Source organism: Pithys albifrons, chromosome 13 (assembly GCF_047495875.1).
Source record: "Pithys albifrons albifrons isolate INPA30051 chromosome 13, PitAlb_v1, whole genome shotgun sequence".
NCBI classification, from domain to species: Eukaryota; Metazoa; Chordata; class Aves; order Passeriformes; family Thamnophilidae; genus Pithys; species Pithys albifrons.
In genome coordinates this window covers 8,015,802-8,304,159 of record NC_092470.1, presented here as the reverse complement: position 1 = coordinate 8,304,159, position 288,358 = coordinate 8,015,802, and the positions used below count along the sequence as shown (strand labels likewise).

At 40.0% G+C, this 288,358-nt stretch overlaps 2 protein-coding genes across 16 annotated transcripts; one reads left to right on the top strand and one right to left on the bottom strand.

Annotated features, from left to right (window-relative positions):
* Positions 1–24,716: 24,716 nt before the first annotated feature.
* ZNF280D (zinc finger protein 280D) lies at positions 24,717–66,641 on the bottom strand. Of its 5 annotated transcripts, XR_011698936.1 has the most exons (18): positions 66,491–66,641; positions 62,405–62,565; positions 59,511–59,576; positions 59,075–59,403; positions 57,510–57,627; positions 50,617–50,726; positions 48,799–49,022; positions 47,089–47,246; positions 46,513–46,613; positions 46,271–46,417; positions 45,558–45,692; positions 43,860–44,104; positions 42,254–42,394; positions 40,951–41,013; positions 40,258–40,376; positions 40,047–40,083; positions 37,783–37,880; positions 27,184–27,273 (listed from the first exon to the last, which is right to left on the bottom strand). XR_011698936.1 is itself a non-coding variant. In XM_071568355.1 (17 exons), the coding sequence occupies exons 2-17, from the start codon at positions 62,556–62,558 to the stop codon at positions 26,652–26,654; spliced, it is 2,769 nt and encodes a 922-aa protein (XP_071424456.1). In that variant the 5' UTR covers positions 62,559–62,565; positions 66,491–66,640; the 3' UTR covers positions 24,717–26,651. The 5 variants fall into 5 exon arrangements, 4 of the variants coding, with proteins under 4 accessions (XP_071424456.1, XP_071424458.1, XP_071424457.1 ...); XM_071568355.1 differs by lacking the exon at positions 37,783–37,880 and having other exon boundaries at positions 24,717–27,273; positions 66,491–66,640; XM_071568357.1 differs by lacking the exon at positions 37,783–37,880 and having other exon boundaries at positions 24,717–27,273; positions 59,075–59,166; positions 66,491–66,640.
* Positions 66,642–101,191: 34,550 nt separating this feature from the next.
* On the top strand, positions 101,192–262,734 carry TCF12 (transcription factor 12). 11 transcript variants are annotated; one of them, XM_071568372.1, is made up of 22 exons: positions 101,192–101,375; positions 102,343–102,442; positions 103,234–103,306; positions 144,028–144,101; positions 145,987–146,055; positions 156,719–156,821; positions 192,738–192,802; positions 208,302–208,437; positions 211,650–211,702; positions 232,558–232,663; positions 233,784–233,923; positions 234,234–234,378; positions 235,883–235,947; positions 240,086–240,164; positions 244,829–244,902; positions 245,800–245,871; positions 246,593–246,799; positions 253,279–253,393; positions 254,188–254,359; positions 255,671–255,900; positions 258,779–258,932; positions 260,443–262,734. In XM_071568372.1, the coding sequence occupies exons 2-21, from the start codon at positions 102,368–102,370 to the stop codon at positions 258,919–258,921; spliced, it is 2,196 nt and encodes a 731-aa protein (XP_071424473.1). In that variant the 5' UTR covers positions 101,192–101,375; positions 102,343–102,367; the 3' UTR covers positions 258,922–258,932; positions 260,443–262,734. The 11 variants fall into 11 exon arrangements, with proteins under 11 accessions (XP_071424473.1, XP_071424472.1, XP_071424469.1 ...); XM_071568371.1 differs by having other exon boundaries at positions 101,193–101,375; positions 246,596–246,799; positions 255,668–255,900; XM_071568368.1 differs by having other exon boundaries at positions 101,193–101,375; positions 255,668–255,900.
* The last annotated feature ends 25,624 nt before the right edge of the window (positions 262,735–288,358 follow it).

Genomic DNA, 288,358 nt, shown 5'->3' with positions numbered 1-288,358 from the left:
AACAACACCCAGCCCTGGCCTCCCCCAGTGACCATCATCACCTCAGCTGATTTTGGCTGTCCTTAAGGACTGACCAGAGCACAGTTTCTTTTTCAGTATTTTGTATGAAATGCCACCAGAACACACAATTCTGGAAGGAAGATTTGTCATTTCCAAGGCAGGACAACATAGCAAGAAAAAACCTTTGAAGTACTAAGCTTTACTACTCTTCCCATAGCAGAACCCATAGAAAAGTGTACACCAAGTAAAGGGTGAGATGCTTCCTGGGGACTGCCCACCCCCTTGGAAGCACCAAGTCGAGATGTCAGTGTATATTCTAACTTGAGTGCAGACCAAAGCACCAAGAAACCTGCTCAGAGGAAAGCAGAATCCCTTTCATTCCTGCCAGATACCATCAAACACAATTAATCCCAAAGGTTTCAGTTTAACTTTTGTGAATAATTAAAAAGCTGAGTAGCTCCAAAGGGGAGCTTAGCAAAGAGTAGAAAACTGGGAAGAAAGATGTCATTTACAAACAACAGAGTATTAAACAAACTAATCCGTAACCATAACCTTAAGCCAGCCAACAGAAAGGGCAACTGAAGGGCAACAACAGAAAACAAACATCAGTCCCAGAAAGGGCTGAGGGGAATGTGAAAGTCCTTGTGCTGCTGCATCCATCTCTCAGGCTGGCACCTCCCCCTGCCCGGCAGCCCCGCAGAGCCCGAGATGAGCCCCGGGCTGGTAAAGGCTCTGCTGCCCTGCCCCACTCGGCGACTGTCTGGAGGAGCCCTGGGGCATCTTTAGTAAAATCACTGTTGTTTTATTCAGGAGCCTTTAGAGAGGGGAAGAGTACACTGTGGCTACTGATAGAATAGCGATTTTGTGCTCCAACAAAAATTGATCAGTGAAGTGGTGAATTGCCCCTTTATTTGTGGAGCAAAGCCCATAGACCTGCCTGTGAAACATTCCCAGTGTCTCACCTTGCAGCAGGATTCACTTTTGGGACCCTGCATGCCAGGTGTGTCCCGAGGGCACGCTGGTGTGTGACTCTGCCCGGCTGGGGGATCACAGAGCCCAGCTCAGTGGCTGTGGGTCAGTGCCACACTCCGGCCCAGCTGCCCCAGGGCAGGGCTCACCCAGCCCCGAGCGCTGCCTTTGCCTTTGCTCTGCCGCCTCAGCCGGGCCCGCCCTCACCTCTCTCCTCTGTGAAAGGCTCTCAGAGCAGCACCTGGATGGTCCCTGTCTGTGCAGGAACCTGTGGGAGCTTTCCCCCGAAGCAGTGTGTGCTCTTGCTCAGCACTAGCTCTGGCAGCACCAAGGGGACCCAGAGATGCCCAGTGTTTCCCCAAGCCAGGGCTGACAAGCAGTTCACTCGTGTGACCTCCCTCAAATTGTCACCATTACATTCACAGAACCACAGGATGGGGCAGGCTGGAGGGGACCACAGTGAACCTCTGGTCTAAGCTCCCTGCTCAAGCAGGGTCACCGTGGAGCACATTGCACAGGATTGCATGCAGACATCCCATATACTCCACTCCTAACTCTGAGCTCCTCAATGTCCTGCAGAAACCGGGAAGTGCCCGTGATGTGGGGCTGTGCCACACTGCAGGCACCTGCCAGCTCAGGGCTGGACTGGCCCAGTCTCACCCACAGCCTCTGCTGGGCATCAGTCCCTGTGTCTGCCTCAAAGTGCTCCTGTAAGCCAAGCTGTGTTAGTGCTGAGATGATCCCAGGGCTGGTACAGAGGCACCAGCTGATTCTGGGTTCAGAGCTCCTGCAGGAAAGCAGGGCCCATCTCTGTGTGTCCATTGAGACGAGGGAGAAAGCCCTCTCATTTCACTGAGAAAATTTCAGGTCACCATATAGAACTGTTAAAAGTAAAAAAGACAAGACTATAAAACGATTTCCACCAGACAGCAACAGTCACTTCCCCTGTGATATCCTAAGACTATTTCTAACTTGAAATCAGAAAACTGTACCCAGATGTACAGTAATGGTAACTACAGAGTTTGGCTGTGTGTGCCCTGCACAATAAGGAACCTAGTTCTGAAATAAACAGTTGCACTGAAATTATATTTCTAGACTTTAGAAATCAAACCTAATCTAATTTGCTACAGCTGGACACCACCTGCAGAGTCCTGTTTAAGTACTCTGAACATTGCGCACTTATCTTTTAAATATTGATAATGCCATTTTTCATTTATGTGACATGAAGTCCCACAGGGAATAATTATGCTAATAAACCTTAATGATTCTTGCAAATAAATGATCAAACAAAATTGCTACTGTTGATTTATATTAATGGATGCCTTTAGGAGGAGATTTGTCAGGATGTGCTGCTTCTTGAATCCCAATTCATCTTATTTAGCAGAAGAATGTACATAGTTTGTAAAACAGATTAAGTGTTTAAAATATAATGTGTTCATGCAGTTTCTGCAGTTCATAACATTCAGGCACTATTATCCTGCCTTATGGCAAATCTGCATTCAATGGCTTCTTTGTATACAACTTCCTTCAGTCCTTTCTCCCCACCCTCCTTTTGTCCCTTGTGGCTAAAAACGTCCTTTGGAAGGTCTCTAACTTAACCTTTCTGTCACTCATGCAACAATCAGTGATCACTTTGCTGTCCTAACAGAAGGATGCTGCTGTTGGACAACTTTAATCCCACTGGGATGAGTCTAGAAACCTTCCTTGGGCTTTAGAAGGACACACCACCTGGAGCTGGTGATCTACAGAACTTCATGGGGTATGTTGAGATGAGCAGTTTCTGCTCTTCTACTGTTGGATGTGCTGGAAAATCTCACTCCCAACCACCCATACTTTTGAAATTTTAACCAAGTTCATTTGGAAAACATCTTACATGGGCTTGCCTTTTAGATAATATGAATGTTTGAAAGCAATACCAATGTGCTTCTTTTACTGCTGAATATAGAGCAGGATGTATTTTTAAAGTGCCACTGGAGAGGAAGCTGAGGAAGTAGCAGGAGAAGGAACTTCGAGTTTATCAATTTAAACTTTAATAGTGCTAAAGAGAATAAGCACAGGCTTTGTCTATCAGCAGAACACACAGATAGGAGTACACAGTGGTGGTCCTGGGTGAGGGTTGGGACCAGAATTGTGCTTGCTCTGCCTCTGCAATACTCAGTGCCCAGTGGTGACAGTCCTACAAGTTGGCTCCATTCTTTGCTTTAACAACTTGGTTAATTTGATTGGCTCCAGTGGGATAACAGCAGAAGGAAGGCACAGGATATCTTTTGCCTTTGAGAGAAATCCTATGGTTAAGTACTTAGTAATTTGCTGAGAATTCCATCCATACAGAATTTTTTCAGGATATTTTTTCACTTTTTACCTCCTCCTGCTTGCCCAAAAGTTCAGTATGAAAGAGGAGCTAAGCAGCCTACTATGCAAACATTTTCTTTCTCTCATACTGCAACCAGTTCCCATGAAACATGACATTGCATCCACAACAAGCTGGTATTTGAGTGTTGTCATTAAGAGATTTTACTACTGCCTGAATAATACAATCATGAAATCCAGCTGAAACGTGGCACTCACTCCATGCATATGGGAACCAACAACTGCAGCATAGAGATGAAGGTCTCTAATAATGCTCTAGAATGAGCTGGTGGTTTGAATTATTTCTTCAAAGAGGAACATTCCTCAAAAGCCCATCAGGTAAAGCTTTTCCTTTGCAAACTTGGGGCTAATCTTGCAGCCCCTGAAAGCAATGGCAGTTTAAAACACTGAAGGGCTGCAATATTCAGATTAACTTTCTTACTGCTTGTGGATTGTTAATCTTCAGGTTTGTCAATCCACTTTGAACGTTGCTATGAAAGTCTTTCTTTCTCGAGTCAGAGCCACAACCCTGCATGGGATGGAGTTTGCCAGGCCTGCATTTCTGTTAAACAGTAAGAAACTCAGTCTCATTCTGTTCATCCCTTGCCTGTGGATTCTTTAATAGCTCTCCAAACAACTAGCAGGGGAACATTTTCAAGTTGGTAATTACCTTTGTACGTGACAAAAGCAGAGACTTTGAGCAATTAGTAGGATTGGACACAGACTGAGGATTAACTGATCTGAGTTCTGTTTTTATCTGTAATTCACTGCATAGAATCCAGAAAACTATTTTGTCTTACTGCCTTTTTGCATGCCTGCAACAATGCTTGTCATTACTCACACAGGAGGTGCTTCACATGGATTAGCACATTCATACCTGACTGCACCTGAATGAGAACATCCTCACCTGTTAAAGGCCATCCATCACTGTGCCCCCAGCACTCACTTCCCCAGGAGTCATCCCATCAGCACCTCTGCTCACTGCAAACCCTGCATCAGTCCTGCCTCATGCTCTGACTGATACCAGCGTTCTAGAACAGGCCCATCCTCCCCAGAGGTCCCTGCCACAGTTTTGGCTCTCAGGAACACTCAGAGCACCAAGATTCCAGCCACAAAGGGCTGTGCTGCCAACCTGGAGCCTTAGTCCTACCTCCAGCTCCCTGTGCCTGCATTTTTCTGACAGTAAAAGGGGGCTCAGCCATGTACATTCAGTGTGCAGAACACACAGCGCTCTCAGATGTGTGCATGTAATCCGTACTGACTCCAGACACTGAGGGAGTGCTGATGTGACAAGGGGAGGAGTGACCAGGAGCTCAGTAAAAAGCCTCAGTTGTAAAGTCAACAGGATTTTGTCACTTGCTTAAAAATAGAGTCATGATCTCATTCCTTGTTTTATGCATGTCACTTTGAGCTTAAAAAAGAAAACAAAAAATACTCCCCCTATATTATGTTTTGCTTTAGTTTATAAATTAGTTTCCTGTCCCCGTATCTATTCAGACATACACTAGAGAGATAAAACTGTAGGTTAAGAACCTCATTTTAGTATTTTCAGAGGAATTATCTCTACCCTCTTTCTTGTCTCTGTTACCTGTTTGAGATTTTCTTCTTATCCCACAGGTGTTTGTTCCCCAAAGGATTCTTTTGGGCACTCCTAATTCCTGGCCTCAGTTTTTCTCTTACTGTGAAGCATTTTTCAGGCCTTGCCTCATTCCATTTACATGTGAGGGTTATTACTCCCGTTCCTCTCTCTGGGGTAACTTCTCTGTCAGTAGGTTTGAAATGACATCTCTCATCAGGTTTTTCCAGGATCCCAGAGCTCTGTTGGGACCTGATTTCTGCAGACAGAAGAACCAAAAAGGGTGACAAACACAGTATCTGTGTTAAGTGAGACTCTCTCATTGCTCCTCCAACACAGGAACTTTTCACTGCTTGTGTTTGTTTGGCCATGGGTGCTTGATCTGAGATAATTTCTGGAATGATCACTTATAACCTCGAAAAAGCATCTGAGGTCTAGCAGAGCAGATTCTCTAAATCAGTTTGTCTCTTGTGTGCTGCAATTTCTATTATAGATTTTTTTCCTCCACCTTAGAATGGTGCTAAAACTTCTCTCTACCAGTTGCCTGGGGAAAGCAGTGACTCCTAAATGACCTCATCTCTGTTTCTCAGGTTGCTTTAATTTGTGGTGGTCAGGTGGATGCCTCTGCACATGATTTCTAGTTGCTTGTTATTTATTTGAAATCCAGTCACTTACTCTCACACCATCTGGCCAGACAAGTCTGTTTTATGTACTGTAGGTGTTCTACTTAGAATACTTGATCTTAACAGTTAGCTCATGCAGTTTAGTTAAAATTTATTTATAATTCGTTTACAGTTAGATAATAAAATATCCACCTACACCTTTTTTTATGCATGTAAATTGAGATTCCCCATGGATGCCACTATCAATTTGCTAGGAATTCATACACATTCCTTAGTGCTTATACAGTGGATTAATTCTGGTCTAACACTCACTCCTTTTTATCCCATGTGTTCTAAATAATTCATGTTTATTGATTATGACTTACAAGTACCACTGCACCAGGACTGCTCACTGGCAGCTGCATAAAACCAAGTTACCATTATTTAGACTACAAGATTCACTTTCTAAACGTTTTCCTCTTTTTAAAACTGACTTGAAAGGAACAATTCATTCTTACCTACTTGTTATGCAAAGTACAGTTTCTTGAAGAACTATATATTTTTATTTTATACCTAATTCAGGGAGCTTTCCTCTTTTTAATTTTAATATTTTGCTGTTCAATACCTGAAAAGATGATTCTCTTTGCCTTCCAGGCAGTGACTACCCACCTTGCCTGGCTCCCCAGCTGGCTCAGCACCTCATGGCAAAGCATTATGTGAGTCTGCACACAGGTGGGATGGGAGGGTCCAGCCAGTCCAGCCCCAAGGTGCAGAAGGGAGTCTCCCCAAAATCCTTCTCTGGACACCTTGAGGTTGAGGGCTCTGAGTCCTTGTAGCAGCTTGTCCCCAACTGAAAGCAAGGAAACAATCAGCACCATTCAAATCGTGCCATCAATATGGGATGTGGAAATGTAGGCTATAAAGTGAGATAAATCTTAAATAATACGTAATTCTGTGTAGCCAGAAGTTTGAGATGTAAAAGATCCACCCCCCACGCCCTCAACTGCATCACATGGAAAATTTGTCTCCTTTTCCTCAAGAAACAGTAAAAAGAAATTGAGATATCCCCATATGTATGAAGTCCTCTCTAAATAATGATTTTCTGGCCAGTCCCAGGCAGTGATAAATTAATGTTAAGGTTATATATACAGGTTCTACTCAGCTGTATTTTATCTCAAATTTGAACAGTTTAAACTGACCTGAATAAAACCAGAAATAAATCCTAGACATTTGTTCACACTTATTTTCTAACTAAATTGCCAAAAATGTATAATTCAGCAATAAAATAGGCAGAGCTTACAAGCATCTGATATAATAATAATGCTAAACATAAGCTTAGACATGTCATCCTGTAAGGCAAAGCTCTGTAATGAGCTCATAATGAGGGAGAGCAGAAAGATCAAAAATAAACAAGAATAATAATACCAGTACACAACAAAAACAAGCCACACATTTTGGTGTCATCCCTACCAACCACCCAAAGATGTGAATTCTTTTTATGCTCTGCAGATTTTATGTATACAAAGTTTTGAAGCTGTTCTAGTTGCTAATCTTCTAAGTGTAAGGAGATATAGTAATTAAGATGCTTAAACATAAAGCCACGAAATAACATGACATTGCTGACATGCACCCAGGCTGTTCTGCAGGTCTCCTCCAGGTATTTTTTTTATGGTTGATATCCTGCAAACAGTGACATTTTTTAAGTAGGTCAAGTAAGTTTTAACCTTAATAAATTAGAATTAACATATTTATAGCATTCCATAATGTTTTTCAGGTGGAGGAGCTGTCTCTCATACCATCTTCAGGACTGACAAGGGAGGGGTATCCCCAGGGCACATTTTTGGTGTGTGTTGTGCAGGAAGTGAAAGCCACACTGTGCAAACACTGATTTATCAGGGGACAGAGAGGGAAAATGAGCTTTTACAGCTGTTTGCATCATCCTGGGAGTGGATCTTGGCCTGGGGAGGGCTCTTCTAGTGACACAAACCAGAACTTGAAATAGTCCAATTGCAGCAGACCCACATTCCTGGACAGCACCTTCTGCACCCTCAGCTGTTTGATGACCTGCAGTTTGTTGGGTGACCGGGTCTCACACTTGGGAACAAGCTGCTTTTCTCCCAGTAGCACCACCTGCCCTTACAGGCACTTGTCCTTCAGGGCCTGAGAGCAGAGCCCTGCTCTGAGTGCAGCTCTCTGAATGCAGGTCTGCCTGAAGTTGGCCAAAGTGACTATTTTCCTAGACTATATTTTTAAAAGATGAGTTTTAAAGTACAGTGTTGAAAGACATTAAAATAAACCTTGGCTGAATTGAAGTTTGCTGTACCCTGCTCTTCCTTTAACAGAAGTGCCTTGTTTCCCTGGACAAGTTTCTGCATGACTCACCATTTCCTCAACTTCAGCCTCACATCCATGAATGCACCAAGGCTATTGAATATTTATCAAATTTTAGACTTTTTTTCCTGAAAGATTTGCATTTAAATAAATAACAACAAAAGAGAGCTGAAAAGAGTCTTCTAGAACTCCCCCACATCACCTTTCAACTTTTGTACCATCATTGCAGGTCATTGTCTACCAAATCTTCCCAGGCAGAGAGAGAATATATTACTGTTGCAAAAGCCAAGATGCAATTTAGAAACAATAACTGCATGCTGTTACATGAGTTTACAAGATGCATATTGTTATGATATTTGTAGTTTTTATTACTATTATTAAAACGTCTACAATATTTAATTAATCCTTCACTAATGTTGAATTTACTGTTTATAACTTTTCTGTTATTTGATTTCTTTTCCTGGAAGATGCTCTACTGGAAAATGTGAATTTATCTTCCTTTAGTTCATTTAAAATTAGCTTCCTCAGCATAATCTTTTTCTATCCTCTCCCTGGGTGATAGCCACTCTTCACACAAGAGAGTCTTCTGGCAGCATTCCCTCCTCTTTTTGGTGCAAATACCACCAGTGAGGACCTGCCACTCTCTTTGGTGCCAACAGAACCGAGATGTTTGTGCTGGACTGGCTCCAATAAGGGTGAAAATCAGAGCTGCTGCAAGTTCCTGCAAGCAGCAAGAACAGAGTACCAAGATCTCACCTGCCTACTCTTTGCACAGGCTTTCCCTTTCCCACAGGCAACACCAAACGTGCACAGGGCAGTGAATAAGCTCAAGAGCAGAGACATGGAAACTTGTGCTGCCAATGGAAATGGCTGCTCAGGACACACACACTTGTGGGGAAAAGCTCTGAATCTGTTTTCCCTTCATCCCCACTCAGTAATGCAGAGAAAGGGAAGATGAAAGTGAAGGAGGAAAAATTATTTAAAAAAAAAAAGGGCAACTTTTGATAGCTTGAAGCTGCTTCTGAGGAACTGCAGAACAGAGCCAACCTCTGCCAAATGCCCACGAACCCCAGAGCAACAACTGAGCTCCTCCTCCTGTCCCCAGCACTGCCTGAACTCCACAAACCAAAGAATAGGAGCAACACGAGCTCCTTTCTCCCCTTGTCATGAGGACACCTGCACCAGCAAAAAGGCAGCACCAGAAGATGCACCAGAGGCTTCGGGGCTGTGATACCTCATACTAAGTCACAGATGGTTTCAAGGACAGTTTTTTTCTTTAGTAAGGAATTTTTTTACCTTGCTGTTGCCACGATGTGTTCAGAGGGTCAAGGACAGAGCAGCAGTGACTCTCAGTGCCACAGCAGGAGGACGGGATGTGTGTAAATCTTCTCCCTTTGCTGGTCATTGTGCAGGTCCCTCTAACACTGAACTGCACAGCAAGAATATTAAGTCTCTGTTTAGTACTGCTCTTCTACATTGGTATTGTGGTAGTTAAAGACTATTACCAAACCACAGAGAAAAGCTGGAGTTCCTCAATTCCCAAGGGCAAGTTCAGCAACTTCCACACCATCACACTGCATCCCTCCTGGTGGTGAGTGCCAGTGCTGAGGGTTTTCACTTTATACATTCCCTACAATTAATCTGTACCTTTCTAAACTCCAAGTCATTTCCTGTCCTGAGGAACAGCATCTTCTCATTCTAAATCCGCTTTAACGATCACGCCTACCCCGTTCCACTGGGACTGCTCAGAGGGAAGAGACTCTAATCTATTTAGCTTCATGGAGGGTTTCTCTCTGACACGTGCTCCCCTAATAGACCATTTATCAGGATGAAGGGTGATCCCCAGAGAGTGCAGACAGCAGGACTGGCCTAGCCTGACTGACAGTCTGTCCAGCAGAGATTGACTTTAATGAAGCACAGAATAAACAGGAAGATTAAGAGAGTGCAAAAATCAGTGACAAGTTTTGAGTCCACCTGGGCAGCTCACTGTGCAGCACAGATCTGTCATTGAGTTATAAATGTTATGTATGTGTTTGGTTGCTAGGGATCCATCATAGCACATAGAAATCCTGCACACAGTACAAGAGAAAGCTTTCCCCTTCATTCTCACCCAAAGAGAAAATCGCATCTGCTTTAAACCCCAAAACACAAGGAGAGGGTGGGCTGGACTCTGGTGGTTGTCTGGTCTGACCCCCTGCTCAGAGCTGGGCCAGTTTCCAGCATGTTGCTCAGGGCTTTTCCAAGTAATTAATTTTCTGTTGACAACCTTTTGTAGACATTCACTATACAGTTTCCTTCTCTGCTACAGAAATGTGCCAGTGTGGCTATGCTGCACAGGATCCACCTCAGCAATGTTCAGAGAGCAGCATCTCCCAAATCCTGTCACTGCCAGTGGACAGAAGGCAGGTGTGGCTGCCAGTTAGAAACATCTCCCCTCAGGGTGAGATCATGGCAGCAGCTCCCTGCACTGGCTGCTCATGGAAAGAGATCAGCTCACACACAGACAACTTTGGACAATGACTTTCACCCCCACACATCAGCCCTGCAGCCCTGAGGTACAGCCAAGGCTCATTCTTCACTGTGACAGGTGAGACTCCTACTTCAGACAGCTCTCCATCTTCATACTCATTTCTATCTGCACTCAGAAATTCATAAATGGAGGCTGAGGCTACAAATGAAGAGGAGCTTTTCACCAGGTGATAATGAGCCTCAGATGTGGAAAGGATCCTCACAACACCTCACAGCTAGAAAAGCCTGATTGCAGCGCATACATCTATTACCAGCAAGTAAGACTCATGTTAAATCTTTCCCTGGATGATCTGCTGAATATAAAGAAGCCACTTTGGTAAAGCAAAGAAGCCAACCATTCTTCTTTCTGCACAAACTAGCTTTGAAGAGAACATAATACTGGCAAGATATACATACTCCCAGAGATATACTATGACATCCTAGACTCCCAAAAAAGTGAATTGGAGTTTCAGCTCTAGATTCTACAGCAGAATTAAACTCTCAAATAGTTTTGCTCATGCAAGTCAGACAAACTACCAAACCAAAGAGCAGAGGTTTCCAACAGATTACACATTGTTGCTGCCCAGTCTCAGGAGCACCTGTAGTTTTTGACACAAAGTGGCTACATGAAATCAGCTTAATAGATGCAGTTCTGGAGTTGATACTGTCCAGTTTATTTCCCTGTAACAAGCCTGGTTTGTCTGGCCAGCACTGCCCTGACATCAACCCAACAGCCAGCAGCTGCTCCATTGCACAAACCTGTGTGTGTCTGTTTTCTTTAAAGTGCCTCACATAAGGTCCTCCTGCGGGCACAGGAATGCAGCTGGGTGTGAAACGAGCCATGGCAGAAGGGAAGGGTGGATGTGGCAGCAGCCCAGCCTGCCCGTGCTGCAATGGTACCCGGCCAACAGATGAGGGCACCAGAATTCAGCGAGTACGAAACGCTGCTCGGTACCTGCTGGAGCGCTTGGACAAACACATCCAAACAATGCACTGAAATCCAGCTAATTTAACCTGTGTGAAAGAGATGGAACTAAACAGAGGTTGGAATTCATCTTTTACAATTAACCATCACCTTTCCCCCACGTCTCAACAAAGGTTTTGGCTGCTCCAGTGCACAGGTCCCAGGGCCTCCTGAAGGGCTCTGTGCAGGTACTCACGTTCCTGCAGGGCTCCCGCTCAGCCTTGGGTAATCTTGTGCCATATCCAGCACTAGACACGCTCTGAAAGGCTCAGGCTAAGGACAGGATCAGGTGCACAATCAAGAATGTGAAGCTCAAGAAGGTACTTCCAAAGGCATCAATAATCTGGCTGTTGGAAGTTACAAACGTACCATCCCATCATTGATATTTCCATGAGTTTCTTCAATCTGTCTCAGTTGCTCTGGTTTAAACACCATCAGTTTTGGCTAGCACTTGAAAAACCATCTGGTGTATAAATATTCATAAATTAATTTATGGGAAATATAGTCTCCTTTCACTGCCTCTCAGGTAAACATCATGTGCAGTTTTAAAGTAGCAGGAGCTGCAGATGTGATTTAAAATTTGACAACCTTAGTAACAGTATTTCTACTGCTGATTATACCTTAGAGCAGGAAGGAGGAAGGTGTTAAATAATTAAAGTACAACAAACAAATACTGAGGTGGTTAACAATTTACTGGGTTTAGTTGCAGAGGTTTAATGGAAGCTACACTGTTTAATCTATGAAAAGTGTTTTCTGTTTGCCATATGTTACAGAGCCATCATGAAACTGTAATTTATTACTGGAATTGGCCTCAAAAATATTGTCCCAGCACCATGTTCTGGAACCAACAGTCAGGTCAGTGTTTTGCTCATGGTATTGAGCTCTGACATGTCTCAGGCAAGACAAAGAGGTCCATTAATTCTGAAAGGCCCAAATCCCAACAGCTACACTTGTTAGAAGTGTAATTAGTAGGTTGAATTCTACAGTCCAGAACAGTGCTAGTGGCTACACAATTTTAAAGGGTAGCACTCACTGAGATTTCTCAACAGGTATTTAAAACTAAAAAATATGACAAAGTTCAATTATGGAATATAAAGAGTAAAATGTTTTTTGACACCTAACACATTCATATGTTCCTTTTGCCAAAATGACTGCATTGAAATTTGAAAGCTTAAAACTGCATCTTCTGTGTTCACAGATCACTGTGAAAGCAATTTCTATACCCTGTCCATTTATTCCTTCCAGCTCATTCATTTGCTGATAGAACTGTCATCTTTTGACAGACAGTAATGAAGGTATTAGTAGCTGGTTTATCCTGCTTTGTACATTTTATATACCTTTCCTCATTAGAGAATATTTTGACACATTGTAACAAGACAACATTATTCTTTATGCCTGATGCACAGGTAGCATTTTTATACTGGTATGTTACATGTTAGAAAAGAGCAAATACTTTTATTATTAGAAACTGTGCACTCTGCTTTTAAGGTATGTCAGGACAAGGCTTTAGATGAGACATCAAAATCTGCTATTCAAATATGCAAATATGACTGAATTTTACACCATCGAAATTAACAACAAGATTCAAAACCTACCTTCATTCTTCACACAAAGTATGTTGTAAGGAGTTTTAAAATTTCTTTTTGGTAACTCCAAAGTTATCTGTGCTGTTCCATAGTGCATCTTCTGTGTATCTTCTGCCTGATGCTTCTCCCTGTATTCTGAGTTTTACAACTCAGTCACTTGCTCAGGAAAGTCCCTGTAAATGAAAACACTGGGCTAATTTCAGACAGTTGCTTATTCTTCATATTTCAGACTTTGATCCAATAAAATCCTTCCTTTCTCCAAGCTTCCACTGCCAATTTTTCATAGGACTTTTTGTTAACTAGGTAAGAAAAATGCACAGTGGGTTGGGTTTCTGGATGTAGTAAAAGTGAAAAACGTCAGTAAGGGTTGGAATTAAAAGGCCAAAGTTTCAGTTAAAACAGCAGTGTGTGATTTCCAGTTCCCTGAGCAGCTAAAGCAACAAGTCAGGGCATACTAGAACAGATTTGGTTCAGATGAAGTGTTTTACACCTTTTCTTCGCATTACTGTTTTTTCTCACAAGACCACTAGGTCAGTTACTAAATTACCAAAGGCCACTCCCATCCTTGCCAACATCTGAGTGATCAAGTATCCCTTTATCCCAGAAAGCCAGCCTTGACTGATGAGAAGCAGCCTGCCAGCCTCATACACAGGCTGTAAAAGCACATATTGTCATGGAATCACAGAATGGTTTGGGCTGGAAGGGACCTTAGAGATCACCTCGCTCCAGCCCCCGTGCCATGGGCAGGGACACCTTCCATCAGACCAGGCTGGTCCAAGCCCTGTCCAACCTGACCTGTGGACAATTCTGTACGGCTTGGGCTGTCCAGCCACTCTCCCTCAGCTTTACCAGCCACTGTTCCCGAGCTGTTTTGAGTTAACTCAGGTGCAAGCCCAAGGCTGGATCCTGACCTGCCTGCACTGCAGATGAACCAAGGCAGGGGAGGCTGCTCAGTGGGTACCTCAGCCAGACAGGTTAAACCGCCCATTAACTCATCCCATTTACACAGGATTTGCAGAACAAAGACGCTGGAAATTAGTCATCCCAGAAGCACCGTGATACCCACCCAATGCCTGGGTAACTCCTCGAGAAAAAAAAAATCGGCAAAGCCACGATTCCAGCTGATGTATTTCAGAAGAGAGTGACTGGAGGGGCAGGGGAGGGGCCTGGAAAGGGCAGGAAAGCACCAAAGGTGTGAATGGAATGAGTTTCTCCACTCCTGGAACATCAGTCAATGATGAGGGGATAGGGAAGATGAAAATCCCAGGAGTTTCAAGAAGCCACACAATAAAAATGTCTTTTGTTTTAAAGAAAGGCACGGGGATTATAGTGCTGTATTTATCTTTGGGCATCTTTTTATTCAAAACCAAAATACCATGCTCTGTTCTTCTGGGACAAATGTATGTGTGTTCGTGTATCTGTGTATTTTAGTAATTTATATAGAACTAATCCAGTGGTGTGATGAGAAATACACATTACATTTAAATGAGCAAAGGGAATAACAAAGAAAACAGATGAATCCCATTACAGGTGTCTGTGAGGAAGAGAATACTGATGTGAAGCTCCAGTTTGAGAATTTTAACAGCTGTCAACATTAAAATACCCCAGTGGGAATAAAAAGAGCAAAGCCTTTAACAAATCTTGCAGGTTACTGATGTTTGGCCTGTACATCCACAGAGGGCTGAAATTAATGGAGCAAGGTTTAAATTCAGTCAGTGGTTTAGGATAATTTTGTGTACTGGTAAAACTCATCTTCATCGTCCAGAATGAATGCCTGCCTTTGGGTAGGACAAATCTAGTAAATGCAGCATCTTTAACCTTCTGAGTGTTCAGACCAATAAACATAACCAGAGAACTAAAAGTTCTGTCTCGCTCTTCAATTCAGCACAAGGAAGGTTTAAACTGTGAGCTGTGGCAGCTGCTGTTCACTTGCTTCAGCTACAGCAAGCAGTGTGAGTTGGGCTCAGTAACAGAGCATTCAAAATTGTTTTATGAACTTCATTTCTGTTAATTACAAAAAAACTATAGACCTTTCTTAAGAAATAATTATTTGCCTTGTTTATAGGAATTCTCCCCACTACTATGAAACTTGTCCTACCTTCACACAAAGTGCTCTCCAAAGGTCCAGAACTTTGGGCAAACAACTATGTCCTTTCTGCAACATTCAAACAGAAAATAAACATTACAGGATCCAAACCACAATAGGATTTGGTTTTCAAGATTCAGAGATGCTTGGAGTTTAGTGATTGGTTCACTTACTTCAGTATTTGAAACTGTAGACGTGGTTCTCAAAACTTCTGTAAATAATGGGCAGTTCAGATTGGGAGTTTCCATCTGCTCTGGTAACAAAGAATTTTCTTTCTTGTCACGTGGTAAAAAGGATTATGTTCTTCCATACTTTGACCTATCCAGATAATTTAAAATCAATAAATAAACACAAGTTTTGCAAACCATTACAATACTTACTTCAGGGAAAACTCTTAAGGTCACTTGTCCTTGAAAGAAAAATTATGGAAATAAAAATAATTTAAAAAGTATTTTAAAACAGAAGATGGTACTGTGTTTGTAAGGGAAGCAGCTTCAGCTTTCCATGCCAAAGGTGATAAATTACTCTATTAGTAAAGTCAAGCTTGTTAATTGTTTTTTTGACAGTTATACACAACAATTGAAAACACAAGGTGATTTTCAATCTGGAATACAAGGAATGTCCAAAACACACGTCCAGACACAGGGTGAGAAACTGAGTATTTACATCATACAAATGAAAGGTAATTTGCTCTCACACACACACAAATCTCACATTTGAATCCAGAAATATCAGTGTTGTAAGCTGGTATTTAAAATCCAGCATGTATAAAATATCATAGAACTTTTGTAAAATAACATGTCCGTGCAATTGTCAACAACCTAAGTGAGCAAGGAGGGCTGGTCCGAGGGGGATTGCCCAGAGACTGCCACCCTCTGCAATGAAATGGAAACTATGGTTACAACGAGTTTTTTAGCTAACTACAAGGCAACACAACAGTATTTGGCTAAACCTGCAGCCCTCCAGGGTTTATTAACCCTTTGCTAGTAAATGTAACGTTTAAATTCATTTATTGCAAACGGAGGCAAACAGAAAAGGAAGACTGGATTGAAAATCTAAAGTGAATAGAGCACCTGTGTAACTTCCTAAATGAGTCAAGTGGCTGGAGCAGAGGGAGCGCATGCTCCTCATCCCAAAGCTGTCTGAAGGTCAGGTACAAACTGCATCTTGCAGCACTAACTCACCAGCTGCCTAAGTACAGACGGCAGGGGATGGTTTGCAGTGTGTGCTTCGCAGGATGCTGCTGGAGAAATGAGGCAGTTACAGGCATATCTGAAAGGACCTGACTCTGATTAGCGAGTAAGAGTGCACTAGAGGCTTTTAAAATTTAATTTGGGAACCAAATTACATCTTATTTCTCTTTCCTTAACAAACAACAACAAAAACCTTATGACCTAAAATTAAGCTTATTTAAAACTTAGTACAGCAGCTATTACTTAGCATCTATATTGTAGTATCAACCTGAAAATACCACCCAGTGAGGTCTTGTTGTACTTGTCCTACAAATATGTGACACAATCCCTACCCTAAAGTTTGTAGTTTGAATGTCAAAGTCTAATTATAGTGTGAGCATAAAACAGACTCCCTCCCACCCATGGCAGAAACCCGAAAAATCAAGATAATTACAACCCCAGCTCATCCTGATTTTTGAGGCTATTTTTAGAACAGTATAGGCTGATGTGCTCTGAGCTTTTTTATATTTGCATTAAGTCCTCTGTGATTCCTCCTCTGAAATGTGTGCATATGCTGGGTCCATGTGAGATGCTACCACTGGCGCTTGTCAGAAGAATTAAATCCCTCTCAAGCTTGTTTACAGCTCAGCACTTGTCATACTGCTCCCCTGAGCTTCATGGCTGGTTGGGTTTTTCCTTTCTCTTTGGCTTTGTGAAAGATTTAATTTCTTTTTTGTTTATGTGTGTACTTACACTTGCAGGTGCAGAAAAGGGAAAAAAACCTGCTGTACCCAGATGTTTTGAAGCTGCAGTCGCATACATACAGCTGAAATTAGGGGGAAACTGGAGCACATAAACCCAACCTCCTCATGCAGCATATTTAATAAACCTGTCATGTTTCATTGACAAGAAGATTCTTGAAATCAGTTTTAAGGAGACGAGAATATTGTACAGTTGTTGTCTCTGCCCTTTTGCAAAGAGCTTTTTAAAGTCTGAAGGTGGGCCAATTACTCCTATTTTCAGTACTATCTTCTTGCAGTGGTTACAGACTCAGTCACCAGTACAGCCACTGCACACCAAGCTGTCTGAGCTCATGCCTGAGGGAGTTGAAGCTCAGAGTTTTATCCAGATTTTCACCCATAATTTGAAAAATGATATTGTTAAAGTGTATTGCTGAAAAACCCCCAAACAACAGGAAAAAACCAAACAATCCTCTTGCTTCTGTAACAACAGGAGGACTCATTGTCTGCATTGCCTGCAGGGACTCCAGTTCTGATCTCTCATATCACATCTAGTTAAGCCTGTCTGGGTTCCACAACTGTAGCTGGTTAACTCTGCAATTCATTTACCCCACCATACACTCCATAAAAGGGTGAAACACTGATGAGCTCTGGTTTCATTAGCAGCTACTGCAGCCATCCATCTACACACAGTCCTGGCTTGTGTGCCTCACCTGAGCAGCAGGTGCAGGCAGAGCCTTCCCCTGTCACTGGAAGGGCTGATAATGCCTTTGTTCCAGCTCAGCACGTGCACAGGGAACCTTTCCTTAGATATGCTTTTGATCCCAGTCAATTCAGTTTATTCACACAACTGTGTGTGGAACAAAAGAATTCTTCTGTAAACTTTCTTTGATCAACTTTACCTTTTAACTTTCCTAGTCATGCACAATTTGCAACACAAAACTTGCTGACGATGGCGATAACTAAAATATAAGCATCTGATGCAGAACCCACTGGAATTTCAAAGGACACTCTTGTTAAACCTAAACAGATGAATCTGCTTTTTTTTAGCTGTTTTCAGCTTCAGTAACTTCCTCTAGAGCTTCCACTGGGCACTGTGTTGAGGAGCCCGATCAATGGCTCTGTGACATGACCTCTACAGTCAGTGTTCTGTTCGCTGCAGAGAAGACAATGTTTTCACTTTTATACCTGTGCATTGTCGACTTGCAGCAAGCAGAAAGGTTTCCTGCTCTCTGCACGTTCTTTTCAGCAGAGTAAATAGAAGGTAAGAGACCCTAGTGGATAACACAGGTGAGATGCAGAAAGGGCTTCTCACCTCCCCTCAGCCAGATATGGCAATGGCACATTTTGTTGGATGGACAGGAACTATTCCTTGAGTCTGGACCAAGTGAACTTCATCAGTTATTGATCTTTACCTAATGGGTGTACGTTATACTCAAGAATATCAGTTTACAGTCAGGTCAAATCTTTGTGAAGTGACTGATAACAGCATGGTCAGATGCTGGACAGAATTTCATGTTTCTTGATAGAGTGGTCTACTCTCATTAACCAAGAAACCAAAAGAAGCAGCATTTTGCCTGTACATGTTCCATATTCCACTCACAGTAAAGTTCTCATTTGCTGCTGCTCCTTATTGATTTTTTTTATTTGACAGTCCAATGACACTGTTTGCTGCTTTGTGTTTTCTCTGGAGAGTCTGTTCAGAATTCCTCCCAGCTTTAGCAGCACCTGCAAGGAAGAGAACATGGCTGTAATTGCAGGCAGTCAGTTCAGGGTGGGTATGTTTTACCCACTCTAATTAAGGATCAGCAAGAGACTGACCTTTAAAGCATTTTTTCATAGTCCCTTCTCCCTGTATGTTATGCAGGGTAACAAATATAAGAGAAAATTCTCATAAAAGCGCAAGTGGATTGTAAGCTCTATCAAACAATACATTTTATTTTGATGAAGAGAACCAACACATTTGTAAGAGGTCTCTAAACACATTAAATAAATAATACATTAACATAACCCACAAATTATGTGAGAAGACAGCATATATATTTCTATTACTGCCAAAATACAAATGGCAATTAAGAGACAATATTTTAAAAGCTTCCAAGGTACCACTGCTGAACAGCAGCTTCCTAGTGCAGTTAAATCACTCTGTGATAGTTTGGAATCAGGAAAGGAGGTCCACTTTCATCCAGAATTCTTTTTGTTTCATTTCAGCAATGGATAAACTTTTCTATATATAAATAGTGTCTATGAATCAGCTGTGCTAGGAAGGGCCAGCGTTATCCTGGTGGAAGAGCACAAGCCCAGCAACAGTTCTGAGAGGCACAGCTGTCCTGGACAGGAACACACTTCCCAAAGCCCTCAGGGAGCCCCACTTAGTGCACATCTCACCTGCTTTTATGGAGTGCAGATGAAATCCCGTCTCCCCCCCTGAGTAGCTCACCTACTCAGGAGTGTGCTTGGATAAGCAAGATGCTCTGATTCAAGTAGAATGGCAATTTTAGACCAATCTGTTCAGACAACTTTATGCTCAGAACAGCATAAGGATTGTTACTGCACTCTACCCATTTTTAACACTGCTCTTTATTACTGTGTTCATCTACATCAGGGAAAATAAAACCAAGTTATGTTTCCATTGGAGTTGCACCTAAACAAGTGTGTGTGTATACAAGCAAAAGTAACAGGAATGCAGGAACAGCCCAACGTAGTTAAAGCTTCACCCAACGTCTATACTACCACCACTATCTATAAAGTTCAGTTTTTCTAAAGTTGTCCTTTCAGGCTGAATTCTTCCTAATTACTCACAGTGCTGGGATTCATTTTGAGTTCCTCCATTCTGTCCCAGGTTTACTTAGCAATAACAGTTCATATATAAATAATTAAAAACTCCAGGGTAAGCCATGGGTGGCAGACTAGTTTTCTACTTACTAAAATCCTACACCATTTGACATTTGAATTTGGAGAATTTATATTAAAAATTAGCCTTCTGTAACTACAGTGGGGTATCCCTATTGTGATGTACTTGTTGGATGAACCAAGTACATTTAATTTGCACAGATCTAAAAACAGACATCATGTGCATGCAAATTACTGAAGTTGTTTTTTAACATTTAAGCTTTTATACTGAAGGATATTCAGGTCGTACTGAAAATAAGGCTTCTCCCTTCAGTGGCAGTTCAGTGAAATACACACAATGAGAACATCTCTGGAGATGGAGCCACAGTAAGCAGTTTCCAAAGGAACTGATCCAACAGCTTCATGGCTTGCAGCTGTTTGCTATGCCGAAAGCTCAGTGTTTACTCTTCTTAGGGCAATGTTTTCCATCCCCCGGCAAAGTAGGAATTTGTTTACATTTCCCTACAGGCTATTCCAAAAGCTGCATTTCTTAGGCTGTGGTTTCTCATTCAGCAGCAGCTGAAGGGCCTGAACTGGCCGTGCTGTTCTGTGGTGCTGCCACTGGGGCTTGCTCAGCCGGAGAGCTCTGGGATTGAGCTCAGCATGGGCCTGCAAAAATTACTCTGAATTCTGTTGTGTTCCTTAATTCCACAATTTGAGAGAAAAGGCAGGTTAAACAAGTGAAGAGCACAAGACTGTCTAGTGGGGAATCTAGGAGAATTTTAAAACCCTGCAGGATGGGCAAAGAAACCACTATGAAAAGCCGAGGATGAACTTGAAGAATTATTCCAAAATTCTAACTTCAGTATGTTTTGATTTTATACTGTACTTTTACTCAATTTTTAATATCCATTAAAGGTTTGAAATCTTTCAAGCATCTTTTATCTTCCGGTTCAAACCTCTGGATACTGGGACTACATCCTTGCTAATAATTTAAATCTGCTGAGGGAAACAAAGCTTCCTCCCTTGGCTTTGCAGTTGTCTTTCACTTCCTGAATAAAACTGAGAAGAGTTCTGGACAGAGCAGATTATGACAGAGTCCCACCTACAAGTAACTTGCATTACTTTTGCCAGGAAATCTTCAGTATGTTCACTGTATTTCAAACACAGATTGTGCTTTCATTTCCTTTCACATCAAGACTGCCTTCTAAGGAACCCAGAGGACAACAGATTTCTTTTATCAAATAAAAATAAGTTTTAGAATATTAAAAACTATGTTTTGCTTTAATAAGTTTGACTTAGTAACTTAAATCAATTTTAAGTTGCAAGCAGGTCTGTGAACATTCAAGTCTGTGCATTCAAGTTTCTCTTCTAATTTGAAGGAACTTCTAATTTATTCTCAAGAAAGGCCAAGTCATTATCAGCATTAAAGCAGAAGCAACACAGCCAGCTTGATATTTTTCTGCTGTGGTACTCACTGGCCTGTGATCTCAGACAGAGGTCACTGAAGTGACAAGCTCTAGTTTGAAGGATGTTTATTTGAAACTGCGTTGCTAAATGACCCTTCAGGAGAATTGACAGAACTGCACCATTTAGCAAAGACTAATAAAATGCCATTATTCAACACTAAGGCCCATCTTACTACACCCACATAAACCCAACCTACCTGCCATGAGTTAAGAGATTCTTTGGGTTCCAGTGAGAAAGGTCACACAAGCACTGCTGCCTCCTCTATAACTGCCTTCCAGCGGTCTCAGGAGGGCATCCAGTATGTTATCTGGGAAAGAAAACACAGGGGAAAGTCACACAAATAGAAAAAAATGCTTTCCTAGCACAAACATGCTGCCTTGGGGTCCTTTTGGGAATTCTGAGCTATAAGGGGATCTAAGGCCCCTGACTGCCTTTCAGAGCCATTAAAACTGTGCCCAACTGCTCTGGTTCCTCAAGCTGCAATTTTAGGGATCAAAAAGCCTCCTTGCATCAGATAAAGCAGGATTCCCAACCTGTCTTGCACATTGCACAGTACTATTCATGATTAAAATTTGGAACTTACTGTTGCTTCTCCTCTGCAGAAGTCTCCTTTGCTTTTTCTTTATTAGCCAACAACTCAAAAGCTGATTACACACCACCTGTCAAGGGCAGGAGATGCTCCAAGACACAATAGATTGTGACAGGGAAAAGAAGCCACTTAAATGATGTCTAACAAACACACTGGATTTCATTAAAAATGCTGGGCAAAGGTATCATGTGCCATCAACTTGCTAGCTCAAGGAAGCAGTGAAGTCTTTCCAAGAAGATTAAGTGGAAAAACACAAATCTCATCTGAAAACCTGAGAAACCAGTACACAAAACTCAATTCTCATTTCAGGCAGTAAATACTCAGATTGTTCAAATACATACAATTAAAAAACTACTAAGTATTCAGGTTCCACTTCTACAGCATTAAACAAGAAGGGAAAAAAGGACTTCGCTGCAATTGTACAATTGCAATTTGTTGCTACAACATCACAATAGGATCAGAATGAAAATGTCACAAGAGGCTCTAAGTAACAAACCCACAAATTACTTTCCTTTAGTCAAAAGAAGTAATTGTTAATTACACTATTTAGGAGCAAAACATACAAAAGTCACATTTGCAAGGCCACCACACAGTCAGTATTAGACAACTTTGTTCATGAAGAAACCGCTACATGCTATTCCACTCACCGAGATTTTGGGAGAAATCAGCTCTTTCGAATTAAATGCCTAACAGAGAGAATTTTAGTGAACTAAACATGAAATGCAGTTTATTTACATTAGATTCATAACATAAGCAATTTAGCAATACTGCTTAAAAATGTAGACCTGGTTGCTGACAAACTGCCATTGCTGAACATGGACTTCACTTAATGTTGTCTGATTACAGCCCACACACGTGTAATTTGAGCATTTAACTTTCTTAATATGAAGATAAATTTGCCCAAACTTAAATGCAAATATACATATAAAATCACAGTTATTCTTGTGGTTGTCAGAACCTCATCAGCCTCTCTGATGTAATGGTTGGAACAGTAAAGAAAACCTCAACAAGCCCAGCACATTTTTACACCAATAAACTCATCATCTCCACAGCACCCTGCAAGCACAACAACTACATTAATCTCTCTCAAATTAATTGTTTCACAGCTAAATGTTTTCCATCTATTTTTTTAAAAATCTTAGGTGCAAAAAGGAAACACATCAACTTCACGAGGTTAATTTGGGTCAATGAAATGCATGAATACAAAATTTTAATTAGTTGTCTTAGAGCTAGAACAGTGATCCAAAATTCAAAGGAACATAGCAAAGAACTCCCACATAGTGTCTGTAAACTAATACGAAATATCAGTCAACATACTTTGCCTTTTAGCACTGAATTAATGGTAGAAAATTCAGAGTCAAGATGATGCATAAAAACAATGTTCAAAGGAGAGAACATACTGGGCTTCTTCAAAGAACTACGAACTGTCCTTTTGAACTACATTAAAACTGAAGCAAACATTCTATTAAAAGCAAAAATCATTCAAAGTAATCATAAAACATACTTACCAATTTTATTAGAGGCATATTAAGCATACATAAAAAATATGGGATGCAACTATAAGTTCACGAGCCTCAAAAATCAACACTAACCAAAACAAAAAGAGAACATTAAGGTGTAAAATTTTCCCCGCACAAAAATTTCTAAGCAATCTGTTAAAAATGCTGTGACAGTCCATGGCCACAGTCTTTGGGGGAGTACAGTGTATCCTACGACATAAAAATAACTGCTTTCTACATGCCAGCATATAAATAACAGTGCTCAGTGCCTGCAGAAAAGCTTTAAGATCTTTAAGGTTTTGCAGAATACAAGTGTTACCCAAGGTTCTTTACCCTGACCTTCAGTTTTTGATTCCTTCTAGCAGTAAAGCACCACAGAAATGAGATTTAACACATATTGCCCAGGGTTTTTCTCTCTCTGCCCCAGGAAAAGTGGACATAGCTTTGTTATAAAACTTGCTTAAAATACATTACCCAATATTCCAAATTCACTATGTGCTACAATTGGATTTTTTTTCTGGGTTCACTCATCCATTCTGTTTAAGAAAACCTGATCCACCAAAGATTCCCTGTCCAACTGCACAAGGCAGAGTGGCTGCCCCTGAGGAAGATCCAAGTGCCTGAACACTCACTGACCATGAGCTAATGGTGACAGCACTTTTCCATTAATGCATGGCTCATGACTTCCTCAAGAAGCAGCACTATATAAACAATCTGCAATGATTATTCAAGGCAATATGGTAAAGCTGCTGAGGGGAAAGGGTGACTAATGTGGACACCAAGAATCAACTTCAGTGACTGTTTTTTGGTTAAGCAATGGAAACTGGAGGTACAATTGAGATGGTGCAGAAAACGAACCCCTGGTGGCTGTATAGGAAAACCACCTTTTAAATGATCCAGAAACAACAAACTGAACCATGTCCAGTTATGTTCAAACAACCCAAAAGGCATGCAGTGTAACTCAGTCCTCCAGAGTGGCTCCAGCCAAAAGCATCAGTTTAACTCATCTTTGAGAAACCTCCCAAATAACACAATAGAAATTGATCTTTGTACTTCCAAGGTCTCCTACAGAGTTTAACCAGGAAATCAGTTACTCCATATGGGCAGAAGAGTGAGGAATTTTAGTTTTTCTCATTCACAATAATAACATGCCAGCCAGTGATCTCATGATACCCTTCATTGCTTAGAGCTGATGCTGCTCTTGCTAGACCTGTCTAGTTCTTTTTCACCTCTTGCTTCAGGACCAACAGACATCAGTTTGAACATGACCTTTTGCTTAAGCATCTTCAAGATGGTTTGAAACAACTGACATAATAAGTAACTGAGATGATATGGATATACTTCTCCCAAATATGCAGATTTTTAAATTTGAGTTTTATTTTCCAACTCCTCAGCAGCACATGGCCAAGTCCTTCCAAATTCTTATTATTAAATGTCCTAAAAATTTAATTGCATAATACAAGAAAAATATGAGGAATTAACAAGCAAGTATTGTACAACTGGTTCCAGTTGAACTTTCCCAACACCACATGTGAGAGCATTATTCAAAATACGTAATTTGCATGGAAGATCATCAATCAGATTCAAAGCACCACAGAGATTTCCCTGGGTTTAGGCACAGCTGCACTGAGGAACTCCCTCGGTAACACACACAGCCAGTTCTGTGGCTGCTCAAGTGCTCTGAGCTGTGTAAAACAAAGCACCACACTGAGTAATCTTCCATGTGTAAAAGCATGAAGACATCGCTGGGCAATCAAACTGCTCCTTAATGCTTTCACTAAGATCTTTGAAGAACAAAAGAACAAAGCAACTTATTGCTCTCAGCTTTTTCATGTATCTTGATATTTGAAGTTCCTGAAGCGGCAGATCTCCAGGAGCTGTGACTCTGTAAACTGTTCCACTCTTCTGTGCAGTCTGGAAAGGTCAGCACATCACATCACAACACACAGGTACAGAAATACGTTTAACCATAGGCACTTGCTCATTTAATTCTATAATAAACAAAACCAAACAAAAATCCCCAAACAAACATCTCAAATTCACAATATTGAAGTTAAAAGTTTTTGGGGAACTGGCACCAAACCCTTTTAAAAAATGGGAGAAGACTATGCCTGAAATTTCAAGCTGAGCATAAAGTTATGCACAAAGACACTTTTTTGTTGCAAATGTTTACTCAAAAAGTAATAATTTACAGCAGTGCTTTAACAGCTGTCCAAAACATTTAACATTCATTAGAAACAAAACTAAGTCAAAAGCACATTCTGAGTGTTTAATATGAACAATGAAATCCTAGGAGCAAGCTACAGTTAATTATATGCATTCCTATATCTAGCTAAGTAGAAGACAAAAAAAAATAAAATACCCAAAACCAAAGGAAAAAAATAACAAAAAATAACTCAGAAAACCCAAACCCAGCAGCCATCTTTCTGTACATAACTTAAGTACAAAAAGTCCTGAAACTGAACTGTACAATTCTACCTTATATGCCCTTGTGTCCTATTTTTAAGTTAGCCAGTAGCAGCTGTAAAATGGCAGAACATACGCCAGGCGGTGTTTCCAGTTTGGGGGTTTCCTTATTCTTGCTTAAAACCATTTTTACATTAAACCATACTTTGGTGTGGCTTAAAAGACCATTCCTATGGGTCTACACCTAAAAGTCATTAAAACAAGGGTAAAAACCTAAAAGCTACAGTACTTTCAACATTATGTCCTACTTTATACAATTAGGTTCGGTATTTCTGCACAGCCTGCACAGTGAAAACCCCACAAATATATATTTTTATTGTAATAATTCCACTTTCACTGAAAGTTTATTAAGGTAAGCTTACAGCCTGGCAGGATTATACCTGTACAGAGGTGCACAGATTCATATAATTCTGTTTACATGCTTTTACAGACAGGAATGTGACACCAAGTCCCAAGGTTTATGTTTACCCAAGTCACCAGCAGAACAACAGCCGTCACTACAAGTGTGCTCCAATTCATCAGAAGGAAGTCCATACTCAAGTCTACTGTTTAATGATATTCACACTGAAGAATTTAAAAAAATACTTTCTGGGCGAACAAATCACCTTATCCTGGGCTAGTTAACTATAAAAAAATTAGAATTTATACCTCTCTTCAAATATCAATCTAATAATATATCACATCCAAGAGACAGGAAGGTGTACTTGAGAGTGTTACCTTCTGTAAGTTCAGTTAGCTCATACATACACATACATGCTATCTCCATATGCAAAACTCCCCTTTGGTGTCTCCTTCTCTCCTCCCTCTCCCCCCTCCCCCCACTTTTTTTATATTTAGCATCCATAAGCACACTCATCAGGAATGGTCCATGGTGTTCCTACCACAGTTTGTAACAATAAAATTGACACAATTTCAGCTTGCTTCATTTTCATCTGTCTTGTGTACAGTTGTCTCCATTCTGTTGGGATTGCTGTCCTTAGAAGTCTCATCTGTTTGCTCACCCAGCTGTCCAGCCTTCTTCGATGAAGGCGTGACATTCCCTTTCTGAAGAATCTCAGTAGCTTCATGCTCTAGCACCTCTGATGGAGTCAAGGGCTCCAGATGAATGCTGCCTTGCTCACTGATGTCCGAGCCAATGGACTCAGGGTCGTCCCTCCTCCTGAAGAACTGCTCAACGCTGACATCCTCGCCCAGCGTCAGCTTCAGGTCCCTCGCGCTCAGCGCTGACAGGGCAGCGTCATCCAAGCCACGGTCCAAGAGAATGTTGTCCGAGCTTTGGCACATTTTCAACTCACTTTGACCACGATTATGTTTTTGTTTCTCATCTCCTGACTGTTTGTTATTGTCATCTGAATCACAACATGACCTTTTCTCACACAAAGAATTCTTCGAGCTGTTGCCAGGGAGTTCAAAAGGAGGAACATCTTCTGCATTTGACAGTGATGAGTCTTCATTCTTGTCAATGGATGTAACTTTTTTAGTTTGATTTCTACTGCATTCTTTTGTTTCATCTGAAGAGTCATGCTCTTGTTTGCTGAAAGAAAAACCAAAACAAGTTATTTTTCTAACACAGGAAACAAAGCAATACATGTCTGTGCCCTGCAGAGTGACACTCAGGGAGGCATTGAGTGTTTCCTATCTGGCTGTTGAGACATCCTTCAGTGCTGAAATCTTACTGGTCACTGAGGGATTCATCAGAATATTTTCATCCTATTACACTGATTTTTCATTCATAGTAAGGAATGAACTCAAAAGATAGGCCAAATTACCAAGTTACAAACTATATTTGCTACTTTTGTCAAACAGAAATGTTAGGGGTTATTTTCATTTAGTGGACCAGCTAGGACATTCTTGAACAAGCAAACAATTTATCTAAGTTCTTTTTCAAACTTCTGGGAAAAAAGGCATTCTTTGAGGGAAAACTCAGGACTATGTTCCAGCACAGTGCTCAGAAGCACCCACTAGCTGTGACTGACATATCTAGTCTTGCCATAACTGTTCCTAATTACCTCATCTGTTCCAAACACTTCAGCCATACAGAGCTGCATAAATACTAGTTAAATATTTAGAATTGTTGTCATATGAAAATTCAGTCGACTCTTTATGAAACGTGTCTACAGACATGATCTTTAGCTCCTGTTTTTCACCAAGCAGCTTGGGGGTGACATGTAGTTGCAGAGCTCAGGGGCACAGTGTGGCACTTGCTTTATGTGGCAAGCTTTGAACACAGATACGCAAAAGGCAAAAAAAAGGTTTTAAATAAAGGGACAACTAATGCCTCCCTATCACACAAAGATTAGTGTTCCACACTGAAAGACCCAGATGGATTATATATATGTGTGCACACACAAGATTGAGATCAAGAAACTCCTCAAAGGAAAAATCTGTCTGTAATATATAAAACAAATTGATCACCACCTTCCCCATCTTCTAGTAATCAAAATCCCAGCTTCATCCAAACCCAGCCCCTTACTCTCACTCATTTTTGGCAAAACACAGAAAGGGAGGGAGAAGTGGTGGGGAGAGAAAATAGAAAAACATATATACATACTCATTCCTCATGCAAAAAAGAAGATACCTTCCTATGACTCACTTATACGAATGAAAGAGTACAAAAAATTAAAAAAGCTTTTGCACAACAATCATGTCACAATTATCCACAAACAACAGTGATCTTTCGTATTGCTAAGCACATGAAGTTCCTTTAGATAGAACAATTCTGCAATGAAATAATTCACCTCTGCTGAGAAGTGCAGATGAATAAGCAAACCCTAGAGAGTGCGAGGCACTAGAATGCCACAATGAGAAGAAAAATAATACAGTATTTCAAGAGTTCATCCTGTTAGTACATCAGCAGCTGAAAAAGAAGAGTCTTCTATCCAATATTAGGAAAGAAAAGTATTTTTACTACCCTGTTTGCAAACCCTGGTAACAGCATAAGAAAACTAGAAATTCAGACATCAAAAACACTGGAATATGTGAGGATGTGAAAAACTGAATTACGCAGAAAGGGCTGACAGTGAATGGTTAGAATGCAAAATCTGTCTTTGGTTTAATGATGAGTCCAGGTTCTAAAGATGACAAGAACCATGGCCAGGCCATCAAATAAGGGCCACATGGATGAACTGGCTGCCAGTGCCTATGACATCAGGATTCAGAGTGACACAAACACAGCAGCACAAAACAATGTTGAAGCCAAGAGTTGAGTCTACCAGGTACAAATGTATCCCCAGCTCAAGTTACAGAAGCTTAGAAATTAAAGAGATTTAGTTTTCTTTCTCATTGTACAGAAAATTTAAGATTTGGGTGCCAAGTGAAGTTGACAAAAGCTAGGCTCTGATTATTTGTTTTAAAGTCCTACTACCTCAAGTATTTTTGCTGCACTTCATTTAGAGTACTGCATTATTTTATACTGCTGTTTTATCTTATGATTTTAAAAATAATTCGGGGGAAAATCTACAGCAAAAAAACCCCACTACAAACAAGTGACATTTACACGTCTTCACCCAGAGGAGTTACAAAGTGTGTGCAAACAGCCCTTCCTTCAGTGTGGGAAAGTATTTCTGCAGGTAACAAAACTCGTCTTAGAGCTGCATTCACAGCTTGGTGCAGAACTACACTGCAGTTTTGGTTTTGAGACACATTCCTTGACTGTTCCCACAAAACTATTTGATTTACAAAGCACTGCTGGGGCATGCAAACTACATTTCTTTTTGAGGAAAATGAGCTGGAAGCTCTGATCACAAGTGCTCCCACTCCTAACAGAGCAGAGTCCTCAGGGGCCAAACCAAGGGCTGTTCCACACAGCTCTGAACACACACACAGCATGAGCCTCCTGTCCAGGGAACACAAGTCTGGGCTAAAAAAACCCTTCCCAAACACACTGCAGGGAAGATGCAGCACTCAGCTTTCATCTCCTGACCTGCTCCTGTAGCACTAATTACTTGCTGACATTAACCGTAGTTTAATACTAGAACAGTGTTTGAGGACTGAGAATCTCTAGTGCTAAAGCTACAATACCCCAGATGTCTGTCTTAAAGCCCATAGTGTCAAAGTTTCAATCAGAAAACACTGAACAGAGTTATATATTAAAACTACTTTTGTCTACTTAAACATGAGGAGGAAGTAGTACATCATATTACAGTAGAATTACAGTGACCATTTACTAATCCATAGGGTAAAGACAGAGAGCTTCTAAAGCCTGAGCCATTTAGTCTGAATTAAGCAACTTTTAAATAAAAACAAAATTTCAAACTATTGGCCCACACTGCATATGACTAGAATAAAAAGCCATGAAGCAGACAGACTCTGAAAGCAGTTTGTCTATTTTTTTCTTTAAAGGCACTACAAATGCCTAGATAACAAATAACCACAATTGTGTTTTGACTAAGCTTTTAAAAGTTAAGTTTGCAACAACAATTGTGAAAGATCCCTAACTGGGATAATACACTTCAGGCTGTAGAATCTGCATTAATATGAAGTCTAAGTCTATGGAAAATACGCACCAAAAGTGTGTAATATTTCATTTCTTTCCCCAGACTGCCATAATGTAAGTGTAGGAAAAGCGAGTTAATACATTTTTAAGCATTACACAGCCCTACAGATGCCATTACATCAAGTGGAACTATAAGAAAGACTTAACAAAATGCTTGTCACAGAAAAAACTTTTGGAGTCTCTATTAAAACTTAACCAATGAAATAAGCCTTTTAATTCTCAAAATCATGAACAAATTAATTTTTTCCTTCTATTTTTAGAAGAGTAGAAAAGCATGTGAATGAAAACTGCCAACCAGTCTTTTAAAAGCATCTTCTACACTACAGGGTATCTTACCCATAAAACCTTACTCATATTTAGAAAATTTTATGTGCCAAAGGGACAAAATTAAGGAGATTAACTTTTCCTGAGTACAATTATAAGTTAATTTTGGTTTGAAAATAAGAGAGGTCAATATATAAAGATTAACATTTAAAATTATTATTTGTATCACAACCTTTTATTTAAAACTATGTAAACAATGTTACATACTTTTAGCATAGCAATTTCCCTCCTCCTCCCTGACCTGCTCTATTCTGTTTCTGAGGCCCAATGACACAGCAAAGATTTTAAGATTGTACAGCAAAGCAAAGCTCATTCATTTTAAAATACTCTTTGCAATGTCTGTTGTAGTTCATTATTTTTCTGTCATACAAACCCCAAACACCTACGACCATGCTAAGAAACACTTTCCAACCACCTCCTCCTCCAAACATCCCTCCGTCCCTACCTCTCTGCCCTGCCCTGGCTCTCCTGTTTCCCCCTGGGAACCGCCAGGAAAGCAACACTTCTTATCTCTTTGGATTTTAAATGTTATGTTTTTAAACCACCTGTTCCATCCACTTGTGGTTTTGGTTCTCCAGCATCATGGGGGCCTGTCCTGTGACCTCCTGCTGTGCATTTTGACAAACAGCCACGATGTCAAGTATCTGGCAGCAGCAAAGTCACAGGCATTCCATGGCACCTGGGAACAAACAGCCAGAGGTTCCACATGGCCCAGACCACCCTGAAGGACCAGCAGCTCCCAAAGGGCTTCCTTCAGATGCCCTGCAAGCTCAGCCAGCAAACAGCAAAGTAGCTTTTTCTCTCTGTTCTCCACTTCTTCCAACTGTAAGGGCTATGGTGTGTGGGTTGGTTTTTTTATTTTATTCTTAATTAGGTTTGGGAAGAGGAAATTGCAGTTTGTTTTATTTTTTAAATGAAAGCCAATATTATGGAACATAATTTTGTAGAGAAAAAAATGCAAATCTGACATCTTCTATAATGCTGAAAGACAACACAGGATAAAAAACTAAGAGAAAAGGCACCTGAAGTGTCAATGGCATCTCCGGAAAAGGTGTTACTGGGTATGTTTGAGAATCTTTCCTAACACTTCTGAATGAAAATGAACAGCCTTCTCATTTCTACCATTGCTCCTGTTAAAGAAAGTCACCAATCTCTTTGCATTTTGGAGAGGGGTCAACCACTGTCACAAGGAAAATGTTTACCAGGTCTGAGGGCTTCTCCCACTGCCCCACCACCTGGGATTTCTGTAACAAGACTGCCCTTTCTGAGGGGCAACAGAAAGACAACTTCTTACAGAAAAAAAAGAATGTATAAATCAGAATCTAAAGGTGGTATTTTTAAAAAATCTAAGAATATGTACCATGAGATCATTTAATTTTCTGACAGGCAGAAAGAAGGGGAAAATCTGTACACACATACCTAGGAAAAAAAACAATTCGGGCCTGAAGAGACATTTCCAAAGGTTATCCTCTTTAAAGGACAAATAAAAAAAAGTCTAAAAACATTACAGTTCAGAGACAGTATTAATCCAGATCTCAAGTTGTATTTTGTGGATTTCCAAGTTCCCAGAATATGAAGACACATAAGGAAAGCAAATAGTTCCTTCCTTGGAGTCTGGAGGCAACAATGCGAATGGATTGAGAGCAAGTGGAGATCTCTGGCATGGCAGAGACATTCCAGCTGTGCCCCCACCCTGCCAGAGCTCTCTGCAGTGAAACACAAACCTGCATTCTCACTCTCTGCAGATCTTCTGAACACCAAGACCCAGCAGTGCATGTACAGTTCAAAAAGAATTGTGCTGGTTCTTCACACTAGTTATGAGGTTCAGAGATACTGTCAGACTGTGTGTGGAGAAAAGAAAGACATTACCTCCAACTTAGCTTCTTTCTGTCTAATGCAGATTTCAGCCTTTAACCTGGTGGATAATGAATTAAGATTTCATGTTTTAAAATGCTGTAGGGTTGAAACAGAGATAAGGACTAAGAGATGTACAGTTATAAAGCAATTTCGTAATCCAATACCAATTTTTAAAGTTGATAGTTATTCTGAGCTTAAATGTACTTCATTTCAGAATTTAAAATGTTTTATTTGGTGTACAGAAATAAGACAAATTTGTTTCATGTAAGCTGTTCCAGTTATTTTGCCTCATATAAACCAGGAAGGAGCATGGTGAGTATTACTCTTATTCCAACACCTCCTGCAACTCTGCCTGAGGAATGATCTCCTCACCATGAAGGTCTTAAAACATGATTGAAGTTTTTAAGATGTGAAATGCTAAATTCAGTGCATAAAGCTACCTGACAAAAGCATCCCCTGATGCAAACTCAGTTTTCTTTTACTTGTCTGCCATAGCCTAAACATCCAGAACACAGGTGTAGTTTACCTTAGGACAGCTGTAAAACATCACAGTTGACCTCCAACTACTGTTTGGAGGAGACACTTCCTGCAAAATACCTCTACAGGCACAGTACATACATTAGATGAGCTATAAATTATTTAAATTTATTGACTTTTAAAACTACATTAATTAACCAGCTTATCACAACATCGTTAAAATTGATTTTCTTGCTTTCTCTAAGAAAATGTTATCACAGAGGCAGCAAGTACGTCTCCTAAAAAACCTTGTTAAGTCATCAGTTCTAATAAAATCTAACCTTTCAAAGGTTTCTTACAAAAAAAAAGAAAAACCAAACAAACCCCTCAGAATTGCTTATGCCTGTATCTTCTTTGTTGATGCTGCATTAAAAGCAAATTCAATCTGCTGAAGTATGGTGCTGCCTCTGTTATATTTAAATAATGTTATTAATCATAAATTAAATTATTCACAGCCTCAGCAAGTCTTAATGGTCATCTACAGGGTACAAAATACTTGACACAGAAAGCAGCTTTACCACTTAAATTTTATGAAAACTGTGTGCTGTATCAACTGCATGTACCTTCCTACATCCAAGACAGCAGTGCTGAACAACCCAGACCTTTTAAAGCATTCCAGCAGTTTGAGCACACCATGAACACCTTTTCACACTGATGTTCTGGCAGCTAACCAGCAGCTTGAACTGTAGCATAAATAATTTATAACTACTGTAATTATTAGATCTTAATTTGCAACAATAGATGGCAAAAATAACTGCAAAAAAGGGATTGTTTTAAAGTAACATTTCTACAATAATGCTCTTCTAATTAACAGTAAGAGAAATTACCAGGGTAAATCAAATGAGAACGCGTTTTTGGGTCAGGGACTTTAAATACTCTGAAGTATTTAATCATGAGCAGGACATGATGCAACACCAAATACTTAGCTTAGCTTCACTGCTTTAATGATTTCTACGCAAGAACTTAAATATGTTGGAAACAGCAATTTGTCAAAAAACAGACACTCTTGAAAGAGCCAAAAAATTTAGACACAAATAGACCAGATATTGTATTTGCAAGGACAAAACAGACTGTTGTTCTTGTCTGAATAAATATAAGTTTTGCCACCAAATGGGTGTGAATTGGATCTTTAGATTATCTTAAATCCCTTATAAACAATATTTTACATTATCAAATTCTGATGAGTTTCTGTGTTCATGTTTTACAGTTTATAGAATAGATTCAAACTGGCTAATTTATACTGTTCTGGAAACAAGTGGAGTTTACAACATTTTGTGATAACCACATCTGTGTTAATATGGTTTACTTTGGGTTCCCATGTCTATTCTTAACCTTAATTCTGTTTAGAACAGGTTTCAGAAAGCAGCTCCTCCTAATTTGTAACTGGCAGATGTTCCATGAATGGCCACTAAACCATAGAAAATCATCAGCTTGTGATGTTCCCAACACTTTATGATATAAGAAATCTCAAATCCCATAGTTCTCAAACATCAACAAGGGCAATGTACTTTCTCACATCTGTGAAGCTACAGTGCTTCCAAAAAACATTATGAAAATAAAACAGATTTTTACATCTCCAGTAAGTACAACATGCTGGTCCAACAACTTTGAGCAATTCTGAAACTATTCTAGATCTCTCCAAAGATACTTCATTCTACATGAAAATAAACTTTGAGTGAAGAACAATGAAAAAATGTCCTTTAATTGTCAATCTCTTTAAAAATGCTGCCAAAATTTAGTGGCTGAGCACAAAATTTCAGCTTTATTGAGACACTCAGTGGAATGAATTAGCCATAAAACCAGGGAGACTCATAATAAAAGCCAGGTAAGTAAGAACATTAATTTAAACACCTGAAGTCTAAATTCAGTTTGATCTGAAACTTTGATAGATGAAGAGTCGCCGAGATCTACTGGAACTGATCTGGAGTCAGTGACGAAAGCTTGACTCTGAAACGCAGTTCAAGCACAGAGAGAAGTATTCTCATTTAAGTAATTCACAGCCTCATTCCTTGCCCAGTTACTTACATAATAAAATTGTATATATTTGCACACACACAGAGCTTAAATCATGAGCAACTGTCTTCCCATCACCTCTCATGTTTTCTTACTACCACAGCTTTGTTGGGTCAGCAGCACAAACTCAGCTGGAACCTTTTGCCAACCATCCCCTTTTTATCCACCTCAGAACCTTTCCTGGGATGACAGCAGCTTGCAGAACTTCTGGAAAACAACTTTGTTGTTTAAGTGGCTCAAGGTACCCTCCAGCAACTCACCTGAATGATACCCAGCATTATAAATAAAAATCTATTTACAACCCAAAGAATGGAAACATCAATGGGTTTGGGGTTTTTGGGTGTTGGCTTTTTTTTAATGAACCTCACTTTTTAACAAAAATTCCCTATTTTGCAAGCTGTAACTCTTAAGAAGAGCTTATGATTCATGAAGCACAATTCTTCCCCAAATATCTGACTGTACAGGCATTTCCTGGAAAGGTACAGGGGAACGCACAGTTAGAGACAAAGCTGCTGCTTCTGTGCTATGGTGTTCTGCACTGTTAACAGCTGAAGGAGAATGGAAAGATGGTGACATGAATGTGACTTGATACTGTCTCCAGTTTCTCACCTGTAAAAAGGGGTTAGCAATGCAGACAGGACACAACCTGCTTTTAGTATCACAAGCAGTGAAGTGTTACTGCTCACAAAGCTCCAGTTCCGTTTAAAAGAATAACAGAAACAAACATTTACTTTGGGGAAAAGGCTTTCGAAAAAAGGTAAGACATAACTGACTAATCAACCAGTGACCCTCAACATCCTAAAAATAACAAAAGTGAGACAGGTTAAGGTACACACAAATGACATCTTAATTGTTTGACCCTGAGCTAAACTGGTCATACCACACATGTTCACACTCTGCCCCTGCAGATGCGGTCCAGGATGCTGCATTATTCATCTAAGTCATTGGGACCAAAAGAGAGATTTTATACTAAGTCAGGCAGGTTTACTTGTGTGGTGTAGGAGGGGGTTTATGTTGTTTCCCATATGAGGAACTTTCCTGAGATCCTCACACAAATGGAAACAGGGTGCCACAATGCCAATTGACTCTACATGAACTACTTCCACAAAGCTGTCAAATCTGTAGCTTGCAAGTGTTTTTTAAATGCAAGTCTGAAACTTAAATTTCTGTACCAAAGCTGCAAAAGAACCAAAGGATAATATTCCAAACGAGCATTCAAAAGACATATCATTCACAGCTTCAAATCCAAGTGTCTATCTAAGTGTAATTTCTGGGAAATTCTTACAGAATTTTTCTGAAAGCCACAAAAACCTTCAACCCCATTCCATTTTTGTTGTTCCTGGAAACCTGAAGGCGAAATATCACAGACTCAACTTCCTCTGAAATGCAACAGCATGTTCACAATGAAAACACAAACCCATTATGCTTTTTTTGAATGCTGCTGTGTCAAAACAGAAATAAGTCCTGAAAGAAAAACCTGTAGTAGGCAAGTGATGCTTGAGGGTGAACAGCAGCATTCAAGATGGAACAGAGCTTCTGTCAGAAGGAAAAAAAGGAGCAAAAGGAATGAGACTTTAGAGTACTGAGTAAACATGCAGATGCTCCATCACAAAATATGTGTAAGAGACAATGGATGACAGGACCCTTCCTATTATCAGCAATACCACAGTGGCTGCAGTTCTGGCACTGTCACCAAAACTGTGACTGCTTGAATACTGAAGTGAAGAGGACAAAAATACTGGTAAAAATTAATTACTCTCAGAAAACTGGATAATGTAGAAAAAGAAACTGCTGCAAATCAGGAACAGTTTGCATTCACCAAAAATAATGTCTTATAAGTAGGATGTTATAATGCTGACTGATCTCAGAGCAAGATTAGCTTAATCTATTAGGTTGCTTGGAGGCCAGTAAATGAGAGATCCAACCAAGACATGTCCACTGCAAGCAGGAGGTTGAGTTTGGAGGAACATTAGATGTTCACCATGGCAAAAGGAAAGCTCATCACATGTCCAGACAACCTGTTGATGGATAAACTTGCCACAGACAATCTAGAATTGAAGATGAAGTCAGAAGCAGTGAAATCAAAAGCAGATGTCTCAGCAGCTTGAGTAGAGCATCCTTGAAGATGAGAGATGATACCAAAAGAACGAGGTGAGAATGAACGGGAACTGTAGCTGCTCCACCCTCAGAATCAAGGCTCAATAAACGTTTCCATTACATGCTTTCTTCCTCCCACAGTATTTAAGACCAAAAGAAGCTACTGGAGAGCAAGGCAGCTAATAAATTCCTTTGGCCAGGATCCAGTTTATGTAGTCACACGCCACAGAAGTCATTCAAAGCATATTTTGCCACTATACACCACAAAGTCACTGGCAGACAAAAACACAACTTACTTGAATATTAAATAGATCAGGACTTGTATGTTTTAGTGAACACCCAAAAAGAATGACAAATCCCTTTAGTTCTAGAAGGTGGGATCAAGTTCAGAACTAAATAGGGTTTGATGTCAACCCATATACGTCACCGTTTACACACTACTCCAGCTTGGGATGATACTGATGGACTGGAGCAGGAAAGACACTGCAAATGAGCAGCAAAGGAACACTGCACCACAACTGAAACTTCCGATAAGCGTCTCTTCAAAGGAGGACAGCCCCAAAAAGCTGCCAGTCAATGCTGCAAAGCAGAGAACATTATCACAGAAGGGCCTTTGCCAGACTACAATACTGGGAGAAAAGACCAGACCTATTGTCCAAAAGATGCAAGAAGAGAACATCACAGCTTCAATGCATGAAGGAAAAGGAAAAGGTCTGGTCAGATCCTTGTTGGCTTACATACCAAAATAATCCCAAGCTGGACAGGGTTCAATTTTCTGGTCCACAATGATGTATCAGTGAGCCAAGGCAGTATAGGATACCTGCTCACTTTCAACTCCCCTGCAACAAAAATGTCTTCTGTCAGTTCATTTAAAAATATGTTAATGGTTGCGCAAAGCAGAGAGTTGAGCATTAGAAGAGTACTGGCATAGTTATTAAGCCTTATTCCCTCAGCACAAGGTGGATCACCAAATAAACAAGGTGATTCTATCCAAAACTTTAAAAAGCAATTTCTGCTGGAACATCTCCAGCTAGATTATCTGTATTACTAATGGCAGGATTCTGGTCCAAAGAGAGTCTCTTTAACAGTGTACAGAGCTCATGGAACATGTCTGGTCATTAGCAATAAAGATGAGTCTTTCAACACATACAGACAATCTGATATACAATAAAAGACACCAAAAGATACCATCTGAGAGTAGCAAGAGAAGATCCAAAAGGGTTCAAGACCGTAATTGTGAGTCATTGTTTCCGATGACGAAGGGATTCTGAAGAGCCCCATAACCAAGTCACACCTCTTTGAATTATAGGTCAAAGAATGGGAAGAAACATTGACAGATCACTGAGAAACTACACAGCAAAAGTTATGAATGTCTGCAAGTTCCTCTTCTTCCAAAGAAAACTACAGAGTACTGTTAAGAACCATCCCACAAAAAGATGAACACTTCTGTATGTACTCTGTACTGAAAATAACAAATTTCAAAAAATGGCACACAGGTGTCTCATGCTCTTTGGTTTAGCAATGATATATTCTTGTCCAAAGTATCAGAGAATTAGTATATGGAACAGGGACAAGACTTAGTCAAATTAATGAAGTCTATGAGCATGACAGTGTCAAAAAGCACCATCACAGATTTCACATCACTTCATGTAGTACCACTAACTAATCTTATGTCAGCATCAGAGCTCTGAAAAATAATGGCTATCTGTGTCTGTCCTAATCTAACAGCTTGCAGACACAAACCTGCACATATTCTTGACTTGATTTCAAATATTTTCAGTGCTCACCCCTCCATTTCTGAGTAATACATACTGTATATCCCACATTCTTAAATATTTCCATGTATTTCTGTGATGCATTCAAGACAAAGATCCTTTTGCAGTACTCACAGTCTGTCACAGCTGTACATCTTTAGCCACCATTCAATACATATATAACCTTCCCTTACAAATGTTTCATCAAGTATTAATTCCCAACACCTAATTCCACCCCCAAGGCAGGGTTTTCACAGATGTCATAGCTCCACACTTGGTTTTGCCATTATTTGAGTTTCATGGAAAGCTAAACTGTTAAAGGATTCCCTTTTACTTTTCACTGTATAGAAACTAAGAAAGGAAATACTTAAGAGTTATGAAATAATCTATCTGGGATATTTCCACTACTCAATGAAAGCTCATTTATGCTTAGAGGCCTAAGAACTTGCTCTGTTTAGAGTTCTCGCCATGCAGGAGACCATCTCTTAGACTAATCTTTTAGAATCCTGCTATAGGCTAGACTGACTCAACAAGGGCTAATCTTCTTCCTCCATCTTTTAAAATGTCCTCCTTTGCAGTGTAATCAACATTTTTGTTTCTGTGTTCTGAAAGGGTTTGAAGTAAACACAAATGTTTGATTTCACTGACACACCTCTGAGCCTTCAATTAAGGAAATCTCCTGCAATACAACCTCCACAATACTGCAGGTGAACTAATACTAATTTCTCTTCGAAAGTCAGAATAAAAAAAGTTAAAACAAACCACTATGCTTTTGTCATGTTAAGAACATAATTTTGAAAATAATTTCTAAATATTTATACAACATTAAGGCTGAATTTGTCCTACTTCAGTAAAGGACATTTCTTTTGGTATTTGTATTAATATTACATAAAGAACATAAAATGTTTATTTAATAAAGCTAGTATCAAAGTAAGCTGAAGTAAGTCTCACTGTCTCTAGACTCAGAGGTCAGGATTGAGAAGTTCCAACAACACCAGAATTATTTACGCCTCTCCAAACTGAACAAAAACCTGTTTCTCATTTTGGCTGCAACAGGTAATAATTTCCTCTCTTCGTTCTTGTAATTGTGGACATGGTAAGAGCAAAAAGCACTAGTAAAGTAAGAATCTGTGTTCATCTATACATGTCAGATTTATGAAATTCCAAAGAAACCCAAGTTCAAAGAGCAAACTTTGGCTATCTATCACTAAATTAATAGCAAAAAACATTAAGCAGTAAAATAAAACTTACTCAGATACTTGTGCAGCAGTTGGGATATCTACAGAAACTGAAAATAAAAACAAAGGATTTATTAAAATTATTTAGAAATGTGGAAATACAAAAGTACTCACTGTCAAAACCAAGTACACAGCAATAATGCAACTGAAAACAGGACTGCAGTAACAGACATCCATATGAAAGGATTTATACACCACATAAAAAAGGCACTACATGGACTCACTTTTCTCTATGATAACTTGACAGGTGTGAGTGTGGCTTTCACTGAGATGTGTGGCCATGCTGTCTAAGCCAGAAACGTCAGCCAGGAAACTGCAGTTAAGACACACTACAGTCATACCTCTAGAAAAGAGAAGATAAAAAGGAAGTATAAATACAACATGGCTGTGGAAACAGTTTTCTCAACTTACAGTAACTGGACAGACTATAAAAAGAAATCAATTCAACTTCAGATGAGATGATTCACAAAACATATTCTTACTTTTTCTACTGCAACTAGTATCAGGAAATCCCCATCAATGACCAGGGCATCTCCATGCTGGATGTAGCACAAAGAACATGACTTTAGACAGAAATTTATCTGTAAAGCATGAGTTTCTCCACTTTGATGGGTTTTGTTAAGATGGTTGTTGGTTTTTCCCCTCATCCCCTTCCCATTATGATTAATTGAAAAATAAAGAAATACAAATATTATTAAAAACCACTCAGAGTTAAGAAATAAATTAATAAATGTGGACTAATAATACGTATTTGTCACTGACCAGAACACTGCTCATGGAAGAGCTAATGGTTGTATTTCTCTGATCTTTCTAAATTGTGGAAACATAGAAATTCAAGAGGCTACTATCTCAATCAAGTTACCAGTTCAACATCAGAAAGCAACATAATGATCTGTAACTGAAAAAAGCTGACTTACCGTAGCTCTTCTGAATGCTTCTTATACATCCAAAATCTTTTACTTGGACGAGCACTGTGGGAACTAAATATATGACAACGTTACCACTTCAGCTGGTTTTCTTGAGTACATTACTCCACATATCCCCTACACCCACCATGGTGCTGCAATGTGATTATGACAAGGCATGAAAATAAAAAGCTGAATTACTGCCCTGCATTATTCCTAAAGACGAAATTGCTTAAAGCTTACAGGCTTGTGAATGTCAGCTCCAGTTTAAAACAATGTGTCTCATGTAAACACAAGTTTGGGAGAGGAAAGGCTCAACTTCATCATGGCTGAATTTGACCAAACATCCAGAACAGTGGCAACAACAGGAACACTTTACCTTGGATTCCTCTTTCCTCTTCTAAAGTGCACATTTTCTTGTACAATTCAAATTAAGCACATTAATTGTTACTATTTTTAATGCATGCAAACAATAGATAATATGCATAAAAGTAAACTATATAATATAAGTTATTTCAGCCTTGTACTTACATGAGCATTGAAATTATTATGACTTAGGTCACAGATCCAAGAATTCCAGCATTCACAAATGCCAAGGAATTCTATACATACATGTATTTGGAAGCACAGCTGCACTCAGTATTTTTCCACAATACAGTTGGCTTGGTCAGGGCACAGGATTAACAAGTGGGTTTTCAGAATTTTGTTTTACTTTCAGTGCTATGTGATCTGTGTCTAATCATTGCATATATAATTCTATTGTTCTGAAAACTAACACATTTGTTTTCTTAACAGGCTTTTTTACAGCTGTCATCACTAATACCCTACGCTCTGCACGGCCAGTGACAAACCTCCTGCAGAACGAGGTGTTATTTCTAGGGATGACCAGAAGTAATACAAGAGAAAGCATCCACTTGAGTAAGCTGTTTGAGACATCCTTTACATCTGAGCACAGATTTCACTAGCAATAGCTGTGCTCTGCTTGCATTCAGCACTTGTAAAATCAGATGAGGCATTCAATCTGAAACCCAGAGGACATGCAATAAGTACTCATTTTTAACTAAGTCAGGCTGAAGTGATTATGGAAGATCCCACAGAAACTGAGGCAAAGATAAAACACTTACTGAACCACTGGATTTTTAAGGCAAAACAAGAACATGGGGTTTAGGCCCTTAATACAGAGTAAAAAATCCAACCTTACCCTTTTTCCTGCCAGCCTGACAACCCAGTTCAAAATTCAGCTAACAAACACTTCGCCAACCTTACATGAACTTAAGAAGTATTTGCTAAGCCAGTATAAACTTTGAGTTCTTACCTCATCATGTGATTCACATAGGCTTTGCTACAGCTTGTGTTGTATCTGCACAGACTACAGTGGACGTAAGCAGGGAAGTGGCTGGCGAAATCTTTGATTTCTGAGTAACACTCAATGCACTTGTGAGGTCCAGAACGACACCTGACAGGGACAGGAAAGAGTTAACAGAGAATAACAACACTTAAAGATGAGAACTACTTCAAGGTCTTGCTTTAAGTCAGTAGCCAGCCTGCCTGCATTAGGGAAAAATGAGGAACTTCGAAATGTATCAGCTAAATACTTACAGGTTACACTTGCACATATGAAGAAACTTAGCTTTTACCTGAACCTTCATGTCCTTGTGACCCTCATAAAAAGGTCAAAGTTAATGTGAGCATCCATTATTGGCCACTTCAGGAAATCAGACAATGCAGCAGATGAGAACCTCCCCCTTCAGCTGCTGCTGTTGCCTCTCTGCACTTGAGAAGTATTTCAAGAATTGTTTCCATCCACCACAATGCACAGAAAAAGCCCTTGGTTTTTCTGTCCCCCCAATATGCCCTGTGTTGGTACAGTAAAATCACAAGTGAGCAATTCAGATCTATATAAGACCCTGTGAGATTGAAGGCAGCTAAGAATAAAGAAGTCACAGCTGCCTGGAGGAGTAGCTACTCCCGAGAGGTTTCTCATGGGAGCTCCTCAGGTTTCTCACAGCACACCAGAGAGGTTCTTGAAAACATCTAGGATAAGTTCTCCAAAACATTGGACTTGTGAGTTATGGGTTTTAACCAATTGAAGTTTCTAGCGTGGTGGTGTGTAACTTTTTAGGCAATAAGCTGCAGTTCTAACCCTATATAAACCATGTGCTATGTGTAATAAAATGTCTTCACTATGAATCTCATGGCTTTGTTGTGTGAAGTCCTTTCTCTCTGCTGCAGTATATTGTTTACTTTAGCCCCACAAGCCTTTAAGTATCTACAAAGCCAGAATGCAATCCTGCTCTTCCCCAGTTTTGCTGGCAGGTTTTGGGGGTCTGCTAGAGCTACACACTTGAAAGTTACCAAATTGGAGGCCTCTAACATCTCTGACACAGAAAACTAATTTGTCTCAGACACTGAAATGATATTCCTTAAAACACCCATGAAATTATTAACATAAGGATAGCAAACATCAATAAATGGCAAAGATAAGGCAGCATGCTCCTAAGAGCTTGTTTTTACTTTCTTGATAATTTTTGAGAGCTCACAAAAAAATAAAGTTTTCTCCTAAGAGAGACAGGATTTAGTCTTTGAACTAACAGGTTCAAATAAAACACAAAAAAATGGAAAAAGAAGAATATTTTTCCCTCCATAAGAAAACTTCTAGAGAACATTCTGAATTTCAAAAGTCTGTGGCTCCATGCAGGGAAAAATTCTAAATGTAGCACAGAGACCTTTCCAGAACATCTGTTCTTCCATAACAAAGTAGTCTGCCACCACCAAAACTGGTGAATAAAGAAACAGAACTGTAATAGCAGCACCAGGTGTCAGATCTTCTCTATTACAGTATTGGAAGTTATCAAAAGACAAATAAATTATCATTTACATTCAAAATATATTTAAAGATAATTTTAATGCTAACATTTTACCTCAGATTATGAAATGTTAAATTTGTAACTTCCTTTTTTTTTCTGCTGTTGGTCCATGCATTTTGTTTCTTTGCTGTAGTTTGTTTTGATTTTCCTCTTGACTTATTTGTATTAGATTTGTTATTATTTTTAGGGGTTGTATTTTTAGCTTTAGGTGATAATTGAAACGTGGAACTGCTTGTACTAACAGAAGATGAAGCCGATGATCCTGACTGATGAGATCCAAGGGATGCACGAATAGTGACCTGTAAGTATGAAATAAAAAAGTTTATTTAGATTCAAGCTAAGTTCCCATTTCTATCTGTCTCAAATCTCAAGACACTTTAGAACACAAACCACAGCATAAGAAACTCTCCTGAGCAAAGATTACCTCAAAAAAACCAAAATGCTGAAACTACTGCTGGACTAGAGTTAACTCAATAGCCTACTGGATGCTTAAAAAACTTCTTTTGGTGGAAACAGCCATTACAAAACCACATTGCTTTCTTGTCAGACCTGCATCCTGCTTTCTTAAAAAAAAAATTGTAACAAGAGGGTCAGACAATTAGCCCTGTAAGAAGAGTATCAAGCCATCCCATCACTGCCAGGATTTAATCAAGTCCTGTGTCTTGTTGCCTTAGGATTAACCACTGTACTTCCTTCAGGTATTTTTGCTCCTCATCCTACAACTCCAAGGACTAATTCTGGTTTCTGACCTCTCATCCAGCCTTACTGAACTCCCTTGTCTTGCCCTTGCCCTTAAATTTGGTTCCTGAGTTTTCACTCACAACATGATTCCTAAATGTATTCCTGCCCATACTCAAGCACATCATCTTTTAAACCTGGTCCCACACTCTTCAGTCTCATCATCTACATCCTGTCAAGGTCTACTAGCACCAAAATTTAAACATAATTTAAGCTTCTACTAGATCATGAAGCCTGAAATCTTTAGAAAATTAAGGTTTTGTCACAGTAGAGAATCAGTGCTTTACATTCATTCTGCTGAGCAACGCAATCAACATCAACTGCATCGTTTTCCCTTCCTGACTCTACAGCAAATGAACTATGAAGAGCTGATCAAAATGTTAATTTTCTTCTTCCTTGCAACTGACAAGACATATATTTTAACACCTCATTAAAATACTGCAGGAAAAGAGACTCAAAATCTACAAGACAATGCTAGTCTAAGTAGTTCCTCCTTGAGAAATAGAAGAATAATTTCGAGACAGCCTAAGTGTGCTGAAGGGACCCAAGATTTCCCCCTACCCTTCAAATGCTGAAGCTAAAGACAACCTGGAGAATTAGTTTTAAGCATGTACTGTCTGTGCAGAAGTAGGTCTTGCATTTTTTGCCACCACCTTTGACAGTTCGAAAATGTTTCACAAAAAATGATGCACAAGAAAAGATAAATGGCAGGGGACAAATCAAACAACAGCTCAAGAAAGCTACAGCTCTAACTGGATTTCTGCCATATACATATATGGAACAATAGGACAAAGAACACCATGAATCATCATGAAGAAACCATAAATAGTGCTGGAAATTTTTGCAACAGGAATATTTTTTAGTTTTGGAGGTGAGGGGAAAAAACCCCAAAAATAACCCTAAAAGCTTTGCTTTGGAAAAGAAAGAAGAACAGCGTTTCTTTCTGCTCCACCCTTTTCTCTACCAAGACTTTTTTTCCTTTGTCCCCTCAAATTCTCCTGTATGAACACTTACCTTTGTTCCAGGAGGCAAACCTTCTAACTGTTTGGGCTTCTTAAACGTTCGGTGATGCTGAGTCTTGTGATCCATTTTTTCTTTGCATGATAAAAACTGCAGTCTGCATTTGGGGCAGCGGTATATTCCCTTTTTCTTTTAAAAATGAAAGATAATCTATAGTAAGCATGGATTGCATGATAAACAGAAACCTAGCATCAGCTTGTCTCAAGCAATGCTCATCCAGTGCCTAAAACATCAACTGAACAAAATTCTAACTCTGTACATGTTAAATATAGTAATACAGACATGATATTGTGTAGGAATTAGAGAGTATTTAAATACTTGAAAATGCAAGGCAGTATGACTATTAGGAGGAGGAATCAGATTCCCAGTTACAAGCAGACATTGTAACTTGTTATCTTTTTCTTTACTTGAACTAGTGATGGTTTTGCTGGTAACCCCAAAAACAGCAGAACACATCACTACAATATAATGAAGAAACCAAACACCCCAAAATTCTTTCAAGGATATTCAGAGATGCTGCCACACAAAAACATGACAATGTCTAACACTTCCCTTAAAAGCTTTTCAAATTCTTCTAACCTATTCTATTAACTATTCTTACCCAGTAACAACCATACAAATCAGTTGAGTTTCTTTCTTCAGAAGGAAATTCCTTACATATATTTAGCATTTTTCTAGCATTTTAAGGGCTGATAATATCTGCTTACCTGATGCTTCATGTAATGATGCATATATGGTGCTCCAATTTTAATTACTTTGAGGCAAAATGGACATAGCAAATGTTTTGTGTTTTCATGAACTGTTCTGAAATGTGTTTCTACATCTGAAAAAGCTGAGGATCTGTAGTTGCACACCTAAAATAAAAAGGTTGACTTTTTTGGTTAGAAGTTAATTGACAGTGAAGACAGGGGGGTGGTGTAATCCAAACAGAAAACAGTCACTCAGATACCTGGCAAACATACGGCATTTCACCTGGCCTATGATTGTCCTTCATATGTTGCAAAAGAACTTGCTCTGTTTCAAAGGATAATTCACAGATTTTACAAATTGCTAGAAAAAAAACCAAGAAAAAAGTAAAGATTTGACAGGGGTCATAAATATATAAATTATAATACATATATACACACACACAAATATACATATATATGTGAACTGTATATATTTCTAAAGGTTAAGGAATGCAATGATTATTCTACTCTTAAGTGATTCTCTGCACAATTTCAGAAAGCGAGGATAGTAAACAATGCGAGTTCCTGAAGTAAACCTTTCAATTGAAAAAAAATTTAAATAAATAAAACAAAAACCCAAGGAAAAAACCAAAAAAGCTTTTTAAAAGACATTTTTTGCACACAAACTGGTCTAAAAAAATTTTCAGTGAGTGCTCAGTTCCTGTATTAAATCTCAAGATTCTTACTCTTTAAGGACAGTAGATTTATTCTCAACCTACAAACCAGCAAATAAAAGTCAGAAAATTCCTAAAAATTTTGGCTTAGGAAAAGTCTCAGTGGGATAAGCTCCAACTCACTAGATGACTCGTAAAGCGTGTGCGTGCTCTCAATGTGGCACTGCAGCTGGAACGGGGTGGGAAACTGCCGGTAGCAGTGCTGGCAGGTGGTGTGGCTTTCCCAGCTTTCATTGCTCTGCTTCTCAAGCTCCAAGTGATGTTTCATGTGGTTCATAAACCTTTAAATGACAGTGAACAGGTGCAAAAAATGACATTTTATTATTCGCTATACATGACATACCACATGCAAGATGTACAGGATTCTTTAGAAACTTTACTATGCAAGGACTGCTCAATTTAAATGAGAGAACTCTAAGTAATAAATGTTCATTCAAGAAAAAAGACAAACAAAGCTGACTAGAAATCTTGACTTTGTGGAACACACAACATGTGCATTCATGAAACATGTTCTAAGACAAAACAATCTGTTACATCTTTCATGTTTGCTTAGACAAAATTTTTGCCTTAAAGGGAATGAAGCAAAGACAACAAGAGTCAGCTGTTCACCCTGCATTCACCAGCACCAGTCTCAAAGCCATGTTCTGAAACAAGGCTAACTTCAGCTGTGCTAATACCTATCTAGTAGCAAGAAGGTATCTACAACTAGACACGACAACTTTGTGAAACGACACCCATTCAAAGCTCTCAGGGTTCCAGGAGTCTTCTTTGTTTAAAGCATTTAGTACTGAACTAATCCACTACTGCTCAACTTCCAAAACTCTTCTATTTCCCATTTGCTTTATTTCAGTACAGCCAAAGAAACTTCTATATGTGAAGTAGAAAGGCATTACTTCTTTATTCTGTCCATCATAAATACTCAAAGGTGTAAAATATACCTTAGAATAAAAAATGTGAAGTTACAGGACTATGGAGTACAGCCACAAAGTTACAGCAGAAATTAATATGGTTAAAGTCATCTCTCAAGAAATTTTTTTTAAAAAGTGCTCATATATTTTTAATAACTTGCTGGGGAACACACACAGGCACCACAGCACCAATAGCTTACAATATAATGCTGAGTAGAAAATAGTGCCTACTTAATGATTAATAGCAAATTTCATTCTTTTAATTACACAAAACTTCTGTTTTGTTCAATAATATGGGTCTAATGTTAGCATAAACCTGTTCATTTTAACTTGCAGACTGTGCCCTTTGAAGCAATAGTCCATTTTTCAATTTTACATTCTGCTACTTCAGCTTCCCTTGAAGAATGCATGTTAAAAAAAAGTTCAGTGACCTTACCTTCCACAGGAACAATGACATAAACTTGTCTACCTACTAAAACAGCTTACAGAAGGGTTTTTTCAGCATTTGGAAGTAAAATTATTCCATCAAAATAACAGATGTTACATAAGTAAACCACCAACTATTAGTCATTGTGTATCCCTAGAGGGAATTAGCACTCTGATCCACCAGGATCACCATCAATCCAGATGGCAAACTGTAAAATACTTTGTGGTGCCCCTTCTAACCCAAAGTCCTACAACTGCTCTCATTAAAACTCTGTGTTTATGTTAGATACCACTACAGATTAGAGTACAAATTTTAAAGAGCTTCAAGTTATGGTTCACACATGCAAAGTAAAAACTAATTCAATTTCTGATCAATCAGCCAATATTAACAGTCTTAAGTAAGAAGAAAACTCTATTCCAGAAAGACAAATTTTTAATACATGAAAGTGCTATGGGCTGTAAGTGATTAAAAAACAATTAAGGAAGTGAGTTCAAATACCTTATGTTATTTTTAAGAACTTTGAGACAACTGATGCACTTAAATGTCGTATGAGTCTTCTGCTCCTGCTGCACCCGCTGGGTGTCACCTTCATCCTTGCCATAATAAAAGTCCTTAACCAACATAATCAATTTTCCTTTCTCCGATTCAACAGCCTTACTTGTGCTCAAACATTCTGGTTTGATCTCTGGGAAGAAATTATTTACCATATCTGGACAACAATACTGGATACAAACAGGGAGAGAAGAGACACAAAGAGACAAAGGTATCAGTCTCTCTTTCCAAACTGCATCAACGACAACAGCATGTTAAGCTGTTAGATGTGAAGCTCAAGTCTTAGTCATATTTACATATGATTTTGGACAGTAAGTGATCTTTATGTAGTGTTCAAGTAATAAAGAACTACATATCATAAAAACTGAAAAGACTATTCTGAAGGGGTTCATGTGAGATAAATTTAATCAAGAAAACTGAATAGGAGTGTTGCCTCATTCATACGAAAAATTTCTACTTCATCAACGAGAAGGATAAAAGCAGATTACATGCAAGTATTTTGCTGACAAGCATAAGTTTATTGACAACTTTATGTAAAGTTCTCTCTTATCTCTTAGGGGAGAACATATGTTGAAACCTCAAAAGTTTTTTCCAGTATTACTAAAAATTTCAGAAATCCCCAGTCACACCATGGACACTGTTGAAGCTTTTTTATGTCAAAGTATACACAAGGAATGCTTGGCCCAAGAGCCATCCTATGAAAATGAACACTTAAAATGTATTAAGTGCTTCATAAAGAAGGTACTATGAAGTTACCAACAGCGAACAAAATTAGAATGTTTCAGAGGACAGATTTTTCTCCTGCTGAATAATACTTATTGTGCAGGACTACTTCCTACAAGCCTACTAGTAAGGAGTTAATTTCCTACCATGGCAGAGTAACTTAGTATATTTATTCGATATAGTTCAACTAAAAATTTAATTAAATAATACTAAGTAAACACACTTCTTCAATGGCTCTTTCATTCCACTGATGTACTCAGTGCAAGAGCTATTCTGTACAAATAATGATTAGAAAAAGATAAAACCCTTGGGTTTTTTCCCATTTATCTCTATTTCTTAACAGTGTTTCAGAGCTGAAGAGAACAGCAACTACCATTTAGGGTGTCATAACCCTGTAAATCAGAACCACCTGTGGTAACAAACTCAGATCCTCACTGAGTTCTCTTACACAGCAGTTCATACTCTTTTGTGTGGGATATTCACATTGTATATAGACTATAAAGCCATTTTTCTTCCCCCTGAAATGGAATACATATGCCTGAGAATTGCACAGATCTTTCCTAAATGATAATAAATATTTGCCAGGAAACAATGTTTCCAGAAACAAGTAGTTTCATAATCAGAATAAATAATGCTCAGTTTCTACAAGTTTTGTTTCTCACAGTGTTAAATATGAACTACAAATTAAATTCTTCCCCACACCTTAATTACTTCTTTATCTATCAAGTAGTTTTACCTCAATGTATCAAGTGTCACATCAAGATAAAAAGGCAAGTTAGCAGTGTCACCGCTGTGTCAGTAGAGATCTAACACAGACATGGGTCACCTGGGCTGTCTGTTATCACACGCTTTCATCACATTGGAAAAATGAGGCAAAAAGCAGCAGGATTTAGAGCTCCCCTACTCCAGTCTTCCTCTCCTGAGCTCTGGCTGATCCCAGACAGAAGCCAAACCAGCTTGATATCAAACACAGCACTTTCACAACCAAACAGAAGACCACATAAGTTTGTTCTAATGTTTCCCAGCCCCAAAACATTTTACCTTCATATGATTTTTTAGAGGATCCATAAGATTGAAATGAATATTACACTTTGGACAAGCTCGTGGAAAAGGTCCTCCATTTTTTATGATGCTTGATGCAGCATTTGTCCCTGTAAAATGTAAAAATTCGGAATACTTGATTTATCATTGTTCTTCTAGCAGAATATGCTATTTCCAATGAAAACTATTCCATCAATGTAGCTGTAGTAACCATAAGCAAGGTTTTACAACCACCTTTTAACTACCCTTCCTTTTCCCCAGTCTCGGAGTTTATTCTGTTGGATCTACACTCATAAACAACTTTTACAAAATCTTAGCAACAAACTAGGAAAAAACACATGAGGAAGCAAAGGTAGGTAGCATGTTAGGGACAAAGCATTCATTCTGTGCACATTACCCCACCATGCCCTGGATAGGACTGATTTCTGATGCATTTTTTTTACTAACTTTAATTTTCAAAAGAACATGTAAAGCCTGATTTATGCCATGACCTGATCATCATCACAGCAGGGTTCAGGTAACTGATTTTAGATAGGAATTTCACCATTTGGTTCTCAATGATAAGACTATTTCTCTCTGGAGAGTTCTTGAAATCTAAGCCTATTCAAATGCACCATTCCTCTTGAGCAAAGGTGTTTTTGGAGAACCTAGAGAATAAATCTTCTAAATTAATAATTGCTGCCAGTAATGAAAGGAAATTGTGCTTCTTTTATCAACATATATGATTAATACCTTTTGAGCAAAAGAGCAGTATTAAAACTTCGCGTTAGCTTAAAACTTTTATGAATCAACACAAACTTCAAGTTTTCTATAGGCTGCCTAAAACCATCAGAGCTTTTCAGATGAGGTCGTCTTGCATTCTCAACTCATTCATATCTCTGGAGGACTCCATACTGAGTAAGTAGTTTGGAAACTAAACAGAGGAAAAGTACGTCTCAACGGCGGAGTCAACTGTTCCCTGTCTGGGCTATGAAAAAATGTAGCAAAAATAAACACAGAGATACATCCACCTTATAACAACGGAATGAGTGTCTGCTTGAAGACATGACCATGCAACAGTGTTACACACTTTTACACAAAATTAGTCTTGCATACTCCATGAGGTAGACAATATTTCTCCTTAACATAACAGTGTTGCTAAACAGAAAGTCCTTCACAGAGTGGATGCCATGCCATGTATCACAAACAATGCTGCGAGTCTCCACTGTTAGTTTGTAAAACATTTTGATACATCACAGCTAAGCTCAAACTGAGCTCAAGGAAACATGTTCTGCAGCAAAACTGGTGTTCTGCAGTGCTTCAGCACTGGATTCTGTGACAGATTAGAAATTGCTATACTAGTATGAGATGGTTTAGGGACAAACAGCAAAATGAGGCTCTCAGTCAGTATGATCTACTTCTTTGTTACTGCATTTAGCAAGATCCTTCAGTTACCGTTCTTGTATTATAGGCTACAACACAGTATCTATCTCACCCAAAACAGGGTGGAGGAAATTTTTTGCTGTATAATTTATGTTATAGCCACTTCCTTCTGGCTGCCAGGAAACAGTCTGATAGCAAACCAGCTCCAAACAAGACATGCAAAAATATCCAAATCTGAAATCATTCCAAACAATCAGTATCACACTGTAAATAACTACTCACTTCAACACTACAGGAGAGAGTACATCTTGGAAATATACAAAGTCACAAATAAATCCTTGCCTACTACAATCACTGGAAAGCCCTTTTTGGCTCAGAAGAAAAATGCACCCAATTATTGAATACTCTGAAACAGCTGGACTACCTCTGTTTTTGCACAGAGGGAAACATCTTTCCAAGAACACACTATCTTTGAAATTCTCCTTCTCCTCCCCCACTGCTGTTTTAAACTGCTGCTGCAAAAAAGGGGGAACCTGCATAACACACTGTGGTTCAGTACTTTGACTATTAAGGTGGACCTTTGGAGGTGGTTTTGTGCAACCTCCTACTCAAAGTCAAATCTTACCAAGATCCTTAGAGCCATGTTCAGTCAACTTCTCCAAGGATGGAGATTCCAATGAGAGTCCTTGTTGCCTTGCCTGGCATTGCTAAAACGATTTTTTCCCCCATCTTTTTATTTGATCAGAATTAATTGATAAATTCAGCAGTCACAGAATTCTTTCCATCTTGATTTTCTGGTTGGATGTATTTTAAAGTTTCAACTCCCTACTCGCTTCTTTGACACAGAAGGTCTGAACTACAAGAATGAGGTCAGGGGCATTTATTCTTATCATCCATCTTGGAATGACTAATTGCTTTACAGAATTCAAACATACCTACTAAGCCATTAAGGTCTACAATTTGAATGGGTAATTACCTCAGGTATATTAATTTCTAAAGGTATGTAAATCATTGCATAGAATGGCTGTTCTTATTTTAAGACACAAGAACAGCTATATCTTTACATTGCCTGAGCAGCACTAATAACACTGACCTACTGCAACACTGCATGAGTTTTTCTTCCATGAAACAGAGGCATGGATTGCCAACTAAACCGTGGCATCTACCCTGCCTTTTGAGGACAAATTCTGTGATGGCATTACTGGTGGAGAGTTAACTGTAGGTGAAACAGCTGAATTGCTTCCAGCACCAACCTCATTAGGCTTGGCCTTTCCTGCAGTTATACTGCTGCCTTCAGAACTAGCAGGATGCTTGGGTACAAACCCACTGTTATTCTGATCTACAGTGGTTTAAATTAAACACCCTCAGGGTTTTCCATAGTATATTAGGATACATTAGTGATGTCTACACTTTAAGGGATGGGCAAGTACACATAAAGCAGTTAATAAACTAATAAGCCAGAATGAAAAAAATATTCAACTCAGACTGAATATTCCAAGGCCAGTGAAGCAGAAAAGGGTAAATGCAAAGAGATACATATCCCTCCCTGAAACCCAGTACATCATACTATGGCCACCTGAATTTATTTGGCCTACTTTTAACATCCTGACCCACTCTTATCTAAGACAAGGTGAGTTCACAGTAATAAAGTCAAGCTAAGCACCTGTTTTCTGCAATGCCCACTATTTGGAACAAGCTCTGCCCTCCTGATAAAAACATATTTCTTTTCTGGTTCTTTGTTAATGCTGGTTTAGTCTGTTATTTAACTCTGTAAACTTCAGTTTGTATATGCAAATTGTAAACAGTGTTGTAACTTCTAATGACAAAGCACAGCACATCTGTTTGCTCTTTTCTGAAAGAACGGTTGATTTGCTTATTGTTTGCAGTATTTCTTCTGAAGAAGGTCACTAAAAAAATAACCTAGAAATTCAGAGGTTCAGAGGCTGATGATTAATATGTCCATCAATACATGGCTCTGTCCTGTCAGAAACTGATGTCTCTGGAAGGTTGTCTTGATATAATCTCCATACAGAGATCAGTGCCCAAGCAGCCCTGAAGGGCCTCAGCTACACAGCAAGTCTGAAGTGCCAGCAGAGTCTTGTAAACTCACAATAGGCTGCAAATACTCTTTGTATCATACACCATGACAGGTGTATGATACCAATTCTGGACACAAAGATCCAAGCTAACGACATTCTTGTATATTCCCATCCCAGCAGTACAGCTGCTCCAATGACTTTGTGTGTAATAAGCAGCTGAATCAGTATCTTTAAAGTCTTCTGAACAAGGAGAGATACCTTGTGTCACATAACATTATTCAAACTTCTGAGAGGAAACAAAACAGCCCTCTCCCACCCATAGCTGTGTTTACTCAGTGGGAACTATCTAAACCCAGCAAACAGTCTGGAGAGTCTCCCCAGTCAATGTACAGAGACAGAATCCAAGCAGGGAATGCTGATCAGCATCTTGGAGAATTTGCCACACTGTGCCTCATACATGGGAAAACAGTTTGCTTGTTATATACATATTTAAACATCCTAACATATTCTCCTTTCTAACATAAATGTATTAAGCTCAAATGTCTCACTCTATGCCTTGTTTGCCTAATGTTCATTCATTCACAAATACACAAAATGAAGAGGTTATTCATTAGACACAAGTACTTCCTAGAGGGTTTTAATTTACTTATACTCACACTGCTAGGTATATGAGCTGCTTACACTGACACATGTCTTGCTCAGCAAAGGCCTCCCTAGGCCTGAAATGAGTGTAGAATTCTTCAGTATCACTGAGGCTATTCGAGCATTGAGCCACCAGTCTACATACTGATTTTACAAGAACCTTCACTAAACTATTTTATTTAACTGTAGAAAACCTAATCTGGAAAAAAAGGACTATTTTGCCATGTTAACAATATTGTTAATAATTTCAATTTTAAAAGCTTGACACATCTGTGATAAAAATTTTGAAGACTTCTATATATTTATAAAGGTGAGTAGCTGTAATTCAGTTTATACAACTGATTAGTAAGTTCCCTTTCAGAAGAACTATAAAAATGCTAGGAGAATATACATAGGTGTACATTTTATTTCTGTTGTTTGTTCACGTTAAAAAAAAGATTGGCCTATTTTGAAAACTAATCACACCAACTCCAAGTATTATTTAATATAATTAAATCAGATTGACATATCACCAAAGTGCCTCTCTCAGTTGTGGTGTGGACATAAGAATTCCTCAGATCACCCACATTCCAGACTAATTGTCCAATCCTCTATCCAGCAGGCCACAGGGACTCCAGGTACTCAGGAGAGGAGGGAAAAGCAGCAGCCAAACAGTTGTGTTGTCACTTTATGCTATTGGTGGATACTGTTGTACTTTATCAAACGGCTGGCTCTGCTCATACACACCATACACTGTCTACACATCCAAGGAGGAGCGAAGTACCCTGCATGCAGCATCACCTCGCTGACAGGTTTCTGAACACACACTACAGTGCTGCTGTGAAGTCCTTAATGCTGCTCTGTGCATCTGTGCTGGAGGGACCTGGCCTTATAAATGATGGAAACAGGCAGTAGAAACAGTGAGCTACAGTAAAAGCATTGCACGCACTGTGGTAACAGAACTGGGACAGGAAAGCCACGTTGCTTCAGGCCTCCAGTGCCATGCCCTGCACCAGCATCTCCCACCCAGCTACTGCTGGGCACTCATGGATACAGTCCAGCCAACTCCACACAGCAGTCCTTTTGCTTACAGCATGTGCTGGTTCCTCCAAGTGGGTAAATCTGTGGAAGCACATTCTCAAAATATTCCCAGAAAACTATCTACATTTTAGATACATCCTCAGTGCCATCCAACCTGCATGTAAGAGTCACCAATGCTGTTTACTCTGACACCAATACCAATGTAGCAACGTAAGAAAATGACTGCTTAGTGTTCATTGGAAACCTGTCATTTCCCTGCTTAGATCTCAAAAATAAATATTTATGCTCTATTATGCTAAAAAAATGTCTTTAGTGATTCATCTGCATAAGTTAAATTGTCCTGCAGAGTATCACAGGCCAGTTTCAAAAAGGGTCTGCTTTTAAATGCTGTATTCCAGAATGTCTTGGGCCTTCAGTGCTGCTTATGAAGAGAGAAGCAAAGCACCAACACAGGCAAGAAGGGTTTGGCACACATGAACATAAGCATGTTACATGACCTCACCAAGAAAGCCAACCACAAAATACACAGACACTTCCTTCTTGCACAGTGAAAAGTATCTAAAATTTTCCTTCTGTGTCATTAAAATATTCATGTTTCAACCCACAATTAAAAAACTTTTATTTCAACTTTTAAATCCTATTGCAGTCTCACAGAAATACACAGACTAAGTATGTTACACTTAAGATGTTTTGAATTGCAATCCTCACTGCTTTTAAGTAATTGATTGTTTCTCTATTAAATACACTTTAGTATGCAAGCCAGTCCCCTAACTTAAAAAAAACCCCAAACCCAATTACTTTAATATCTGTTCTCTGGAGAACAAGAACTGGAATACTGAACCATTTTCAAGAAACAAACTCCTTGCTTACTTAATAAAAAGCTATTTAACCCAGTAAGGCAAGAATGAGACCAACAGCATAGCTGGGCACAGGCAAGAAAATGAAGGTTAGTAGTGTATCTGGAGTGAATGCCTAAACTCAAAATGCAAACTCATCACTGACACCTAACAAACGAGCTGTCGTTCTGTCCCACATAACTTGTCAGCATGAACCGTCAGGCCATCCACTGTACAGGACGTGTCACCTCTGGGGCCAGTCAGAAAGGACTGTCCTCCTTTACTTACAGACAGAATAACAGGACTCTGGTCAGTTACTACAGAAGTACAATCCTTCAAAACAAAGGAGGGAAGTCCCAAGTTACAGCCTGTTTAAGACTGAAAACACTGCATGCTTCAAATCTACTTCACCTGCTGAGACACCACACCAAAAAAAGTTGCTTTTTGGGTGGTTTTTAAGGAGGTTAAATCTTTACAGCTGAAATGCAATTTAGCTAGTTGAAAAGAAGTATTCTAATTGTCAAACTCTTTCCCTTCCCCTCCTTTTCAGGAAGGATCCTTCTGATCCCATCTACTCCACCTCCTGCATAGAGCAGTCAGGAAACCCGGATCACCACCACGGGGAATCCACTCAGCAGTTCTTCAGGTACTGTTCACAGCCTCTTGCTCACAGTGCCTCCCATTTCCAACAGCCAAAGCTGATGAAACAAACCTTCATCTGTCAATGAACATACAGTGGATCTGGCAGTGCCTTTTCCCATCTAAATGAGCACTGTAAGATGACACTGCTCGCTATCACCATCAGCCTAACGCACCAAAAAGCAAAGTCTGACAACACAGTGCTCCAAAGTTTATTTCATCAAACATTACACAGTGTTACATACAGGGAGAAGAAAAAAGTAGCTACTGTACTACGTTCTAGAAATCCTACTTAAAGTTATAACCCAGAGATTAGGTTGTTTTTTTTTCTCTTAACTACTACAGTTATACCCACCAGTTGCACTCACTGCTGGCCCAGCCTGGTACTGTGTAACTCCAGAGTTCTCTCGCACACTGAACAATAGTCCAGAAGTATTATCTGGTGCATCTGGTGGAGAATCCATAATATAATCCTAAAAAGATATTTTCAAGAGGGAAAAGAAATAAGAGGTTTAATATTTTTTTACTTGCAGGTTTCAAAGGGTTTATTTAAAAACATACCATTGGTTAAAAGTACTCGTAAGTACTCAGCTGAAAATCAAGTCCATTACAAATGGTTTCTTCTGACATTTTAATCAGTTGGCAGCTCTCATTAGTTCTTGTTAATTTACTCACAGCTGTGTAGCAGAAGAGTAAAAACTATCATACAACCTGGGGAAGTCCCTTTTATGAAATATTACTCATCTATTTGAATTGCTCATTTTAAATGCTTTTGTTCAAAAGTCTGAAAAGTTTCAAATTACACTTGAATTGTTTTTCTAAAAAACTAATACTTTCTTCCTTCAACCTAAACCCAGGTATTTGCCTGTTACTCCTGCATAACAGCTACCTCATTTTAAAATATCAAAAAGAGTAACTCAGAAGTAGCACCAATTTGCAGCAAGCAGAAGCCTCTCAAAGCCAGAGGAAATTAAATTCAAATTCTAAGTGGTCAACTTGGAAGCTGAAGATCCAAATGCCAAACAGTTCCCACAAAAACATTTGAAGCCCATGCCACTTAGGAATAATTAAGTTGGGAAGAAATAGAACACGTGTGAATGAAAATGTCACAGAAAGCCAAGGCAGAAAATCATCATAAAAATATGAAATTTTAATCCTCATTCTTTCTCTCATATATGTCTAACAGATAAGGCAACAAAAGCAGCACCAAAATCAACTCCCTCGAAGCAACATTCTGAGGTTCCGTGAGGTGCTGTGGCAACCCAGGAAGATCAATGATACCTGATCTATGTGCAGAATTCCCCTAGGCTTTTCAAGTAACACAAATATGTTGCCAAACTGTTTCACCTGCTGATCCTGCAACTTTTGGTTGCTTACACCCTCCTTACCCACCAATGTTTCACTACAACTGCCATATGAATGAAAATGAAGAACCCTCTAGGGAGTTACCAACTACAGCATTCTCTTAAAAAGAAAAAATACCAAGCAAGGGACTGTAAAAAATGGTGGAAAACCCACAAAGTTACTTGACATACTAAATGCAAGCTATTTAAAAATTACATTAATTTATCACTACAGAGTATCCATCTCTAAGCAATGAAATCTGCAGAATTTAAAGAATGAGTTTCCATCATTTCTCCTCACAACATAAAGAGCCTAAACAGTACTAATTTCTCTAATGTCTAGGATTTTCATTTAATCTCATTTCACTGTTACTAAAGCTATCTCTTTGAGTCTTACAAATCAGTACTTTTAAATGCATATTTTAATTTCCCAGTACAAGGTTATGGTCCTAGAATCTTTATGGCTTACACAATGCTGGTCTATAACCCAGTCCAGGCCTTCACATCGCCAGACTGAGTCAGTATGTTTATTCAAAAGTAATCATACCTTTTACAGTTCAAGTGCATAAAGACTTACCTGGTTGAGCACCACAGGCTGTGCTGTCCCAGTCTCTGGCCTGGAAGCCACTGCAGGAACCACGACATTTCGTGCTGCTGGCTGTGTAGTCACTGGAATGGTTACAGGCTGTGTTATTCCAGAACTTGACCCAGGCATCTGCTGTGTTGATAAACATCCAGCAACTGGTCTCTGCAGTGCTTGGGAAGGTCCTGAAACATTCACTGGTATAGGCAGTGGCTGAACTGCCACAGAGCACGTCTGAAACACTGACGGGAGCGGCACAGCACTGGGGCTGGGGGTAGGTGTCACATAATGGTGACTCTCGGTCTTGAATGTGGCAACTGTACCTGTTGCAAAGGATTCCAAAGTTATCTGTCTGTACTTGGGCAGCCAAATGTTTCATAAGTGTTGTGGATTTTTTGTTTTTAATTACCATATTAGGACAATAAAGTACCTCTACTGGGTGCACCATTCTGTATCCCCCTTCGTGATGGGCTGAGGTTGACTCTGTTCAATATATCTGTCAAAAGTCACATTCATCTTAATTGCAAATAAATTAATAGCTTCATTGCTTTTCAAATTAAAAGTAGCATTCATATCCAGTAATTAAGCCAATCAGGATTTGACCCATAAGGTAGACTACTATTTCTAAAACAAATACCTGGCAAAACAAAGTATAATTTGTACAAATTAAGATATGTTCTTCCACTCTTCTTCAGTTAAGCTAGTGCACTAAAGAATCTCAGTTTTTATTTTCTTAGAGACAAACACAGAATAAGAGCACAAAAATTCATTAACATTTAACTTTGCTGATTATAGTACATTTATTTACTTCTCTTTCTCATATACATAATAAGTTGCCCAAATACTAGAACTAAAGGAAGTATTTTCTCTACACCAGCAGTGACACAATCTGCATTAACAGGAAAACACAGCACTTACAAACTTGGTTTTAGACTTCATGATATCCATTTTCCAGTGTGGAAGGAAAACCAACAGATTGGCAACCAAAGGAGTCATGCTGGGATTGCATTACAAGAGAACTAATTTTCTTACTGCTTACATGGCAGTCCATGGCCAGAGCTGTAGCTCTTCAGAAACAGGGGATTTTTCAAATTTGATGTTTACCCCCTAACTAATGCCACCAACATTCCCTAACTTTTTATGTCTTAGTCTGGGATTTCCAATCATGCCAGAAAGTTACAAAAATATACATCAAATCACAATATTTTTCTACTCCCAGATTCTCCATTAGTGTTGCTGACAAGTTTCTTGCTCTGACCTGTGAAAATATGCATATGAAATTAGATTGATTCTCCAATACCTAAACCACCAAGGTTTGAAGTAACTGCAAACCAGTGTCAAATTACATCAAGTTCTCAAACAATAGATTTTAAAAGTAACTACACATTGTGTTTAACAACCTTGAGGCTGTTTTCCACCAGCAAGCTCATTAATACACATTTCTCAAGCTGATAAATAAATCTAATAGGAGTAGAGCTCCAAAGATCACAGCTTTCAACCTGCCACCTGCATTTAGTTCATACTAATAACAAAGCACCTGCAGCCAACAGATTCAAACAGGTTTGCATTTTTTAAGATATGACAAAATTTTGTGGTCTGATAGTAATTCTATTTTTACTTCAACACAGCAGTAACAATGAACAAGGATTAAATTAGTTCAGGATTTAGCTCAACATGCACACTTTGGGACTGTCAATAAATCTATACCTCACATTTGAATTCCAGAGTGAAATGCAACTAAAATATCATCCACCTACAAAAGAAAAGCTGTCCTAGAAGTTACATCTCACAAAGCACAGTCAGTTTGAGATAGCAATGCACAGTTCATGCCCGAAAACACAAAGGCAGATTTTACTGCTTTTAAAAACAACATTTCAGAAGTCAGTTATTTGATATTATAAACTACATTTACATGTCTCAACAGATTGATCATAGACCTGATGTGCCACTTCCCCTCTTCCATCAAAGTGTTATTTGTTCTGTTGAGGTAAAACCAGCACTGAAGCACAAGAGGAAAAGTGACAGAGTGAAATGTTAAAGTACTAACAAATTACAGGTTTGTAGCATTACGAAAAAGCAAGAATGAGTGGTAACAGTAGGAAAAACGAGCAATTGCAGGAAATGGTAAAGGCAACAAAGTGTGAATTACTTTTCATCTCAGTCAAAATAATCCTTCAGTACACCAGAAGGGGCACTTGATTCTACATGACACTGTGCCAGCAGGTCAGAGCTGGGTTTTTAACTATTTCTTTCAGGTTATCCACACCAGTCTGTATAAAAACTGCAAACTGCACTGTCAGGAAAAGGTTAAGAACATGTAATGCATTGCAGAAACTATACCCTTCCAAAAATTAAGAACTACATGTGAGCTTCCATTTGTCATCAGTTTTTCATCTGACCAGACAGGAGCTTTCTCAGGTACAAACTAGGCAGGGATAAGCAAGTGGAGTTCACAGTGTCTTGCCTATCCCAGTAACAAACTGAAGCCTGACTGCTGCCAGGTGGTACTACTTACAAGCCAGAGAAGAACTGAGGTCATTCTTCCATAGCTGTTTTTGATAGTGAAGTAGAAGATTACAAAGAGAAAAAAGTTGAGGAGAGGGAAGGAAAAGAGATAAGTAAAAAGTTATACCAGAAGTGATTTTACTTGTGTCAGGACCAAGTATGGACAGCACTAGAGTAAGATCCAAACATTTTAGGTCTTTACCTTTTAACCAAAGTCCTTCAAGTTCACAGAATCATACACCAAAATCTTAGTTTTCACCTGATCTATTTCCATCCCTTGATTAAAAAAATATCTTGAGACTACAACAACTGCAATGAATCTTGGCATATCTGTTGATCTAACAGTGCCTTACTAGTTGTTCTATGCCATGACCTACTGCCAGTGACAAACAGCAACTCGGAGGTCTCTGGACCTTTCAGAAAACACAGAAGGTATTTTTCAGTCTTAAAAGTTTGTAACTGCAGAAAACTTATTAAATTAATTTAAAAATATTCTTCAAATTTTTAAGAGTATGCAGAATAATTTTTAAATATTCACCCTTGAAAACTGTTTTCAGGTGCCAGTACATTGTTAATGTTAAAGCCTTTAAATGTCCTCCTTTTGACTTGAGAGATTTAAGGTTAGAGGTAATAGAACTGTGCATAATCTGGGTTTTAGGACAGAATTATTTAAGAATAATAATTTTCAGTGAGACAGATGTACAGCTTTAAGATCGAGAATTTCTTCCATCTTACTGTTAAAAATTCCGTGTTTTTAAACTAACTTTAACTTTCTATACCTTGAAATATCTGTTTTAAATTATGGAGAAGTTATCTTACATGTAGCAGCTGGCTTCGAGCTCGAGATTTCCCCAACAAAGATTGGCTCATCATCATCATCGTCACCGTCATTGTCATCCTCCTCCACTTCTCTCACTCTCTTCTGCCATGGTTCTAGCTCTTCTTCTTCACATTCCATAAATAATTCTGCCATCTTGAGACTAGACAGTAAAAACAAAACAAAACAAATAAAGCCACACAGACCAAAACATTCAGTACTGTCATGAAATGTCTCACTGTTTAGGAAAGAAAACTGCACTGGTCAATAATTCCCACACAATGGTCTCCCCCTCTCTCCATTTTCTGTACAGGTTGAGCCTAATCTGGTACAGGAAATCTTCAAAGACTGATGCCACATCACTAATCTGACAATTACTTCAATTCTCATCTTTGCTATTAAGGAGAAAAGACCAAAGATATTCTCCACATAATTTTAAACTACTTTTGTATAGCACACTGTCAGAGGAAGCCACTGAAACCACAGTATCAGTACCTTCTAAAAGGTACTGCTCTGACAGAAAGTGAAGAATATCCAAGCAACAGTTCCTCTAAGAAGTACACAACTACTGTAAGAGTATTTCTAGGCTTACTAGGAGGCTACTCCCCAAAAAAACCCATTATCAGTACTTCCCTCATTCCTGTGCTGATGAAACACTTCCCTGACAAAGCAAACCAGTTATGGAAGCTTCACTTCCTACTATTATGCAGTAATAGTTCTCTGGCCCTTTAAACCCTCTCTAAACCCAACAGCCAGGGCATCAGCCCAGCACTAACATACATGACTATGTCACTAAAGACCATCAAACCTTTCACACCAGGTGACAAAATCAAGATTACATTCAGAATCATAAGCTGATATTTCTTAAAACTATTTCTCTTGTAAGATGAAGAGGGCATTTATTCAACACATTTTTCTGTAAACTTCCCCATTATTTTCTCCTTTGCAAAAATATTTCAAGAGAACGCATGTATTAAATATTTGGTCAAGTTTACTTTTTGAAAGTACACGTATGCAAAAGTAAATACCCCTCGCTGTCCATCAACAGTTTGAAATGGAAATCTGCAGCACAGACGGGGTGAGAAAACTGTCTAATATCAGAGAGAACACAACATCAGGACAGGAGTAATGAACTGCTAGATTTGGTGATGGCCTGTGGAAATAATTAGTCTGTAACAGCTCATCATAGGGGAGAGGACAGAACCATCCTCTCCTTCTATGAGAATGGGGCTGCTGGTGCTAGTACCTATTAAGCCTTGGAGGAAAAGAAAATAAAGCTATGCTCCTTTCCTTCCTCCATCAGCTTTTTGGAGTCCTGGGCTTTTAGAAGGTGACACCAACTGGTGCCACGTCACATTTCATTAATCAGGAGGTACAGATTAAGGTATTCTCAAAGATGATTCAAAATGCAGGGCAGCATTTAAGAGGCAAGTATCAAGATTAATTTCATGTCTCTTACCATTTTTTTATTTCAATGCTATAATTTGAAGCCAAGCTTCTAGTGACTTTTTTCCTGGGAAGAAAGCCAGCCTAATGAGTTCCCACCCTGCTCCTTCTCTTCTTCCTCAGTTGTACTAGCACAACTTTGCACAGGACTCTGACATGAACTAGGGCAGGTTAAAAATAACCTGGCCCACTAGCACTTCTGTCTAAAAACTGAGAGGTCAAAAAATCTGTGGCCTGAACAATCAAAATTGCAGTAAGGGGAATGGATTTGAGTAGGGGAGGTCTGTAGGAACAGCTCCTGCAAATGGTGTCCCCTGCCAAAGGAAATATCTACATCCATTTTTAGAATACAAGCAGCTTCCAACATTTTAGCTTATTTAACTACATGAACAGAGAAAATGCATTCTAGGAATCCTGCAAGCAGTTGCTTTCCAAGATGAACCCAACAGTGAATCCCTTCCCCACTCTCATCACATACTTCACAATGGAGGTGCAGACACCAGTATAAGAAAAGTAAACCTACTGACAAATAGACTTTATCATTGACATTTTTTAATATATAGCAACATATAAATGTTCATACACACATTTCCTCAAAGGCAGTCCATGGATCTGAAAGGTTCAAACTCCAAAGAAATACAATATGTATATACACAAAGCAAGTGTTTAAATCATTACTGTAGGCTAAAGTGTCAAAACTGCAAATATTTTAAAAACATCATTAGACTTGAAGATACTGCTTTAAAAGGCAACTTCCCATCAAAAACTAAGGGTAGCCATGAAAGTTCAATAGACAGGCACAGATAACCAACAACCTGCAAAAACACAAATCCCTGGTACACTATTTTAGTTGGTAGAAAACAACGAACTAAAAACCTGATAAAAAACAGAGAAAAAATTTGAACTCATCGCACAAAACAGCAATAGACTTCTGATAAAAGAACTGTTTTAAAACCACTAGTTTGGACATCCTTACCATGGCAATTAGGTTTGAAAATACCTAACTTTATTAAAACCAGGTATATTTGTAACATTCAGGGTTTTTTTTTCCTTAGGACTTAAAAGCACTTACATAATAACAACAAAATGATACAATCAGTAAATGTAAGAAGACTGTAACAACTGTAGTGAAAACAGTTGCAAGACTGATGTGCAGAAAAGCATCCTGAGGATGGACAGATATCAGTACTATGGAAAATCATGGCAAATGCAGCTGCAGTAAGACTTTGAGATACTGAAAACCCATCTAGTACTTCAGATGCAATTCACCTGTTCCACTGTTCAGCTCAGGTGAGCCTTCCAAGACTCAATACTTCTTTGGATTAGCTTAAAACAACCAAAACCAATTAACCAGTATGAAATTGGGAGTAAGCTTAAGGAGTGAGAACATTTACATTAACCTGGAAGTCTTCAGACTAGCCTTGTCATCCCTCCATAATAGTATTATGGACTCATAGAATATTCTGATTGGGAAGGGACCCACATGGATCATCAAGTTCACCTCAGCCCTACACAGCACAGCCTAAAGAATCAAACCATGTGCCTCTAAGCATTGTCCAAATTCTCCTGGGATTCTGTCAGGCTTGGTGCTGTGACCACTGCCCTGGGAAGTCTGTTCCCATGCCCAACTGCCCTCTGGGGGAAGAACCTTTTTCTAATATCAAACCTAAACCTCCCCTGGCCCAACTTCAGGCCATTCCCTGGATCCAATCAATCAGTGTCTGCACCTCCTCTTCCTCTCAAGAGAATGTTGTAAATTCCAATGAGGTCCCCTCTCAGCCTCCTCTTGAGGCTGAACAAACCAAATGACCTCAGTCAATCCTTACGTCAGTTCCTCCACTTCAATAAGTGCACTTCAAATGCCCAGAGAAGTTATCTTTATTTACAACACAGGTCATGCGATGGGCACCACGTTGTGTTTCTCAGAGGGCTCCCGATACAGGCCCACATACATGCACATAACTTTGCACCACGGCTGTTGTCCAGGGGCGTGCAATCCACAGCACCGCCAGCTCTGCGAACAACAGCGTTTTTACCGTTTCAGATGCGAGGAAACAACGACCAAGCTAAAACTGCAGCTGCAAGTTGTAACAAACCAAACTGTAAACCAACTTCCCTCAAACCCCAACCCAACCTGTGCGGCCGGCGCTGCCCTCCCGGCGGGGGCAGGCACAAGCCCCGCCTCGGGAAGGGCACTCACTGCTGGCGGTGCCAGCGCGCCCGCAGCGCGCACGGCCGAGCCGGGCCGGGGCCAGCCCGGGGACCGCCCGCGTCCCGAGGGTGCCGAGCCAGCTAGGGCGGAGGACGCGGGGTCGGGAGAGGCCGCACGGCAGAGCCGCGGCGGGCAGCGAGGAGGCCGGACCGGCAGCCCCGCGCTGCCCGACAAGCCTCGCGACCGCGGCGGGCCCTGCGCGGCCGAGGTGGGGCGGAGAGAGCCCTGTCCGGGCCGCCCCCGCCAGCAGAACGCCCCGGTGCCCGCGGGCGGCCCGGGGGAGCCCTCGGGGCGCGGGGTCCCTCTCCGCGCCGCCAGGCCGCGCTCCGACCTAAGATGGCGCCGGGCTCGCCGGCGACAATCCCCTCGCGCCCACCGCCCGGGGAGCGCGGCGGGGCGGGCCGGGGGCACGGGGCGGGCTCGGCCTTACCGTGCTGCGATCGCAGGGGCCGCGGCGGGGCCGCCGCTGCCGCCCGCCCGGGCCGGCGGGGGATGGGGCAGCGCGGGCGGAGGCGCCTCGCTCACCTCGCCGGGGTGCGGCGCCACCTCAGCGCTCAGCGCCGCCGCCGGGGGAGCGCGGGCGGGAGGCGGGGGCGGCCGCGGCCCCGCGCGCTGCCTGACGGGAGCCGCGGGTCGGACACACCGCGGAGCCCGAGAGCGGGGCGGGGCCGCGCGGGGCGGGGCCGGCGCCATGTGCTGGGCCTCACACCCGGGGCCGGCCGCCATCGTCGGCCTCACACCTGGGACGGCACTACTGTGATCGGCCTCACACCCGGGGCTGTGTCACCATTATCGGCCTCACACCCGGGACAACAGTGCCATCATCGGCCTCACACCTGGGGCTGCACTGCCTTGAACGGCCTCACACCCGGGGCTTGTCGCCATCATCAGCCTCACAGTTGAGGCCACGCCACCATCATCAGCCTCACACCTGGGGCTGGCCACCATCATCGGCCTCACACCCAGCACAACACTGCCATGATCAGCCTCACACCCAGGGCTGCACAGCTGTGTGCCAACCTCACACCTGGGGCCACACCACCATCATCAGCCTCACACCTGGGGCTGTGCCGCCATCAACAGCCTCACACCCAGCACAACACTGCCATGGTCGGCCTCACATGTGAGGCTACACCACCATTGACCTCACCCCCAGGACTGCACCACCATCATAGGCCTCACACCCGGGGCTGCACTGCCATGATCGGCCTCACACGTGGGGCTGTAGCACCGTCATTGTCCTCACACCTGGAACTGCACTGCCATCATTGGCCTCACACCCGGGACTGGCCACCATGATCAGCCTCACATCTGGCACAACACTGTGATGCTCGACCTCACCCACAGGGCTGTGCTGCCATCACTGGCCTCACACATGGGGCTGCACTGCTCTGTGCTGGCCTCACACCCAGCACAGCACTGCTGACATTTGCTGGGCCTCACACTCCAGGCTGCCCCGCCATGATCCAGCCTCACCCTCCTGTGACAGGACACTGACACCTGCTGGGCCTCATACTTGGGACAGCACTGCCACGTTCAGGCTCACACCCCAGTACGGCACTGCTGATGTGGCAGCCTCACACCCCGTACGGCAGCACCACCACACGACCCGATACACCACAGCCATGTCCTGGCCTCACACCCGCTACAGCACTGCTGTCATGTGCAGGCTTCACACCCTGGTGTAGGGCATCACCACTGTGTGCTGGCCTCACACCTGGCACCGCACTGCCACGTGCCAGCCTCACAGCCTGCTATGGTACCACTCTGCCACATGCCAGGTCTCACACCCCAGTACTGCACCATCATGTGCTGGCCTCACACCCCAGTATTAGGCACCACCACCACGTGGCAGACCTCATACTCTGGTACAGCACCACTGCTGTGTGCCAGCAGCACACCCCATTCAGCATCGCTGCGTGCCAGCAGCACACTCCTGTACCACACTGCGCCGCACATCCCAGTCCCTCATTGCCACCATGGGCCAGCCTCACACCTTGGAAGAGTAGGTTTAGATCAGATACTAAGAAAAAATTCTTCACTGTGAGGGTGGAGAGGCACTGGAACAGGTTGCCCAGGGAAGCTGTGGCTGCCCCACCTCTGTAAGTGTCCAAGGCCAGGTTGGATGGGGCTCTGAGCAACCTGGGATAGTAGAAGGTCTCCCTGCCCATGGCAACAGGGCTGGAACCAGCCAATCTTCAAGATCCCCTTCCAATTCATGATTCTATGAAACTTCCCTACTCAACCATCTAGGAGACACTCCAGCAGTCACACTGCACCACCTGGGACCCTTCACAGCTGCACCCCCTACACTCACAGTCAGATCAGGTTCCCTTACTGTCTTGGCCTCAGGTTTCCCATAGCAGAATCTCAGATGTCCTTATCCTTAAAATAATGTAATCATGGTGCAATAACTAAAGAACAAAATAGTGCCAGGGCCTTCTGCCATGCAGAGTTTGACCTCCAGCTGCACCCTGAGCTGCCTGCACTGAATGGATTCCTCAAGAACGTTCCTGGTCCACAGCAGCCCCAGGGCCAGCACAGTTCTCCTCAGTGATTCCAAAGGCTCCGTGTTGCTGCACAGCTGGGGCAGGTGGCCAGGCCGTTCCCTCAAGGTGCAACCTGTCCCCAGCACCAGTAACTCCCCACAGCCTCATGGCCAAACAAAGCTGGACTCAGAGTGAACAGCGAATACAAACATCACTCTGTGTGCTGCTGGAATCACTGGAGCAAGGGATGACACACTGAGCACTGTTCAGACTGGAGGTTCGTAGGGCATCTGTGTTCTCATTTACCTGCTGATTAACTCTATGATTAACTGTTCTAAAGCTTTACTGACTAAATCGTTCCCGTTACTTTCAGTGGGACATTGAAGAACAGCTGGGCCTTACCTGGGCAGTAGAGCCATGGTTGCTGGAGAAAACACAGGACTGCCAGGAGCTGCCGTTTCACTCCCCTCAGAATTTGCACATGAAAATCTCTGAAACAAAAGGTGACTGTGAAATTTGGGTTTTCTCATGCCTTTTTGTCTATAGGGCTGTCTCATCCTGACACAAAGATGTAAGAATGCTCACAAGTTTAGATTGGTTTTTGCTCAGTTTTGCTGGCCATTCTACCCTAATTTAAAACAAAACAAAACAAAGTGGGATTCTTCCTTTAGTAAAATACAAAGGTATTTCTGGTGAATTTTGAAGGTAAATAATGGAAAAGTACATATTCTTATGTCATCCTATCTCAACTTTTTCAGCTCACAACTTACTGTTGTACTATCTGCCATAGCTGCCTTCAGAAATAATTTACTTAGCGTAAGTCCTCTCTCAAATGTAGGTATTTTTCAGATGAATAACTGAAGTGTCCTTCTCCTTGTGAACTTAAGCTCTAAAGATATAACTGCTGTGTTTAGCCTGGAAGAGATTCTGCTCATTTTAACTAATATGTTTAGCCTTGAGATGGTTCCAGAATACATTGGAACATCAGAGAAATGAATAAAAACCCCCAGCCTTAGTAATTAAATAATTGCTGGTAAGTGATTCTACCATTAAATAATTTGGTTATAATATTTTAGTAGTTTAACAATTATTAAACTGTACCCTTCTGCCAAAGAAGGAAATAAAGAGAATAAAGACTTATTCTTGGTATTTGACAGAAAACAGAACAAAAGAATAGAAACCAGAGAGTGACACATTTTAGACAGAAGTGACTGGGATTTGGTACAGTTACATGAAATACATATTTTCAACTACTTATTTACCCACTGAGAAATTGTTGCAGGTGTTTATGTTCCCTCTAAGACAAGATAAAGATAATATTAAGATTACAAAGTAAAACATTGAAAAAATGTGAAATAACAAAATTAAGATCAACCTGCACATTGATTTTTTTAAATTTGTGCACTCCAAAGGTGCACAATTACTTACTATCTGTTCTGCAAAATCCCTAAGTCCTTGGACAAATTGGTTTGAATGTCATGTTTTTGCACCCTCCAATAAAGTCATAGGAGGAAATCAAAGTTTACCAAGTGAGAATTAATAAGCATCCATAACTGTGAATCACCAATTATTGAGGGATAATAAATAGCCCCCATAATTACAAAAAACTTACAGAGAAAACCACGTGCATATGATACACTCTAAAGAGAAATCCAAGAGAAATGTGGCAGCAGCTGCTCTGAGAGAACGATTGTATTTCCTGCAGTTGGGCAGCAGGCATGCACTGTTGGCTATGGCAGTACAGCTAAGCTGGAAGGTTAACTAGTCTGAATTACTTTATCTTGCATCTGCTGGCCTGTGACTTAATTACTAAAGAGACATTCCTTTCCCTTCAGTGAGTTATTGACAGCAATCTCTCATGAGTTCCTGCTTTTTTGTCTCAAAAGCACAGTCTGTGCCAGAGAAATCAATGACTGCAGGATCCCTCAAGGGTTCAAACAGCTTCTATTACTGCAGGTTAAAAAACACCTGGGGGTAGCACTACTGAATACCTGTGGCAAATATACATAATGATAATTTTTAAATTTATTTTTATTTTAAACTCTCCTGAATGAGTATTCCATGTTGTGCCTCGTCACTACTAGAATGTGATCTGGAAATCTGAGTGCAATTGTCTAGTTCTGATCTTGCAAGTCAATAAAAATTCTATGATAGTGGGGAAGTCTCGCTCATTAGCACTGAAGTTATGGGTTTGTTAAATATTGTTTGTTATTCTTAGAGGCACAGCAAGTACCAACCCGTGTGACTCTGCAACTGGAGCTGCTGCCAAAACTTTATTAGAATGGATCTGTTCAGATGGGAAGCTGTAACTACAAGTGCACAAACAGACACTAAGTGAACATCTGCAAAACAAACACTACCCAGCACATGTGTGGTTTACTCAAGTATTCCATAAGGTGTGCCTGTAAAAGTGATTGCATTCAGTCTGCTGTGGTTTGCTGTTACAGTATCATACCTTCAGGAATTTGGCACAAGTATAAACACTAAGGGCTGATCTAATCTGTTTATAACATTATTTCACAATGTTTGTTAGGCACATATAACATGTTTATAGTATCCTTATTGAGACAATATGAAAAGTCTCAAGCATGAAACCCTGAAGAAGGCAGAGGCTTCCAGTCTTTTAAACTTTAAAAGAATGCTTTTGTAAATGAAAAAAACCCAACAAACCAAAACCATAAATTGTCTTTTTAAATACTTCCAACACATCCTTATGCAGAATAATAATAAAAAAATTAGCATCTAGGAGAGCCAGTCTCATCAGTGTGTATTTCTCCTGTCAACATTACGCAAACTCACCAGATGAGAAAACATTCTAAACTGCTTGAAGTTACAAGAAATGTTTGATTTGGATGAGCTGTATCAGTGTTAAGGTGGCTACAAAGACTTTACAAATCCAGTTTGTTTACTCAGAAGCAAAATATTTCTTTAAAAAATTTTGTTTCTAGAAGCTTTTCATAGTGACATTAAGTTAAAATAAATTTATTAAAATAACACAAAAGAAATAAGCCTTACAATAATTTGGTTTTTATTTAAGGAACTGATTTTAGAAAAATGATACTGTACACATCCATTTATGTATTGTACTTGCTCAGTTCTCAGACCAGAGACAACTGCTGGGTTCATTTTTATCCTTCACATTTGAAGAAATTCAATCCTAAATGTCTGTAATCCACATAGTAAAGAAAATCCAAGCAAACAGCTACTTGATTTAGCCTTTGCATGCCCTTCTACTCATTTAGGTAATTCAGTAGTAAAGAACATTGTTCCACTGGGCTGATGCCAGACATTGTTATATTGGCAGAAGCCTTAAATAGAATGAAAGGTGACATAACACCAACTCAACATGTGACCTGGAGACTCTTGCTGAAAAATTGCACTACTGAAAAATTACAAGTTTACAGTCATGTCTTACTGACAGCAATTGCCAGGTCATACTAACAACAGCTACACTGCAAGAATTCTACTGCTAGATTGGTTTCCCTCTCTCACAAGCCTTGTCAGAGAAAGAAAGGGTGTTGTACATTATTTTGCCAAGATACTGTAGTTCATTAAAATATGGTGAACAGCTATTCATTACCATTGTGCCCTTGTTAACAGGAAGCAAAAATTCCTTCTGTAATTCTTCCTTTTGTGGTGATTTGTAAAAATAAACTCATCATGCAAAATATTACTGATGTTTATATAAGACCCAGCAAGCAAACCATGATACTTTAGACAGACAAAAAGAGGGTAAGTCCTTCTAAAAAAAAAATCCCTTCCGCCCCCTCCCCCCAAAAAAAAAACAAAACCAAAAAGCAAAAAAGTGAGTTAAAACTTGTAGAAGTACAATGTCCCAATGTGGCCCAAACTATTGTAGATAGTACTGGAAGTGATAAATTATGCATTTACTCAAATTATAAAATAATTCACATTGCCTCACGATGAGTTCCTATTAGGAAGATTTTAAAAATGCTTGAAGAATAAACATAGAAACGTGTTATCTTCTAAGCAGTAAGTATTTTCTCATAATCCAACCCCCCAAACTATTAAGACAGCAATAAGGAAAGAAAATCTGTTAAATGCAATATTTCTTTAGTAGAATATTATTCAGAATTTCTGCTGAGGTATCAGCAGCTCTGGACCAATCACAGTAAGGAGAATGTGACACACTTTTAGATTGTTAGATTTCTTTATATTTTAAAAGTAACCATCTATTTGACTAGCAGTTTCTGCCCAAAAATAAATAGAACTGAAACTGATTTCTTGGCACTATCATCACATCTGTAAAACTTATCCATGAATTCTGAAAAAGTCTGTGCCAATAACTGGTCTTCATTTATCTGACTGGCTGCCAGACTGAAAGAAAAGAAGGTATTAGGACAACAAAACAGAAAACAGCAGGGATTGCTGTCTTATCCACTCGCCAAATAGTTACAGTCTGTGAGGGGAGGGCCCTTATTAGTCCCAGGCTCAACACTTCCTGTGGGTTGGATCTAATCACAGTTTTGCAGGGTATTTGGGGTGCTGTTCTCTGATTTACCTGTTCCACTTTAAGAGTGTTAAATGTCCATCTCAACAGGGATTAAAAGCCCAGCATGCCCCACCTCCCAAGTTCCCGGTTTACATATCACACTTGAGTCAGTCTGACTCAGCAAACACTTACATGAAATAAAATACAGAGGTTTCTTCCAAAATCCCTACTGAAAACCTCCTCAGACAAGAGAGGGAACTAGGCATGAGTCTTCTCTGCCTGGTGCTTTCTCCCACATGAATGCAGGAGCAGCTGGTCTCCTGGATGAAGGGCAGCATCACTTCCAGGTTCCTTTTCTTGCTTACAATCTGGCCAGTCACGCTCTAGGGGATTGCATCCACACTGCTTTATGAAGTTTAGGAACCAGCAAAAGGAAATGTTGCTCTCAAACATTCTTCTTATTTCATGTGACTATTGTATCATTGCCTTCCTTTGAACTCCTTTTTTGGCCAGGTTCTGTCAAGAACAGTCCCTACAAGATTAACATTTTCTCTTCAGTTTTAGGAAGTTCCTCTGTAGCATATGAATGTTAACTTTAAAATAGTAGAACTATATTTTTTAAAAAACCCTGTTAAAAAAAAAGGTGTTGGGTTTTGTTGGTTTGGGTTTTTTTGTCATAAGTTTTCTGGTCCACTGACTGCTATTTAGGAAGCCTGACACTGTCCAACAGGCCTCATATCTACACAACTATTTCCTTTTTGTCTCAATATTCAGCACTCGACTTGTTTATCTTTCCTTCAGGCTCCGTCATGTTGGACATACAGTGTTCTTAACCAGTTTATAGTTCCCCTGCCAAATTTCCAAGCAGAATGCACACTTCCTACCTGGACTACATGCATCTGGCAGCCTGGAGGAGCTTGTACTTCCATCAGAATCCATGTGAATGCCACGGCAATGGTAACTTCATTGGTGGTAATATGGACGTAGCTCTGAAGCAGACAAGGCAGTCATTTGCTGTGAAACATCTCAGATGCTATAAACAACTTGACTGAAAACCATACTTGTCATATAGAAACATGAAGAAGGGGTCAAGAATTCATGTAAAGAATAGAATATCTTATGTATTCCTTTACATTTGAATAATAGTATTAATAGGATATGAAATTTGGTGGGAATGTCTATAATTTTTTTTTAAATGAGGTTTCTTAAAGATTATCTTTCATTTGGCTTCTTAGAGGTATTTAGCTTGGTTTACTAAGGAAAGGAGATTTGTGCAATCACAGCACACAGGCCTCATTAATAGGTTTTGAACACATAGGCTGATTTGAGAAAAACTTGATAAAAGAAAAGATGCTCCTTTAAAGTAATTAAAAGCTTCAAATTTCTGTAAAAGTAACAGCTGGGTAGAGAGTTCCCAGGATGAGATTCAGAATGAAGAAACCCTCATTCTCAGAGAGATCTGAGAAATGCCACAACAGTGGCTTCCATCAGTTTGCAAGCAAGAGCCAAGTTTCATTTACTGTGACTCTCACAGATCTGGGTTCAAGGGAAAGCATCATTTTATCCCAGTAACTCCTGAACTCTGAGGGCAAGGATGGCCCATGAGCAGTCAGAGCTTGAGTTGGCTCCCAAAGCACAGCAGGAGTCCAAATGACACTCTGTGTTTCATTCTGTCACCTCTAGCATTTATTAGCTGTTTTTCACAAACAGAATTATTCTGCTGAAGTCTATATTACTTTTCTGAGTCTTAAAAGTATTCTTAGAATAATAACTGTCTTAAGTCTCAAACTAGAACTTAGAGCTTTTTTTTTTGGCATTACGCAGCATATGGAAGAGGGAGGGAAGACAATTTCTGTGCTAACCTCACTTCAAGTTGAGTATCTTTGTTCTGTTTCCTTTTCCTCAACACCCCACAGTGCTCCATTTCCTCTCAATATGCCCTATTATTATCCCTGTTTCCAGAGTTGCATACGTGCATAAAACTAGTAAAAATCTCTTAATTTCTCTCTTCATATTCTGTGTCTGGCGAGTGGTACTTCTCATCCAGCCACAGTGAGGAGAGCAGTTGTGTGTTGTGGGCTCACAAAATGGGCTGGGAGCAATGGAGATCAACACAGCATCAGAGCCTGCAGCAATAAAGGATTGTAGAGCTAAATCTCAAACAGGAGTTATAGGAGAACAACGTTTGAGAGATGCTCTTTTGATCTTGAGGGAATGACTTGCAGAGAGAAACTGGAATTTCATCTGACACTGCAATTAATAGTATTGCAATGGTACCAGCTGACAACGCTTGTGACCTGGGACAATAGAAATGCCATTCTGGTGTTAAAACAGCTAAAAATTACCTCTTCCTTATATGAACAAGCTGTATTAAATCACAAATAACAACACTATGGGAATAAAATCCATCCCAACACAAAATACAGATGAGCAAAGACTGCACAGAATTCTTTCAGGGATCTTGATCATAACATTCTCCATCCCATATATTTCAAACAAATGTTTTTTATGTGCCTGCAGCAGACATTTGCAGGGGGATTTCCTTAATTATGCTCCTGTATTAGTACAAATCTGTGTGCAGTAACAAATATTTTTTCTAGACCTTAAGTATCTATCAACACACTGAAGCCCTAAACAATTTGTGGTTTGCAGTTAATTTCATTGTCTCAAACAAAAGATGTCAGACTAGTAGTTTTCTCCAGTGTCCCACTCCTAGTGTATAGTTTCTCTGGGAATCATTAACAGTAAATCTGTCAAGTGCTCTGCTTCTATTGTGACAAGTGGAGTACAAATATTAAACTTCCACAACAAACAAGATACCTATCTGAATATGACATAATTGAAAAAAATTGTATTTCTGCATGTTTTCTAAACTACTGAACACTGTGTGTATCCTTTACTACAAGACAGAATTACTCACCAGGCCTACCAGTCCCCAAAATCAGTGTTTTAAAAGGCCATGTACAAGTCAGTGAAAAAGGTTCAAGACAGGCTGATATTTCACTTTTCAGGAAAGAGGAGTATGAAAGATCCAGAAGTGGTACATATGAAGCAATGATACTTAAAGACAACCTTCTGTTTGGAGCTATTTTTCTAGGGAAGACTTACCAGCACTGACAGAAGTTAATTTTTAAATAAAATAATCTTTTCAGAAGTTAGCCAAGTGGAATTGACTCAGAGTTAACACCACACCTTGCTTCTATCAATACATGCTGTGTGGATTAAAGCTACAATTTTCAGTTTGAAAAATCTCAGTCAGCTACAAAATGCCAATACCCTGGCAAAATATACAAAAAATGCACCTGTGAAAAATTAGGCATTAATTATAAACAGTCTCTAGTGGCTTAAGCTGCAGGACTGCTCCTGTAGTTCAGTAGCAAAGTACTCACTTGGGAAACTTGGGATATAATTTTAGAGCAGTTTCTCAGATGAGTTTTCTATTTCAACCCCTAATTGAAAACAATCTGCAGGAGCAGCCACGTTCATTCACACCGTTAACCACCTAATGGTCTGTCAATTCCACTGTTCTTGTGGAATCTTCTATCTGGTTCTTTCAGGGTATTTTCAATTTGGTATTATTTTGGAGAGGAATAGAACGTACCACCCACCTGATAAACATAATTTTAAACCTCAGAAACCAGGTACTCTGGTGTCTATTAACAGAACATTACTTTCTCACCATATAGAAATAGAATATTGGCTGATTTGAATAAAAATACTTCATTTTACTACTTTCTACTGTAGCATATTAAAATTAGATGCATTTAGGTTAGAATGGCTTCTGCAGTGTCTTTACCCCAATATTTACTGTTTTGGTTGGATTTCTCACTAATTTTAGAGGATACCAAGAAAGGGACAACAGATGACATAAACTAAAATCCTGGTAGAAGAGGAGTAAAGCAACTAAATTAAGCAACTACAAGTTAAGGCAGATACAGAACAACAATAGTTGTGATGATGTCAGTCTTGAGATATGATTTTCTTCTATGAGCTATTCCATATAGATATAGGACACATCTATTCATCTTTAGAACTTCTTAGTGAAGAAACCCATTTATTTGGTACTTTTCTGGATAACTGATCTTTTCTTTCCATCAGTCCTTAAGAAGTCAATCATCCATATGTAGCATATTGCAATCTAATTCCATCTCCTAATTCCCAGTAGTTGCAATCAATGCTAAGAACACCCTGCACCTTATTTCCATGTTTTTATGGAAAGCAAGATTTTAATTAGACTTCATGCTCTCAATTTGAAAAACACTTTAATTCTTTTACCCTTTTTAAGGAAACCACCTCTCCAATGCAAACATTATGTTTGATTTCTGTTACTCTTGTTGGACTTTTTAATAAGGCATAGTGAGAAAGTGGCTTTTATGGGCATGTTAAGGAAGACTCTGAAATAAGTCCTCTTTTTGACTAGTGGGAGGCTCCAGTGCTGTCCTGGCTGTGGAGCTGTCACCGAGACACAACCTCAACATGAGGCTGAAGAACATGGTGAGGAAGACAGGCCTCAGTTAACAAGGAAAAAAGCTTTAAAAACTTTGTATCTGCAGTAGGCAAGATCCAGAAGAATAAGGGATGGCTGAATGGAAGCTGGAGCACAGCAGTAGCTGGTCTGTGGCACAGCCAATAGAGAAGATCATGAGAGATGAAAATCAGCCTTTGCCTCAGCAGCGCCAGACAGACTGTTGTGATTTATGGAGCAATTGAGGCTGCAGGAACCAGTGACTGACACTGACCAATAAAATGTAAATTTTATATCCTGCTACCTTGAATTAGCTCTTTCAGTGGGAAAAGCTTACCTTAGGAGGCATAAAGCACTTGTCCTTCTTTTTCCTTCTATCACCATGTAAACAAAAATCTGTGTATTTCTTAGCCATGGATTTCTCTTATCAAAAGCTCTAATGCCAAGTGAATAATCTGGGAGACTTTCTACCCCCTTGTTCCTGCACTGACTACAAGACATTATTATAATCTTCATTCAGTGGTTTAACACACAAAGGAAAGGTCTCACTACATGACTGTCAAAGTGTTAAACCCTAATGTTTTGTACTATTCCATTTCAATTGGCATTTCTCTAAATGTTATTGGCTGAATCTGACCTTTCACAAAGAACATTAGACTTAGTTTAAAATGTGAGCAAAGAACCAGAATAATCTGAGGGGCATTATAATCCACAAGGAATATATCCTGTAGGGTAAGAACTAAATTTACTTTATGTTGAACACCAACCCAAACCTAAATGGTCTTTTCATTTTCAGGGTGTAATCAAACAGATCATGTTGTATATCTTTGAACAATATATGGACTTAAAAGAAGATGGGGAAAGACTTTTTTCACTAGTGCTCATGTATAATAATCTAAAAAGACTGTATTGAGATCCTGAGAGCAACGCTTGCAGACCTATGACTGCTCTAGGAATTTAATTCCATCTGTATGCTCTACTAAGGTCTCTTTTCTACAGGTACGTCATGTATTTTACAATACTAGAGAGGATAACAAGGCAGCACGCAACAAGGGCACATTGCTAATAATCCCATTCCCATTAAATATTTAGGATTCTGTCATATTTCATAATTGGAACAGAGAAGTAACAAATTAGAACAACTCCATGCTGATGAAAATGACTAATTAAGTATTAAAAGCTGTGAGAGGAAGCCATTGCTTGAAAACAAAATCCCCAAAGGGAGAGAAGCGATGCAATAACAATAACTTCTAAGTGTTTTCTCCCTGATTTCTTGCTTTCCTGTTGCAGCACTAGGGCAAGAGCAGAAATTCCTGGATGCTAAGCTGTCTGCAACATGGAAATAAATAAAAAAATTTATCTCTCGCATCAATAAAATTTAAATATTACTGGTTATACAGGCTCAGGGCAGTTCTTGTAAGAAGTGGAAAATCTGAGTTTGTAGTGATGCCCCTTAAGTTTTACACTGAGTCAGACTGACACAAATCATAGCAGCTCTAATGCTGTTCCAGCTGAGGAAATGGATACAACTCTTTGGCTCTGTAGCTGTTACCACATCATGAGTTTGGAACTACTCGTGAAGAACTGGAAAGTACTAACAGGGAGAGCCACAGCCCCAGTGGGCTCCAACAAAGTACTGGAGCTTCCCTCAGCTCTCAGACAGGGTTTGAAGGTTTAATCCTGACAAGCCATACAGAGCTGCAAAGTTGTGTCCCCTGCTGGGCCACACCTACATGGGAGAAGGGGAGGAGGGGATGGAGCTCATGAAACTTCAGGGAACTCTCCATCCTTTAATGCCTCTCGGAATCCTGTCGGTTCTGTGCGGTCAGACAGGAGCAGACGGGCTAAGGCTGGGCTTTGCACAGACTGAACATGGCTTTGGGTGGCAAAACATTGCCCATTTTCATTTTTATGGAACAAATAGATATAAACCCACTCAATTACATGTTGGAAATTCTTTCTAGTCATCTTTCTACTAAAAGATGAGTCATCAGTAATCAAGTTTGAATGATTTCCTTACAAAGCAGTTGCACAAAGAGTCTGTCATATCCCTTACACGTCTTTGTAGGGATATACAAAGGAGATGAAAGTAAAATATATCCAAATATAGTATAGTAGTTGGATATCCTAAAGGTTTAGGAATATTCTATCATTTATATTTTAAATCTTATTACAGAAAATGCATAAGTATTTCCAAAGGACAATACAATTTTTATCATCTGATATCTAATGGATTTTACACTGTAGTGGATGGTTAACGATTATTCTATACTTTGACTTCAGACTTCAGCCTTCTTCAGTCTGGAATAGTAGTATTTTACGATTAGTGTTTTGTATGTCAACATTAGCAATAGAACTACAACCAGTTAAGATCCTTTAAATTAACTCACAAATCATACCCAGTGATAATTTGACATGATGCAGCACAGAGAGTTCTATAAAGAGGACCTAACACTACCCATAACATTATTTTATCATATGCTTCCTTAGTCTGTCTACGAAGATGGTGTGGATTTCCTGAAATTTTTATGTACACATTAAGGTTTCTATTTAGAGTAATTTTAAGATGTTTACTTGCTTTGCTTAGTGTGAGGGAAAATATTTTTAAATTTAAGATTTGCTGAATTTGAGTCTGCATCTCTTACACTCTCAATCAAAAGTGCTGATAGCCTTAATCACTCACGGCATGTAAAATACCTGTTAGGTGATGATCCCCAGGGACAACCTAAGACACCCCCTCCTTAGCAATATGTTAATATCCCACCAGCTTTTGAGTAGTGTAAGAATTTAAAATATGGATTCTCAGCATTTGATCTGTTTGTGATCTGGTCATGCCTCCGAATGGCATCAGATGAATCAAATACAATGATGGAAGATGTATAAATGCTTGTGTAATGCAGCAAAAAGACTTCCTGAGGAACAGGGAATGTCTGGGCCAGCACAGGCAAAGCTCCATTAATGTGGCCAAGAAACTGCCAATTAGTGGTTGTTGCTGATCAACTGAGTGGTGTTACTCATAGGTGCTAAAACCAGAACTGCTAGAAGAATGTAGATGAGAAACAACTATTCAGCACAGAACCTTTCTTTAAAGTAGGTGTTTCAAATATCTCCAAGATGTACCTTCCTTTATCACCTGCTCAATGCCAGAATGGAACATTTCATGCCTGGATTTGTCATCTCTGTGGACTGCACCATGGTATGAAAAATAAAGTCAGCTCCCATCTGCTCCATTTAATGCAAAATGGACGCAGCCCTTGAACTTCTGGCAATTTTCTAATTCAATCCTCCACACAGATTTCTGACACTCCTCCTTTACAGGATACCTCTTACTCATCTCAGACAGTACATTTCACTACTCATGGTCAGGTGTTTGTTGGACTGTGAGACAGTGTGGTGGGGCAGAAAGGTTCCTACTCTTTTTTTTTCTCTTAAAAGCCTTAGAAGAATGTCCTGAAATAGTATGTGCATGTACAAATTCATTATAATGACACAAATCCATTCTTTACCCCCAGCCTTCTGCAAGTGTTGCAGGACTCCTTGCTTACCAGGTTTTACTCTTAAACTTCAGTTTGGGTTTTTTTGAATACACTAATCCTATTCAAATACAAGACTAAAGGCTTTAAAAGATGATTAACATTCAAGAAGCCTGATGCAAACATTTCAGCAAACTCAGCCATGTCTTTGCAATGAACTAATTTTGGTTTTGAAGAGAACTTGCAGAATTTGAGTTCTTTTTCAGGATATCCTTCAACTTGCATAACATAAAAATATAACTTGCCTGAATTGTCAATACCTCTTAAAAATCTTCATTCAGCAGTTATATTTTTTACATTTATCTTCAAGCCAACTATTTATTACATGAGGCTGAGGTAATACTTTGTAGTTACTATTAGAAAGAAACTTGTAATATGTAGATATCTTCAAAGATTCCAGATGTTGTGGAACTCTGTGGCTCTCTGTTCAGAATATACTGAAAATTAAAACTGAGTTTGCTACATTTCAAGTGTGAAAATTCACTTGTGCTGAGCTTTGCATTAATTAGAAATGAGCCATAGACTAGTCTTCCAAAGGTCACTTTTTTTTTAGTTTTAAAATATTGGAACACGAAATGTAACTCCAAAAATAATCTTCTTTTCAAATAAATTTTTTAAATTTTACTATTTATTATAAGGAAAGATAGAAATCAAGAATAGCAAGCACAGAAAGGTGAAATTAATTCACCTTTTGAACTCTCAATGTACACATACTCAGAGTTTGATCCTAGTAGTCCTAAACAGTTTATCAAATCCAGGGACCCATTCATATTCAGATAAAGGCTGTGATAGCAGGGATTTCTTATCTTCAAAGAAGGAGAGAATTCAGAATCTCAGTGCAAAGCAAACCCCCATACTCCTGATAAGAACTGTAACCATCTGCTTTGAAGGCTGACACTATGAAGGATTCCTGTTCCGAGAAGCCAGAGTGATACCTTTAAGTAACAATGTCTGGACTTAGATGTCATACCCCACAAAATGCAAATATTTCGGTGAGGGAGTATGCCAGGAGGTGGAACTTAGAGGAACTGCAGCGGGTACTGTAGCAGACTGAACTAGAACAGGAGCATCCTGGAAGTGGCAGCCTAAACAGAACTCCCGTGGTTACTGGCATTCTCCATTTGTTGTCATTTCACTCTCATCACAGAGACATTTATGGCACAGCGACTACTGATAAAGGAGCCTGCAACAGTGACCCCAGGTTTGAAGGACTGATGGCTTTTCAGAGACATTCCTAGTTTAGCTCCTTATGATGGATCTCGGCATGATGCCAAGACTAATTTTGCAGTGCTTTAAATAAAAACCCAACCAAATTAGAAGAGCAAAGTATTAGCTATACTACAGATAATGCCCCTCTTCTCTATGCAGTGCTTAATTTTCAGACTTATCTTGACCAACAACAGAAATTGTAAGGCTCAGGTAGGTCCAGGTGAATATTTACTGTCACATCTCTCAAATGCTGTTAGTCTACTGTCCCTTTGTTAAATGTTAAGCCAACAAATCTGTAAATGCTACAGGGCATGGAACATGTATAGGTTGTCTTCAGGACAAGAAAAAGACTATGTGCTTCCTTTTCTATATACCTGCTACATTCTGCAACTGAAAGAGTTTGGGAAGATTCCAAGGAGACTGTATAATTTTTATCTGATGTTATCCTCATTCTATCTCATTCATTTACAAGTTGTGCAGTTCTGACCTTTAAATTTCCCCCCAACTTCCTTCCAAGAAATGTTTGAGCCCACAGGACAATTTTGAAAATGTTTATCTTCCAAAGTTACTAAGTGAACTTACTTTGAAGGCGACCATGGCTGGCAAACGCAACAGAGGAGTTATTTTTCCCCTAAAATGATTTAGCCTTTGATGCATAGACAGATGGTCATGATCTCGTCCTCCTCCACCCATGGATTTTTCTAAAATGACACCCAAGTTTTTCTTGGCAGCAGTTAGAAAGTCTGGCAAACAGCTCACTTCAGCTCCAATTATATTGACCACATTAATGCAAAAGATCAGCAAAGGAAATGTTCCATATTCATTTGGAAGAGATGAATTAGAATTTGCAATGAAATAAGATAAACACAAATTAGAAACAAATGCCAGCTACTTACCTCCACCCTATATCCAAGGATTTCCTGTGGCACACTATTTTCACAGAACGAATGCCTCTTAGGGCAGTAGCATTTAATAGAATTAGATTTCTGAAAATGTCTTCATAGACAGAATAATATATATTTGCTGAGGGAGTTTTAAGGAATACTAGACAATAACACTTTCCCTTCATGCTCCAGGGACACCAAGTCTTCAGATGAATGCTATCTCTAGATTTAATATCAAAGCCTTTCATACTTGCCTGTGCTTGTCACAAACTCTCCTGGGCACAGGAAAAGCAACCAGGAATGTGATTAATTCCCATTCAAGGGCTTCCAGCTGAATATTTTTTCCAAGGCAATACCTACCATTCAAGGTACGTTTCTTCAACAAGACAAAAACAAAGGAAATCTTGCTGGTGATTCTTTTTCTACCCAGTTGGAGTTTAACATCTGGCTGGTACTGTGTGCTGGGGCAACTGCACTTCAGCTCCTGCCTGCTTTTAACTGGTGGGCAGGTTAGTACTTCCCTACCAGTACATGGGCCATCACAAATAGCTTTACCAGTGGCAGCTAAACAGTGTCTTCTAGGGTAAGGTGTACCCTTAGATATTTATGTTCAAGTTACTTGTTCACCCTCTCTTTAGCAAGGACGACAGGTAGAATGTGTTTAAACCTCTGCTAGACACATATATATATTCATGTAAACATAAAGGAATCCCATCTAAAAATTACAACTTTTTGCTACCAAACTATAAATGCCAACAAGTTTTGTTAGTGAAGATATCTCATAATAATTTGCTCTCCCACTCAGACCTCTCTGAGTTTGATTCATTAGCATGAATAACATAAAATTAATTGTACTCAAGGTGTTCACAGTTCTGAGCTATCTCAAAGAAATTCCTAGTTTTTGGATACTGAGCTATCAAAGCTTTCTGATCATCCAACTTGGCAGGAAAACTGCACTTGTATAACTTGCGTTTATAACAATTGGACTTGGGCAACTGTGAACTAATTACTAGCATTGTATTTGCACACATTAAAGTATATTTAGAAATCAAATCTCTCTTTTCCGCTCTCGGAAATGTCCAGCATTGAATCACAGGCAAGAGAATTTGACATCTTAAACCTAAAGCATGTCCAGCCTTACTTTTTTCTTATCTTTGCCATAAATCACACCCTTCTATGCTGTAAATATTCCTCACACAGCTGCAGCCCCTGCTTTAAGCTGGCGAGCGCAGCTGGAGCTGGAGCGTGCAGAGCAGATGGCCAGGCACACCCAGCTTCCTATTGTCTGCAAAGCACAGCAACTACTGCCAAGAACCTCTCCTTCTGGGCCCATACCTTGTGTGTTTTGACTAATGTGTCGTTCTTTCCTCAGTCCAAAACTGGCCTGTATCACACATTCAACACCATTCAATACCAGACTTCCTTAAGGGCTTTTTCTACTGTTAAATTAGCATCCTCAACATATTTTCCCTCTTTTGGGTTTTTGTTTTGTTTGGGGGTTTTGTCTGGTTTTGGTTTTGTGTTAGGAAAGTTTACTTTTAAAACATGGTCTTTTTCACCTGTTTCAGCTATGCTGTGCAATGGAGTTCCACTGTGCATTAACTCAAATATTTCACAACTTCAGCAAAAGATCAAAGAAGAAAACAAGGCTTTTTTTTTCCCCTCTCCACACTTTACACATCATTTCTACAGCAGCATAAACATAATGAAATTATATCCACAGTAAGAGGAAATTCATGAAGATAGCACCAGACTTACAGTAGGAAACATGTTTTGCAGTTTCTCTACAGCAGTCAGTGCAAGTGTGGTCATCAACTTGAGTCAACTGTCAAGGCTTATCAAGGGGAACAGGGGATACAGGGGCTTGTAAAATAAATGGATGTAAAACTTTGTGTCCCAGTTACAGGGGCCAGGACCAGTGTACCACTGTGTGGGTATAACCAAAACTGTGTATGCTACACCCTCTACTCATTTCTCAAGAACTGTTAATAATGGATCATTTGCAGCAGCTGCCCAGGGCACACCTGACCCCTCAGACTACAAGCTGGGTGTTAAAGTACCCTGCAAGGCATAGGAACTTTTCTGTGTCCACACCAGTGACTCAGGTGTGGTAACACCCCTCTGGGGAGGCATCAGCACCTTCACACCCACCTGAGGGGTCATGTCTGCTGATGACTGGCAGTTATAGCTGGGGAGCTGTTTTGTTCTGTTTCACTCATTCTGTCCCTGCTGTTGCCCTATGTCTGGCCTTTCCTCGCTGGCTGAGAAGCACAAAGAATTCAAAAACCTGGAGAGTCTGTCCCTGTGGACCTACACTCAGTGAAACACTGTGAAGAACTAACTCAGCTGAAGTGGCATTCAGCCATCTTGCTCTGACTGGTCTCATTGAAAATTTCTCTTTTATCCCTAGAAGGTTTTATTATGCAACAAAGGTAAATTAAACAGCTGCCAGGTTTAAATGGTGCAAAACCTAGACACATAATGCCACCCACAGTTCTGACACTGAAATATGAGCCATTAAACAAAGCTGACAGACTTAGCAATCATAAAGACACTGCTCAAAACACCTTGAAAAGATCTGCAAGTTTATATTAACTCTTGCTTGTACCCAAGTAATTACCAGAGTTTTCTAACTGTTAGGAAACCAGACAACTATTTTACATGAAAAGGCCAGATTAGAAGTGATATTTTTTATAAATTATTGGGGGGAAAAAAAAAGGATAGATATTGAAAGCTCCATGAAAATAAGGATTGCCAACCCTTGCTTAAATCAAGCAGAGATCAGAAAGTTACTACTTACAAGCTTCCCCCATGCAGTGCTGACAATTGATTTCAATTCTAGCTTGACAAACACCTGCTCTTTTAGCCTTGGGCCTTTCCTTCCATAGGATTTTTATGGCTTAGATAAAGACACACCACATTTAGAATCAAGTTCTCAAGTCCTCTCTTCTAGAAAACACAACTTATACTGAACCTCATGAATCCCCACCAGAGACAGCTGCGGAAGGGTGCATGAAAAGGTTTGTAGTTGGTTTTCAGTTGTCAATAATATTCACATAGAGACTCTCATGATCTTTCAGTGTGATCTGGGTCCTGTGTAATTTCAAAGTAACCCTGACAAAGTCGTGGTTGTATCACCACTCTTACCAACCCTGCATGCTTCAGAGCATGAAGGTCAAACCTAAAGGAATGCCTTGGAGCATCATCATCATTTACATGAATGAGAGGCTCCTTGTGTTCTTGTAAGTACCCAGACCACATTGAAAGATCACAAGAGTCTCTATGTGAACATATACTCTTGTGTTATTCTCCAGGTGAAAGAGTTTGAAGTATATAGTAAGATCTTGAAGATGGACAAATCCTCACAGAGCCTTCTGGATTAAACACAAAACCTATTAGCCATATTTTCATATCCGTGTTGGCTACTGTGATTTTTTCCCCCTCCATTAAGACTTCAGTGACTAAGTCTATATACAACCACACACATGTGAGATACAGCACCCACTTGGCTAATCAAATATATACCTAGAATAGGCTACAAATTCAGCCCACAAAAGAGAACTCCCTAGAGGGGAGTTATCACAGCTCTCTCACAGGCTTCCTTAACACCCAGCTTACATCCTGAGGGATCAGGTGTGCCCTGGGCAGCTGCTGCAAATGGTCCATTGTTAACAGTTCTTGAAAAATTACACAGAGGGTTTCAGAATACATAGCTTTGGTCACACCTACACAGTGATAAACTGCTAGGACAAAGGTATAGTTGCAAATTAACACCACTGAAGTTTGTGGCACAGTTGAGTGCTGACAATATTGCTGCTCATGGCTGAGACTTAGGCAGGGAAATAATTCCTTTTTTTTCTGTTTACTGAAGCAAAGAAGTTCATTTAATTTAATCTTCAAGCTATATGAGATACAGAAGATATTGAACTAAATGCTTTCAGCAGACTTAACAATAAACCTTAGTAGCAATATGTTTGAGATACAGTTGCATTTAATATGCTATAAGAAATACCTCATAAAATTATGACTCATTCCGAACACTCCACTGATAAATGACTCTCTGAGACTACCTTTGTATGAATGCCAAAGTCTTGAGTAGCACTTAACTCTTTAAAACATGATCTAGGAGCGGAAATTAAGCAATGGATCAGCAAGGTAGGTTGCTACACTGCTTAAAGATCTCTGAAAGGTAGCACAGAGAGCTTTGTGTTTTGTGAAAACCATATTTGCTCTGTTCTCTCACAGCAAAACAGAAATGCAATGGTCAAGATAATTAATGGCCAAGCAGGGTCTCAGTCATAAAATACATTTCTTGCAGTAATTGTTTTCTGGTAATTGTCCCATTGCTTATATTCTAATGTATTATGAAAGAGAAGTGTGTGTTTACTGTATCAGTTGTCTCACATATAAAAGTTACACCCCACTGTTTATTAGAACAGTAACTACCTGAATGGTATCACACACTGGGTATTGTGCACTGGTCTACATAAACCCCAAAGCTGAGTTCCCGAGGAACTGGCTACAAACTGCAAGCCCAGACAGGGCCCACCAGTCCAGCTGCAGCTTACCTTTCCAGCATAAGATCAATCAAAACTGCAGTCAGTTAAGCACAAGCTTCCCACATTTCTAACACCACAGGAATTCATTCCGCATTGCCTCTCAGGGAGTGCGGTTTAAGCAAAGCATCAGGGAACAGCAACAGCAGGTTCCTCCCCAGGGGCAGCTGGGCCGGCAGCTCACAGACGACACTGGCAAGGACCTTACCAACAGCACACAGTCCCAAAGCACCAGAGGCAGGTAGAGCAGAATGGCATCAGGTCCTGTCAGCAGTCCAGTGATCCTCAGCACAAGGTCTATCAAGGAATGCACTGCAGGAAAAGGGCAGCAACAAACACCCCTGAGAAAGCATTCAGGAGAAGAGTGAGATACCCAACCAGAGCTTAAATGGAGTTCCTGGTCAAAGGTGTGGAGAGACCTCAGGTGAGGATGGTCAGGGCCATTACTGAGAGAGCACACAGCGCCCTGACACAGAACATGCAGGCTTTATTGTGACTTTATTTCTAAGCCACAGTTTTATTTTACCATTCTATGATATAAAGCAAAGGAGCATGTGGATAAGAGAGGAGAATATTTACACATGATTTCTGATCTCTAGTTTCACTGTTACTCTGGAACTACTTCAGGATGTGCATCACTGTTAACTATAACATGTCCAGGATCCTTCTCTTTCCTCACCAAGCACGTGGTGAGTCAGCTTTACTTCCTTTCTGATTCGTGGTGCTCCAAATGTCCTGAGCTTTTGAAGTCCCTTCAAACTTATAACTGCCTCTAGAATGTGACAGGATCAATTCTCCTGATTTCTCATGCTTTGGTGTCCGTAGATGTCTTTAGGAAGCTCATTAAACTACAACTAAATCTATAGTAAAGAACCTCTATAGTCAAATAAGTACTTGAGGTATCTGTTAAAAACAAATTTTGATTTAATAAATGATGTTTTTAACAATTAGTTTATAATGTGCCTTTGCAAGTACCTTGTGCTGTAGTTAACATATATAGGTGTAAATATATATGTAAATAAATATGTACTTCAATAATGGACAAGTACAGTTACATTCTCATGCATAAGTGGTCTGTCACGAAAATTTTTATTTAATGATGAAGACCAAACAACTCTAAGAATCAAAATTCTACCCTAATCACAACACATTATGACAGAGGAAGGAAAAAACCCTCTAATGTGTAAGTATGAGAAGATGAAAATCATTATCTACCTACACAAAATTAAATGAGCAAGTAATCTTCAAAATCAATTATGAGGGGTTTTTATTTAGAAATAGGTATTTACTTATGTATAAAGTGGAAACACAGATAATTTTCATGTCATCTCACATACGGGAGTGAAATCTTCTGTACTGCTTAAAGCTTTAAACACACTGAAGTTGTGCATTCTGAGAGCCTTCCCGCACACAGAGAGAGCTGTTCTGTCCAGCAGTGGGTGGAAGGGGGAGAGTTCTGTCTGCATCCAAATGGGCACCTGTTAGAAGGAAATGTGCTCTGGTGGAAAATTGGGAACTGCAGTCAGAGCCTGTGCAACCCTGGCAGGCGCCAGAGACCCTTCATTAAATGCCGGTGCTGAAACAGCTGGGCCTTGTGCTTCTTGAAGCTCCTGCACTGCACAGAAAAACATTCTATTGTGATGAATTATTATAGAAACTTACATAGTTAGTAACCCTGTATAAAGGTAATATGACTTTCTGTACATATATTAGACAGCAGTGAAGCCTACAGGAAATAATGTTCCTGAAATAATCATAGTCTTGTTCAGTGTGGGATGAAATTATGTTTGGTTTTTTTTTTAAATTGCTGCCTCTACCGGCAACTGACAGACAGGTAACTTTAAAAAAAAGTAGGCAGCAGTGGGAACCCCTTTGTCAGTTCTTGAAGAGCTAACAGATATCATTAAGAAAATTAAATCCTACAATACAGGAAATATGTCTCTGAATATATTGCTTCAAGTCTGGGAAATATTTTTGCTCAGTGTCTCATCTTTTTCATTTCAAACTTGATTGACTTAGTAGAATTTACTCAGCCTTGTGAATTGTTCTGTGATTAAATTTGTATATATGTATTTATTCTGTTATACTGATTTATGTTCAGTTAGTGGAATCTTCTGTTTTACAGAATTAAACTGTAACATTTGGTGATTCTTATTGTAGTATCTCTAAAGAAACAACTCCTTTTAATCTTCACAGAATACATACATCTTGCCCATAGGAATAATTCATAAAAATAAATCACATTGACACATTCCATGATATTTTGTAAGGCCCTGCAGGGTGGCAGTGGCAGCAGCCACTTTTATTTAGCATGTGTCTATTCCCCCAAAAGCTTTCTGCCCTACTTTTAATTTGTCTTTACATCATGCCAAACAAATTGTTTTGATTTTTTTCTACATTTGAGGGACTTTCTGATATTTCATTGCTGACCTTTCTGAGGGCTGACTGCAGGTTGGAGGCATCACCACTCCATCCCCTGGCATGAAGCTCTGTGTGCCTGTAGCAGTTTTGCATGTCCAGTGTCCCTGCTGGTGTGAGGGCTTAACAGACACGTTGAACATACCCATGTGAAGGACCACAGGATCAAGGAATCACAGGATAATTCATGTTGGAAGGGACCTGAGAAGCCAACCAAAAGATACATGGGGATGACCTGCCATGCAGATACAGCAGAGCTCAGTCAGACCAAGCAGGTGGCATCAGCCAGGTCACGAGACCAGCACCATGAATATCATGATTTAAAGGTGTTATTTTGTGTCATGGCAGTTAGAGCTGCTTCTACACCAAAGTATCACTATCATTAACTGGTAGTCTGAAAAGCAATTGCACAGGAAACTTTCCTTGTCTCAAGAAAGCTCTTACAGGCATCTGTAAACTGTATTCTTATCGATCAAAATTAAGTGTCTCCTACAGAAAAATTAAAAAAAGCTGGAGTCCTTTATTTGACAGGTGAAAGCTGTGTAGGGATTGTGTACTTCGTAGTGGAGAGGTGAAAAATATGTTCTGAAAATGTGAAATGCAGATAAGTAGTAACTCATAGTAAAGAGCTATGTTTGGTTTTATTTATAAGCTACAAATGCCCAAATAGCTGTAAAATGTGCTATGAAAAGAATTTCCTGTTTGTTTAGGGTTGCTCAAGACATGGCCTTGTCTCACAGAGTAAGGAGTAAAACATTTTTATTTTTACATACACATCCTTCATGCTATTTTATCCCTTCAGTTTAGCCATCATAAATGCAATATAAACTCAGAGCATAAAACCAAAACCATCTCTTTGTAGTGAGCATAAAGCCTGAAGAGCTATATAAGTAAGTTGTAGGACAGTCTCTTTAAATCTTTGTGCATCAAATAGCAACAAGGAGGGGTGTTTAGATTAACATTATTAGCTTTTTTAAATTAAGGTAGTACATCCCTAGTGGTAAGCTGTATAAGTTATCACGTTTTTTTTCAATGCACCTCTATCCTATAATCCAAAAATAAAATACGGTCATATAGGTATGCAGAATATTACCCAGTTCTACTTTTAAATATTAAGTTACTTAAAATCTTTTTTATTATGTGTTTCATTTGAGGATCTTATAGTTTCGTTCTTATGGCAAGCCCTTAAGTGAGGTTGTCTACTCTTATTTTGCATGTGAGGCAACTGAGATAAAGAAAAGTGACTTATACAGAGTTACTTGGTTATTGAGTGAGTTGGAAGCCTGGAAACTTTGAGATGGCTCAGGAGGGTAAGATTCGGCCATAAGTTTTCTATTTGTGATGCTAAAATGTTTTCCTTAACACTAAAAATAAGAACAGAGATTGTACTATTTAAAGCTGTGAAGTGGAAGGCAGTATACAGAATTATTTGTACAACAGTAGCCTTTCAGAAACCTTAAACTGAGTCTGACATTGGAAAAGAATTTGCAAACTGTACAATAATTCTTGCCTCCCAGAGATAAAAGTATGTTCTGAACTTCAGCTTGGGCTCAGCAACCCTTCAATTTTCAGTTCTGAGCCAGGCCCCTGATGGCAATGCAGCTGCTCAGGTCTCTAATAACCATCACTTCCATCAACAGTGAATGTAAACTTTGCAAGTGCCTTGAGCTATACGACTAATTTAAATTTTTTGTGCAGTTTGAAAAAGAGGGGATTAGCACAAAACAATGTTAGAAGAAAAATCTCTCAGCTTTGAAATAACCATTTTTATGAGAGAACATAATGAAAAATCTCCACATGTAATGTGAATTATTTTGACAGGCTGTGACATTTCTGCTGGAAATAGTTCTGAAGGGACATTGGATGGGCTGTACTTTGGTCCTCCTTTGAAGCCAATAGCCTTATATCCATTGACTTCAATCAGAACAATATTATGGTAAGAACCTTTTATGACTGCTTTTATTCTGGTTTGAGTTTATAGAGGGTAAGTCTATGCAGTTGCACTACCAGTTCATCTGTTTGTCTTTCCAATAACTTCTAAATGTATTTTCCAATTTTAATTCAATTTAACCGAGGGTACTTGTCTCAGAGATAGTAAATCCCTCTAAGTTTCATGAACAGGAGATTCTGGGTAGAAGACACTGAGTCCTCCTGAGGCACATGCAGAGATACGCTGTCCTTTAACCATTCTGTGTGGTCTGCCCAACAACCAAGAGGCAACAGCTTGCATATAGTAGCAAAGTAACCATGAAACCATGGGTTAATCACAGTATGAGCCATATAGCAAAACCTGAAGTTTTCAGCTGGAGATAGGGTGATGTAGGGAATGTAAAGTGACGGATTGAAAGCTCATGTTTTACATAAATTGAATTGGCCCTTAGTGCTTTTGATGGCAATATATTTATCCTGCATTTGATGGAGAACAAACACAAGTCTTGCCCATCAAGACTTGGATCTCCGTTACTGACTTTCGAAGAGTCACCCTCATGGAGTGTATTTACCTCACTGACAGTATTAAAAAGTTTCACTATTTGATGACTCTTTTCTTATGATCTCTACAAGTACAGTTGCTGAGCAGTTAAAGTAGTTTAATATGAACCAAAGAAATTCATAAAGGATGAGCCCTCAATAGCCATTAAGAACAATAATCAAATATGACTTCTTGCTGGAGAAGTTACTAATTCTTTTATTGGCAGAAGGGTGAGTATGTCACATGCTCATGCCTGGTTCTTACACACCTCCCTGAGTGCCCTGTGCTCGCTAATGATTGATCTTTCTCATTAGTCTGGAAATGATGCAATACCAGGAACAGGCACAGGGCCAATACCATTTTCATTCTCCAGAATTCCACTGAATAGTCACTACATTGAGAACATATGAGAGATCAAACTGAAAAGAAGAGACGCTATACTGGGCTGTTTTTGGAAAGAGGCTACTGGGATATGTGGCCCTTTACTGTGAGCAGCGTGGCCTTTCTTATGTTCTCTGTTTTCATTAGCTGTTGAAACTTGATTTAAGGTCGTATTTCATTGAGAAGCCTCTGTTTACACAAACCAGCTCTCCAGGACCTGCAGCTACAGAAGAATTACAGTTCTGTAAGTTATAACCAGTGCTGTATAAGCACAGAAAAGTTGAAAGCATAAGTATGCTGTTCAGAAAGTAAACCCCTCTTCAAAAAAGAAAGTTAAAACTTAAACCTAAAAAATTCTCCATCTTCAAAGTGTACTTTGGCTCTAGACTCGAGACCTGTATAGAACCACTTTCTACATGGTATAACATGCACATTTTTCTATGTTAGTTTCTATTTTGAGAGAAGAGCCATGAAATTCCTGTTGGACATAATCTTGAATGTGGTGCTGTACTATTCTGTAGCATCTGGAAGTTATGTAGTTGCAATAAGTATCTGTATGTGACAATGTTAAAACCACGTGAATGCATAAGACAGTTCATCTATGCAGGATAAAAGAAGGGATCAGATGAGATAATGCAAACTGGTTCATCAAAAGCATGGGGACCATTCTTGAAGTCATCTGGCCTTCTATATTTGCATGTCTGTCTGGAAACACTGTATGGTCAAAATTGCAATATGTTATATAAAGCAATACTATCACATCATTATTTCTGGCACTGGTTAGTTTTTTTCTGAGAAAGAATAACCAGGCTAATCAAGTATCTTCAGTAATTGAATCAACTCCTTCAGATTTTCCTACGTCAAGAGACACATAAGGGTAAAGTATGGGGGATGAGATGTATTTTGTGGAGCTTAATCCTAAATGACTCATGCCAAAAGAACATTAAATGTAGTCAGTCAGTAGTTCTATGAACAGAACCCTTGCAAGACTGTCTCTTATTTCTAACAGAAATATTTATGTTAATTACAATGAAACTATAAATACATATGACAAAGAGACTGCCCACAATTATATTCCCAAATGAAAATTAATCTGATGTGCTCTGCAGTTGTTGGAGAAAATAATAATGATAATATATGAGGAGGGAAATACTTCAGTATTCACCATTGTCTTCATATGAGAGTCCACCTACAATGAGGCTGCAACAGTATTTAAAGTAGAACTTCAACTCTTAGATTTTTTCTTCCTACAACCTTAAAAGAAATGTGTATTATCACTCCAGTGATTTAAGAAATGATTTTTTCCAGTGTAATTCAAAGTGTAGTTCTATATATGCTCAGTATAAAGACTTCCTACTATTCTTCAAAGCTGTGATTTTCCTCTGTAAATTTGGTCTTCTTCGTCATTCCTTAGTTCCCCAAAATGCATCATCTGATGCTCCATTAGCTGTGTGAAGGACAGAACCTGTTCCCTTCAGTGCCAAGCAGGGAATTAGTGTTCAGTAGGAATCTCATGCGTGAGAGGCCCATCTGGGACTGGCTGATGAATGGCTGTACTCAGACTTCAGTTGAATTCTTTCAAGCTATTTCAGAATGGTAAACATTTTCTATGGGTTATATGGCTTTTGATTACATTAAAGCAATTATTTTCTGGCTCCTGTGAAACTTTGGAGATGAGGAAAAGTTCAAAAAGGTCTGTGTAAAAGAGATTGCTGATTCCAGCTTCTGGTGACAGGCGGAACACTAAAAATTGTTCTGCTAGAGGGGTACTACCTGAAGTTGCCTTCCCCTGGCTTTGCATGCTGTGTCTGAGTTCTTTGGCCACTGACAGGAATTGACCTTAAGTAGATGCACTAAGTCTCCTTTCTCTCTGCTTTAACCCTTCTTTTCATTAAAGGTGTGAATGTGATCTCCTTTTCCTTGGTTGAAATCAGCAACTAAGTTTGTGATTCATTAAGGAAACTCATCCATCCCCATGAACACAGTGCTGTTGTCTGCAAGCGATTTCCCATGGAAAGCAGGCCACGAGTGGGGGTACTTGTGCTTTAGCCTTTCTGCAGATTGACTTTTTTCTGCCTACCTAGCCAATATCCTTCAGTGTGAGACCTTTTTGGTGAAAGATGCTTTGCCCCAATGGCTTTCAGCAGTAATGCTTATTCTAGGGATATTTCAAAACTGCTCATGCTGAGCTGCACGATGCAATTGATCATAAAATTGTGTAGGGAAGGGCATATAGTTTACTCAGGAGACTTAAAACTTCATATTAGTTCCTCCTGAAAATAAGTCCTTTTATAATCTCAGTTACACGATTCTTTGTTGTAATCTGTGTCTTCTGAGTTTATAAATGTGTTCTCCTAGAATGAAGTAATTCAGAGTGGTGCAGATGCACAGCACAGGGACTGGTTTTGCCAGCAGTGTGTCCCTCCAGCACTGGGCTGTGCTGTGCCCGCAGGGACTGGCTGTGTCCAACACTTCATGCCCTGGGGGTGGTGGTGACCTCCCAGGGGCAGGTGACATGGTCATATTGAGGACTCCTCAACAGAAAGGTTGAGATAGTTCCTTTTTCATCCTTTCTCTCTCCAGGGATATCAATCTCCTTTTGATTTATGAATGCTTTAATTAAACATCTAAACATGTTTTTATTAATCTTTATATCATACTAATTTTTAAGCCACCTTTAAAGACAGTATAATTTTAGATTCATTTTATTAAGCTAGTGTTAATCTTCTGTGACTACTTATTTCTATGTAACTGTAAAAGCAAGAAAACGTTGCTTTTAGGATAATTTTTTTTATTTTAGCTAATTTAAGTAATACGGTCTTAAAAGAGTACCCAAACCACCTCTTCTGTGAAGTTAAAGTCACTTTTTTATTTGGACTGTTTACTTGGCCATTGATGATGCTGAGGTTCATTTCCTGCGCAGGGTAAGGTAAGAAGTGTTCAGGCACACGTGGCCGGGGCTGTGCGGGGCCTTCGTGCTGGGACATGACTCCGGCAGGGCTCGGAGCGGCAGCGGGAATGCGGGAATAAGACTTTTCCCCCCAGGACGAGCCGAGCCACCCCGAGCGCTGCCGCCCTGCAGCCCCGCAGCGGCAGCCGAGCCGCCGGGGCGGGGCGGGGCGGGACACGGCTCTGCCCCGCAGGCGCTTCCCGTCCCCATACGGGCCGGGCCGAGCTATGCGGGAGGGGCCGGGCCGGGGCTGGGCTGGGCTGCCCCGCATTTCGTAACCGGCCGCGGGGAGGGCCCAGCCGGCCCGCCCCGCCCCGGGACCTGCGGCGAGGAGCGTCCCCGACCCTCCCCCGCCGCTCCCCTCCCCCGGCCGGCGGAAGGACAAATAGTCCTCCCACATTGTTCGGTCCCGCACAACTTGGGGCCGCGGTGCGGGGCCCGGCGGGCGCGGCGCGCTCCGGTGCCCCGCGGGGTTTGCGCGGCCCCGGCATGGCCCTGCCGCGGGGAGCGGGGGCGGGAGGGGCTGTCTGCCATAGGGCCCTACCGCCGCGAGTTCTCCTTTCGATCGCCGCCTTTTCCACCACCCTTCCCTCTCCCAGCCAACTTTTGTAGGAATTCCTCCCGTGGAGGGGTCCCTTGCGGCGAGCTAAAGCTTTTGCCCACTGCCTGCTCAGCCACAGGCACTTGGCGAGCACTTTGTCCGCAGCAGGGACAAGGGAAGTGCAGCTGTCAGGGCCCCAACAAACAGGGTTTGGCTTTACCGTAGTCACCCTGAGTGTGCTCTCTGGTCGCCTACGAAGTGCTACTCTTTGGTGACGAGTTTCACTATTGTAGCCTCCTGCAAGCGTTCTGAATCCTTCCCATTGTAGAATATGTTACATAATAAATATGTTATATAATTTTAATTACTGCGAGGTAAATATAGCAGGCAGCAAATTCAGTTATCTGTAAGATGGGCTGTACTGATAACAGCAAGCACTGCAATCATGAGGCTCGGGCACAGGAACACGGCTGTATGCCCTGTGTAGGGTACTTTTCCAAAGTCTGCTTTAGAGGGAAGAGCTGTATGTAGAACACAATGTTTCCTCAAGAGCTTCATCCCAGAGTTTCATGCACCACAACAAAAATATTTCAGTTTTTTACTGGCTTGAGTCAGATTCCAGGTGACTCCAGTGAGAAAATGGAATTGTTTTGTCCGTGCCAGTTGCACACAACAGGATTATTTTGTCCTTATTGCAGACTCCAAATGAGCATTGCTGTCTGTGCTGGGAAATCTGCTGGAAGCAGTAGAAAACATTCAGTGGTTTAGGTGAGAGTGGGAATTTGTTGTAAGAAACAAAACAAGAACAACAACAAACTGGAGCAGGAAAGAAGGTTTGCTGACTTTTCTCCAGGGCTATGGATTTGCTGAGCAACAGCATTTATCATGGATAGATTGCTGGCTGAGCACATACAAGTTGACTTAAAGGAGCCATTGCAGTGAAATCTCCATCCTTGACCGAGTGCTCTGTGGAGGGACACCCCAGGAGTTCATACAGACAGATTGGGTGGTGGTGGTGAATTAATTCAGCATGAGCAAATTTAAGAATAAATAAACCAAAAGGAGACATGCAAGCTTAATGATTCTATTCACACAGGCATGATACATTAAATAGTAATACAGAATACATTTTCTCACATCCCTGAATGCACAACAGCTGTCTACTGTATCAAATATTTTTCCTTTAAGGAGTGGGTGGAAAGCAATTCATGAAGGCTGTGAAAACTGTGTATGAGTGTGATTATTTTCAGGGAGTCTTGCTCAGGTGATTTGGCTTTTATATTCCTCTTAATTTTTTTATGGCCTGTATGTAATTCCTCATTTTCATGGTCATGTTGAAGCATGTGGAAGAATGTTGCCATCACCATCTGGCAACTAGCAATTCCCTGATTGCTCTGGTTGGTTGCTGACCATATTGATGTTGGTAGATCAGCTGTCAGGGCAGTTACTAGAAAGATTTACAGTTGTATTGTGTGTTCTGTCAGCGTCTGGAGTTCACTCATGATTTTGTGTGCATGGGTTTACCTGTCTATTACTTGCACTACTTCATTGCAGGCTGAAGACTTCTCTCAGGAAAGGGTGTCTAAACACAAGACTGATAAATCCATTTATTTTGATAGAAATATCACCAATGATAATATGTTTGGATAAGCATCTTCAATAATTCAACCCTGATTGCTGGAGTCCTGACTCATAAAATCTCTAGCAAAATTATTGCTGTTTATGATTGCTCCTTTATCTCTGTGCTATCCATCTGATCTGTCACTACTTCCAAAGTAAAGAAGTTTTATTTTTAAAAAGTGAAAGAAAGAAGGGTGTAACAGTTGCAGAGAGTGCTAACATTTTAGCCTGGTATGCAAAGTACAAGGAAGGTCTTGCTGTGTCATGGAAAAGTTGAAAATTTTAAATTTTGTGTTATTTGTGTAATACGTTTGCTGCAATTGTACATGTGTAGGAAAGAATCATATCTAGGAATTGCAGCAGGAATCAGACTGTAAGTATTTCCTTTGTTGCAAATGAGAAACTGTTGTACCTGTTTGAACCAGGTTTCAGACACTGATTTCTTCAAATCTTTTGAAATGTTTATAAAGCCTCTAAACAGCTTAAAGCAGAGGGTTTGTTTGTTTGGGCTTTGCTGGGGGGTTTTGCTGCTGTTTGTTTGTTTGTTTTTATTGAATGTTGACCACATTGGTTTGTTTCACTTTCAGTGCATGACTATGACAGGATAAGTATATGAAATGCATTTTTAAAAAACTCCTATCTTTGTGGTGAACAGGAATAATACAGAGGGAGTGGCAGAGCTGAAAGGATTCTGAGTAACACCCTGAGAAGAGGCTGGAGGTTCTGAGAATAGGTGAAAGACAGTATTGCACAGAGCTAGAACATTGTGCCTCCATGTTCTGAGTGTACATGTTAGCTCTACATGTTACATGAAGAGTGGTAAAGACTGAATAGATTAAAGATTCCAAGTGCCACCAATGTGGCTGAATATTTTTGGTACCAAGGAAACTTTAGGTGGAACCTCTTTTGAATTTTACTGTAACAGAGGATGTGATAGTTACTAATCTTTCATGACAGCTTTAGTCAAGCCACTTGCAGGAGTGTGTTCTGAAATTTCTGAATTGGCCAACTCATTACAATTTTGGCATCCCAGAACAAACTCCTTTAGGTCAGACTCACAGTATATTTTGGGCCAAAGCATATGTTCCCTGAGGCTTTGTGCACTTGCTAAGCTGTCTGGCATAATTTCTGGAAAGTTCATTTATGTTCTGATAATTTTTCTATAGGTGCCTGGAAATTAACTCTTTCCAAGAGGACGGACAACCCCATGGAGATGAATGGCTGTTACAATGTGCCTTTTGACAATGAGCTGTTTACTCAGCATCTGCACGAGAAAGTGACATGTCATTGTGGAGCAAATGGAACATCTTGTGGTATTTTGTGTAACTTTAAACCCCATACCATGCATTATGTGGATATACCATCTTCCCCTCAAAGTACCTAGCTGCAAATAAAAGCCTACAAGTGTGAACCTTAATATCTGATGTCAGAGGGCAAATACAAAGTATTGTATTTGAATTTAAGTTATAATTTTAATGCAATTACACATCATGTAATTGCATCAGTACAAATAATTGTTAGCATTATTACTTTCACCTTTACATTTAGTTAGTTTTCTAACCAATGCTTATCAGTGTTCCAGCTGTACCGACTGGCACTGAGTGCCACTACTGGTTAAAAAGTAACACTTCCAGAGAAACAATATCTTCACTGTATGTAAATACGGGATCTTCCTTGTAACAAAAATATGTTAAAGAATGTTCCTCCTGGAATGTATAATAATCCCCGTCACTGGATACTTTCCTCTAAAGTGAAGTGTTATTTATACATCAAAGAGAAAAAGTACATACTTACATCCCTCAGGGGCACAGAGAATGGAAGTCATTGTGTTGATATTTTAATACAAATTGCTTCCTGCATTTCTAAGTGGCAAACATATGAATATTCATAGAATCACGAGGCCAAATGATCATCCAGCACTCGGCATATATGGGAGAAAAATGGAGGAGAATCTCCAGTTTGTCTTTGCCTGGGGGTGGTAAGTTTGTTACCGCATTCCCCTTCCTCCGGAAGATGTCACAGTCAGGGCCTGGGGTGGGAAGAGTTGCTTTGGAAGGGGTGGGAGTGTGTCTGGAGAGCCGTGTGTACAGCCTGCTGCCTTCCAGAGCTGGGGGACTGCCAAGCAGCATCCTGCGAGGGATGCGTTGCTCCACACAGCACGCCCTCCGCTGTGCTTTCTGCCTCCCCGGAGCCTTTTAGCTTCGTCGGGATTTTAAGTATCCTTGTTTCATTGTCCTCGTGTTATGCACGTCCCCTCGCTCCAAAGGAGTTACATGCCAGTAGCTGCAGAGATTATTATTTTGTAATTCTCCCTTGCAGAGGGATGGGTAGGTGGCCTTCGGGTCAGAAAAGAGAAGGCCCAGCCCCAGGTGGTGGCAAGTAGGTGCCACCTGGGGGCTCTGCAGGCTCGGGAGACGGGCGTGGAGCGGAGCGCGGACACCGCACTGGCACCGCACCGCTCGGCGCGGGCACAGCCGCGCTGGCCTGGGCTCGGAGTGGCTCAGACACGAAATAAACTTCCCAGCAGGACAGGCCGGCGATGCGGTTTGATGAGCAGGAGACGGAGCACAAAAGAGTGATTTGTTCGTAGCAGTGGCAGGACCCAAATGAGAGCGCGGGTTCTTCACACACTTGTTCCCCCTCCTGCGTCGAAACCGTGGGGCTGGTTCACCTCTAGCATCACCTGCTCCAGAGAAATGTAGTTTATCTGAATGTGTGTTCTTGCACTAACAGCCATGTTCTAGTGCTTTGAAACGTTATGGTTTTAATGGTATTTAACAGGAAGCTGCTAATGAATGCTTAAAGATTTATGTCATTTATATACACTTTTATTTTGCGCAGCGAGACTGTATATTGCTATATAAAAACTATTCAGGCATATTTTCGGGTATGTGGACACAGGGGGAGCGCGATCGCCTATTTCGGGGCACGTGCGTTGCCGGCAGTGCTGCATGTCGAGGTTCGGCGGCGGCTGTGGCTGAGCTGAGGGGCGGTGGGGAGGGTCCCCGCCGTGCGCTGCGCCTTTCAGCGGGCGGGGCGGTGTGTGCCGCTGCTCCCGAGCTGCCGATGCGTCCCGGCCGGGCCGGCCGGGGCGGGGCGGGGGCGACTCCCGGGGCAGCCGCGGGGCCCGGCCCGGCGCGCCAGGGGTTAAGGCGGCGGCGGCGCGGAGGGATACGGAGCTGGGGCCGCGAACGTGGTGCTGAGGCTCTGTAAGCAAAAAAATGTCCGCCTGAGGGAACCCACAAGTTCCTTCCAGCGGGGGGGGAGCGCTCGGCGCGTCGCCTCCCACCCAGCCCGGGCCCGCCCGCCGCCGGCCCGGCCCCGCACCGGAGCAGCGGGCCAGCGGGTGAGTGCGGGCGGCCGCGGGAAGTTGGCGCGGTCAGCGCGGTCGGGGCGCTCGCAGGGGCAGGGGCGGCGGGCGAGGGGCCGCGGGAGGACGGGCGGGAGCGGGGCGGCGTTGGGAGGGAGGCAGCGGGGCACCGCTGGGGAGAGAGCCCCCAAGGGGCGGGTGGCGGCACGGGGGCCCGCGGACCAGCGTGCGGGAGCAGTGCCCGCGGGCGGCGCTCGGCGGCTCGGTCCCCCCCCCGCGCCCATAAAGGCCCGGCCGCGCTCCCAAACTTGGCCGGGGCTGCGGGGCCGCGCCGCTCCCCCGCCGGCACAAGGGCCGGCGCGCGCCCGTCCCGCGCGCTCCCGCGGCCGCGCGCGCATTCCACACACCCCCCCTTCCCGCACCCCCCGCCCGGCGGCGGCGCGCGCCCGGCCCCGCGTGCGCGCGTGCGGGGGCGGCTCCCGGGCCGGTGCGGGGGCGGCTCCCGGGCCGGCGCGGGACCGAGCGCGGAGCGGCGGCGGACGCGGGGCGGGCGGGGACAGGGCAGGGCAGGGAGCGGGGGCAGCGGCACCGGCGGCGGGCAGAATGCCGGGGCGGACATGGCTCTGCTGAGGCTCGTCCGGCCCCGCTCGGCAGCCCCATTGTTGCGGGCACAGTGAGTCACTTAATCTCTCGCTAATTCTCCGGACCTCGCCGGGGCCGCGGCTGTTTGTTTGCTTTCGCTTGCCTGGGGGGGACCTAATTCCTGGCGGCGGCCTTGCCGCGGCGTGGCCGTGCCTCGCTCGAGGCTGGGGGAGAAGTGGAATGAGGGAGAGGAGGGAGCCTGAGGAAACTTGAGCAGAGTTGGTTGGTTGGCGGAGCCGCCGCCGCTCCCGCCCGGCCGCGCGGGGCTCCCCCGGGAGCGCCCACCCCGCCCTGGGGCCGCGGGTGCCGGGACCGCGCTCGGCCCGGGAAGTGCTGCCTGTGCTTCTCTACTGTGCCCTAGAAGGTGATCGGAGTTGCGGAGGAAGATGAATTCCCAGCAGCAGAGGATGGCCGCTATAGGAACTGACAAGGAATTGAGCGACTTGCTGGACTTCAGTGCGGTAGGATATTCTCCGAGGTCTTCTCATGACTTCCCCGTGGTCATGCGAAGTGAGGAGCAGGGGCAGCGGCGCGCAGGGCTCGGCTGGGTCTGCTCAGCCAAGTTGGACACCTGAACTTTGATGTAATGTCTAGACTTCCAGATTTAATACGGTAATACCAGCTGGGTCAATTGGTTTAACTGGTTAAAATCAGGCTGACCCAGTGATGGCATAATCTAATAATTAACGTTTGTTAAGCTGGCGTGTGGTGCTGGTACTTTGGCGGCTTTTTTTTTTTTTTTGTTTAAACAAAAGAATATTTATTGTCCACAAGTAACAGAGGTTATTCATCGATGGTTTTGGCTTGAAAATTATAGGTATTTTCCGTGTAATACTTTTAACACATTGCAAAATGGTTCTTGATTTATAAACACAGTAGAAAACTATTGCTTCTTAAATGCTGTCTTTATGCAGTGACTTTATATTTACAAATCAGTAAGAAATATAGTTTGAGTAGCAAAATTTAATACATTTAATTATTTGAAATTGTCATATTAGTAGTGGCTGTCCCTTTAATTTTTTAAGTTGTTTGTGTGCTTGTAGAAGGGAGATTTTAGTGGTGTTAATAAATTGCAAGGAGTACTTCAGCTTATTGGTTTTATGGGTCTAAACAGGTGTCTTACATTCTGTTTATTTTTAAGCAGAAAATTGAAAAAACCCATTTCATATTAACCTTTCTTTCAGTTTACATTAATAATTCGTCACTGACTTTCAAACCCAATTAAAATGCATATTTTTTTCTTGTTTTGCAGATGTTTTCCCCACCTGTTAATAGTGGAAAAACCAGACCAACTACACTAGGAAGCAGCCAGTTCAGTGGATCAGGTAGGATGCCTCCAAGATAAGAAAATGTTCACCCAACAAAGTCTTGATATTTCAGCATAGTCCTCATGTGCTCAAAGTATTGTGATCTTTCCTTTGTACTTATTCTCATAAGATTCTCAGATCAGTTAGAGATGTACTGTTTTGATCTTAATAACAGATTTTGCCAACTTTAGCCACAATTTTCCTCTAGAAATCTTAGACTTTTTGCCCCAATGTAGCGAAGTGTTGAGTATGTGTAGCCATATTGACATGAAAGTTGTCGGTTTGTTTTGTCAAAAATGAATGTGGTGTTTTTGTTTGAGAAAATCAAACCTACCTGTTCAATTGAAGTATTTCTTAGCCCTAGAAAGGAGAAAACACTTGAGTAAAATGCCAAATAATGGAATACTCCTGACTCGGGGATGTATTTTCCAATATATTTTTAAATGCAGTTATTAAGGAAAATGGAAGGTTAATAAAATTTTCTAGTACTGTGTAGACTTGACAAATAGAATTCTCTCTTGTTGGAATTTTATCAATGAATGTGGAAAACATGTAACTGTATTTACATGTTGCATATGTTTTGTGGCTTCAATGTATTTTCATGAGCTCCTCCTAACAGCTGTGTCAGAGACCTTTAAGATAAGGCTGTAATAGGAAATAGGGGCAAATTTTAATGATACTTTAATAAATATACCCTTTAGGGAATGATACAATCACTACAAAAGAGAAACTTAAGTAAGTTTTTGGTAAAGTAACTTTTTATGTGTGCTCATCTTGTTTGGTTACAGTGAAGTGATGTTTTTATAAATACAACAAAGTGATGTTTGTGTTTTAGATAATGAAAATAAATGTTTAGAAAGCCAGAGACAAGTGAAGTAGTGGATTGAAATTGTGGGGTCACCTTCCCTGCTTGCCTCCTGCATAGTCAGAGCTGTTACTATGTGAGTCCAAATGGCACTCTCCATTTTAGTGACACTTTGGAATTTTTGTTTTTAAAAGCGTCTTGAAAAACTTCATAATTGTGCAATTTTTCAAAGTTTTCAGAGTATCTCCCACATTTAATTTAATGAAAATACATAGCAAATGCTGTAATAGTTACATACTTTAAGTCTTTTACATTTTCTCCTAAAATACATGACTGGTTTTCTCTTGCTCTTTGAAACTACATCAAGTTTATATTCCTGGCAATAGTAAGACAGCAGATTTGTATAGGACGGAGTTAATATATTTTTTTTAATACAAATATTCAAGACAGCTTGGGCATCTAAAACTTAATTGTGTGGAGCACAACCTGAGCATTTTGTCCCACTTAGTCCTTGCTTTTCGTGAACGAGCAGAGTAACTTTCTGTTGAATAATAGAGCTTTCAGTTCTGGTTTAGGTCCTGGAGCACTGTTAGGTAATGTGGCATACCCTATTTGTAGGTAATGTTTCCCTTTCTTTCCTTGGATGATTTAGTAAAAGGGAGAATGCCAGAACAGTTAGTTCTTTGAGAGAAGCAGTGTTAGTGATTCCTTCAATTTCTTTATCAACATGGTGTATCATCCCGTAATTACCAATCCTGAGCAGCTGTGAAACAAACCACAACCAGCTGAGTTCCCCTTAGAAAGATAGCAGAATATATTTGTGTGTTTTTGTTAAAAACATTCTTAGTTGTAGAGATTTACTGGTTAGTGGGATTATATTCCCTATTTCTTGTAATGTTATGACCTAAGCCTTGACTTAGGGCGATTATTCTGCAGGAGTGAGAGGCGACAAACTTGTACATTAGTTGTGTTCTGAGTCAATGTTAAGTAGTGTAGAAAAATTGATGAAGTACAGGCATTTGATTTCTAGTACTCTGATTTAATTGTGATCTTGCTTTAATTTTTAGTGTTTTGTAACTTCTGGGACAAACAATGTTTAAAAACTTTTTTTTTTACTGCTAGAGGTCACTTTTTAAAGTGACATGAAAAGAGAAGGTGTTTATTTCTTTGAGCAATCTAGTACTGAGAAGCACAGTATGTACAGATTCCTAAAAAGTACTACTTTTTCCTTTGGATTTTACTGCCTCTTAGAGAATGTCTGTGATTTTGGTGGCAGAAGTGAAGATTGCTTCAGTATCTTCCCATTAAACTCAGCTGTTTTATTATTGTGATGTTTTTACAAGCATACTAAAAGGACGTGCTTTCCTTTACTTAGAATAAGAATGTGTTAATTACTTGTTAGTACAGAGACCCCTCTTTCTCATTTAAACTTAAAATAAACACCTGAAAACACCTTCCTTGCCCACTCAAACTATCAATGATTTGAGTTGTAGCCTAATGGCTCCCATTAAGTAGGTGAAAATCAATTGTTTCTCTGCCTGGCTCTTCAGACTATATATTCGGAAAGAATGCTCATGAGACTTGTTCCTTACCACTCCAGGCCCCCGGTCTGAAAGGACAAATTAGTTGCTGTTCAAAAGTTAAGTTCTGTTTGCTTTTCAGGTGTGGCTTTGTGAAGTGTTGGAAATACTGGGATGTATGTCAATAATTCTGATGTAACAATCTAGATCTGCTGTAATTCTGCAATAGTTCTGTTGTAAAAATATATGTGTAGTTGGGTTGCATAAATAAAACAGCTGATACAACTGATCTAGAATTTGTAAGAAATTACTGTCATGGATTAAAAGATGAACATTGTGTTTTGATTAAAAGATAGCTGAAGTCTGGTGTTGGGGCAGGCTTGCTTTCTACAGGTCAATCAGTTATGAGTGAAAGCTGCAGATGAAATAACTGAACTAATCTGATATATCATAGTATATTGTGACAGTAAGTCGTGTAAGCTGCTGATAAAGTCAAATAACTTGGTCAGACTACTGGTGAAAATAAACATGTTGGAAAAGTAACCTGATATTTAAGTCAGTGAGTTAAGCCACAAAATGTTCCTTGTCGTACCTGTTGTAATTAATTCTTGTTTAAAACAGTACTTGCCATTCTATTCTGCTTCAAAATCAACTGGTAAAGATAAAGCCATTTCTGTCTTAGAAATTGTAGTAGAAGGCAAAGGTCTGAGAGATGTTCTGTTGGACTTTTTTCAGGTTTTACTTAAAATCAAAGGTTTCTGTTGCTACTATGGTTAACAGCAGTGTTTATGATTTATGATGAAATCTTGGGCTGCTTTGCTTTTGCCTAAGCCACAACACCTATGCCAGTACAAACCTGCATGGTTACTGATTTTGGCCTTTATTTGTCACGGTAACCCCATTAACATCCAGTCACAATATGCAGGTTCCTGCTATAGGCAAAAATAGTGCCATTGTCCGATGGTTTTCAGTAGGTTTGATCTCAATTTCAGTTTTTCCTGGAATTGAAATTTTTTTAATGTCAGGTTTGGTACCCTAAAATAAATCTTTTTTTTGTTTGCCTTTTGCAAAGAACATCTCAGATGTTTAAGAAAAGTAAATCAGAGGCAATATTTTCCTGTCTGGCCACCTGTTTTCTCTTTAGTAGCTTCCTCATGTACCTGTGACATTATTTTTACATGTGGCTGTGCACATGCATGTGTGAAGTATCAGCCACAGACAGGAAATAAGATAATGTCAATGTTTAACAGAAAAGAGTTGGAAGTAAGAGGTACAAATTGAGAGCTAAGTTGTCAGAATACAACACTTTTCTTGCCTGTAAGACTCTTCTGAAGTTCATGAAAAGTAAGTACCCACATTTGGCTGTGGATAGCTTTGGGCACAAATCTTGTATGACATTCCTGATGCTGAACCTGAACTTCTGAGTGTATCTGTTGAGATCGCCTTGTCTGGGTTTGGTCCCCTTTTTAGGCAAATTCAAAAGGCTGCCCTTTCCTCTTCTCTCTACTAATGTCCTGAGTTTGTAAGGAGTGGATTGGGATAGGCCACTAATTAGTGGCTTCATGCAAAGCCCATTTAAGTTGATAGCTGCCATTAACCTGAGTGTCCCTAAATTACGGGCCACGTGTCTTGAGAATGGACACAATGGCGATTCTTTAGCAGGTCTATTAAGTTACCAAACAGTGTTTCCAAAATTAACAAAACCTGACTTGATTCTGTTTGTCAGTCCTATAAACTCTTATTTCCTTTCCAATTTTGCATCAGAAGTTCCTTGTAAAACAAACAAAAAGTCACAAATCATAAAAAGTTACCTGGATGGGCAATACTTTAAACATTGTTACCTGACCTACACAAGTGTTGAAGAGAAATGACACTCTTAACTCTGGCAGCCTTGGAGAAAACTGCAGAAACGTGGGACTTTTTATGGGTGCAAGTTAGTGCTCCTAACATTTCAAAATACATAATTTTTTATTCTTTTTGTGAGAACTGTGGTTCCTAAGAAGAATCAGTTCTCTGATACTATTCTGTGTGTGCTTGTGGTGCAATCTCCCTTTGAAGTGTAGGAAATTCCTGTTGGCTGCTCCCAATCTCTGAATGAAGGAGTCGAGATCTTGTGTAGTCACACACTATAGTACGTTAAGTCATGGTAAGTTTTTAAATGAATAAATAAATAATACAGTGGAAGGCCTATATTTGAGGAATGTGACGTGTATTTCTGGTTTTGTCATCCAAAATGTGTTGTTATCCTGCGTGTTCTTGTTTGCTGTTCAAAAGAAGATAAGGTTGTTGTGTGTTAAATGCTAGAAATGTGGAGTGACCTGTTAAAGTAAACATTAGGTCATGCAGCTGTGTGGCTTTCTATTATTTTTAATTTTTTAAAACCTAGGTTGTCCTCTAGCTTCATTAAAGGTGATCCAGCAGACCCACTAACCTGATGTTTCATCGTGGGTCTTGGGTGCTAAACTGTCCTTGGAAGAGCTGTAAAAGCCTTGTGCTTGAAAGCAGAAAGGTATCCATAGCTTCTTCACCTTCTAGCTGCTCGTAGGGATGACCCATGGGTTACTCTTGAAATGGGCTAAATACAAGTGAGATCAAGGTTTCAGTCCGGATCCCTCACCTGTTGCATTTAGACACCTGAAGGGTGACGCAGAGCTAGTAAATATGTGGCTCTGCAAGGTGTTTGTGGTCTTGCAAATGTTGATGTTTTCTGTGATTAAAAAAGGAGGAGAAAGGCAAAGTTATAAGGACAGCCTGATGTTCTGGATTGGGTTTGGTGAGCAGAGATGTTTGTCCATTGTTTATTGCTGTTAACTGTGGTTTAAAGACAATGGTGTGAACCTCATGTCAACTGGTCAGAAATTGTTTGCTGCTTTCCGAATAGCCGGTTTGAGGATTTCCAGTAGTGTTTGGCCTGTGTTCTGTTTAGAAATACACTTGAGACTGTTAATAAGGGAAACTGTGACTTTGGCTGTTGTATTGGTGTGTAGAAGGTGTTCTTTCAAGCAGTTAACCCTGTATTTCCAGCCATTAGTTTTCCCAGCCTAAGGCAGTCATGTGGTCACTGTTACAAGCACGGGTGTCCAAACCCCAATCCCTGTACAATGTTACTGTCTCACAGCTCAAGGAAGATCTTTGCAATTTAATTCCTGGGTGGCATCAGGAGATTGTGGACTGCAGTAGCACCTTGTCCTTTCCTGATGTGGAACTACCCTGGATGAGGCACCTTCCACCATCAGACTCCAGCAGAGCCAGTAGCTTTGTGATCTGCCAAATGTTTCTGAGATGTAAGTGTAATGTAAGAGATGAAGAGGTGTAAGAAATGAAGAGTGTCCAGATGCTTTGGAGTGTGGTCTTAATGACATGTGGGAAGGAATATGATGTGAAATTTTGTATTCACCCAGAAGGAGTGTTGATAGAAAAGTAAATGAGATAAGAGGACTAAAGGTTTGGGTAGAGTGGAGGAAGAGAAGTATAAATGAGGTTCTTGCGTATTTGTGTGTCCTTTAACATCAGCTGAACTTGTACTCTGTCCCTGTAAAACTTTTATGTCTGCAGCTTTTAGTAAGGTTTAGGTTTTCTTTGGATTTTTTTCTTCTTTTTTTTATGGTCTTCTTTTGGCCTTCAGCAAGGGAATTTCATGTTAAAAGCTTGTCATTCATACATGCTTGTTCAAGCTCCCCTTCCCCCCACTTCTTTCCAGCTGTCACACAAAGAGGATTTAACCCCTTAGTCATTTTTCTATCAAGGTGCTATGACAGCTGTTTGTGTCAGGTAATTCTGCTTTATCCATAGTTGACCCTATAGATACTGTTACATGAATTTCTGTTACTCTACGACATACTGTTCTGTAAACTTGGTGAACTGCATGTTCTTGAGGTTGACAAAATAGTGTAATTTTTCATGACTGAGCATTGTTTGGGAAGAGAAAGATGTTTAAGGCACTAATGTAATACCATATCACTTAATAACATTGAAATGTGTGGAGACTATTTTTAAAATGGAAGGCTCTGCATAAACTGAAATAGTTTGCTGAACTTCTGGAGCTGACTTGTCTTGGCTGCAGAGATGCAGTTCTTTTTGTTACCCTTAATGTTGAAGGGTTATGTTTATGGGGAAATAGCACTGAGCATTTTTGGAAGCTTTATAAAATTTGTTATATTACTTACAGAGCCAGATGTGATCTATGGGATACAATAAATAAGTCTTCTATCTCAAATTTACTTAAGAATAAATATCAGTTTGCAGACTTGAAAATTCCGTTTCAATAATTCACTTCATTAGGTAAGATATTTTCCCTAAAAACCTTTTTTTAGAGGCATTATCTAGTTTAATGAGTCAGCACTACCCCAGAAATATATAACAAAACTTTATTGGTTTTGTATGTATGTCCTCCTGTGAGAAAGTCACAAAATTTAAATAATAAATAAAGAAATAAGCCAAGGCACTATTTTCTTCAGCATGTGAATTATTTGAAGATTGTTACTGAATATGTGTAAGTAGCTTAAAATTGTTTATTCACCTGAATCGCTTTTGATTATTAAACATTGCAGGAAAAGGGAGGAAGAGCATGAGTTCAGTTCAAAATAATCATTCTAAGGACAGGACATCTATTTTTAATGGTTTTTTCTTCCTATCTAAAATAGTAACGGCCACACCTTCAATTTGTTGTTTTGTTTGCTTAGTTTTTTGTTGTTGTTTTTTAATTAATATGAAAGTTTAGCAGTTCTGTTGTGTACCTCGACCTGATGAGTTGGAGGTACTTGTGGACTTTTTAAATACTGCCATCCATTATTTACTAGTGGTTGTAGGGGCAAAGGTTTTTTTTTCCTATTATGAGTCTAAGATGAGATAATGATAATTTTTTTTAATGTCTTGAATGAATGCCTTGTTTTTTCATTTGTAAAACAAAACTGTGTTTGTAAACACAACATTCAAAAACATAAAGGACGTACTTCTTTGGTGAAGATGTTAACTGAATACCAAGAATGATCAGAAAGAGCAGCTTTTGTTATATTTATAATATCTCACTGTTTTCAGAGGATAATCAGGATAAAATGTACCCAATCAATCTTCAGGACTTTGTTAGATTCTTGTATGCTAGAGATGTGATTTACTGCCTTTTTTTTTAAAGGAGGGCTTGAAATTCCTTTAAAATGCATAAGCTTCATGTTCTTACCAGTGTAATGCAGAAAAATCTTGCTTGATCACATAATAATAATTGATATTGGTGTTTTAAGGAAGTTCTTGGAATGGGGGGGAAGGAAAGACCTTTGGCTAACAGTGTTTACAGCTCCATGAGGAAAGTGATGCTCTGTGAATGTGGGTAAAACCTGAGCATAAAACTGAGGAAGGTTTGTCTTGGACAAGGAGGTTGTACACTTCAATATTAGTGCCATGGAATTGCATTTAAAAGAAGCTTAACAAGTGTATATTTCTGCTATTATAGCAATTTATTGCTAAATAGAAAATAGGTGAGTATTTTTCATGTAGGGCTGACAATTTTGTATTTATTTTTCTCTCAAGCAAATTTTTTCACTGCAGTGGGTCTGATTTGTTGCTCCTGATCTTCTACAGAGATTGTCTATGCTGGTTTTTAGAAGCATGTGAGATATTTATGTTACACTTCTCAAGTCTGCTCTTTTTTTGGTAGCAGATTCTTTCTTATTTTTGTTCTGTTTCAGTTCTAGTTGCAGAAACAGCGTTCTCTGTGTCTTGAGCAGGTTGTTAGTTATGGGGGTTCTAGTAAGAAGCTGAACCTTTTGCTTTTACTGCTCTGCTTTCCTTTGCAGGAACCAAACTGCAGGAAATGTTCTGTGTTTGCCTTGTCTCTGGAAGAGCTCTTTGCTGTTCCTGGGGCAGGGGTAACTTAAGTTAGGCTGGGTTGGAGTTTTGTGTTATTTTTTGTGTTCTGAGCCTACATTTGTGAAAATTACATTTTAGATTGTGTATTTTTCCTGGTTTTTAAATATAAAGGTGAATAGGCAGAACTAATTTCCTAAAAGCATACCTAATTAAGTAGAATCCAAATTTGGTTGTTTCCACTCATGTGTGTTCTGCAGGTAAAATACAAATGATTTTCAGACTGTGAATGTGCCTGCCTGTTCTGTGTGCTAAATTAAATTGAGTTTAAAGCACAGTTTACCCTTAATTCAGTATAAACAAGAACTTTGTCTGTAGCATTGTTTGGTATCTGTATTTATTTTATTTAGTGTATGTCCAAAATATTTTGCTGTTTTAAATATGTTTGTCATTGTCTTTGGATAGTGAATCAATTTTTAGTTCTCCTGTCTTCTTCCATGTTCAAGTTTACAGACAAAATCTTTACTGTATTGAATGTTGCAAGTCTTTATTTACAATAAAAGCTGAATGCACATTGGTTGTTTTTGTATTAGCTGCATTTTGGGATCTATCTAAAAGTCCAAAATGAACTGGTTCTTCACTTGAATGAGGCAATAAGAAAGGAGCCAGACAGAAGGTTCAGCAAAACATAAAACATACTGAGAGTGGTTATTCCCTATTGGCATATAAGTGTGAGGAAAAAAAATAGGGTCTAATTTGAAATAACGTTACTTTGCAAACTTGCTTTCTCTAGTTCAGTTGGAAAATGTGTTTGAAGCCTAGAATATGTAGATAAATCCATGATAATGTCATTGAGTTGCACACTTGGCACGCTGCAGGGATGTCTTGTAACCAAGTATCTCTTGGATTGTCTATTGTGTTGCTTTAGTAGGATGCTCTGGAGGAAAACATACCTCAGACAATTCTGAAGTAATTTTAGTCTTCTGTAGGAGAAAGGAATTCATTGTTTGTATTTTTTTTTTGTTTACTTGAATGCAAGATACTATTGTCTTGGTGTTATCCCAAGAGCTGTTGTGGCCACTCTGTGAAATGATTAAACCAGCCAGCTTTGCTTGTAGGACAAACGTTCCTCATATCGTGGTGTTTCGGCCATTTTCAATGCGACACCTCTCCTGTTCCAGTTCTTTCTGCAGCAACTTCATGAGTCATAATCCTTGCAAAAGAACACAGCTTAAAATAATCACTGATTGTTTCTTTGCAATTCTATTCACTGCCCATTGCAAATAAATAAGAGCAGAAACTACAATATCATTTAATCCTTTTCTGTTTGCTTTTGACGTGCAAAACATTCTCCTGTAATAGAGAAGTAATCCATAAGGAGGGGAGCTGCTCTTTCATCTTCCTGAATGCTAAATGAAGGCAAGGCTTTTATGAGGAGATGGTGATTTAATGAAGATGACCGAGTTTTGGAGTAATGAAAAGCATTTGTATATGTCTAAAAGTGCTGGTGGTGCTGCTACTGCAGAGCTCAAATGGCTGTGTCTTGTAGGGTGCCCTTGCTCATGATGCTGAGATGCAAAGGGATTGAATGGACTGGTAATGCAAAAATTGTTACCTTAGTTGGACTTCAGAAAACAAAGGCACATTTCTGCCTCTTTGTGCATGCAATGTCTCGTGTGTGTTCTTTGCTCTGTGTAATACTTTTATTTTTGAAAATACCTCTGATACCATATTCCTTTGCCAGAGGACAGTAGTAAGCACACAAAAAAATGGAGCATGAACTTTGTCAATGCTACTTATGACAGGAACGTGTGAATTAGGTATTTTTCTTGCTTACCTTGCTAGTAAGATGTTGAATTTTAGAAGCTCCTCAACTAAAAGTAAAAAATAATAAAAAAACCCCAAACAAAACCAAAACAACAACATGAAAAATACCAAACACCTCCCCAACCCACCCCAAATCCCAATACAAAAGCCCGGAAAACCTCCCAAAACCCCCAAATCCCAATAGAAGCACAAAACCCCCAAAGCCCCTATTTTTTTCTGATTTGGTTGTTCATTTTGTTAGGTTTTTTTGAATACTTTTTAACAGTCTGTAATATTAGCACTTGCAAAGCAAGTCAGGTAATGCCTGACACTTCAAAAGGAAGCAGAGAGGCTTTAAAGGATGGGAGGCCATACCTTCTCCAGAACATACACCCAGCAACCTTACAGGCCTCATGGTCAGCGAAAAGGCCTTTTGTTTTTCCCTCTAAGTCAATCCCTTTAAAGTGGGAAGTAGTCAACTTCTGTAGAAGTTAATATCTTTTTCTTCCACCTAATTTTAAAGAAGGCTGTTGTGATTCTTTACAAGGAGGCTTTAATCCTGTCTTGTTCAGTATATAAGTGCTGTGCAGCACAATCAGAAGTAATCTTCAAAGTTGCTGAATGGTTTTAAGGTTGTCAGAAATGCAGGGAAAGCAACCACATTGTTGTATTTTTCATTGTGTATAGGAAAGATACATCTGACCATATGGGGCAATGAACTTAGGTAATTTAGATTTCCTTTTAATGCTCTTTAATGGTTTGAATTACTGGCTGGTCCCTTTGTAGTCGTATGCAAACACAAGCATAAGAGTGATATGTTAAAACTCAACGTATTAGGTGGTTAAATTTCAAGACATTGAGGGTGTGTGTTTGTGAATACACTTCTGGGTAGAAGTGTAGATTGCTTTTTGGTTTGTAGAGTGATGTAGTAAAACCAGAGTTTTTAGTTATGGATGTCTGTCTATTCATTAAACCCATTTCAGTTCCAAGATACTTGTTGAGTACTGAATAATGGCTTCAATAATCTGCTTATTCACTATGTACTAACACTTTCCTTTTCCTATCCTGTTAGCGGAAATTGGGATCAGAAAGGAGGTAAATGCGTTGTGTTAGGAGTTGGTGTGTAATGCAGTTTATATTCTGTGCCAATGATTATATTCCTTTTGACCTTTGAATAGTCTATATTTGTTTTCTAAGGTGAACGGGTTTTTTTCTCCTAGATGCAGCTGTTTATAGGCAGGTGCCCTGTGAACTATCATAAAAAATCCCCTGTTCCGTACCTTATATTGTGCAAGTGATGACTGGCACGTGTGTGACAACGCGCCCAGTGCTGCGGGAGGAGTGAGCGGGGTTTGGCCACCTCTCCTGTCTGTGCCATGGGTTGTCTCCGAATTGGATACTGGAGAACATGCTGTTGCCATAGCAATGGAAGTCCTTTTGAAGGCAGGATTCTTGGCAGAGCTGTTGCATCTCCTGAAGTGCTTGGTGCATTGATCTGCAAGTACCTTGTTGCTATTAGCACAGAGTTGGCGCAGAAAGAGCGGGAAGCAGAGATTTTCTTGGAATACCTGATTTTCTTTTTTGGTTGGTTGAACCTCCTGTTTATAAAGCTGCAGCTTTTTAAAATCTTACTCTGTGAACTTTTTTTGTGTTTAACATACTGAGCTTGATTGCACTTACAGGTTGAGAGGTTGTAGCAGCTAACTAGTGTTCCTTGCAAAAGTATCGCTGTATATCTTTCTGAGTTTCCCAAAGTACTTGTCCCTTTCAGTACCTGGAAAAAGTATTTTAAGAGGATTTCCTCTGATTTTTGTTAGGGCAATACGGTTGTCAAAATATACTGCTTCATAATCCTTTTCTACTCCATGTTTTCCTTTTTTCTAAGTAAAATGGTTGTCTTGCTACCATATTTTTTATATTACAGAACCCTAAATGTGACACTGATTGGGAAGAATCACTTGTGGAGATGTAAAGTTCTGTATTTATTTGGAAAATACACCTTAGATAGGATCCCTTTTTTTGCAAATTTGGCTAGATCTTTGTGTATAATACTTCCTCCTCAGATTGTAGTTATCAAATATTAATTGTTTACAAATGAGGAAAAGGCTATGAATTTTTTGTGTCCCATCAGATAATGTAGTTTTAGTTTGTTTTGTCTTTTTAAAAGTGAGGGTTTTTTTCTCAAGATGAAGTGGGGAAATTGGAGAAAACTGCTAGAGCACAGATTCTCTAGACAGCAGTAATATCCATTTCTGCACGTGCTGTGAGGATGGAGTTGATTAATTTTTTTCTTATTTAAAAAAGATCAAACAATTTTGAAACTGAAGAATCCAAAGTGAAAACCTTTCTAAGTCAGGGGACAATTAATGTGATTAACACTGTGCAGCACGTTCTTTCATGTGGACTGGGACTTCCACGTGTCAGTGTTCCTTTTTTACTGGAAGAGCTTCTACACGAGCAGAGTTCTGAGGTCACTCATATAGCTTGTTCCATCCTTTACAGCTTTTAATGTAACACAGTCTTTGGCTTTATCACGTCCTCTGAAATAGGAGATATAAATGAGAATTAAGCAAACACTTCATTCTTTTTTTCTCCTTCCAAGCGAAATTAAGGAAGAATGAAATAATTAATACTTTATTTGTACTTGAGGAGAACTTCCTGCCTGCTGTAGCAGATGTGTGCATGTGCCATCCTAGTGATCCTCAGCCTGGGCTTTGTTTTCCAGTCTCTGCCTGCCCTTGCTCCTTCCCAGAGCAGGAAAGCAGCATCGCTCCAGGTTGGCTTGGCCTTGGGAAGTGTTACTGAGCTGCTGCTCTAAGCAGTTCAGACAGCACTTGTTCCTTGCAGTTTCCTCGTGTGCTCACCTAACCTGGGCAGACAAGCTGTGGTGTGAGTGGCCTTGGCACAGTGGCCAGATCCTGTACCAAGGAGAGGGCAGCACTGGTGACAAGGAGAGTGTGAGCCAAGGGAATTGGACTCTGCAAGGTGTCTGCTGTTGTTGTTTTCCCCTTTTAAGCAAATTTAATGCTGCATCAGCGGACATGTGTCCTGAAGCTCTCCAGCTATCCTTGGGAATAAGCAAACATTAATAACCCGAGTATCCTCTAACTGTTGTGTCAGTTGGACACTTTTGGGGAAAAAAGGTCTTTCAGGGCTCCAGCAAATGTCCTATTTGTGTGTCCCTTTAGCCTTGGAGTCAGTCCCAGTCGAGTGGGCCCTTCTTTTGGGATTGTGGCAGGGGGGTCGCTGACATACATTGAGATAAGCTCATTGTGTTCTGAATATGAAAGTGTGTTTTAATACTGGCCTGATTTCATCAGTCTTATCAAAGATAGTGTTTTTAATGAGTTTAGTGTGAGAAGTTAGGTATTTATCTTTTCAAATTCTCATTCTGAAATAATTTTATACTTGTATGACTAATTCTTAAATAAAAGGTGCAGGTCATGTAATTCATGTAACAAGCTTCTATATTGAGATATTAAATGCTTTTCAATATTCTCTGTTTTTGTCATCTATGCTACTGTTGTAGTGGATCTGTTAAATTATAGAGACATGGAATACTGAATTATGAAAGAAATACAAAATTCTCAAAATGTGATTTTTTTCCCTGCTTTGTCTGAATAATGAATTCATATCTAAAAATTCACTAGGAATAGCAAAGTCCTAGGAAATATTATTGCTCACTTGCTGTTGTTTTTGTAAATAAGTTAAAGCAGGCATCATCTGCATCATAAACCCTTGCTAAGATTGTATTATTGCACAGTGAAAAGAACATATTCTTGAGTTTTAAAGGACATAGCAAAGAGGCAAAATTTCTGTTCCTGTCTTGCTTCATAGTTGAGGAACTGCCTTTCTTTTTCCCTTTTCTGTTTGCTGGTTTCCTCAGCTGTGAAAGGAGGGCTGATGTTCACACCATAAAAGAGACAAGAAGTGGTTTTGAACTTCCTCAGCTCATGGAAATGGCGGCCTTGGAATAGGTTAATAGGAATAACCTCATGTGACCTAAGCAGAGTTAAATTAGCTGGCACGTGTTTTCAGTGTCAATATCCACTCCCTCCTTTTGTGTATAGTTTTGATGTCTCTCCTTGTTTAATTCAATCTTTTGCTTATGTTGTTCAAGTTCTGGGGTTTTCCTTTTCAGTTCTTTCTGTATCTGCTCTACAGCTCTATAAATGTAAGCCCTGTTATTTAAAAATGTGGAAATGCAAATTTGATTCTGGGACTCATAGCAGTGTTCTAGAAACTGTTTGAGCACACCTTCACAGATTACATATGTTTCTCATTTCTGGAAATTTTATTTGAATCTCATCCAAATAAGAAAACACAGATAAATACATGTGCCTGAATTTCTTCAGGGAAGAAAATTTGTAGTCTAAAACAGTTTCCTGAGACATAAACAGAACACAGCCCTGTCCGTAGCTATCCTTTGTACTTAATGGATTAAATTCACTTTGACAGCTGGATATATGTACCAGTGTTTAGCCTATGGCCATGATCTAATAATCATGGATATGGTAACAAGTCGTCTAAAAAGATTCAGTAATCAAGTAGTTTTTTTGACAAAACCTACTCTGACTGAAACAAGAGATGGGACTGTGTTAAATGTGACTGCACTTGCTGCTGTGCCTGTGCTCTGAGTGCTTAAGAAATACCCTTTGGGATGTTGGACAGAACCTACTCTTTAACAGCAGTGGAAAAGCCAATTGTGCTACAGCACTGTGTGTTTTAAAGCTATGAAACAAATCTGATTTAACCTAATGCTTGTGAAGAACTTAGTTTCAAAATGTTAATTTCTCCCTCTCCTGAAGCGCTTTTTAACTTGTTTGTTTCTTTTGTCATAAAACCAGTTGTTTATCATCAAATGAAGCCTTTTGTGAAATAGATGATTCTTATATCATAATTTGGGTATAGGAGGGAAAGTTTAGTAAGTCCTGATGGGTAAATACATGTTAAAGGGAAAGACTTCAAGCATTGCAGATATTTTGAAAACAAACACTTCACCTGTTAGCAGTGTTCTTTCGTCTCTGTTCTGTTTGATTAGTGAAACCTACATTTTGTGTAAATAGCCTTTAAGAGAAAAACAGCACCTTGGCCCTCGAACAATCCTCTGTGATGCAAAATTCAACCACTGTATTTTGCCAAACTAGCCTGTTAAGACTCTTGTGTTATATTTGGTTCCAGCTTTTTTTGGGGGAAAAAAAAGCGCAGCTGCTTTACATTCTATAAACCTCAGGAAAATCAACCAGGTTGGGATAAAATCAAGTGTTGCAAACATTGTAGCTTTGTTCTCTCTCCTGTTACTGTAAATGGAATTTCTGATATAGCTGGCAGGAACAATGTTTTAGGAAACACTGAAAGGGAGAAGAGTGTGAATCAATTTAAGGAATTAAACATTTGTTTAGAAAGGTGAACTAACTGTTGACCCCAATTTATAGATTACATTTCAGCAGCTTCTGAATGTGATACTTGTTGTGAGGCTTTTTTTTTTATTATTCATGTCAAGTTTCTCGTCTTTTTGCAGCTCAAGTGATTTGAGGTACTTATTTTTAAACCTCCCAGCAGCTTTTATGAGAAGTAGGATATTTATACTGAAGCAAGTGTTTGGGAGACACAGAAAGCTGGGGAAATCAGGAGGCAGGGGGATCTTCCAGGAGAGCCATAAGTTGAAACTGTTAGTGTTGGGAGGGCTATTTGCTTTTCCATGTGCCTGATGTGCAAGAAACTTTGAAGATTCTTATCTCTTAATTTGTTGTTAATGTGCACAGTGTACATTTGATCCTTCACTGTGGATAGATGTGTTCTCCAACTTGTTCTTGAAGAACAGTTGTCTGAGTTAAATGGGAATGAAACAGAATATGAAAGCAACTTTCATGCTTATTTTGGCATGATTGTTTTATCCAAAAGCTCAGAACAAATATTAAGAGCATCAACATTTATGAAGAATAGTGTTCAACTTCGAACTAGGAAACAACGAACTGAACTCCTGTGCTCTCAGTGCTCTTTATGCAGATGGACATGGCACTTCTCAGTGGTTGCTGCTGTCTGTGACCAGGTTTTTGTTACTGGGTTTGGTAGTTGAGGGTGGCTTTCTACTGGCCTTGATGTGAGTACTTCTTGATTTCTGAATTAATTCTTTTTTAATACAAACCAAAGTTTTCAATTCCAAGGAAAAAATAAAGATGAGGTGTTAAAGGACTATTGTGTTTTGTGACAGTGATGCTGCTTCTAGTAGAAAATATTAATGTCATAAATAAAACTTTCCTAAAATCATTGCCATTGGGGAGCAAGGAAAACAGTAAAGTTAACCTGTTTTGCTTGGCATAGATTTGAATTTGGATGTTCAGCTGAAGTTTATTAATTTCTAAGTTTTATTTGGTCACTTGAAGTGTCCTAGGTTTGTTTTCATCCGTGTGGTTAAGGTAGTTAACTGCCTGTAGGTGCATGAGATTCCTCCAGGCATTTGTATCACAGGGACCAAAGGAATGCCAGTCCTGAGCACTGGATTCTGTGTTGTGTCTGCAGTTAATCTTTCTAACCTATCTTGATGGACAAAAGGCACAGGGACAATTCAGGAACTTTCTCTTCCATTGCTGTTCCTGGTGATGTGATTTTTTTTGATAGAGGAGAAAAGAAAAGAAAGCAGACATAGAAAAGGAAGTGTGGACATAAATATTAAGAACAGCAGCTGTTCTGAAATACAGTTTGATTCACTTTTACTGCAAGGATATTCTTCCAGGATGCCTCAAGATTGTCATAATCACCTTTGAGCTGTTTCAGATATTTTTCCCTTTAAAAATCCCTTGTCTTAAAGTTTCTTCTCACACGCGTATTTCTGGAAATGTGCAACTGAAAATGTAAGTGGGAGGCACAGCCGTGTCTGTGATCACCCCTGAACTGCCGACAGATTTAGTGTTTGGAGACTTTGCATTCCCATGGGGCCAGGAATAGGCTTTTGAGTATGATTTTAGCCTGCTTTTTCCTCTGAAGCCTCATGACAGATTAACTTTAAAAGCAGACAGATTTAAAAAAAAAAAAAGATCATTTTTTGTTTCCAGTCCGTTTGGAAATGGTCTTTGAAATGTACAATATATAGAACTAATTCGCATGCATCCAGAATTATATTTTTGAGAATTAAATTATTATTTCTTCACAGGAAGTTTGTTGAACTTATTCAGATAACATTTGAGAAGACCAAGATGACTCAATTTCTCAGAAGTCTGACTTTTCTTTGGAAAACCAGTACACTTTAAGGATGAAATAGAAATTTGGTATCTGTATCTGTTGCATGAAGACTGTGCCTTTATTGTTTTCCTTTAAGAAAACAACAAAACCAACGACCAATTTAATATAAGATATGCTTACACTTGTGAAATTCCACGTTGTGTTCTGTAGCAGTAGCAGAAATGAGCAAACTGGAATTGAAAAAACACTAGAACAGTCTGGTGTCCCGCTTCTGTCAGCACTGGAATAACTGGCCACCTTTTAAAATTCTTTTTCTTGATTATTTTTTGCTCTGATCTTAGCATTTCCTTTGTTAGTTTTCCTAGATTTTAGATTACTTGCGTTTGTCTCTGGTAAAAGATGCAGCTTTAGATGAGTGAAGGTGTCAGTGATGTCATCTGTATGGTTGAAAGTCAAGCACTTGCTCATATAGGTGGTTTAATTGGGGTTCATTTGAATCCTGGATGGGCTGCAGAGGGAATGTTGATGTTGTAAAGTTCCTACGAGACTAAGTGTTCTATACCCAATATACACAAGTCGTGGCATTACCTTTATTAGAACAGGATTTTGCTATTGAAATTTAGTTTGGATGCTGGTTTAACAATCCCTTATATGTCTGTATTGAAGCCACTTGCATGCTGGTAGTTTTTACTCTCCTTTTTATACACTTTGTATATAAATTCACCTGGTCTCAGACATTTTGGGACTATTGTGAATTATAGTTATCTCTGTGCTGTAACTTTTTGCAGATTTCTGTAAAGGGTGTCAGTGAACAGAAGTTATTGACATAATGGCTCCAATTGTGCAAATAACTCTTGTGTTGCTGTCTCACAGGGAACAAGCCTGTGCTGCCCTGGCCTGTCTGGGTTTCTTCCTGCCCGTGAGCGCCGGCAGTCGGGCTGGCCGGGGGCCATGTGTGTGCAGCGCTGCACATCTGGGGGCTCTGCTGGGGGCGTGACTGCAGGGAACAAATCCATCCTGCACTTACTGCCAGCTGGGCTGGGCAGCAGAGAGGCTGCTGGGGTCTCTGTTTGGAGGGAAGGAGCTCAGCCAGAATGTGAAGGATTTTTGGGGTGTGTATGTTTAGGTTCAGAAACTTTTATCTGCCTCTCCATAACTGTGGTAATGGCTTGGGGCAACGCCAGTTTCTTGGGAGTTGTTTCTGACCTTTTGTGTTTGTTCAGTCATCATCCACCCTTTTACAAGATTATTTGTAGGGAAGTAGAAGTCCAATAGAGGTGTGCTTTCGTAACCTGTAAAGGGCTCTGTTGCTTTCTGGACGTGCATGTGGCCTCGCAGATGCCTCTGTGTGTGTGGAGAGCTGGCTCTGGGCTCAAAGTACACTCTTTTCAGTGTGCTTCTAACTTACTGCTTCAGGTTGGAGCTCTGTTTTAATACGATTGTTCAAGTGTTCCTGTGCTGGATGTAACACATTTTGGCCTTTTTGTATCTGGCCTTTCTAATTGGACAAATTTTCACACGTCTCTTGGGGGATTTGATGACTTCTCTTACACTTTCCTCTACTTCTCCTTCGCATTAGAGTTAGAGGAACGTCGTCCTAGGAAGGGTTATGTGCTCATTTGTTTCAAATAAAATTTGATAATGTTGCATGCCCTTAAAAATATTTCCTGTAATATGTGTCTGGAGCTGGGAATGGAAAACTTTACCAGTAAATGTCATGGAAACACAGGGTGCAGTGCAGTGAAGGAAGTGCCTTGGTAAGCACAGATCTGAGAAGCAGAAGGTTGCTGGATGTGCCTGTCTGTGAACGGGGCTCCCCTTCCATCCTGCTGGGGCTGACTGTGGAGGCTCTTACAGGTAGTAAATTGCTGCATATTCTTAAAAAGCAACAGCAACAACACCCTTCCCTTTTTTTTCTTACACAGGTTCTGTTTCAGCTGGATATATCTGGCTGTCTGTAGTTAAATCTGTACTCTTTGGGATAGACAAATTAAGAAGTTTGTCCTTTGGTTTTATGTTGTGACTTGTGACTAAGTTGCTAATGTTTAAGAAAAATCCTCTCTCAGAAAGGAGCTCTAGTTAAAACTCTGTTTTTATTATGAGGATTATTAGAAATAGGCACCTGGTTTATAATCTGCTCAAAGGCTTGCATGTATTTTGATTCAAATTAAAAGAATTAATACGCTTTTTGCAGAATTGTGTTTCCTTTTAATTTAACAAACAGAAAAAAACCTTTTAGGTACTTAAGTTAACAGAAGGGATTTTTTAAAAAAAGTTATTTTTAGTAAATGATGGCAAGAATGGGTGACTGGCTTGTGTAAGAGTATCCTTATTTTAGTTCTTCCTCCTCGGCACACTATATGCATTGTGCATGCACAATGAGCTCCTGGGAACTCTTAGAAATAAAATGGAAGTTATCTGTGGTTTGAGATGCCATTTAGAGAAAGACAGACCTCGACTGGTATTGATTTGATTGATGCTTTGATTGGACAGACAACCAGGTGTTAAGTCAAAGGGTTTGGATTCTGTTTTATACTTAAATTTTTCCTCCCCTAATCCTGGGAGTGATTTGTACTGACATACTGTGTAGGAACACAGTATTTTTTGAATGCAGAGGTATCACTGTACAACTATTTAAAGGTAATTTTATTTATTGAATTTAGCTAAGAGAGGTAAGGTAAGTAAGTAGGATGTTGCCGGAACAGTTTATATGTTTGTCATTGCTTTTGACAAATTGTTGTTCTGCAAATTTGTGCCATTACTGGTCTAGATGATCTTCTGTAGGACTGTTTTCTGAAGGGTACGGATCATGATATCGGAATATCTGTGTGTGTATGTAGTAAAGGTGGGGTTAGGCATGTTCAGTGCTGCACAGGTGAGGAAACAAAACCAAACTTGCCTGGTGCTGTTGGGTTGATGTAGTTGCTTTTTCTGTGTACTGGTAGAGGGCAGGTGTGTTTGGAGTGCAGGGGTGTTGGGTTTCGATATTCCCTCTATTGTTACTTAATAAATTAATAGTTAAGCTTCTTGATATTTTGGTCTGCCAGTTTGCTTTTCTCATAAAAGATTCTAATATCCCCTTTTCTTTGTGTTGGAGAAATAAACTGTTTTGTACTGAGTTTAATGTGCATGTATTTTTCCTGATTTCGTAAAGGGTGTTTGACATGTGGCTTAAATTTTCCAGCCATGTGCTATGACACTGTAAGTATGGTGTCATTTTGAGGAGTCAGATTTGCAGGAAGGAAAAATGTTCTTTACTAGATCAACTCTGTATTATGTGCCTTATAGCCCTTACATGGATCATAGAAACTACAACATAACTACCCACAAACTAGTCCCTGGAACATGGCTGCTTTATAATTGGTGTGAAATTTCCAACTACATCAAAAATACACCATTCTGTTGGTGTTTTAGGTACTAAGCTCTGTCACAATACCTTCATTATGAGCTTAGGTTGGTCTTCCGGCTCGTATGGAGTCATCAGGCTTTACATTTCATTTATAGAAAATGCTTATGAGCACCTTTTAATGTACTGTAATCTTATTAAGCCAAGTTGCTGATGTTTTGCGTTAGGTTGGTGCTTTGTATTGCTTCATGCTGAAGGATATGGTGGATCATAAATATAGCCATGACTATTCCCGATTTAGGAAAAGGAAAAAAAAATACATTTATAAGTACTTTGGATTTTTTCTGGTATTACATTTGTCTGTGATTAAAAAAAATGCAGTTCTCTGCTTTGTTTTTACAGTTCTTTAGCATCTGACACTAAGTTTTATTTCCTTTTGAATTAAATATTTTGGGGAGTGTTAAATTCACATCTGAAAATGTTTTAAGTGTAATATCAATGTGTGTTCTCTGGACGTGCAAACCAAGTAGTTCAGTGATTTCCATTAGAATGCTTTTCACTTAAATCTGTGAGAGTTTTCTGGAAATCCTTAACAGTTCTTGACACTGGCACCTCAAGGCGTGGAGGCAGCGAGTGCAGTCTGGAGGCACAGACCCAAGTCCAGGGCCCAGACTGCTCCTCGAGGAGGCATTTTGCCCCAGTCCTTGGGGAAATGTTGACCTTGTCTTTGTCCAAAAAAAAAAAAAAAAAAGGTGGCACCTGCTGGCAAACCAGGAGGGGGTTTGAGGGAATTTGGAAGAGGATACTTTAGTCTTGGTAGGCTGTGATATAAACCTTGGGTGAGGGTTGAAGAAGTTGTGGGCTCAAGGAATGGATGGATAAAAAACAAAGAGAAATTTAGATCCTTGGAAGAGAAGCACTGGTTTGATCCATATCTGATGCTTTTATTCAAGTCTTCCCACTCATAATACGATTTTCCTTGATGTTCCCTGTTTCTCATTTCTTTAGGTTGTGCTAGGAGAGATTTGAACTGCCTGTGTGCAGAAGCAGGGCCTCAAATAGATGATGTTAATTAAAACAAAACCATGTTTTCTTGATGATTTTGAAATAAATAATTAGATTCTTACAGAGCAACCTAATGCAGAGCAGAATCAACGATTCTCTGAGATCTTAATTTTTAGTTTGGTAGAATGAAAATGGACCAAGGAGAAAGTGATTTTTATTTGCAAGGTCAGTACATAAAATGCTATTCACAGCTTTTTATCTCATTTTGCAGTTTTATGGTCTGCGTACCTAATGAAAAGTAATATATTTGGTGGGGAGCAATGAGATTTCTTGCTGTTATTTCCAGAAGATTGCTAATAAAACACAAACTCAATGTTTGTCTTTTTTGTTCAATTTACATAGACTTAATCACAGTAATCGTGCAGTTTTGAGTGAGATTTAAATGTACAGGATTGTGTTTAAGCAGAATTTCTTTCCCTTCATCTCTTTGCTAAAAAAAAGCATTAAAAATTAAAATCTTTAGATGCAAAAGTGGATTGTTTAGGAAGGAAAGAAAATATATTTGTATTATATAAAAGTCCAAATTAGCGTTTTTTAAAAATAAGCTACTGAGTTATTGAGTGTTAAATTCTAGACTGCATTTACTAGGGTAAATTGCTTATAATTCTGGAAGCACTGATCCTGATAGGAAAGGGTGATAATTAGTTTCTAATATGGACAGAATTGCTGTTATTAGCTGTGCTCCACATGTTTGCTTCCCCTGTGGCATTCCTTGGGGTGCAGCAGATGGATGAACAAGGGGCAGAGGTAATGTGTGCCATGATCGGCTGCTGCTTTCCCCTGGGGATGCTTCTAGAATGCTGATCTCTTCTTTTTGCTTTTTTTTCTTTCTGTTCTTTTTCAGCAACTTTGAGATGTATCAGAATTCATTTATAGTATTACTCCTTTATTATCCATTAATCCACGTATTTAATACCAGTATGTTATTGTCTTAGAAAAGGATGGGCTGTTTTGTGTGCTGGTATCTTAAATCCTAGAAACTCAATATCTTGCTTAAATACATTTCTCCATTCTGTGAGGTTGTGTCATGAATAGTCTGATGTTGCCTGATACTGTTATCTGATCTTTTGGAACATGGTCAAGTTGAGAAATGAAGCCTGCTATTGAAAAGAACTGTCCTTTCTCTTTAAATCTGTCAAGTAATATCTGCTTTCATTTTCCTTTCTTTCTGTTCTCGATTAAAATGTAGGCATAGGTTGTGTGTGTACTTTTGTGTTTGTGGGTTTCTTTATATTTTATTTCTTTATTTTTAAAGCCAAATGTATTTGAGGCAGTAATGCAGATTGCCCTACCTGTTTGGGCATCCCGAGTGCCGGGCGCCCCCCCCGCCGAGTGCCGGGCGCCCCCCCCGCCGAGTGCCGGGCGCCCCCCCCGCCGAGTGCCGGGCGCCCCCCCCGCCGAGTGCCGGGCGCCCCCCCCGCCGAGTGCCGGGCGCCCCCCCCGCCGAGTGCCGGGCGCCCCCCCCGCCGAGTGCCGGGCGCCCCCCCCGCCGAGTGCCGGGCGCCCCCCCCGCCGAGTGCCGGGCGCCCCCCCCGCCGAGTGCCGGGCGCCCCCCCCGCCGAGTGCCGGGCGCCCCCCAGTGCCGGTGCTGCAGCAGAGGGAGCCCAGCGTAGCACAGCAGCTCCCACCTGGCGGCACAGCTGCAGGTCTGGAGTGTGCAGGGAGGGGGAAAGGGCGCGGAGCTGTGTGTGCAATTAGGTTGATTATTAGGAAATATTTTCTTTGGTGCTTTTGAAGTGTTTTCACTTTGTTTATATCTGTCTCTTATTTTTCCTTGTCCTTTTCTCGTTTAGTCTCCCTCGCAGCCCATTTCACTCTTTCTTGGCGCTTTCTTCTTGTATTCTCAGAGAAATTTGTGACTTTAAAGGTGTGTCTCCATGGTTAACTGCAAGGTTTGTCACCAGGGACATCAAATTGCTGAAACTCTCTGGCTTATATTTTTGTATATTTTTGCTGTGTAATATCAATACAAAAATAGCTTCTGCTGCAGTTTAAAAATGACACTTGGATTTCAAAAATTTCTTAAAAAAATTTATATTGCTTTCTGTCTTTAACCTGTATTCTTGATCTGGAATGCCTAAAAGAAGTAGTCAGTTATTTGGATGATACTTTCATAAATATATTTTTATACACGCATACAGAGATTTATTTTCTTGACTGGGGAACCATTTCAGCCTTTTGTATTTTCTTTCATTGTTTTTTCCTGTCTGCTTTTGCTGCCACATATTACAGATGTGGGTATGCCCTGGAAATCTATTGACAAGGAAGTTGCATCTCTGTTTGAGGTTTGCAATGTTTGTAGTGCAGTGACTGCAAATATTTTTTGTGTGAAGACTTAGAGTAAAACATCCTTTATGAGATAGGATTTCAAGTGAGGTTTTTTGATAAATGCTAATCCACTTAAGGCTTTCAGGAGTGACTGGGTACTTGAGTGCTTCCTAAAATTCAGTGAGGCTGCAGGGAGACAGTCTCTGTCCCCTCTGGTGGGGACAGTGGAGGGTCCTGCCTGCAGCTTTGGCGGTGTCTCCTCCAGGCTGTGGCAGGGAATTGAGAGTGTGTAACTGGGCATGAGACTGAGGATGCTGCTGTTATTGGGGCTGCTTAGGGGCCGGAGTCAGCAAAAAAGTTTTTCCCTGAAGTAGTTGCTCTGTTATTTGATAGCCCCACTGTGAATCTGGACAGTGTGAGATATTTAATATTCTGGTCACGCACTCAAGTAATTCCTTCACACTCAGTCTGCTTAAATAGGCTGAAGGGTGCAGAGCTCCTTGGTGCAGAGAGCTCTCCTGACAGGATTTCTCAAAGGTTGTGTTATTCAAAGATCTTTTTCTTTGCTTTGTCTGCATAGTTGGATAACATGAGTGTTCTGGATTAGTAGATGGATTCCTTGTTTTAATGCAAGAAGTTGCAAACAGCCAAGAGTATGACTTGTCAGATCCAACTGCTGACCGTTGCTGCCAGCCTGTGTCCTGTGAGTGATTGTCTGGGGACTGCATTGTTTGTGTAACTCACAGCCGGAGCCAAATGCTGGAGCTGGATGTGTATTGAGGAGGATGGAAACTTGGAGAACCTTGGACAAAAACTGTCTCCCAAAGGGAAGGATTGGCAATCAGAAAACAAATAATAATCTGTAGCATGTCCCAAAGATGAAATACAGTGGTAAACAAACAAAAGAATGAGGTTCAAGTATTTAATAACCAGTGAGTTAACACTCCAAAGTGAAACACAATTCCATTGAAATCCCCTTTGTTCATTTCAGAAAAAAATATGTTCTCCCATTTCAATTCAAAATTATGGTTTCTGTGTCCTACTTAATAGATATTGTAACTTTCTCATAATATCTACCCAACTGTTTTTTGAAAACTCCTTTGGATTCCAAAGCCAAGTTTTCTAGGTGGGGCTGGGCACTACTTTTTTTTTAATTAACTTTTTTTTTTGGGTGGGGGGGGAAAAGGTAACTGTGAGCTTTCCTGTTTCAATTTCATAACTTAAAGTCAAGTTGCTTCTCTGTCCCTGCAAGGAGCAACCCCACCTGAAATGCCTAGAGAAGAACATGTAACCAAAAGAAACAAATTAGATTTTGTGTAGCAAGTGGTTTATGTACTGGTTTCCTGTGGAAATCAACAGGCAGTTTTCATTAAACCTGATTCCTTGCCACACATTCAAAGAAAAGGTGGAATGATCAGATACTTATAATCCTTTTCACCTTATACATAATAATAAAACAGGTGTTCTTTTATTTCTAATGCATTTTCCTGGTCTAGTAAAAGATATTTTAATTGTTGTACAGTATTTTAAACTTTTGAACTTTTTGAGCATATATTTCTCAGTCTTTCAGAAACACCCTTTACAAGAACATATTAACTTTATGATATGAGCAAAACTCTTTGCTCCAGGAAGGAGTTTTACCATTTGATTTACTATGAAAATCTTATACTGTAAATTTAAAAGTTTCCTGTGCCATCTATGCATTAGTTTTCCTATTTAATTATTCTTTATATTAAATTCATGAAAGAATTAATTACAGTGGTGGTTCTTTTCTGCCATAGGAAACTGCTTTTATTCGAGTATTACTCCTGTGATGAACTAGTTCAGGAATTTTGTTTTCATCTTCTTCCACGTTGTATTAATCAGAACAAAATTATTCCCATGCTGTTTGTCTACAGGAGAGAGGACACATGTATGTGTATAGGTGCATTAAATTATCCTTGTTCAACACACACAACATCACATCCCTCCTAAAGGGAGGAGTTGACATTTTGCCTCCCTTTTACTGATCCGCTTTTAGAATGGTGACCTCTACAGGTGGCTCTTTCTCCCTCTCGAGGCTCTTGGTGGCCTTGAATTAGTTGGTTTGCATTTGGAAAGTAAGCAAAATAAAAGCTTCTTTTTTTTTTTTTCTCCAATGAGGCTGACAACATAAAGGGACAAAGAAAAAGCTGGTAAAAGCCTTGGTGGAGCAGCTCACTCTCATTTCCCCTTATCTCTCATCCACAGCATCTTGCCTTCCACCCCCCACAACCTTTTTGGTGCTATACCCACATTTGCAATCACTACGTTCAGACACTATTCCATAATTTAAGAGTGTTCATGAAGTTGATTTTGAGACTTCTATACCTTTTTTTTATTGAAATATATGCTGTTTGTAGGGATATATATATCATATGGGTTTATTTAACTCACCAGCTTCTGTACATTATCCATTCGTTGTATTTTAGAATCCTTGGTGCTTGGAGGATAAAGTGCCTTTGCCTGTGCTTTTGGTTGGTTGCTGTGATTTAGATTCAGTTTGGGGCTCTTGGGTGCTGTGATGCAGCCAATCAGCCCTGCCATGGACACGTTTGGAAGCTCAACAGCCTTAATATTGCTGTACTTACAGACTTCTAATTTTGAAGCTGTTTTAAAAACGGGAGTTGAGTGGATTTTCTTGGGTAAAAGGTGGCATACACATAACAATGACACTGTCATAGTCAGGATTTTTTTTAGGCCAAATACTGAGTCTGATAGACCTGTTTAAAATACTGATGTTCCATTCTGTAATTTCTATATTTTCTGTTCAGCAGAAAATCCATTGTGATTTAAAAAAAAAATCTTGTAAACTTCGTGTTAGAATGAGGGATGTGGGTGTGAAGGAGGTGGAATTGACTGTCAACAAAAGAAGTGTTGAATACAACACGAGATCAATACAGGCACCACATCAGATTCTTCTATTACTTCTCTGTAAGTAGCATTAGAGATGGCATTACTCTGGATTTAATCAAGTACAGCAAGTATAGAATTGTGACTTCATATGGACTTCAGTCTTAATGGAAAATAAGATGAAGGGGCTTAGCTTCACCTGTATTTTTACAGTCTTTTATAAACGACTAAACTCTGGTTTTACAATGAAAGAGTTAAGAATCTATATTGCATTGAAATTCTGTAGGAATGGGATCTATTAGATTTTAAGACTTTTTTAAAACCTAATTAGTTGGATGACTTAGAGGCTTCACAGGTCTTAACAGGTTCTGCCATGTGTGAATTTTTTTTTCACTTTGAACCTTTTTTAATAAAAGCAGGTATTGATTGTTTCTCCATGTTCTTTTTACTCTGTTATTTTGTCATATTTTCAGTGTAAAAATTCATAGGATTATTGTTTAGGATTTTTTTCTTTAGGTTTTTTTTTCTCTTGTTTCTCCCTTAATAGATTCAGCATTAAGATAATGATCACTCTGAGTCCTTTAGGAAAACAAAAACTAGGCTAAAGGGGTCTTAGGGACTGAAGTGTACACAATGTTACAGTTTCTTGATAATTAGTTAAGAATGTATATCTTACTCAGGGTAAGTTTTCAACAGTAAACTTGAAAATGTAAAAAGAAGTGCCTTCAGATTTACTCTTCACATGGCTTTTCTTTAAAAAAAGCAATAAATAAAATCCTAACAAAAAATCTTATTCCTACAGGTAAGTTGATGTTGTAATTTGGTGCTATACCCAGTTTTTTTTTAATAGGCCAAATTTTATATATATACCTGAGTGATGCACGTGTTTACTTCCCTTGTGTGACCTCTGAAATATAAGCGTTGCATGTCAAGGTGTGTGCAGTGAAGTAGAACAGAATTCCTACTGTAGCTCTTGTACTTGAATTTCTGCATTTGTTTCACATGATTATTGCCAGGTGCCTTAATATGGATTTCTTCAATCCACTGGGCTTTCATATAATCTGTGAAAATTCAGTCAGGTACTTGTGTTGATTTGGCTGTCAGGGAAGTGCCTCGTGCACCTGTGGAATGGGCACAGCATTCGGTGGAAGTGTTTGGTTATGAATTCGCTTCACTTTACAAGTATTTATTATTTTTCATAGAAGTATGTGGGCCAGCCTTGTCTAAAGGAGTAAGTTCTGATATTTAGCTCAAGTGCACATGTGCTGTGGAGCTGTTTGGGATGTTTATTCTGCATTGCCCCATTACACGTGTGAATCCTCAGAATGCTCTCTCACATCTGGGAGGGAGGGTTGTTCTTCCTCTGAACCCTCAGCAATCCTTCACTTGTAAATGGGGATGTGAAGAGACATTTGGTGCCTCATTACCCTTTCACAAAGTGTTATCTGCAAAACACTGCAAAGATAGTATGTTGAAAGGTAATAATATTCTTTGTGATTGGAAAATAAACAATTCTTCCCCAAATACCAGCTTATGGTTGTCTCTTTCAAGAAGACAAAAACTGATCTAATTTTTGTTATTTTATGTATTTAACAGAATATGAAGAGTCTGTGTCATGTTAAAATTATTTGATAACCCTTATAAATGGTAATGTTTTTATTGTTAGGGGTTGAGCAAGTCTGGGCACTTTTACAAATTTCATTGCGTTGGAGTGTTGGAGTATGAACAAGTAAAGTACAAAGTGAAGCAAAGCCTGAAAGCTTTGCCAGAACTGAAAGCAGGAATATGGAGATGCAGGATTTAAGACCAGCAAAATTTAAGCTTGAAGTCACCACCCAGAGGGGCAGTGTGTTCAAATTGGCTTGTTTTGGCAATGCTTAAGATTCTAAAATACAAAAGAGAAAATGGGAGATAGTAACTTACAGAAGCAACTTATTTGACACATGGAACCCAAGACTTGTTTTGGCTAAATTTCAAAATGTACTTTGACATTTTTTAAATAAAGATTCTTACTTCTAGTCATTTTAATTACAGAAGAAACAGAGGGAAGGAAAATGCTTGGGTTTTGTTGCCTATTCCTCTGAAGTTAATTTACTCCTCTTTTAACTTTTAGCTAAAATTCTAGTAAGTGAACAATGAAGTGTGTGAGTGTTCTGACAGTGTTGTACTTCCGGGTAACCTGTTTCTACCCTGACATTGAGCAGATTCGATATATTAAAGATTTTTGAGCTTATTGGTGTTTGATATAATTCAAGTATGCATTTAGTCAGTTTTTGTTCTCACACACTGGCTTAGCACCAATGGTTCAATACAGATAGTCCCAAAGTAAACTGCAGGATCTTGTGCTTCAGCACAGTGATGGGTGGCTTTTTTCTTTTCTTTGTTGTCCTCTGCAGAAATCACTGTTTTTGTTTTTTTTTTTCCCAATACAGCCAGTCTCAATGCTGGCAGAGTGATGGACTGGCTGCCCTGGCCCTTGGTGCAACCCTGCCCCTGCCCTTGCCTGACTCTCCCTTTCCTTTCTGCCAGCACTGGTGCTTTCTGGCCTGGGAGTGAAATATTTCTGTGAGCTCATCTGGCCAGAAACCAGCAAGGGTTTTTCATGTTTTTTTATGGTTCTATTTTCTTCAAGTTTCTCCATGAGCAGCTTTACTGCAGGTCCTTGGTGCTGCTGGGAGAGAGTGGGACAGCAGAGCCGAGCCGTGGGCAGTGGGGACAGGGAGCAGCGTGGCCTCCTCTGGGGACAGCCAGCCCTTGGTTAGGAAGACAGGCTGTGTTTGCATACACAAACCTTGACTCATGAACTGTTGTTTGGCAGTGGCTCCTGCACAAAGTGCCTTGTGAGGAGCTGGTGGGTGTTGCTGCCCTGTGGGGCTCTCATTGTGTGAGGGATTCGGTGCTGCTGCAGCTTTGCAGGTTGGGGGCTGTGCGGGCAGGGCTGGCACTCACTGTGCTCTGCAGTGCTGGGCAGTTGAAGGGCTTTGGTATCCTTCCACTTCTTGCTCACTATAGTATTAAACTTATGCATTTGTCCTAATTTCAATGTAAAATCATTAGTTTCAATGCTCTAGAAATTGGTTCTTAAAATTAAGGTGTAATTTTTATAGGAATGAAATTATGAGACTATTTGATGCCTTTGTAAAAGGAGAGGCTTTTAAAGCATCTTGGGAAGAGGAATTAAAAAATTATTGATTGCTACTTGCTTTCTGACTACTTAAGTAAACGTTGTAAAGTCTTTACTACGGTGTTATTACTGTAGGTAGGATAATTACTATGTAAGGGTGCTTTTTGCCACAGGAAGACTCTCTGCTGTATTTTATTGGCTTTCAGCATTTTCTGGCTATAACCTACAGAACTGCTGTAACAGCATACTCAGGGAAGCAGCAACAGCAAATTTATTTTGTATTCAAAGTGGAACTTGTCCTCGTTTAAAAAAAAAGCCCACCAAAACCCAGCACAAGTGCACTTGAGCAGCAACAGGTATGTCAGTTCCAGCTGTAAGGCTGTCAGAGTATGAAGGCAATTTTAAATGGGGTTAGTTGACTATAAATTCCAGTTCTAACTTTTTTGTCAAAGTTCTGCTTCTGAAGTGTGCGTGGTTTCTAAGTGCATTTTATTAAGAGTGTTTTAACTCATGTAACACTTGTTACAAGAAAAGCATTGAAAACTCAGATTTCTATAAAAAGTGTGGTATTTAGGATTTAAGCCAGGGAGAAATGTTATGCAGTTGAACTAGACTGTGGAGTATTCAATGAAAAGCAAGCAGAAGAAATGGAAGGAATATCAGTGAAGTCTTCAAACAGGAAAGAAAAAGTCTTTGGTTGAGAAGTAAAGTTGGAGAAATCTCAACATCCTTACCAGCAAATGGAGATATTTCTGGACTCGATTCCACCAGAGCCAGACCCTGTCAAATTTAGTTGTTATTTTCTGGAACAGACAAGTAAGTTGTGGGTTTTTTAGTTGCTGTGTACCACTTTAAGTTATTTTCAGAGTAGTTGCATGTTTTTGCTAAACTAGCAGTGTGAAACTATTGTAATTATTCTTTAGTATTTAAATACCACAATGCTAAATAGGGAGTCCTGACTACTCTAGAAGTTTAGTTCTGTATTACTGATCCTCTACAGGTGTTATTTTGTTGTTGAAAGGTAGTTTTCCAGACTTACAAGCTGTAACAACATGGATATAGTACCAGAAGACAGTTAAAATGTGGGTTCTTCTGGATCACAAATCAGTAGGTCAGGTAACAGCGTCTGGTGATGAAGGGGAACCCAGTGAACACAAGGGCCCTGCAGCTTTGTGCTTCACTGAGCTATGCTGACACCTCCTAGTTCAAGGGGAGAAACAGCCTTTCTTTTAAACAAAGGAAAGGAATGGAAACACCTGAGGAAGAGAAGGAAATGTTTTTGGGGGTAGAAGGTGAACCACCAGGGTCCCTCGATGTCTGTGGCTGCAGCACTGCCAAGTGTCAGTGCACGGCCCATTGGCAGCATCAGAGTCCTCCTTCCACCTCATTTGGTGGTGCAGAGGCTGAACTGGATCAGATCAGCTTTCCAGCACTGTGGGCACGCCATCATTTGCTGCCACTCACACTAAGGGAGCTGTCAACACAAAGCCTGCCTGCCTGCCTCAGAGGCAGCTCCCAGCCCAGGCAGCAAGCAGCTTGGTGCAGCAAGGCTTTGGGCAGATGTAATAATATCTGGGAAATTTGAAGACACATTTCTCTCCTTTGTCAGAGAACATAATTTATTTTTTTTTACTTTGAGAATGAGATTTAAGAATACCAATAAAATCTCTGTCAAATAAGTGATTTGAAGAAATGTCTCAGTTTTGAGGAAAGAAAGGTTTATTGAGGTTTTTTTTGTTTGTTTGGGGGTTTTTTTTAAGATTTCTCAGGGCTCTGCTGGCAGCACAGACTGTGCCAGATCTCTGTTTGTTCAGACTGGATTCTGGCTATGACTTTTAGAAGTAATGGAATTACTGAGAACTGTTGGTTTTGGACATCTGGCAAGAGCCTTATTACATTCCAGCCAGCTTATGGAGGGGGAAGCACTTGTTGGTACAAAGTGCATACTGGAAAAAGTAGTCCTTGATTCTGCAGGCTAATGCTGACTTCATCAGCTCAAATTCTAGGCTATATAAATGCAGGTAGAGATGCTTCTAGAAATTTTTTACTAATTTGCTTTAAACCTTTTTTCCTCCATGCCTAAAGTAACAGAAGAAAACACATTCTGCCCTAAGCAGCTTTTATACTGAGGGACCCTTGGACAAACTGGTAGGCACTTCATTGTGCTGCAGGGCAAATGGTGAAGCCCTAACCTTGCAAAAGCTTCTTTCTTGTTTGAAAATGAAGCAGTATGGAGGCTTTCCTCTTGATTTTTGGCAAAAGAGGAGAGAGGTAAATGAGACTGGTGGTAATAATTACCTAAGTCAACATTTGCTGTATTTATTCAATTGTTTTATTCTCATATAACTTAGAGCTAACCTACCACAGCTCTGGCTTAGGTGAACAGATGTGCAGTGCTTGCACTTATCCATTAAGCATTCTTCCCTGCTTAAATACTGAACAGATAAACTTTGTTTTTAGAATTCAAAGAGGATGTTTAATGCTGACATATTCGTATAGTACTTTTCCCCAGCTGTATTGAAAGAGCCTGAATTCTCTCATGAAAAGCTGAAGTTGACACAACCTTGATGTGTAACTTCTGTTTTCCTCAGTAATGAGAGATGATTCCTGCAGCTGACTTAGATGTGCTCTGTAGAACAAGAAATCACAAGAAATCTTTCTAAAGATGTGCCTGTCTCGAGGCAAACTTGAAAACCTTACGGACTTCTTTGTATTCTACATGCTTTGTTTTATGAAAAGTGTCAGATGTTTTAGATGGTGTGTGTTGTTGGTTTGGTGTCAGGTGCTGAGGTGTCGAGCTGCTGGTAACAGGTGGGCTTAAGATTTCAGTACTGGGGAGCAGCCAAATGGGATACAGAGGTGCTGTGTACCTCAGCAAACACAGGTTTTCTTCCATATGCCTTTAGGAAACAGCTTGGTCTGGATCTTCTGAAGTTCAAACTCAGACTTCTGTGATCTTAATTGTTTCCAGTCACAGAACTGTAAATGTGGAATTACATTGGCATTTACTTGGCTATACTTTATACTATACTTGCTATTGTACTTAAGGTTCAAAATTCTGGCTCACCAAGTTGCAAGCTTTTTATCTGATGTGTGATTTCCCCACTGGTTCACCTTCATGAACTTGGAATTTCAAAATATATGATGTTTCTCACAAACTTTTTCATTTTTTCTCTCTCTGCTTGGTATTTCAGAGGGTCTCTTTTTTCCTTAAAAGAATTAAATAGCAATTAATGTATTCATGATCTAAATATCAACAAAGCACTTTTAGTTTGTTGCAATTGGATTATTTTAATTGTATGTGTGTAAAGATGCATGTACATCAACACCATGAAGGAATAGACCTGAGGTTGATTTTAGTTTATTTTCAATAGGGTCAAAATTTGCTGGACATCTTGTGATACAGTAAATGACTGAAAGTACTTTTTCTCAACATTTTTAGACATGTTGTGAGAAGAGCTGTCACCCTTGCAATGTTTTCCTTATTCATGAGAGTTAGCACCTGAGTTATAGGCTGTGTAACTCAGATTTATTGTGTTCCTGTGCCTGAATGGGCAGTTCTCTGTGCTGTTGTAACACAGTTGGTGACAGTTGCTGTTGCCCACGGGGCTGTATTAGAATATTTTTGGCCTGGTGTATGCAGTCTTGTGACACTGGCCTTGATTTGGAGTGTATATATAAATATATATATATATATATTTTCAAGTGTGTGGTTATATAAAGCTGTTGAGTCATAACTGAAGTAACCACAGGACAATCTGCCAGTAGAATGGATTGTTCTGATGGGCAGTTTCGAGGCTTGTTGGTTAGAGCTGTTCAGTCTGACACTTCGTGGCTCAACATACAGAGGGGAACAAGCAGCACAAAGCAATTTAATAGCAGTTTAGCTCTGTGAGTGTGTGTGTTTGCTTGTGAATAAAGCTCTGAGTTCCATCCCTGCTAAAGGCTTGTTTGCTTGGTTCACTTTTGTGGCCAGGGAGGCTTCAAAACATACTCTGTGTGCACACATGTAAATGTTCATATACAGAATAACTCAGGAAGATTCTCATTTTAGTTTTTCTCTTAGAATTTTAACCTTAAATTGGATCAAAGAATAATGTTAAAACTTGTATTAATATAGAGAAATATTTTTTTCCCAGGGCAAAGAATACACTATTGTGTAGTGTTTTGAGCACCTCTATGGATTTCTAAGGAAATTCTTTTTTTTAATAGTTTAAATGCTGGTTTTTATGCTTTTCATAATTAGTTTTAGCTTGAATTGTCTGAGTAACTATACACAAATAACAAGTGCATTGCATGCAGCATTTTACCTGCAGAACTGTAAATAAGGCTCTCCTCTTTGAACTGTACCTGATGTACTTTTCTTGTAAAGATGTGTGTAGCAGTGTGAAGTTTTCTGGTTTAGTACATTTTGTGTGGGAAATGCCAGTTCCAGTTTTATTTTGAGAGGGTTGTATTGTGTTCAGAGCGTCCAGGTCATGTCAGGTCACTTTGTGTGTTCGTTGACATGATTTAGAGTCTCAGAAGCAGAGAATATGAGGAAAGAGAAGCAGGGAATTTCTGTCATTTCTCTGAGTGCTGCTATTACAGGAATTAATAACCCAGCATTGTTCTTAGGGAGTACACGGGTCTTATTGCAAGAAATGAATAGGACTGTTTATGAAATCAAGTTAAAAGTAGCAATTGCCCTTTTTAAAATAGCAAATTGTATTTAGGTAATGAGTTGAAACAAATCTAAAAAATACTTGATAGTTATGCAGGAACTGTATTACTGGTACTGACTTTTGATACTAATAAACACTTTAAAGCAAATTCAAGCTTTTCATCACTTTTCCTGAACCAGCATGTTTTTTTTTTCATTTTCTTTTGTATTTATACAATGTAAGTCTTTCATTGCATTAGAAGTTTTCAAGTGTACACTCTGAAGTTTTATTCTGACCTGAGAAAATATTGTTCTTTCAGGTAATTTTGAATGTATAGATTTTAAAGAGCTTTCTATACAGGAATTTCATTTGCTGATATGTTAGCTTACAACTAATTTATAACATTTGTCAATCTTAATCTTGATCCAAGTTTTAGTTATTGCCCAGGCAAATTGTGTACTTGCTGCACATTCTTCCCATTTGAATAATTTAGTTCTACTGAAGTTTTAATTGTGATTGCCTATTCTGTAGATAGAAATGAACTTTGTGTAGTGCATATTCTGACTATTCTTAAAATAATTTCCACAATAACAGACATACCAGATGTTTATTCTTGGCTATGTCAGATAATCACACTCTGGAATTCTCCAGGATAAACAGTGTTTTAAAAATGAAAAATTAATTTATTTACTACTATTAATAATCACTGTTGAATATTTCAAACAGATCTCACAAACTGATCTTTGCAAAGATTGATATTTGAAAGGAAGCCAGTTTTATGGGCACTCACTGAGGTAACCACGGGGGTTCAGCCCCTGCAGCACTTCCTTGGGCTTTTAAATCCCTGCCCTTACAAGCTGGAAGTTCACAGCCCTCCCTGTCATGTTATGAACCTCACTGGGCAGTGGGGAAGGGCAGACATGAACAGGTAGGAGCAGGAGAAATGTCACTTTTAGAGCCCAGGATGGGTCAGTTGTTCAGGCTGTGACACTGCTGGGCAGTACAGGGGACACTGTGAGCAGCACCCTGCAATTAAAATGATCCTGGGAAGTTTCCTGAGGGAATTGTGGAGTCCAGAGTTTGTGCCAAACAACTCTGAACTCAAGATGGTGTTTCTGTGACATGTCCATAGCTTTTCCATTCATCTGCTCTGGAGCAAAGGCACAGAAAGGGACACTGCTCTGCTATTCCCATTAGAGCCTCTGATAAGCAATTCTGTTACAGGGGAGTAACTTTCCCTTTGATCTGGAGGGATGGGGGGAATTTGGGGTTCATGTGCTGTAAGACAAACAGTACATTCTTCAAGAAACAGTATTTTGAAGTTTTTCTTTTTTTCCCCCTCCATGCCTGTACTTCCCCTTGCTTTTCCTTTGGGAGTGGATGAAGGAAAGTTCTCTACTTATGTAGTTTAAAATGAAAGTGGTTTGTCTTGTACCTAATTATAATGTTGCATCTGAATTTATCCCAATGATGCTGAAGTGGTTAGGCTATTGATAGGTTGCCCGTGTTTCATTTCTCTTCTCAATTTGATTACTGCCCTTAGCTTTGTATATTTTAGGCCCACCACATTACATCAATTGTCAAAGCTGCTTTTGGGTTTGAGTGTAATTATGGCCCCCTTGTTGTCCATATCCTTTCCCCACCCGGAGTAACAAATGTGTGGAACTGTGTCTTGTCTTTATTTATTTACCTGACTCGAGAATTTCAAGTTCTTTGTTAGAATATAAATGGTTTTATTATGTTATTGAAAACATTGTCCACTATAAAAAGAGAAATATTTTCAATTGAAAGCAACAAGAAGAGGCTGAAAACTGGTCTTAACCTATTCAAAGTTAAAATATTTAGTTGAGTATAGTATTTCTCCATCAAATACTATTTCTCGTTGCACCTCCTTACTAGAAAGTTTAGATCTAAAATATAGTTTTAGGTAATAATTGGTATTAAACTTCACAATAGACCTTTGCAATATATGGCCTAATGGTAGATTGATTTGTTTGTGTGTCTAAGATGCAAAACACAATCAACACTGTTATGGTTTGTGATGTAGGTTTTTTGTAATTGATTTCAGCTGCTGAATCTTATCTGAAGGAATATCATTACTCTGAAACAAAATTGGATAAAGAAGCTATAAAAGATAGAAACTCATACCTTGAGTACCTAGTATAACAATCCAAAATGTGATTTTTTTTGTCAAATCATTTATTTGATCAACATCATAGCAGATGGTAACCCTATAAAGTATATTACCGTGTTTACACAAACATTAGAGCCTGTGTCTCCTGAAATAAGTTTTAAATATGGTCTTCTTTGTCTTATGCCTGTGAGAACAACTTACAATCAAACTGAAATGAAAGATCTAGTTTTTTTATTAGATGAAAGTTTTGACCCATTTCTTCAGAATGAATACATATGTCAAAGTAATGAGGCAACAGGTTGTTTCAGCTTTTCTTTTAGAAGAGCTTCAAATACTCACAGTGGCATCATAAAAGTGACATTAAGCAAAGCCTTTTTAGAATTCAATGCCTAAAGCCAGAAAGCATCCTCATGCCTTGTCCCTCTCTTCCTGAGGTGAGTGAGGAGCGCTCAGCCTTGCCTGCGGGGCCTTGGGCTGGTGGGTTTGGACTGTGCTGTGCCTGCTGGCCCAGGGCAGGGCCGGTGGGTTTGGGCTGGGCTGGCCCAGGGCAGGGCCGGGGGGTTTGGGCTGGGCTGGCCCAGGGCAGGGCCGGGGGGTTTGGGCTGGGCTGGCCCAGGGCAGGGCCAGTGGGTTTGGGCTGGGCTGGCCCAGGGCAGGGCCGGTGGGTTTGGGCTGGGCTGGCCCAGGGCAGGGCCGGTGGGTTTGGGCTGTGCTGTGCCTGCTGGCCAGGGCAGGCCGGGGGGTTTGGGCTGGGCTGTGCCTGCTGGCCAGGGCAGGGCCGGTGGGTTTGGGCTGGGCTGTGCCTGCTGGCCAGGGCAGGGCCGGGGGGTTTGGGCTGTGCTGTGCCTGCTGGCCAGGGCAGGGCCGGGGGGTTTGGGCTGTGCTGTGCCTGCTGGCCAGGGCAGGGCCGGGGGGTTTGGGCTGTGCTGTGCCTGCTGGCCAGGGCAGGGCTGATGTCCCGCCGTGATGCTGCAGGTGCCCCAGTGTGGTGGCTCAGGGTGCTTGAGCCAACACCACTGACTAATCACCCCCTCATTAAAGTACAGCGGATCTGCCACAGAAACAGTTGGGTTTGATTGAGAACTATGACATCATGAGTCATTTTGATTACTTTCTGTCTTCAATGCCTACTAAAAAAGGAAGTAGGGATAGAACCTCCTTGTACTTCCGTCTGCCTGAACACGTGTCTGTGTTGTTGGACCTTTATAACAATACACAGTTGTTCAATTTCTGTCTTTTTTGCATTGCCTATAGAGGTTGAGAATAGCACAACCCTTTGCCATGTAGCACGTGTTTTAGTGCTCTGCTGTCACATCTCTCCTTTGCCTTTTAACATCCATGTTGAATTCCTGGATACTGGAATTGGCCACCATGCTTCCTTATGGAAGATATTGTACCAAGGTGATGATCCCTCTAGTTCCTCCATTCTCCTTTGCATTTCCCAGGAAAACACTAGGACTCTTTTCATGACACTTTTGCTCTGAGACTTTCTTTAATTTATTACCATAGATGACTTTGTGTTCTTTCTTACTGAGTATTTCCCACTTCAGGAACTTCCCATCCGAAGGGTGTATCTTATGGTCGTGCCTCATTCACACTGAGTTGCCTTTGGTTGCATTAAAGTATGTGTTGGTTGGTTGTGCCTAGCCTGTGAGAAATTGTCTGGGTCTGTCTCAGTGTTTGGTTGGTTTTCCTCTGTTGTCCATGGAAGAACACATTAGTGAACAAACCAGAACAGGCTCCTTGAGTGCCATCAGAGACACGTATCTGATTTTCTGGTTGAGCGTTGCTGCCTGACTGGGTCTCCTCTTGTTTGATGTCTTATATTGATGGAGACCAAGGGCAGCAGGGACATCGTTCCAAGGCAAATCCAGATGTCAAGCAGCAGTAACTCAGATTGCTGGTGTTCTGTGTGCAGTGTATGATTTTTTTTCTTGTAGCCTTCACAGGGGATTTAAAATATGAGAGCGTGTTCCTTGTGTGCAAGTTTTGTTTAGCAGGTACATTTAGATGTTTGAGGTTTTTAAGAAGAAAAATTGCTGCATGAAAAGGAGAGAAAAGACACCTGGCAGCGAAAAGCAAGTGTGTTGGTACTGCTGACAACTCTAGCTAACTGTACTGGGCTTTTTTAGAAGAAAGAATTCTGGAAGTATTGAGAAATTACTTTTCCTCCCAATGTAAACTGTTAGATTTTGTGGTTTAGAGCATTTTCTTTAAACAATTTATTTGCATAATTCAAATGGTCGAATTAAAATACAAGAATTTTTAGCTGTACATGTGCTGATTTAGCAGAACCTTAACATAAGTCCTTATGTCCTACTGACTCAAATTTTTAAATGAGTAGCATGTTTTACTGATCAGGGGTCACGCATCTGAACACTCTATGCATAACCATTATCAACTGACATATTTCCCCAAATGGTTGATATGATGTGCTGTGTCTTAAACTTTCCCAAGGACTTTGTCTTGCAGTAAGATATATTTCTTTCTCCCCACCCCACATATGTCTCTTTTGCAACTAAAGCACTGCAAGACTTGTTATGATAATCACTGGATTACTAGCGCTGTTGTTTCTGGCAGAAAAGAGTCAATTGTGCCAAAAGATTACTTTTGCCTTTGTCAGTGCCAGCCACGACTCTTTACTCAGCTCCTGGACCAGTTACAATGAAACAACAACAATGCTGTCAGCTGCAAAACGCAGCGAACTTCCCCAAACTGCTGGCTCAATAGAGTGGTGGGGTTGCGTTTTCAAAGGATGTTTTTAACCTGGAGGATCTTTCCTGCAGGACACAAATGGTGTCTGTAGTTTTTATGTGGGTGATTATATTGTACTTTCAGTTTAACAGTCCCTTCTGCAGGCTGTCTTTGTCGAAACAGTATTTTATAGCTTCATAAAGGACATTTCTTAAGGAAAGAATTATTAGAATGCCAGTAGCCCATAGGTAGTTATTTAAAGTATTACATTTTACTTTGTAGTATGACCAGTCTGAGAAATACTAATGAAAATGTTATACTTGCAGTACAAAGTTAGGATTTAGAGATGATTGTATGGAGTAACTTGCACTCTACTCTTACTTGTAAATTGTGACACTTAGTTTTTATTTATAAATTATGATGTTATAAAGCTTCATAAATAGTTTATATCACATAAAGAATTTATGCTGTATATCAAAGCTCTTTATGAGAAAAGTTGATGTGACGGGGAAGTGATGGGTTGTGTTTTGGAGGCTGAAGTGCATGGAAGTCTGCAGTTAGGATGGAAGTTCCACACCTCAGAAAAAAATGTAGTTGATACAGATAATCAGGAACCTAATTGCTAGAATAGCAGCCTTATCCAATATGAAGGAATTTGCCGTAGGTACTTTTGTAATTTGTTTTTAGGGAATGTGTTTTAAAGATGCTTTGGCCAATTGAATTTGAATAGAAATTGACTTCAATATGGGATATGTATTCTGATACCGTGTTTAAAGATCTCCCTATTTTTTCCTTCCCCTTTCTCTGGTGAGCTGTAACCTGGATTTGCATAAAAGGAACTGATTCTAAAAGAACCGTTACAGAGTGTAAAAAATATTACTGTTTTAGTAGGGCAGGCACCATGAGTCTCTGTGGGCTTTTAAAGTCATAGAAATATAACCAGTCTGTCTTGCCTTTCTTCCCCCTTATGCTAAAATATCTTGTGTGTCATGTGAAGGCCAAGGAGGGGAAATAATTTTGCACATTTTACAATACTTAAGCAAGAGACAAGAGCAGAGAGTAGATAACAAGTATACATTTCACAGTATGTGCTGCAATCTTCAGTGCTTAAGATGCAGGATAAATCGGGCTGTGCAGAATGCCACGATGTTCGCATCGTTGTGCTTGTTTTGTTACTCATGCTAATTTCTTATGGATTGGGTAGGACAGACACTGCAGATTGGCAAATCTTCTTGGCTTTTTATGCTCCTGTTTTCAGCAGCTGCAGGTGTCCAAATGAGCAGGTTCCTCTGTAGCCAGCCTAATTAACAAGGAAACTGTTCATCTTAAATTTGGTTTTCAGAAATGCTGCTTTAAGTATGTGGAAGCAGATGAATTTGCTTTAAGTGCATGGAAGCAGATGAATGTTCTTTCAGGTTGCATCAGAGAACATTGTTTTTGCTATCATTTCTTATAGGTCTGTATTTTTCTTTTTATTCCCAGGTATGGATGAGCGAACAGGTGCCACATCCTGGGGAACAAGCGGTCAGCCAAGTCCTTCATATGAGTCTTCAAGGGTAAGATGTCCACGATATAATTCATATTCAAAGTTTATGGGAATCTACAATGTAAAATTGGCAGATGATTTGGCAAAGTTTTGAAGGTTAAACTCCTTTAAATACACAGGTTAGCATCTTCTAGGTACTTTAATGACTTTGGGCTATAATAGTGATTCAGATTTGTAAGGCTAAAATATATGTGGTTAAGAATTCATGAAAATAAACCATGCATAACTGTATACTTGAATGAATGATGATCATGAAAATGAAGAGGTCTTGTTACTGAGGAGCAGATTTATTTGAAAAGTGTAGGGAATGCTTGCCTCTCCATTAACATTACCCAGCTACAGTATGTGCTGTGTCATGATGCTGAAAAGAGGCTTCTCTTTTAAACACCTTCCTTCTGTTCTTGTTTCAGCTTCATCCATCCTGCTTATTGAGCTGAAGGCTTTTGATAGTATCTAATATCCTAAAACAGCATTACCCTTTTAAAGCCCAACTCAGTGGTCAAAAGCAAGCCTTACCCCCGTAACTCACATTCCCTTTCCTCTGCTCTGTTTTGGTTTATGAATATCTGCTCCCGAAAAGCCAAAGAGCTGAGTACCTGAACTGGAAATACACTGCACACCTGATGTTCTGATTTCAGTGCATTTGAGCCAGAGCTGTGTTCCCATTTGCATCTCTGCAGCTTTCCTGTGCCATGGAATGGGATGGGCAGACTGCAGGGTCTTGTTCAGCTCTCTGGATACTGTTAAAGCCTCTGCCTGACTTTGGAAGACAGCAATAGAAAGATTTACCATGAAGTCCTGATTTTTCCATTGATCATTAGTAAAGGAATTATAATAAATGTAGGAGTGCTTTATGGTTTGAAGAAATATTTCTGTACAAGGTGGAAATTAGTCATTCTTTTAAACATCCTTCATGACTGGAGGCATGAAGCCCAGCCTTCAAATCCCTCTTCTATTTTGAAATTATTCAGCTTTAAGTAACTCATATTCTGCTTGTAAATGTGTGGTGTTTTGACAATCATTTATGATGTTGCTGATTAATTTTAATCGATCATGAGTTAAGCTGACCTAACTGGAATTTGAGCCTGTGATGCATTGGCTGTGTGGCTGTATTAATCACAATTTTTTTTCTGTGAGAGGATCAGCCAGCTAACATTCCAGGAATGTAAAGTCAGTGAGCCTTGTGTGTTAGCTTTTTTACCCCTTTTTTTATATTTCATGAGGCAATAAAGAATAGCAGTCTGGAATGTCATTTAAATGACAACAGTTTGCTTTTTAAAGAAAACTCAATTTCTTTTTACAGGAAAACTCCATTCCTGTGTTCTCCACAGAAAAGTGAACACTAAAAATATATATACAAAGAATATAGACTTGGTAAAGATTAAGAGGCACGAATTAATTTGTCCCATGGTTATGGTCTTCTGCAAAAAAGGTGGAACACAGGAATTTCTCTTCTGTACTGAATTCACTGAAAAAGCACTGGACTTCATTTACCAGTCTAAATCAAGCTTGCATGCATAAATTTTGGGTATGATGTATGGTCTTTGGTTTTTGGTTTTCTTTCAGCTAATGAGGCACATTACTGATTGGGAATTTTGAGTAACAAGAACTTCTGACTACTCCCACATAGGCTGCCAGAGCAGATGTCTCTGAGGAAGAGCTAAAATGAGTGTGTGGGTCTGTATTGTAAGAATATAGATCAGCTTCTCAGGAGGCAGAGTAAATGATACACAGCTTTTAACATTCATAGGTTGTTCTCTGTGTTGATTAACATGGAGTTTAAATAAGTTATAATTGTCTTACACGTTCAACTTCTAATCCAGTGCTCTTCCCCATGATTTCAATACAGGATGTTATTCTTGTCCTAATTGTTCTTACTACTTGTCTGTTTACAGGAAAATGGCAGTCTTCATGGAAAAAGCTCAGACCTCTCTACAGACATAGAAAAGTTGAAATCTCAAGAGGTACCATTTATTCTTTTTATATTGTGTGTGATTTTTCAAAAAATTTTTTAAAATCCATGTTCAACCTCCTACTGGAGTTTTCCTTTAAAGGTCACAGCAAAACTGTTTAAGAATTTAGATCGTTGGCTCAGTATTGGTTGGAATTTCCAAAGGCAGGGAAAGACAAATTTTTCAGCTGAATGGCATTGGAATTTTGTGATGGTTTGGTACATACCTGTTAAAGGCTAATGAAAAAAGATGGTGCAATCGTGGCTAAAGGATGTCTGTCTTGGCCAACTCCTGCCAGAGGTCTGTTCAGGTCAGTGCAGAGGGTTTGATTGTGACCAGCAACGATGCTTGATCAAAGAGTGTAAGTTTAGGGCAAATATTTTGCCCCCTTTACAGTGTACTCTCCTAGCAAAGCCCCAGTTCCTGGGACTTGGATTTCCTGGACAGAGTCACCCTTTGGGACATGGTTCTCACACCTGTTGATGAACTCCCTTTCTGTGACTTGGGAATTTTTCTGACTTCAGTTACAGTTTTGGCAATAATTACAAGCATTTTGTGCCAAAAATATTGATGTTTCTCCTTCAGGTGTGCTGACCAGTGATTTAACTGATTTCTACCATGTTCCTGTGTTCTGAATAGTAACAATTGCTTGTTATTGATGTACTTCATAATTCTTTTCCTCACAAACATCTCTGTTTTTCCTGCCCTTTATATGTTTTCCTCAGCCAAACTGAAGAATTGTAATCTATTGATATCTGCTCTTACACCTTCTGACCTGTGGTTAGTTCTTGGTGCCACTCTCTGAATCTTTCTGCTTCTCCTGGGAAACTTTGGCGTTGGGGTGATTGTGGCTGTGTGCACTGGTCAGGATGGGGAAACACCAGAAATTTCTGCCTGACATAACGATACATTCATTTGCTGTTCCTTTCTTACTCATTACAAAGTTGTGCATTTTTTGACTGTCACTGAGATCTGAAGTGATACTGTTTTAAAATGTGTAGAAAAATATTTTTCTCTTACATTGTACAGCAGTTACTGCATTTTTATGACACTGAGTTATTTTTTAGCATGTTTATTTTGTGTTTATTTACACAATTTTATCTGCTCTTTTATTACCAATTTCATGGACAACTTGCTTTTCAACTCTGCACTAACATTTAGTTAAGATTATTTTAAATTTTTTTTGTTATCAGCAAACCTTACTATGTTGTTGTTCACCCAGTCTTTTTGATTTATTCATAGCATTGTTGACCAGTGTTGGTGTGGGCACAGTTTTTTGGGGAAGTGGGTAAACATTGGTAACTTTTCACTGTGAAAACTAGATATATATCCCTGTGCTTGGGGTGGGGTGTTTGTTGTGTAATTTAATATGTTGATCAATAATTAATTCAGAAAACCGTCTCTCATATTGGACAGAAGTTTATTTTGTTTTAAGAGTCTTTGGTAATACTTATTAAAAGCAAACCCCATTCTTATTTCAGTAGTGTTTTAAAATAATGTTGAAGACTAGGAAACCTTAAATAGGAGCCTTGTGTTTTTGTTACCTAATAATGTTAAATGGTGTTCTAACACCGGAAGAGCAGTGGGTGTTTGTGTTTCAGTTGGCTGTGATCTTATATTTGTGACAAGGTACAAACTGAGACATTAGTGACTTCTGTGTGCAAAATCCCCTTTGCATAGGCCAAAGGTTTTGTTAGAAAAATGAATAAATTGGAAAGATATCTCTTGGGGGTGGGAGAAGAGAAGAGCCAGGCAGCTTTATCGTTTGTAGGAATGATTCAGCGATGGTAGTTAGCGAGTCAGTGGAGTTCTGATAGTGCTGATGGTCTCCCAAGTGCTTGAATGATTGTGCTGAAGTCCATGACAAGTTTGTCTGTTTTGTGGTGCTTGTTTTCCTTCTTGGTTTTACACCCATATGTGCAGCACTGGTGGGTTTTCAGTGCATGTCTTTGGCTGATGGATGCAAGTCTCTCCCTTATCTGAGTGATACAGAGATGGAGAGATTTTTGTAAGTGTTCATAGTCCTTTGCATTGGAGGAGACGCTGGCTCTTGCTGTGTGTTGCAGGGGAAGGTAAAGCTGCTGTTTGGAAGTTGCTCTCCTGAGCTCTTTGCAGCAGATTCTGAGGTGCTTGACTCAAGTTCTCTGTGGTGCACAGTAACACATCGCCCTACAGGGCTTGAATGTGTTGTCCTTCTCTTGTGAGATGATGCTGGAACTTTGCAGCTTCCCTGCTGTATTTGGGAGTTGTAATTTATACTCATAATGTGGCAACAAATTGGTATAATGACTTTTTTGGGGTACGCATTGTGTTGTAATTAAGCATTTCTCCCCTAGTTGTTGCGGTGTGGCTGATGGTTGCTTTTATTTCACGAAGGATAATGCTCTGCCAGGTTTTCTTTCCTTGTGTTGAGTTTGTTATAACACGCCTTTGACATAAAAGGACCAAGTTAGTTTTTGATCTCCTTAGATTACTGTCTCCAAATCGAGCATATCTGAAATATTTTCACAAGACATTTCCTTGCTGGAGAGTCTTTTTTTATATACACATATAATAGTTTTAACTGTTAAAAATTTAGCATAAATTAGCTGAGGCATTTTTCTTCCAAAATCTGAACTGTGTGTGTTCCAAAAACTTCCAGCATGTACATTGTGCTAAAAGCTGTGAGTGTACCTTTTAACCCGATTTAACACAGACCCCAGCTCCAGTACTGGGTATGCAGTTTATCCTCCTCTTCATTTATGTAACTCGGCTCTGTATCGACTTGAAGTCAGAGTTGAACTGATCAAAATACCACTGTTAGATTTAGGTGGTTTTGTAGTATCAGGCAGCAGGTTGTTCCCTCTACTGTCTGTGAAATACTCAGACATGAATTAGAACCTGCAATGCCCAAACTACTCCCCCCTGCCCCCAGGTAGCACTTCTAATTTGCCAGGAAGTAAAAAAGTAGTAATGAGATAGCTGGTTTTGAAATAGTATTTTATACATCTTAATCTCAGGTACATAACAAGAAAGGAAGCTGTTAAATAGCAAAACAAGGCAAGAGGGACACAAACATACAGTAAGTGTTAACAAGTCTGTTGTATTTGTGTCCTTTTTGTCCTTGTTGATTTTCTTCAGGGAAGGGAAGTGTTTGGTGGTTCTGCTGCTGGTTATTTGCTCTTCCTGATGTATTCTATAAGTTAGCAGATGATTCACTGTGGAGTCAAAGCCCAAGTTAAATATTCCATATTCACTGCACAGGACACTTGCAAATGCAGCATACTTTGTAATCTGATTTATGAGCAGCACTTCTCAAAGCAAGTTCTGATTTTTAAGTTCTGAGTGCTTTAGTTAGGTTTTCAAGTATTGTCTTAAGCTTTTATTGTTAGTCTGTTGGCTATACTTGTTTTATTTTATTTCCTGGTTTATAGCTTAGATAAGAACTAGAAAAATCTGGTTTCCATCATATGAATTTTTCATTTCAGCTATATTGGAGAAGTGGATCGTTTGGTTGTGGTTTTTGTTTTGTTTTATTGCCACTACCTATCATATTGGAATTAGCGTTGGACTCTGTTTGCAAATTAGTTTTCCATGTGGCCAGGGAATTGACCTGTTACATATCATGTTGATATTTATCTCACAGGACTTCAGAGGTGTAATTGGCTATTGGGTTTAGCTGTTTAAAATCAGATTTGTCATTCACTAAGTTAACTTTCTGGAAATGGATTTAGAGCTGGAGAAAAGGGTGATTATTTAAAAATAAACAAATTTCAAGAATAAACAACCCCCCCCATGATTTCCATTGTTCTCCTATTCCATTTCTGCATGCATAGTTTTCATTTATTTCAACTTGATATGTGAAAAGAAGCTAATGAATATTTTTAAAGCTTTGTTATGTAAGTTACAGTGACACTTGGAGGACACTTGTGAAAGCTCTCTGGCCTTTTCCCAATAACATGTGGAATTTGGGGTGGTGATACTGCTTTTTACCCCCCATGTAGCAGCTGACCACACAACATACAAAACTGCATTTTTCTCTTTGGGATATTGTAGTTGAATGATAGTGAAAGGGAATAGGAATTAAAGCAGGAAAGGGGAGCTAGAAAGCTCCTTGTTTCTGGTGCACTTTCATGATCTCCACCAGCAAACTGCATTCAGCCCTCTGTTTAATAAGTGTTATACGAGTTTGTTACACAGGCAGGGAGGTGGGGTGGGAGCTCTGCCTGCTCTGCCAGGCAGGGCAGGGAGATGGGGTGGGAGCTCTGCCAGGCAGGGCAGGGAGGTGGGGTGGGAGCTCTGCCAGGCAGGGCAGGGAGGTGGGGTGGGAGCTCTGCCAGGCAGGGCAGGGAGGTGGGGTGGGAGCTCTGCCAGGCAGGGCAGGGAGGTGGGGTGGGAGCTCTGCCAGGCAGGGCAGGGAGGTGGGGTGGGAGCTCTGCCTGCTCTGCCAGGCAGGGCAGGGAGGTGGGGTGGGAGCTCTGCCTGCTCTGCCAGGCAGGGAGATGGAGATGTGGAGAAGTGTTCGCTTCCTGGCACATCAACAGGGCTCAGCTCAGCCTTGTAGCTGTGGATCAACAAATGGGTGAAGTGGTGTACGGGGTGTGGGGAGTCTCCCACTGTCATCCATACACTCCATACTTTGTGAAATCATTTTGTTCATTGCTTGGAAGCAACACTGTTCCCACTGATGGTTTGCTGAGAGATTGTTACACCTGTGACAATGTGGCATTCCTTTGTGTTCAGTTGCGACCAGTGAATGTAGTGTGAGTGATCCTCAAGGCAAAAAGGAACATTTCTCTGCCTTGGATTAATTTTTACCTGGCTTTATTTTTGCACCACTTTCCTGGTCTGTGTGTTCAATAGACCCAGCCAGGTTTTGGCTCCGTGGTCTTTCCACTTGGAGTCACTGACAAATACATGGATTCAGTGGCTGAAAATACTCTTTAAAAAAAAAAAAAAGAGGCTGTTTGCTTCCGGACACCAACATGATCACATAATCCATAATCTTTTAAATTCGCTAGGACACCTTGGTATGGCTGTTTCCCAGAGCCTCCTGTCTAATCTTCAGTCAGTGACTCAGCACAGTGTTCCTGGCTGTAGTCAGGCTCTCCGGTTGGTCTGTCTGTCTGCCTCTCACCATCTGTGTCTTGCTTTCTCTCCCCACTTCCCCCACTTCTTGTGTTTTTTTTCTGCCTTGTTTGTCTTTAGAATTCTCAGATTGGTTTGGAGAGGCAGATAATCCAAAATAAAGTGGATTTCAGCAGTAGATTCACTGTCATTCATTTACACATTAGTCATTTGGATGACTGTTGTCTGATTCATAAGACCATTGCCAAATTTAGCTTGCAAGGGACCTCAGTATTCCTGAGCTTTAAACAATTAATATTTGTTATTTAAAGACAGCCAAACTATAACACTGAAGGAATTGAAAGCAGCATTCATTTAATTTAATCTTTTGGTCTGTAGCCATGTCCAACTGTGAAGTCAACCATTCATTTTACTGGAATTTTAATGTCTTAAGTTTAAAGGCAATAATTGAGCTATATTGTAAGTTGCTAAAATGCAAATATGTGCTTACTGATCTGGCAGCTTGGTTCTGAGCCTTAGCTTTTGGTCTGTTCCCAGGGACTTGTGTAGGAGAGGGCTTGGGAATAGGGGAGGATAAACAAACAAACAAAAAGCCTGTTATCTCTGGTTTAGTGGACTTGAGCAAATGAAATGCTGTGGAGTAGTAAACTGTACAGGGAGAAGCTATTCTGTGAACTCAATAAATGCACAGGGAAATGTGTGCCAGGTAGTTACAGCATCTCCTTCATTTTTCAGATTTTTCCCTAAAGTGGAAACAAGATGTTGTACTTATTTAAAAACAAAACCAAAAAGCTCACAACTTGAGTTAGGGTCAGGAGTACAGTTTTGCTTATGCATGGAGAAGTCCTGGTGTGATCTCAGAAAACAATTAATAAGGAACAATAGTTTTGTGTTTTTGAAGTGGAAGTAAAAGGGAGAGGATGAATCCTACAGAGGACCTTGAAATAGTGCAATGGAAAAGGTAGGAACAGTGAACTGGAGAAGCTTTTTGATTTGTTCTTAGGTGAGTTCTGTAATTAACCCAGACAGACTTTTAATGGTCATTGAAAGACATGGAGTTTTGGGAGGTAATTACTACTTTATTTGTAAAATGGGGCACAGACTCTTTGTATCAGGCATTCTCTTTTGGCTTGGTAGGGTAAACATGCCTTGTAAGGAAGGTGTTTTCTCTGGCTGATTTGGTTGATGGGGTTTTTTTTCCATTTTGTCTTCTGGGTCTTCTAGAATATGTTCTGTAAGATCATTTTCAGTGTTCTATATGCAAGTATTGATGATTTTGTAAATAGTCTCAAGTTTTTAATTGGTTTGGCTGTGTTAGCCTGGAAAATCCTCCTGATACAGACAAAGCTTGAATTGGTTGGATGCTCTGGGTAAGATGCCCAGAAGAGGTAGGAATGCAAACTGTTCTAGTTGTGGAGTTTTGTAATTGGTGGACTTAATTTATTGGAATGCTGAGAGAACATCACTCTAATGCAATGAAATACCTGAAAAACTACTAAAGGTAGAGCATTCAAAGTTGAGACTGCCTTTACTACTCAGAGCATTCAACACTGATAGTGCCTTCACTCCTCAGTTAAATTGCAGCACTCATTAGAAGCAGCCTTTCAGTTGCATTTCATGACAGGTATTATTAGTAGACAATACTATGTCGCTTTTATTTGTAGATGTGTCTGACTTGGTCTTTCTGATCACACACACAGTCAGACTGAAATCCAGGGAGAGGCCTGTGCAAAATGAACAGTGGAAACAGTACAAAATGCTGTAAGGGAACAGTTAACCCCAATTACACTTTATTTGGGCTATAACAGTATAGAAAGAGAAGTTTTGTCTTCCTTTGGGAAGGGTAAAGCTTGCTTTTGTAATAGCTATATAAGAGCCTGGAACAAACAAGATGGTTTTGAGTTCACAGGTATGGCATCTAATCATTAAAATCAGTTTGCTTTCTGTAAACAGAAAAGTGCCCTGAGCTATCTGCACTCCCTTCAGAACAGGGTGCTTAGAGCAGAAAATAAATTTGTCCAGTAGCTCCTGTTTTGCAGACTTCTTGCCAGTTATTTGCTCAACACTCCAACTGTGCACTCTGACGTGTGCTAATCCATTGGAGTGTTTGCTGAGGAGCCTCGGTGGCAGGAATGGGGATGTGCACTCAGCAGGGAGTGTCTCCTTCCAGCCTTCCTGCTTAAACCTGCCCTGCAGGGAACAGTAGGTAGAAATGCTCCACAGGGCTTTGGAAGCCCACCTGTGGTCCAAAGAATGACATCACCAATGGAGTATGTACTAAAAGCTCTTCCCAAGAGGGAGAGTAACTTTTGGCATGACTGATCAGTTCCTGTTTCTGCTTGGAGCCTGTTTCGTTCCACCTGCCATCAGGAGAGCTTCGCTAGATTAGTCTTCAAAATTGCTGTGAACTAAGATTTCCTTCCTTTCTCAGAAAGGAAGAGTGAAATTTGTCAGTGGATATTACTGAGTCTTTAAAACATAGATTTGCAAATGGGGTCTGATAGAAATCCATATAAATCCCCCCCACCACCTTGTGTTGCTGTTGCCATGAGGGATCAGTTCAGGTGCCAGCCAGTGGTGTTTGCTCTTTGTCACACAGTCACACAGGTGGGAGGTATCTTCTAAAAAACCACTATTCTTTATTGATATTGCAGATAGACTTTTTAAGGCTCTCAACTGTGTCCTTCTTTAAACAGTAAATACCTGTTGTCAATTTGCACTATCACATTTATTAATTACATTTTTAAAGCCATGATTTTATGACCCAAAGATTCCAGTAGCTTTTCAGAAGCTACTGGAAGCTTCTGAAGTTTTCATCTATGACTGATTACAGCTCTTTCCAGTAGTAGAACTTTTTGCTGTTTATTATGTAGGTTAACAATACAGTTGCAAAAGCAAAGATTGGTATCAGGAATGCAATTTTATTTGAAGTACAGCTTAAATGTGGAGAATGCTCAGAAATAACTCTGTGTAATTTAAATCACTGTCCTTGGAGCTTTTCTGATTTTGCTTAATTTGCTTTTGTCAAGTGTAAAAGTTGGTTGTTAAATCAAAACTGCACGTGTTTGTGGTTACTTCATATTTGTTTAGTGTGGGTGAGTTATATGTGGGCATCAGCCCTGGGTTTCTGATCCCAAACAAAACTCTGGTGCTTGAGTTGGTAATCCATAACTCAATCCTCAGACTGAATAATTGGTGTCAGGGATGGTGACCAAGGTAAGAGCTCTTTAACTTGGTCTGCTGTAGATGAAGGCTTAGGCTACAATTTGCACAAGTGTAAATTCTGTAATGGCAAAGAGTGAAATGCCCAACACAATTAATTTTAGTTGGGAATTGCATTAAAGTACAGAAAAACAACTCTATTTAAAGGGCTGGCATATGCTGTGGTACATTTCCCCTCTGTGTACTCAATGTTCTGTTTTCAATGGCTTGGGTGTTGTGAGGGATAACTTGGAACGTTTTCCAAGTAGATAAAATAGTTGATTTGTCTAGTGGTGTAGAAATATAAGTTGGATGCTGTGGAAACTGGCTGCAAGTGCAGTCTGGGAAACAGAGGGCATATGAGATGAACATGACGTCAAGTATTCTTTGAAGGAATTTTGATGATAGAAAGGAGAATATTCCTTTCTGTGTAAGCCACCCACTCAGTTCTCCAGGGTCTCTGTTTTATGGGGGAATATGCAATATTAACATGGGGAGGAGCATTAATAATCCTGTGCATTCAGTTGATTGTGTTGCATGATGTGTGACTGTGTATGAAACAAGCCTTACTCTGGTCACATTTTCAGTAGTTTTGTTTTTTAGTCTGTAAATAAGGATGTCTTGAAGATTTCAATTTCTGGGGTTCATCTGGGCACCACTTTCTGAATGTCTGAGATAGGGATCCTCCTTTATCACTGATAATCTCCTTCACAGTCTTTCTTTTAAAAATAAAATATAATGAAGGTATTCCTTTAAGAAAAAGGTTTTGAAAAAACCAGCCACAATGATGAGTACAAGCAAATAGGAAGGTACCTGCTCAGGAACTCTGTTTTTGGTCTTGTGTTTGCAAATTTTTGTTTCTTTATTCAGCAGATTTAATTTCTTTCTTGTTTCACTTCAGCATAAAAATAACCCACATGTGGTGACCTTAGCTAGGAGCCACTGCATTTCCTCAGCAGCTGCTGCTCCACGCTGCTTGTCTGACAGACAGGGCTGGGTCCTGCTTTCCAGAGGACACCCTTGTGGTCAGAACCAAGTTGTAAATGTCACTAAGATTGTTTCTGAGTGCTGCTCACATGTGTATCGGCAATCCTGGAGCAGATAGTCAGCCAAGGATCCACAGGGGCTCCAGCACATCCTCTGGGAACCGCTGGGCTGTGCCCACACCCCGGAGCAGCAGCAGCAGCGGCGGCTGGGCCGGCACTGAGCCCTCTGAGCAGCCCGTTGGCAGCACTGGCAGCCCCTGCAAAGACAGGGAGCCTGTTCCAGCCCATTAATGGTGTCTGGAACGTGAGCCCGCGGTCTGAAGAAATGATAAATGTTCAGTGATTGATGATTTTATAGTCCCAGGGCACTTGGGGTGGTTTCTGGTAGCTGTGAACAATTTTGCCTCCTCTCTTAATTAGGCCTGAGCTTGAGATTTCTGAACAAGAAGTGACTTAGCGTGAATTGTAAGATAAGGTTTACAAAATGTTTTTCAAAACTTGGGCTGCAAAGGAGGTGCAGTTCTGAGTGCCTGGTCTTTCGTGTTTTCATACAGAGTAAGTGATTCAGTGCACATTTGATAAGTCTGAATGGCAAATGCCATATTCATACCTTTTATACAGAAAAGCTGAAGGCATTTTGAAATGTATTGAAGAAAATTTTATGTAATTGGTTTAATTAAATATGTGTATCCTAAGACCTCTTTGTTTTCCATCTCCCTACCTTTGGTGTAAGCTTGCAGTAAGCAGTGTTTCCTGACTGCATAAGGTCACCCCAAGCCTGTTGAGTTGGCTCTACTAATGCTAGAAAGGTGCAAAAAAGTATTTAAATTTCAGTGCTTGTCTGAAAATTGGGTGACAAAGTTGTTTATTTAATCACTATGTGGAAGGAAACCTTTTGTCAATGAGCTGTGCTGGTTAGTAATGTGATAGAGTCAAAATGCCTACTAATGTGTCACATTAATAGCAGGCTGCAAGGAGAAATGGAATTTCTTCTCATTTGCACTAACAGCTTTTGTTAACATCAGTGACTCTTCCTGACTTTTTTACTGTGTTTTATTAATGCAAACAGAAACCTTAGGGGAAAGAAAATCAGTTGCGAGTTCTTCAGACTAATTTTACTCTCTGTGGTTGTTACTGACTTAACAATAAGAGGATTCAAATATCAAAATATCTCCATATTATTCAATTTTTAGAAATATTGTCCATGAGGACACAGCTTATTAAGAAAATATGTGGTTTCTTTTTGATGAGGGAGAAAGTAAAATGTGGGCAGAGTAATTTCTGAGAGATAGACCTGAAAGCCAACTTTTGTGATTAATGACCAATTGTGACTCTGCACATTTAATTAGGAAAGTGTCATTACACTCAATTAGCAGGGCTGCCAAATAATCTGTTTAATACTCTGGTCTTTTTTTCTCTAGGGTTTTGCAGACAGTCCTCATTACAGTGATCACTTGAATGACAGTCGATTAGGGCCTCATGAAGGATTGTCCCCGACACCTTTCATGAACTCAAATCTGATGGGTAAGTAGGTAATTCTTTACGAGTATCCCCTCAAAGCCTCTTTGGTCAGAAAGAGACATTTTTCATTCCCTTGTCTAGGCCTGACATGTCAAGCATCTGGAAGTTGCTCTGTTTCTCACAGCAACACTGACTTTCCTATTCATATCTTTTTGTGTTGGGTGGATTCCCCATCAAGGCCACGGTCCAGGACTTTTTAGCAGAAGGAACTATCTAGATTTTCTCAAGTTGACCTAGAAGGCTGATATCTTTCATTTGATGTAAATTCTAAATTACTTTAAAGCTTAATTTTCCTTAACTTTTCTTGAGAAGACCTTTATAGCAATTTTTACTTTCGGCGTTTAAAAAATAATTTTTTTCCTAACACTCAATTCCTGAACTACCTACCAATTTACTTGAGGCTTTTCCTCAGTTAATAATTTGAGGTCTTGCTTCTTACTTTGAATTTTCAAATTTCTTTGATGTTTATTGTATTAAAAACTGTTACTTCTAAGAAATAGATGGAAATTCCTGCTTTGCCAGGCAAATGTTCTTACTGCTTCCAGCCCTGTGAAACCATTTTCTGCTTTTAAAACTGCAAAAGCAAGTAAACTGTGTATTGTATTATGGCCTTACATATTGAAAGCTTTTTCCTCACTGCCTGCACTTTGTGTTACCTGGAAAATGTTAATTTATTGATGGCATTGCTTGAAAATCTCCTTTTTCCTGTCCAGTTTGAAGCATAAAAATGTTCATTTTAAAATATTTGTTGTTTGGTAATACATGGTCTCCAGACAATTTGTTTTATGTTGAGTCTTAAACTTAGGGATGACTCTGAATATTTGTTCTGAATTTGTACATTGCACATTGTTTCACTTCTATATTCTGCATCTTGTAGACATGACCTATTTTGTGATCTCAGTATTGTCCTTTTAAGACACAGCCATGGTAATCTAAGTGGATTACCTAAATCCAAATCCTGGTGGTCTGCAATTTCTTTTGGAAATCTTTCTACTTTGTTCAGTCTTTGTTTACTACTTTAATTTTCTCTGAAACAGAGGCAGGTCAAGCACAGCTATTGCTGAAAACAGAATTTAGTTGAAACTTTCATATATGAAGCTGAAATCATGAAATTTTAAAATGACATCTCTGTAGACTTTGATGAGAGAGTAAGTACATGTCAGTTGGTCAATGACTCTTCTTTCTGAGGACAGTAAAGTTAAAATAATGTAGTAGTTATTTTGATAAAGCAGACTAGAGCTTCTGCCAGTGCTCTTTCAAATATGTTGTCTTTTTTCAAACACAGGAAACTAAAAGGACATTATTTCAGTTGCTTTTCCAGTATTTTCACCAGCAGCATGTATGGAATGTGTTTAGGCTTTGTAGCTGATACTGATTTTATTGTACAGAAATAGAGAGCAAAGCGTGATTTTTATTTTTTAATTTGTGTCACCAAGGGCAAACTATTTGCTCATGTTTTAATTTAAGCCATCTAATTTCTAAACAATATATGCCTTCAAATATGTGAAGAAAATAATTGGTGCAACTGTATCTTCTGAGTTTTTCAGTTTTATTGAAGACATGACTCTATTAGACGTAATAGAATTAAATCATTAATACAGATTTGAGAAGAAGCCTCCATTTAGATGGTTTTCTAAAGAGGATTAACAAATTGTAAGATATGTATGTGTCAGTCACCCAAAGCAGCTGAGAACTGAAATAGTTTTGTAAAGCTTTATGGCTAAGAGTTCTTAGGGATTTTATTTTCTTGGAGCAAAAGTATTTAATTTCCTTCTATATGCAGCAAAGAATTATGGAAAGCTCTCAGTATGTATCTCTAAGATATGTACACATCAAAACTCTGAAAATATGCTTTTAAAAGTATTTGACCTGTGGTTTTTGGCGTGTTGTACCAGAAAATCATGTTTATTTTACTTGTACTACAGTGTAGGATGAAGCTTTGTATGTCATACTTGCACATCATTAATTTTTGCAGTGTATCTTAATTGATGCTGAGAGTTTGGAGAAAGATAAAAGCTACATAAAAACATACAGTAGTAGTTTCCTATAGAGTATCACTATCTGTGTTTGTAGGATTTTTTTTCTATGATTGAAAAGAAAAAATGTATTTATTTTGGAAATTTTAGAAAAAAATATTAAACATTTTTTTAATATTGAGTATTCCCATAAGCAGAAAGAAAACATCCATTTGATTAGCCAATGCACAGAGGTGATATTTAAGGCATTGGCTGGTTATTCCGTGAATTTGGGAGGTTAAAAGGAGGTGGAGGTGAAGAACAAGAACTTGATGAGCTTGTGGGAAATACCTCACTAGGGTTGTTGTGGGGTTCCACAACAAAGATCTAAGAAACAAATCCTTTCCAAACTTTTTACCACGACTGAAATACATCTCAGAAATAGTTAAAAACTATTAAAAAAGAAAAAAGGGAAGAGCAACAACATATTTCACCATTGCTGTCAACACTTAAGAGCACTATTAAAAGGAAGAATTGTGTGTCAAGGGGATGTTGTTATTTTGCGTATTATGCTCAGCCCTAAGCATATTTGCCTGAAGAGATAGTGGATTATAAAGTGCCACTGTCTTTCATGATGGAGCTCTCAAACATTTTAATGATCTTGTACATTGCAAAAGAGAGAAATTTTGTCTAACAAGAGTTGATAATGATTCAATAATGAACAATTTACCACAGAAAGATGCATTTCCATATTCATTTAGATATTTTTTGAAGTGTTTTGCAGAGGAAGTAAAGCTATTATGTTGGATTGGTTAGTGTTCTTCACTAATGAATTCCAGAATTATCCTGTTGATTTGGTAGTATAAAAAAAGAAGGGACGTTACTTATATTTTAAGTAAAACCACTGAATCCTCTTGGGACCAGCACAGTCTGTTGGTATCCATAGAGATATGTGGAAAATCAGGCGAAGATATATTGGCGGTATTGTAGCTCCATTTAGACTTGATAATCTTTGCTTATTCAACACTTCTGTTTTAATTACATTCTAGAAAACTATTCACAAGGATATGAGATTCTTTTCTCTGTAATTACGCTCCCTTTTAGTACCCTGCACTTGGAAGGAGAGGTCAGTTTTTGCCAGGACCCTTCGAGCATGTGCTATTGTATCTTCTGTTGCACTGTTCCCTGCACTTCATTCTACTGAGCTTTTTTACTTCTACTTACCAGGAAGAAAGCAAGCAGATTATTCTTGAATATAACTTAAAGAGGGTTTTGTTGGTCCGCCTTGAAAATCTGAAGTGGGTGAATTACTTTCTTTTGTGTGTCTGTCTGTCCACAAGAGGTAGAAAAGATAAAGGCACAACTTTTGTACTCCATATTCACTGTGTGTGTACTACACAGTTCCACGAGGTTGTACATGATAAAAAGTCATTAAAAAACTTAATAGTGAGTGAAAAAGTAGTGGTTGAATATGAACTTGCCATCTTGAGATCAGTCCCTCAAAGCAGAAAGGGAGGTCATTCTTTCAAGTATGCTTTGGTGTTCTCTCATTATTTCTTTAACTAATTTCTTTAAAGTTGGGTTAAATTTTAGAGCTCTGGGTGTTTCTGAGCTAGTCACAGGGTTGTCAGTGAAACTGGAAACTCTGTATGTATGAAAATGGAGGATTTTAGACGATTTGCATTTTCCCATCCTTTAAACTTATCCACTGATTTTAGCCCAACAGCAGGGTTGTAGTTACCAGTTTATTTGATACCATCTGGTGGTGGTGCAACACTCACCCTTCTCAATTCAGTGAGGTGGAGACTCTGCTCCTCTTCCTTACAAACTTTGCTTTATGCTGGGTATGCCATGAGACTTTATTAGGGCCAGAATTAAGGGAGTGGAGGGACTGACCATGCAGGGAAGGCAAGACACACATCAGTTGGTATTTAGAAGGGGGGGAGTAGAAGCTTGTTACAATAATTAGAGCTATAAATTATTCAGATTGTTAGTAAACATAGGGCTTCTTTTACTCAGTTTATAACGTGAGTATAAAGGGTAAGCTTGATTCTTCTCCTGTTTGAAATAAATAGGTGAAAGAGCCAAAGGCAGTACTGACAAATGTAAGCAGAGTAGCATGTTGGGTTTCATTTTATCCTGTTTCTCAGTCTTGGACCAGTTATTGTGTGTGTGCTGGGTAGAAACTGCCTCGTGCAGTGAAGGGGGCAGGAGCAGAGAGGTGCTTGATGGGTTGAAGCCAAATCTATGAATTTTCAAAGCTAATCTTTTGAGTTACTGTGGAACTAAAGATGCATCTTGTGTCCTAATCATATAAATTAGATATCAGTGTCTGGATTGGGATGCCTTCTGGTGTTAGAGCTGCTGTTCATTTAAGTGACTCAATGGTGTGATTGTGCAGATTTCTAAGAATGGCTGTGCTTCTGCCAGTGCATCTTTCAAACTACTGAAATTAGTCTTCATTTTTATTGTAAAATCTATTATTTGACTTGTAATTTAAGCCCTCCAATTGGCTTGGATAGAGTAGCAGATATTTTTAATGATGAGCATTAGAGGGGTGTTTTTTTGCAGCATCGTGGTAAATAGCTGAAAAGACCTGTAAGCTTTCCAGTAATGATACAGTTCTTGAACAGGTGATAAAAGTCTTTCAAACATTATTTTGGGAAAGGTTATTGTCAGTAGGAGAACAGACTTTTGAACTTTTAAATACAGTTAAAACAAGGCAGGCATCTGAATTGTTACCCAGTTAAGAATCTAACAAATTTTAAGGAAAATAGCCAGTTTTCTTCCTTAGTAGCCCTTCAGTAAAAGAATTTTGGAATTGAAGAGGTAGAGGTTGTTATCAAGTAATATATAATGAAGGCAGTAGTAGGAAACCAGCAAGGGTAAATAGTTATTAAAATGGCACACATTAAGAATGATGCCATTGTAGTTTTTGTTAGGAATCTTATTTTAATTACCTTTTAGGAAGGGAGAGGGTAGATGCAAATAGGGAGTTGTCAGACCCTCTATTTGTCCAAAATAATAGTTGGATTTCATTGAATTGGTTTCTGTAGTCATTAATATTTTAACACATGGAAAAAAAATTAGGCATCACAATGGAAATTATCTCCAGAGATATGACTAATAGCAAGATTTATCTGCAATAATTTATACGCAGTTACATTGTTATTAATTTGGAGAATGGTGGGGACAGTATTTTGTATCCTTCACAGAATTCATCAAGAAGAAAGAAGAAAATGATAAAAGAAGCAAATGACAAAACAGTGGCACAGCAAAGATTATGACAAGTGCTTCAGTCCATCTCATTTGATAGGGCAGTAAGTTAAAAGAAAATAGTGAAAGGGAAGCTAACAAGCTTCACATCATGCACAGTTATCTGTCAAATATTGTTGTGGGCTAAGAGTTCAGAAAGACTTTTCCTAGTAAAACACCTGTGAGTGTAAGATCATCCAGAGTTCCAGAAATACTGAGGTAGTGGTATTGAGTCCACCACAAGCCATGGATTGTAAACTTCCTGTGCTGGAAAAGTTCCTTAACATTTATTTCACAGCAACTGGATCATCATAATGCAGTTTCACAACATTATGTTTACATTTCATCAAATCACTCATTGTTTTGATGATTAAAGTTGAAAATATCAAGATGCTGGCTCACCTAGACTTAATACACTATGGCTACTTTTCCCACATTAAGTGTTGCCATTGCTTCCCCCCAGCAATGCTTCATGTCTTGTTCCTTCAGATAGGCTTTTTTTTAAAAAATTAAGTTTTTTTCAAATCATTGCATATAATGAATCTGGCAAATGGAAGATTGTTTCTTTTCCTTTTGGGGCATGTCGCTATGCTTAATTGATGCTGGTTTTATATGATATAGATTGGCTGAAAGCCTAATGTGAATGTTGGGTTTTATAATGAAAATTTAAAACCCAGAGTAATCTTTTAAGTTAAATTTCAATTATTTCTTCATCTCTTCCAGATAATTGTTTGAATCATTTGCTTCACATACGAATATATAAAAACTCCATAAATAAATGGAGGTTCCTGTTTGTTTGTTTTGAATGGCAGCAACCCTTTTGTTGTGGGCTGTGTGTGCCCTGGCTGTGTCCCAGCTCTGCTGTGTGCTGGGCAGGGCAGGCTCTCAGGGCTCTGACGTGCTGGTCACTGCCGGTGAGAGCTGCTGCTTTGCAGGATGGGGCTTTCTGCACTTGCAATGTTTTGTATCTGTTCATACACTTTCAGATTTATCTTTTTTTTTTTAATCCCCAGGTATTATATTAAATAAATTCCACTCACACCAAAGAATTGCTCTCATCTGCTCTTAATTTTCCTTTTGTGAAAGCTAATGGGTTTCTGGGAAATTAAATTACACAGTCATTTAGTGAGAGTGCTAAGTGCAGGGCATTTTTACTCTTGGGTTTTTGCTCACAAGAGTGTGTGTTAAGCTTAGTTTTCCCTTCTGTTTACGGTAATATTTCAATCAAATATCTTTCCTAACATTTCTTTAAATACAGTAATACCTTGAGGCTTCCTCCAGATGCAGCGGGGGCTTGTGTCCTCTGCACGACCGTGCTGTGGCAGGTGTGTCTGCTGTGCTCTCTGCCTGCTGAGGCTCTGCTGTCCCTGCCTGCAGCTGCGCCGAGGGGCCCTGGCTGTGCTGCTCACGTGGAGCTCAGGTGTGGGGCTGCCAGGTAGGGGTGGGCACAGCTGTGTGCCCATGGCAGCGATGTGTGGGGAGCAGATGCACAGCACAGTGCAGGGATCGCCTGCTCGTGCGGGGCTGTGTGCGGGCAGCAGGTGCAAAGCACCATGCAGGAATCGCCTGCTCGTGTGGGGCTGTGTAGGGTGACCAGGTGCACAGCACCGCGCAGGGATCACCCTCTGCCTGCACTGATCCCCCACTCGTGCGGGGCTGTGTAGGGTGACCAGGTGCACAGCACCGCGCAGGGATCACCCTCTGCCTGCACTGATCCCCCACTCGTGCGGGGCTGTGTAGGGTGACCAGGTGCACAGCACCGCGCAGGGATCACCCTCTGGCCACGCTGATCCCTCACTCGTGCGGGGCTGTGTAGGGTGACCAGATGCAGAGCACAGTGCAGGGATCGCTCACTCGTGTGGGGCTGTGTGCGGGGAGCAGGTGCACAGCACCGCGCAGGGATCACCCTCTGGCCGCACTGATCCCCCACTCGTGCGGGGCTGTGTAGGGTGACCAGGTGCACAGCACCGTGCAGGGATCACCCTCTGGCCGCACTGATCCCCCACTCGTGCGGGGCTGTGCCGCAACCCTGGGGCCCTGCACCCTGCGTGGCTGCGGAGGCTGTGCTGGCGCAGAGCAGTTGTGTATCCCTGACTCTGCTGAGTGGTTTGCATGCTTAGGCTGTGGTTCAAGGCAGAAAACAGACATGTTTTCTTTCTGGCAAGTAAGGAAGTGAATAAATGTGTTCTTGAAAACCCATTGAGCTGTGTGGTCTGACATGGTGTAGCTGATGATTCCTGTTTGCTGGATGCTGCCAGTGCCACAGGTACCTCACAAACCCACAGTGTCCCCCAGGCAAGACTCGGTTCTGGTGGCCCATGGACAGTACTGGTGCTGGCACTGTGCAGTAACAGGATTAAAAATTGGGACCTAGTGCTCATTGTGTTGGAGGAAGATGAAATGTTGCCACTTTCAAAATGGTCCCACACTTGAAGTCAGAATTTTTGTCATACTAAGTACTTTTGAATTCCCAGTCTAGGAAGTTAAATATGCAAGTCTGTGACTCTTACATTTTGAAATATTTTAGTTCTGATAAAATTTCTTCTGCCAAGCTTGGTTTTTAGTTAATGCAGTCTGATACATTTGAGTGTTGATTTATTCACAGTGTACTCAGCCTCTGAAAAGGAGAATAAATAGTAATCTGATGAAATTTTTAAGTCTTGCATTTCCTCTTTGTTGTAACATGTCAGTTTAGCTGCTGCAGGGTATGTTTATCTGTTACAAGGCTCATCAGTGCATGAAATGCTGAAAGGGCATATTTCTCTCCTGTGGTTCCTGCCATCCCTGGGCACTTGTAGATGTGTTCCAGTGGATGGGATCAGCTGGGTGAAGCTGTAGGATTTTAAATTTGAGTCTGAAGGCGCCAAGCTCCCTTCTAGGGAGGAGGGGGTGATCCTTTCCCATACTGGTGATGTAATTTCCCCATGAGGCAGTTGCTTAGGGATCTACATAATAACTATTATCCTTTTCAAATAGGAGACCGTAGAAAGCTCACTGGTGATTAAAAGATAATTTTGTAATTTTTCATGGCTTGTCTTTGTTTTGTAATAAAGATGTTTGCTTATCGCCAGGTGCATAAAAATCATTTACTTAATCTCTATTTCATTCCATTAATTTTTTTTCATTCTTGCATGCATGTGGCTGTGGCCTATGAGTTGCAAGCAGTCCGGTTTTTAATAAATGCTGCAGCCTGTATCCAGTGATTAAATTCTGAACTGATCAACCAAAATGTTCTAACTAGGCTGCTCGTGCCAAAACAAGTGGCTTTTGTGATTTGGGGCATTATAGTATTTGCATTAATATGATTTGAAGATGTTAATAATTTCTTTAGAGGCTGGATTTTAGTGAATCAAATGTTTGCTGCTGATGGAAACCTGACTTTGTTTAGATACACAGACATCTCGGAAGGGAAAACAAAGGATATAGTTCCATTTTTCAGGTGCTTGAAGGTGTTGGACCTCTAATATTGTTGCTTTTGTGAATTGCCTGAGGAGCCACTGCATTTTCCCTAGAGCTGTAACCTGCTGTAGGTGTGCAATTCTTTAGCTATATAATAGATGAATGAAACAAGTATCATCTAAAGAACACAATTTTTTAAAAATTTTGAATTTGGCAATAATGTCTTGGCACTTGTACATCAATTTAATATTGCACTAAAATTTTGTTTCTGGAAAGCAGGTGAAAGATTTTCACATGAGAGAAATGTGCAGAAGACCAGAGGAATTGCACCTCAGGCTGTTAAGCCGTGGTAATACCTTGTTTTTTGTGCAAGGCTGCCTTATGTGCTGGCTTGGGGAGCTCTTTGTGGGGCTGCCAGCCCCATGGCTCCCCCAGAGCTGTGCAGCTCCTGCCGCTCCAGAGTGAACATCATCGGCGAGTCGGGTGGAAATTCTGCAGAGTTATTTCTTTGGCATCCAGATGGAGAATCACTTTGGGAAATAGAAACCCTCTTCTCTGTATGTGTGGAAACTTCACCAGGATGGCACTTGGTGGAGGGAGGGTGCTGCTTGGTTGGGGTTTTTTCGGAAGGTGCTCACATGTGTCCCCCATCTGAAGGTGAAATAGGAGAGAGTGTTGATGTGTAATTTTGTGATGATGTGTTACATACAGGATTAAAGAAACTGGCAGTATTTGGGTTTAATGCTACTGGGTCCTTTAAAGAAAGCAGTAGCCTTAAATTCAGTGATGACATAAAAAAGGTTCCTTGACATGGGAATGTGGAAGAAATGCAGTGGTTACTGTTGAGATGAGACAGATTTTACAGGTTTTCCTAAAACTGATGAGGTCTGGCCATGAGACTTCAAGGTATTTGGGAACCAAGCACAATAAAATATGTAATCTGTAAATGTAAAATGTGTAAAATCCCATTGGAATTATACAGACTGTGTAAAACTCATACTATTGTTACAATAACTGCAACGACATTTGAATTTACTTCCCAGTGTATTAGGGACCTCTAAAACAAGCCTGGCACTTGAGGCACATGCCAGACAAATAAGGCATCTTGCAATGTCTTCCTCTTGTACAATGGGATAATCTTGAGAGTAATGTGTGACTTGTTAACACTTGTGCAAGCTTCGAGGCTGATCCCCAGGGTCTGCATTGAATACTGAAGTGCATGACTGTATTGTAAATAAATTTGTGTATCATGTTGAAAAAATGTTCTGCAGTGATAGGAAGGGAGAGTACTTGTATCTTTATCAGAATACTGCAGTTTTAAGTATGTTTGCTCCATGGTAGGAGCAAAAAGAAGTTTGCCTTAGTACTTTGACATGATGAATAACACTTCTGTTTCTGACTGAATTCATTTCTTTCCTATTACATCATTTATTTATTTCACATATTGCTGGTCCATTACAAGCTGCCATCTCAGATTGAGTTTATTTATATATTTATTGAAGCCTTGGGGTACTTCCCAACTCAAACTACAGGCGAACTGACCTGCTTGAATCAAGATTTACAAAAATTCATTCCTTACACAACCACTTCCTAAGTAATGCCTTACCTGTCTTAAAAGTTGCATTGCATTATGAATACTGTAGAGAGTCTTCTGATTGCATCACCCCAACTTGAAAGGCGTTTGCAGAAGTTCCTATGTATGTTATACTGTAGAAAGTATTTAGCACACCTTTATATTCTACCTCTGTCAGAAAATTAGAAATTTCCCCCCATATTTGCAAGCTTTTTTCTTTAATTTTAGAGGAGATTTTGTTTCCTTTTGGATGTGCTGCATTATTATGAAGCTTCAAGTTTGAAAGATACTGAAATTTGTACAGATATGCAAGATCAGAAACTGAGTTCTTGGTTATTTTTCAGGATACAATTTTTATTTTATATTTAAAGAAATGTCATCCTTTCACCTGACGTGGATTAGATCTTTGTTCTCCTTACAGGAGAGGTGATATTTTCAGCAGTGCAGTGTTCTGTGGTGAAAGATCTGCTAATACATTTTACCACCACTGAAACAATTTTTCTTTGTGTTCTGGGATTGATATTTTTGAGCTTAAGATAAATGTCACTAGCACCACTAGTGTTCAAAAATTATTTTATAAATACCAAAGCTGAGAAATCTGCATGCCATTTTGTTTGTTTGTTTTTGTGTGTGTGTCTGAATCCAGCACTCCTCTGGGTGCTTAGCAGGGCTGAGCTGTGAGAGCACAATCCGAAGTCGGTGGTTCCTGCAGTGCTCTGTTTACCTTGTGCTGCCACGTTGTTCTTGCCCAGCTTAGTGGGGGCTTGAGGGGTATTTTGTTTTGTTTGATTACACAGCGGTGGGAGGAGGAGCGATGATTGCCTTGTCTTTCTGGTGCTTGGCTGAGTTTTTAAAATTTTTTTGTTCACTGCTTTTATTCATCAATGACAATTTATAAACAGTGCATGTTTCACAATGATTTCAGCCTTGAGTGCCAAACAACTGTATGATTTTGTTCCTTTGTTTGACAGCTCTCTGGCACTAAGCCTTGTGCACAATTATAATGAATAGTTTTGTCCAGTATACGTGTATGTTCTTTATTTCAGTATTTTTTTGCTGTTACATTAGGAATGTGTCTCTCTAAAAATTCAATTCAGAAAGTACATGGTAAAAAGAGAAAACAATCAGCTTTGTAAATCTCATAAAGGAATTGAGTATAAAACTGTTCCTTCAGTATTTTGGAGTTGAGGGGTGGAAGGGCCAAGGAAGAGGGGCCAGAAGAAAATACTGCTGGGTTTAGTTGGTTCAGTGGCACAGTTGCAAACTTTGAAAAGGAATATAGTTTGCTGGCAGAATGGAAAAGCCCATGTGTTTCTCCAGTAGGAAACCATTTTATCTTGGATAGTTTGTGTATACACAACAAACAATGGGCTTTCTGCAATATATTTAGACCAGGGTAAAGCTAAGTAGTATTTTTTAATACAGAAAATTTTCTGTGTTGATTTATCTCGTTTTGCCTACACAGAAGAAAATTTGGAGCACAAATGTCTTGAACCTGAGACACTGTTTAGTTGGTTTGGTTGACACTGTTCACTGTGAAGGAGGCAAAGCTTGCCTGGTGTTGTGCTCGGCCCAGGCTCTGGTTTGTGCCTCCCCCTCTCTCCCCAGCACAGACACAGCTTGTCTTGTGATAGAGACACAGTGCAAGTGCCAGTAAACCAAAGTGAAATAAAACACCAAATGGAAAGGCACTGATTCATCTGGAGAAAATGTTAGCCAGGCCCCAGTAACTTTCTTCTTTTAACCTGTGCCCTAAAGCATTGTTGTTCCCTTGATAATCAGTTTCAGCTCTGTTATGGAACTGAAAGCTGTGCTTTTAAATTTGCCACTGCCCTTCTATCTGATCTCTCCTCTTTTCTTGATGGTGCTTTTACGTTGCTTTCATGTTTGATAAAGCAACACAATTATGTGTCATTGGTCCAATTTATTTTCTTCAAAAAATGCCAAAGCTTCAGAGGTAGAAAATAACATAAACTGTAATTTACATTAAAATCATCAATAGAATCACCCTGAACTCAAATGTATAGAGTGTAATTTTACTGTAGTCTTACTGTGCAGTTAAACTGGTACTTTTGTCCCTTGAATGCACCCATCTGGATCTGTTCCACCTGAGCACTTCCATCAGGCTTGAGCCCAGCTGTACTTTGGGATTTTTTCCTGTCTTTACCTGGCTTGTGTCTGTATTTCCTGGTCTGTTGACTTGTTTGGGCTGTTTTAAGAATGACCAGCTTTGGTGGTTTTGTGCAGATGTGTCACTCTTTGTAGATGTATTTTCTTTCTGTTTCCTTTGTCTTAAATATAAAGCAAAAGTTATGTTTTAAATCTGATCATGCTCTGTTGTTACTTGCTGCAGGGCATGTACTTGGCTACAATGCCTGACTTGAAGTGCAGACCATATAATTTTTTTCACATTCTCCCTGGGGTTTTTTGTGGTCCTTCCTCTGTGCACCTGTTACTGGGCAGTGCTGTGGGTGGGACACTGGCAGAGGAATGGAAAACATCCTTTTCCAGTGTGACTTTTTACTTGTTTGTGGGGCATTTGTACACTCAAGCTCAATATCCTCTGACTTCTCTAAGTGCGGATTCTGGACAGGGGTGCTGTGTAAGTTTTCTCCTTCACAGGGCACATTATTTGGCACTAGATTGGGGAGGTGAAAACTTCTATTGCAGTGAGGTTCAGTAATGCATTCACTGATCCTCTGCTAGGAGCTGTGGTGAATGGACAGGAGGATAATAAAAATTGCTATAAAAAAGTCATTTTAAAGTGGAAAAATAATAATTTATTGGTGGCCAACTTCTAAAGGCTGTCAAATCTGCAGGGCTATGGCTTAGTTACATTGGAGGAAGGAAGATGAGCCAGATGATAGAACGCTCTGCAGTTGGACCTGAAAGAGTGAGTTGGAAGGCAAAATTAGTGCAAATTTGCTTATTTGTATGTTAGGTCAACAGCCTGGGTTCAAACATGCTGAAGGAGAGCTTGGTAGTTTTCCACTGCAAGAAGCAAATTGGCACACACATCTTCAGTGCCCAGTGTTTTGTCATTTGAAACACGTCCTTTCTCCCGAAGCTGCTGAGATGTGTGTGGATGTTTTTCAGAATGCCTGATCCCTTGTAGTGTGTGCCATGCTGCTCAGGGCAAGAATCGTTAGATGTCACAGTCATCTTGCCACACATGATGAATCACTTTGCCTAAAGATTTTCTGCCCACGAAGCCTCTGGGGCTGCTCTGTCTCCCTCAGGATGTTCTGTTCCACTGGCCATCTGAGCTGACTCTGCTGTGACCAGTTTGTAAAGTATGAAATCCAAACTCTTCCACATGTTATTCCTGTTTGTACACAACAGAAGGGGTCATATGCAGAGGCCTAGTAAGGCTTTGAAAAGACAGTATTGCCTTGAACTTGTTTTGTTTGTTTTTTTTTTGATTTGGTTTTTAATTTCATTTGTCACAATAACATACCAAGTGATTGTAACTGCAAGATAACCATCCAAAATGTGTTTTCCTGGATTCTTTTTGGGGGGTGAGAGGGGTTGTTTTTAATATTGCTGAAAAACCTGTGTGTAATAAGTTTGTTGGCTTTCCCTCTTCGAATACACTCATGGTTGTATTGGCCTGTAAGACAGGATTAGTGGCAGCTGGTAGTAAAAACTGAAATTTTGAGATATTAAGCAGATACCTGGTCAGCTGTCTCCTTTCAGGAGTCCATAAATTTGCTGTGGGGAGGGGGGGAAGCTTCCTAAGAAGGACACTTAAATATGTGTTTTAAATGTTTTTGTTTTATCTTGATGTTTTTAGGGGTTAATGCAACACGTGCTTTTTAAATAGTTCAACTCGTGCAAGGTAAACTTAAATTCAGATGCAGTTGTTCATTTTTTTTAATTCAGTGGCTACAACAAAATGCATTGACCACTTTATTGCAGCAAGATGTAAATCTGTAACAGCAGCGAATCAACAGCAAGACCCAGGGAGTGCTAAACTACAGCAAGTGAATTGTACTTGGAGCATTCTTTTTTTTTTATTGACTTGTGTTCTTACCCGTAGTCCTTTTTGCCTCTGCGTGTCTCTGTGATGTGTATCCCTGTGTTCTTCCTTCCCGTGTGATCCGGGGGGTCTCTCCTCCCTCTGCATCCTGCTCAGGACGTGGCCCTTTGCCTGCTCTGCCCTTTCCCCCTGAGAGACTTGAGCAGAGATTTAAAGAGGGGGTGCAGTGCAACAGCAAACTACTCCATGGCCATATCTCATCCTTTGCATTTGGACGCACAACCACATTTTTTAACCTGTGCTTCCTTTCTCTTTTCTATCCTGCTGACCCTCTTCAAATATTTGCTTAAATAAGCATTGATGGGAAAACTGCTCATCTATTTTCTGTTTTGGAAGACAAGTATAAGTAAAAAAAATTCCAGACTTCCATTTTTCCCCCTGTGGATATTGATTTCTGTGTTTTGGTTTTTTTTTAGAATAACTATCCATCTTGCAGAAAGTATTTTTATGATCAAAATAATCCTTTAAATATAAAATAGCTCTAAGTAGTGTAGTATGTGCATTCTCTCTGTCGTCACTTAAAAATCCTTTTTGTTGAAAATGTTTAAGATATCAACTCCTTAAGAACCAACTCAGTAACTACTAAAAAAAAGCCAAAATTATTCCTCATAGCTTTTTAAAGAAATAAGAACAAACCCACCCTCAGCCTCCATGTCATTCCAGCTCTTCTTTGCAAGGAGATTTTTACTCATAGAAGATAAATTCTGCCCTGATTCTTTTATTTCCTCAATAACGATTTCGTTTTTTAGCTTTTTTACATTTGCATCTCTTAAATATATACAGTCTGTGTCACATTGAAAAAATTGCACTGGAATGAATATCTTATTTAATACCTGAAAGTATAGCATGATTAGTTAGAAAAATGCTTATTTGGAAGTCAAAGCCAGCTATGCCTGCCCAAGTTTTAATATACTTTTTTTTTATAATGAATCCAGCTGTGAAGCCTGAATGGAAATCAGACAGCTTGACGTGAACAGCTGATCAGAAGGAATCCAGTTGGGCAAAAGGCAAAATGAATCATTTTTGTTGACCCTGGATAAAGCTGAGTAACGTCAGTGTGGTTGATTAGATAGAAGGAAGGGGGCAGTTAAGCAGTACCTAAACTTTAAAGCATTCAGTGGAGCTGGGGTGGAATTTTTCTGCAGTAGTTAAAGAGAATTCTCAGGAGCATTACAGATTTTTCTTTGCATTTGAACGCTTAAGAGTTGTTTTTATGCAGTGAAGTATATTCCTAATTTGAACTGTGTTTTCAGTCTGCAGTTTCATTTGTTGAGTGAATTTTGTAAGGGCTCTTCTAATATTTGGCAAAAATAACCTTTTTCAGGGTAAGGTTTGCATTGCCTTCTCATTTAGCCATTTGTCCTCAAGAAATAGCAGAACTCTTTCAGTCTTAGCTATCAATTCCTACAAGCTTCAGCACATTCTTGCCTCTGTTTTTTGTAAATATTCGTTTTGCTTTATTTGTGATACTATGAGTACTTTTTGCAGGAATCCATTTTAGGTTATTGTACTGACAATTTTTTTTTAATAATTATTTTGTTCATGAACTTCTAGTTCCCTCAAACAGTGGTGCTTGTCTAATTTTTAGTGAATAAATAAAGCTACTTTTTGCAAGATGTATTTTGCTAATTTTAAACACACTATACTTCTGAATTACATATAGTGTTTTATTGATAACTTTGCCTCTGTGCATTTTGGGGATAAGAATTGTAGTGTAAGCATATGTTTAATGGATTCCTTTGCTGTAGAAAATGTCTCAGGAGTTATGTACTGTTTTCTTTATGGATTAAAATCCATGGTACTGTTGTCATGATTGTTTCACTAATTTAAAAAAACTGATTAAAATTATTAGTGTTCTCTTGCTATCCTTATGGCTCTATAACATATGTAACAATGGGATTCCTGATACCTGTCGAGCACTTTTTAAAATCTGTTTTCAGAAGTTCATTAAGTTTGTCTCTGGTGCATTTCTTGTGAAAATCTCCTTGCTCACAAGGATTACCACCTTTTGCCATCTTGGAATACTCTTTCTTTTGAAGTTTCCCTGATAAATCTCAGTCCTTTGTGTGCTCTGGTTTCCATGTGTTGCATGGAATGTTTAAATTGTAATTATGTGGCAAGCAAAGCCCCTCTGCTTTCCCACCACCTTAGTCAGTGAGAGGCTCAGTGTTGTCTGAGGACCAGGAGAGTGGTTCGTGCCACCTCCTGGGGTCACCTGTGTCCTTGGCTTCACTCCTGCCAAACTTCAGCTCAGGGAAGCACGTGAGGCGCTCAGGCTGACCTGCCCTCGTGGGCTGTCTCCTTGTTCTCTGTCTTGCCTCATGTTTCCAGGTAAGGGTAAACTTTACTGACATGTTCTCATTTTGGATGAGAGTCTGTGTCAAACTCCTCCCAGCACTTTCCATTGGGAATGTCACCAGCTGTTACTTTTTTGGCTCTTAAGAGATGTCAAGTCTGTAGCATAGCCGTCAACTTGCCCTGTATTGCATATGAAGTGTGATGAATATTAGTACTTAATTCATTATATGACATTTTTCATTTCTTTTCAAGAGCTTTCAAAATAAAAGAAGCTGAATCTAATCTTAGAAAAGGAGATATTCTGATTTTAACACTATAGATTCCCCAAACACTGCAGGAATTAGCATTCTCTTAAGTGCCCAGAATAGAACCAGTTGTCAGCCCTTTAATTTAATGATTTGTTGATTAATGATTTTTGTCTTCTAGTGAGGAAGAATACTTCCTTATCTGCTCCTGGTCAACATAATTCTGTAAAAGGATGTGAATATTCCTTTGGTATTACTCATGTTTGCTCTTTAACCCTTCCATGTCCTTCTGTCTAACAGCACTGAATCTGCCACCTACACCTGTGTGTAGTTTTTGGATTGCAGGACAAATTCTGTGAGTTATACCTAGACTTTAAATTGTTAGCAAAACGTAAATGCTTTTGTGCATTCTTTTTGCGGTCTTTGAGATAGGGAAGGGAGGAAGTCAAGGAGAGAAGATAACAGGGCCTGTGGCAGTGCAAATCACCGAATTATCTGGATGCTAACTGTAAAAAAGTGTCCTTTTTGCTTCTCACATTTTCCCCCCACTCTTTGTATTAATGAAATAAAATATGCTGCAGTTCCTTTGTGTAGCATCCTGGATGGGAAAGGAGGAATTGCCATTGACCTAAAGCAACATGTGATGCTCCAGAGTACAACCTAACAGTGAACTGTACTCTTATCATGCCTCTTATACTTGTTCTCCAAGTTCTCAGCAATGTATGCCCAAAAGCAAAGCTGAGCTGCTTCAGTGGATGCTACACTTGCCTAATTTTTAACTGTAGAATCCAGAGATGTCTGTTCTTCATAAAATCAGTTTAAGAAAAATGTAAGTAAAACTAAGCTCTTTGCATTGGTAATCAAATGGTGGAGTCCTGCCTACCTGGGCACTGAGAGCATTCTGAACATTGAAAGTGAGTATTAGTAGTTTGTTTAGTCTTTTACATTTCAGTTGCAACTCATTTGACTTCTGGCCCCAAGGCATAATGTAATTTCAAGTGAAACTGTTCTTCTTGTCACATTTGTTTCCCGAGTATCTTTTTAACAGTGCAAATACTTCACAGTATAGTATGATATGCTCTGGCCAAAATGTCTCCATATCCTTATGTCCATAATGTTTATTATGCTTCTGAGTCATCAATAACACAGACATAAATTAATGTTTGCAATTGCCCTTTTTTTTTTTCCAAACTGTAGTCAAAAGCAGTGAGTGCTCTGATCCAAGTCGTGTGTCGGGATCTCATCGCGTTGTGTAATTTTTTTTATCTGCTTGTTTTAAAACTGCCTGTGAGACTTGCTCTAAAAGAAATAAAATTATTTCCTTCCCTGTGTGCATTGGTAAGCACATTGATAATTTTTTTAAAAATAGTTCTAACTTTTTTTGTTTGTTTTGTTTCCGGTGTTCCCTGTTTGTTTCAGAATTTTGTCTCGCACGTCACCAGGTCCAGAAGCACATTCTTTCATTGATTCCTCATCCCGCTTTGTCCTTTCTCTCTGCTGGCTTGCTATTGTTCAGGGTTTGCTTGGTGGAGGGTGCGATCGGCGTGCACGGTTTATTTTGGCAAAATGAATAATGTTGCCATTGATCTGGGGCTGAGCCGACTCCTTCCTCGGGCAGAAGTTCTTTGCTTCAGGTTGTTTCCTCCTTGCAGGCTGTGCTCGAATTGCCGCGTGGAGCCGGTGGTGGTTCAGCCCTACCCGGCACTCTATTAATATGCACAACATGACCGGTTTCGGGGGAAGGTTATTAGAATGCTGGTTTGTATCCTCCAGTGAATGAAATGATGTGTGATTATGAAGTCATCAGGCATGGACCAGTAAGGCTCGAGAGAGCCTCCCCCCCAGGTCCTGGGGGTGCCATTGATTGGTGACCATGTGTTTGTGCCCGATAGACTGTGAAATGGTGTGTTGCTACACGGCTGTGTTGCACCTGCGCCCCACCGAGGTGATTGATTGGTTTGGTCATGTGGAATGTTCCCATCTGGTCTGCAGTAATGTGTTTTTTTTGTTAGGTTTTTTTTTTCTTCCTTCCTCTTCTCTCGCATTTCCCCTTCACCGCAAGCAGCGAGCCTGGCTGGGGACTGAGCCGGCAGCGGAGGCTGCGCCTGCAGAACAAAGTGGGGCTGCTGCAAGAGCTGCTCCCTGCTCTGCTCAGAGCTCAAATGGTCTGGGGGGGCTCAGCAGCAGCTTTGGGACACCATATTTTTTAAAAAAACCCGGAGGAGGGACAGGATACAACAACTGAACCCCAAAACCTCCGTGTCGCTGCAGATTTCTTATTGATTTCACAAAACCGCTCTGCTATTGTAATTAGATTACCCAAGTAGCAGTGCATGTGGAAGATCTTATTTAACCTCAGGAAAGTAGTAGTTTATTTATTGAAAACTACTGATGTTGCACTTTAAATGCCAAGAAATTATTTTAGTTCCTTTAAAAAAATTCTATGGTTACATTGGGCGGTCTTGTTTGATATTTCTTAATCTCACTCCTTTTTCATAATTGATCTATTCATTCCACTTAATGACTAATTACATATCAGAGCACATCATCAGCAGCATTCATCATTGTAGAATGTAATAATCAATGACATTTCAACAAAGGAAAAAATAAATATGCAAATAAGGACTCATTAACATTTGCATGAGCTGTTTGAATAATCACGTTGCTGACAAGGCTGTAATTAACAGAAATTGATGCTGAGTTCAGTATTTGATAGTGTGTTTTCTCAGCGTTTTATTGTTGTCACTGCGGGGGCTGGAATGAAGTTCTGCTCTACTTGTACCTTGACTTGGGCTTGATGTGATGGGTTGTGCCAGGTAGCAGAGGCTTCTGGGAGTCCTCAATTCATCTGTGACCTGCTCTTAATGCATAGAAAGATATTTACTTAAATTACCATATTGCTAATGAAGGATTGTTGAATTCTTGATAATTATGTAACAACTGAAGGCAAACCTTTGCTCCAAAGTCAGAAAAACTAAAAATTACTCACTTTTTTTTTTTAAATTGATAATCTTTTACATGAGTCAAGCACTTTGAAACTATAGGATGTCTTATTTGCATTGAAAATGAGGTATTGATGTAGGGCTTTTTTGTCTCTTGTTAATCTGGCACACTGTATCAGTGTCAGGAGGCTTGAGCTTTATTGTAATTGAAAATCACTTGCTGAGGAAAATGTTGTGTAATTATGAAATGTACAGTCTCTCTCCCCCTCCCTTTTATTATTGCGACTTTACTGCCCCCTCCCTCCTTTTTTTTTCTTTTTTTTTCCCCTGAAGCTTCCTCTTTTTGTCATGGATATCAACTGAAATGCACAAAACACAATAAAGCTGTTTATGTCAGTTTTTTTGGATGACTGTAAGTGCTGATTATAACAAGTTTAAGGAATTTCCTTTGTTGAGTGTGTACCCACGCCATATGGCTCAACATGGAACATTAACTTGACAGGGATAATGGATTGTGGTATATGGAGACAATTTTGCCTGCAGCTTCACTATAACTCATTCTGGTTGGGGATCACAAGTTTATGATATAGAATGCAGCAAACATCCAGATGGATTTACTTTACATAAAAGAGTTGCATTTCTTTTTATTTCCTGCCTGTAATTGGAAAAAAAAAGACTTTAAAAAGAAGAATTAAAAAGTAGTAAACAAAGAATGGGTCTTATTCAGGAGAAGAAAAATCTGTGTATATATGTGGCTGAACTGTTTTGGGTACACTGAAACATGCATAGGTGAAGTGTTGTTACTGATACACACACAAGATTTTTGAAATAATATCTCAAGTGGTTTCACTTTTCAGAACATTCCAGTATAGCTCCAGTTCTAGAAATACTCTGTGTTCCAGGATAGTGTGAAAAAAAGCTATTTATAACAAATCTCTGATTTGTACTTACTGCCTGTTTTTGTCATAAGCAAAGTGACCACTTAATTAGCATTCAGGTGCTTTGGTAATGCTCTGGTAGTACCCTGTTTTATTTCAGGAAAACAGTAATCCTTACGAGCTTTTTGTGATATATGGAAGGAAAATATGACTGAAATAGTTTTGCTTCAGTGTTTGCCTGATGTAATGGGAAGTGTCCAAATGTCTGAAAAGTATAACAAAAGTCAGCATAAATCTAATGTGTCCTACTGATCTGCGTGCCCAAGGTAAGTCCTAATTTTACGAATACTTCTGCATCTAAGAGACTTTAAGCACATAATCCCGTTAAGCACGTATGTAGCTGTTTGAAGGATCAGGGTCATAAATCCATATTTAGGATTTCAAATGGAGCTACATGAGATGGATTCAGCATTCCTGTGCACTTGTGATTGAGTTATACCTCAGATAAAATTGGGTGCTTTGCTATCTGAAAAGCAGACATCTTTTTTAGGTATCAGTTTTAAAACACTGGGGGTTTTTGAGATTCTGGAAGTCTTGACCTTCTGTATCCAAAATAGCTGCCATAATTTTTTGTCTTTGAACCACTATCACATGGATGTTAATTTATTAATCTTTTAACGTATCTCTTAAGGTAAGTACCTGATCAGATGGACAAGACATGGTTCGTGGTTGGGGAAGAGGGATACTGGTTGTGATTGTAATAGATACTGTTTGTCTCTCCAGTCTTCCTCCCCCATTGCTGACTTTACAGGCTGACATCCCAATTTAGCATCTTTAAGCATTATCCAAAGTTTCAGAAAGTAAACAGCTTTAAAGAATCTGCTTTTGAGAAGGGAGTCATAAAAAGGATGACTAACTACTGACCTATGAAGAATCTGTGTTAGCTTAAGATGTGAGGTTTCTTTCAGGTTTTCATGCTGCAAATTGTACTTGAAAAAGCTGCTCTAGGTTCATTCATCTTCCCCCTGCATACCGGAGGTATGTGTGATAATCACAGCCAGGTGGGAATTTACTATGGGCTTAAGGACGTGGTTGCTTATATTCTTACTATGAAGTCCTTTTTTTGCTGCTGCCACTACAGTTGCAAAAAGACAGTCTTAGGAAAACACTGGATTTATCTTTAACATTTTAACAAAACTGGCTCCATATTTGAAGTAGAGGAACAATATTGTATCTAATATGCCTGCCAGTCAGCTGGTGGTTCTTTAATTTGTCACTAGGATGGGGAAATGTGCACCAGTGTTGCAATAAACTTAAAGAATTTAAATCTGTAGATAAGAAAATTCTTTCCAGGAACTGTAAGAGGAGTGGACTATTTCTGCCAGCTTCTGGACTTGTCTCCTTTTAGGCTTCAGAAGGAAAATAAGAGTCAAACCCTCAGCAAGCACTTAATAAAACTGAAATTTTGAAGATAGCACTTGTGTTCTGTATCAGCATTTACTGACTCACCAGGGAACTTTTGCAGGACTGTATTGACACATGACTGTTCTTGCTGGGTCTCAGTGGTGACTGCCTGCACCACGAGTGACGCTGCAGGTAACAGAGGTGTGTGAGCGTGTAAGTGCTGTGCTGGCAGTAGGAATGCTGCACCCTGTTTGTGTGGTAATTCAGGTCCTGGAACAGCTACAAAAGCAGGCTTCACTTTTTTTTTTCTGGTCTTGTAATCTGTAGTGGCCTGTGGGGAGTGCACTGATGATCCAGTCTTGTTAATGGCTTAGTGCAAGGATGTGATAAAAGTCCAGCAGGTTGTCAGTAGAAAGGCCATTGATAGAAATTTATTAAGAGTAATGCATGAAAGCGAATTCCACTGGCCCCTGACAGTAAGCTCCTGTAACACCCTTTGATCCTGCAGGGTCTGCTGAATCTCAAGTTGAAGTCAATGGTTTGGGTATTGAGAGCAATGGTTTAATTTCTGTATTGCTAATGATTTATTAATAAATATTACCGTGGTCTTTTGATTAATACGGTTCTTTATGGAGCTGTACTTTGTGGAGCTCGCATGGGAGCGTGGGCGCGCTGTGGTGCGGGGATGGGTGCGGTGGTCGCCGTGGCCCCCCTGTCGCCGTGGCCCCCCTGTCGCCGTGGCCCCCCTGTCGCCGTGGCCCCCCTGTCGCCGTGGCCCCCCTGTCGCCGTGGCCCCCCTGTCGCCGTGGCCCCCCTGTCGCCGTGGCTGCAGGAGCGCGCGCGGGCGGGAGGCGGCGCTGCGGGAGCGGCGCGGGATGCGGGGCCGGGCATGGGGGGCCGTTCCGCTGTCCTCACTCCCCGCACGCGGGAGCCGCCGCTCTGCTTTCCGCACACAGCCTGCGTGTTATCGCTGTGTGCCGTGGCAAAACCAGGCGTGCATTTTAGGCTGGATAAGCTTAAAATAGTGCTTCCCTTAAACTGCAAATTTGTTATAATTGACTTACTGTATTTTCAATATTTTCAGAAATTTTGACTGATTTTCCTAAAAGCTGCATTAGGAGTAGTCAGAGATGATGTGTTCTCCTTTGTCAGGTTTTTCTGTGCTCAGCCCACAGTCCACCAACAGTCTTTGAAGTGTGTAGTTCATGCAAGCGGTCCCTGTTGGATTTAGTCCAGTCTATGCTTGTAAGTGCATATGTGATGAGTTGCTTTACTGGATTGGTGCCTAAACCCAGTTCTAATAAATGTGGAGTATTGATTAGGTTCTGTTTTCAGTGGTGCTTTTGGAATCAGACCGACGTGAGGAAGTCTCAAGGTGTGTGTAACAGTGGTGTGCTGACCAGGGTGAAAAGGTGAGTGACCCTGTACTGAAACTGAAAATCAAACAGGTGAAAAGTTAACTGATATGGACAGGATTAAATTATTAACAAATAGGAGTCTTGCATCTTGCCCTAAACCAGAAGACTGTCTTTCAGGATATCTTTGTTCTAAAGAGAGATGTGCACTTTTTGTCCTTTTGGGGAGGAAAACAGCACTGAAAGCTCGGTGCTGTTCCATGTCTCTGGACTGCCATGTGACTTCTTCCATTTTTCAGTTTTAAAATGGCCCCTGTAATTTTTCTTCAAAAATTCCCTTGAAGCAAGCGAGTTGGAATTGTAACAGGGAACAAAGTTTGAAATTCTTTGGCCAAAAATTTCATTATAACAGCAAATGCTGCTATTACCAGAGTCTTGTTTCTGGTTATGTACCTTGTTTGGTAATTTGGAAGACTTTGCATTAGTATCATTACTTGCAGAATTGAATAACTTTTCATTTCAAGATAGAACAGCAGCCGGATTTGAAATGTTTGAGTTTGGCAAGAAAGGGGGCTTGTCTGTAAAACAATGAAATTGCGTTGGGGAAATACAGTGCCTGTGTTCAGCTGGGGCAGGCTGAGGTACACTGTGAGCTGTTGTGAGCTGCAGCTGCATTTACCATCAAACACTGAGCTGGTGCCGATGAATGTTTTGTTTTTAGTGTCATGGAAACTGTGAGCCAAAGAATGGATATTCTATTCATCTGGGAAAATAGCAGTTCACTGCATAAAACATCAGTTGCTTCCAAAGCAGTTCTTAAAATAGACTTTGTGAATATAACCCTAGAAATAAAAGTGCAGCAGTTTAAATGACCTCAGTACTACTCTGGGTTGTTTATTAGAATATATGTGAGAATTAAATTAACATAGAAGTAGTGAAAGTTTCAAGATACAGCTGTAGCATGGAATCCTACAGTGATTCCATGTTTTACTTTCCTGTGCAATTTTTAATCTAAAAATGGGACACCGAATATTTCAATATCAGTCTTAATCCTTTTTATTACTTTCCTTCAAGCTCCAAGCAGGATAGTTTTGGTCATCATTCAGTATCCTTTACTGTTTCATACAGCATAGAGGAAATCATAAAACTCACTGCAGAGACCAAGGATCCAAGGGAGTGGTCTCATGGGCAAAGGAGGAAAGATGGTATGGAAGAGCATGTGGGTTTTTTAAATGCATGAGCATTTTTGCAGAGCCAGTATGTAAAGACTAATTAAGAGACTGAATTCAGTTAAATTGGAAAGCTTGTATGTGTTTCACTAAATTTTGTTGTTGGGGGAATGTATGAGATCTGAATATAAGAGGAAAAGAGAAACCAATACAGAAAAAATAGATACACTAAGTCATTCCGAAAGGAAGCTGAAAAAATTGGAAGTGATTTGTCTTGAGTGAAAGGACATTGGAGGGAAAATTGCCAGTCGCAGGATTTCAGAATCCAGGATTCTGGAATGGATGTGCTACCAGCTAAAAGAAGGGATGTTTGTGAGTCCTCCTTCAGCACCCACTGCAAGCAGTGCCCTTCCTTCTGTTAACTGTACTGCTGTGAGCTTAGTTTTGTTTGTTTCTTTGGTGTTTATGGATTGTTGTTTTTGCTTTTTTTTTTTTTTTAGTTGGGGGTTCCCAAAGTGGGTGCAATACTTTGGGTATGCTGTGACATGTGCTGAGCAGAGGTGGATGATCCCTCCCTCCTGTGCTGTCCAGTCCTTCTCTGCACACCTGGACCCTGGTGGACACTGTTTCAAGGGGCTGGTCTGTGTCACATGCAGGACTTTACTTTTGTTGTGGTAGAATTTTGTGAGGTTCCTGTTGGCCCAATCCTCTAGATTGTCTCCATTTCTCTGAATGATGGTCCTGCCTTCAAGTACACCAACTGCATCCCCCAAAGTGGGGTCTGTTTAATACTCTGTTAGGGTGGACTCTGTCTGCTCCAGGCTGATGAAGATATTAAGCAGGACAGGTTCCATATAACTGTATAGTTGGTAATAGCAAAATTACAGGTGCAGGGAGATTGATAAAAACAAATTAACTTGAAAAGAACTGCGTGAGAGGTAAAGTAGGTGCTTGATGTGCTGAGACTTAGATGAGTTACTCTGAGCAGGATCAAGAAAAACGTGTTTTGTATGTGTTTATGACTGTTTGATATCAAGGAGTAATGTGTAGTTGAAAGCTTACAGCAGAGATAACAGCTAGGTATGAAATGAGAAAGTGTCTTTGAAATTAATCCTAGTTTGTGTATAAAAGGCTTCTATAATAATATGCAAGCTCCACAGCACCTGTTCTGTAGTGCAGGGAGTTGGAGTACAAGCAGGTAAAATAGATGGAGAGATACAAAACCCATGTGGTATTATTTGCACTCTTTAATACTGTTTGGGCTTAGAGGGAGGATTTTCACTTTGCAATACTTTCAGGTACTGTAACCACACATTCCTAACACCAAGGTAGACATTTGGGCTTTTCTGTTCAATGCCTGGGGAGATTCCCTCTGGGATTTGCCAGGGCTGGTGTGCCTTGTGCAGAGCTGCTGAGGCAGGCCAGCAGGAAAGGCAACACAGAAAGCTTCTGTAGCTGCCACCCTCCTCCTCAGCATAAACCCAGTGCCAGGCTTAGGGCCTTGTCCCAGTCCTGCAGCACCTTCTTGCACTGGGCTGGACTGGAGCAGCTCTGTTCCTTCTGTGCAGCCCACAGTGCTCCAGACAGTGACCTGTCCTGGGCTGGTTCCATCTGCCAGCAAGCTCTGAATTCCCAGCAACACACTTAGATTGACAAGTTGATGCTTTGAAGAAAAGTAAAAAAAGGCAGACAAGACTAAATCTAGGGGCAAGGTGTGAGTCATATTGATGTCACTGAAAAATATTCAGTGATTTCCCTCTGTTTACAGATGCATTTAAAACCTTGTCTGATTCCTAGCTTTTGTTTGTTGTATCATTGCACTTACTTTACAATATAAGCTGATAGCCAGCTTATTACAGTGTAAAAAGCCATCTTTCCACAAATTCAGGTTGAAGAGCATTACCATTAACCTACCTAATCCTTTATTAATAAAATTCCATTTAGGTGATTTCATTATTAATGATTTGCTATCAGAGGAATAAATTGTTTGGGTAATCCTATTTGCTTATTTTAAATATTGCACAAAACGAACTTTCTTCCCAAGATCTTGCACTTCATGAGTATTCTAAGACTAAGTAAAAACCAGTCTTAATATCTGAGAGAACTCCTTTTTATATATTTAAAAAAAATGTTTTTAATCCTTTTTGAGTCAGGTTATCCAGACCTGCTGATACAAAAGTGCAGAAGGTTAGCAATAGCTTTTACATCCTCCTTGCTGTTGAAATAGAAAATATTCCAACATTCTTATTCATGTTATCGTTTCTATAAAATAATTACCAATATTGCCATGAGTATTCCTTTTGTTCTTAACATGCAGGGAAAAAGTGTTTTCCTTATCTGCTTTAGGTCATTTAAGCCTCTGGAAAGCATGGGTAGCCAAGCAGAGAGCTAGTATTTATTGATATATGAAGTTTTATTCTTTAGTTCATTGAAAAGCACACCATGTTCCACGGGGCTTTTAAATCTGAGACTTATGTTCACCTTGACTGTGTCTGGACTTGGGTTATTATTGTTAATGTTTCTTCAGTCAGGTTTCCATGACTTAGGATTTCTTATAAATACCTTTTTTTCCTCTATCAAGAATGCTACTTGTTTCACCTCCCAAAATAAACAGCAAACAAGTTTTCCTTTGCAACTATTGTTTTGTTGTTGTTTTGTGTACACTTTAACTCCCAGTGTTTATCCTTGAGGTGCCTTGGCAGTGAGGTATCACTGTTTCCATAAGTGCATGGAGACATGGGGTGCCTACAGATGAGGGGATGGTTTAGGGAGATCTCCGTTTTTTGAGTGGTTTTTTTTTGATGGGTATTTAAAAGTTCATTCTCTGCATAGCTCTAGTTCGATGCTCTCTGTGCAGTTATCCTCAGTGCTTCTGGGCTTGGTGGGATTGCTTTCAATTTCTGGACATTTTGAAGTCTCTTACTGTAAACATTGATTTTGAACTGAAATCAGAACTCCTATTTTATGCTCATACATTTTAGGGGCTTTGGCCTCCATGTAGTGCATGAGAACAATTAGGAGTTTCCAGCCTCTGAGCAGGAGATGCTCCTTTCAGGCACTGTGTGGTGGGGATTTCCCCTCCTCTGTTAGCAGAGAACTTGATTATTCTGTGGTGCCTGCAGAAATTGTGTCTTGAGGAAGTAATACTGGGAAAACACCTAACACATTGTTTTGTTGTCTTTCAAAATCTGTTTTAACATCTAATGAGTGTTTGAGGTTTGGGTGTCGTCCCCCCCTCCCCCCAGTCTAGCAGGTACTGCTAGTCTGGAGCCCACAGTCTGGGAATTCCTGATTCTCCAACTGATTCCCCAACTTCTACCTGTGTGCCTGGACTGGCTGTGTTGCCTGTGAAGGGTGAAGTTTGAAGAAGTTATGCAAGTCATCCAAATAAGAACTGTCAAAAGTGTTGTACAACAGAGGACTGTTGTATATGTTTGCCAGTTGCCTTATGGAAGATGGTTATAAATGTTTGCTGTGTTTGTGCCTGTGTTTATACAGAGGATGAACAAGAGGGGAATCTTTCTCTTTTGACAAGCTGACTTGTCAAGTTTAATGAAAATTAATAGTGGTTGGTGAGAGAAGGTGGAGATACCTACAGAATTTCACATATATAGATATACACACACACATATATATACACACACAAATATATATATATGTCAGGAGTAATGTAGCAATTTGTATTAAGTAGTGTTACCAAAATAATATTTTAATTGGAAACAGGTGTAGCATTTTATTGTAAAGTGTGGATTCTCTGTTCATTTCCAATTATAAAATCCTCTTGACTTTAGACTTAAGAAGGTACTTGATGATCCAAGTCACTGACAGAAGCTGAGTAGTTTTTGTCCTTAGATCTGGGACAACTTCCACGCCAGGAGGGCAAGGGGTGCTTTTCACCTTAGCTGTAAGTAGCAACTTCGTTAGTTGCTTGAGAATTTTTACTAAACCCCTTGGGGATGAGATGAGGAAAATGGCAAAGGGAGAAATACTCTAACAGACCAAGTTAAGACACTTGGATACTCTAGAAAAACGTAGGATAGAAAGGTGAGGTGAATAAATGTATGTGACAAATGCCGTCTTGTCACCAGTGTGGAATATGTGTGTATTCAAATGCAACCAGTTTGATTATTGCCTTCTGGATATTCAATATCCCTGATTTCCCTTATTTTTAGTGTATTTTTCATTTGTTCTCACACTGGGTGTTCTCTCTATGCATAACACGTTAATGGGCTAATAAGGTTAGCCTTGGGTAGACACAGTAGTGAAGAATTGGAAACTAAATACATGAAACAGCTATTCAGGAATTGTTTGGTTGCCCACATATGTTTGGGGGAGGACAAGAAAGTTCTTTCTTCAGGTTTGTGCTCCCTCTTCCCCTGCCCTCGGTTACTGACGTGAATTCTTCCTGCCAGAGCCTTCAGTCCCTTTTAGCCTTGCAAACATTTGGTTTGTTGTTCAGCACAGTGTGAGCCTGCTGAGTGGAGGGCCAGGAATAGCACTGAGGAAGGAGCCTTCGTGGATCAGCCTTCATGGAATAGAAATGTTCTTCCTTTGACATGAGCATATAAATTACAAGTTCAGGGGGTCAATCCAAATATAATGTGGAATTTAGTCCACCCTTATCTCCTGTGTATTTGAAGTACATGAGAGCATTAATAAATTGTTTTTATAGCACAAGATCTGTGCAGTGCTCTGCAAACTGACAAAATACTTCATTTTTCTCAGAAGTCTTTACAAATCAATGGAATGGAAGTGTCAAAGGCATGTCTTTGGGAAGCAGGTTCTTTAATACCACTTCACACATTGACATTATTTCTTTTTAAAATACTGTGTTGAAGAAGTTGTGAGAAATCCATTGACTTCTGTGTTTAACATCTTTATAAATGTACTCTGAGATTTATTGCCTGGTTGGTTCAATCAGTAGAATTGAACCAGAGAAAGACATCTGCAAATCCCCACACAACTATAAGTATAAAAACTTCTGAACTTTTCTAATCTTTGCAAAGTACAATGAACAAAATTTTTTTTCAGTTGATCTTGTCCAAAGGTTACCAAAAGCAATAATTCCGTCTGCTGTCTGAAGTATTGATCCTAAATGGCAAAAGTTACAATGTGAGGTAGATTCCAGGTAATTCCAGCTTCAGAATTTTCACATTTTGGATTATTTTGATGTGAAAAACAGTTCTTGCTCCAAGTAAGTAATAGGACCAGATAGCAGAAATATAATGCTGTCTTACAAATGAGAATTTATGGCATGGAGAGTCCTAGGAGATTTCTGGCAGACCTGAGACTCCACTGTTAAATCTCATAAATCTCATTCAAAATCAAACTTCTACTTCTTGCCCATTAGTAGGTCTGTAGGATCACAGCTTTTCAAAATTATGGCCAAGAAAAGGAGGATGGGGAAAATCTGTCCTGTTAAAGCCAAGCTTTGCTAAAATGCTTCCTTCTGCTCTCTGGGAAAACTGGTTTTAGAAGATGTCACAGTATGGGGGGAAAAATAATCTATCACAGTATATTTTTTTCACCAGTCACAGTCTGTAAATAGCATTTCTTTACCTATTCTTCAAGAACAGAGAGATGAACATTCTTACGCTTAGCTGAGTGACTGCTTTGCTGATCACCACTTGGGCACGGCATTCCTGGTTATTCCTTTGTAATTTGTCTTCTGTTACTTTATTACAAAATTTTCCAGCGACATGATTTTATTATGTATAAACTACTTACTAAACTTAAGGTTAGAAATTGGTATTACAAGTTTGCAGCCAATCCGTGTCCTGTAGGGTTCGGCTGCTGTGTTGGAAGGTGCGAGGTGGGTGAGTTTGCAGGACCGGAGGGATATTGATCGGGAGCCGCTCGCGGTCGGGAGAAGCCGAGCGAAGATGGAGCGTGTGATGAGATAAAGTCAGCGTTAGGAAAGTGATTACGGCTGGGGACCTGCTAATCACTGACCTCTGTAGGGATCCCATAGTTTATCGCTAATCTCACTTGCACTTGGCGTTTTCCTGTGTTGCTGCTTCACTGTTCGTAGCCAGTGAGTGATTTGGCTGGGGATGAACAGGCGGAGGGTGCTGCGGGTCCGGCAGCTGCACCAGTTGGCACTGGCTGGTTCCCCATCCTCAGTGCACATCACTTACGCAGCCAGCAGCGTGCCTGGCACTCACCCGCCAGGAATTGCCCTGCAGAGAACGGCAGGCCGTTTGTTTAAAGCCGTTTCTTGAAATTGTGTTGCTTCAGATCTCTGTATCGTTTCCAGGAGTTTTGGTCACAAGCACTGTAAGCACAAATGTGTATAGTATTTTTATATGTATTCACAATATATCCACCTGTGCATTATATAGAAATATCTTTAAAATGTTAGAGGGCACACTGTTGGTATAAGACTGACTAACACTGACAGCCTCTGTTAATGAGTAGGCCTAATACAGCAATAGAAAAGGAAGAAATGATTCCTCTGGTGCTGTGGGAAATGTCTGGGTATATTGTAAACATTTCTGTGGCTGCCTGTGTCAGTCAGTCTTGCCTCAAAGAAGAAAGCAACACACAAAGTCCTAAGAGCAGTTTTGTGTTTTAATCAAACATAATTTTATTTCACTGAATAATTGCTGAATAAGAATTTTTAACACCAACAAAATTTTAAAAAATAAAGATTGGGCCTGTAAGGATCTTATTCTATAAACTTTGTGTGTTTTCTGCTTCATGGTAATTTGGAAAGTGATATTGATTAGTAGAAAAATGTTTACCTGTTTTTCTTGCATAATTTCTATGTGCCTGTCAGTGTAGCTTGTGCAGCTTGTTCCTTGTTATATTGAATCTGCATATGAAAAATTATTAGGATGTTTTAATTCTGTCGGTAACATTTTTGTTTTGTTTGTTTTGTCCTTTGGCGGATGTGGAGGGGGAGAAGGCAGTATAAAAATTGGTTTCTAGTCAAATTACCAACACCAATTTAATAACTTGAACAGGAAAATAAAAGCTCAAAGGTGCCAACAATGTTTTGTTATAAAGTGATTTTTGGGTAGGCTGTCTGCATGGCTAACAGTGCTGTCAGTGATGAAATGGTGATTAGGAACTGTAAGATGATGCCTCAAGATTCAGTGAGAGCAGCTTCTCTGCACAAGCAGGGCAGACACACTTCATGTGTGACAAACGCAGCAGCTGCCAGCTGTGGTCACTGTGGATTCGTGCTGGGGGATAAACGTGGCCTCACTAAAAAATGCTCTTGCTTTCCATATTGCCATCCAAATTCTTAGCAATACACAGAGAGATCAGGGTTAATTCTGTGGGAATTGAAGTAATTTTTTGGAGAGTTCTGTCATCCTCTCCTAAGCCAAGCATTATCCAGAAGCAGTGGGAAAAGGCTGTTTTACTACTGGCAGGCATTTATAGCATATTCACTGAAGAAGTCCTCAGCTGAGTTAATGTAGTGCTGTTTTCAGCTCACTATCACTTTGCATCTTGCTGTTTCAGTTTGTTCTGTGTTAAGAGTATTTAGGCTGCACAGCTGTTGCACACATAGAGATATTACGGCAGACAATTCCTTGTGCAGTGTTCAGAAGCTGCGTGAAATTGTGAGCATATCACATCTAGACACGTGATTGCAAGAGAAAAATAATTGTTTACTAAATGGCTATTAATATTTGAATTCATTGAGATTGTGTCAAGGTTTTAAATTTATGCAGTTGGGAAATATTTGTGCTTCAAAATGCCTGGTGAGATTTTCTTGGTTGGGTTTCTTTTAACTCCATAGTCTTTGGGCTTTAAGCTTGTTAGGTAGTGATAGGTTGTCAAAGTTCTTGTTGATAAAAACACAAGAGCCTTCAAAAGCGAAACCAAAATAGTAAAACACAGTAAGTCCAAGTTATTAAAAGATTCAAATGCCTTGTGAGTTGACATGTGCAGATGTAAGATCTTTGTATATAACCAACCCAATTGTTTTTAAATGCCCATTCCTTTTATTCCAAATCTGGTTTGAATACAATACTCTGGTATGTGGAGCCATTCGTATGTTAACCTGGAGAAAAGTTTACCATGATGCTATTTTGTTTCTAAAGTGACAGCATCTAACTTTTGAAATGTGAGTTCCGTGGTGTGTGACAAAGGTGAGCAGGGAGCTGATGACTCCCCATAGCCTGACATAGGAGGCCTTACTGCACACCTGTGATGGCAAGTGCTCAGCTGAGAGAACTGGCCAAAATTGCTTTACTTCCCATGAATATTGTGTGAAAATGAAACTAGATCTGAAGAGGAAATAAATTTCATCTGGGCCATTTACCTTCCCAGCTGGTATATCTACACTGCCTTATAGCCATGTCTACACAGACCTGTGCGAGCAAAAGCATTCAATGAGGATTTTGTCATTTAATAATGTTTTTGCAGACTCCTCTTCCAATTAATGTCAGGTGCCATAATGAGTCTCCTTACATCCCCAATAAGGTTTCTGAATTTCCAGCTGTAATAAAAGAGAGACTATTGCCATCTGTGTAGTGAGCAAGACCTGAGAGAGGGTATAACATACTCAACAACAAACCTGGTGGGGTAAACCTGTAAGATATTTCAGGGTCTGCTTTGACTCTCAGTCTCACTGTGTTTTTAAAGTTTGTGTCCTCATAAGCACTGGGCTTCCAGCAAGTTTGGTTTTTACAGTAAATTCTACATTTTTATGCTCTTCTGTCAATCTGTACATTCTGAATAATTAAGAAAGGTATTTCATAAGCTAAAAAAGACCAAAGGGATTCTGCTTTGGTATATTTGGTCATGTGTTTGAACTTGATTCCAGTGACTGCCTGTGCACTGGTCAGGGGCTGTGTATGGGACCTGCCTGTTTGCTAAACCACTGAGGAAGTCATCTCAAACTTGGCATTACCCACCTTTCAAGTACTTGACTTACTCACTACCTGCACTATTGCTAAGTATTTTCTCTTTCTATTGATAAGCAAACACTACCTGTGACATTTGCTTACAAGGCTTTAAAGAGTGAGAATAGGTTTGTGCCTGGACTGGAGAACTGAAGTGTGTTGAAGCAACAAGGGGCAGCTTGAAGTCTGTCTTGTTTCACTTGTCCATGGTGCAGATAGTGAAGCCGTGCTGTGCTATTGCAGATAGCGAAGCCTCGCTGTGCTATGGCCAGACGGTGCTGGGAACGCTTTGATGTATTACCAGGGAAGCTCCAGGGGCTTTTCACTTCAGTCCAGGGGATGTGCTCTGATGATGCCAGGATCGCTCACCTCCCCATTCCATCCTGCTGCTGCCAGCACTGCTCCAGTCCTGCACCAGGGGCCAGGGATGCAGTTCCACAGCAGGAGAGAGAACCAGGACTCGAGTGTGGGCTCAGTGTGTGTTGCTGTAGTGCATCCCTGCTGATTCTTGTTTAGAATTGTACCTTTAACGCTGTGACCCTTGCAGGTTTGAGAGTTGTACCTGAGTGCTGGGAATTTGTGTGGCACAAAACAAGGCAACTCCTGTACTCGCTCCTAAGTTGCTTTCCCAATCCTTCATTGAAAACCTGAGGCGTTTGAACCCATGTTAATTTGCTCCAGCTTTAATTGTTGATAAATACTCGGTCATTGCAGCATCAGGAAGCCTTGATTTTCTAGGTTGTTTCTTGGGACAAAATTTACTGTACAGTAGACTACTCTAGTAAGCTTTTTTCCTTTAGTATGAACCTGCCAAATTTTTAAAAATTATAACATTAAATAACATGATTTTATGCATTTTTTATCTAACAATTTCTTGCTTGCTACATAAACCATAATTTAAAGCATAATTTTTCTAGCCTCTGTAATTGACTCTTGTACAAATATTTGTTTTAAAGCCTGACTGGAATACTGCATACTTCAGTTGAAGTTGTTTATCATGTGGTATGAGATTCTCATTTTCGGGAAAGAAAATGCTGAGTCTGGTTTAATATGAACAGCATGATTCATCCTACTACTTATAATTTTGCATGCTAGGTATTTTATTTGCTTGGTGCTCGATAGTTGTTGGAGGCAAATTGCTTCAGCAGAAAAATGTTAACTTTTTTCCTCCTTTTGTTACTGCAGAGCTGCCATTTTTCAAGCAAACTGTTGTTGGCCAGACTCCTGTAGTTATCAAGATGATAATGTAGCAGAGATGTTGTTTCAAGAGATTCAAACTTCCTCCCTGCTTACACAGGGTGCACTTTTTAAATGAAGGAGAAATGTACTTTAGTTTTCCTCTTACATGGCATTTAGGGATTTTTGGTAGTCAGGGAGAAAATCAGAAAAAGCAAAGGAAGTCTCTTCTGGAAGTGCAATTGCAATAGCATGGAGCTATTTATCACTGGAATTGGGACATGTAAGAAAGGATACTTTCTCTTCTTATGAGGACTGGATAACATACACGTTGTTTAGAAAAGGGAATGCCTAATTGGGTAGGATATCATTCATTTTCTGAAAGGTAGATATCATGGTTTATTAATGCTTACCTTTGGATGAGACCCTGAGTGGTGTTACAGGATGTTTCTGAGTCCTAATTAGGGCAGGCACATGCACGTGGTGCTTTGGATTGTTCACATACTCAGTGCCTGTCTGATGCTTGGCATTGTTCAGCAGGTTTCTACTCAAGATCTTTCTAAACAGTATTGAGTGACAGACTTCTGAACCCTACTGAAGAACTTTCACACTGAGTTCTAATATCAAACGTGCCCCTTCGGTGGAATATCTAACAAATAAACACTAAGTAGTTTTCCTGGCACTGACAAATACTTTGCCAGTGTCTTGTGCCCTCAGCCAGCAATATGGGAGGCAGCCACCCTGCATGAGCAGGCACTGACTGTGTTCTGTGTGTGCTGCCTACAGGCAAAGATGGCACGTATGGCAGGAAAGTCTGTTCCACTGTCTTCTGGTTGTATTGCTTGAGTTTTGTACTGATCTGTAAACGAGATGAAAGGATTTTTAAGGATTTAGGGGTGAGTGTCAAGAGCTGAATGATTCAGCCATGGTTTAAGGCTGGTGTGAGTTTCCATGTTCTGAATTGGCCTTGTTTACTTTTCCTGGGGTTTTATTTTATTGCCCAGGGTGGATCCCAGCTAAGTGCTGGTTTCATGTAGAAAGAAGAGTTCTGAAAGTGTCTTTACCTTTGCTCATTGATAATGGAAATTAAAAGGGATTTTTGCTCTTTTTATTTAAACATACTGAATAGGCATATTTTATAGTATCTAACTGGTTATTCAAGGAATTTAATTAGATAAGTATGTCATCTTTTCCTGTAGTGCTGTTGGAGTGTGTTAAACACATGTATAAACCTGCTTTTATTGATGCAACTTAATGTTGGTTAATTTACTATGATGCTAATAGATTTTCTCAATTGCATATGTAAGGACAACTGATGCAGATATGTAGCAGATTTTTAAAATAACCTAATTTCAAATGTTTTTCTTTTATAGGAAAAACCTCGGACAGAGGTCCATTTCCATTGTATGGCAGAGATACAGGCTTGCCAGGCTGTCAAGTAAGTACAGTGGTGATTGAAAGCAAATGCAATAAGCTGAACTGAAATTTAGTTTAAGCTACCAAACATAATAAACAGGAATGTATTCCACAGTTTGCAGAATAAATGTTCTGCACTCTGGGTGGGCACATTGCAGATTGCCTTGTACTCACACACATCCACCTGGAGGAGATACTTGTGCTGGGTGCAAGGGCCACTGGCTCTGTAGCTCAGGTTTGCAGTGAAGGGGAAGTTGTTGCAGGTCTGAACACACTGGGTGCTGTGCTTTAGTTGTGTGTATCTCACCTTCCCCACAGGTCATCAGGAAATGTGTTCCCTTTCACAGCGATCTGTTCCTGTCTCTGAGTCTGCAAAGAGAATTGCAGACCAGTGCTAATTGCACATCACAATTAGTCTGTGATATTCTGATTTTTATGTATAATATATCAAAATATACCAGTAATTGATGAATATAGTTCAGTAGTTAACTGAGTTAACTGCTAGCTGGTTACTAGGCTTTCAGTTTTTAATTAGATTATCCAGTGTGTAACACTGTATTGTTTTGTGACTTTGATGACGTGATTTTTAATTAAAAACCCTTTCTTTTTATGTCTCTAAATCTTAATTTTAGATTGATGATATCTTCCATGTTATTTCTATTGAGCCACACTAAATATTGTGATCATTGTTTAAAAGTCTGTTTTGAATGTGCAGGAAGTTTGTTTAAAAAGTATAATTAGCATTTGATTACATTCAGTGTCTGTTGATAAAGATTTAAATAACTGATATGTTTGTAGTTCTGAGAAATTAATTTATATTTATTTTCTCGAAGAGAAATCCTCTTTTAATTTTACTGTGAGTAGACAGTTGGCTTTGAACTGGTATTTTCAGGAATGTCTTCCTTCCGGAGGATAAACCTGAGCACACAAGTTTGACATCTTGGTTTTCAGTCCTCTAACCAGCAGTTTGGGAAGTGTGAATGGGCAGCACCACGTGGCAATGCTCCCCCTATTGAGAAAGGATCACTCACAGCCTTTACTCCTCCTCTGCAACACAGATGTGGCAAACAAAGACCTGTTTGTAGCTGTAGGGCTGAGCTTTCAGGAAAGTCCTCTCAAAATGCAGTAATACCTCTTTACATGATTGGACAGGAAAACATTGCGTTAGTGTTATTGCTATTGAGTGACTCTGTATGTACTGGGCTTAAATATAGTAACTTAACTTCAGTTTGGAAGCAAATAATTTCCATGTTACTCTTTCATTAATTTAATGTTTGTACTGGAAAATGGGTTTATGTTAACTTTGGATAAAATCCTGTTTTGCTTTTGTGGTAATGAGTGTAATTTCTGTTGTTTGGTTTCTCAGTGAGAAAAATCCTTTTATATCTATATAATTGTTTCTATCTATGCCATTTAATATTAATTTTTACATATAGCTATTTTAAAACCAAAATCCTGTATTTATTTGTTTCTCTTAACATCACTTTTAGTTCTGTTTATCCTTTTGACAAACTTCCATCTATAACCTCTCCCACAGCTTTTTCTTTCCTTAACATTTTTATTATACAGGGGAAATGTTATTGTAGGTAAAAATGTTTTGGTTTTATATTCAGGGTAATAAAAATAATCATAGAGTTAACTTTCAATTAAATTGTAATTAAATTTAAATTCATTTGTTAAGTTACAGCTTGTACTTTGATCTTATCAGATAAATATGACAGTGTTTGAAATCATTTGTTAACTAGAAATGTGGTGGGAATTCTCAGTCTTTTGGGGCTTTTTTATGCTTTCCATAAATGCATGGTAGTGCTTGAAATGTGGTTCTCATTGTAGCTACAGAGTTTGAAAGCTGCCATAGAGAAGGTCCAAGTGATCCCGAGAGGTCACTGCAGTGCAGTGTCCCTGCCATGCTCATACAGCCAGTTCTGGGAGGTGCCTGGAGGTGGAGGAGGCTCCAGGACCACACTGGGTTTGGTTTTCCGTTACTTAAACAGACTCACTTTGGCAAAGTTTCTCTGATGCTTTATCTAAATATCATTGCAATTAAAGCAGCCAACTCTTGTCTTGCAGACAGTAGACACGGAGAAGAATCTCTTCTCTTCCACATCTGTAGAGATACAAGATGGTTAAGATAAGGAGTCCCTAAAAAGATAGGACATAAATGGAGTTAATTTTCACATGGGTGTGTATAGTGCAGGTGGATTTTAACAGTAGATATGTAACAGTGTCTATCTCAGATTGAAATATTAGAGAAAAGCCATTGCACTACTCTGAATGCTCTCCAGGAGGTTCCCAACCCCAGGGAACTCCAGTGTTTTAAACTGGGTCAAGTACCTCATCTAAGGCCTGACCGCTGTGGCAAAAAGAAATTTCCTGGATCTTTCTGATAACACAGTGAATTTTTTTGCTGTGTGGTATTTGTCTTTGCTCCTAACAAATATCCATAATCTCTGATACCTGTTTGAGTCATGCTGATCTAAAATTTCCCAATACCCTTTCATGGTAATGCTGATGGCTTGTCATTCCTCACCCTGTATTTTTCAGTTACAGATTCTGTGTACAAAGATATATTTACTTTTTTATCACATTGCTTCTGGTGTCTCCAAATTCATGAGTGCAATTTTGAATTCCAGGCTTGCACTGCATTTGGAGATCCTTATGGGTTATTTGTTTTGAGAATTTAGTAAATGTAATCTTCATTTTTCATCCAAGTCACTAATGAAGGGGTGGAATGATGCCCTAAACAGACGCCTGCAAAGCCTCAGTTAATACATTCACCCACTGCTGATCATGAACTCGGCTGTTTTTAATCAGCTACACTCTGTATTCAGCACTAGTTTTAGTTGTCCTTGGTTCCTTAGTTCACCTGTGAAATGTGAAAGCAGTAAAAGCCTTATTAAATCATCTCTTATGCAATCTGAGAAGGAAATGAGTTTGGTTTTACATAGTTTATTCCAGATGAATCTGTATCACTTCTTCATTATCTTCTGACATTTGCAGTCTATTTCTTCCAGTAGTCTCAAAAAAAGGGAAATTACAAGCCACTGCTTTTCTTCCTCTCTCAAACCAACCAACCCCATTCTTTCTCAGTCTCTGCACTGTCTCCAGACTGTGAGTTTTTCAAAGACAGTGGCCAAGGCTTCTGAAAAGGCAGAAACAGCAACAGCCAGTGAGTCTTCTGAGTATCCTGCTGGGCACAGATGAATTAAAAATACCCAACTTCTTCAAATACTCTCTAACCTGTCCTTCTACCAAAGTTCTTTCTATATGTCACTGCTGCAAATGGTCTTAATAACCCGGGATGGATGTGTGAGGAATTCTTACTTCCTGCTGAGTTTACAGAGGGCTGGAATGAAAATGTTCAAGACCGCTGTAAACTGCAGTGTTTAAGACTCTTAGTATCACTTCTCACCTTTTACTGAAAATGATCTAAGCAGTGATTTGTAGGGACTGTTGACTACCTACAGGTATATTTATATTTAGGCTGTAGGAGTTGAAGTGTGATTGATTTTCAGTGTAGCTTAAGAATCTGAGCAACTTAGGTAATGAACTGTGATTCAGCTATAACATTTAGTCACAAGAATGTAAATATGGCTAATTTATGAATATTTTACTAAGAGCAGATTTTCAGGTTTTCTTCCTATCAGGTTTTTTAAGCAAGCCAAAAAGAATCATCTAAGAGTATATAGACTCTTAAGTGGATGGGTAAGATGACAAGTAGAGGCTTATGCAGAACTGGTTTAGATAAATATCTAAACCTTTTACCTGGACGAAGAATTGACAGCTTTTAGGTGAAATATAAAAACTCTGCTTTGCTATAAGAATGCAATGCAATGCTACATGACTTGACACAAAGTCTCTATTTATGTCTTTGAGTTGGAGGGAGAGTGGTGGTTTGTGATTTTTGTGGGGGATTCTACAATTGCTGTTGGCCTTGCAAATGCAGATTTGGGAAGGGCATCTTTTCACAAATCCTAAATCAGGTAAAGATGAAGCTTTCAGAAAGCTTCTTGTAATAAAAAGTATTTTTTCACATTTGTGTCATTTTAGTACTGAAAACTGTTGCTTATGTAAAGGAAACGATGAGACTCAGACACTGAGTGCCCAACCCCTGTTTCCAGTGCATCACAGAGTACCCAGCTGTCCCTGCACGTGGCCTTGACAGGTCTGAGCTCGAAGAAAGCCAGGAATCTGCACCCTTTGCAACGTGAAATTGAGATAAATGTGCACTGCATATGCAACTGTTACACTAATTCTTCTAATTGCTTCTGTGGGTCTTCACAGAGGCGAAGTTTATCCCCCGGAGCCTGTGAGTGCCCGGGATAATTGGCAGGGGGGGAGGATGCTCCCTGAGCCTCACAGTGCCTGCGCTCACGTGCCTGGCACAGGCTCTCCCCACTGGCATCACCACGCTCAGGCACTAAATTGTTGGTGACTATCCCCTTAACATTCTCTTTTCATTCTAAACAATCATGCATGAAAAAGAGACATTATGGATTTTTTGACATGTGGAGATAACACACTTACTCTCCCCTCATAATAATTTCAAGGCTGCACACTATCCCAGGTATCAGAAAGCAGACAGAATCAATTGCTAAATATAACGGGTATAGGCAAGAAATCGAGGCATTTACCACTTTTGGTTTCAAGTGTAGTCTTTCTATAAAGAGACATTTTTCTAACTCGCTAATCTTTATGTTCTACATGATGACAAAACACTTCAAAAGTTATAAAATCCATGCAGAAAAAACTTTTGATGATAAATCTCTAGTATACATGAATGCTGGAGGGAGCTATGGGTTGGCTTTAGTAAATACATTTCACTTAGGCTGTACATTTTATACAGTATTATATATAATTGTACATACTCCACAGTACCTGATATATATACATATTGCATGAAATACATTGTACTACGCAGAGCATATGAAGAATATATGACACTGTGTACACTACATAGATTTTATTTGGTGGCAGATGGAGTTTTAACTTATTTCTGCTGCTATTATTGTATATGTTTTGTCTATATTGAGAATAAATAAAGCTGTCAGAGAATCTTTATTTTTTTTTATCAAAAAATCCAGTAGAAAGATGGTCCATCCATATTTCCAGTAATAATCCTGCACCATTTGCCCTTCAATAGCCATCAGCTCTGCTGTTGCCATGAAGTTAATGTGAGGTGACTCATTTAGCAGCACATTATTGCATCACTGCAACATGATGTAATGCACATCAGGCGTTATTAAATTAGGCTGAATTTTGCCGTATGACAGTAAGATTTTATGCACATTAGCACCACACTTAGTGCTCCTTATGGGAATATACTTCAAGTAAACATATTAAGACATAATTTCAGGCAGCTTTTCAAGATTTCCCAATTTCTCCCTCTCAATTTAATGTGGAATTTTATAAGTTTGCATTTTGTTGAGTGCAAATTTAGTATTACAGAATAAAATTGTAGCATGAAAACATGTATTTATTAGCTGTTACATCCTTCACAGACTAAAAAGTTTGGGGATTTTTTTTTTGGAAAAAGAATTCAAGTTGTTTCTTAACAAACACTGTAAGAACTTTAGAAATAAACCCAAAAAATGCCTTTAGCACCAATTTCTTGGGCAATTTAACAGCTGATCACTTCAGCAAAAGAAATGTTTGAAAGTGTATGTTACTTTGCTTTGCATAGTCAGTAATTTGCCTCTTTAAAATTTAAAGAGACTTTAAAGCAGTTGGAGCAGAATTCAAATCTAAAGAACAACCCTGCAATGTTAGGGCAAGTGTTATCTCAGAGCACATCCTCTCCCAGGCTGAGGAAGTGTAATAAGAGTTGCAGCTCCAGAAATCTGAGCTGTCTGGGGAGAACATAAAACTCCCTCATATTGTGCACAGGCAAAAATGGCAACTTGTTTTGTGTCACTGGTGGGGTGGTGAGCATTAGTCAAGCAAAAGGGAAAACAAGTATCCAGCTTAATGCACAGAGAAACATTGAGAGAACTAAAAGCACCAACCTAAAAGTGGTTTTAGTATGTTAATAAACTCTCTAATTGTAAGATGCTTATAGAGTGTAATGGAGAAGATTAACTGATTTCAATTTTCTTAGTCAAGCATCAGGTAACAGCTGAAAGAATAAGTATCCAGACTGACACATGGCTGTTGGGAGGTAAGAGTGGACAAAGATGTGTGAGGGAAGCAGAAATGAGATTTACCATCAAAAATGGCAAAATAAAGAACAGTATGAAAAATGCAATCGAAAAAAGGAGTTTTGCAAGAACAGAAAACTTGGAAGTGACAAGAGTGAAAGAACTGATTGTGAATAGTGGGACAAAGCAGTGTTTTAGTGGTATCTGACAGCTGTTACTTACAATGTAAGAGTCAGAGTAGAAAAAGGTATTTTGTAGCACATTGTATGTGAAAATGTGGCTGCTCTTCAGAAATCCAAATAAATCTTTCTCACTGTGCAGGTGTAGCCCCCGAATAGCTGCATTCTCCGAGTTGCTCCAAGGATGTTTGCAAAAGTTTCTATTTAACAGAGTCTATTAAACAGCAGCAAGAAAGCTCTTCCTCCTCACTGCAGGTGTATGTTTGAAGATGCTTTAGATGATCTTTCCAATGAGGCAGAAAATTGCATGGTATTCTGGACCTTTCTAGGCTGTGGGGCCTTAGAAAGATGACAAGCAATGGTACCAGTTGCTTTTCTTCCTTCCTCACATAGTTTTAGAAACAGCTTAGAGAACATAAAGTCTATTAAATCTGAGTAATACTGAGTTATGGAAGTATAAAACATGTTAAGGCTTTTACATGTGTGGGGTTTTTAATACCACTATAACTTTAAAGCTGACAAACTGATTATATTTTGTAAATTTTCTCTTCTTAATCTCCTCTTCTCTGGCACTTTTGATATCAGGTGTCTCCCCAAAGCAGATTTTTACAGCTGAGCTGTCAATCTCTAAGAAGTGCAGCTGCCGAAGGAAAGGCTGACACAATGTTAACTCAAGCAGGGACTCTGGAGTCTGCCAGCTGATACCATCTTAAAAGACTGGGATGGGGAGAGGGATATATAGTTTAAGGGCAGATGGAATGCCAGAACTTTAGTTTATTTTGCTTCATTTTACTTCTCAAGTAGAATCAAGCAATATTAACTTCCCCTTGAACATGATTTATTAGAAGTGAATTACTTATTGTGCTATTGGGGAAATACCTCCTGTCTCCCAGTAGATAAGGAGCCTGCAGAACCTTTTTAGAAAGTAAAAATGTTCTGTGCACAGGCTAGATTTCTTTTTCCAGAGCTGGAGGTGACCACCTGAAGTTAATCAGGGAAGACATTCCCCCCCGGAATGAAGCGGGTAGCAGGTGTTAGGAATTCGTTCTACTTGGAGGAGGGATGCTATTTATAAAAGGGGAGCAGTTCTGCAAGGAGTCATTTTGAATGTCTTCCCAGGCAAACTGTTTCTTGTCTTTGCCCTTCTTTCTCACGCTATTTAGGTTTGGCAAATTTTTTTGCCACCTTTATTTTTTTGGTTTGTGTTCGGTTGTGTTTAAGGTTATGAATATCCTGTAACTCAATATAATATTTGATATCTTGCTCCTTGTTGCTTTAGGATGTAAAAAGCATGTTACACCATGGAGTGCAGATATCATTTCTTTGCTGAATTACTGTTTGTGTCCAGCTAATCTGACTGCCTCAGAGCTGGGTGCTTCTCAGTTACAAATCTGTGGCATTAGTGGAGGATGGGGAAAATATTAGCTCAGGTCTGTGCTCGCAGCCGTGCCTGTCTGAACAAGCTGGATCGCCCTTTGGATTTTCTTGAAGTGTTTATTCCTTTTGTCTATAACTACTTGGTGTGTTAAGCCCCCAATTAACCTTCCTTTCTTAGTTATAGGAGATGAAGTCCCTTCCTAAACTTTGCATCTGCACAGAGAACAGCTCTCAAAAAGAATACAGGCCCTGAGCAGACCTGGGAAGGGGGAGATGAGTGGTACAGGCAACCTGCTCGGGAGCATTTCCCTCCTGGGATGGGCTGGGAGAGGCTAAAGCTTGGGCAGACAGGCAGGGATGGAAAGAAGCACAAGGCCAGCTTTGATTTCTCTTTTGAGGAACTGAACCGTCCAACTGGCATTTATTTCAGTGGTGGTGTGGAGTGCTTTTTGAGGTGCTGGTGCTCCCCATGGCCCAAGTGTCTAAAGAGCAGGCAGAGAAGGATCACATTTATTAGGGAGACAGGATTGTAGCCTAAGATACTTGCTGGGCACATCCATCCATTTCTTAGCACTGAGATCTCGCTTGATCATATGTGAAAACATATGGGCCCTCCATGCGAAGTCCTAACAATTATCTGGTTGTTGTATTAATGAACCCTCATCATGTGACACATTTTCTGACTGTGCTTAAGAGTGAGAGAGATTTTTCTCTTGGTTGTGTGGGAGAGATGTACAGCTTCCAATACTATATACATGAAATGTTCTTCCAATGGTCTGGAATATTTTTAAATCATTTTGCTGAAGATGCAGAGGGGAGAAACAGATGCAAAGATAGTTTGAGTTTTATAATATCCTTTATAGTCTGGTTTCTGTAAATAAGATTCAGTGTAAAATCTTTTATTTTGATGTGGACTCCTCGTGCTCATATCTTGTAATTGTAGAGAAAACCAGCAACGCTGGTACCAAAAAAATTAAAAGTAGATGAATAACCTCTCAGCAGCTTCTCTTCTACATTTTGGAGATCTCTGAAGCCCTGCTTTTGTATCATCACAGTAAGGAAGCTGTTCAAATTACTGTTTTCATAATGTAGCGAAAGGATTCAAAGGCAAAGGGAGGTGCCTGACCTGTAATCGCAGTGCTTAGTAATGCCTTCCGAGGATTCAGTCAGCAACCGAAAATACCTTGCCCGGGGGGATGAACAGAGACAAGCTGAGCCAGCATAACCTCCAGGACTAGGCACCAACGCCAGCAGGGTGCTGCTTTAGAAGCGTAACACAGAATTTGTAGTCCTGCCAAGACACGGTATCAGTGCAGGGAAGCCAATATTGCAAAAGAGAAGGAAGGGACTCTTCAAAATACATGTATTAATCAGGTACTTTAAAGCCATTTAGATGGAGAGAATACAAAATGTTTCCTTCCCTTTGAATTTAATCTTTACTCTTCTCACTGCTTTAAAAACCCCATATATATAATTCTGAATAAACTTTATTCTCTCGCTGCCCCTGTGCTTGGTCCCAGTATATTTGCATATAAACAGAATTTGCCATAGTAGCAGATTCTCCTTAGGTACACACATGAATAAGCAGCTCGTGGTGATCTGGAAAAGCTTTGGTATAAAAAGAGAATATATTGATAACTTGATATTCATCAGTGTTAACAGTAATTGGAAAGACAGTAAAACTAAATGTTATTTTGTTTATGATGTTGCATCACTTCAGTATTTAGTGCCCTAGGTAGCTGTTTTTTAATCCAGTGAGCTAGATTAGCCTGATTACACTGGCAGGATGCAGTTGATGGATGACTGTCATTATCTTCTCAAACCTGCATGATACTTTAGGTATAGGAGATGATAATTAAATTTTCGAGAGACTACGTTGAGATTATAAGATCTAAGTATTTTTTTAAAGTGAGGAATATGTTTGCAATTATCAACATGTTGTTAGATGATCCTCTCCTGAGATGTTGTATTAGCAACCCCTGATTTCCTTTAAACTGATCAAGGAAAAAAGCTCAAGTTATCATATAATACTTAGGATGTTGTTTTGGTTTTCTAATTCTGGTATTTTCCTCCTCCTCCTGAAACAGACCAAAAATGTATTTGATCAAATCTATTGGTAATGGCTTGAAGATGTACAGGTTAGCACAATATATTTAATGAAACCTTGTTTGAGACAAAACACTAGAGAGGATCATAATTAATGCCTCATTTTCTGCCAGTTGCTATTGATTACTCATTCAGAGTCCCTTTGTTCTCAAAATGGTAACACTGTATTTCACATTACTATTTGATGATATTCTCAGGATGAGATTCTTTAACAACATGCTGATAATTGCAAACATATCTCTGAAATTTAAATTTAAAATGAATTTACATCATATGTCAGTGTTTTTTCCAAATTCAGCTCCTATTTTGGAGAGCATATTCATTACAGTTTCCAAAGATTGGAGACTTGAGTAAAGTGAAATTCAACTCTTTATATCTTAGTTTTATTTTTGGCTTAAACTGCATGACGTGGAACTCGAGTGGATGGTATTTTGCAGCCCAAACCTCTGTGCTGTACTCGGATCTCACAGAGCAATTACTTGTTAATGTTTTAATTTTGCGTGAGATTTTCCTTTGGAAACACAGTACCAAATTATCCAACTTAGCTGTGGGATTTTGCAAGTACAGCAGAGTTTGACTTTTCCGTTCGGGTACATTCTTTTAAATTATCTTATGCAAATTGTCCTATAAGGCAAGACATGTGCAATATTGAGACACATTATATACGTGCTCCAAGTCATCCAAATCGCTCACAGAGTGAAAGGACATGTACATGAAACTTGTGCTCTACCCAGGGCAACATTTCAAGTTTACAGTAAGGCAAAGAATGCACTTGCCATCTGCTCGGTGTAATTCTGAGAAACAGGGAAATGCCAAGTGAGTTTGTCAGTGGCTGTGGTGGGATAATGGAGGGATTTGATTGAGATGAGTGGTGTTGCATTGCATTATTTTGTAAAAGTAGACCATCCAAGCTCCAAATTTTTAACACTCAGAAACTTTATCTTTTACCTTTGAACAGTTTTTCTGCTTTAAGTAGGGACAACCTGACTACTAGGACTCAAAGCATAGACTTTATGAAAAGGAAGCTAACAAAAAAACCCCAGGAAAATTAAAATCTAGCTGGATCTAGTTGCCTGTTGGGGAGGTTTTCAAGATCTAAGTTTGCAGTTGGTGGGTTGCAGCTCTCATTTCACTGCCAAAGCAGCCTGCCTTATTATGCCAGCATAATGGGCCTGTCATAATCAGTTGCATATAATGGGCTAATGCTTTTATTCTCAACCATATTATTCTTTTGATAGAAAATAATGAATAATGTAAAGGCACACAGTTGTATTTGGATGAAACTATTGCATAGTTTGGCTACGGCTGCACTAGGAAAATTTGAGTTCTTAAAGTGTTTGCCAATGTTTGTATTTAAAAAAAAAAGAACGTGAACAAGATTTAGACCAAGAAGCACAAGGCTAAGTGCCTGTAGCAAATATATTTTTGAAAAGGTAAGGCTTTCTATGTGCAGTGTAGGGAGTGTGTAGTGTATTTTGCAGGGTCGCTTTGCTTTCCTGTCTGCCTGTAGCCTCAGTGCCGGAGAGCTGCAAGGAATATTGCATAAGGACATCTGTAGGCCTTCATTTGTCCACTTTTTTTTATATCAAAGTAAGAAAATCAAAGAAATGTTTACCAACATATTAGAATTCTGCTGGCTGGTGTCCTAGAAGTTCATGGAAGGCAGAGCAGTGTTTTGGCATCACATTGTATCTGAAGATTCCTAGAGCTGGGGAAAAGAAAATTTCCAAACTAGTCAAACTCTTTTCTTTCTTTTACTCTTGAATATTTTGAAAGAATCACTTAAAAACCATTTTAAAATGTGTTGTGCTTTTTTTTATCTCAGGCAATGTCGTTTTGGTATAAGCATGTGGTTGATTGGCTTGTTAGTTTGAATGGAAACTGACTCTGCCTGCATGAAAGTGCAGCTGCAATGCAAAGTTACTTGTTTTCTCTGACAAAGGTGTGTAAATACCCCCCTCATATGTAGATATGATTCTTTTTTCCCTCATCTCACCCTTGCAATGCTTGAATAGATGACTCTGCATTTAATTTTTATGAGACTGCTCTTTAGGAAAGCAACCCCTTTAAAGCATTTGTTGAGACAGTGGCCCTTGTGAAAGTCTTTCCTATTTGGGTCAGGCCATGCCATTTCCCCTGAGGCTGTAGAAACTGTTTCTTGATTTCCCTGAAAGGAATAAATCTGAAAAGTGAAGCAGTCATGTTTACCTCTTTTTCGCTGTTCTCTTTGGAATCAGGCTTGCTGTATTCTCAGTTACTTGTAATAAAAGCCTTTTATTATTTTATTAATTTTTTAAAAGTTGGTTATTGAACACTCATTCCTTAGGGAAAATAATTGCTTTAAATAACTTGTGTATCTTGGAACTGGAAATGTGCATCATAAAATCCAAAGAGGCAAATTATTAAGGGTGGTGCCTGTTTGTTTACAATGGTGACACAGACAAGGGCAGCGTTCAGGAGAATAACCAGCCATTGATTATTCGTTAGTAATTGGATCCGTGTTGGCAGATGAGGTTCAGAGGGAGCTGAGGGTTCTGGGTGGGGAGTGCTGCTCACTACATATGTAAGTGATCTGCCTCTGTGCAGGGACCTCGGGCAGGAGAGCCTGGTGCTGGTAATACAAAGCTTTTTGCTATCCTCAGTGGTATTTTTGTATTCCTTTCTTTATCAGATGCCCTTAGGAAAGGATCAGTCCTAATCAATATTGCTTCTGAATTGGTTCAAACAGGCAGAAAAATCAATGAGCTGAACTAATGACATCTATTCTTATTTTGTTTTGGAAGACTGAAGAACAATTAAAAATTTTTTAAACAGATGCTTCATTTGATTGTAGTAATGGTAGAAGAACATTGTAATTTTGTGTTGTTTGGGGTTTTTTTAGTTTTTTTTTTTTTAAAGTTCTTTAGAGTGTGTTGCACAGTTTGAGATATACTGGATATGTCCTAAATTACTTACACACTAACTTTATGTTGTTGTAGTAGCAAGGCTGCTTTGAAATTCAGGGCCCAGTGAAAATGTCAAGAACTGGAATGCTTTGGACAAGAGCAAGAGTGGCAAATGTCATGAAGTAGAGCTTGGAGGTTCAGTCCAGGAAAGATACAGACCCTTGCCTTTTGGAATGACTTTGTAGAAATGAATTTGAGAGTTTCTACTGGTTGGTTTATTGGGCTTTTTGCTTCTTTTTTTGTAATCACTCTCCCTTCATGAGTAGGGGAGCAGAAGAAAGAACCCTCACACCCCTTTTTTGGAGTCATCTGTATGGATCCTGTGGTTTCCAGAATCACTGCAGTGATCAGGAGAAGGTGCTGGGGGGTAGCAGGGAGAGTTGTCCTTTGTGTGAGTGGGACATGGTCCCTGTTGGTGTTTGACAGCAGCTCTGGGCGAGCAGGGCTGGAATATCTGCCCTCCTGAGGTCCCTGCCAGCCCCAGCAGCTCTGGGGGTGTGACTGGCACCTGGCACCAGCTGTGGTGACTATCACAGTCCTTCCCCTCTGACCCCACAGCTTTGTAAAGAACTCTTCCTTCAGTCCTGGAGGTTCTTGGTCAGGAGGGTCAGGTCTTGGGCCAAGTGCAGAACTGGTTCCACTTCTTTCAAACAGTGTTGCTTTGGGGGAGCTGCTTTTCACAAAACAAGTGCCTGGGTTTCCTGCACAGTGTTCACCACCAGAAGTTCAATAAATGTTCAGAATATTATCTTTGCTAAATTCAGATTTATACTGAGTAAACCAGATATTCTGATGTTCATAATGTTTTCGGCAAAACAATAAAATCTTAACCATTTGACAAAGGCAAAATTAGCAAATCTTGCAACTGACTGCAAGCAGATTTCCCCCTGCATGTATTTGCTGCATACTTTTGTCACTCCTGATCACAGTATCTCATTTTAGAATGAGTTTTAGATTAACAATTCTGATCTAAAAACTATTTAATTGTAAGAATAACAATGAAGAAATTGAGCTGAGCAGAAGTTAATTCTTTGCATTAATGTTTTTAATAATTAACTTTGATCTTCAAACTTTTGTATGAAATAGTTAACCTTTTTGGGCCCTCCTTTAGTTTGTAAGTGGGGTGACTCAGGTCCCACTGTATTCAATTAGAATATAAGATTTTTCATGCTCAAATTAGTCATCAAACAAGTAAAAGAAATTTCAGTAGCTTTATGATGCAAAACCATTTATCTGGAAAAATACTTATTTTATATATATATTCTGTAACTCTGTATGAGCTCTGGATTTTTCTGCACTGCAAGGTAGAAAGGATTTAGTGCCTTGCTGAGAGCTGTCTCACTCTCATCTTTCACAAGTCATGACACCAAAAGAACCAGCTTGAATGATATAAATGTAATCTAAAAATATATATTTGTTTATGAATTTAGGATATTGGGGCCTCAGAAGGAAAGGTGAGGAGAGCCAGGAGCAATGGGCTCTGCCCCTGCTCCATGGGCTGCTGTAGCACTGGAGTAGTTTCTCCACAACCAGTCCAAAGAGGGCCTGGGGATGTGTGGACTCGTCCCTGGGAGCGTTTCGAGGGGAGGAGGAATGTTGGCTCTGGAGCCGTGGGGCAGGAGGAGAAACTTTAACTACGTGGTTTGGGTATGAAAGTTGCTGCAGTCAGCAGTTTGTCTTGGCATCGCCTGGCAATGGGAAGTCGTGAGTGTCAGCAAAGCACCCCCTTGTCCTGCCCCAACAGCCGGACCGTGTCACCTCCTGGGGGGACACTGCTCTGAGCAAGGGCCACGTGTGGAGGAATCAAAGCACTTTGCTCCTGAAGGCTGCTGGACCCATGGTGACCTCAGGGCACTGTCTGATTTGGCAGACGTTGAAATCAGAGGGTCTGTAGGTCTGTGCAGTGCAGAGTGGGTGCAGCTCCAGGAGGAAAGGATGCAACAGCCAGGGGTCAGGTGCAGTGAACGCATTTGGCCACCTGGTACAATGTTTCTTGTATGAACAGCTCCATGGGTTTCACTCCAAGTCAGGATTTGCAGACTTACACAAAACTAAGCACAGCATAAACTGTGGAAAAACTATGTTCTCCTAAATCACCAACATTTAATTCAGTTTCGGAGAGGAAATCCAAATAACGTGAGGTCAAGCAATATATAATGTATTTGTTAAGTGTTTAGAATGTTTTTGTGTTTACTGCATGAAAAGGGAACAAAAAGGGCAGGGTTCAACTACATCGTTAGTTTCAAGTTTTTGAAACATCATAATTTTTCATGTTCTGTTCATTAATCTACTCTGTTATCTCTGTTATCTGCATTTGATATTTTGGGGCCAGTTTTATTCCATGTTTTTATGAATGTAATATAAGTCTGGATTTTTAAGTATGTGCTAAAACCTAATGTCTCACTATAAACTCTTAGCAGTTTTTATCAATTATGTTTATATTGTGTAATAGAAGAGGTGTTACATTGCAAATGAAACAAAGTATTATGATTTTTGTTTAAAATTTAAATATGAATAGAGTCTTTCAGATGTTTTCAACTGAAATGGTTGTGGTTTTTTGGAGGCTCACGGCCAAACTTGCTCCGCCTTTCTGAACTATACTCTAAACACTAATTTTAAAAAGGCAACATTTTTTTGAACTCTCAGACCTTCACTGAAAGCCAAGTAAATGCCTATAAATGCCAAGAGTATATATGGTTAATAATTTGTTAGCCTGATAAATTAACAGCCGAGTTGTTATAAGGCTTAATTTTACTTTTCTCTCTCTGTTTTTATAGTCCAGTCTGCTTCGGTCCGATCTGGGGCTTGGAAGTCCAGGTCAGCTGTCATCCTCTGGGAAACCTGGAACAGCCTATTACCCCTTCTCTGGCACAAACCAGCGCCGGAGACCACTGCATGACTCACCAGCTCTTGGTAAGGAGCACGGGCTTACCACGAGTTTAGAAACTTTTGTTCATGATGTTTCTGTGCAGGCTTTATTGTTTTCTTTGACAGTTCATTTTACATCCTGGAGATTGCTCTGTGTGGAGCAATTGGAATTACACCAAAGTGCTCTATGAGAGGAAAAACTGGAATTATGAATGGTTTTTTTTTGAGACATTAGCTTGGATTTGACACTGGTCAGTATGGCTTACAAACCAAACAAGAAACTCTATAAAACCCTTAATTGCAAAAGCAATAATGACAGATGGATAGGAGCCGATGACCAGCTGAGTGCCCTTAACCCGCGCCATCATTAACTCCTGGAAATGCCTGACCTTGAGGTCATTACCATCATTTAGTAGGGGAAGGACACAAAGGGGAAACAATTATCCTTTTATATGCTAAAAGTAACTTTATACAGGGCAATATACAGTTCATTGTAACTGCTTCAACGTGCCTGTAAAGATTTTAGCAATTGGAGACTAGTAGCTTATCCTAAAATCAATCTACCTTCCAAAATATGCAGGGCAGGAACTTGCTTAAAAATTGTTATAGTCCTAGGACAGTATTAATGTTTTCTTTCTGGGGATACTTAGAGTTGAATGGAATTTTCATACTTGGTCATAGACAGTGTAATATTTTATAACTCTCTAATTCTGTTGAATCAGAGAATCAAGAAGGAACCAGATGTTTTGTAGTTTCTGCTGTAAGACTATGGCTAATAATTGGGTGTGCAAATTTAAAAATTATTTTTGATATAAACAGAGAGACTAACCCTTCACTCTACCACATATTCTGGTTATATGGTTATGTATCTAGTTATATAACCTTATATTCTAGTTGCCATATATTTCAGTGTTAGTATAAGTCATTAGGATTTCTCTAGCTATATGTTTGAGATTTTAATGCCCCTCATTCTGTGTAACACTTCCATTCCATCATAAAAATCTTGTTTATTGGAACCATGTCACCCAAACTGCACTTTCACCAAAATAAGATTTGCATCAAATGAAAATTGCTTCTCAAAGTAACTTTAATAGAATTGCAAACTTTTGGGGCACTAAATTAGTCGTGAACATGCCTTTGGAACTTAATCCTGTGTATCATGGAATCATAGAATCATTTGGGCTGGGAAAGACCTCTTAGGCCATTGAGTCCAACATTCCCCTGGCACTGCCCAGCCCACACCAACCCCCTGTCCCCAGGGTCCAGAGCTACACATCTTCTAAATCCCTGCAGGGATGGGGACTCCACCACTTCCTGGGCAGCCTGTTCCAGTGCCTGACAACCTTCCCAGTGAGGAAAAATCTCCTCACATCAAATCTAAACCTTCTTTCGTGCGACTTGAGGCCATTTCCTCTCTCCTAATATATGTGTGTATATGTGACCTAAAGTACCATTTTTGTGCAACTTTTTACCTTCTGTCAAGTCAACCACTGTTTAACTTGGGGTTGTCTGTCTATGAATAGTGTTGTGAGGATTCTTGTTGCTCAGAATAGCAGAGCAAACACCAGCAGTTCTTCATATCTCTTACAGAAGAGAAACAGTATTAGAAAAGCTCAGTGAAATTGTTTACTGCTTGAAAGGCTGTTTAAACTTGAAAAGAGTCAGGGTTTAACATGATGATGTTTTAGCCCATTTTGAAACTGTTTTAGTGAGAAACTACTTATAACAGTGACCTGCTATGGTTTTAAAGCACGACTTTGGGTGCTGGGCAGGGAGTGCTCATGATATGCACAGACAGGTCATGGTGTGAAGGCAGCCCTGAACTGTCTGATTTCTGTTGTAGACTTGAATAGGACTCAGTTTTTTGTGCAAATGGTAAGTTCCAGATATGGTTAAATTAACCAAAATGAAGGCAAGTGTGGACTGGGAACAGTGTGATACTCCTCTCTCTGTCCTGGTTGAATCTGGGAATTGTAATATGGAAGGTGGTGGTTACAAATTTATGGAAGTGTTTTTCCAGGAATGTCAGGAGGAGAAAGAACGTTTTTATCTCAAGTCTTTTTTTCCCAGTGGCTTCAGAAAGTATGTCTGAAATTTTTAATGGACTAGTTAAGTTTTACAAACCTGCTGCCTGAGAATTTAAAACAAAATCGAATTACGGCCATTTATCCCTGAGAAGGAGTCGTCTGACATGACTGTAACAAGCCCTCATTAAATTTCATACTAAATTGCATTGAAACCAACCAGTGACATTCTCAATTCAATGTAAATATCTCTTCCAGAAGTCCTTCTCTTTTCTTTTTGAGCATGCCTTATGGGGAGTGATCAAAGATATTCAACAGATATTTCACCTTATCTCACCTTTATCTTGCCATATAATCACAAATGTTCTGGATGAAAATGGAAAAATAGGAATTTTGTATTTTAATTGAACTCAATTGGTTAACTGTAGAACTGGTAATCTTGCCAGATACTCATCTTCAGAACATCAGTTAACTTGTAATTTGCATGCCTACTTTTCAGATTAATTTTATTAGCAGCTGATTAAACTGGTTCAGATTCTTGATTTAGGTAGTGAAATTGTTGGGTGTGAGGATCCACCCTGGAGGGGAAGGGTCATCACAGTGGTACTTCTGTGATGTTACCATGGCTATTACAAGAAGAAGCAGATACCATTCTTCCAACCTTACTATGCCATGCAAATTTGAGTTATATTGCCTTTATTACTTAAGGAAAGTAATTAGGTAATTAGATTTACTTTTTATTTACAATATTGGTACAGTCTAAAAGCTATAAAATTTACATCATGTTAGTATTTTTAGGGTTTAAATCATACTTTAATATGTAAAATTCCTTTTTGATAGTTCTGTCTTTACTATGAAGTACAGAAAAGAAAGCATTTCTCTTGCTAATCAGTCTCATTTTCCTCCTTGTGTATCCCAAAACCTTACTTTGTTTCTTAGCAAGTGCCAAGGTGGTCAGTGTACCCCTCAGTGTTCCTGTTCTTAGGAATAACTGCTTCCCTTATGGAAAGAATTGAAAGTAACTACTCAGCAAAGCTTTATTTTAGAGAACATTTGCACGTTGTATTACATTTGTATTGATGTGAAAGACAAATCTCATTGTCAGAGAATAAAAAATGTATGAAATTGGAAAATAAGAAATTCAGCATGGAAAGAAAAAACTACAGTGTAGCTATTTATTCTTTTTCACCTGTATTGTAGATACTTGATGAAACATTATTTTTCTGTGTACAGATCCTCTACAGACAAAGAAAGTAAGAAAGGTGCCCCCTGGTTTGCCTTCTTCTGTAAGTACTACATCTTTTACTTATAGTAAAAAAAACTGGGCTCAAATTGCTGCCTCTTTACCTGCCATACATACAAATGTCTTAACTTTAGCACTAGGAAGGCTGTGGCTGCTGGACAGGAACAGCCAGGCTGGGTAATTGGGAGTGGTTCTGCAGGACTAAATACACATTCGATGTGGAATTTTTAGATTTCATAGCAGTGATTTGTAGCTCGCTCATATGCTCCTACCCACTTGTCCCTGTCATTTGAATTCCTCTCTTGGGAAGAGAGCTGGGCCAGGAGCTGTCAAAGAAGATCTCCTGTACAGGTCTTTTGATGTTTAATTAGTCATTATGTTGCTGAACAGGAGGACAGACAGAGATTAATAGCTGAGAATCTTAGAAATTTACATTTGTAATAATCCCAGTGGAGCTGAAGACATTAAGATTCGGAGGACATGTACAGCTCAGCTTGCCTCAGTAGGACTGAGGTTATTAATATGCATAAATCACCGAGTCAGATGTTCATTGTGAAGCCCTGGTGGATTTTAAAGCCTTCATTAAGCCTTTCCTAACTTCAGCCTAGCATCAGGAAAGCTTTCAAGCAACTAGTTTGTTGATCCCTCTTTGCTTGAAAATTTATCCTTCGAGAATAAAGGGCTTTGATAAAAAAGGTTGGAAGGGTTTTGGTGGAAAAAATCATTAATGGCTGTGATAATCTAATGCTATAGGGGTGTTTTGTGGTATTAAATATGCTTTATTCTTAAAAGGAAGAAAATTGTTTATAAATGAATCTGCATTTAAAAATCCACGTGAAGTCAAAAATCCCCAGTGAAGTGAAGGACAGAATTATTTTTTTCCCCTGCTCAGAACAAACAGGAGGGGAGGGGGAAGCTCCGCTGCCTTGCGGGATACATCTCTTTGTTGTGTAAATGGATGTTGGGCTTTTATTTGGCAGTACTTAACACATGGGCGCAGGTGCACTTGGATGAGTCATAACTCAAAGCCGGATAGGCTGAATGGAACACACAACACAGGCAATACAGTGCGAGCAAAATGGGGCTGAGCTTTCCATTTTGCACCGAGCCTGAAGTACGGATGTGTCTTCTGGTCCTCGCATCTCTCCTGCTCTCTCCTCCCTCTCTTTCCCTTCTCCCTCCCCCTGCTCACGATGATACAGACACAAACCGGGACCTGAAATCCTATTTTAGCCGCACTTCCAGATGGAGCCGCGATAGCGCGGATAGCCCGGGGCAGCTGTGCGCTGAACCTGCAGCCTACCTGGGAGCCAGGACTGCAGCTGCAGGCACTCTTAAAAGCTTTTGCTTGCATAAGCACTTGGGCCCCACTAGAGGCTGAATAGCTGCTTGATAAACAAAATGAACACAATGCCTCAAATCATTATTCCCGAGGCCAGGAATATTCTTCTTTCCCCCCCCCTCCTTTTTTTTTTCCCCTTCAGCAGCAGCTAAAAATAGTTTGGCAATTTACATTTTAACAGTTGCATGTTATGTAGGGTGGCTTTACAGTCTAGCAGATAATTTCTGCTAGATTAACAAAAATATATTTAAAATGTCAGAGAAGCTAAAACACATAGCAGTGCAATTTTCTTGTAATTTATTACTGTAATTCTAGGCAGTAATAAAGCTTACACTACATGTTTAATATTTAGTAGCATCAGCCAGGTAAAGAGATCATTTTGGAGAATGAAAGACTTAGCTCATTTCTCTTACAAGATTTTAATTTTAACAAACAGTATTTTTCAAATGGTTTTCATTTAATTCTTCTATAAGAGTGGAGACAGTAAAATGCTGATAGATTTTATTTGTATTAGTGTTGTACCAACTTGTGCAATTAAGTGCAGTTACTGTGAATAACCAATGATTGCGATGCTGCAGGTTTTAGGCAGTTTCTCTGTTTCAGTGCTTTCACTGCTCAATAGAGCCTTGAAGTAAAATGACATGTTACCAAAAAAAAAGATATTACGTGTTTAGAAGATGACACAAACCCAAATTTCACCGAGCACATAAGAAATTTAAATTGAGTAGATAATTATATAAGTGTAGTCTTTATTTTAAATATATCTTTGTAAGACGTCAGAATATATTGTGGGAAAGGCAGAAGTTGGTTTAGCTAATAGTGCACAGCAGTTTAGTTATAATATGAAAAGTCAAAGGAAAGATGTTAATTTTATTATATGAATCTGTATTTTTTAATTTTTCAGTTTCTAAAATTCTGGTTTCTGCAGTGTGTTTGTTAGTGCAGGGCTGCCATGTCAACGGATACTCAGCAGTAATTTAATTTCCTAGATAACTGTAATTTAATAACAATCTTTTAAGAAATAATGATTTTTAAAAAAACAACCCTTCCTCCAGTTTGTTTCTTTTTCTCTTGGCACTTTCTGAAATTACTTGTTTTGAGGTTTATCTTTTTTCATGTGTCCTTATCAAGGCCTAAAGTATAAACAGTTACAGAGGAAAGTGCTGGTGAATTGTTTAGATACTTTCTGGAATGCAACTCAATCCAAACTGGTCCTTTTACTGTAAAAATTAAATGTAGCAGGCAAATGCATTTTTAAATTTTTGCGTTGTAAGTTGCTAAGTGGTGACTCATTGCCCAAAACATTTTGAATGTTGACATGCAAGCATTTATGTTGAACTACAACTACTAAATTTAAAGCCTTGTGGGGAGGATAGAAACTAAAAAATCAGTGGCTTGTTTTTTTTCAAGCCAGGTTTGAGAGAACAGCAAGATTATGACACGCTGCTAATGTTACAGTTCAGTGAGTTACATTATCTTCACAGATTCAAGACTGTTATACTTCTGAGAACTTTTCTGATTGTAGGGGTTACCTTAACTAAGCCAGACACTAAGAACATCCTGTGGCTTGAAACCAGTTTGAACTGCTCGGTGGGGCTGAGTCAGGGTTTCTGCAGAGGGAGAAGACAGACCAGGCTCACTCAGAACTGCCCAGGGATTGCCATCCAAGAATGGATGGGTGAGCAGAAACGTACTGTTTATGGGTGGAGTCAGAAAATATTTCAAACTAGTATGTATTATAGTACCATAAGCACTAGCTATAATGAGGTCATAGTTCTCAGAAAAATAGTGTGAATATCTATCATCATTTTTTTGCCATTTAATTAGTCTCATATCAGAGAAATAACCTGAAATACATCATATCTGCTACTGAAAAGATTGTTACAGAAGATGAGCTGTGACACACAGGCACAAATGTCTTCTTGTTTTCCATGTAGTGCCATTTCTTATAGATATTTTGAGTATTTTAGACTTTTCATAGTACCTGAGATGATCAGTTAACATTAAACTTAAGATCACACTTAATGAGATTGTAAAATTAACATTTTCTGATACCAGTGATCTCTTTCTAAAGTCAAACTCATTATATTTTATATTTTTCAATACATTTAACACAATTTTTAGTTTGATTATAGGGGTTCCTCATGTATCACCCTCTATGGTATGTGTATGGTCCATGGGTGCTAATTTATTGCAATAATTATTTATGATGCAAAGATACAGACAACTTGGTTTGCATGCATAAAACTACCCACTTAAGGCACTTCCCTTTCTAGTTTCCCGCTGGTTGTTTAAGGCTGATCTTCTAGAGGTATTTCAAGATGTGTCACATAAAGATACCAATGGTACCAGGAGAAAAATAATAGATGTTACTACTCCCTTCTATGCTCTCTCCTTCCTCTACCCCTCCCAAAGAGTAAAAGGAGATTGTTTGAAATGGTGGAGTGGGAAGTATCTTCTGAATTATTACATGAAACCCAGTTTTTGAGAGATCAGTGCTTAGATTGTATTAAAAATAATATACCATTCACCACACTGAGTGGACTTTCTTTAGAGAGTCATTCTCAATATTAGCAATTTTTATGTGTATTGAACTGTCCAGTGTAAAACAACATCCTTGGAATATTTGCATGAAGTCTGTGGCTCTGAATAAAAGCTGTGGAGCATCTGGGTGGGTACTTTGGGTGATGTTGAACTGTCTGTGATGCTCTGTTCAACTGACGTTCTAGTGAGATTTTTTTTTTTGTAAGATTTTTTTTTTCCTACTGTCCACAAATGGTGCCCAAATGTAAAAAGCAGCATTTAGTCTGTTCAGATCTGTTCTGAATTGCCTTGTGCAGTCAAGTGATACATTCAACTGTCACTTGTCTTTAGTATCTAAAGCTCTCAAAGACAGCAGTAACTTGCCTGACCCTTGCCTCTGATGCTGTGCTGTGTGTTAAAAGGCAATTTTAAATAACAAAACTGAGTAAATAAATCCTTATGGATAATGCAACACAGAACTTGCCATTTTTCCCTCATGACTCAGTCTTCCATCTCTGCTTTATGCTCATTCTTTGGTCACTTGATTGAAAGGGATAAAGTTTTTAGGGGCTTGATCTTTGTTGCTTTTTAAGCACCATGCTCGTCTATGAGTCTGAAAAAAATGCAAATATATAAAACATTCAACTCCTACATTATGTTACAAGCCAAGTAAAAGCATTTAAGATTTTATGTTTATTAAGAAAAAAGATCTGGTTTTCTGATTAGATTATTGTAGAGTTTTTTCGAACATGGCCTTTATTTGAAATCTATCTGAAAACCACCCCAGCCTCAGATTATATCATCCCACCTGCTCTTTGCTCCATGAGAACATTTAGCTGTCATTAACCAACTAAGCGGTCCATTGCAAAGTCCTGCTGTGAGAGCTCAGATCGAGTTCTCACTGAATTAGGGTGAAGGTACTTGAGTAACCCTCTCTTAACAACTTTTTTTAAAATTGCAATCAGATCATTTTTCCAAACTGTCCTGTCATCCTACCGTGGTGAACTACTATGAGGTTGCTTAATTGAGAGACCTTCTCAGTGAAAATCCTGCATATGCAGACATATATGAGGGATATATAATGATGTCAAATTATTTCTCTGTGTTTGGATTTACTGGAGATACTTTACTTTTGAAGTTTGCACAACATATCAAAATGAGCATATTAGATGTTCTTAGAGTGTCTATTTGCATAAAAGAAACTTAAATTTGTGCATAGTTAAAAATCTTAACTAAAAACCCCCAAACCATGAAACTGAATTGCAGCTTGTGTAATTTAGGCAGAAGTTATATGGGGTTTCTGCAACTTCTGCTTTACTTCAAGGATGAATGTGTGCATTACCACAAATTAGTGTGGGGTTTTATAACAATAGATAAGGATACAAGCGTTTTGGAAGACTATTTCTTAATATCTTTTGCTTGATAATACTTGTGGCTTTGGTGGGAAGGCTTTTATAGTATCTGAATTCAGCTAGGAAGGTAGTGGAAGTGAGGAACGTTGTGTTGCTGGACTTTGATGTGTGTTTTCCCTTTGGCTGCTTGCTCAGCCCAAACTGGGGCAGGTGGCTCTGCCCAGGACCTGCCTATTCAACAGAAATGGGCAATACAAAACCCAAACGAATGCTTTTCCAAAGGAATGGTACTGAAATGAAGACATTGTGTGATCTTTAAATGAAATTTCAGATGTACACGTGTCTTTACACAGTGAAGCAAAAAAAATCGAGTTAAATTACCTCCTATGTTAGTGCCACGGAGTTTCACGTGACATCAGGACTTGCACAAAAAGCAAGTTGTTCAGTCTCGGAGATTTAGTTACGGGGTTTCATTCCGTTTGCACAGATAGCTCGGATTAGTTGTTAGTGCTTTTTCCTTCTGTGGACAACAGCCCGTTGGGCTTTCGATGGCTCAGAGCTTGTTTTGCAAGGCAGTTGTTGGCAGGCAGCGGGCTGGAGTGTGGGAGGGGGAGAGCGGTGCGGTCCCGCAGGGAATGGCGAGGGAGCAGCGGGGCAGGTCCCGCAGGGAATGGCGAGGGAGCAGCGGGGCAGGTCCCGCAGGGAATGGCGAGGGAGCAGCGGGGCAGGTCCCGCAGGGAATGGCGAGGGAGCAGCGGGGCAGGTCCCGCAGGGAATGGCGAGGGAGCAGCGGGCAGTGGTGGGGCAGGTCCCGCAGGGAATGGCGGTGGAGCAGCGGGCAGTGGTGGGGCAGGTCCCGCAGCGAATGACGATGGAGCAGCGGGGCAGTGCCGGGGCAGGTCCCGCAGGGATTGGCGATGGAGCAGCGGGGCAGTGCCGGGGCAGGTCCCGCAGGGAATGGCGAGGGAGCAGCGGGCAGTGCCGGGGCAGGTCCCGCAGGGATTGGCGAGGGAGCAGCGGGCAGTGCCGGGGCAGGTCCCGCAGGGAATGGCGATTGGAGCAGCGGCGGGGCAGTGCCGGGGCAGGTCCCGTGCCGACGGCGCCCCCTGCAGGCCGCAGCAGCAGCGCACGGGATGGGCGCGGGGAATCCCAGAGACTTCCAGCGAATCCCAGCGACATCCCGGCTCCCGCTGCTGGGGCCGCGCCGGCAGAGGGACCCCGCAAGCGCGGTCAGCCCTTCACAGGAATTTTCTTGGCCGTGTTGGGTTTGAAGTGAAGAGATCTGTAACTCAGGTGGTTTTCTGCGAGGTTTGGTTACAGCCTTGGTTAGTTTAAGTTCTTATAAGGTCTGTAGGTTGGATGGGTTTTCAGCATGGGTTTTCAGATTATGCAGTTTCTGATAGAATAATTTATTGCCTCAGGGTAATGATATGTTCGTTTGCTTTTTAATGTGGATATGGGTAGTTAATGCCTTCATGTTATAGAGGTTTTCAAACCACAAGTGCTTCATATTTTCAACTAAATAACAGAACTTTCTGAATTGGAGCAATATCCCATCAAAATTGTATGTGAGGAAAGGATTTTGAAACAAGTTTTAAAACTTCCTCAGATTTTGTGCTTTGTTCTTAAGAATGTGATACACAGCATTTTTTCTCTTATTCTTTCCATTCTAGAAAAATATTTATATAACTTAAATAGCTCATATAAGGTTGGATAAATTCAATTTTAACATTGAATAAAATCACTGTTATTTGGAAAACTACTAAAACAGAAAGGTCCTAGCAGAAATTTCCAATTAAAAATAACAATATTTTTTAACCATACCTGCCATAGGCAACTGGAGTTTTTTGCAGCAAAAAAAACCCCCAACCAACAACAAAACCCCCAACAACCATCCTCCAAACCTGTAATATTTCCAGATAGAAGTAGTGGATAGCTATTAATATCAATTTCCTTAATATTTGCTGTTTATATTCTATCCTTCAAACTGTTTCTTTTTCCTTGATTATAGTAATATGAATATTAAATGTGCAGTTAAAGACTAACCCCTTGAAAAGGAAAACCACCAAACTATTGTAGCTCTCACATAGATGAGTAAATTAATTTGCTTAAAACATCTTCCTTTGGATATTGGGAGTGGGGGTTGCCTATCAAATTTAGTCCACTGGGTTATTTTAAGTTGCCTTCATGAAGTTTGACTGCTCTGTCTCTGCTGAACCAGCATGGTTAGTGGTTGGTTAACACAGAAGGATATCCTTCCAGGACTTTAAAATAAATTAACGTTTACTTAACTGATGAATTACATTGAGGGCAGTATAATAAGCATTGTATTTTCCCCTGAAAACAGCCAGGTTTGTTTCTTAAGGCTTGAAATCTTCTCTCATCCAACAGCTACATTATGCACCATGTTCAACGCATTCTGTAGCAATAGTCCTAACTCTGGCTTTGCTGTAGTTAATCATCACAAATGTTTGGCTTAAAATATTTTAAAGTTATATTGAGAGACCTAAGGTGCGTGGAATTGTTGGGTTTTTTCCTCTGAATTGTTGTTAGACAAGCAGCTCAAAATTACTACATGTATTTTAGTTACAACAGGTTGTTCTCTATCAATTGGGGCCTGTCTCTCCTGTTCAGGTTTCAGTTTTCTTAGAACTGATAAGAACTTAATCACTTGTGAAACTTCTGTTTCTCTGTCAAATGTGGTTGAAATTGATAACAAGTTCCAACATTGGGCAGTGTGGGGAGGACAGGAGAGACTCCTAGGGCAGTTGCCTTTGCCTTATTTCCAAAGATAGAAGGTTAGCCTTGCCCCTAAGAAACTCATGGAAACTGGTAAGAACAAAGGAACTGGTTTCCCCATCAAAAGCAGGCTTGGGCTCTCACCATGTTACTGTTTTTTTTCAACAAGATTGAAGCCAATTCTCCACAAGGAGATACTTGATACTTGGGTTTACACATCACAGTTGCTGTTGGTGGTGAAAAAGGAGCTTTGATTTCTAGTTGCACATAATTTTAAAAGATTTGGTGCTAGTTGTGTTAGAATAGACCCATTTAAAATAATAATAAAACTGTGGTAAAAAGCATTAACCTTTCTAAAGTATTTTGATACATCAGCTTTGTGGAATATGTTTGACTAGAGGATGGCTGTCATCTGTTGAGACAGTTACATAACCATCATATGGTATAACATTCAGTGATCTGTAGAAATTGTGTTTATTTTTGTGTAAATTCAAATGATGAATTACATATGCTCTATTGTGTATTTGCTTTGTGGCTCTGACAAGTTGAACAAAAATGTATTTCACATAAAAGTTGGTTTTCTGGGAGAACATGTGGTTCATTCACAAAATCTCTTAGTGTTAAAATAATCTTTGAAAATATCTCTTACAGGTAGCTTGATTTATTTTTAGGTCGGTATTTCTCTCTGCATCAGCTTTCATAATCTCTTTACATACTTTAGGAACAGGCAGTTTATTGTTTTTGACACACGGTACAGGGTCATGAGTGGAAACAATTCGGGCTACAAAGTGCATGTCAGTTCAGTGCTCCTCTGCTGACGGCATGTCTGTCTGAAATCAAGTTTAAAAAATTGGCCCTGTCTCCAGCTGACTTGTTTTGTCAGGCTGAGTCATAAGATTAACCCTTGACTTGTCACCAAGGAAAAATGGAGTAAACAACTGTACCCCGTACAGTATCGCTGATCCAGCTATGATTCATTTCACTGTAACATGATTCTCTTAAGAAAACAAATTTTGGAGCAGCTGTTCCTTGGTTTAAATGAGGATTAGAAAAATTGCAACCACAAAACAAAAACTTGCTTTGGACTTCAGGAGCTTTCGGGATAGTTATCTGGTAGAGGTTCCTGCAAATACAGATTCTGTTAACAACTTCTTATTTTTTTGAGCAGGCTTTTAAATTCTTCCATTTTAGGTTGGTTTTTTACCTATTCTGCTGAAAGTAAACTTCTGTGGGTTAAAGTTTGATATGCTGGATGCAATTATGGTCTCGTCCTGTAAGGTGAATTGATGTAGTAAACATCCTGTGAGAAACTATTTTTGTACAGGAAATGCAGAGCAGATCCATGAACAGATTTCAAGTATTGTACACTAATGTTTTATGCCCAGTGATGTAACTGAGGGTAGGACAAATAATTTGCTTTTCGGTAAAATGCAATTGTTATCCTTTTGATTTGTGGGGAAGTAACTCAGGAGCAAATTCATTTAGTGACTCATTATGGAGGGACCAGTTTGTCTACAAACAGACATTTGCAGTGGTGTTACTCACTTTTATTGACCATGTTGTTCCTTTTGTCTTACCCATGTGATGATGAACAAGGTCAATGATTTACTTCTTCTGATAAATGTTAATAGTGTTAGTAAATATTACTAGTTAATATTACCTATATATTTTTTGTTATAATTGCTCTCTACAAATATAGGGCCTCTGTATGCAGAGATGCTCCCTCCCAATGCTACACAGTCAAGTCAGGTTTTTCTGCACTATATTTTACCATTTTTCCAATTGCTTACATACAGGTGGAAAATGGTTATTATTGTTTGAGGGGATTTGATCATGCTCTTCATCTGTAATACAACTATTTTGAAAATTGGGATTGTGTCCATGGAGGTGCTGTAGCAATTACAACTATGTTGATAATAGTCTTTACTTCAAAGAAGTGACTCCAGTTATCCTGGAAGTATTTTTAATGATTTACAAGTTTGCATGCTAAAATTGTATGTGTTTTTAAAAAAGGGTTCTCTTATTTCTTCAAGTGTGAGCTGAAAGCGCCTTTTCCAGTGTCTAGAGATTTTTCTAAGTTGTACATTAGTCTGAAGTAGTGATTTTAATCTAGTGTGCTATGAGAAGTAGCACATGCAAAGATCTGAAGATCTTTTAGCATATCTCATCTGTAGAGTCCTGAACATTAGTGAGAAGCTTTAAGGAATGGCATTGTTAGCTGCAAATCAAAGCTTCTTACAGGCTCTCTGGGGACTGAAATGGGTCTTTGTGGTCCCTAGGGAAGAAGGAAGCCGCCAGTCACTCTGCAGGACTGGCAATTTAATAGTCTGAAGTATAGTGATGTTCTTTTTTGCAGCTGCTGCTGCTACGCCTTTTGTATTGGAGAAGAGTTCAGTTCGGATATCATTAGCTTTGCTGCATAGTTAAATGGTTCTGGATGCCTAGTTTGACTTGCAGTAAAAATGCAAGTGTTCTTCAGCAGATGGAAACTTCAGGATGTATTTGCCAACATACTCTGAGCACAGTAGTCCCCTAATTGACTGGAAGAGTTCACTGAAAAAGCATTTGAAGCTGGAGATGTGAATATTTTTTTGTCAATGTGTGTATATCCTGTGTATTTCTAGACACTACAGTGGTTATGTCCTGGGATAATGGATGTTATACCGAGATTTTTATCTGATGATAGCATTAGACTGCAGTCAGTTTGTCACCCTGTGGATCTTTTATGTTCAGAAGGTTTCACTGACACACAGGGTGCTTGGCAGAATGAACCGAACTTCTGCAACTTGCTTTGTTTCCCTGTAAATGGCTGAATTGAACTTTACCCATTTTTGTCCTTTTCCTGAAGTATTTTCCTGCTTTTGTCAGGAGGAAGGCAGGGAGAATTCACAGCATTGGCAGGCGACACAGCGAGAGGTGGAGAAACGTGGCTGTGCTTTAACCTTTTTTTCCCTGGACTGAAATCAGTATCTGATTTATCGGCTGCTCAGTGAATACCCAGCTGCATTCACATGCAGCAAATAGAAGAACGTGCGCCTCATTAAGAGTTAACGTGAGTTGATGCCATCAGGGAGGGAAGCAAAAATACCTACTAGGCATTGATAGTGTGCAAATATCGAGAGATCTTTGTGCTGGAGGTTGAGTCTGTTTTTGTGATGTGCCCCAGTTGTTGGGGGGGGGGGGTCCTCTCCCTTTCTTGCATGGGCACACATGTAGCTTTATTCCTACAAAAACGTATTATTCAGCATCAAGGGAGCCTGGCCTTGTGTTTCCAAGAGAACCCTCATACTTTGTAATGCCCCATCTTGAGGAAGGATTTTGGGTGATTCCATAAAGTGGAAATATTTAGAGCTAGTTTTTTTCACGCCCGGCGCCTGGTGCCGGGTTAGGTGTGTGTGCCGGTCCCCGCTGGGTGCCGGGGCTGTGCCCCGGGAGGGCTCCAGCAGCGCCCGTGCCCCGGGAAGCGTTTGCCAAAGTTGGGAGCAACTTCGGGCAGAGCCAGATGGCCGTGTGGCTGGTGCCGCACCGCGCCCGCCTGAGCGGCCACAGCGCTCCAACTTATTTAAAACCAAAACCAGGCGCTGCCGCCGCCCGGTGCGCGCCCATGTGCGGCCCCGGTGCCGCGGGCCCCTCCCCGGTCCGACCGCGGGGCCGCGCCGCCCCCGCCCAACCCCCGCGCGGGCCCGAGATGGTTCAGTCCTGCTTTGCATAAGCCGCCCGCGAGCGCTCCATGTGCGCGGCGGCGGGAGGAGGCCGAGGGGAGCGGCAGGCGGCGCGCCCGGCCCGGCCGCGCCATGTACTGCGCCTACCCCGTGCCCGGCGTGGGCAGCAGCTCCCTCATGTACTACTACAACGGCAAGACGGTGAGGGCCGGGCCGGGGCCGTGCGGGGCCGGGCCGGGCCCCCGGGGGATGCGGGGCTGGGGCGCGGGGGCTGCGCGGCTTTGTGTGCGGGCACGGGGGAAACGCCGAAGTTTGTGTTCCTGCTGCCCGCGGCTGCGCCCGGGGCTGTGTTGGTTCGGTTCGGTTTGTTTATTTTTTGGTCGGTTTTTGGCGTGCCCCTCCCGGGGCAGCTTCGGCCAGCGCTGCCCTGCCGAGAGCTCGGGGTGGCCGAACTGCCCGCGGACACTGCAGGGGAAATGCAGATTTATTTTTTCTTCTTTATTATTATTTTTTTTAAATCTCCCCTCTGTGTTCTAACTTTCTGGCAATGGAACGGGGCGTTTCTGCTCCGCGGTTGATACTTAAAATTTTTCAGCCCATAAGGACACACCGGCTCTGATTTTTTGGTCTGTAAAAATTAGCATGCGATGGGTAAATTTAACACGGTGTTTTTCTTCGAGTCTGTTTATATGTCTGTGGTTTTGGCTTTCTTCTGTTATAAAAATAGCGTTGAGCAGGAAAAGGGGAGATGCTGATAATGATCTCTTTTTTGTGGGTTTTGTTTTGTTTCTTTACTGCTGGTCCTCCTCCCGTGGGCCTGTGTGAGTTTTGCTTTCATTAGTAAACTTTTTTTGCCAAGATTTTGTTTAATGGTAATTAAATTACGGATCTTTATATTCATTAAAGACGCTGTATATGAGCTTCTTGAATAACAGAAAAGACACTGGAGGAGAGGTTGGGGAATCAGTAAAATCGCTTGGTCTCTATTTCATTTCCTTTGGTATAAATGCCAGCTGTCTTTCAAATATGAAATGATTTTTCTTTCATGTCTGCTCCTAGGCTAAAACAATCTGTTTGAAGTTTTATGTGAAGATATATATATAAGACTTAAGTAAAATTAACTATACAATACCCCTGAAGCAAAGGGAGTATAACTTGCATGGAGTTTTGATTTTATTCTTTCTAGAGCACAGATCACTCTATTACAACATTTCTCTTTGTTCTTGTAGCAGGAAAAAAGGCTTTGATCTTATTAAGTATTTCCAGGCATATCGTGGATGGAAGTGCTGGTACCGTAGGAGGGCATGGCTTGAAAATTGATAGCATGTGCCTGTTGTGGGTCAGAGGTGACCTTTATGAGCCTGAAGAGTTAGTAAATAGATGACAAATCATATGATCGTCCTATATCATGTTGCCCAAGATTTTATTTCATTTTTTTCTAAACATCTTAGTAACTTTTAGCACTTTCTCTCCTAGCAATTCTGTAAGTTGGCCTAAATTAGTAACTTAAATGTGCATAAGGAGGTTCCGTGGAGTTGGGGCTTGGTTTTTGTGTTTCAGTTTTTGAAGCACAGCCTTGGAGTGTGTGCCAAATCTTTGTATGAACCTTGCTACAGTGAGAGAACAGTACAGTACACACCCTGATTTTGATGCCTTATTGCTTTTACATGTATTGTTTGGGAAGTTGGGAGTTGAAAGTATGAACCGCCTTCTTCAATTTGGGGATTTTTATTTGGACTGCGTTAGATTTTTGGATGTTGACATTCCTTGATAACCTGCTGATGTGTATGTATAACCTGATCTGTTTACTCACAAAATGAGTGAGAAATCACATGTAGAAAATGTGTGGTTTAAACTTTTTATTAAAAACGTTTTGTTCTTTTCCACTTCCTAAATTTTTAAGCCAAAACAATGCCCAATATTAAGCTAAAAACCAAGTATTTGAGCACTCCAATAGATGGTTCGCTATGGATGGCACGTATATTAAAAGTCAGAAATATAAATTGGAGATTTTATGATTAGAAGGGGTTCCATTTCTGTAATTTCTGTATGTTTTAGGAGGGACACATGAAAATGAATAGTAGTATTTTAATAAAAATCCCTTGCTAAGGAGTAAATTTTTACTGTTATGTGTAATAGGTATTATATAAAAAAATACGTATTTCAAGAACTCCCACCAAATCAAAAAGGAAAAATATTTTAATCTGTTTCATAAAAAAAATAAAGCACTTGCACTGAACTAGATGTACCTGTTTTTCTTTTTTTGTCCTTCACCTGTTGATATGTAGAAAATATTCTCAGTCATATAGAGCTTTTTGAAAAAATTAAAATTATACTTAAAAATTGTTTCTGTCATAAAGCTTTATCTTCTCTTTCATTCAAGAGCCCTGCTGCAGACCCCCCAAAAAAACCAAAATACCTAATCACTATTAAAAATAAAGCTGCAAAAATGGTTAGGTAAAAATAATAGTAAAAAGGTAAATTATACTTTTTAATATTTTTATTTTATTCTTTTTTAAAATTAATAAATAGTTAAGTAATCTTCTTCATTCACTGGGGCCTTTTCATTTAGATTTTGCAAAGTGCAATAGTACCAAAATAATATTTCAGTAATAGGAATTTGATACCATCTTTGTTCTTAAAGAGTAAGATAACCTTGAATGAGTTCTACTTTTTTCAAATTGCCTACAAGTTTAGAAATAAATTGGTTATTTTCTAAATGTACTGTAGCATTATTTAAATATCATAATAAGGTAATGTGTCAGCTATCATCAGTATAAATAACTTAAAGGAAAATATTGATTATATTTTATATCACCTATATTTCATATGAGAATAAATTTGTGGATATATTCACTTTATTGTTGTATTCTGTGCATTATATGGGTTGATTAAATACCAGTCCATGTACAAGTGGTTTTTATTATTGAATAAATATGTGTTTTTCTCATTGTAGACTGAAATTTTATCAAGCCTTTCTCTAAGGTGGAGTTACTACATCTTTTACAGTATACTTCTACAATTCCATATTTAAAAAGGGAGAAAAAAAGTCAGGAGATAGATGTATTTTGCATATGTGTAATACTTTGTGATTTGCTTTTCTGAAAACTAGCTTAAATTGCCTTTTTTATTTTTTGAGAAAATACCTTTTTCCTTGAGAATTTTGGGAGTGAAAAAGGCTTTTTAGAAACAAGTTGCTGATGGGCACGTGTGTGTAGCTGAACAAATACACACAAATGTGAGTATATCTGGGTATTTTTTAGAGGAGAAAATGCCCGTCTTGCAGCCGTCAGTCTGAGCGTTACAGCAGAGCAAACATGTTAATAATCCCGTGTGATGCTCAGATGACACACAGCACGCTTTGTTGGAGCTGTTGTGCAATAAATAACGTACTCAGTCCTTCAGCATCCACGGAAAATGTTTGCAGTTTGTAAATTTTGGAGCAACCAGGTGCTAAAAAGAACGATTCAATTTTGCTTTTATTAGTATTGGGCCAGTTAGTGCGCAAGGAGGAAAGTACAATTAAAGCTGTTCTGTACCATATGCTGCCCACAGCAACTTAGGCAAGGTCACAGCTAACATTTGTGAGTCAGGACAAATATAAGATCATCTGGAAAATCTCTAGGGGTACCCGGCTGTGGACATTGAATAAAGAGAGATAGTAAACACTGGTCAGCTGGATTTTTTTTCTTTTTTTATCTGTTCCTCACCCTTCTCTGCCCCTCCCCATCCCACTAAAAATGATGAGTTACAATGCACCAGCCCAGGAGAGTTTTCCCTGCTCCACTCCATTGGGCTGAACTGCCAATCTGCTGAGCGGCGCTCCCCTGCCAGAAGGGCGGCTTGTCTGCAACAAGCTTTATTAATGCTTTGAAGGGAAGGTTATGGCCATTTCCTTGGGCAAATGGCAGCAGCCAGAGATGGGATCAGGTGCTGTGTGGGACAGATCTATATTTCTCAAAATGTGAGCACCAAAGAGTAACACCCCCTGTTTGCTCAGTGCCTGTGCCTTCATAATCAGGTGCATGTCTGAGTCTGTTTGTAGGAATAGAACAGTCTGTGGTGGAGGTGCAGAAACAGAGAGTGCTCAAGAGCTCAGAGGAGAGAGAAACAAATGCAAAAGATGGTCTGTATCTACGGCTGCATCTGCCTGTAGTCAGTGCTGGTGGTGGGGGTTCCTCCCATGGCTGAAGTTGCCTTCTGACATACAGGGAACAGGTTAAGAAACAGGCAGAGTACTTTCAGCTTTTCTGGTTTTTGTTTCCTGAAAATCTGAGTTTAATCAGGAATTTTTGAAGACATGGTTACATATGTCCCTTTGAGGCAGTGTGGTTTGAAGAGTCTGGGAAAGAGGTTTTGCTTAGCAAATAAAATACAAAAAATCTTCAAGCCATATATATATATATATTTATATTTATATTTATATTATTCATGTTGTTTCTGCTGACTTATCTTTTTTCCTCCCCTCTCTGGCTCACACTGTCATTTAAAAAAAAAATAACATATTTTTGCTAAGTTTGCCTATCGCTTTTTAACATGACTTTAATGTTGTCATTCCCTGGGGAAGAAGCTGGAAGTATTGCTGGTAGTGCTGTGTAGCATTGCAGTGGGATTCTGCATTTCAGAAATAGGCATGTTTAGCATGCCTAAATTGCATAAACATTTATTTAAGAAGGAATTCAGTTTAGCTACTTTAAGAAGTTTGAATTTTATACCATCCTTAAAAACTATGGTTGTATTTGCAGACAAGACTCTGTTCCCTTAAAGGAGTGTTTTGTTTTCATTCTGGATGGCAACAAGAGCTTTTTAAATGTATGAACCTTTACACCTGGTATTGGAAACAGAAGTGTGGTTGTGGATATGGGTGTACTGATCTTGTATACTTGGGCTCTTCATTTTATCATCTTGCTTAAATACCAGCTAAACAAGGATTTAGGCTGGGTCTTGCATTTGGTCTGGCTTTTTATGGCAACTTCTCTCTTGCTGCAAGGAGGAGTATGGAAAATTGTAGTTACTGTTCTACATTCCTGAAGTTTCAGTATATGATTTTGTCAGGAATACAGTAAACATGAAAACAAGTTTCCTTTTCCTAGAGCTGCCTTTTCAGCAAAATTAGCTTTTTTCTCCAAACATAGAGATAATACAGTGTAAAATTTTGCCACATGTACAAATCATTCATCAGTGCACACTTGCCTAGCGCATGACTGATGCTGATGGAATGTAGATAGGCTACTTAGCAGAGTTTACAGGCTACAGAATAGGTTATTCATCTTTACTGGTTCAAAAAAATCCTCTGTCTCAAACAGTGATAGATATTTTCCTGAACTTCCAAGAATTGCTAATAATTACGCTAAAATGAGTAACATTCATAATTTTGTAAACATTATGTGTGATGAGAGCCTTGGTCTTGAGATAGCATGAGCTCATCGGAAGTAAGTTTAGTTGCTTCATTGCTATTTTTTTTAATCTGCTTTTAACATTAATATTAAACATTGATAAATATTTAAGAATTTGAAACATATTACAGGAAAATTGCCTGAGAGGACGGATGCCAACAAGAGGACTCCAAGTGTTATATTTATTAAATGCATTTATAGAATGAGACTTGTAAGTTTTACTTAGCATAAAATTTGGTAAACCCAGATCTTCAGATTACTGTTGATGTTATTGGCTCTGGTATTAGTGAACAGAAGCACACTGTGCAATACTTTGAAATCTTTCAGATACATTAAGTCCCTGTAACTTTCACAGTCGTGTTCATTGCCTGTCTTAGTCACCAGGGCCGATTTCAGAATTGGGAAAATGCTTTTGTTTTGCTTAAACCTGATGTTGTACAGCTCTGATCTGAAGTCAGCCCCCACTGCTACCTCTCATAAAGAAACTCTGCTTTTCATCGTGCCTTTCCTGCTGGAGAAACATAAACCCATTCAGGGTGCAGGAATGACTGATGTGGGTCTCTGACTTGATGTCCTCAGCAGCTCATTTGTCCTGCTTCCCTCGGCGGAGGCCACTACCCTTCAGGAGCATTGCAGCGTTAGGATTGATGTAGATATTAGCACAGCTCCAAAAAAGTTGAGTCTATGACTTGGTAAGTCATGTAAAAAAACTGGGTTTGGCGTGCGTTTAACGGAAGGGAATTTCCCATTCATGATCGGGGAGTGTTTTGCTTCTCAGCAAGGAGACAAGTTCGGTGCCTTCGGGTGCAGCGTTAGAGGGGACTGGGAGATGGGCTCCTCTTCTACCTGCTGGAGACAGCCCTCTTCAACGAGACTGCAAAGAGGCTGACCTTTTAACAGTATTCCCTGTCTTAGTGGGAATGTCAGCCAGGAAAAACTGGTTTGATGCCTCCTGGATGTCAGTGTTATCAGTTTAATAGCTCAAAGAGGCCGTGTTGAGCAGCCACGTCATATTTATAACTGCCTTACTCAGCTGTTGCAGAAGAGAAAGCCCTTTGAGTCGGATGCAGACCATGCCAGCCTGCTGTGGGCCAGCAGCCACAGGGCTGTGTTTGCCTGGGTAGGGATCCCAGTGCGTGTGGGGTGTTCAGAATGAACAAACCCGTTGGCCTGATACATCGCTTCCCAACTTAAAAATAAAATTTCTCTTTTTTTTTTGTCAACTTTCTTATTTAAATCTTTGTACTTTGCATTCGTGGACTTGGGGTTAATTTTAGTAAAATTTCTCCTTTGCTTTTGAATCTTGTTTGTAGTAACACAACATAAAAATTGTGATTAGGTCATTAACCAGAAAAAACCTGGTGCTCATCTGCAGGTGATCAGATGACATCAGAGGCCTGGTTTTAATTTGTGGGTAGTTCTGATTGTAACTAAAAGAGACTCGCTCCTTTTGTGGAATTGGCTGGCTATTTCCCCACATCTGGAGCTGATGAAGTCTTTGAGACCACATCAGTTGTGTTTTGCCGCAAGAACCCTTTGATCTGAAAAATCTAGACTGGCACAAGTGCAGCTTCATAACATTGCAGCTATGTTTTTGCAAGCTATAGTTAAGATACCAAAACAAGCAGGAACTGTATGAAGTTGTGTGTCTGTGCTATAGGACTTTCATGTAGCTGTTCGGAAGGGCCTCTTTTACGTTTATATAATTCCTAACATTTTTATTATGTTAATGGCTTGTACATTTGTGTCTGTGAATTATATGTTTGTAGGAGTTTTTGAGTTTTATTCCCTTTTTAAGGTAGTGTTTCATCACTTTTTATAAATCTCCCATTGTAGGTGACTTCGCATTAATCAGTACATCTCCATGGCAGAGCTAAATGTCATAAAGCTTTGTTTCCACTGCTGTCCTGTGACAGTGATAGATTATCCATCAGCTATAGCATATGCTGTGTTATTCTGCACAACAGAGAACTTGTAAATTAAGCCCAGTTTTGCCTAATATGTTTGCAGTCTTATGAGTGCAAGTATTTACAATTTGACAGAGTGACATTTCTGTTAAAATATGTCTCAGGCATGGAATATACATGCATTCATCATATAGAGTAAATACATATGTACTGAGAACATTGCTCAGAACGTATTGTCATTCTGTCACTCAGGCCTGGGAATCATCTCTATTATACATTTATTCCATAAACTGAAAAATTTTGAGTAAAATATTGAACGAAAGCTTTCTGAAAAACCTTTTTTCCTAATAATTTTTCATTTGTTTTGATGAAGAAACACTGTTAAACAAGCATGCAGCTGAAAGTTGTGAGCTTTCCACTGAGTCCTGCTCAGGTGTGTGGTTACCTGGCGTGGCTCACACACACCCTGTGACAGCAGTACCTGGCTCAGTCCCTGTGCCCATTCCTCCCCCGGGTTTGTGCAGTGGGGCGGCTGCACAGCCAGTGGTGCCCGAGTGGGTCCCTGCGATGCCAGAGACACATCCCGGCCGTTTGTCCCGACAGCGGCCGGCTGGGAAGGCGCTGGGAGCGGGAGGAGGGTATTGGTATGCAAATGGGCAGGACTTGCCCACTTCACTTTCTGAATATCCGTATCAGAACAGTCACCCTCCGGGAGCACAATGGGCCTTTTTTAGGGAACTTAGGCTGTTTTGTTGGCTGGCTTGGTTTCCTTGGCCCTTCTCTCGCTTGGTAAACAACATCCCGGAGAGACAAGGGAGGGATGTGAATGCCGTGCGAATCTGTGTGTGCTGTGTGTGCGTAGGGAGGGATCAGAATATCCGCTCGTGAATTTTAGGGCCTAAGTGCACTTTGTAAGTTGCATTATGTAAGCGTTAAAGTTTTAAAATTATTCTTCATATATGCATTTATGAAGTCATGTATATTTAACAAGTGAACAGTTAAAAATGCCACAATTTTTACTTTGTAGCAAAAAGATGCTCCAGTTTCAATGCTATGTGTTTATATTCTTTGCTGCCATCTATGTTAAATTGCTTTTTTAAAATGCAGTTTATCTTTCAATACACACTAATTATTGCACTGTTTGTTATGAAGAAAGAGCATTAATTAGAACAACTGACTATGGGTAGAGCCCTTGACTCTGAATACTGGCCTTGCTAATTTGACTTAACTTACTCCTGAATATACTTTATATTTCTTCTTAGAGCTGCTGCAGTGAAACACTTCTAATCATTGTGCTTACTTGGCGTCTTACAGTTTTTAACTTGAAAAGAAAATTCATTGTTTGCAAGTTAAGAATGGCCACTCCACTGTGGTGTTACATTGAAAACACAATGATGCCACTTTTCTTTAATGCTAGGCCAGTGTGAAAATTACGTGCTCGATGTTGCAGTTCCAAGGTTATTCCTCATGCATGTATTTCTGATGACCATCCAAAGGCGTGCAAGCTTCTGAATGGATGATACAAGGGTTGCATTAAAACCTCTCCATTTGTCACTGGATGTTCTTTTTCTTTCCGATTGTTGGGATGCCAGCTAATTAAATATTCAAACAGGCATACAGTTGTTTTAAAATAAAATTTGTTTGGGGCCCAGTTGTTTTATCTTGCTTTTTTATCTTGAGCAACAAGTCTGTGCGAGTCGTGCACTTAGAAAGCAAAATCAGCATTCAGCTTTTATCAGGCCACCTGGCTGAGTTGGCACACCAGAAAGTGTGTTGTTAGGATCATTCTACTGTAGTTCCTCTGTACTGTGGCAACTTGCTAAAAAGCAAATAAAACAAGGGCAACAAATGCTGTGGCTTGCTACACTGTTCTTTTTTTATTTGTGCTTTCTATCTATGTCTGTATGCTGTTATGGTTTATTTCAAGCATGACACCCAGTTATTACTAACCTGCTTTTATTGCTCTCCAATATTTAGGTGTATGCACCATCCCCGAGTTCTGATGATTTCAACAGAGAATCTCCAAGTTACCCATCTCCTAAGCCACCAAGCAGTATGTTTGCTAGCACTTTCTTTATGCAAGGTGGGTAAAACGACTTGAAATATACGGGTGGGTGTCACTTGTCTTTTAGGCAGAGCTCTGCCGTCACTGTTCTACAATGAGGATGTATAAAGGGAGCATATTGTACTAGAGCCTGTGATTAAGTTTTATATACTTTTAAAACAGTTAGATAAAGGCAACTGTGTATTGATGTAAAGTTCTTCTCATGACATTACTTGCTGACTGAAATTTAAAGGGATTATGCACCAGGCCAGATGGACAGAATTCCCATCCTTTGATTTGTAGGGGCTTCAGAGCAGCACACTGGAGTGATAGAGAAAAATGAGGTGGGGGCTTCTTGACTGTTCTGGAATTTGACTGTACAATATCAGCTAACAGTCTGAAGTTCTCAAATGCGTGTATATGCAGCATGCCAGAAAACAGGAGGTTGCACTGAGCAGAACAAGAGCAGAATCCATTTCCTCAGCCTCACGTCACACTGAGTTTGTGCTGCAGCCTGAGAGGGCTTGGAGCACATGGAAAGCTGAGTCTCTGAGTGCAGGAATTCACAGAGCACTTCACTTTGTGCTACAGAGGGAAAACTGCATTGAACACCCAGACTGAGGCTTATGTAATGTAGTCATTTCAGCTACTTAGATTTGCTATTATGAAATGTTTTTAATTTTTGTGGTGCTAGAGTATTTTAGACTATAAGTTGCTTATTTTAGGTAAATCGATGTTTTGTACTGCATGTTTATGAGTTCTGTGTAGCCAAACTTCTTACTCCTCCACCTCCTTTTTTATTATTTCTTTCAGTCTGGAATTTTTATCAACACTCTTGATTTAAATCTGGCCTTACTGAAGGTCTGTGTAATTAGTAGAAGTGCTTGGTATTTTCTCAGCTGTGGTTGGATTATATTTCAGTTATAAAGCCTCTGTTGTTTTTCTGTTTTTTCTTTTAATAAATATAGCTACAGTGTGATGGCATGAAAATAGAAATTGCAGTGTAAACTGGTCACCATTTCCCTGCTGATGTTAGTCCCAGTAGCTGAATACTGTATTTGTTTAAAATAATTTTGTAAAGGAAAAGAGAAATTGTGACTTTTCTTCATTAAATGTATTCTTCTTGTTTTCTTTTTTATTAAAAATATTTTTAAAAAAGATGGGACCCACAATTCTTCTGACCTCTGGAGTTCATCCAATGGCATGAGCCAGCCTGGCTATGGTGGGATGCTGGGAGGTTCCTCTTCCCACATGTCCCAGTCTGGCAGTTACGGCAGCCTGCACACACATGACCGTTTGGTAAGACACACAGCACAGATAAATCTGTTTATACTTGGTATGGGGATCTAACTTAGAAGAATTAACTTCTTGTTTGCTGCTCTGTATGTCACTTAAAAAAACGCAGTTGTTGGAAATCTCAAACTTTGTGTTTTAGATTTTATGTCCTTTTAGTTACATTGGTTGTATAAATAAAAATCTGTGGTGGTGTAGTGTTCTGTTAAGAAGATGGATGAGTCCCTTTCTTCTGTAATAAAGAGCTGGGTGTTGTGTATTTGGTATCTTAAAATAGGACTTCTTAATTTCTGATGTGTGTTTCTCTTCTCTGCAGAGCTATCCCCCGCATTCAGTCTCACCTACAGATATAAATGCCAGTCTTCCTCCAATGTCCAGCTTCCATCGTGGCAGTACCAGCAGTTCACCTTATGTAGCTGCCTCACACACTCCACCTGTCAATGGATCAGACAATATTCTGGGTAAAAAGTTCTTCTTGCCCTTTTTATTTTCAAATATGGAAATGAAATTTAGGGCTGTATGACACACAAAATTAGTAAGATATCATTTATGGCATGCTTGTAGATCAAGGAAAATTCACCACCCTGATGTTTCTGTCCTCTCACGATGGCCAAGATCAGGCACGGTGTTTCTCAGTCTGCCTAAGACTTGCTGGTTTCCTTGCTTTCACAGGCAAGCCTGTGCTCAGGGATTGCATCCATCTTGCTTAAAGCAGTTCTCCTTCTGCAGTTCGGTGCACGTGCCCATAGAGGTAGTTATGGTGTTAAAGGTTCCAGAGTTGCTGTGTCACCAAAGCCCTGCGCCGGAGAAAGGCAGGAAGGCTGGTCCTTTGGAGAGCTTGATAAAGCGCATCGTAAATTCCTCTCTTAACTGTTTTAGAGATTATTGAGTAGCCAGGATGGTGGCTGGTTTAGTCTCTTCCATGCTCTCCTAGGGAGCATGGAATTACAGGCTATGGGCTGGTCAGCTGGGCCTTGCACAGACCCATGTCTCAAGATACAGCTGTAGAAACTAAATGCGTATGGATGCCCCTTGTTGGTTCGATATGATTTGCGCTTAGGGGGACTATCTTGGCCTTGATTTGGGAACATATTTTACACTAAGATCCTTCAGCAGAACCCAGTTGATGAATGTGCATGGGAAATTCAGGCTGAAAAATCCAAGTTCACCACAAACTCGAAATAGCAAGTGTTGCATTATTTGGATTTCTGATGTGAATTGCTTACATTCACATTAAATACATTTTTTTTTGCTTTAGAAGTTGATAATTGGAGAAAGAGGATTTGCTTTTAAAGGATCTGTCTCCTACAGTAAAGCAGATATTTTGGAGGATTCAGTTCCTCTCTGTTTCCAATTGGCAGGGCTTCAGACTTCCTCTTGGCTTAATGGTGTGTGGAGCGAAAGGGCACGCAAAGCTGCTGACATGCAGCTGAGAGCAGGGATGACAGAAAGTGTGGTGCACAAGAGCTTTTCAGGGACATTTTAAAATAAAGATGAGAGTATAACATGGGGAACTAGAGCAGGGGGAGCAAGGAGACACACAAGGAACTATTCGCTGAATTTGGCTTTAAGAATTAATTAAACATGCAGCACTTTAGTGATAACAGTTTAGGAATAAGCTGCAATAATGTAATTTTCTGATTTTGATTTTTCTTTTCACATTTCATTAAAATTAGACTGTGATCCTAGAAAATAATTTGTCTTTTTTTAACTGCTTTCACTTGTTGGTCCCTAAGTTATCACACTGATACTGTGTTTGACTTTAAAGAGGAGAGCATCTAAATGTAAATCTAATTGTTTTAATTAAATTTTTTAGTCTAATGAGAACTGATTCTATTGACACTGACTTCCTCAGAAAATCCATTTAAAAAGTGGCTGCTCAACTCTGTATGATGAATAAAATAATAAAAGTAAATAAAATTTCAGCTTTAAAAATAAGTGTTGGGTTTGCTTTCCACATTACAGGAAACAGAGGAAATGGTGCTGGAAGCTCCCAGACAGGTGATGCACTTGGAAAGGCATTGGCATCTGTAAGTAGCAGTTAGAATATTCCGATCTGATACACGTTTTATGGTCACTGCATCCATTATTTATGTGTCACTGATTTTATCATATCAATTCAGGAATTTTTATGTATGAAGCTAAAACAATGTACTATGATACAATTCCATATACTAGAAAAATGTCTTTTTAAAAACAAGTGAAAAATGCTTTTATTTGTAGAAGACTCATTTAGACTTTTTTTTTCTTTAGGTGATTGAAAGTTTAGGACAGGTACAGATTAAAAAGCTGGTTAGACAAAGTAAAAGATAATCATAAAAAGTTAAGGGTTTTTTTTAAATTTTTTTCTGTAGTGTTCTAGTTAACGTCAAATATTTTTAACATTACTGTTAGAGCAGATCCTGCCTCAAGGTTTAAAATGTTTTCTCAGAGGCCTTATAAAACTGAGGTTTTGAATGCTCTGTTGTATAGCTGTAATTTATGGAACAGTTTTTAAAATGTTGTATATGCATAAATTTAAACTCTTAACTCTTGTTGGAATAATGTAAAACATGGCAAGTATCTTCAGTTTCCTCTAAGGTCTGTTTCCATATGTATGCATGCAGCAATTATTTCTTCATTAATACAATCAAACCTTTTAGAAAAGATTAGCAGAAATTTCAGTTGGAAATGGTGGCTGGGAAAACACTTTGCATTTCTTGTATGGAGCAAAGAGGGAGACTGGGTCTGATGTAAAGGGTAGAAATGAGTACCTTGCAGCCCTAAATGACCGTTCCTATGTTGGGTTCTGCATCCCTCACCTCATACCAGCGAATGCAAATGTACATATTGATGCAGATCCTGTTCCCCTTGCATCCCTCAGAGGGTCATATGTTAGAAGATTACCAGATCTGATAATGTCTGTAATGTCCATATTGGGGAGGAGAACTCTGACCTGCCGGCTTTGAGGAGAAAAACGTCCCTGTTGCTTTCGGGGATTCAGCAAGTAGATAACAATTCTGGAGTCCAGAGGGCAGTTAACACTCTTCTTTCTGTTTGAGACCTGTCAGAAACGAATAGGGATCATTTTGACTCCTAGAAATAGCAGTGCTTACATACTCCAGGCTGTTCGTTGCTGTGCAGATGTATTTGGGTGTCTGCTGTCCTGCAGCCAGAACAAAATTTCATTGAGAATCTGACACACTGGCCAGTTAGACCAACAGGACTTCGTGACATTTTGCACTGCTCTTCTTTTCTAAATGATTTGCTCATCCTTTCAGGTATTTTTGTCCAAGTCACTAGCTGAGAAAGCCAGGCTGATGTTTTGAGGAAAACCTCTAAATATGTTGCGAGTGGAAGTCAGGGCAGAAATGTTTAATCTAACTGGTGGGTGGGCTCTGGTTGTCATAGAAACTTGTTTCTGTCATCCCGTGTTGTTGCTTGGCAGGAGCAGCCAGGTCATTCCATAAATCATTTCTGTCATAGCTGATGGTGATGCATTCCATCTGCTCTATCAGTGCATGCCATAGTCTGCACACTTCAAATCCCTCGCCTCATCCATCTGCTTCCCCCGCACCACGCGCACCCAGCTCACTCCGAGGTTTGTTCGGCAGGAGCACGGCCAGGGCTGCAGGGAGGAGGGACATGGTCCTCCTGCAGGTGAAGCTGCCACTCGTCAATTTGGATGGCTAGGAAATCAGGAATATTTTTCTCTTTGAACAAAGTTTTATTTAAATACTGCATTTTTCTTGCCTTTTTTTCCCCCCCAAAATGACTCTATATTCCTTTCTGTTGGATTTTAAATGCGGCTGCAACTGTTGAGAGGAATTTCTAGTTCTAAAATTCTGTCGATGTACATCTGACAATAGACCTTTCATGTGCGAAACATCAGAGGATACGACATTTGTTCTTCAGTTTAGGTATTAAAGACCATACAGAATAGTATGTGATTAAACATGTAAGGCCAGATAATACATTTGCAAAGGTTCTTTTATTTTAGGTTTAAGCCTGGATAATTGTGGTCTTAATCTCAGGGTAGGCAAGAAAGAGAATTGTACATGAAAGTATTTACACAAAGTTCCCAAAGCCCTGTGGATTATGCATTAGTTTGGATAATGAACTAGTATAGATAGAAAGGAAAGAAAATCTGGGTATTCGTGCCATTTCTAATGTGTTTCCCTGAACATTTGCCAAACAATAACCCTTTAAGATTGTGCCCATGGAGGGTTATATGGCAGGAGAAACATCTGGTTTATTTCATTGCCTAATGCCAAATCAAAACACTTGGTCTTTAATTTAGAGGAGATCAAACAGGAGGGCTGTTTAACTTTGTTGATTATATCAGACCTCTTTGTGATAACTTATGTTTTGATTCCTACCTCAGCACTGGGGTAAAGGCCTTTGTACCGTCTCGGTAGTTAAATAGCCACTGGTCCCTTCACAAAAGAAAAGAAAATGTAGGGAAGTTGACTTCTAAAAGTAATTCATGAATTAAGTTTCTTTGTTGCTTTAGACTCAATAACATTAACATAACAAAGCCTAACTGAAATGTACACTGTAGTGTTTAAAAAATTGGACTAACAGCTCTGAGGTTTGGCTCTGCAGGCTCTCAATTGTGCAGCTTTTGTCTAAGAGCCTTTTCATTAGACCCTGGCATATTGGCACCCCGCTGATTGGAATGGACCATGACTGATAGGAGGAGGAGTCTCATTTGTTGCAGTAAAATGAGTCATGTTACCGTTTAAGCCTGGCAGAAGGTGTCAGGGTTGTTCATCATTGGTCATTTAACAGCACAGTGGCCAGGGACTGCATGCAGAATGAATCTGACCTCGTGTTCGCGTCGTGGCTTTGCTGTACTATAGACTTGCCTTCTTATAAAGTGCAGCAAAACAAAACTGGCAGGTACAGTGGTGGAAAACAAGCAGTTTCAAAGCAGACTTCATGGCCTTTCTTTGGTGTTATTTTAATTTCCTGTATCTTATCTGTCTGGAACTTTCTACAGTTATTCTACTGACACCCAAGACTTATTTTTATACTCATGTACAATGCATAAATTTCCTCCCCTAGTCCGAGGTGGTTCGTTATTCTAAATATATTTTCTTTCGAGCATGTATGAAAAGGAGGAGGCATTTCTATTAGGGAACTGATGGTCTGTGCTAATGGAAAAATATGATAGACCAGGAAGGAGCACGTGGTCTATCGAGTCCTGGTTTTGTCAGTTCAAAAAAGACAATATGGAACTTCATAATGAAGTCCCGGTTTATTGTCAGCTAAATGCTGAAATGTCATATTGTCTATGTGAAGAGACAGCAACCACACTGACAGTGAAGATTTTTTTGACTACCATCTGATGAATAACAAATCCTGGTCTCTGCTCAAGTAAAACAGGTTTGAACCCACGACCTACAAAAATATGTTCTAAAGTCCATAGTCAGACTCTAAATCTATTCAATTCCCTTCATAAAATGAATTTTCCCAAGGTCTTGAGATTTTAATTTTTAGTTAAAGCTTTAAGCATTGTCTTCTGTTTTTATCAATAGTTCTTAATTTCATTAGTAGCAAGGAAAGAATTGTTGCAAGTTGAAGTCTAGTATCTCAAAGGGCCAGTTGATACAGAAATAGGAGAGAAAAATGTTACATGCTTCAGTACATTGCAAGAGGCACAAAATTTCAGGTGTTCTTTTGTTTGTTGGGTACCAATAATGTGAACTTGAATGCTTTCTTGGTATTTTCTGGTTTGAAGAATTAATTATTAGAAGATAACGTGTTGACTGCTAAAATCTTTTTTCTGTAAAGTTTAGGAAGTCATTATTCATTGGCATTTTCCCGAAGTTTTGTTTGATATTATTATCTGTGTACTATGAGCTCTTACTTGTATCGTTCCCCTTCAGTGACAGAAAGGCTGTAATTTCTACTGCTGTTAAATTAGAAGGAAGGTCAGTTATACTTGTGTTGCTATTAAATACAGGCTGGGCTTATTTGGACAGCTGCTTGAAAATGAAAGTACTCTGGACATTTTTAGAGCCCTGAGTAATAAAGCAGAGCTGTGATTGAAGGGTCAAATTGGGTTTTTTATCAATCCAGAATCAAGAGTGACAATTAAAACATGAAAAGGAATCCTAAGAGCACTTTTCCCCCTCTGTGTATTATAACATATACTGATACACAATCTCTTTTGTCTGTTGTTAGATTTATTCTCCTGATCATACCAGCAGTAGTTTCCCATCGAATCCATCAACACCAGTTGGATCACCATCGCCTCTTACAGGTATAGACCAGCCATGTGTCAATAACTTGTTTGTTGTTTTGCAAGCAACCTGTTTGGAGTCACAGTGAAATCAGCACTAGCTTCCTTGCATAATTACTTGTATATTTTGTTTATTTTTTCATATAGATTTATAAATCCCGATTTTTCAGTATTTTGTTATAGGCATTCACTTAAATCCTGGCAACTGGCTTTGAAAATGAGCATATTAAAATAATGTTTAAAGGATTTTCTATCACAGCTCTAAAGATGTCTGTGCAGATCCGCAGCATTTGAGAGACATAAGAGTGATTTGATGGGGTTGTTTTTCTTTTTTAAAGCTATATGTTAAAACTCTGCAGCAGCTCTCGGTGACAAACGCAGCAGATGTGTGTTCCCTCTAATGAAAATATAGTAGGCTATGAGACTATCCAATTTTACACAAGTTAGCTTTTCATTCATATCTTTCATGAATGCTTTCATTCTATGGGAGAAGAATTTCTGGCATTTTTCAAAATAACTGCTCTGTGTTGCAGCCACCTCTGTCACCTGTGCTTTGTGTGTTTGCACAGTGAATGTGGGAAGGAGCATTCCAGTGTGGAGATGAACTGTGGGCAGCTGCCTCCAGCTATTAGTGGGTAGTGCAGCTTTCACAGACACTGTGGCCTCAGCTGTCTAGTAAAAGTTGAACAGCTGTTCTCCATATAGAGAGGACTGTGAAAGCTCCATTGACTTAAATTTGTTGTTTAACAAAGAACTAGAATTACAAGCGAGATGATGTAACTTTAACCCTGTTCTTTCCTATAGTGCAATTTGTTAAATTATTTAACGTTTACACAACAGTCTGTTTCCCCATTCTCTGCTGTTCAATATATCCCTGCAGGCTCCTGGCCATTGGTCACTTCTTTGCAAGAGTGTTTTGCTTTTTGTAAAACAGTAACATTTACTTAAAGCAAAAAGGGTACAGAATGAGCTTAGCTGTACCCTGTTTAATTTAGAGGAATAAATTAGTAAAGGTATAACATGCAAAATGCAGTCATAATCATATGTATGGGAATATGCATATCTGTCTGTGCAATGTCACTGAAAAGTTTCATCATTAATACTTCACTCCTGTTTAAGGGACTCTGTTCTGGTTTTCTGTGGACATAATGGATTAATGAATATCTGACATGGCTTACCTTAGCAGCTGCTTTGGGCATTTCTTTGCTATTACTGAATAATCCATGTTGAATTGAGTAATGATAGGATTAATGGGATTTTTGATTTAATGATTACAGTTGACAAAAAGTGTTTTGTGTATTCTGTTGTACTGAAAAGGCAGATCAGACCAGAAAATTATTATTATTTTCTTTTTAACATCAAAGCAAATATTGAAAATATTTTATGGCTGGAAGAAATAAGTTCTGACATTTCAAAGTATTTAAAATTTTAAAGATCACAAAGAGGGTTTTTTTCAAGAGTTCTCTGATTAGATACAATACCTCATTTTGTAAGCATGAAAGCACTAGCTGATTTCTGGCTTTAGAATAGAAATTTGAGGTCCCTAAAATTAGTGTTTTCCCTTTGCTGTCATTGCCTTTGCCTGTTGCAACCTGTATCAAATGTAAAACTCTCCAAAATTTGCAGCCCGATTTGTGTTCCTTATTGTGGGTTCTCGGGGCGAAGACAGTGGGTATAAGCAACTAACATTGAAATCCTTCTCAGGCTCAAACTTAGCATCTGCTTCACATTTATACCCTCCCACCCCCTTTAATTTCAGTGATATAGAATTTATCAAGCCTTTGGTAAATTGCTCCAGTAGTTAATTACCTTCATTTATGAATCTGGACTTTTATCTTTATTCCCAGATGAGTCACTAAGAACACAGTGAAGCACAATGTGAAGTAATTACTACTGCATTTATTGCTATTTATACTCCTGGTAGCCATTTTCTGTCTTGACCCAAAAAGTTATTGCAGATAAAATAAATGCTTTATGTGTACTAAAATGATATATTTTGAAGCATTTTAGCCTTCGTTGTCATTTTTCCCTTTTGCAGTTAGGTATTTGTTTAGTTAGCATTCTTAGTGTGGTAGATTTGACTAAGTCCTAACTTACCCTTCCTTTATTTGTAAATTACAGTAGGAGTGCTCCATTTGCCAGGGAAAGCATTGAGAGACAGTAAAGTCATGAGATGTTGGAGTTCATGACTGAACTGCTGGGCTTTTGGATTGCTGAATGAGGATTAATGACGTTTTTTAATTCAGTTAAGTAAAAGCCTGGTGAACAACTTGATGAAAACCCCCAAGTATTATGAGACAATAGTGTGTCTCTCATCTTCCCTGCCCTCATTTAATTTCTAATTTTATATAAACATGCCCAGAGCTGAGCTTCTTGCATAGTTTTTAATGATTGTATATATGCATGTGAAGTTCATATAGGGATCTGAATGGTGGGAGCCTTGGTATTTTAAGAATCCTTCTCCCACGATCAGAGAAGGGTTTGGTGGGTTCTGAGGATGCAAAGCCAGCCCTGCGTGGCTCCAAGTGTGTGTTTGAAAGGGGAGCCGGAGGATTAGTGTTGGGGAGACTCGGAGTAAGAACAATACTGCAGTGATTGCTGTCGGTGACCCCTGTAAATCCCAACACTTGCCTGGCTGATTTGTGTTTTTCATGCTGCTGTTGGTGCTGCACTAAAAGCTGCAGTTGTTAATTGCAGGCCTTGTGGTGCCAGGATGCTTTTTAACATAATTGGTGGATTTCATGCACAAACTTCTGGGAGGGGGAGTGGAGTGAGGCAAGCAGGAAATCGGTGCCATCTGGCAACCTGTGCAGTCATGGTGACAGTGCCACCGCTCGGAGAGCCTGGCGGGGCCGGAGGTGTGATGAGGAGGCAGGTTTGGCTGCGCTGGGGGCAGGTTATTGTGCTGGGCAGGTTTGGCTGCACCAGGCAGGTTATTGCACTGGGGAGGTTTAACTGAACCGACAGGTTTGGCTGTGCTGTGTTCCATGGAGGAGTTGGGTATTCCCTCCCGTCCTTCTGTCTCCTCTGTGAGCCGTCCCACTTGGACTTCTGCTCTGTGCTTAAGCTACAGAAATAGTACCCTTGTCCATGTAAGAACCCCAAACAGACGTGTCAGAGGAGCTGCACAGCCCCCCAGGCCATGGCCATGGCTGCCCTGATGGCTGCCCCGCTGCTGTGCCCACCTGGGCTGTGTAGGCAGCGCCCTCGGGGCTGGCGCACTGAGCACTCCTGACCATGGTCTTCGTTCAAAATGCAGTTTGGACCAAATAAAAATTTGAAGTTATGCTGAGCCAAAATACTCTAAGGTTGTTTCATGAATGCTTTGCAAAATAAGTGGGGCTCCAAGCGTTATTCCCAAGTTTGGGAATTAAAGTAACACAGAGGGAAACTACAGATCCAGACGCAGAGTAGCTGTGTGGAGTGAAAATTGGTCATTATGAACTTACTGAATTCTTTGTATTTTGAAAGAGAATTCCACCACAATTATGGCAGCTCTGCACTTTTATGAAATAGGAGATTTTTATTATTATTTTTTAATTAGAAAGGAAATATTTAGGTATTTTAATAGCTATGCAAGCTGTGCTCTTTTTGTTAAATAAAACCTTGTCTTGAAAGGTAACTACTTGCAGCTCTCTGAACAAAGGAACTGTAATGTTATTAAAGCTTTTCCCAGTTTTCCAGACGTACAGCTCTGGCTGTTATTGAAAGAACAAGCCCACAGGCTCTTCCTTTAATGAGCTGCTTTGGATTGTATGTCCATAATTTATTAATGTAATTGCTTTATTATTACATTTGTATGGCTGAAAGGAAGCTGTCTCTAATGGCCATAGAATTTCATGTAGTATCTTTATAAAAGATGCATTATTAGTTGGTGAGAAAAATGCATGTTGTACTACTTCAGGCTTTGTGTTAAAAGTACTGCTTTATTAGTTATTGCATCTCACATCTAATTATTTTGAAAATTTACATGGTAATTAAGTATACTTACATCAGACTGGAATGGATATGTATTTGAATTTTCAGTGTGTATGTAATAGGATATAATTGTCAACTTGTTGTACAATCTTTAGCTGCTGTTTTACCTTAAATATATCTGAAATAGCAAATGGAAATAGGTGTATTTTTACTTTCTAAACTTGAAATCCTTTATGATCTAAAATGGTGTAGTGTACAACTAAACAAGATAAAGAAAGCTTTTAGATCTAGTTTTAAATTTTCTTGTTCAGTAGAGAGGTGTCATAAAAATGCTTTTCCAGTTACTCTTTATGTAGTGTCTATTTGATTTTTTTAAAATATTTTTGTTGTATATCTTGCCACTGTTAAAGGTACGCCTCCGTGCACTGAATAGAGCCTGGAGGGGAATTCAGCAGGTTTTTCTGGTGGCACAGGCAGAGGGCAGGTATTTCAGATACAGTGTGTCTGCTTAGACCCCTTTGTAATGTTGAAGTGCTCTGAAGATGTCACCGCTTTGTCACTGACAATGTGTCTCACCCTACAGATGCCAGAATATGAAAATTGTCTCTCGGTAAGGCAGAATGAAGGAATTTGTCCTCCTTTGCATACACATATGTTAGCTTACCTTTATGCAGACTATCTTGGGTTTAATTATGTTGAGATACACTGTGTCTCTGCTCCCACCTCTGCTGTGTAAATCTGTGAACTAACCTAGACAATTTTGACAGGTGCCAGTCAGTGGTCCAGGAGTGGAGGACAAGCCCCCTCATCTCCCAACTATGAAAACTCTCTACACTCCTTGGTAAGAATTGTTGAAAGCAACATAGTACTTTTTGCTTAAGAGTTGAAGGCTTGGTTTTGTATAAATCCTGCATATCATTAAAGGAAACAGTAGGATAGCATTACAAATGAATTCTTTGCTAACAAATGGCCTGTTCAGTTGAACAATATAAGACGTGCAGGGTGTGTCTTTCACCATCTGTTCCTTGGGCATCAGGCTTCTGTGCCGAGGACAGCTGGTGCTAAAGCGCTGTTATGAGATTCTGGTACCTTTTCACAAATCCATGGCTAATTCTTATCTAAAGTTCAGTCTGGAGAAAGATAAAGACTTCATGCCTCCGCATTTGCTTGTCCTTCCCCCTCTCTCTCTCTAATGGTTGTCTCTTGGGCTTGTTATTAAAGTATTAATACATTGTATTTGTATTTGTTGTTGGGGAATGTTCATTAATGAAACACTTTACAGAAAAACACACAGGCAATAATCTACAGCATTGTAAATTTTCTTCTTTTGAGGATCCAGCAGAGGATTTCAGTTACTGACTTCCTTCTTATGTTTCCAATGCAGCATCGGGAAGGAAGGGGGAAAATTTAAGGGAAGGTGTTGATGACCTCCTTAATATTTTTAGTTTTCACAGATGTAATTTCTTTTTTTCTGTCTAACAAAAATAAAACATAAGTTAAGTCAGATTTCTTTTCTTCAATGTTTTGGCAATTAAATATAATTGTATGTACATCTTAGAATCCTAACGTAACTGCAGTGTTAAATATTAGCCTTTTCTTACCTTAATATAATCAGATCTCTGTTGCATTAACTTGACTAACAATGTATTGCTGACATGCACATCAGCTGTTTCCTCACCTCTTTTTTGAATTAATCTTAACCTGTGCTTTGCTTCCTGTTCTGTCTTGACTTTGCCAGAAAAATCGAGTTGAACAGCAACTTCACGAGCATTTGCAAGATGCAATGTCCTTCTTAAAGGATGTCTGTGAGGTACTATTTCGCTTTAGATGGGGCCTTCTTGTGTTTCAATTAACGCTTCCTTTGGATTCCCCATTAAAAACTTAGAGTAGTGTGTGACCCATCTTCTGACTTCAACATCCTGCAATTTCAGTTTCCAGAGAGCTGCAGGGTCAGAATTGGTTTTGCTTTGGGGTTTTTTTTTGTCTTTCTTTTAAAGGAAAGTAATTTTAAGACAGACTTTTCTGCGGTAACATAAAGAACTCATTTTTATTTCTGAAATATCAAATTTGTTTGAAGATATTTTAAAAAATGGTAACATAAGGTTTTGTCCAGTTTTTTTGTAATGCAGGTGCTCAAAAAGCCACTGCCTCTCTTAATCGTTTGCAACGTGGTAGGGCTGATTCTGTGATCATTCTGCCCTGCCATTATATAGCTTATTTTGTAGTAGTTCCTTTTTTCTTGTTCATGCCATGTGACAGCAGCTGAGTAACATTAACCTTATAATAAGCTTCACTTTTAAAGCTGCCACCTATTTGTGGAATGAATGCTATCTTGAGCAAAATCTCCAGATAATATTTTCTTTTCCCTGTTTGTTTGTAGTGCTGGTAGGTGCTCTCAAAGTCTTTTGATACTACTTTGATCCTACATTTCATCTTCTATCTTTAATATCTGTGAGGTAGAGTCTGTTACAGCATCAGGAGCCTGCAGATTGGTTCAGTAATGCCTGCCCTGTCCCTCTTCTTCCCAACAGCAGTCCCGGATGGAGGATCGCTTGGACAGACTTGATGATGCCATCCATGTTCTACGAAATCACGCTGTGGGGCCTTCAACAAGCCTGTCAGGTGGCCATGGAGACATACACAGTTTATTGGGACCATCCCACAATGGGCCAATTGGAAGCCTGAACTCAAACTATGGAGCATCCAGCCTTGTAACAGCCAACAGACAAGCATCCATGGTAATGATGTTTTAAATCATATTTATGCAAAGCAATTAACAGCTGATGCATTTAAGTTGTCACAGAGCCTAGTGAGTTAAAACTGGGCTGCAAGACTAATATTTATCAGGAAGAAACCACTCGAGGTTCTAGTGGAGGAAAAGATGGCAGACAGCTTGCACCTGCTATGGGTTTCCAATTAGACTGTTGGAGTGGGGGTGGACAGAAGTGAGGGGGAGGAAAAAGATGGGAAAACTTAGACTTTGGCCTGGTCAGTGGCCCATAAAATCCTGCTGTGACCATATGCAGAAAGCTGAAACTTTCTGCTGAGAGCGTTTCAGCTTATACATGCATTTTTTCCAGATGTGTAATAATTGGCAGAACCATTTTCTCCTTGAAATGGTGAATAGGGAGATTGAATGGGAAAAGCAGTCAAGAAGGACTGAATTTCAAGTGTTCTGGTCTGGAAAAGCTGTTTATTGTAAATTGGAGCTAGTCTTCAATAGCAGATGCTGGCAGAGGACTGGGAGGAAGCTGTTGGAATGTGGAACCATAGTGTGCGCAGGCTCAAAATTGAAACTTTTTGTATAAATGAAAAGGAGTTTGAACACAGCTGTAGTGTAAGTAACTATGGAAAGGAAACAACTTTTAGATTAATCCCCAAGAAGAGTGAAATAATTCAATCCATCTCTTTTAGTTTCTTTAAAAATGTGAACTGTTGTGAAAAAATGCAGTTGAGCTTTTTATAGATCAGAAATATGCTAAAAGCATTACACAGTAAACGAATCTATTTGTAGCATTGCTCACTTCCCTTTTTCTTCCTTTTCATTCCTCCCTTCTCAAAAATGCTTAAAGGAAAAAGAGCTTTTAAAAACATGCTTGTTTTAGTGGTGCCATGTGTTTGCATGTTTACAGCATAATTTTAAAGACCAGTTACATGCTGTGAAATTTTCTGTTATAAAACAGATTCACAGCTGGGTACTGTGTGATCAAGGCAAAATTTCACCTATCATCAAAATAATTAGGTACCCCAATTGCTGAAGGGTTTGTATTCTATAAAACAGAATTAGTTCCAGGCTCTCCCATTTGCACGTCACACATCCATTTATATTAATTTCAGGACCACTGCAGTAAACATCAAAAAGAACTGGGTGCTTTTTTCCATGAGCTGTGTGTGTTTGGAGGCTGTGGGGGAGGGGGTGCTTTCCAAATGCACAGCCGACTTTAGGTTTCTATACAAGTTCACAGTTACTTTTAGTAATAAAGGAAGTGATGCATAAGCACTGTAGAATTTTTTCTTAATACTGGCTGAGTTTTTTATATTTAAAGAATGCTGTTAAACTTCTCCCATCTTCTGGGATAGACTGAAATTTAGTCATGCTAAAGAAAACTTTTGTTTCCCTTTGTCTTAATGGTGTGGGGGGTGCAGTGAGTGACTGCAACTGCAGTGACGAACTTGTTCTCTGACCTGGGGAACCTTCTGATTCTGCTCAGCCAGACACTGTCAAATGCAGATAGAACCAAAATGGACATAAAAATCTCAGTTTCTCTTTTAACTAAGCTATGATAAATATTTTATCAACTCATTTTTTGTTAAAATAGTTGACAGTGGAAAATGTCTCTCCACAGTGGACAATGGTTCCTTGATTTTCTCTAGTTTAATGTAGTTGTGTGACTCGAGTGTAATATAGACTTGGTTTGTCATCTGATTATTTGACTGACAGATGCTTGCTGTGTGTTAAAAATAAACTTAGTCAAAATGAAAACATACTGGATTGTACACTTCATCCTCACTGGATGTAACAAGCCTGCGGATCAGTTTTGGCTTGAAAAGTGAGTCAGCTAAAGAATTTCTTGGATTAACCTTAATTTTGTTACATCAGAATAATTGGCTCCAACAGAAGGCATCCTGTTGTGGCCTTGCCCAGTCCCCAAAGAGTGCCCTTTGACATCATTTGCAATCGCAGGAACTCAGCATGACTTAGGCTGGAGCCCTGAAACATGTCCAGAGCAGGGGTTGGCACATCTGGCTGCAGTGCAGACTGAGTGGGTTATTAGAGATGGCTGCATTGCAGTAATGCCCCTGAGTATGAGGGGTAATTCTTCTTCAAAACTCAATTAATTTCAAACTACTACTTAAACTATTATGTTGAGGTGTTTTTCAATAGTAAATGTGAGAGAGCAGAGAATTTGACACAACCTTAAACTGTAAGATTTAGACTTAATTCAGGATTTAAATACTACTGTACTTTAGATGACCTCCAGTAAATTTTAAGAAAATAATGAGTATTGGGCTAACATAGTGAGAAATGTCAACACTGATAAAGGTGATTACGTATGATTACCTATTTTTGATGTTTTGTTTGACATAGGGTCAAGAAATGTTCGTTGGAATTCAGCACTAAATGAAACTTCCTTGTTGAGGGAGGGTGGGATCTTTACACAAAACATTTTTGCTCTTTTTTTAAAAAAAGGGAAAAAAATAAATTTAATTTCCCTTGAAGATGATGATCTTGGCAGAAGGAGCTAGGAAATGAGTAATTTAACTCCTTTTTATGTAATTAGTGTAACCAGGCATGGTTTTATTTTAACATTTGCTTAATTTTTGAGCCAGATTTATTTTACAACTCTAGTTGACTTCATTTCCTGCTTGCTCTGAATGGTCTTGTTTTCTTTTTAGCTGGGCTGGCCATTAGACTTATTCAAATAGATTTTTAATATCTCAAACTCATCAAATATTTGCTAACTGGCCTTTGAAGTTGATTTGTATTTTATTTCATGTATTATTGAAAAGTTAAGAAGTAATACTTTTTGTTCTTATTCAAGCTGCTTTTTATTTGTCATTGTAATACAATGGAAAAAAGAACAGCCTGAACTGATTAAAAATAAATAAATAAAAGGCCTGGAAACTTAGTTATGGATGAAACTCAATCCTTAAGTCACAAGGGTTTTTCAGGTATAACAGGAATGTCAGACAGTTGGTGGTGTCCCTTTGTGCCCTGTGCCTGCAGAGCACGAAGGGGCAGTGGCAACAGCTCTGCCAACACCACCAGCCTCTGCTCCTGCTCAAACCCTCCCAGCGCTGGTATTTGTGCCCCCACCAAACAACTTGGAGTTGTCTGAAGTATAAAAATCTTGATTCCAAAGCCCTTTTCATGGTTTTAATTATGCACACCTTAGTTAAGATGGTGTTAATGGCAAATCGACCAGCTTGAAAAGTGCGCGTTTCAGAGACTCAGAGCTGGACCAGCGTTTTTATTTTCCAGTTCTCTAAAAGCTTTCATTGCCAAGTGCTCAAAATGAATAATCAGACTGAAGTGTGAGGTGCAGAACCGATGTGAACTGGACAAAGGTTATGCTTTCCCCACGTGTCACTCTTCGGTTCTCCTGCACACAGTCGTGTGTCATCAGTGCCCATGATTTGTCTAGTTTCTATTTAGTTGCCTAAAACACTTCACTGGTTTTCTGGTTCCAGATCCCAAATGTTGCCACTTAAATCAACCGAAATACATTCTGTACTCTAATTTATTTATTTATTTGCATTTGCAAGCCTGATCGGGGCTGCAGATTTGTCTTTTGTACAAGTCTTTCCCGAAATGCTTCAAAACGAGCGCAGTTCACGTGGTGATCACAACTCAGCCTTGCCTGCGGGGCCGCTGATTCTCTCAGACCGGGCTTTGCGGAGCTGTGGCAGTTCTGCTGTGAATGCCAGACCCGTGTTGGGCGGGCATTGTGCGGAGGGAACATGCGGAGGGCAGTGAGTGATTCCAGGCGGTCTCTGGCCGGGGCGGTGCCGGTCTCTGCCCGGCTTTGCGGAGCGCTCTGCCCGCAGCACTGCGAGTCTGTGGCAGAGCCCGGCCCTGCGCTCGCCTCCCATTTTGTGTGGCTGAGGAGCCTGCGGGCTTTGCTTGCGAGGGATCATGGAAACAAGGCTGGATTAGCGCATGGGAGAATGAATTAACTGCGAGTTTGTTTGCTGTGACATGAGCCGGGGCCGGGCGGGTCCCTGCCCTGCAGCGCTGCCCCCGGAGCCGGACCTTGGCGTCTGACCGCGAACCGCTTGTAAATAGCGGCGATAAAACATGTCGCGAGCTCGTTTGCTGCGGAGCTGATGGGGCTCAGACGCCTTTCAGAGACTTAAAGGAAGGCCGAGGTTGCTCCATTGAAATGCAGATGGGGCCGGCCCTTGTTCTGGGGAGCGAGAGTGCGGGGAAAGGAAGGCGGAATTCTCCAAACTCCATGCTTAGGATACTAAAGATCCAATTTGCTACCTCGAAGCAGTCCCCGATCAGTTGTGCCTATAGAAAACAGCTGTTTGCCTCTCTGTGGGATACGGTGACTTTCAGCCAGCCTTTTGATTTGGGGGTTTTGTTGGCCAGTTTGGATTTTCTAGTGTATCAAAGATCAGAGATAAAAATATTGTTATGGTCAGTTTTGTAACATTTTATCTCTTAAGATTTCTGTATTAATCTTGTTAATCTAAATTCTATGCTTTGAATTTGTATGTCTTGGTTTCAAAGAACGGGAACGTGGAGTTGAGTTCAGTTTTTATTTCTAATCTATTTTCTGCCTTTGTCAGAAGTGATTTGCTAATCTATTGCCTTTGGATTAGCTCTAGATTTGAAAGCTACCAGGGTTCTGGCAGCTGTTACGCTTGTACACAGCTTTAAAAAATTTTGGCCTTTTTTAAGAAGTAGACTTCAGAACAAACCTGGCCCTGAAGCGATTAATAGTCTGTAGCTTGAATAAAAGCACCCTCAAGTGTTAGGACTAAGCATGACCAGAAGAATAAAATAAAACACACAACCTGCAGGGTGGAATTAGGGAAGGACTTGGTTTTGAAAGCTGAGCGTGGAGAATGAGCTTCACGTTCCTGTGTTAAAGAGTTTTGTCTCTCAGGCTGAAAGACCTGAGCTCTGCTCCTTCCTCCCAGCGAGTTCCTGACTCTCCCAGGAGTTGGATAACTCTGTCCACAGTGGAACTTCTCACAAACAAAGCCTATTACATGCAAAGGAAGATAAAATATACTTGAAATAGCAACAGATATTCCACAGTATACAAGAGGAGATTTTCTGCGGAACAATAGATACAAACAGCAGCCTGGGATGACCTGATATTAGTTGTGGGTTGTCGGGGGGGGGTTCCCCCTTTCCTTTTTTGTTCCTGTGCATTAGCTTACAGGAACAAGTGTATATTAAACAAAGGATAAACTTGCATAAGGGTATTTATCTCTCTCTGGGTAAAACCCATACTAAGACATGAAAGGTAAAAGCTGCATTAATTACTCAAGAGGGATTCAAAGCTCAGCAGTTTACTAGGATTGAAGGATTTATTGAAAAACAGTGGTTCTCATGTGTAACTCCAGGCAATAAACCTATTTAATTAAAGGCTTAATCTTCTAGTTGACATGTTTGCTACTGTTCCAATAAAAAGCTTCATCTGTAGCCAATTTTTTAACTATACAAATAATAGTAGAATCCCTCATCTTTGTTCAGTTTTTTAACTGTTTAATTGTATTATGTTGGTTATAGTATAAATATTTAAGGACTTTTGTGTCTTTAGGAATCAAAAATTTTAAATAGCCTGTGTTCCAAATTATTTAAATACAGGCAGTATGTCTTTACCTCTTTCTCAAACAAAAGAACATTTTTTAATAGAAGTTGATAGCAGTATTCTGTTTTGAGCAGCAGATTTTCAAGAAATTGCCTCTTCAGGTTAGGTATGCACACTCATAGCTGTCTTACATAAGTATCATTAATTCAAGTTATGCAAAATTAGAATTTTTCAATACTCTTCACCTCAGTACATGCTGCTCAGAAATTTAATCATGATATATTATGAAGAAGCAGATTAGGAAATAGGTGGTAAGGGTAGTTAGATGCCTGGATTATTTTGCATGTTATAATGCTGTAATGGGACTAAACAAAATGTATTTAGCTGAGAAAATAGGAAAATCAGAATTATTAAAGTGAAAAAAATAATATTTTTATATTAGATCCAGTACTTTCTTAATCCTGTTTCAGCAAACAAGAAGTGCTGCTGTTTCTGTGTAACGAGTATATATGTGTATCCTGTGCATGAGTGTAGGGTAGCACACGCACCTTTCACATGAGGACAGGACTATTGCTCCCCATTCTTTTTAAGATCCAAATATAAGTATTAGAGTTGATAGTTGTACTGGTTTTAATCAGTCAGGAGTTAATCAGGTCTTCAGTCTCTCAGGTGTAAAGTAGGGAGGAAATTCTCTAGTGTTGTGTGGGGAAACACTGAAAAAAATGTTGGCTAAGTTAGTACATTATTCCAACAGGTGCTGGTCACTGCTTGGGACACAGCTCAGTCCAGCAAGGGCAATAGGTGGTTTAGTATAACAGCATCTTTCAACTAAGTATTTCTAGTGAAAACTTTAACTTGGGTCTCAAATCAGGTCTTTTAAACTTCTGGTTTGGACTGTTTCTTTGAATGGCATCTTTAATGGAAATCTTTGCTTTGCCTTGCTTTAGGTTGGGACTCACCGGGAAGAAGGTGTCAGCCTCACCAGCAACCATTCAGTTCTTCCCAGTACAGTTTCTGCTCAGAGCACAGAACTAAATCATAAAACACAGGACAGCTACAGAGGTAACTTTCCAGTATTCAATGCTGAACAGCGTCTGAGCAGTCAGAGCCAGCCAGACTCTGGATCTTGGTAAAATGGCATCAGTGCAGGGGATAGGGACATGGAAAATGTGAAAAATAAAAATTGATTACAAATCCTCTATACCACCACTGTTGGGGATTCCTCCATCCCTAAGACTTGGGATGGGCTGCCTTACAGCCATGCTCTCCCAGTGTAAGGAGCCACAACTCACGTGTGGAGCCGAGGCCATGGCCGGGTTGTCCAGGAGGGCTGTGGAGTGACTGGAGAGCAGAGTTCAGTCCAGCCAAGAGAAGGAAGTTGTCCCACACCAGTGTTACAGTTCCTTCCAGTTTTAGCCTAAAGAAGTAAGCTGCAGAAAACAGAAGTCAGCTCATTAATGAGTGTGCCAGCACCACTTAGGGAAGGGTGTGTTGCACATTCAGCCTAAGCCCAAGTCTTGCTCTCAGTGCAGCTCTGCCCTTAAATTTGCAGCCCAGACATGAGGTGCAAATTTCCTTACTTTACTCAAGGTCCTTTTGTCTTAAACAGTGTTTTTCTTAGATTAAGCTGTTACCAATCAAGCCTCTCTGTGAATTGCAGTCGCTTTGTAACCCATGACGTGTCCAAGTCCAGCAGTGTTACCAGGATTTCTAGTTTCTGTTGCCAGAGCACAGCATTTCCTGTTGTACTCCTAGACTTCTGCTCGGCTCTGGCTTCTCCCTGCACATTGTCTGCTGGTGGTTGTGTGGGACATTGCAGTGCTGGGACACTCACTGTGCTCTCTGGTTGCTTGCAGCACTGTCAGGTGGCTTGCAGGGCCAGTCTGTGGCCATAGGTCCAGCAGAAATCAAGTCTGAACACAAGGAGAAGGATGAAAATATCCATGAACCGCCCTCATCGGATGACATGAAATCAGATGACGAGTCCTCCCAGAAGGATATCAAGGTCTCATCCAGAGGCAGAACAAGGTGTGTTGCTGACATGACCTCCAGAATTGGTGCTTTGTTAATGCTCTGTAGCATGTTGTCCTCAAATTTGATAAATTTATAACAAGGCTTTTGTGGAACTGCAGTGCATATACCAACAGGCAGCTGAAAGAGAGAAAATGTTTACAGTATTTGTATAGATTAAAGTACAAGGTAGAGGATTTTCTGGGAAAATCATCTGGAAAGTACTCATTCCCTTAGGTCTGTGTTGTGCCTGTGTCTACCGGTACATGTAAGTGGTGCCAGATGCAGAGGGCCCTGCCCAGTTAGAGCATGGAGGATGCTGGAAATTTGTGATACTTTGTACCTGGTCCAAGGCTGTGCTTCCAAATGTAAGTTTGTAGCTATGGAGAGCCCCACCCTGATAACCTGGAGACTGGGGTGAACACCATGGCTGAATATCCTTCTGAAACACTTTGTCCGCTCCCAAGCCACAGACAAAAAACCTGGAGCAGACACTGGGAAAAATGCTTCTGGATCTGCCTGATAGGCCTGACACAAGTGTTGGAACTTGAGATAACAGTAAACAATTGGAATTTTGCAACCGCAGGCAGCAGAGCCTGTGTCACCACACATGTGTAATGCCATTTTTGCATGTTAGTTTAGTGAAGCAGAGGTTTTGTACAGTTCTAGACTAAATTGGACAGTCCTATATTAAAAGAGGCTGTGCAACTTGATACCATTTGAGGCAGTTCAGGAATTGTGAATATAACTGTTTAGTTCTACGGTGAGTAGCAGAAGAAAAAAGAGTTCCAAAATTGGCCAGTGAGGTCTTTAACATAACTGAAACTTCTTAATAAGCATATGAAATTGAAGATCCCTTGAATGCTTTCTTATATAAACCGATGTATTGGAAAGCAGAAAAAACTTGGTTGAAATTGGTTTATACTTCACCTGACAAGATGACTGAGTTACCTCTTTAACTATTTGAACAGTCATCAGTACTTGAGACAAGTGGTAGTTTGGGTACATCTTTGCTTCAAGGAGCAGTGCATTGCTACAGCTTTTCCTAGAGATGGTTACCTGCTGCAGACATTACTCTGTGGATATTCTTCAGGCAGAAGCCACTTCACATTTATTTTCAGGAAGAGGTAGGAATAACAAGAATTGCTTTGAAAACTCAAGCATTGATACCTGACACTTCCTTCGTTATCCACATATGCTTCAATATGAAATGGATTAAGTGGGAAGTTTAATTTCATCACCTGAAAATTCTGAGCCAGCCTCAGGATCACATGTTTTGAAGGGCAAGTGACACTTCCATATACTGTTATTTATGCTTTGTTGCAGCAGTACTAACGAAGATGAGGATTTAAACCCAGAGCAGAAAATAGAAAGAGAAAAGGAGAGGAGAATGGCCAATAACGCCCGAGAACGTTTGCGCGTGCGAGACATCAACGAGGCGTTCAAGGAGCTGGGCCGGATGTGTCAGCTCCACCTGAAGAGTGAAAAGCCACAGACAAAGCTGCTCATTCTTCACCAGGCTGTGGCTGTCATCCTCAGTCTGGAGCAGCAAGTGAGAGGTCAGTGCCCTGTGTGTGTGCTGCCTTTGCTCAGGGAGCAGTGTTGATCTCTTGAAACCTGCACAGCCAAATGCACGGGCTGTTGAAAGTGTGTTTCCCTTCTGTAACAGTGCTGAACTTCTTTAGGAAGAGCAAAGAGTTACTTTTTTAAAAAAGGGGGTGGGTAAAGGAAGGAATATGAAGCTTATGCTTTGACCTTTCCTCTTCCTGCCTAATTAGCCATCTCTTCACCTAAAGAGGGTAAAGGTGATTACACTTTTCAAGGTAAATTGATTAATTAAAATATGACACATCTTGCAACTAGCACTTGTTTAGTAGTATAAAAGCTTCAGCAAGAATAAGAGATCTGTTTTAAGATGGACCTCACATAATTGAAGTATTAAAATGCAGTGACTTTATGTGCATTTACTTAGATTTTTCAATTAAACTGTACTGGGGAGGGAGGAAACCTACTTCTACTGCAATTGAATCAGAACTGGGTTTGCATGAATTTTCTTTCCCTAATTCCTTTAAATTTTTCCAGGAAAGAAACAGTAAGCCTATTGGTAGGTGCAGAAGGAAGACTGCTTTGTGCTTTTTGTTCTCTTAAGGAGAGATGGTTTGGGGAGTCACACTTAGTTTCTCAACTGTTCCATTCTTGTGTGTTGGTGAAGCCACAGTTGACTTCTAATCTCCCTTTAAACTTCTGTCAAAGACATGTTAAGTTCTGAGGCACTTTGCTCTAACCTGTGGTCAGCCCTGAGCTGGTCTGGCAGTTCAACTGGCTGGTGGTTGTAGGTCCCTTCCAGCAGAAATTATCTCCTCTGTTCTGTGTCTCTGGCACTTACTGGCTGAGCATCCTCATGTTCTGTTCTTTGGGTCTCGTGAATAACAACCTTCCAAGGGTCTCACTGATGGAGGAACATCAAGTGACTGGAAGAGTCTTTCATGTGTGAACAATGTCAGTGCTCAGTCACTACATCTTTAAATCACTGATGTCACTGAGTGATACCAGCCTTATACTCTACGTCCATTTCTTCATTTGTTGCTTTTGCACAGAAGATCCAAGCAATAGTTCAAGGTTTATTGAAGGTGACAAAGTGACAAACTTAAGATAAGCTTACAGACTATGCAGAAAGGATGAGATGCCATGTTTTCAGGCAGAGTTTTACGATCCAGTTTTTAATAAAGAAACACACTATCTCCAGCCTGAGCTCTTCCAAGGCACAGAGAGGAGCTCTGCTCTGCAGATGAGACCCCAGCTGGGGCCATTGTGAAACTCAGTTTTAGCATCTCTGAGACTTACATCTTGGGAATAGTTTTGCTCTGAAAATGCTTGCCATGATCTAGAAGATAATGTTGAGTATGGTGAGGAAGTCAGAGTAACATGAATCAAGCATGGGTTTTGATGTTTAGAAAGCATCAAGTCCATCTCCCTGCTCTTCCAGGTTCTGTAATCCACAGAAAGCTCTGTGTGAAAATTAATAAAATCATTCTTTCCTTGTTCAGAGACTGCTTCCAAACCTTGTGTCTTGGGTAGACATCTTTTTCTACCTGTGTTAACCCCCGGGACCCATTGTACAGGCAGTGTAAATTGAGAACTTCCCGTCCCTGCCTCTCCCACCTCGTGCCGTGTGCCAGGGCAGGGCCCATGTTCCCGTTTATCCCGCCCGTCTGTGCCTGCACCTGTTCTGCAAGTGACTGACCGGAGCTTTCACAGTGCATCGTATAATTGCATCAACAGTTTCCTCTCTCTGCTGCTAATGAAGCTTCTCATTTTGTGATTGGTGCTATTCAGAATGAACCATTCCAGATTAAGCTCTCACTGCAGGCCAGCGTTTTTATCTCCATTTCCTAAATCACTGTAAATTAACTTCCTTTCGAAGTTTCCATGTAATTAAATCTTCTTTAAAACTTCCAGGCAAGCCAAAGTTAGACAAAGAAAACTGTGATTGAGAAAAGTTAGCAGGTTTTTTTCCCAGTAGACTCTTTAGGAGTGCTCATCCTTAAGGAAATGCAGTAGGAGGCTGTTGATAATGACTTTGGTGACAGCAGAATTATCAAGTCCATCCAAAATAGTCTCTGTCAGATGAGATGGATTCTACTCCTTTTAAAATGCACAGGGGTCAGTAAACTGCAGTTCTAGAGGGGTGCCTGAGCAGTGCAGGAGAAGGGCTTGTGCTGTCTGTTCAGTTTTGGCAGTGTTCTTGCATCTCCAACTGCAAAACAGAATTCACTGACAGCTAGAAAAATACCTCAGAATGTTGATTAAATTCAACAGTAGAATATATTACACATTTTTTGTGTGTCTTTTGGGCCATCGCAACTTACATCTTCTCTGTTTTGAGTCATGAAAAGCCCTTTTGAAGAACAGAAACAGTTGACTTCTATAAACTGTCATTATTTGAGAACTAGATCCAAGTCTACATCAATTGAAGCTTAAGTGGGGAAGTGGAAACATACTGGTGGAAATACCTTGATAGCTGGGCCACAGCTGGTTATTATAAAGTACTGACTTTAATGTGAGAGGAAATACGGTTTGGGAAAAAAATAATCCTCCTGCTCTGTGTGACTGTCATCACATTGTTTTGATCGAACCGAGATGGGCACAAGGCGATCGCACAGGCTTGAGGGGATGATGAGAACTATCAATATAGGGCATTCTCCCTCCCCTGTCCCAACAGCTGGGTAATACTTCTGGGGAAGAAAGGAGCATAACATGACTGAAGCTGTGTGATGTCAGTGAGGCTGGTATGACTTCAGCATACCCACAAAATGCAGAAATCTCCATTTTATTACACTGTAAATTACAGACAGTTCTCATTTTGCACTTCAGTGATTTATGATGGTAAGATGGAATGTTACACTGGGATGTTACAAATGACTTCTTGTGTTGCAGAGCGAAACCTAAACCCTAAAGCAGCCTGCCTTAAGAGAAGGGAAGAAGAAAAAGTGTCTGCCGTATCGGCAGAGCCGCCAACACCACACCCAGGAAGCCACCCTGGCCTGAGTGAAACTACCAACCCTATGGGTCATATGTGAACACCAGCCAGGTACGTCCCAGGGCAGCAAGGAGTTCTTGCTGCTCTGGATTGCTGCAACTGGGGACATCCCTGGGTATGCTGGGCTGTAGCCACTGGGCTGCCTGTGTCACCAAACTTCTTTATGCTGCTGAGGACCTTTCATGTCTGGGCATAAGCATCCAGATTTATTTCATTTTATTATAAAACCCCAAGAAATTGTCGTCAGTGTCTCTTTATTTCCATGTGTTGTTGCCAATGGCTACGTCTCTTGGCTCAGGTGGCCTTCCTGGCATGACATCAGAGGAACTGTGAACAGCTTGGTAGATAAGCCAGGAATAATAGAGATGAATTATACATCTTTAAATGGTCTAAATATCACATTAGTTCATTTAAAAATCCATGTATTGTTTTCCAGTGCTGATGCAGGCAGTTGAGAGAGTCCTCACCCCAGAGAGGTTTGTTGTCTGGCTCAAGCCCAGTTGTTCCAGCTCCTCTCATTTGCCCAGCCGAGATTGTGAACTGTCTTAAGTCACAATCTCTGTTAGTAAAGATAGTGAAGATTTGCAAGCTGGATCAGTGTTTCCAAGAGCCCTGTGGAGCCCAAGGCATAGCAGCTCATTTAAACATGCTGATGGGAGGCCCTACAGGAGTGTTAGTCCTTTGGGCTTGTTATTTGTTGTTGGTTGGTTTTCTAAATAGTTGGGGAAAACTTGATTTTAAGAAGACAAAATTCTGAGTATTCCCAGTAGAGCTGTTGCCACAGAAAAAGAGTAGAGGTTTTGGTTCAGTGCCCTTATTTTAATCTGTAAGCTTCTGTTTTAGCTTAGGGTAAAGGTGTCTTGCCAGACTATATCTTATGGATGTTTAGTATTGCCTGATGTTCTTAGAGAACAGCAAAATGGCATTGAAATCTGGCCTTACTCGAGGCAGTACTTTCCCCCCATCCCTTATGGACAACTTTCTTCATAAATAAAGTGGATTTTCTTTTTAGCAAAGTAAATTTCTTTAATTTTTAATGGTTTAGATTCCTTTAATTTGTTTCATGCCAGAGCAATAGGCTGCTTCTGAATTGTCAGATAATCTTTGATTTCCAGGAGTCTTAGAGTCTGTTCTTGCCATATAAATACAAAGTTTGCTGGTTTTGCTTTTTTAGTAGCAGTAAGTTTGTAAGATGAGTGATGTGTGACATTGACAGGAAAAGGCTGGGCAGGTCCCTGGCCATGTACCTTCAGCAGAAGTGAGTGAAGCAGGTACTGCCTCCTGCTTGGTGTGGAGAACAAAGCCAAACACATGTTGAAGGTCTGAGATATGCAGATTATCCTTTCTCCCATATCCAGAGAGGGCAAACAAGGTTCTCAAGATTCATCTGTTCAGTACATCATATCCCATATGGATATCTTTGGGAAGAGGGATTTCAAGGACTCTGTGTGATTTTATTCTGCACTTCAGATCCAGTTTCAGTTAGTTCTCTAATGTCAATACTAAGCTTATTAGCGGTTCTTTTCCTAATATCCCTTCCTTATCTCAAATTTGTTTCTAGAATTCCAGAATTATTGGTAGGATACACAGAAGGTGACCTTTCTTCACAAGGACACAGACAACTAACATTATATGAAGACACAAACCTGACAGGAGAAAACACTTGAAGCAAGAAACCCAAATGCAATCTTATGATCAAAGCTACTGGTCAACACCTGCATCAGGATTGAAGATACAAGATCTTCAGACAGAATTTCAGCCCATGAGATACTCTGAACATATCATTCTGTTGCAAGCAGTGTGTCGCTTCTGCACAATCAGAGACTGTTGTGATCTCTCCACTCATTGTGGAAGTTGCCTTGTGCCTAAACTGAATTGACAAATGCATTGTAACTACAAATTTTATTTATTGTTATGGAACTGTAAAGGTCTACATATAAAGGGAAAAGTTAACATGTTAAAGGCTGATGAAACTTCAGCTGAATGCCAGCATTTACTAAAGCTGTTCACATTCAGAGAACAAAGCAGTGACAACCATCGACCCGTAGCATTCCCAGCATACCTATTAGTGTCTTAAAAAAGGAAGGGAAAAGTCTTTTGTTGTCCTTTCCTCTCCTTTTGCCATATGACTAGTGTTTTCCATGCGATAGGAAACTATTCCTTGGTATAGCTTTTTTTATGTTATTTTTGATCTCTGGTAATCTGAACAGTTATGGTCACAGTTCCCTTCCATGCTGAGCTCTGTGCCTCAAGCCGCTCAGAGGCCTCGGGAAGGCTGCAGGCAGGAGCAACACTGTGACCATAACATTTCTTGGATTTAAAAAGTGATTTTTATTTTCCCTCAGACTTTCCTCAAACGTTTTTTTTTTCTAATTATAAACAAAACCTTTTTAGGCTTCTAGGCTTCATAGTAAAGCTTGTAACGTGAAGTGTAAATTGGGTGGGGAGAATCTACTTTGTTAGAGTTGCTTTGTTTTCCGAGCAGTAAGTACTACATATAGTACATGTAAAGTGTTAGCTGTATGTAAGCACAAAATGCATTAAATACAAAGGAGATTTTTTTCAGGCTGTAACTTTGGTGAACAGTAAAATCCTGAATTCACCATGGCAGGTAGTGTGATGATATAACCCCCAGCAGGGTGGGCTAATTATGTAATGGAATCTGAGAGCAATGGTCACCAGTTTTTCCTTCCTGTGCACATTAATTATCATGTCACCTTGTATGGCTTGTCAGTGGAGAAAAAACAGTGTGAATCAAATGCAAACAAATGCCCCGTCCCAGGCCATATTAGCATTAAACCTTTAAATGTTTCTCCACCAGAACAGTGTCCATAAGTATTCCTTTGTCACAGATGTGTTGAGATGGTTAAAATCCCTCCGAACTTCCATGGAAACTGTCTTCCACTGCAATGACCATGGGAGGGAATTTCCTAAGCCAAGGTTGTCTGAGCTATTGTTTATATAGTGCATCTTTCATCACTGGCAATTGGTTCACACACAAAGCAGGAACAAAACTATAATTTCTATGAAGTCATTTAATTTGAAAGAACAAAAGATGGATTGATAAAATAAACTAATGAATTTAAGCTCATGTTTTGGATGGTTCCTAACAAAACAGTTTGTGGAATTAGTGGACTCATTTCTATTACTTTAATTTGCATATATCATCAAATAACACCTGATTATATCTGTGGCCTTGTTCTTCATTTCAGTGTTTATCAGCTAAACGGAATTTGTTGCTTATGACGTGTGAAAGTGATCACGTGCCACTGCCTGGCCTTTTTCCTTCTAAGCTTGTTGTCTTTTTGGCTATATTAGACTTTGCAGTATGCCCAGAAGCTTTCCTTCATAAAATAGAAAGAAAAAAACATTTGGCTTATTTTTCACTGTAGCTAGTCTTTTATACAATAATCTTGTAAGAAAATTTCTTGAATTCTAAATATTACTCTTTCTAGATTTTTGAAATCAAAAAAGTTTTCAGTAAAAAGTTTCTTACTTTATTTTACTATATTAGGTAGTAAAAATGTAGGGTTATTTACCATAACCTGTTCATTAATATCAGAAATTTACAATAGCATTGTAAGACCATAGTAGGGTTCTAGCATACCGTGTAGTACCTATGGAGTATTGTAAGAGCTAATTGTCCGAGATGAATTGCTTCTCATCTTGTTCTCCAGTTTCCATTGTTGGTTTATTGCAGATTTGTACCCTGTGTCAAATTTCAAGGTATTGCTGATAAACCTTTCCAACCAGCAGCAAGAAGTTCAAAAAATTTCTGTCAATGTAACAGAAAACACTATGTATATAACATTTATGTAGCAATAAATGTGCCATCTTTTTTTAACATGGTAAATCAGTGAGTTTTTTAAATTTCTCTCTCCTCATGGGCAGCGTGTTGCTTGAAAAACACTGACAGAACTGGCTTCTGGCTGTACCTGAACAAAGCCTGACACATTCTCAGGGGCAGAGGGTGTTGCAGGCACCAGAGGGGCTGTTGCTCTCCCTGTGAAGCAGGAACAGGAATTCCCAGTGAGCTGAGGAGCAGCAGTGCCTGCCCTGTGTTTGGTGCTGTGCAGAGCAGGAAGGGCAGTGCACAGGCACAACAGCTGGGAGGAGAAGCTGATCCCACAGGCACATCCTCTTCCTTTTGTTCCTTTGCCTCTCCTCACGTTGTTTATACCTGAGCCCCCCCTTCATGCAGTGAAGTTCAGGGCCAAGTTACTTCTATGTAGGTTTCATGGGAAAAATAGGGGGAAAATCTATAGCTTGGGCTTGAAATGAAATTTTTCCCATTCTCTACCATTTTCCTTTCTGAGAGCAGAAGAAAATGAAAGTGTTCAATGCCGAAGGCACACCCAGACAGTGTCCTCAGCTGTTTAAGCCAAAAACCTCAAGTACAAGCAGTGTGTGGAAGCTTGAGATTTTTCAACTCTAAATACCCTGGGAAAAGCACATCAAAGACAGAAGCAGATACATATACATGTATATTATATATATAAAGTGCTGATGTTTGTCTGTTAGGTGTCAGTACAGCTGCTGTGCCTGGCAGTGCTTCCAGCTCCTGATCCTGCCCTTTGTAACCCCAGCAACTCCAATGACTGATGGAGACCCAGTGGATGTTGTGCAAGGTGTGTCAGGGTGTGGGTACAGGCATGTTGTTCTGGCACAGCAGCTCTTCCATCAGAGACAGTCAAGTGGTCTGGCCAAGTGGGGCGAGTCAGACAAGGCCATGTCAGTCTGTCTTTGAGATGCCTTTAGGAGCAGCTGTGGGAGAGGTGCCCCAGTGCCTTCCCCAGCACACATTTCCAATTTGAACTTAGTCCTGTAATAATTCTAAATCCAGCTTTTCAACATCCATCAATACTCCCCTTTTCTGAATAAGACCTACGAGTTTGTCACTTCTTTCAGAGAGAGCAAAAATGACCTTTTCCCCTTCATCTTTCTTTTACCATATTCTGCTGTCCTGTTTGCATTTACTTCCTGATCACAAGTCCTTCATTCACCTTTCTTTTTAATGTTTCCTTTTTTCTCCATTTGCTCTTTTTTTGTGTGTGGAAGAGGTACATGTTGGGATACCTTTGTTGAATACAATTCTTCTAGAATTAGCATTTGGAATATTGTAGGAAAACTCTCCTGTAAACCTAAAGCATTGGGAAAGTCTTAAAATTGAGGTTTTTTCCTCCAACTACCAAGTAGTTGCTATTAAAAAGAAGATTTTGGATTCTTTATTAGTTAACATTTCCCGAAGAATTAATTAACACTTTCTCCATAGCATTTGGAAGTCAAGGCAGACCAAAAATAAAATGGAACAGTCTGCAAAACATAACCCAGGTAGTGGGTGGTGAACTTTGCTGGTAGTTTGTAACACTGACACCTTCCTAATGCACCTCACTGTGCATACTAAAATGTCCTGTAAAAGGAAGAAACAATTTGCCCCCATTTTAAGGCCTGGCAATGTGTCCAGAGTGGGGCAAACTGGCTCCTTCTGCCCCTGCACTCAGGCTGTGGCCGAGGCAGGGCTGCGCCCTGGGCAAAGGCAGCCCCAGCCCCTGCCTTCCTGCTGCTCTCCTGCCCGGAGCAAGCAGGGAAAAGCTTCCCACACTGGGAGAATGGTGCTAATGGGAGACCACACTGATGCTTTCTCTGTTCCCATCAGGTCTCTGCTGGCACAGAGCAGGTAAGTCAGGTGCTATCTGAGGGTTGTTCTGCACTTCCTTTGTTTAACTGAAGTTAATCCCTTTGTCAACCTGCATGCCATGGCAAAACAGAGAGAGTTTATGAAGTTCATTATTTAAGACAAACCCACTGTTCAGCTGATACCTCAAGCACTGCAGGTGCCTATTCAGAGGGAGTTCAGCTGCTGATTGGAGTCCCCTTGGATTGTTTGTGTGAGTCAGAAACTGCCCACACCACGCTCAGAATTCAAGGGCTGGGCTGTAAACAGTCCCTTTCAATTCTCCCCTAATCCTGACTTTTCAAATGTTTTGATGCAATTAAAACCTCTGTTAAATAGAATCTGATTTTTAAAAAAGTCTTATAGAGATTATATCAACTGAGATAAAAGTCTTTCTCAAAAAGTTGATAATAGCTGATCCTGGAGGGCAGATTGTTATAAAGTCAGTGGCTGGGCTAAATACTTGGAATTCTGGATATTCCAGATAAGCTGGAGAAAAAGGAATACCAAGGCTGTTTCATTTTCGGGAAAGATAGGCTATATATTTAGGAGTATCACCTGAATATATAGACACAAAGGGAATTAAATATAAGTTATATCAATCAGAACAGTAACTGCTGCCAACTGGGATTGAACAGATGAGAAAATAATTTACAATATAACTCAAAATTCAGTCTATGCTGGATGTAGACCTCTGCTAGTCCTGGACTTGATAAAAGCATGAGAAACTGATGTAGATCCTACAGCTGGAGCGATCTCTTTCCATCAAACCTCTGAGTAACATACTAAATAATATTGTTTGGGAAAACTCATTCTTTCACCTCTTAAAAAAAATCCAGGCAGAAATTATTCAAAGTGAATGGACATGAATCACACTCTTATACAAAATGAACACAGCAGTGTGTGGTAACTTGGTAACAGGAAGGGAGTTCTGGCCCTACTTTCTTATTTTTGTGCTGAGGCTTTTTCTGTCCCCTTCACTGTGTCTTAGTGGCAAAGGAAGACTCTTGGAAATGCCAGAACAGGCTGATTTACTAGTTTGCTAAATTACTTCTTTATATAGAAGTAAATGAAGTGGTTCCTTATGCTCATGGAAGTTCTGACACACAGTGTGGCATTCAATGCACATCCTCTCTATCCAGGATGCAGAAAGGAAAAAGGAATACTTGTGATGGAATTGTAGATGTGTCTCATATTCCAATACAACTACAGGAATTTCATGAACATGAATGAGGCTCTAGCAATTCCAAAATAAGTTCTCAAAACTTCATAAAGGTCGTAAACTCATCTATGGAAAGAAATGCCGGAGGAGTCGAGTTCTGGCTCTGCATTTCCCTTCCCAGCACCCATAAATGAAAGCATTGGGTTATCACAGAATTCACCACCAGCCCAAGTGGTGTGTTGGGGAGACACCAGACAGCCCATTGTTTGCTGCACAGCTGGACTGGGTGCTCCAGACTGCTCCCAAATAGCTGCCCTCACAGTCAGGGGGGCTCTCTGGGACACCTGTGGGCTCAGAGATTCCTGCCTCAGCCTCGTCTGCTCAGGCCTGAACTGAACCTCCATAAAGAATCCACATCTCTGAACGCTGAGTAGCCACACTACAGAAGAGAAATCTCTGTGTGTAAGTATGGAATGATAAGGGAAATTTTTGGATCATGTTTTGAATGTTCAGTTCACACCTGCAAAAGCTAAAGACAGTATCACGATATTTCTTTTAAAGGTGACAATGTAAGTCTCGCAGACACATTTCATGCACTGTATAGTACAGGGCAGGAGAGAGCTCACATCTGAACTCATCTCCTGTGTGCTACAAACACACAAATGCGAATGCATCTGATTATAAATATAACAGCTAAAGTTCATTAATCCCTAACACCACCTGACTAATTAAGATAAATGCTTGCAATATTGGTTTTAAGTCGATGGACTCTGCTTCCAGTTTACCCTTTTAAATGGGTAACATTTAATTAAATGTACATTTAATTTGTTTATGTGTCTAATTAATAGCTGAAAGTGTAATTAAACATAAAGCTTTTTAAATGCTTATTCCTTTCTAGCACACAAGAACAGTAAATGTGAGCATCATAAAATGCAAGTACAAGAGGGCAAGAATACTAAAAATGAAAATTAAACTGAAAAAGGTAACAGCCTACAGAATATGAAGGTAGTAACCCAATATAAATGAGTGCCTGTCATTATCTGCAGCCAGCTGTTCGTCATTATCCTGTTATATAGGAGTAGAACAAATGTGTCAATAAAGCTCTCATTATAAAGTGTTTTGGATATAAAAGCAAATTCTGCATTTACAGGAGCACCAGGGGAAAGAGTGTGAATGAAAGCAGAGCTGGCGCACATCAGGCTTTGCTGTGTGTTCTGGTGTGGCTACTTTGCCTTTCTGGGATAACTGATGGAAAATAGCCACAGCCACACACTGGGCCATGCCCATGTCTCTGTACCCTCTGCCTTCTCAGCTGCAAGGCCATGGGGACTGAGCTGTCCCTGCTTCCCCAGGCCTTCCTGGACCTCCTTTCTCCTTGGGTCCTTCCCTGCCCCACCCCACCCTCAGTTTCTGTTGCATGAGATACAGTCCCCACATGGTATCAGTTGTCAGCAAGCTTAAAACTTTTAATTCCCAGGTACATGCCTCTGCTAATTACCTGATGGAGTCATTAGCATGGTGCAGGTTTACTGCTCCAGCACGAAGAGGAGTGGTGAGATTCACAATGCCATGTCCCTTGCAGCACCCACAGGTGTGTCAGTGTCTCTGGGTCCCTCACCTGTGCCCCCCTTCCTGCCTGGCCCCTGGCCCATCCGTGAGGATTTGTCCCTTTGTGCTTCCAGCTCTAGGTCTGGTCCTTCTCTTCCCTTCCAGCCTGGTCCATGATGGGTTCTGTTCCTTCCAGGCCAGTGTTGGGGTTGCCTCTTCCACAGAGATGGCCTGGGGGCTGGAGCACCTCTCCTGCGAGACAGGCTGAGACAGACAGGGAGTTCAGCCTGGAGGAGAGAGGGCTCCAGGGAGACCTTGCATCACCTCCAGGTACCTTAAGGGGTTTCGGGAGACCTGCAGAGGGACTTTTTCAAGGGCATAGAGTGACAAGACAAAGGGTAATGGGTTTAGACTGATAGAGGGCAGGTTTAGATCAGACATTAGGAAAAAATTCTCTGCTGTGAGGGTGGTGGGGCCCTAGCACAGGCTGCCCAGAGCAGCTGTGGATGACCCACCCCTGGAAGTGTTCAAGGACAAGCTGGATGGGGCTTTGAACAACCTGGTCTAACGGAAGGTGCCCCTGCCCATGGTGCACCCTGCCAGGTGGTCTTTAAAGTCCTTCCAACTCAAACCATTCCATGATTCTATGATTAACAATAATCTGTTCATTGGGAAGAAACATAATTTGTCCCACATTTGGTTTTAATTTATTTCCTATTATTTAGTAATATTTTGAGCTCCATATGGAATGAGAAGGACATCTGAAGGAATTTTCATCTTAGATCTGAACTGCTACATTATAACCATATAATTCTTCTCTTCTGCACTTTGCTAGAGTAAATTTTTCCCCCCAGCCTATTAAAATTCCCTCTGCCCAAGGGCCCTTCATCCCACAAAGCCATATACACACTTTATGCATAGGATAGTCCTTCTCATTTCAGTGGGCACACTTCTATGCTTCATACTGAGTTTGTATTATTTCTTCACAGGTCATGGATCTGGTGCTTGCAGACTTTTCTGAGTTTCCTACAGTGCCCAAGGTAGGAATCTGTGCAAGAGAAGCTTCACTGCTGCCTTTCTATCAGAGAACTGAAGACAAACCCACCAATATAGTCTTTCTCTTACCTCTATGTAAGTGAAGCAAAATCAGTGTTTTAGAGCAGGAGCTGGGTGTGGGAATGTAAGAAGGTTACATCTGTGACTTTTTATAAAGAGATTTGGAGACATCTATTTTGCAACAATTGGGAAGAAACTGGGTGGGTGGTGTAGAAGAGAGGAACTGTGAAGACCAAATGTTTAGCTGTATTCAACTGTAAACAGAGTGATAGTCAGTAAACAATCTCTCTGAAGAGAGTAATTAATAGGCACATGTGAAGAGATGGAAAAGAAGATGTATCCTCCTTCAGCAGACATCAAAGGGCAGGGCGGACAGTGAGAAATGGAGCATTCCCTGAGGAGGCCACACAGCTGTATGTACATTCAGCTCGGAAATGTAATGCAGTGTAATGAGCTAGGAAAAGGAGGAGTGAGGGGTAAAACAGACACTGAAAAAGGAGTCCTAAAGTAACAAAGGAAGGAGCAACATGCTCTGTGAGGTTTGGGAGCAGGAGGAGAGAAGCAGGGAGGTCTAAGCAGGTCAGCTCTTTCCGCAGAGGGGTCAAGTTGCAGAGAAGTTTTGCAGGATTAGAAAGAGTGATAAGACAGCACAGTAGGTAGCCTCAAAATAAGATAAGGAAACAGAGGAGGAGTCAGTGAAATGAATGGTTCTGCATTGTGATTCTCCTGCATCTTGCTACATCTGAAAGCAGAGCCTTGTGGCACTTGGCCAGTTTGACAGGGAAGGCGATAAAAATAAATTACATCCTCTGTTTCCAATACAGACTGAGATGTTTCCAAAAGAATGGGGGAAGGGAACTTACTTGCAGATAGAAAAGGTACTCACAAGATCCAAAATTCATTGTCTGTTCTCTCTAAAGGGGTGTCATGACTGACTCCATAATGCACATACTTGGCTCCAAGTGGGGTTTGGGAACATTCCACCTCTGGGACCAGCTGCTTCCATGAATGTTTCACTGGAAGAGAAACACAGGTTCAAAATGAGAGAAGTGCTCTTTTCTGTCTTGAGCAGCACATATGAAGCTGAGGAGAACGACTCAGAGAAACTGAGCCCAAGCAGTCTGAGATTCCCAGTGTCCTGGGTGGTCTTTCCTGCTTCATGCTAGTTGTGTCATCTGTGGAGAACGTTCCCCTTCAAAACCTGACTAAAATTTGGCCCAGATAGCTTTTCCCAATGAATCTGAGCAGAATGTTAGCAGTATGGTCTTGGCCTACTGTTGCAAATCAGGTTTTGTGCCCCCAATTTATATAGAGTCTAAGGAAACAGGTGTTCTTCAAGTTTCTGGGCCCAAGTGGACGTGCATTGCTGCTGTAAAAGCAGCTTTAGCAAGGACAAGTAATCTCTTCTGGACACAGTACTAAATGAGTGTTTTTGCATGAAGCAAAGGAAATCTCTGAGAAGGCTAGAACCAGTAGTATCTAAGCTGACATATTAGTAGGACCTCCTGTGATAGGACAAGAATAATGTCTTTGAAGTCAAACAAGCTGGATCCAGACTGGATATAAGGAAGAATTTTTTTATGCTGCAGATGGTGAAACACTGGAACAGGTTTCTCAGAGAGGTAAGAGATGCTCCATCCCTGGAAATAGTCAAGGTCAGGTTGGATGGGGCACTGAGCAACCTTATCTAGATGACGGTGTCCCTGCTCACTGCAGAGGGAGTTGGACTGGACAGCCCTTAAAAGTTCTGTCCAATCCAAACTAATCTATGATCCTATGAAACATTCCCTGTTTTCCTACTGTGTTCTCCCCCTGGGCTGTGCTCTATGCAAACAGGATTGCTGTGCTTTAACATTCCTGGCTGATGTCCCAGGTGACACATGGAGGGAAAAGGTGTCTTGTGCCATGCAGGGGTGGGAACTGTGGGTCACACAAGGCAGGAGAGTACTTTGCATCCCAGCACTCCATCCTGTGCTCCCGCCCAGGCCACTGCCCTGTTAGTTACCTACTACCACTCCTGTTAGGAATGCAGTCCAAGTTCTTTGTTTAACCACTTATTGTTCAGGAAGACATCAGCTCCCCATGAACTGGAAATCAAAAGTAAATCTGTCCTTACAGATTGAGAACAAATATATTATTCATCTTACCTGGATGATGTGTCCCATGCCACTAGTGATTTTCCCAGAGAAAGATTCTGCATATGACTAGTGGCATTTTTTGAGGGCTAGACATTCCAAAGTTGTCTACTCAAGGGAAGAAATTTTGTATTTCAGCAACTTAGAAACATTGGCTACAGTTACTGCAAAGAATGGAATTGCAATTAGTCTTCTACAATCTTTATAGGCATGCCTGAAAATTAGGGATGTCAATATTGCAAGTCTGAGAGGTCAGGAAGGCAGCGTCCTTTGCTGACAGACAGCAGACCACTCCTCAAAACTTGCTGGGCTGGTGGAGATAACATTTAGTGTGAGGCAGAGCAGCTTCAGTTTTAGGGCAGGGGTGCTGCCTCTGTGGTTCTTTGGAATCCTCTTTGCTGGAAAACAACATTGCATTATCCTCCAGAGATCAGCCAGGGCTGGTCTCCCATCTGTTCATGGATCTGCACCTGTTTTTCATTTCACCAACAGTGGCCACATGGTCTAAGATTCTGGGGGAACACAGAGAAGAAAATGAACATGTGGCTCAGGCACTGGGGTTGTATCCAGAAGTTCTGAATTTAAATCCTGACTGTGTAGCATAACCTTGGTTCTTTCCTATTTGTCTCCTGTCTGTAAAGGAGGTGAAGGAGAGAATATTATTCTGGGGCCTTCTTACTTTGTTTTAACAAGAAATTGGAGAAAACTTATTTTTTCTCCTTTGCTTCTATTTCACCCATCACAGAAGTCTTTCCAGAAGCAGATCTCTATAAACCATGTCACTCATGACTAGGAACACCAAACATGTCTCCCATCCATTTCCTTTGCACTCTGAAAAACAGAAGGGAAGTTCCTTAGAGAAGTTGCTCAGTATCTGCCTGTGTAAAGGACAATGCTGCTTGGACAGAGCTCCAGCAGAGAACTCTGTACAGGTATTTTGAGTGTTTATTTGCAACTGCAGCATGTGTATCCAGAGCAGTCAGTCTTTGTTGATCCAGGACTGAATCCCATTCTAGCTGCAGCCAGGCTCGGGACACACAGAGGCAGCATGTGCATCAGTTCCCTGCCTCCCTCATGTCTTGCACTGGCATGCCATGGATGTGGCACCTACATTTTCTAGTCCTTACACCTGCTTAGAAAACAGAGGCAAAGTTGTTGCCCTTCCTCTGCCTACTCATTTTATTTATTACTTCCTCAGCCACACTCTGTGTGTTCATTGTTCATGCTCCAGTACAACAGTCTGGTTGCAGGTTATGTTGACAGCCTGGAGATGGCTTGAGTCTGAACAAAGAGGGGACCTGCTCTCCGGTTCCATGGAAGTTCTCAGCTGGGCATGGCAATGCCACACTAACTGGGGACATGCTGACATTGCCCAATCCCAGCAGCTGCTGCAAGGGTCCCTTGGAGGGCTCAGTGTCAGAGACCCTTGCAACTCACTCTTTGGGAATTCTCAACTCAGGCACTGCTTGTAAAAACAATCCTCTCACGTTTTTTCTGTCCTAACTGGGGACTGAGATGATTACAACTGTTCTCAGAATTGTTCCTCACCTTGAGCCTCACTCAACTTCTATTGAAATCTGCTGGGGTTTGTCATTGACTTCAATGGAATTAGGCTTGGGCCTTTATCAGAAAGTTTGCTGTTTGCTGCAAGTTTGATTTCCATGTGATGTATCTGGGAGCTCTCAGTTATCATGCTGCCTTTGAAATGGAAAATTGACAAACTGTTATCTCTGGGAGCTTCTTGGGTTCAGATCATGAGTAAACTGGTGCTGAGCAAGGCTGCTATTGAGTTTTCTATGTTTGATCCCCAAATTAAAAGCTCCTTGTCTCACCGTTTTGCACTTGAGACTATCTGGATTGGCCCAAAATGTGCAGTGGAAAGGTGAGGTGTTTGGTGTGACCAACTGAGTTCTGTGTCAGCCTCAGGAAACCTCTAGAGGCCTGGCATACAATGTTACACTGAACACTACAGATTTTCAGGTGTTGTGTCCAGAAGAGACAATTATGATAATTTACTTTGACTTTCCGCAAACTACAAAGTGCCTCCCGCAGTTTCCATGGAGGGCCACACCTCTCAGTTTAACCAATACCTAGTGATTAGAATTCTGGGTTGATTTAATTACCTTCAATTGTAGAAAGTTTGTTGCATCTGAACTTACTTTTCCTCAGTGTTTAAAATTTGTTCCACATTTCTCATCTAAACCTGTTAACCTTTATTTTTTGTCACTGGATATTGCTCTGCTTTCACCTGTGTCTATTTGACTCTCTAGCTCTATTGTATCCCCATGTAGACCCTTAATGCAGTGCAGTCAAGCAACTTTTTACTTTTTCTCCTCAACCATCTTGAGAGTCAGGTATATATCTCAGGACTCCATTCACTCTAATATTTAACTCTAATATTTATATTATTGCTCAAATATTTATATTTTCAGAATTTGGATTATACCAGTTCATCCAGCTGCTGGTGACCCGACTCACCATGCTCTTTTTAAATATTGGTATCACATTAAATATTTCCATTGAAGCTCCTGTGCTTCACACTCACTCACTGGTTTTGTAAACCTGCTTATCAAATCAGTTCTTTCACACCAGATATACAATTTATATTGGACTCAATGGAAACATCCATTTTGCCCAGGACAGGCAAGATCAGACCCTGACCGAGCAGGCAATGGCCACAGAATGTTAACAATGGAGACGTTAATCTTGGAAGGGCCAATGACTGAGATTTTTCCTCTATTTCATGACTTTGCTTTCTTTTATGGCCTCCTTTTAAGTTAATTCCATTAGACCAGTTTTTTCACAGAATGCTATAAATGAATTTGCTAAAAGACAAACTAAACCAGACCCAGTGCTCTCAAGGCAGAGAGAACTGGAATGGAAAGCCTTTGGAGCTCATCTGTGTAAATCCCCACTGTGAGCAAGGTGAAGTTGGAAGATCTAAGTGTACTAGTAAATACAACTGTGACTACAGGAAAAGGTTGAATGGCACCACATTCCCCTTATAAAATGAACCATTCATAAAGGCTGTGACTTACAAATATTATGACAGATTATTGCAATGGATGTTGCTATTGTATTTTGCTAGGCAGCTTCTCACTGTGCATCCATAAATTTTGGAGCCAAACTCTATTAGTCATTCTAAAATCAACATAAACTCATGGAAGTGTACAAATGACTTTGAAGTCGTCTTGCTCATCAATGGCCCAAACCCAAAGCCTGTTGTTTAACCTCATAATGTGCAGCAAGCTGACTTAAAAATTGCACTTGTATTTTTATCCTATCTTGACAAAATAAATATGAAGAATTAATCTTCCCACTTTTCGAACAATTTTAGTAAAATTACATGTTTGAGAGATATCTGTAAAGTGATTTTTTAAAAATATAAAACACTGTTGTAACATTTGCTCTCCTGGTCTTATTCTTTATTTACTGCAGTTTCTCGACATCTGTCCCTGTTTCTTTTCATCAAATATTTATCTGCAGCAGCTGAAAGAGCCTCATTTGTTTTAATTAAGAGTAAGACCACCAAGCTGGGATCACTTCCTTGGCTCTTCCCTGGCTTGCACAGACAGACAGTAGATCTTGTGAGGTTTCCTGAGGGTGGCCCATTGACAGGCTTTCCCCTCCTCCCTGTACCCGTTTCTTTTGCACCATGTTTATTTTGGGATAGAGAAATGTAATCAGAGCCACATTCCGGACAAAGACACTTTTTACATTGACACGCATGAGAAAGGAGGAAGATCACGTTGTGCTTCACTTGGTGTTTTATTGTAAGGAACCATTTCCTAATTTGTGACTCCTGGAATGGAATTATCGCTGCCACAGAACTGCAGGAACTGTCAGGGCAATGAGGCCTCCAGTCCAGCCTGCTGACACTGACAGAGGCAGCAGCTCCTCAGGAAAAACTGTAGAAATTCAGCTGAGGAATATGCTACTGATTGAAACAACTTTTTGCACTTTCCCTCACTAGCTAATATCTGTTTCATCTCTTTTCTTTTTACTCCAGTGTTGATTTAGGAAGAAAAAACAAAGAACAAAGAAGTAACCTAAAATAAATATTCTAAGTGTTCTATGGCAGTGGTACAACCTGATGCCTAGTGCTACTAAAACTGTTCTAAAGGGTGCTTGGAACATGCTATTTTCAGTTTTATATGTTTTAGGCAAATACTTTTGGAGTAGCTCACAACTTTTAGAGATGGTGAAATGCCTCATGGTCAAGATCCCAATTAAGTTGCAGAACATACTGACCTTTCTCAGGCATCTTGATTATCTTAGTCCTTGTTAATGAGACAGGGTTTTTAATTAGTCTTTTACATTTATTTAAGATGAAGGAGACAAGCAAATCTTGTTTTTTTCATGCCCACTTTCATGTTAAGCCTCATCTTACATGAAAAGTAAAAATGAAAACAAGGCTTACCTGTGAATCAGCAAATTAAAACTGTTATATCCTCACCTGGCAAGAATTACCTGTAGAAACAATCTTATCTTGGCAGTACCTCACAGTAGAGCCATCCATGCTTACACAGGTATTCCTTACAGTTGTCTGTTAGGTACAAAACATTGATTACCTTTAAAATTAAAAGATCTCCTTTCTTTGTAGATGTAATTAGATTAGAACTGTGCAGTCTGGAACCTGGAGTTTTCTAAGTTCTGAAAACACGTATCAGACTCAAAGCCCACAGTAACTTGTGACCTCTTAGTTTATTTTGTAGGCAAAGTAGAAAGAAAAGGTTGATGTAACCTCACAAATCAAAATTTGCCTCATTACAGATAAAATCTTTTTCCTCATAACACACATATGCAACAGGCTTATATATAGCACATTTCAGAACATTTATATAGAAGTTGTTGACTTACCAAGAGGTCAAAGGAGATTTGATCTCAGCAGCTCTTCTCATTCACAGCATTATCTCCTGTTCCACAGACACGGTAATGTGGCTGCATAACGTCCTCCTGTGGATTGGTCCTGAGACTTATGGGCAAAACTGACACAGAATTGTAAGGGCAAAGTTTTCAGAAGTAGAAATGTATATTAAGAGCATAAATTTAAATGAAAAGTTGACCCCTAACTTGTCCTGTGCTGACACTTATTATCCAAGCAACTTTTACAGACGATGACTCACTGTGTTACAGTTACAGCATTGTACTGTAACTTTCAAAGATCTTGATATTGGCATAAAGGAAAAGAATCAATTATGTAACTTGGAACCAGAATTTAATCCTTTTCTTGCAAGATACTAAGACAGGAGACAGCACCATTGCTTAATCAATTGCACAACAGAAGGGCATCTGGCACCTTGATTTTCCTTCCAGCTCTGCCAGTGGATTGAGGGTGACCTTCGTCAAATACTCTTTCTACTCTTTAAAATGTAACTATAAATTCTCCTTCTAAAGGCATTTGAAATGAGAAAGTACTGTTAAGTACCCTAGATTTGATGCCGATTACTTACAATGGTAAGTGAAATCAGAGTTAAACTAATTTGAGAGAGACTTTATTAAACTAGAAAGATTATGAGCTTGTCAAAAAGATATTAATTAAAGTCTGGGAACTGCTTGCCAGTGTCATTCTAAATTAATTGCTAATAGGTTACTCTTAAAAGTGGAGTGCAGCTGCAAGAACATCAGGCTCAAAGGAAACTCAATTTTGTTTATCATTCATTTTTACTTTGTTTAGCAAAGGATTTCTAAATACCAAAGAAACCTGAAACTGTTTCTGGCAAGGATATTTTTTGATTACAAAAATATTTCTATAATATAAATGGCAGGATTCACACACTTATTATAACCTTCTTTCTGTAAATCTCTGACAATATAAAACCTTTAGAACTAGATCTTGCATGTCTTTCAAGAGGCAAAGAAGTCAAAAAAGCCAAGTGGCTTTTTAGAGCCAGTGACTCAGAAAAAGGATTGATTGGCATAAAGTTAGCAATGGTTCCAGTGACCCCCAAATCCTGTGTGTTTGGTATCATGGGATAGTTTTACCTGTGAGAATAATTCAGAACAGGCCTCCAGTTTATAGTTATACTTAAGGGCATGGGGTGGGCATGGGGATGGGAAGTGATTCCAGTCCACTCTTGTCCCTGTTCCCAGGCTCTCTGTTCCAGCTTCTTGTGTGTGAGTTTTGCTGCAATGTCTCACAGACATCAGTGCTTCAGGAGGGTATATGGTTGAACTAAGGCTGTACTCTGATCAGCCTTAAATAAGTGTGTGTGGGGAATATTCTTTGAAGACACTGTAGCCACACTGGTGTAAAATGTGGGAAGATGGAACCTGCCGATGCTTTCCCTGCCCCCAGGCTGAGGCCAGGCTGGCACAAGGCCTGCCCTGCACTGAGCTCCCTTTCTTGTCAGAGGCTCCCTTGCTTCTGACTCTGGGATCAGACTCAGCCAGGCTGCCTTTTCAGCTCAGGCAGGCAAAGGGCTCCTGCAGGTACATTCTTTTCACTTCAACAGTAGTGAGCAGCCACCCATAATACAGAAAAAAGTGTATCCCACTGAACATCTGTTGAGCTATTTATTTCCTTGTTTTATGCTACCCAATAGTATAACCACTTTTACCAGTCCCTGGGTTAAACAGAAACATGGATCACTGTTTTAAGGGAAGTTGGAGAGCTCTGTGCTACCTCAGACAGAAATTTTTATAATGCTTTTAGAGAAAGCATTTATTCTTTGTAGAGCTCTGTTGCCAAAGAAAGAAGTGACAAACTTATTTTTTTATTCCTACAGTTTCAGTTTGAAAATATGAAAGGAATGACTACATATAATTCTGCTTACTCAGGTATGCTAAATCCTGAGAAGACTGTCATACCCAAAAAGCACAGTTGTGGCCTTGTGGAAATCAGTGACAAAAATATAAGTTGATTTTAGAAGATTCCAAAATTGTACCATAGTGTTTGGGTTTTTTTACCCCAGAAAATAAGAATATAATTTACACCTTCCCATATTGATCCTTCTGTTCAGACAGTCACGATCTTCATCCTACTGGGACCCTTCAGTGTTTGGGCTTTTATTTTGGATGCTGTCATTTTAGCAGTGCAAATACTAAGTGATATGGGAATACGGTGCTTTGAAGTGCTGACGACTGTTCTGTTAATGTCTTAAGAATATGGCCAGCACAGCTGTCTCCATATTGTTTGTGAACAGAAGTCCTGTTTGCTTTACAAAACTTGATGACAGAGTATTAATAATAACTTTCAAAACTCTTTGATATACTAATTAAAAGTCATCTTCCTAATAATTACAAAACCATCTCAGGAAAAAGCAACATGGTAATATTACATCAACTGTCCCATTTGAAACACCCAAACTGAACCTGTGGGCTCAGAACCTCCAGCAGAATTTACCAGACCATTCTGCTCAATCTTGTCATGACCAACATCAGCACTTTTTTAAGAGGGATTTGAGCCATGGCCTGAAGTTTCCCTCCCTATTTGTTAATCTGTTTATCCTTGTGCCATTAATCCTCTACTCATACACATGCATATATACAACATATAGACAGTCTTGTGGGGTTTGTAGCTTATATGTGAGCTGTGGGACCCACTGGGCCAAGCAGGCAGAGCACCATCAGCTGGACAAATGTTCATTACAGAAACTCTTAGGAGTGAAGTACTAAGTCTCCCCTAAGTGAGATAAGCATATATAAGGAGCGATGGAGTAACTTTCTGTGTGCCATGTGTGAAGTCTCTGCCCTTGCTACTGCCCTGAGGAAGAGAGAGAAGCGGTTGTAGTCCACCATGTCTGTGCCCCAGAGACACTGAGCAAAGTGCTTTCACAACAGAGAAGGTCTTGCAAGAGTGCCATGAAAAAGGCAGCTGTGCTTACTGCCCATGATGTAATTCAGTAATGGGCACACACAACAAGGTGAATGCCATGCCGTGGTTGGCTGTATCAGGATTCTTTTGGCATCCTATGGGCAAGGAAACTCAGTGGTTCAGAGACCAAGCTCAGAGCAGCTCCACCATCCCTGGTACAGGAGAGCTGGCAATTGGTATTCTCACAGAGAAAAATTACCAAGTTCCTCAACATGTGTTAGAGAAGAAGGAATGCCAGAGAAAACATATTTAATATGTCCATATTGTCCTACCATGAAAATATCTTTGAACAATTGCTGCAGCAATTTACACTAACTGGGAGGTTTGCAGATGCATTGTAAATCAGATTCATGAGAAGCCTTACTTTGTGGGATGCTCCAATTTAAGATTTCCAGGCATCCTATCTAATCTTCTAATCCAATAATCCTAAAATCCAGCAATTAAAGAATGTTTTGACAAAGCAACCTGAGGCTCATTCCTCTAATTATACTGCACAGTTTAGGCTCACTGACTCCAAATGGATAGGTCTATCCATATAAAATATGCATGCAGTGCATCCATATTTACCAGAATCATGGAGGCAGCCTGTTAATGGCTCCTAAGAAATTCTGTTTCCTTCCTAAGAATTAATGCAATTATACCTTTAGCACAAAGTCATACCCAAGACCAACAATATTTTTAACAGAATTCAGTAACTATCTTTTAGAAAACCCTCTCATGCTGCCATGTGTGTTGGTTTTCTCTTTAAAATCTGCAATTTTGCTGGTGTTTTCCTGTCAGATGGTGCAGTCTAATGATTCAGAATGAGAGACATGAAAAGTTGTTCAAGTACTGAAGTCATGGACAGATTGGAAACTTCAGGGATGCAGGGAATTTATCTTGCATGTTGTTTGATTTAAGATAATAATGGAATATTTAGGGTTTGCCCCACAACCTGGAAGAGAAATTAAATGATACATTGAACCTGTTGTAGCAGAAACCCATCATAGAATCATTAAAGTTGGCAAAGAACTTTGAGATCATCAAGTTGAACTGAGCTGTCTTTTCAGAATTCAGGGCTGGACTCAGGTTAAATATGAAGTCTGTGCTATCACAGTCTGATACTGGATGTGTCTCCCATAAAGTACCAGTTTGCCAGTGAAACAAATTACAATATTTTCTTTGTGAGTTCTATTGACCTTCAACCTGGTAAGAGGATAAAATGTTAAAAAGCACAGAAATAGACAAGAGTGGTTTTTACAAGTGGAACCTTTGTAATAGCAAGACTATGTCTGTATGAGGGAAGGGCTTGGCTTGTTTGTTGTTTGTTTTGGGGATTTAGGAGGGTAATGAACAAAGCAATTACAAGAGACAAAGATATGCAGCTTTTTCCTTCTTCCAACAATCTAGGGGAATTGAATCCACTGGCTGCCTGGAGTTCATTCTTGTAATCCCTTCCTTAACCCCTTCATTCAATGAGCCCTCAATTTTCCATTAGATGCAACTACAGTTGCTTGTGTCCATGCCCAGATTTTTGTTTCACTTTTATTTGGGCAAGAATTCTTCTCTGGAGTATTTTGTTCCTTTACATTCATCAGTCTCTTATCAGACCACATCCAGCTTTCCAGTGTTGGTAGCATTATTATGAAAAATACAGAGGATAATCATATTAGTCAATTGAGCACACAGAATCTTTCCTGTTTTCCTAATGATCTGCCATAACTTCACTGACTTCCCATTTTTATGTTGGTACTTTATACATGCTTTTCACTATCCTTAAGTCAGCACCTAAGGAGTTAATTGTTTTTTTTTATCATATATGTACTGTCTGGGCTGAGATGAAAGCCATGCTTGGCTAAATGGGCTTATTAGCATCAAACACTCATTCTAAAGAGGTGTTGCTATGCACCTGCTATTTTAATTCATATTAGGTTATTAAAAACAAAGCAAAGTGTCAGACTAGAAACAGAGCAGAGCTATGATCTGCTAGAAGACATAAAATACAGACAGATTATGAAGTCTGATACAGCTACCGAGTAATGTTTCAGTAATTCAGACTTAACTCTGGCTATTCTTTCTGTGTAAAAAATTTAGGTAATATCCTCAGCAGACATAACTGGCACTGAAGCCAACAACATTGTTTGTTTGTGTCAGCAAGATCTGGATGCCTTTTATCTTGCATTAAACACAAATTACTAGCGTTTATGCAGTCACCTTGCCCACTCTGGTTCCCTCCAGAAGAGGTGTGGAGGACATAGTTTTTGCAAGGAAAAGCTGAAAAGCATTTCCCACTTGCAGGGCACCCACCCCTGGCCACTGATCACAATTGGATACTGAGCTAGATGGGCTTTTGGGTTGACTCAGTACTGGTGCTTTTAACTTCTCCCATATTCCTTCCTGTCACCTGGAACATTGCCTGTTGTTACTTCTTTGCTTCTAATCCTGGTCAGACAGAAGTAAGGAAGCAAATAGCTGAACTGCAGGAACTACTCAACCAGTCTGCTGGGATCCCTTCACGTGAGGCACTGAAACGGATCCTTTCTGCCAGAATTCATGCAATGAGAACTTGGTAGAATCTGATATGCTTTGAACCTTCTCTGTGTCAACAGGAGAATCGTGCATTTTTTAATTATAAGGTGGGATACCTAAAACATTGATCAGGAGTTATTCCAAGGAGTACAGACTGCCTGTTAGAATTGTATCTGCCAGTGCTGCTCTGTGTCCCAGAATATGAGGCAGCAATATGTATTATCTCAGCTAGGAAAGATGAAAAGCAAAACATTGCTTGTCAATAGACATGGACCAAACTGTTTCTCAGAAACCAGGCAACCTGAAACTCTGCTATAGCAACTCTAAGTCTTCAGGAAAAAAGCTTGCCTTAATTTGCATAATTTGAACAGAACATAGAGAATTTTAAAGGTTTAAGATGAGCAAAGAAGACATTTAAAAAGTACAGAACTGTCAACCAGGCCTTGGGATCCAACAGATGCTTAATTGAAATGAGAAAAGGAATCAAATATAAGTGTCAAAGTAGATACAGAATATTCCAGTAGTATCTGTAACTACTTAGTGAAAAATCTGAGTAGATCAGATCTTCTTTCCAAGTCTAGAGATTTTTTAGTACACAGATGGTCTAGAATTCAGTGGAAACAAAAGTATCACATCATAAGTCAGTTGTTTAACATGCTCTGTGTTTATGTAAACTATGAGTAGACACAGCATTACTGTAATGCCGTGGTTGAGCAATCAGGCACTCAGGGGTCAGAAAATGCAGCACAGGTCAAACCACAACCATAATTCTCTTTTCTTGCTTATGCATGAAAATACAAGATTGGATGTTGCACTGAGTTATGTCAGGGGGCCACAGTGCACCAATAAGGTTTAATGGCCCTGACCAGCCTCACCTGGGGCCTCCACCCACACCCATCTGTGGGTCCAGGGGCTCCAGTCCCTGACTGAGCTGTGCCTTAGGTGTGCCCGTGCTTGGCCCTTGCCTTTCTGACCAGCTCACGAGCTGGGCTCACTTCCCAGCTCCACCTCTGCTCTGCCCGTTGTTACAGTCCTGCCTGAGGGTTGCCGGACTGCCCCTGACCTGCAGACTGCCTGCCTCAGTGTTGGACCTGCCTTGCCACTCTGAAATTGCCTGGTATTTGGACTTTTGCTTAACCTCTGCTGCCTCCCCTGAGCTTCCCCTGCTCTCTGGCTCTGGTACTGTGGAATGGGGTGCTGGCTGATGAGGGCTCTGCCGTGCTGGCTGCAGTATCATGTTTGGCTTCTCTGGGGGGAGCCAACCCTTGCTGTACTCTGATCACTTTATCTTAGCATTTATATTTCTAAAGAAGGGAGAGTGTGACTTTCCTGTACAGTCCTATCTTCTTCAGCAAGACTTGGAGGCTAAGCCTGAATTCAGACTTGGCAGTTAAGGATTACTGGTTAAAAGATGAAACTCAATTAGTAAAACCTTACAACTACTGCAATTTTTTAAAATTTGTTTTCAAAAGGTAGATTTCAGTTAGGGAAACTAGGTTTTCTTTTAGCAGAAAGAAAATCAATTATTTGGAGGGTTTTTTATAAAGTTGTGTCAGAAATACAGGAGTCTTCCACCTCTGCTAAGACCAACAGTCCCACAGGAAATACCAAGAAAAGGCTGGAGCAGTTTCAAAGTGGTAAAGCATTGCATGCTTCTAGTCTTAAATGGTTTTAAAGGCAGGAGGTGAAAAATTCTGGCATCTTAGCATTTGGTGGCTCCTGTTGATTTCAGGGGACCAACACCTTGCCCAATAGCTAAAACAGAGAGACCATTCTGTCAAATGAAATGTTTCCAGAGATGGGGGAAAAAAATTGGAGATGTCTCCTGGCAAGAATTACAGTGCACAAGAGAAAGCTAACTGACAAAAGAGATACTGCTCAAAGGCATTCTCATGGACAAAATATGTGCTTACTTTGCAAAGCCAAGGAAACTTCCAGTACTCAAGGGTGGGGGTGTGTGCATGTGTGGAGATCTTAACCTGCTGTATGCTAGTGAGGTATGGTTTGAAAGCAACAATCAGTGGCTTTGGCATTGGAAGCTGTTAAAGTTCAGTTGCTAGTTCAAGATGAAACTGCAAATGCTCTTTCAGAGTTGGAAAAATATGAAGTCAGAAAAGATTGGAGGGTGGGGGGGAAGGCATCAGATGGGGAAAAAATAGTCTTTTGAAGTTTTATATGTAAAGAAAGACCTGGATTTGTGCCTTTAAAACAAACCTTCCTGATGTTACACATCCAAAAAAACTCCCTGTGGCCAAAAGCCACATGGCATACACTTATCTTTGAGAGGAAGGGGGAGGGAGAACAGTTCACAAGCAGGAAATGGCTTCCAGGTGTCTCCCTACTCCAGTGCACAACTTGATCACTGCAAGCCACTGATGCCAGGTTTAGTAGTCCCAGCTGTCTTGCTTCTTCTCGGGGATTTGGACTAATCAGGCGTTATCACAGCCCTTTGCCGGGTGACACAGTGTAACCCTGGCTCTGGAGCTCTGCTCGAGCAGCTTACAGGCTGTGGGTGACTGAAAAAGTCACAGGTAGGCCTTCTCCATCAAGCCTGAGCATGTGGAAATAAATAAGCAGGGCATGTAAACATGTGCCTAAGTCTGTGCATGCACTCAGGCCCAAGTGCAGAGAAATTCAAACCACATCTGTTTCTGGAGCTGGGCAACAAAACCAGCTACTCTGCCTCTTCATGTGCTGTGGAAGGAAGTGACTGAATGTGGCCGTCTCTTTCCATCCCTGTGCTCTGGACAGCTGGGGAAGAGGCTGAAAAAGACATGTGGCGTTTATTCTACTTCAGTGCTGGGTTTGGGGTTCTTTCCCCCCTTCTTTCAGCAGCAGAAACACTTCCCTGTTGGGGATTATTCTTTCATTGTATAAATATGATCAGAAGAGCTTTAAAAAAACCTTGTTCTGCTTTATTAGTTAATAATAAAACAAAAAATTAGTTTCCTTGTGTGTCTGACACAGAAAGGAAAGTTAGTTTTAAGGAGTACTGTTCATTCTTTTGACCTTTTCCTCATGCAAAAGTTTGAGTTTAAGCTGACAGAAAAGTGCTGCCATCCATTTTACTGTGTTACATCAGTAGGAGACTGCCATGGGGCAGCAGAACAGTGTCCTTTCACTTGGCAATGAAGTTGTATTTCAGGCTGGATAACTTTACTGTTTTCTGTTAACCAGAATAAATTTAATATTCAGCAGGGAATGTGACATCTTGAGGGGAAAAAGAAATAATAAAGCAAATTAAGGGTGATTTTATTTTGATTAAATATATAGTGCCACAAAATAGCCATCATTTCCTTGGCTACAGAAGCAGTGAATCTTTGCATTCTCAGTGCTGATGAAACCTTCTCCATTGCTGCCCTAGACACTTTTTTCACTGTGTTCTCTGGAGGACCATTTTGAACAAAACTCTTGAAGTCTGCGTTCAATTATAAAATTTTTAGTGATTATTTTCCTTTTTAAAGATGATTGAAAGTATAGCAAGCAGTTCCTTAGTCTGGAAAAGGCTGTACATAATGGCAATTTTCTCACGATACAATAGCAGTTTCCTTTTGCCAATGGATGAACAGATTAGTGAGAAGTTTAACCAAGTAAATGTTTTAGCAAATGCAGTCTGAGCTGCAGGAATTAGCACCATATTTCCATGGCAATGCAAAGGTGAGATTGATGGCAGGGGACCAGCCACACTCAGGCCAGGTCTGTAAGTTGTGCAATGGCAATTGTTACAAGCCTGTATCATGGATTTATGAACAATTCTTTAATGTGACATATTAGATTGCATTGTATTAGACATATAAGAAGCCAAGCACCCACTTTCTCTCCTGTCTTTTTGTTTTCTGACAGTAACAAACACCATGATGATACAGTGCTCCTACATCATGGTGTGCAGAGCCTACAGCACTCAATACCCAGCTGGTGATTTCATGAGGCTTGGAGACCTTTCCACTTTGGAGTTGGGTCTTGCTTCTTTCTTTAATTGTTCCACTGAAGTTTCTAATATTGTAACTTCTAAATTTTATTTCTCAGTGTGTGAGAAACCCTAAAAAGCTTTAAGCTGCAATCCACAAATTCTACTGTCAAAACAGGAAAACTCTGCATCCCAAGTTTTAGTACCTATTTTTTGCCTAACTGCCTGGTTTCTTCCCAGATCTGACTGTTTCAAAATTAAGCATACTATTCCTGCACCAGATGTCCAGATGCTCCGAGGGAGAGCAGAGTTGTTTGCAATTGGCTGACTGTGTTTTAATGAGGCTGAGGACTTGTGACCTCAGTGCACTGCGGCTGAGAAATGGTAGGATGTACCCACACACACTCACAGCAAACCTGCAAACACAAAGGGCTTGTGGGTAATCTTTAGACTTTCCTCGGGAAAGGCAATCCTGTGGGCAAACACTTAAGCAGACAGCTAATGCTTAGTAGGATGTGATTTTTAGACTGCCAGAGCACAAGGCTGTCAACATTTATTTCCAGGTTCTCTGATCCTTTTTATTAGTTTCCTGTCTTGCTTTCATCTTAGCCAAGTCACAGAAAGGTTTGATTTTCTTTTGTGAACAAATATTCATTTTTTTTTCTTCAAATCTGTTTGTGTTTCTCAGGGATCTGAACAGGTTAAAATGTTGTTTGTGCTGCTGAAAGTAGAGTATGCTCTTAAACAAAAAGTTATGTAACTTTTACAAAATAATATCACATGCTAGACCATTATGCTAGAATCTGATCAGATAAGTAAGCTTTGCCTTCATTAAGGGCTTTAATCTTGACTGTACTCAGGGCAGCCTCTAAACAACAACTTCAGAGTTTTCCTCTAAAGGATCTTTCATCCTCTCGTCTGGAATTTTTCAAATAACTAACACTATGTTTTGAGAAATCAAAAGCAAAGTTTTTGCCCCTCCATTTTCTAAAAGTAACAGTGTGATGACAAGAAAACTTCCCCTTGGCTATAAACTGCGTGTTATAGATACCTGAAAGCTAAATCCTAGTCTGGGTTGCTTTGGGGGGTTTTGGGCTTTTTATTTTATGTTTGTTTGTTATTTTTAATTTTATTTTATTCTAATTTTTTCTCCAAGATCTCTTTTCTGAGATGCATTTGAGCCTTAGATCCCTTTGCTTGCATTGCTACAGAACTGATGAAAGTCTGAGATCTCAATCAAAGGCTTAACAAAACAATAATCCTCTATTGCCCTAATTCTTCTCAGAAACATCTCTCTCTGACACAAGAACAGTCCCTAAGCTTTTACATCTTTTTTCTGCTCAAAATTACTTTACCAATTAGACGGAATTGTTTCCTTTCCAAGCCTTTGTGCCTGAAGAACACTGTATTCATAGGAAAGATCTCTCAGACTCTTTAGCTCCCCACCCTCAAACATCATGGCAGTGCTCACTCACTACATCCGTCAAAAATTCCAACTTCCTTTTTAAATAAACAGAAGAGTTCAGTAACATTCTTTGCAATCAGCCCCATTTCATTTGAAGTGAAAATCAGAAATAGCAGGAATAATCACGAATCACACAAATTTCATGCGTAGTGTAATCACTAACTCTCAAGCTCAACATTACAATTTAAAATGAATTCTCTTTCCCAGATATATTTGCTTTTTACACTTATGTATTAATCCTGAGTTTTTAGACACCATATTCAACAGGAATTTGAATCAAAATGTGGGAATGCAGTATAAGTATAATTAGTTAAGTATTAGATGTTGAGAGGGCAATGTAAAACAGATTTCTATACCAGAGGATTTGATTTTCTTTTATTTTTTTTTTCCCCTCACCTAGCAGCTGCTCATCCTTGCAGGTGATGGAGGCCCCATTTTGAGAAGGTACTTATGCAGGAGTAGTACCAGTAGCTTCAAGTACCTGAGTAATTCTGTCCACCTAAGTTGGACATGAGCTCATATACCATCCTGACCAAGTTTCAGTCATAATAGATTCACGTTCCAGCAAATTTCGGTGTGCTACCTGCTGACATGGACTGTGCTCATGGAAGAAGTCCTTGACAAGCTGCAACAAGATTTGGGAAGGTTGTGAAGAACCTACTAAAGCAGGTGAGTGAGTGTAGCTGAAAACCAAATAACTCACAGTGAGTGAGATGAGTATTAACTAGGGTGGTTTGGAAGAGCATAGGAATGAAATCTGTTGGTACCTTTATGAGGAAGTATGAATGTGAAGATGTGAAGATGGCTGGTGTGACTGAGGTTGTTTAGGCATGTAGCCAGCAGGTCTGACTGCACCTGATTTGATACTCTCTCTTCAGAAGTAGCTGTTCTAGCAGCTGAATGTCTTTCCATGCCTGTAAATGCCGTTGTCTAAATCTGAGAGGAGTGTGGAAGCTGGAGTAATGATCTGTCTTGTACTTGGCAGTAGCCCAGCTTAGAAAGGCCACCACTGAATCATGCCAAGGTCTTAGATTCATTTTTGTTGGATATTGAAGTCTGAGAATGGACTATGTTTCCTCATTCAAATTCACATCTCAGTAAGGATACTGCAATCACAGAAAAGGTCCAGACACTGAGAGTTATTAAAAACAGTTTGAAGAGACTGATTTGCTAGATTTGTGAAAACCTGTGCTACTGGGCTGAGGCTGTAAGTAACTGAGATCATGAGGTTACGCAGAGCACTGAACATCACTGCAAATGTTTGCAGTGCTGCCCTATTGAATAAGGACACAGCATACAACAAAAAAGATCAGATAATAAAATAGGGTTTTACAAATAACTCTGTCCCTCAACTAGGTAACTAAACACAACAGGATATTAATCTAATGAGATTAAAGGTATGACCAAATACTTAAATCAATTACAATATCATTTTCTTACATTCACTAGGCCAAGTAACTTTATTTTCCAGAAAAATACTTGATTATTAGTTAGTAATAGGAAGTAAGTTGCGACACACTTTGGGTATACATAATCCTTTTAATTCAAAGAAATACAAGTGTTCTATAAAATAATTTTTTATTCGGAACATACTCTCTTAAGAGTGAATTAATCCTAAAATTGCCTCTGAAAATCCTTGAATGCATGGATTTACACCTTAGCATTCAAAGTTCTGTTTCTATGGCATAGGGGACTTATGCTCTCCTTTTGACATCAGAGGATGAACAAGGAAGAGGTTGCTTTTGTTTGCACTGTTACTGCTCCCAATTCTAGGAGGGAGTTGTATCTCCAGCTGAAGTTTGGTATATGTATCATGAATGATGGACATGGGCTATGCTTTAATGAGATCTTCTAAAGGAAGAGTCACCCCAGTGGCTTGTATATTTTCACAGATATGCAGCTGGAATATAAGAGAGGGCAGAGGGAGGATTTGTCTTTCTCATAGTTTGAGTCTGCTTGTGGCCAAAAGCTGGCAGACTGTGAAGAGAAACTTGTGCATCTGGACAAGCCATATCAGAACAGAGAAGTGCTGAACTGACTTGAAAACAAGCAAAAATCTGTGAAACAGATCTGATCTTTTGAAGAGCCAGTGCAGAGCAGCAGAAATGACAGAGCAGAGGGGCCATGGTGAAAACCCTGAAGTGCAAACTGACTGCACCATCAGCAGCCATGGCAATGGGAAACCTCTCTGGACTGACAACAAATA

What these genes read in the sequence shown, in the direction of transcription:
- ZNF280D (XM_071568355.1), bottom strand. Translation starts at nt 62,558, where the DNA reads ATGGCAGAATTATTTATGGAATGTGAAGAAGAAGAGCTAGAACCATGG. An exon ending in AGCCTGTGGTGCTCAACCAG is followed by an intron (nt 57,628 to 59,074) that starts GTAAGTCTTTAT and finishes ATATCTTTTTAG; the next exon opens with GATTATATTATGGATTCTCC. An exon ending in CACGCTTTACGAGTCATCTA is followed by an intron (nt 46,614 to 47,088) that starts GTGAGTTGGAGC and finishes TTTTTTTTCTAG; the next exon opens with CAATTTGTAAAATCTGTGAA.
- TCF12 (XM_071568368.1), top strand. Translation starts at nt 102,368, where the DNA reads ATGAATTCCCAGCAGCAGAGGATGGCCGCTATAGGAACTGACAAGGAA. An exon ending in TGGATCAGACAATATTCTGG is followed by an intron (nt 234,379 to 235,882) that starts GTAAAAAGTTCT and finishes TCCACATTACAG; the next exon opens with GAAACAGAGGAAATGGTGCT. An exon ending in TTGGAAAGGCATTGGCATCT is followed by an intron (nt 235,948 to 240,085) that starts GTAAGTAGCAGT and finishes GTCTGTTGTTAG; the next exon opens with ATTTATTCTCCTGATCATAC.